This window comes from Pelodiscus sinensis, chromosome 3, assembly GCF_052426305.1.
Source record: "Pelodiscus sinensis isolate ZL-2025 chromosome 3, ASM5242630v1, whole genome shotgun sequence".
NCBI classification, from domain to species: domain Eukaryota; kingdom Metazoa; phylum Chordata; order Testudines; family Trionychidae; genus Pelodiscus; species Pelodiscus sinensis.
Window position 1 is genome coordinate 179278845 of NC_143054.1, and position 288358 is coordinate 179567202.

The following is a 288358-nucleotide window of genomic DNA, read 5'->3' on the forward strand; positions in this document are numbered from 1 at the left end:
ACCAACAATGCCAGCTGCACAAGCAGCGGCACTAACAGCGGCACCGGCGCCCATACTGACACAAATGAGATCATGGAAATTGGTAGCACAGCTTCCTACCCCAGCACTGGCAGTGCTGAGCAAGCCATTGTAACCGCCCAAAGCCCATGCAAAGACCAATGAGGAACCAGCCAGGGCTCCTAGTCTGGAATCATTAACATTCTTGCTGGCACCGGCACCTCTGTCGCCAGCACTGCCTTCACCAGTTCTGAGGCGCTCCACAGCCAGACATGATGTGCATACTCATAGTAGACATTGCACATCCATCTCCCTGCTATCTATGGCACCTTATCATACATCCTCCTGTGGTGCACCACCTAGACAGAGGCTCTTATCTCCTCCCCCTTCTTCAAGGGGTTCAGTGAGATCACCTCGGTCTCCAATGTTATCAGTGTACATTGTACTTCAAAGTAGGAATAAGAGCCTCCGGAAAAGGGCGCTTTTTCCGGAGGATCGGGGCCAGTGTAGACGCTCTTTTCCGGCTTTTAGAAAAGCCGGAAAAAAGCGGCGGACATTTTTATTTAAATGCCGCGGGGGATATTTAAATCCCCCGCGGATTTCCCTACTATGATAGGTGAAATTTACATGCCCCTTCTGGAAAAGGGGCCAGTGTAGACGAGCCCCCACAGTATAAAAATGCCATGGCGGACAAGGAAAGCAAGTGAATGAACCTCTTTGGCAGAAAAGTGTGTTCATCGTCAACCCTGTAGCTCTGCATCATGAATTACTCAGCCCTCTTGGTGAACCACATCTTTGATAACTATTCCCGACTTACTGGCCTTATGGCTCATTTACCAGACAGTAAGAGGACGATCCTCAAGTTGATCGTTCAAAAGGACTACGCTACCGTGCGAACAGCCTTCCAAATGGCCCTCAATATCACTGACACAGCAGCACACGCCACTGCAACCTCAATAGTGATGCGTAGAGCCTCTTGGTTTTAAAATATGGGGGTCCCAAGGGAGCTGCAGACTAAAGTTGAGGACCTCCCATTTGACAAAAATTATTTGTAAGAGAAGACTGATGACGTTCTCCACACAAGTAAGGACTCAAGAACAATCTTACATACATTAGACCACCATATCACCGTAAATGGAATACCAGAGGCATACCAGAGGCACTGTGACTTCTTGTACTGCTGATATCAACTATGGGTGTTTGACCAATCTCAGGCAAGACAGCAGCCTCAGAGGAGATACCCTCAGAAAAACCGCAATGCCAACCAACAGGAAATCAAGCAGCATGTTTGAGATATTGGTCGAGGGCATGCAAGACCTCCCCACTAAACATCCATGCGACAACAAGGTTCCCATTTTCCACACCACTTGAAATCTTTCTACCACCAGTAGGCCACCATTACATTGGATCGCTGGGTGCTTGAGATTGTGGCATGAGGCTATACAATCCCGTTTATATCCCTTCCACCAACCTCCTCACCCTCCCCATCCCTGTTGAGGGACCACCTCACAAAGACCTACTAAAACAGGAGGTACATCGGCTCCTTTCCATTGGAGCAGTAGAGAGGGTACCGGATGAATTCAGAGACAAGGGTTTCTACTCTCACTACATTCTCATACAGAAAAGGATGAGTGGTTGGAGGACCATTCCTGACCTTCGCAAGCTCAACCAATACCTTCATAAGCAGTGGTTCAAAATGGTTATCCTGGCATCGATAATCCCAGCACTGGATGAAGGGGACTGGTTCACAGCTCTCGACCTATAAGACACTTATTTCCATGTCACCATCCATCCTGCTCACTGATGTTTCCTTTGATTTACAGTAGGATCAGAACCTTTCAAGTATCACCTCCTACATTTTGGCCTCTCATCCATACCCACAGTGTTCTCAAAGACACTCACGGTGGTTGCGGCATACCTACATTGACAGGGGATTATAATCTTTCCTTATCTCGATGATTGTCAAATAAAGGGGTCATCTCTCAAGGAAATGTGTGACATGGTGCACACAGTAAGAAAAACATTTGAATAGCTCGGGCTCATCAATGACCAAAAAGGTACACTTCAGCTGACACAGTCCCAGGATTTTATAGGTTATCGGTTAGACTCCACTATGGCGTGTGCATACCTACCCATGCAAAAGTTCCAGGCGATACAAGATCTTGTCATGGCTGTCGCCATGAGCCTGGTGCTTACCTGCCTCCAGCTCATGGGGTACATGGCAGCAACAACATATGTAGTACACCATGCATGACTACATTTCCAATGTCTCCAACATTGGCTGGCTTCCATGTATGCCCCTTCAAAGCACTGTATACACAAACATGTCTCCCTTCCACCCAATGTGATCACTTCCCTCAAGTGGTGGATCGAACCATGCAATCTACTAATGGGAGTCCCATTTCATTGGGACCAGCCATCCTTATGCATCACTACAAACACCTCCCTCCTTGGGTGGGGTGCCCATATGAATGGTCATTCTGCTCATGATGGTCGGACAGAGAGACAGCCTTCTATATAAACATCTTGAAACTGAGAGCGGTTTCCAACACATGCAAGCACGTCAGTGCAGGCATCTACAACATTACTGTCAGAATACTTACTGACAACATGATGACAATGTATTATACAAATGGGCAGGGCAGTGCCCATTCCCATTCCCTGAGTGCTGAAGCAGTATGTCTATGGAATTGGTGCATCTGCAACAAAGTCACCCTGGTTGCATCGTATCTACCTGGTATCAACAATGACACAACGGATGTGTTGAGCAAGCACTTCATGCCAGATCATGAGTGGGAATTGCATCATCAGGTGCTCCAACCTATCTTTTGTCAGTGGGGCTCTCCTCGAATAGACCTCTTTGCCTCCTCTGAGAATGCCAAGTGCCCATAGTACTGCTCCAGTGTTGGAGTTGGCCCCAGATCATTAGGGGGTGCCTTTCTTGTCAACTGGAAGGGCCCTCTACTTTATGCATTCCTACCAACTCCTCTCAGTCTGAGTCCTCAAGAAGATCAACAGAGATGGGGCAATAGTGATACTCATAGCCCCTTCCTGGGCATGGCAGACATAGGCTATGTCTAGACTTCTCACCTTTTTTGACAGAGGCTTTGTCAACAGATACTGTCGACAAAGCCTCTGTTGAAAAAGAGTGTCTGGATTACAAATCGATCCGCTTTTTCGAAAAAGACTGCTGGGCTCTGTCGAAATAAGAAGTCACCCGGAACCACTTCTGCCAGGGCATGGGGGCAGCATTTATTTCCTGGTGCTGCTGCCTGCCCTTTGCAGAGACATGTACTTAAAGGGACCCCCCTGAACAGCTGTCACTCTGCTCCTGCAGCTGCCTTGCTTATCTCCTACAGGGACAGCAAAGGTTTTGCAGGGCTTGCTGTGAGTGCTCTGCTTCCTGGGACACCACAGCAGTTTGGTTTGGTTTTTTTGGAGGTTTTTCTGATTTTGATCCCTTTTTTTTTCCACGGAGCAAAAGCTGCCCCTGGGCAGGCAATGGCCCCACACCATCATTCTGCAAGTTCTGCTGCATCTGCATGACATAGTCATGATGCTCCTTCCCTATCTGGACCCAGACTAGAGATATGAAAGCTTCACCTGGGATGTAGGACCAATGCCCTTGCCTCCAAACTTCTTCCTGGAGAGGTGTTTTTGGAGGCTTGACACCAGCTCCGACTGGTGGGACCATCTTGTTATGGAGTTATGGGATGATCAGCAGTGGCTCTGCAACTTCCGGATGTGGAAGGCCACGTTCCAGGAGCTGTGTCCCTGGCTCAACCCTGCTCTCCAATGACAGGACACTCACCTGCACCCCACCATTCCCCTGGAAAAGAGGGTCACTATTGCCCTCTGGAAGCTCGCAACACCCGACAGCTACCGCTCTGTGGGACACCAGTTTGGCGTGGGCAGGTCTACTGTTGGGACCGTCTTGATGGAGGTAAGTCATTCTAGGTGGACAGTCACTGCTGGGGGGCTGAAAAAGGGGGACTGTCAGGAAAAGGCAAGGAGGAGTGGGGGATGGGGTGGAGTGAGCGTGGGAGGGATCTCCTCCACTCACCCTGCGCTGCTCCGGGGGCAGTGAGGGTCCTGAGGAAGGGATTTCTGCGGTGTTTGGGGGGGCAGGTTGGGGGAGTTCTCCTCCCAAGGGCTCAGGCACCCTGCCTAACATTTTTTTTGTCTGTCTGTCTCTTTCTGCAGGTAGTGAGGGCCATCAATTCCGAGCTGCTGAACAGGCTTGTCCATCTGGGAGACCTGGACACTGTCGTGGCTGGCTTCGCTGCCCTTGGTTCCCGAACTGTGGAGGAGTGCTCGATGGGACACGCATCCCAATCTGTGCACTGCCTCATCGAGCAGCCCAATTCATTAATAGGAAGGGCTACTTTTCAATAGTGCTCCAGGCCCTGGTTGACCATCGGGGACAATTTACTGACAGTGCCGGACCGAGCCATAGTTGTGTCCCAGGCAGTGGGCGTGTAGCGCATGCGTGGCCCCGCCCCTGAGTGTGCACAGCACCCTTTACCATTTCAATCAGGCACCCTCCATATGCTGGCGCTCTGGGCAGCTGCCCGGCTAGCCCCCCCGCTTAATCCGGCCCTGTTTACTGACATTTGTGTTAGGTAATCAGGGCGGGCACATGATGCCCACATCTTCAGGAACTCCTGCCTCTACCAGAGGCTGCAGGCAGGAACATTTTTCCCGCATCAGGATCTTGCCTTTGGGGACATGCACAATGCAGCCACGTGCATTGTGGCTGATGCTGCCTACCCCCCGATGCCGTGGCTGATGAAGCCCTACACTGGCCACCTGGATGCAAGCAAGGAATAGTTTAATGCTCATCTTAGCTGAGTTTGCATGCAGGTGGAATGCACATTCGGATGTTTAAAAAGGAGAGTCCGTTGCTTGCTCACACAGCTAGAAATGGGGGAATGCAACATCCCTGAGGTGGTGGCCATTTGCTATGTTCTCCATAACCTTGTGGAGAGCAAAGGGGAGGCCTTCCTCCCAGGATGGGGTATAGGTGCTTATGGCGCTGAGAAGCAATTTGAGCAGCCCCAGACAGCTGCCATCCGCTAGGCTCATGAGTCTGGCGTTCGCATCCGGGAGGCCCTTAGGGAGCAATTCTCTGAAGGAACCCACTGAGGGTATGTCTACACTACCACCCTACTTCGAACTAGGGTGGTTAATGTAGGCAACCGGAGTTGCAAATGAAGCCCAGGATTTGAATTTCCCAGGCTTCATTTGCATATTGCCGGGCGCCGCCATTTTTAAATGTCTGCTAGTTCGGACTCCGTGCCTGCGGCTACACGCAGCACGAACTAGGTAGTTTGGAATAGGAAGCCTAATCCGAACTACCTAGTTCGTGCCGTGTGTAGCCGCGGGCACGGAGTCCGAACTAGCGGACATTTAAAAATGGCCGCGCCCAGCAACATGCAAATGAAGCCCGGGAAATTCAAATCCCAGGCTTCATTTGCAACTCCGGTTGCCTATATTAACCACCCTAGTTCGAACTAGTGTAGACATATCCTGAGTCTCCTGAGGGTCTCCTCTATGGGGGTTGGCCCTGGCCCAATACAATCTTCCCTCCATAATCCTCACCCTGACCCTCTTTCTAGAAATAATAAATACCAGGTTTTGTTTGAAAAGAATAAGTTCTGTTTTATTATTATGAATATCATTAACTTAAAGCATCTACAAATGTTGCTAAAATATAAAATCTTTTGTTCATTGTACATAGTTTTCTCTCAAAGCATAGTTTCTGATTCAAAAATAAATATTTTTTTAAATAACCAACATTGTGGCTGTGTCCGGAAATGCTTAAAACGGAACAGTTTTCCATTATAAGTATTTCCGAAAAAAGAGCGTCTACATTGGCAGGATGCTTTTCCGGAAAAGCCCTTTTTCTGGAAAAGCATCTGTGGCCAATGTAGACTCGCTTTTCCGGAAAAAAGCCCCAATCATCATTTTTGCGATCGGGGCTTTTTTGCGGCAAAGACTACTGTGCTGTCTACACTGGCCCTTTTCCGGAACAGTTTTCAGGAAAACGGACTATTGCCTGAGCGGGAGCAGCATAGTTTTTCCAGAAAAGCAGCTGATTTCTTACAGTAAATCGTCACTGCCTTTCCAGAAATTCAAGGGTTCAGTGTAGACAGCTTGCAGCTTATTCCAGAAAAGCGGCTGCTTTTCTGGAATAAGTGGCCCAGTGTAGACACAACCTGTCTGTAAGGGTATGTCTACACTGCCACCCTAGTTCGAACTAGGGTGGCTAATGTAGGCATTCGAACTTGCAAATGAAGCCCAGGATTTAAATATCCCGGGCTTCATTTGCATGTTCCCGGGCGCCACCATTTTTATATGCCCCGTAGTTCGAACTACCTGCCCACGGCTACTAGGTAGTTCGAATTAAAGCTCCTAATTTGAATTACCGTTACTTCTCATTGCAGGTAGTTCGAACTACGGGGCATTTAAAAATGGCGGCGCCTGGTAACATGCAAATAAAGCCCGGGATATTTAAATCCCGGGCTTCATTTGCAAGCTCGAATGCCTACATTAGCCACCCTAGTTCGAACTACGGTGGCAGTGTAGACATACCCTAACTGGGATGGTGGGGGTGCTTAAATCCTGAAGGGGGCTTAGAACCTGAAGGGGGGAAGGGGCTTAGAACCTAGAGGGGGGAGGAGGTTCAGGTGGGATGGCGCTTCCCTGCTCACAAGCTCCAGCTGCCATGCATGCAGGGACCACCATGGCCTCTGTGTTGGCTGGGGTGACTGACAGAGTGCTGGACAGGAGACGGGAGGCACACTTGAGTCTGGGAGGGTTGGGGGAAAGGAGGGGCAGGGGGACAGGAGGGCTGGTGGAGAAGGGGAGCTGGGAGAGAGGAGTGCTGGGGGACAGGGGGCTGGGGAAGAGGGAGGTGCAAGAGGAGAAGGAGGTGGTGGGGGAAGGGGGGTTTGGTGGGGCAGGGTCATGGCATGCTGAAGGAGCGGTACCAGGGACAGGAACAGGCAAGCCACAGACCTCACGGATTGTGGCACAAATGGAAGTGCACTGCTGTACAAGCTCTTCCAGCAGGCGATCATGCCACAGAGCCTCTGCCTCCGTCCTCTCTTTCAGGGTCTTGTTGAGATCCTGCAGGGCCTCCACATGCATCTTCAGAACCTCTGTATAAGCACGCCAGTGCCTGTGACTCCCATGTCCCCGGGTATGTCTACACTACCCTCCTAGTTCGAACTAGGAGGGTAATGTATGCATACCGCACTTGCTAATGAAGCCCGGGATTTGAATTTACCGGGCTTCATTAGCATAAGCGGGGAGCCGTCATTTTTAAATCCCCGCTGCTTCGAACCCCGTGTAGCGCGGCTACACGGGGCTCGAACTAGGTAGTTCGGACTAGGGTGCCTATTCCGAACTACCGGTACACCTCGTTTCACGAGGAGTAACGGTAGTTCGGAATAGGACCCTAGTCCGAACTACCTAGTTCGAGCCCCGTGTAGCCGCGCTACACGGGGTTCGAAGCAGCGGGGATTTAAAAATGGCGGCTCCCCGCTTATGCTAATGAAGCCCGGGAAATTCAAATCCCGGGCTTCATTAGCAAGTGCGGTATGCATACATTACCCCGCTAGTTCGAACTAGCGGGGTAGTGTAGACATACCCCCCGAGATGGAGGTGGGGCTGGGGTGCTGCAGCCCTCTTGCACAGGTGGTCTGGCTGTGGAGGAAAAGAGGAAGAGACAATCAGTCATTCATGCAACAGCTGTCCATGAGGGCATGCCCTCACTGTAAGGGACTCTCCTTCAGACAGGGGACTCAGAGGTTCTGAAAGTAACACCATGTGTGAGCTGGAATCAGCCTGAGCATCACGGGGTCCCATAAGTGCCAATGGGACCATATGCCCCCTCACAGTGTTAACCCACCCGTGTATGTTGTGGAAATGACTCCTGGCACCATGTGGCACACATCCATGTGTCACACTCTACCACTGCAGGTGTTTGCACATGCACAACCAGCTGCATGATGTCCAGGCTGAGCATGACATGTTTCCCTTGTGCATCACCCACTGTGCACCCACCTTGTGTGTGGCACAACCTCACAGCACTCACCTGCTGGTTCTTCCCCGATGTCTGAAGACAACTGGGAGGCCTCTGGGGTCTGGGTGACAGGCTCCAGGGTGAGGGTCATGGTGTTGTCATCGTCCTCCTCCTCCAGCAACAGGTCTTGCTCTCCAGATTCCCTGGACTGCTCGTGCTCCTGCTCTGGTTCATCCACCACAGGCTCAGATAACCCAGACTGTACGAGATGCAGTGGAGTACGGGCTTCCCCACCACTGAGAATGTGTGCCAGCTCTACGTAGTACGGGCAGTAGTGTGGGGCTGCCCCAGAGTGGGAGCTCTTATCTCGGGCCTTCTCATACCCCTGGCGCAACTCTTTAACTTTGGCCCTCACTTGCTCCAGGGTGTGGGGGTGGTGCCCTCTCCTGGCCAGTCCCTTGGCCATGCGGCTATAAATTTCCGCATTCCTGTGGCATGTGTGGAGGGCTTGTAAAGATTCCTCTTCGGACCACAGCTCGAGGAGACTCTTTATTTCTGGCCCAGACCATACTGGTGCCTGGCGTTTGGAGCCCCTGAGTGATTCCTCAGAAGGGTCCCTGGAAGGGCCAGGACAGTCTTGGGGCTGGGACATGCCTGGGATCCTGTGGGACAGGAATAGCCATGTGCTGTGGCTGGTTTCCTCCCACTAATGGCTGGCAGGGTGCCTATCCCTTTAAAAGATGGCTGCAGACAGGAACAATAGAGGTGCCAGGCATGCAGATGGACTGTCCACTTGGGCTTCTTCCTGGAGGCCTTTTTAGCAACGCTCCCTGCGTCCTCACACACCCTGTTGTTGACAGATCTCTGTCGACAAAGGCGTTCTTCCTCGTAAAACCAGGTTTACCGCTGTCAACAAAACTGCCATGTTCTGCAACTTACTGTCGACAGAATGCGGTGGTAGTGTAGACAGAGGGATCGTTCTTTTTTACAAAAGCCAACTTTTGTCGAAAAAACCCTGTAATCTAGACACACCCATAGTGTCCTTATCTATCTCTGATGTCTCCCCAACCATCCTATCTCCTCCCCAAATACCATGACCTTTCGATCCAGAACCATGGAATGCTGCTACACCGTTAGGCCCATGTTCTACACCTGACAGCCTGTCTCTTTGTTGGTTCCATGACTCTGAAATGCACATTAAATCACACTAAATTAGTGTTGCTTAGCAGGAAGCACACCACACATTCCACTTACCTTCAAAATGGCATGGATTTGTGTCCTGGTGCAATAACAAATGTCTTGACCCTACTCAATACCTTTACACAAAATTTTATAATATATCCTTCTCTTAAAACAATCTGGCTTAGCTCTTGCCTCCCTTGAAGTCCACCTAGCAGCAATCGCTGCCTTCCACCACTTGATAGATGGCTTTTCAATATTCGTACACCCCATCAGAAAGATGTTCATCAATGGCTTGTGCAACCTTAATCTGCCACACAGAACACCACCACTGGTGTGCCTGAAATGGTGGTGAACACTCTTACCCAACCCTCATTTGAACCACTAGCTATGTGTCCACTCTTAATAATGACCATCAAGGTGATTGTTCTGCTTACCATAATATTCTCCTGGAGAGTCAGTGAGCTTGCAGCCTTTATGGTGGTATCACCATATATCATATTTAATAAGGACACTGTAATATTGTGACTTCACCCTTCCTTCATACTGAGGGTGTGCTCTGACTTCCATGTCAACTAACCAATCGTTCTTCCATCCTTTTACCCTAAACCACATGCGTCCCAGTAGGATGTTGTTCTTCATACCTTGGACGTGTGCAGAACACTCGCTTTTTACATAGACAGAACCCAGTCTTTTTGCAGGTTGCAACAATTATTAGTTTCCATTGTGGAGCACTCCAACGGTGAACCAATTTCATCTCAATGCATTTCTAGACTCATAGTGTCTTGCATTACCCAATGTTATACCATCCGAAACAAGCCACTTCTGGGAGCACACAGTGCTCATTCCACAAGAGCCATAGCAACAAACGATACCTTCATGAAACATTATGCTGTTTCTCAACATCTAACTAATGATACATCAGTAGCCTTGGCCATGCTATCAACAGCTATTAAATGGTGACTCTGAGACCTGCCTATCTTGTGTTCTTGAGTACTGCTACAATGTCATCAACAGAGGAGTATCCACGGGGATATTATTCGAAAAAGAAGAAAGTTACTCATCTTGTGCAGTAATGACGGTTCTTCGAGATGTGTGTTCCCATGGATACACCCCTACCCATCCTCCTCCCCACTTCAGAGTCTCTTTCTTTCAGATACTCGTGCAGACATGAGGAATTGGTGGGAGCTGGACTGCGTGTGCAAAGAGAAAGGCATGATGCCTGGTGCGCAAGCAGGGTCTGGCTGGCTACTGCTAGGGAAAATGCTGATCTGCAGTGCCGGGATGACCTGACACCAATAGTGGAGAACTCATGGAGACACACATCAAAGAACTGTCATTACTGCACAAGGTGAATAACTTCTTCTTTTTTCTTGATAATTTCTTCTTTTTATTAGTAGAGATATGTCTGTGCTAAACTGTTTTAAATGTGTCTTTATTAAACTTTCTTTAAAAGCCATATCATATTTTAGTTATATTTTTTATGCTCCAGTGATCCATCCTGATGCAATCAAAGATACGGATAACTCCATGGAAGACTCCAATGTCTCCCTTAGCAGTACACTTCAGAATCATGTTCTTTATAGGTCTCAACATAAGGGCTACGTCTACACTGGCCCCTTTTCCGGAAGGGGCATGTTAATTTCAGCTATCGTAATAGGGAAATCCGCGGGGGATTTAAATATCCCCCGCGGCATTTAAATAAAAATGTCCGCCGCTTTTTTCCGGCTTTTAGAAAAGCCGGAAAAGAGCGTCTACACTGGCCCTGATCCTCCGGAAGTAGGAATAAGTACTTTGAAGTAGGAATAAGATCCTCCGGAAAAGGGCACTTTTTCCGGAGGATCGGGGCCAGTGTAGACGCTCTTTTCCGGCTTTAAAAGCCGGAAAAAAGCGGCGGACATTTTTATTTAAATGCCGCGGGGGATATTTAAATCCCCCGTGGATTTCCCTATTACGATAGCTGAAATTAACATGCCCCTTCCGGAAAAGGGGCCAGTGTAGACGTAGCCAAGGTGTATGAAATGCCAGTCCTGGTGAATGTTATAAATGTCAGATCTAGGCAGGAGGTTATTCATGTGTGGACATGACACAAACCAGACATTTTCAAACACTTATTTTTGTTTTATTGAAAAATATGTTGTTATAAAATGCTAACTGAAATTAACATTTCAGTTAATGCACTACCAATTTTTGAGAACAAGTAAAATATTTATTATTTCATTTCTCAGACACTATTCATTTTTAGTTATATCAAAATGGGAAAAAAAAGTTGATTTGGGAATGAAAAAACACTCTTGATGGTCATTAGCTATATTGCCACTGGAGCTGGTCAGATTTTTTTTCCAGAATACTTTTCAATGGAAAGTGGGTTTGGTTTTTCAACTAAATAGAAATTTCCATGAACAAAATCCATTTTCATTACACATTTTGGATATTCATCAACCCACCACCCCAAATTAAAATATTTTTATTTGGGGTTGTCCTTTTTAAAAAATAAAAGCAAAAAATCTAAGGCAAATTTTGAGTAAAACAAACATTGTTTTCATTTATTTTTTCCCTCGATGAATAGTTACTTTCTAACCAGCTCTCATTTTACACTTTTTAAACTCCTTTCAGTATGACCAATTGCAGAGAATTCAAAATGCTGCTCAGATTTACAGGATATAACCCCATCCAGAATGCATCTCACTAAACATTTGGAGTTTGGGTGAGCCTTGTAGGCATAGCAGTGTGTTGGGGATAATATGTAGGTGTGCTGCATCCCTGGAAGCACCAGGAGTCTGCTGAAGAGATAATGCTAACTTCTCTCATACTGTCAAGCATCCGTCAGAGGCAACCACAACTGCCACCAACCCCAACTCTCTTTGTGGCACTGCAGTTCTGTCTGCTTCCTGTTCCTTCCCACTACCTTTGTGTCCCTGTGTCAGAGGCATGCAGAAGCAGAATCTTGTCACTGAAATTCTTTAAGATTAGAAACCACATAGCTGAGCAGAAGTACACAAGATCTAGATTGCCATGGTCACCATAATGTTCTAAATGACAGATCAACTAAGATTGCCCAGCATCATAGAAAAGATGGTGTTAACAATCAGTTATAGAAACAAAAAAACAAGCTGAGAACCCCAGCAACTCCCAACTCACACATTATGTTAAAAAGGCAAGGAATAGAACACCTGCATCAATTCACATTGGGCAGTAAGGTGCAAGCAAATGAGGATGTCCAGAAGGAAATAATGTCAGGAATTAACTAGCTGGCAGGCGTGCCCACCAGCTTAATCGAAATATGGTCATTGAAAAATTACAATTTAAAGACCAAACCGTGAGTTTTTAACTCAAATGTTATTTCCAGCTTAACATTTGCATGTGAAAGCTGGAAATCCACCAAAGGTCTGAACAGACATTTAAATGCTTTGAAAGAAAATGTCTCAGGAAAATATCAGGTATTAAGTAGAATTAATTTATGATAAAAGCCAAGATTCTTCAGAGAGTTCAGCAACCCCTTACGTCCAGAGGTATCCCCAAAAGAAGAAGGAAATATCAGAGATGTAATAAAGATGAAGTCAGAGTGTCTGCCATGGGGTAAAGCAAGCCACAGTGGGCAGCTGGAGGAGCATGTAAAAAGGGGCTGGCCAAATGAATCTTAGAGATTTTTAGAGACAGAAAATGCATAGTACTTAAGTCAGAAGGCACATGAACATAATAAACAGGGAGAGCAGAATCTTGTTTGTGCCAAGTGAGATCAGCTGTCATGGGAAGGACTTAGATTCAGATTAGAAACAGAAACAAAAAAAGGCTTCAGGTTTAGCTGTACTTGTGACAACTTTTTTACCAAGAGCAGAAAATAATTCTAGGGTAGTGTGCTCTTGTGGCAATGGCTGGTTCCCTTTTATAGACAGCATAGGCTATTGTCTGGGGCAGAAAAATGTTTAGAAACTTCAGCATGACAGTGATTGCAGGCTTATGAGGGGATGCATGTTATCTAGCAGCAAATACCATTTGCCATAGCCAGCCTTGTTTGTGACAGTTTGAGACTGTAACCTCATGATCCACCATTATTTTCAAAGAGAAGAGACGGTCTTGAGTACTTTAAAAGTGCCCTCAAAAACAGTGGGCAGAACTCTGCTTTTATGTTCCCAATCAGTTATTGAATCACAGAATCAGAGGAGGTAAAAGGCCTCTTAGTAAAGCGTGCCTCTTTCTGCCTATGCAGGATTGTTCTAGAGAGACTAGATGACCTACTACACTGAATTTAGTAGCTTATCTACCAAATAGGTTTGGTTCATCAGCTTCTTCCAATGGTAAAATTGAGATAAATCAATTCACTTTACTTGGGGAGGAACACTGATGGGCTATAAGGCAATACTCTCAAGTCATCCACAAAGAAGGTCAGTTGTAGTACAGGCTGTTTACTTCTTTAGGCAAACCCCTAACAACCAAACACTTTCACAATGTTGGGCACTTGGAATTTGAAAATCCCAGTCAGCAATATATTGCAGGGATATACAAACTTCTGCAAAATTATGATGTAGACGATTATACTTTATCTGAATTTGGCCCATAAAGGAAAATTCTGTCTGTAAATGAGAGGTGAGGATAAAGTGTAGGAAATGCAACTTTTTGTTGCTTGGCAAGCTCAAACAAACTTATTTGCTTCACTAGAGAAAACAGGAATGCTAACAGAAAGGATGCATTTTTGCAATACATTTTCACTTTAAAACGGTTTATATATATATATATATATGTGTTTGAACATTGGTTTCAAATCTCACCCTCCCATCAAATTTTTCATGAGGCATCAAGATTGTGAAATTTGTAATGCACTATAGAGAACAGTTCTACTTGGTCGGGGGCTGAGCTGGACAACAAGAATGGAAGCAGTAATAACAACAAACACTAATAAGGAATCTTTAGAACTTACATAGTCTTGTTCATTGAAATATGGTATAAAATGTTAAGGGAGAGAGTAAGTGAGTGTTGGAACAATTTACTGAAGGAGTCTACGTCCCTGATCATTAAAAGTTTTCCTACAAGATGTGATCAAGGATAGTGACTCTCAGCTTTTCCAGATTACTCTACCCCCCTTTCTGGAGTCTAATTTGTTTTATGTACCCTCAAGTTTAATATCTTTTACTAACTACTTGCTTATAAAATCAGACATAAAACTACAAAAGTGTCACAGTGTAATATTTTTGAAAACTTGCCTACTTCCTCATTTTAAACACATAATTATAAAATAAAGCAATTAGAATAAAAATATCATATTTACATTTCAGTGCCTAGTACATAGGGTAATTTAAACCAGTCATTGTATTAAATTTTAGTTTGCACTGAATTCGCTAGTCCTTTTTCCGTAGCCTGTTGTAAAAGCAGGCAAATGCATTGCTGAGTTGATGTATCCCTGGAAGACCTGTGCATATCCCCAGGTTACATGCACCACTGGTTGAGAACCACTGCTCTAGGAATTATTGAGAGGCAGTTCTAAATGTTCTTGACCAGATGTTCTAGACTCAGATCACAATGACCCCTTCCAGGCTTGGAACCGAGCCAATGCCTCCTCCCCACTCTTTGGGGGCAGGTAAAGAGATCTGCCCAAAGTTGGGAGGTGGGAGATGTGGCAGAGAGGTTAAGTGGAGTTGGTGAGTCATAGTCTACTATCTGCTGCCTCATCTCTCCTGACTGATAGCTCGTGCCCAGCCTCGCAGCAGCTCCCAAATGAGGAATGCTGCCCTGGGGATGCTGGACCAATTTTATAGTGGGGATGCTGAGAACCATTGATCCAAACTGTAAACCTTGCATACAATGGAAAGCCCTTCAAAGCAGGGGGGCATGTCTCCCGCATCCCCCGCGTCCTTAGTTCCAGCACCCATAATGCTGCCCTCCCCCGCAGGGCAATCCAGAGGGCTGCGGGAAAAGCGGAGCTGACTGAGGAGCCCACTGGGTGAGGGCAGTTGCACAGGCAGCGGAGTCAGTGCCTGCAGCAGGTGGCGCCTGTGAGCCACGCTTGGACTGCGGCTGCTGCGCCTGGCAGCTCCCTCCCTCCCGGTGGGCTCGCACATGGCACGCGCCTCTGTGAAAAGCCGCGCGCCGCTCCTGGCCAGCTCACTGGTGCCGGGAGAGCCGCCGCGGGCAGGAGCGGCCGGGGAGCCTCCGGCGGCCGCCGCAGGCGCGCCCACGCTCCGCCGCCTCCCCGCCCAAGTCCCATGCCGCCTCCGTGCCGCCCGGCGGGGACGCGCCGAGGAGACATGCCCAGGAGCAGCGCGGCGGCACTGCCCTCTGCCTGCCCCCTTCAGCCTTCTTGCAGCGCGGGCAGAGGGGGCGCGCAGCCAGGCGCGGGAAGCTTTTAAGGGGCGCTCGCCGGTTCCCGGCCTCTCCCCCGGGATCCTGCTCTCCAGCCTCCTGCGCGCCCCGTCCCCTCCACTATGGCTCGGGACTTTGCGCCCCAGCTGTGGCGCGCGGCCGGAGGAGGGCTCAGTGCCTAATTAGGGAGCATGGCTTCGGGGGCTGGGCACAGCCTCAGGAGCGGCGGGGAGGAGGAGCAGCGGCAGCTGCAGCTGACTCGCTGAGGGGGCGAGCCCCAGGCTGGCGGCGGGGTCCCCCCTCCCCCTAGACTCCAGCCCAACTCCCCAGCTCCGTCAGCACCCGCGCTCCGGGGCCGGCCACCGCCCGCCTGGCAACCGCGCGGCGGCAGCGGCACCTGGCAGGGAGAGAGCAGCCCTGGGCTGGAGGCGCTGCTGTCCGGACTGAACTGGCTCCCACTCCCTGACTCCCGCGGCAGCCGAGCCGTGGCTTGCGGGGTAGCGGGCTGAGCCCGGGCGGGCTGGCGGACGGACCCCCGGAGCAGCCCCCGCTGTTGAAGGACCGGCCCCTGCAGTCCGTGGCGCTCGCTGCAGCGGCTTGGCTGGCTTGCGGCGCAGGGAGGTCGGACGGGGCTGCCACCATGTCGAAGGCGGCGGCGGCGGACGGCGGCGGGGCGGCTCCAGCTGAGGACCTGTCCAAGGTGTCGGACGAGGAGCTGCTGAAGTGGAGCAAGGAGGAGCTGATCCGCAGCCTGCGCAGGGCCGAGGCGGAAAAGATGAGCGCGATGCTGGACCACAGCAACCTCATCCGGGAGGTGAACCGCCGGCTGCAGCTCCACCTCGGCGAGATCCGCGGCCTCAAGGTGAGGGGCCGGGCAGCCCCGGCCGGGCTCAGGCCGCTTGGGACTGGGCGGGGCGCACCGGGAGCGGTCGGGTTGCGGGGCGGTTCTGCGCTTGGGATGCGCCGATTTGAGCAAGAGGCTGGTGGTGGCTTTTTGCGGGATCGGGGCAGGAGAAGAGAAGCACAGATTCCCCGCGAGGTTAGGGGGTACCTATGAATGCTCCTCTCTCCCGCAGGGACTAGCATAGGGGCCTTCCGTGGGTTTCGGGATCTGTCCGTTCAAACAGATTTCAGGGGACCTAGCTCCATGCGGATCGGTCAGAGACAAATCCCCTTCCTCCCAACATGATTTTACTTAGTCATTATTTAGGTTAAGTCTCATCGGGTGTGAATAGGAGTTTGTCTTACTGGGGAAAAATGGCTGGATTCAGCCCACAATAGGAGTTCATTCTTTTAAAAAAAATCACTCTACTTTTATCTCCTCCCTGGAGTATTCAGGAAAGAGAAGTGGGAAACTATATTCAGGGTGTAGCATGAATATATAGTGCAGAATACATCAGAAACTTTGTGGTGATGGGTACATTTGATTCCATGAATTTTTGCCCTCAAAACTTTGTAGATTTCAGTAGGTTCAGATGTTCTCATTTGAAGTGTGCTTGAAAGGATAAAACTTACAATTCTGGGTAGATTCAAAGAATTTTGTTTTTAAGAGCCTCTGTCTGTTGTGTCACACTCTGTTGCTCATTTAAGATTATTTCTTAATTTATCAGCAAAGCATTTCACCAGGCTTCTGGGAAGCCTTGATCATTTTCAGTATGCACTGCATAGTATGTGTGCCTTTTAGTCCTGGGACAGATTTTTGGAAACCTCCCTGATTTTGGTTGCGCCAGTATTATGCTTTGATTTCTTTAGTGAGAACCTGTCTTCTGATTAAAGACAAATAGTTTTCTGGTTTCCTCCTTTAATAATTTTAACAGAATCTATGAGTTAGGCATATTTTTGAAGAGTTTCCCCTTTTTGACATGTTGTTTCAGTTTCAAGGCCTGATCCAGCCATTCTCATGGAGTATTTACACTGACTTCAGATCAGCCTTCAGTTATTTATTCCCACCAGTTATAACATTTTCTGGGTGAGAAGCATCATTCATGGATGCTTACCCTGCCTTGAGATCTGGGGTTGAGTCATAGCTACAGCTATGATATAGGATGCCAACATTGTTATATGAAACAAAAAGTTATCTCAGTTGTAGTATATATAGTTTACATAAGCTCACAAACACTTTCCATTTTATTGCTCTGAGGTACGAAATTTCCCAGGGAGTTCATAACTGAGTTGAAACTGAGATTGGGGTTAACGGGAAGAGACACACACAGAGAGGTATGGATTTGTAAAATACTATCTGTGGAAGTTCTTGTCTGATAGAGTAGCACAGATGCATACAGTTAGCCCATTTTATCTACTTTGGTTAAGAAAACCTTTTCTAATGTGCCAGAGATTGGTGATTGATAATGGTGTAGAATGAAACTGAAAATCACAGATGGATGACTTCATTTCCTCTCCTCCCCCTAAAGGTCCTGTTCTGTAAAACATAGACCTGTTTGCATGTTGGCAGTAAATGAATCAGTGTGCACTTCAGAAGGTGTCAGATCCCAAGTGATGATACAATTATCTTAGTAAAGCTACGAATCTAAATTGTAACAACAATGCAAGGAAATGCACAATTAAGGCTGTCACTCTTTCTGTTTGCTGCCCCTTGGTATTGCAGGGGAGTAGTTAGAATGTATGTTTTTATATAGTAGGTAAGTTTAATTAAGAAAACATGTTGGAATGTGTTAGGGAATGAGTAGTAAGTTACTATCTTGAATTTGAACTGCATAATTAATACCTTTATTTTCCCATGTTTTATATATATTTGAACTGGAACTCGCAATGCATTTTCTTCTAATAATTCATAGGCCTGCTTTGAAACATTTTAAGTATAAATTGTAAATGATATTCATTAAAGAAGCTCCATTCTCTCTTTTAAAACCTCAGGCTCAGCTCCAGAAGGCTACATGGTTGTGATTTCTATAAGATATTAAGGGAGTTAGGTGCCTGCCCCTCACACTGAATTTCATTGGGATTTAGGCATCTAGCTTCTATGGGTTTCTTTGAAAAATGGAGCCTATATTAACTTTGTTGACTCAACATCCATTTTTGCTACTAGGAAAAAATGAAAAGGCAAAAACATCATATATGTAATTCATCTGTGTGTTATTGGATATTTTCTCCTTCATAAGAAAGAGAGGAAAAGAAATATAGAAAATATATTTAAACTGAGAGCATTTACAAAATAAACATGTGTCACAAATACACAGAATAACACAAAAGCTGGAAAAGAATATCCACAGCTGAGAATGATGAATATGATCACAGTCTTCATTATTAAAACTAGGAACAATAAAAAAGAACGGTAAAAAAGTTTTCTTTTGCATCATATTCTGCTACAGCAATATCCTTAATGTTTTTACTTCAGAGCAAGAACGTGCAGTAGTTAGAAAAGGGCATGGATTATGTTCTTCTTAGTCTTATTTGAAGTGAGAATCTATGAATTAGAGATGTAAAAAGTTGGTTAAAAAGGTATCTGTGTAACTGCTGAAAATCTTAGCAGTTAATGGTTACACGTGTTGTGGGTTTTGCAGTATACAGCTTAAAGAAGCTTTATACTGCAGAACCCACAGTGAAGCCTCCCTGGGAGCTAGTCTACTACTCTCTGCAGCAGGAAGAGCAACCTTCCCAGGAGCAGGGCCAGCCAGTATCATTCCTGGGAAGGCTTTGCTGCAGGCTCTGCAGCCAGCAGTCCCTGCTGGCCTCACTCCTGGGCTATGTCTAGACTGCAGGCTTCTTTCGAAAGAGGCTCTTTCGAAAGCATCTTTCGAAAGAGCCTCTTTCGAAAGATCGCGTCTAGACTGCAGGCGGATCTTTCGAAAGAGAAATCCGCTTTTTCGAAAGAGAGCACCCAGCGAGTCTGGATGCTCTCTTTCGAAGACGGCCTCTTTACATTGAAGAACGCCTTCTTTCGAAAGAGGAACTTTCGAAAGAAGGCGTTCTTCCTCGTAAATTGAGGTTTACCGCCATCGAAAGAAAAGCCGCGTTCTTTCGAAATAATTTCGAAAGAACGCGGCTTGAGTCTGGACGCAGGGGAAGTTTTTTCGGGAAAAGGCTACTTTTCCCGAAAAAACCCCTGAGTCTGGACACGGCCCTGGAGAGCCAGCATGTAATCTGTGGTGGTTGGGCTGAATCCACCATGGCCAGAGGTTACTCTGGCCACCTGCCCTGTCCAGCTCCTACAGTTAAATGTAACTGGTAAGCATTACCTGTTAATCTTTCACATCCTTACTTTAAGTAGTTATCATTATTAATAGTTTTTTTATAAGAAAGTATATAATTTTAGAATGGCTGAACCAGTTTGGACTAAATCAAACCTGAGCAGAGTCTGTTATGCAAAACTGGAACCAAACCGAGAGAAGCCATAAACTCTTTTGGGCTCTGAAGTTTGATCTTTCTTTCTTTCTTTCTTTCTTTCTTTCTTTCTTTCTTTCTTTCTTTCTTTCTTTCTTTCTTTCTTTCTTGAAAGTATTATCATACATATTAGGGATTTTAAGATTAGGTTAATTTACTAATTGAGTGGTCAATATAATTTTTATCTACTACTTGATTAGTTGATAGGGGAAGGCAGCTGACTCAGTCCCGGCTCACACCGGGACCAAACCCTGCTGTGGCTCTTCAATTCAAAAGGCAGTAGGAACCAGGCAGCCTGCCTCCCGCTCCTTCTCCCCCACCCCCCCCGCTCCTACTGTGTTTTAAATTGCATAGCTGCAGTGGGGTTTGGTCCCAGCCTGCTCAGCTGGTAGCAGCCCCTGTCCATGGGTATGTGTGTGTGTGTGTGTCTCAGTGTGGATTTGGACCTCCTCCCCTCCTGTAGACAGGGGCAGGCTTTTGAACTGGCTCCCACCAGCACTGACTTCTGCTCCCTTTCTTCTCCCCCCACTTGCTGCCTCTGATACTGAGGTAGCAAGGGAGGGTGGAATGTGAGTAGCTGCTTACATCCCTACTACATATATCTAATTATTAGTCCTCTGTACATTCTGCGTTTATTCAGCAATACACACAAGAGTACATTTTGTAATAGCGGAAATCTTTTGAGAGAATCTCTCTCTCTCTTTCTCTGTTTTATAGCGGTGGTGGGCAACCTCAGTACAAGGTGTGTTTACTATTGCCAAAGATTCTGCTGGTTTCTGTCCTACTAGTATTACTATAGTGACATTCATTCAAAGCAAGGGCATATGAAGTGCATGCTGCACACAACAATGACTATGAGAACCATACACTCCCTCTGTATTCAAAGCATTGCTATGTTTCACTTAGCACATCCTGCAAATTCTAGGTATGTGAGCACAGTTAGCAAAACTACTCTATCCCGGGAGACCGTCTTGGTTACAACAATCTTGCTGCCTGCTGAGATGGGCCCACTCATGTGGCCCATTCACTAGTCTCGGTTTTACAGAAATATTATGCAGCCATAGTAGACTAATCATACATGCAAAATTGTTTGGTGTGTGCTGAATAGAGCAAGGGGAAGTTTGATGACATGTCTACAATAGCTTTGTTAATTGGTTTATATAATGTTACATTAAAAGGAATGTTAATTTTTTAGCCATTTCTCTCTTCAATTTTTTTCTTTCTTTTAAAGGATATCAATCAGAAGTTGCAAGAAGATAACCAAGAACTGAGAGACCTTTGCTGTTTTCTGGATGATGATAGGCAGAAAGGCAAGAAGGTATCACGAGAGTGGCAGAGATTGGGCAGGTACAGTGCTGGAGTTATGCACAAAGAGGTTGCCTTATATTTACAGAAACTGAAAGAATTGGAAGTGAGACAAGAAGAAGTGGTTAAGGAAAATATGGAACTGAAAGAACTGTGTGTTTTGCTGGATGAAGAGAAAAGTGGTGGAGCAGGCAGCAGGAGTTCTATTGACAGCCAAATCAGCCTCTGCCAACTAAATGCAACAAGTGCTTACATACGAGATGTCGGTGATGGGAGTAGCACCTCTAGCACTGGAAGTACAGATAGTCCAGACCATCATAAACACCATCCAAATACTAGTCCTGAACATCTCCAAAAAAGTAGGGGTGAGGGAAGCCCTGAGCATCAAAAACATAGGAGTGTTAGCCCAGAGCATCTCCAAAAACCTAAGAGTTCTGGAAGTCCCGATCACCAGAAGCATATGAAAGGACCAAGTCCAGAACATCATAAAAATGTTGGCAAAGGTAGTCCTGAAAAGCAAAAGCACACCAGTAGTAGTCCAGAAACTCTTCCAAAGCACATTTTAAGTAGTAGCCCTGAACATTTTCAAAAACATAGGCCTAGTAGTAGTCCAGAGCATCAAAAGCACAGCAGTGGCAGCCCAGAGCATCTTCAAAAACACACATTGAGTGGAAGCACAGAACATCTCCAGAAAGTGAGAGGGACAAGCCCTGAGCATCTCAAACAACATTATGGGGGAAGTCCAGAGCATCTCAAACATATCAGTGGAGGCAGCAGAGAAGGTACCCTGAGGAGACAAGTAGCAGATGATATGTCACCTCATCACAGAAGTGTATACAATGGAATGAATGGTGGGTCAATATACTTACTGAATTCACATTTACAAAGACTATTGAAGTACGTATCAGATTATACCAGCCACTTTTGAAAAGAATAACTACATGCGGGGCAGATGACCGTTTTGCGGGGCTCAGGGCAGCATAATCTTGCGGGGCCCCCCTTTGCCATGGCGCATGCGCGGTGACGCAACGTGCATGCGCGGTGGCACCACGGCTCATGCCCGGGGCTTTTTGAAGCGCGGGGCCCGGGGCGGCCACCCCTCTCGCTCTGCCGTATATCCGCCCCTGACTACATGTAATGATAAAGCCATTAAGAGCTAAATATTGTTGCATTATAAAATGAAGCAGGTATAATGTAGCCATCCAGACATCCATTGGCAGTTAGACTTTAAAAAATAGGTAAGGGATAATGAAACTATATCACTTAAGTTTGTAAATGTCATGTCTGGGCATGTCTACACTAGGAAATTATTTTGAAACTAGCTAATTAGCCCATCATAAAACAGGATTTTCAGGTCTCTCCTCCACGTTGGTCTTCTGTCTTGAGCCCTCACTCCCTCACTTGAGTCTCTCACTCCCTCACTCTCTCTCTCTTTCTCTCTTCCTCCTACTGCCTCCCCCTCCCCTCTCAACTCTCCTCCACATTCTGCGTCTCTTTCTGTGTCTCTGTTTCTCTTCTTCCCCTCTTGCCTCTAACTCTCTTTCCGCTCTCCTTTGTCTCTGTCGGGGATGCACGCTCATCCAGGCCCCGCCCCCTGGGTGTGTACGTCACCGCCCCGCCCCCTCCCCCTCCCGCCATGGCACTCGGCTGACTTCTGCGCCACTCAGCCGGGCCGCTGGGGGAGCAAGCAGTGAAAGCACGGGAGCGCGGGGCCCAAACGGCCGCTTGCGCTGTTTGCTCCCCTGTGGCGGCCTGGCTGAGCGGCGCAGAAGTCAGCCGAGCGCCATGGCGGGAGGCAACAGTGCCTCCTAGAGGAAACTCATAATGCTACAGTGTTACAGAGTCACAGACATTAGGCTACTATATATATGATAACTAAATTCGAATAATAACTCCTGAAATAACAAAATTGAAATACCCACTACAGGGGAGCCTCGAAATTAGTCCAAGGCAAGCTCTGTTAGCTTCAGGAAATACTGAGGAGTAATTACATTGAATTACTCTGGGGAAGTAGTTATTTCAAAATAGCAGCAGTGTATGGTCCACAGTAATGCTATTGTGAAATAACTATTTTAAAATAAGCATTATTCCCTGAGGAAAGCAGGAATATAGATTTTGAAATAAGCAGCACTTTATTTTGAAATGATGGACTTGGCAGTGTGGACGCTCCGCTTATTATTTGGAAATAAGGGCTATTATAAAATAACTACAAAATAACTCTGTAGTGTAGACCACGTCTCTGAGAGATTAAAAATTCTAGGTTCTGATCCTGCTATGCAAATTATATAGATAGTCTCTTAGTGGAATGACACTGAAGTCAGATATTAGGTAATAACCACTTCCAGTTATGTCTGATGCTGACTGGATGTGAACCACCTACTTAGAGTTGAAAGCTTCCAAACCTCTGCCAGTATCCTGAGACATCCAGGCTCCTAGTTAAAAAATTTTAAAACTTGCTGAAAGTTCCTTTTTCTCTGGAGATATTGGATTGCCTCCTCTCCCCCCCAAAACCCCTACTTCTTCATGAGCCTTATAAACAGATAAACAGGCAGCCTCAGGATGAACCTGACATCTTCTAGAAAGCTATCACTTGGCCGAAGGCCCCTATAGTTTCCCAAATGCTATGATTAGTATATATTTATTAATGAATTGAAAATGAAATTATAAAGATTAGTGAGAATTTTGAGTATTCTTTTTTGCTTTTTAGCATTCCAATTCAGGAAGGTAGCAATGGGAGTACTTACATGTTTGAAGATAAGCACATGTTTAAGAATTTTCTTGAATTGAGGGTCTAGTATTTTGGCAGGAGAGAAATATTATGGAAGAATCCTATAGAAATTAACATACTACAATATCTTTTAAATTCAACCTGTAGAACTCAATAAAATAGTCTATCTCTGCTTTGGAATATTTATAGAATGGATGGAAAACTCACCTATAAATTCAAATTTTTACAGCAGTTTCTATAAAATCTACTTTTTATAATTTCTTCTATATTTTATGGGATAGTTCCATATAGGAAGGCCTGAGTCTTAGCTATGGAGGTATAAAACTCATTCCTCACTTCTTTTTACTCTGATTTGGAGCAGGCCATCCTATAAATCTCAAGACAGTGGGAATTTTGTCTGAGTAAGGGGCTGGGGATTGGGTTTATAGGGGCCCAGCTCTGCTAGGGCCAGAAGCGTGCATCTGTATGGAGCTCATTTGCTACAATAGAACTTTGCACTGGCTGTGTGGATCTGCTTTTAGGATCAAGGCCATAATGAATTATATGCCTGGGTTGTACTCCTCTTCAGCTTGCCACATGGCTCCCTCAGCTTGGACCATTTTAAATAATACATGACCTATAGGAAGGCTTTGTTTGTGAGATGACCTACTCCTCAGGCATGAGGATTGGTTTATTCCTAGTGGAGTATAGATTCACCACATCACCAAATCCTGAGCGATAGTTAAATATGGAGATTTCTTTAATTTTTAAAACAATTAATTAAAGCAAATATTTGAAAAATGAGAATATAGATTTAAAGATATATACTTTTTAAAAACTCCTTATGCTTTTTAAAAGTACATTTCTTTTTTCATTCAGTTTATTGAATTTGAAATGAATGCAAAACATTGGACATCCTAATATCTTAATGCTAATAGCTTCTTTGAAATAAGGTGCGTGTAGATGATCCACTGCTGCTATTTTGAAATAGTCCCTTATGAGGGCCATTCTAAATTATTCCTCCCCAGTGCCTCCTGGGGTTCTAAATTGAGATAGCACATCCACATTAGGGAAGCCTGCCTTGGACCAATTTTGAGGCTTCTCTGCAGTGTAGACATGCTATTTCAAAATAAGATATTTCCAGAATAATTTATTTTGAAATAGCTGTGCAGTGTAGATGTAGCCAAACTGTTTTGTGAATTACTTTAAAAAGTAGAAAAATGACATCGGATAATAAAGAACAACATTTTCAGAAGTGGCCTGTAAGTCTGCTTTTTCACAATTCTATGCATACTGGGACATGTGCAAAAAGCCTACACATTTTAATGCAGATTAGGAAATTGTGTGTTAGATTACCCAGAATTTGAGTGCAACTCAGTAAAGATAATACAGTTTACAAGCACAAATGTGAAGGGCCTTTAGGAAAAATAAACCCAAAACATACTGGTATGGAATAAAAATAATGCTATAATCATTGCATTTTATGAAAAAAAAATCCAACTTGTTATAGGCACTGTGGGATCCTGTGTGGGTTAGTCAACTAGTACAAGACAGCATGTGTTTGATCAAATATCAATGTATAGTGTTCACTTTATAGTGTACTTGCAATCTCATTGAAATATTATTTGTGACAGCATATGAAGAATAGTAAGGTTTAAAATTGTTTCAATTTATAGTATGTGTTAAATGTGTAATAAGTGAAGTGAAAGTAATTTAAAAATCTTACTGGTACGCTGGAGCTGGGTCCTTGAAAGAGGCAGGGCCCCAGGTGGAGGGGGCAGGGATGGGGGTTAGCTTTCTTCAGCCAGCTTTTCAGGACTTTCATGGCAATTTAAAGCTGTGTATGGGCCCGTACCGGTGGCCACTTTTTACCAGTAAACCGTACCGAGCTGTACTGGACCAATTTCATCTCTTGTAATCAGAATTTTAACTTATTCATCAGACGCCTGATCCAAATCTGTTTGAAATAAAGGAAACGTACCCATTGACTGCAGTGGGCTTTGGATCAGGCTGTAGGGGTAAAATTCTGCCTGATGCCAAACCATCCTGTGGGGGCCATGAGCCCTTAGGGCATGGCTACACTAGAAAATTATTTTGAAATACTGTAACTAAATTTGAAATAACTCCTGAAATAAGTATTTGAAATAAGCTTATTCCCCAAGGAAAGCAGGAGTACAGATTTCAAAATAATCAGCCCGTTATTTAAAAATAATGTAGAGTGGTAGTGTGGACACTCTGCTTGTTATTTCAGAATATGGGGGCTTATTTCAAAATAATTATCTAGTATAGACCAGGGCTTAGTTCTTACTGACTTCAGTGAGAGGTGAACATAGTGCTTTGCAAGATTGAGTCCTATGTAGGGCTGGAAATTGTGTGTGTGATTAAAATGTGGAATGTATATTACTGTAATGAGATGCATTTTGCGGAATTTTTCTGCAGTGGGGATATGAACATCATTATTTCTGTAAAGACACAAAAGAGAAAAATCCTAACCTACACACAAATGTTGATTCCTTATTACAGATGCATTGCTTGCTTTGGATGTTGTTGATCTTTCATATTTATGCTATAAATTTTGTCTAAGATTTCTAACTTGGCAGTTTCAAATAGCATGTGACTGAAGCAACATAGCAGATTATGGTCTTGTCACTCTTATGTGACAGTTACCAGCTTGAACACATAATGAGTTGGTTTTTCATGGATACAGATTCATTTCCAATTTATAAATTGTGAAAAAATATAAAATGCTTAGAATTTGAGGTGCTCCTTTTTTGATGAATATTCTTTGATTAACATTATTTTGAAAACTTCTGTTATGCAGACTTGAAATTGACAAATTGCTCTTGGTATTTGGAAAGCACTGTTGTAAACAGTCAAGACATTTCTATAAAATGAAAGCTCCTATATGTATTTTTCATTCTGTCCAAAATTCCACAATTACAATGGCAAAATTTTGCCCTACTATATGTGTTATAAATACATACAAAAATAAGTCTAAAATAGCATAATAATTTGATTGAAACTGGCAAACATGGTGGAGTTAAGGCTTTTTGAATAGGCTATACTAAGGATATCTGAATTGTATGGTCTTTAAGTAAATATGCTTCATTATGTAGAATGGTATGTGTAGTCATACTTAAGGTCTAGTTTTCTCTCGGATGCATTCTTAGGGCTCCCAAATGAAGTTAATAAGAACTAATTGCATCTGAGAGCAGTATTAGTAGGCCCAATTGGGTAAGTAAAGGATGCTGGGTGTCAGCTTTCAGTTTAAATTTCTGCTCCCCCCACCTGTAAATGCCAAAATTATGATTGCATTACATGGTTTTCATGCTTGGTCTTGCCGTGAGGGCAGGATACTGGACTCGATGACCACTCAAGGTCCCTTCCAGTTTTAGTATAATATGATTTTTTTATTCCTTTTTAAATTCTAATGATCATACTGTGAAAGTTTTAAAAAGTAGAACATGGGAAAATGTTCTGTGCAGTTCACCAAAATGGGTTCCCTCATCTGCTCAAAAGCTGTACATGTTTAAATGCTCTGCTGAATCAGGGCTGGTGAGTAGAAATTGGCCCAGTGTTTGTAACTGAAAACATGTATTTAACCTTAAAGACATCAGCTGAATACAACATATGCTGTAGCCATTAATATTTTATAGTTATCACTCTTAAAGTGTTCTACTTAATGAGCACAGGTCTCTTTGGTGATAAGAAAACTATAGAAATTATAGTTCAAAATAGCAATTGCAAAGTAAGTTTTACAGTGAACATTTATGGAATCTAGAAATAACGTCTGACAATCTTTAACTCTGACATAAACATAGGTATTGTATTTGTACCTCCAAATTAATTAATAGGCTTTGAGGGCTAGTAGTTTGAGTAATTTTTTATTCTAAATGGTTTATTATAAATCTCCCATTTTCTGGGTCTGATTTAGTCTGGACTTTGATTTTTGTGTCAAAGGAAAATATCAAAGGCTTTTAGAACTGCCTCTTGCATCCTGTTGAGGTTATTAATGAGCCAAAGTAAAAGTGCTGACTAACATTAACTGGTACATACTGCTGGGAATTTATGTAAAGAACAACTGCAGCAGCATTTCTTTAATAGAAAAAATATTTGTAGGCTAAATGAATACAAATCTTAAATTACGAACAATTATTGTTATAAATGTGTTGCTTTTTTAAGGAAAGACCATGCATAGCAGAGTACACTACTTGTATGTGAATGAGCACAGAAATTGCTGTATGTCTTCAGGGAGAAAAGGTTGAGTGGCAATACTGCAACTGATTTAATTGCTGTCTTGTGGGTAGTATGCAATATGGCTAACATCCTGTGGCCAAAGAGCAAAATATGGCATATGTTCTTGTGCAAGTTTAATTAAGGTACAGTAACCTCCTTTAAAAATCAATCTTATCAACAGCCAGCACACAGTGCTGTTTAAGATGTAACAATTACTTCCTTATTCTCAGTATAGGCTTCCTTATTCTCAGTATAGGAAATCATTGTGGTATCTCAAATAATATGGTGTGGTAACTTGTTGGTAAATGTAGCCTTTTAAACAGAAACTTCTGTACTCATGTAAGTAGAGCTCTGATCTAGCACTATTTATTCAGGTGCTTACTCTTGCAAGTAGCTTTGTTGACATCGGTCGGACTATCTGCATGTTTCACATAAGTCTGGGTTTTAGGATCAAATCAGTTTGCAGAACTTCTGCTTGTAGATCTCCTATTGATTACAGTGGAAATATGCTCATGTAAATGATACAGGATTGAGACATACTGACACAAAGTCCACTGATGTCAGTGAGAGTCCTTCCACTGAACTTCAGTTTATGGGTATCTGTATGACTAGAATATGTTAGATTTGTTATACAAACGAAAATATTTTTGTGTTATAGTGTGGTTGATGCTGGAGGTGTAGTTTGTAATATGAAGATTGTGGAGATTTTGGATAGCATCATGTCACTGGATAATTTGTGTCTGACACTTTGGAGAGAATTGTAAATACTGCCTTTCACATTTTTAACCACACTGGAAATATTTTATATTTTATATGTGGTGAATCTTAATAGGAACACTAATGTTGGTTTACAAAGATGCCTAATCTAGTTTAAACAGGAAAAACTTAAAAAACAACAAATAGTCTAGTAGCACCTTAAAGAATAACAAAACATGTAGATGGTTTAATGAGCTTTCCTGGGCAAAACCCACTTCTTCAGATGACTGGAGTATAATAAGTCTATATCCAAGAATAAGTAAGGGGGCAGGGGGAGAGAATAAAAAAGGGGAAGGGAGGAAGAAAAAGTGAGACAGTGAGTAGATAGTTCAAATAGTTATGAGGCTGTTAAAAACTATTAGCAACTCCGTTGGTTGGTTGGTTAAGTCACTAAAAGGTGGAAGATAGTGTGCGAGCCATCCTATATCCCTGTTCAGACCATTTGCATAAGAATTAAACCTGTGAATTAAATTAAGTTCCAATCCTTCTTTGTGTATTTGGCTTGTGGAATTGGTCTGAAATGAAAGGATGACTTGGAGATCCATTAATGAGTGTCCAGGAAGATTAAAGTGTTCCCAGTAGGTTTTTGTATGTTGCCTTTTCAGATATCTGATTTGTGTCCATTAATTCTTTCCCGTAGAGATTGTCCAGTTTGGCCAATATACATTGCAGTGAGGCATTGCTGGCATTTAATGGCATAGATCACATTAGTGGATGTGCAGTTAAATGAGCATTTGATTTGGTGTCTGATGTCATTGGGTCCAGCGATGAAATTGCTGGTATAGATGTGTGGGCACTGTTGGCACTGGGGCTGATTGCAGTGTAGGTTCCTGGATGATTATTATGGAGGTGTCTTACGTGGTTACTGGAAATAATTTGTTTGAGGCTAGGGGGTTGTCTGTAAGTGAGAATTGGTCTTTCCCCCAAGGCCTCTGAGGGTGAGTGGTCATTTTCCAGGATAGGTTGTGGATTGCTGATAATGTGTTGGAGGAGTTAAAGTTCAAGTCAGCGGCACAGCCATGGGCACCCACATGGCAGCACAATATGCCAATGTCTTTATGGCTGACCTTGAGCAACGTTTCCTCAGCTCTTGCCCCCTAAAACCTTACTCTACTTAGGTTACATCGATGACATCTTCATCATATGAACCCACAGGAAAGAAACCCTTGAAGAATTTCACAGGGATTTCAACAACTTCCACCCCATACACAGCTTTAAGTTTTTCCTGTCACAGACTAACTTGGCTACCCCTCTGCAGCTAGTTTAAACAGTTGGCTGAATGTACTGGCACATCACCATTCTGCTTACTAAAAGTTTAACTAAAGATTAAACTGGGTCTTCATCAACAGTTGATATAATGTAGCAGACAACAATGCACATAAAAGTGGAAGATGCTGCAAATGATTTCATTTAAGAGACCTCCATCCTCACACCCATGTATAGGGAAGAGCAGATGACAATGAAACATGCACATTGCGTGAATGTAGTATCTTTGGGCTGTATGATTGCATTTCTGAAATGCCAGTAGAGAATTTCAGCCCTATGCAAGAAACAGACAAAAAATGTAAACTTTTAAATCAGGCTTTGCTGGAAGATAATAAGAAATACCTATTTTAAGTCAACATTGGCCAAATTCCAAAGTTTATTGTTTAAATTAGATAGTCCAGCAAAAGAAAATTTTGAGTGGGGATTTTCATAAGCATTCATTGGGAGCCTAACTCTGCTCCCATTAAAATCAATATGGGTGCGTCTAGACTGGCAAGATTTTGCGCAAAAGCGAATGATTTTGCGCAAAAACTTGCCAGCTGTCTACATTAGCTGCTTGAATTTGTGCAAGAGCACTGACTTTGTTATGTACAAAATCAGTGCTTCTTGTGCTAATACTTTCCCACTCCTGCTCGGGGAAAAGCTCTCTTGCGCAAGAATACCTGCTCAAGAGGGCCAGTGTAGACAGGGAAGAATTGTTTTGCGCAAAAAAGCCCTGATGGCTAAAATGGTGATCGAGGCTTTCTTGCACAAAATTGGTCTAGACTGGCCACGGATGCTTTTGCGCAAAAGCACTTTTTGCACAAAAGCATCCGTGCCAATCTAGACACGCTTTTGCAGAAATACTTTTAACGGAAAAACTTTTCCGTTAAAAGTATTTCCGCAAAATCATGCCAGTCTAGATGCAGCCTATTAGTCTGATCATTTAGCCCTGGTGTACAGTAGGGAGTTATTTCAAAAGAACAAGTGGAGCTTTCACACGAACAAGCCTATTATTTTGAAATAACAGGCTGGTTATTTTGAAATAACAACTCCTGCTTCTCATGAGGAATAACACTTATTTCATAATTGTTATTTTGGGAGCTATTAATTTCCTAGTGTAGACATGCCCTTATTTCAGTGTAGGCAGAGTTAAGCCTACAGAGTGCTTCTGATAGGGGATGTGGCAGCCATGGTATTTTGGTTCAGCCAGAAATCATTCTTGTGGTAGGCCCTTGGAATAGCCCATGTCTGCATGGGTGCAATAGACTTTCCCCATACACACTGATATGGAAGATGGCCTGGATCTTTCTCCTGTCCATTCTTGTTCCCTTCAAGAGTATTTCAGTGATAGCACCACACTATCCTTGGCTACGTCTACACTGGCATGATTTTCCGGAAATGCTTTTAACGGAAAAGTTTTCCGTTAAAAGCATTTTTGGAAAAGAGCATCTAGATTGGCACGGACGCTTTTCCGCAAAAGCAATTTTTGCGGAAAAGTGTCCGTGCCAATCTAGACGCGCTTTTCCGCAAAAAGCCCCGATTGCCATTTTAACCATCGGGGCTTTTTTGCGCAAAACAGTACTGTGCTGTCTACACTAGCCCTCTTGCGCAAATGATTTGTGCAAGAGGGCTTTTGCCCGAACGGGAGCAGCATAGTATTTATGTAAGATCGTCAGTGTTCTTGCGGAAATTCAAGCGGCCAGTATAGACAGCTGGCAAGTTTTTCCGCAAAAGCATCTGCTTTTGTGGAAAAACTTTCCAGTCTAGACACAGCCATTAGCTGTGTCTACACTGCACCCCTTTTCTGGAAAAGGGATGCAGATGAGACAAGTCGGAATTGCAAATGAAGCGGGGGATTTAAATATCCCCCGCTTCATTTGTATAAACATGGCTGCCGCTTTTTTCCGGCTCGGGGCTTTGCCGGAGAAAAGCGCCAGTCTAGACTGGATCTTTCGGAAAATAAACCCTTTTCCGAAATATCTCTTATTCCTCTTAAAATCAGGAATAAGGGATCTTTTGGAAAAGGGTTTATTTTCCGAAAGATCCCGTCTAGACTGGCGCTTTTCTCCGGCAAAGCCCCGAGCCGGAAAAAAGCGGCAGCCGTGTTTATACAAATGAAGCGGGGGATATTTAAATCCCCCGCTTCATTTGCAATTCCGACTTGTCTCATCTGCATCCCTTTTCCGGAAAAGGGGTGCAGTGTAGACACAGCCCTTGTGTTTAGGGAATGTAGCGGATCGAACTTTGGCTTGTTCCTGTGGGACGTAAAGGGTGGGAGTAATAGTATTGCATCTGTCCCCATGAACACTCACACTGGGCCAGCACAGTCTGAATTGACCTACATCAAACCTGTTTGCCCTCATTTTTCATTTCTATGTTGCATTTCCATTTGGTACATATAGTAGTTGTGCTCATGACTGGTAGCAGAAATTGCAACAATTCAGGCTTTTGTGATTTAACTAAACTGTTAACACTTTTAAATCTTGAGCATCAGATCTAGAGAATTGTTCTGTAAAAATAGGAAAACAGTGGGCTCTGCAGTATTACAGTATGAACTCACCATATTTTTTAAGATCATGTAAAAATTAATCTTGAGATTTATATAAAGTTTTATTATACTGCACACCCCTCTCTCTGCTTCTGTCTTTCTGTCTTTTCTCTATACAGACAGTCCCCGACTTACGCGGATCCGACTTATGTCAGATCCGCACTTACGAACAGGGCTTTCTCGCCCCGGAGCTCGCAGGCAGTGGTCCCGCCACCTCGACCTCCGGGGCGAGAAAAGCTGCTCCCGGTGCCCCTGGTCTTCTGGGGACCGTCTCCAGCAGACCAGGGGCACCGGGAGCAAAGCCGCAGCCGCGGCGGGTTCCCGTGCTTCTGAGGCTTTGCTCCTGGTGTCTCTGGTCTGCTGGGGGGGGGGGGGGGGGGGCGCAGCTAGTGTGCCCCCCCCCCCAGATGACCAGGCTTTTGTTGTGGACCCTGGGGCAGAGCAGCTGGGGCGCTGCCGGTTGGTCCCGCAGTGCCGCTCATCGGCGCTACTGGACCAACCCAGCAGCACCCCAGCTGCTCTGCCCCAGGCGTCCCCAAGTCAGCTGCTGCTGAAACTGACCAGCGCTGACTACAGGAAGCCCGAGGCAGAGTTGCTCTGCCCCGGGCTTCCTGGAATCAGCCGCTGATCAGTTTCAGCAGCAGCTGACTTGGGGACGCTTGGGGTTCTTAAGTTGAATCTGTATGTAAGTCAGAACTGGCGGTCAGTTTCAGCAGCGGCTGAATCTGGACGCCAGTTCCGACTTACATACAGATTCAACTTAAGAACAAACCTACACTCCCTATCTTGTACGTAACCCGGGGACTGCCTGTATATGTAAAAAGTGGCTAGTGTGCTTGAGTGTATTAATAAAGAATACGACATGGTAAAGAATATAATATACGTAAAAATGGATGTCAAGCAAGGCATCTTATTACGTTTAATTTTGGTTCCCATACACTGTGGAGAGGGTAGAGCAGAGAAGGGAGGGATAGTGCAGGACAACATAGATGCCTGGGGGGAAAGAAGAATTTACATAGGACAGGAAACTGCAAAAGGCTAGGATCAATTGGCTTTGAAAAGAAAGGAGTTGAGGGGACTTATCAAGTTACAAAGCTTATAGAAAATGATTTTCAAAAGGTACAAAGGGGAGTTAGGTATCCAATCCAATCCAATCCTAGGCATCCACTTCTAATTAGTGCTGGGCATGTAACTGCCCTTTGTGTGTCTGTAACTCTTCCCGAATGAAAACAAACATTTCTGTTGTGAAGTGCCCACAAGGTGAAATGTCAGGTCACACAGTGAAGTGAATGGCAGGAGAATAGGAATAGTAAAAGGAACCTTCCATTACTATTTCATGCAGCATGTACTTAGCTTCACCACAGGAGTTCACAGCAATATTTCCTCTAATATTTTCCATCCACGTGTGGATTTTTTCCATTCATGTGTAGAATAAATGTATTTGCACTGAGGCATCTGTGCATATGCATCACCAATAGAAACAAAAACCTATCTGGGGGTGCTTTGTTAATTAGCTGGATGGATTTTAATTTTTCCCGAGTGGCCACACAAGCACAGAGCTTACTGATTCACAGCAGGGTATGGATGATCAGCCATAGTACATTGCTATGCATCTTAAGATAGGGGTAGTTACATCTTGTGGTTCAAGGCATCATGATGCTGACTGCCTCAGGCGTCATGAAAGAATTCTTCTCTTCCTCCATGGACAGCATTGTACGATTAGCCAGTGTCTAATCCACTCCTATTGAATTTGGTGAAAATACTTGGGAGTTGGTTTGGCATCCAGGTGTTAGATGGATTTGTTCCAATTTCTCTGGAAATCCATTCATGAGACCCATACCAGATTCAGGATAACCCATTTTGTTAGTCCCATGGCCTGACTGGTGTGACAGATCCTAGGGTGTGTCTAGACTACATGGCTCCGTGGACGGAGCCATGTAGATGAGTTTACTAGACATAGCAAAATGAAGCAGCGATTTAAATAATCAAGGCATACCGGAGCGGTCGACAAAGGCTTCCCTTGTTGACCGCGGCGCATCTAGACTGCCCCGCTGTGCCGGATCAGCTGATCGTCGGCACAGCGCGGCAGCCATTTTGATGTAAATGAAGCGCGATTATTTAAATCTCTGCTTCATTTTGCTATGTCTAGTAAACTCATCTACATGGCTCCATTGACGGAGCCATGTAGTCTAGACACACCCCTATATTCTGGAAATCTTATTTAGCTAAACCCTCTTTGGTACCATGCATAGAGCATTTTTAAAGAGCTCTACAGTATACCTTGTACGTGCTGGGGAACTGCCATCTAAGCAATGTTTACAAACAGTCTAAGGCAGTGGTTCTCAAAATGTGGGTCAGGACCCCAAAACGGGTCATGGCTGGGGTTAGGTTTGGACTTAGGCTGCGGGCTCCAGCAAGTCTAAGTCCCAGTGCCCAGGATAAAGTCCAAGCCTGAGTACTTCAGCTCTTGATGATCAGGCTGAAGTGGGATTATGGTTCTGGCTCCCCATCTGGGATGGTGGAGTTTGAGCTTTGGCTCTGGCCCCCCTGTCCGGGGCGAGATCTCTTCAGTTCTTGTCCTGGGGTCTTGTAGTAATTTTTGTTGTCAGAAAGGAGTCATGGAGCAAAGAAGTTTGGTCTAAGGGATCCACTAGTTCAACAGGAAAAGTTAGCCATAAGGGAAACAAAAGCCTCAAAACAAAACAGGTGCCTGTGTATCTAGAGAGTGGAGTATAGCAAATGGTAAATCTAGTAAACCTCCTGAGTAAAAGACCAGTCATATCTGCTAGACCAGTGGTATCCATGAGAATTCCTAGGTCCTGAGGACAGTAACATTTGAAACCCCTTTAACCTCATGACAGTGTTTCTGAAAGTGGGCCATACGCCTATGGCCCACTTTGAGAAAGCTGCTAACAGGCCGCTTTAGTTTGTTTTTCTAAAGGCTCCATAGCTGTGGAGGCTTGCAGATCCCATTGGCTCCAGTCTGCTGTTTCTCGTGGCTCCTCTTGGCTGGAAACGGCAAACTGAAGCCCATGACCCACTTTGAGAAACACTGCTTTATGCATGTATTTTCCCTTCACCCTTCCTCTCCTTTTCCTCCTGCTTTCCTATGTGCCCCTGTCAGACTTCCTTCCTCTCTCCTCACCTGTTGCTGTGCTGAATAAAAGTTAAAAATATTTTGGGCTCCTGGCATCCAGCAGTTTCTTTTTTGGTGGACTATTTTAACAGTACTCCTCCACTCTAGCAAAACAGCCACTCTGCCTGGCATGTGCTTTGAACTAATAATGTGTCCAGTAGTTGCTGTACAGATGCCGTGGCACCAAAGCAGAATTGCTGGTTGTTAAATGAGTGGGAATCACATAAAGGGAAGAGGGGATAACTACTGCAGGCCAGTTATCTGGCACATTTTTTTTAAGTACGCTTTGTTTGAATTAACTTTCATGCTTAGTGGACTCTCTGAGTCATTGTCACTTTCCCCAAGTGGGGATGGATAGAGCTAGGCATATGGCAATTACACGGAGGTATCTGCGTAGTCCTATCAATTCCAGACCAGCAAGTGCCCCGATCTTCTCTGTATTTGACATTTGCAGAACAGAATCTAACAGCTGTGCCAGACTGTCTGGGTCATTTGAGATATGATACTACCCAGCTCATTTCACATATACATTAGAACATAAATGAAGTTTGAAGATAGACTTCCAGAGGTGAAAAGCTACATTTTAAATCGCTGTGCCACCTTCAGCAGAACCCTTCTGGGTGATCCAATTTTCATTCAGATCTATCAACTTTTCTGGGATTACACGTGGGATACATTTGAGCAATAGTTTCTTAATTGATTTTTATGTTGTATTGTGATACTAGATTAGCGAGTAGGAGTTTGTTTTTAGCACCCATTGAAGTAATTGATTTCCGTGAGAACAATCAGGAGCTTGGAGGATCTGAGAACACTTGCCTACCTGACTTATGTAGTATATTAAAATTTTTAGGCTGAGAGGGAAGGTCAGCCACAATTTATAAACTCTCAACTCAACGCTTTACTCTAGTTGATTTCAGAACTGGGGTTTTGTATTGCAATATTGTTACAATGTAAAGAATGTTTTCTAGCTATATTATGGTGATTAAATTGCCAGACTATCTGAGATATGACAGTATTAATGCAGATCAACAATATTATCATACTTTACTTTGTAAGTGGTCTTTGCTTAACCTCCTCACTCTTTTAGGATTTTATAATATACATTAATCAAAAAGCCTCTTTTCTTTCCTTCTGCATATGCTAACAGAATATTTCTTACTGCTGAGTTGAAATAATAGAGCATTAAAGGAAGAGCTGCTAGATGTAATAGGAGTTGGCGTAGAATGGGTTAACAATGAATAATGAGCGCAAGTGGTCAGGTAAAGTGGAAAGCAGCATGCGTTTACCATCCATCATGCCGTACAGATGCTTACTTGTATTATATGTTGTTTAGGGATTCCCAAGGATGTATTTCTTTAGTGAAGTGCAATAAAACCGTGCATGCCTAGTTTTCATTGCTAAGGTGATTTTGTTTATTGGTTTTAGAGCTACCAAGTATTGCCTTAATTACTGAGCCAGAGAACTGCTAGGCTGACTTTAGTTCTTTCCTGACACATACGAGCAATTTTTCCCTACCAAGAGAGCATTCAGCATTATGTTCAATTAGTCGTCTTGAAATAAACATTGTCCAGGTGATGCAATTTGAATAGTTACAGTGTAGTCTCCATGAAGAAAATCATTTTGAAACTCCATCCACTAAATTTCTGAGGCTACATCTAGACTACAGGCTTCTTTTGGAAGAAGCTTTTTTTGGAAGAGATCTTCTGAAAAAATGTCTTCCGAAAGACAGTGTCCACATTGCAAAAGTCCATCAAAAGAGCAATCTGCATTTTCGAAAGAGAGCGTCCAGACATGTAAACTGTAATTGCTATGGACGGAATGGCCACCAGGGCACTTGTGCATTTTCCTCTTCTTCTAAAATAGCTCACTCTTCCCTGTCCACACACGCCTTTTTCACAAAAAGGGCTTATTCCTCGTAGAATGAGGATTACCAATGCTGGAAAACCCCCTCTGTTCTTTAGATTTTCTTGCAAAAGAACACAATTGCAGTATGGATGTTCCTCAAGTTTTGTCAGAAAAATGTCCATTTTTCAGACAAAACTCTTTAGTGTAGACATAGTGGCTGTGATAGTCATCTGATTTTGCGGAAAAACTTGCCAGCTGTCTACACTGGCCACTTGAATTTCCGGAAAAGCACTGATGATCTCATGTAAGATCGTCAGTGCTTTTCCGGAAATACTATGTTGCTCCCGTTTGGGCAAAAGTCTTTTTCCGAAAGACTTTTGCGCAAAAGGGCCAGTGTAAACAGCACAGTAGTGTTTTCCACAAAAAAGCCCCGATCACGAAAATGGCGATTGGGGCTTTTTTGCGGAAAAGCGCATTTAGATTGGCCATGGACGCTTTTCCGCAAAAAGTGCTTTTGCGGAAAAGCACCCTGCCAATCTAGACGTGCTTTTCTGAAAATGCTTTTAACTGAAAACTTTTCTGTTAAAAGCATTTTTGGAAAATCATGCCAGTGTAGACGTAGCCGCTAGCCTGAATGTTTCTACTTTTTCCAAGATATGCCTACACAGCAGGGCTAAAGTTGAATTAAACTGTGCAACTTGAGCTATGTCAATTTCACAACTTAAGTCAAAATAGCTTTACTCAGCTTTTGACACTGTCTACAAAGTTGGAAGTGGAAGGAAGAACACATTTCCTTTGACTTCCCTTGTTTCTCATAAAATGAGGGTTACCAGGAGTCAGAGTAGGAAGTCCTTCAACTCGCCATTATTTTGAAACAATGGCTTGTAGCATAGAAGATACCTTTTGTTATTTCAGAGTAACGTTAGTTATGCTGCTGTGTAGACATAGCCACAGAGAGTAGTACATCTTCAAAATGCCGTGTTCTCAATGTCACAGGATCAAAACTGATCCATGTTGTGATGGGTGTGTGTGTAACCTTGCAACCTTGTATTTTATGACTTTAGGAAGATATAATCTTCAGTATTTTGGTCTTTCAGAAATGCTTTTGAATTTAGAATCTGAATTTGAAAAAGGATAAACTGCTATACAGTGGCATTTTGGGAAATTTTTTTTGATAGGATGAGCCTCCTTAATTTTTTAAACCACAGTTAGCAAAGTTCATTGTCACAGGATACCAATAAGACCAAGAGCTTAGCAGGATTTGAAAACAGGATTAGCATTTCTTGGGACTTTGACAATATACAGAGCTACAGTAGTAAAAATAAAATCAAACAAAACAAAACAAAACTGAAACTCTTTTGTGGGAGGATATAAGCCATCTTCTGCTATTGTAGGTTGGGAAGAAAAATCACTATGGGCAAATTATTCCATGACTGCCTATTGCAATGTGTCTTGCATCTTCATTTAATGTAGCTGGTATTGATCACTGTCACAGACATGATATAGGATGAGATGGATCTACCATGGCAATCCCTGTGTTTCTAGGTTACAGTTTTTGAAAGATGGCTCTTTTTTTTTACGATACATGTTCTTGATTCTACAAGCTAGTTTTCCAGCTGTGGCCACCAGACTACTGATGTTAGAGACCTTTATTACAAAAGTAAAAGCATTTGTAAGTTTCCCAAATTTTAAAAATTCTGCACCAAAAGATTAAAAATTCGGTGTGCAATTTTTAAAAATTCGGCACACTTTATTTGTCAAAATAACACTATATAATCATGCCAGTTTCACTTATGTTGGTAATTTATTTCAAAATACCAGTCAGCAAATATGTATGTAAAAATACAGACACACTAAATTTCTCCCCTCCCAGGAGTACAATTAGAGAAACCCCTATGACAGTTCATTTCCTGTTTCTCTGCCACTTCTTCCCAGAACCCGCTGTGTTCCCCCTCCCCCCCCAGCCCAGACACCCACATCCACTTTCCCCAGAGCCCAAGGATCCAGAAGTTGAAACAGCCTTCTGCTGGTCCCTTGACTTGTATGGAATTTTCTTCATGCCACCTACTTGCTTCAGAGCATACTTAATCCTGAAGCTTCCTGGATTCCTCCAGTTTCCTCTCCACCACTGGAAGTATCTTCTGTTTGCAAGGTGGGCTCTGCTATTTCAGCAGCTCGTTTTGGAAGCTAGCAGGTCTGCAGCCTATTTATATGGGTGAAAAGAAGGAAATTCTTCATGCACAATTTTAATTTCTGCATTGCAACGGGGGGGGGGGGGGGGGCAGAATTCCCCAAGGAGTCCTTGTAGATCAATTCAGATTCTTTTAGAATTTCCAGAAGTTTTTGATCAAGGAACTTAATAACAAATGCCCATCGCCAAAATAAAACACAACCCTTTGTACTGCTGCATGGCCTTCCTTTGGTGTAAGTTGTGAACCCATTTGCAGACAGTTCTAAAACTGGAGCATTAGCAAGGATACATGGAGAGACAGAACCAAACCAGAAAGAGACCTGGAACTTAGAGCAGTGGGACTTGAGAGGCAATTAAGTAAATCTCATTAGTAATAAAGATAGAATATATTTGGAGAGAGTCAATAGGGGAAAGATGGTGGTAGATACTTAGTCAAGTAGCTATACCAATCCCATTAAAGTTAGTTTGTTTAAATCTTGCATCTATATTAGTATTACTTACTTTTTGAGGTAACTAATCACTATAGTAGTCTCCAGGAAGATGTGAGATTCGGATTGGAGGTGTGCCCACTAGCTGATTTTGATCTAAAGATGTAGTGCACTGTATGAAAGTTGCCATTTTGATAGTAATTGAACTTTTATTAGGTCTCAATAGAGACTTGAAGGAGAGCTCTGTGAAGCTTGAAAGCTTGTCTCTTGCATCAGCAGAAGTTGGCCCAAGAAAATATAATAACCTCACATACTCTGGCACTTTAATTACATATAAACAGATAGGCGCAGATTGTCTGTGAATAGAAAAATGTCTGTGGTTCATAATGCGTCAGTTTTGTTACAGAGCTTCCAGTGTATTTTTACTGTTCCTTGGGAAAAGATGGCTTCATTTATTTATTCATATTATGTAATGAGCAAATGTCTCTGAAAGCCTGCTGGATACAGGAGACCCTTGCGATTCACGGAATTACTGTTTGCGGTTTTGCGTATTCATGGGTCTCTCCTGTCCCCCATTGCACCCCTCCTTGCCTGGTGGGGAAACACAGCTTGGGGGAGGGGCATTACCAGATGTCAGCAACAATCAGGATCCCTTCCTCCCCTGCACTAATTGCACTTACTGGGAGCCATGGGTAACTGGTGACCAGGAGCTGTGCGGAGCTCACCACAGCTCCTGGCCTCCATGGTGCATACCCCACAGCTCCCAGCAGCTGCAGTGAGTTTCGGGAGCTATGGGGAGCTCACCGTGGGACCTGGGAACTGCAGGGAGCTCACCACAGTTGCTGGGAGCTGCAGCCCTCAGTATTTGTGGATTTCACAATTTGCGGTGGTGCCAGGAACACATCTACCACAAATGGCGAAAGTTTACTGAGTTTCTCTTTTTCTGATTGGTGTGAATTTTCATTTAAGTTATCCTGAAATGTAGTACAAATAATATGGGGTGATGGAGGAGAAGAGACTGCAACATTTATAGTGCAGTTCTGTAGAAATGTAGTATGATTTTAGGGTTCTGTTCAGATTAGTCAAACACAGAAGCATATAAAACATTGTTAGAGATAATAGAAATGTATTACAGTTAATTCAAGGCTAATCAAAGTGAGCCTTGAGATAGACATCATAATAAAGCAAATATGAATGAGGGATGTTAATGGGTATCCAATAACTGGGTGATGCTTGCTGGCAATCGCTTAATTGGCAGCCCAATTTGGGGGCTGTTCTAGCCAGCCAGGCCCACCGCACTGCAGGATCCTGGTTAACTGGTTAAATGGAATGTTTAACATTCTGTTTAAACTGTTAACATTTATAACCGGGATTTTACATCCCTAATATGAACTAGTAAATAGTAAGTAAATACGACCCATTACACATTTAAAAGACTTTGTGATCTTGGGAAGCACTTAGTAATTTTCCCAGAACTCTTATGACATAGTTTAGATTTAAAGCTTAAATGCTTAACTACTTCCATATAATCATCCAAACTAGTTTTACCTTCCATATGCTTCCAAATGTTTGGCTTCATGACCAAATGGCTATGGCTGCATTGCTGTGTTTCCTTCAGTTTACCTTTTTTCATGGGCTTATAGATTTTAAAGTTCTGCCTAGGGATGTAATAGTGTATTTGATTTACAGATAAGCAAAAGCTTATCGATTAATGCTATAGACTACATACCTTCCCTCCCACCCACCCATACACCGCCAGTAATTTTTTTAGCATAACTGAGCCAGCAGCCTGTATCAGTTATGGCTCATGCTGGTTCTGGGTCTGTATCAGAGGCAGCAGTGCGGGGCGACATGCAGCTGGTCCACCAGGGGATCTGGTTTTTAAACTGGTTCCCCTCGGGGACCAGCCCCTGCCTGACACCCTGTGCTGCCTCTTCTGATACAAAGTGTGGGATGGTGGGGAGCTCCTCAGGAGCGAGGCTGGAGCACACTTGCTGCCGGCCCCACCCCCGGGGACTATAGAATAGTTGAGTAACTGATAAGAATTCATTAGGTTAATTGACTGTTCAATTAACCAATATTTAGCATCCCTAGTTCTGCCTTGATCATTACCTGCACGTTTTAGAAATGTAGATTTACAGCTAAGAATTAACATCTGTGGTGCTTTCTGAAGCATGACTGAAGTGCTTTGTTACTGTGTAACTCACATCTAAACAAACTCTGCAGAAAGCTGGGATAATGTGCTAATTTACATCCTATGTTGGTTTAGAAGTCTTTTAGTACAGAGTTCTACAGTGGATGAATCTAAAGATTGTTAAAAATCTATCCTATGATTTTTGTTGTCTGAGGTCAGTACTAGGAACACTAAGATATATTTCAGGAAAATATTGTCTAACTATAGATTATGTAGTATTTCACTGGAGTTAGTGAAACAAAACCTGGCAAACTAAAACTGTTGAAACGAATGCAGAGGGGCTAAAATTGGAACATTCTAAAGTTCTTCTTGCAGCGCTTTTTTGAATGACATCATTAACTTGCTATTTTAGTCACTGTTTTCATTTGTTGTTGGACCTTGAACCATTTTAGGATTTGCTACATTATTAAATCCATAAAAATAATAAAACATAAAAGCAAAGCATTCCAACAAAGTTTTTTTTCCTAACCAGATCTCGAACCACCAAGACCAAAGGCTCCGCAGTCTTAACTAAACATCAGAAGACACCAGAATCAGTGTCTCCGCCAGGTACAGGTGCTTAGTATTCTTTAATTTATTCCTTGTTGGAACTTGCTAAGAAATGAGACCTGATACATCCTGCAATCAATATGCTGAATGTTACATTTCATCTAGTTGCTACTACAGCGCATGTGTGTAGTTTGGAGAGACTCACTGCAACTTGGATATATTCAACCAAGCTCTGTTAGCTTTTGGGAATCGGCATTTATATCTCTTACTACTTCAATATCAAAGTAATAAAATGGAAAATGAGATTGCCTATCTTTTAGAATATACTGAAAAATTGTACTCAAGTTGAATCCCTGGATTAACTGAAAACACAAAAATGACTGATGAGACTGTTTTGGAATCTTGGATCTGAGAGTTATGTCAACTCAAAACACCCAGTCATCCTGACTTTGTTGAGAATTACTTGGATGATGCCAACTCTTTGTGTTGATCACAGTCCAGCTCTTATATGTAGGTTGCAGATCCAAAGGAGACAGAAAAGATACTTGTGGCTGTCTAACAGCAAAAAGAAATGCTGCATAAAGGGAGCTCTGTTATCCTATTTCTTGGCATTTATGCAACAATTCAAATCAAACAGAGGTCTTTTTTAATATGCATGTAAACATTTATCAACAACCACTTGGAAGAGCATACTGTAGATTGTGAAGCTATGAGTCTGTTACCAGGACAACACATTTTTATTCTGGTACTCTGTCATCAGAAGGGTTTTTTTTTAAATCTGACAAACTCAGTTGCTGGAAGAATTCTGATATCCATTTGGAAAAGGGTGTTGTTTGAATGACTGAATTATATTGCAATGTGAAATCAATATTTTTTTGCTTTGAGAACAAAATATTGGTTTGAATGTACAATTGTGCAAGAGTTCAATGTTTTATTAATATGGCAAATCTCTTTTTATTTCTTGTTTAATATAGTTACATTTCAAAGAGATTTATTTGTCAGTAGATTGCTTTTAGATATTAGTTTTAATTATCATTTCTTTACTATGAGATGGCAGATATCTGCATTATGGAAAAATAGTATGAAATAGGTGAAATTTGCCCCCAAATTAAAGATTTTAATAGCATGCTTTTACAAACTTCAAATCATTTGAGTGAATTTACATAAAACTCAAGTAGAAATATAAGTACTGTCCTCTGTTCCCCCCAAAATTATCTGAATTGTTTTTTAACCACAAAATACAATGAACTAATGAATGAGAACATGACATTGAAATTGACTGAAAGGAGACTGTAATCCAGAGTGAAACTATTAGTTGGTTTTCATTATCCAGAGTGGGAAAAATGCAAAGAGTTAAAACAAGCAGCATTAACAATGAGAAATGGTGTGTCCTAGAGAATGAGGAGCTCCTTAAATCAAAGCACTAAGACTCATCCAACATCTCTTCCTTCCTTCTCACGGTGACCAATATCATCATAAGTGGGAGGGGCAGTTGATATGAAGCTACTAGACAGACCGGTGACATTTTCTTCATTTGTCTCTTTCGATTTTGCAGTGCTTCTTGCACTATGACAGGCTGATGGAAGAATGGAGCACAAATCAGGACAGAGGTAGATGGCTAACAGGCTGCGCTGGAGATTGATCTTCTGGCATTCAATTTAGCAAGTTTAGTTAAGACCTATTAAATCGAATGCTGAGGGTGGTTCTGATCAGCACCAGAAGTCCTGGCAGTGGAGTAATGGAAGCTGACAGGAGGGTTTGCTTCTGTTGGCCTCCCTTTTATGTATTTTATGTAGCTGGAATTGCATACCTTAACCCGACTTTCCAGGCTTAGTGTAGACCTGGCCTTAGAGAGGGCAGCAGCAGCCCAATATCAGGAGATGGTTTGAGTATATCAAGAACACAGGAGGTTTAGGCCAATTCTGGGGACTTTACACCTATGGACAGTTCTTTATCAAAGCAGCTTTTGTTAACTTCAGGAGAGAGCTTCACAGGTCGGCCAGAGCAGAACAGGAACATTTGGCCACAACTCCTCTTAAAGTTCTTCCTCAGTTCATGATGACGCATCCCCTGCAGAAGGATATCAGGGTATGTCCTGCATATCTGTTGTGCGATTCTTCCAACATCACTATCATGAGCCTGATTCCCATGCATGACAATGAAGGGAGGCAGTCAGAATGTCTGAGTCTTATTTAGACTGCTCTGGCAGTGCAAAGGAGTTTCAGCATAAATAAGAACAAAACCCAGGGGGTCTGCTTTAAAGAAAGGGATTATGTGGGCTTGGGGAATAAAATAGGGTATTTCTTTCACAGTGGCAGCTGTTGGGTTCAGTTCATCCTTACTGGCATAGGAAATGTTACTTGCTCCTGCCTGTGCCATCAGGGACAGCTGTGCTCCAGAGAATACAATCTGGAGAAAGGGCATGCTAAAGAATTTTCCTTTGGAAGGCAGCTTTAAATTAAGTTGGGGGTGGGATGCAGAAAAGCCCATTGGCAAAGGCTGCCATAGGGTTATGTTAAATAAGTGCTCAAACCATGATCCGTGCTGCCCCTTTTGGGAACACGCTACCCAACTGCAGAACTCATTATGGGCTTTCAATCATGCTGGATTATTTTGGCAAATCCAGGGCTGAGTCTAGCCATGGGATTAATGCAAATTCCACAGAGTTTCTGGGAGACTGCAGCTGCGTGGGTTAATTTCATCTGGATCAAGCACTTAATACTGTAAGTAGTAATGTCTTCTAATCCTGCACTGTGAGCAGAAATTCTTTTAAAACATTGATGGGAAGGTTTGTCTGTTTCCTGTAACAGAGATTGCTGAGAGCTGGTTTATATTACAGGTTTTGTCATAGTTTCTGCTTCCATCAGTTCAATAAATCGATGCATGGAAGCAAGGTTGCAGTGATAATTATTCCGATAATCCTTGGCATTTTACAGGGCGTGCTATTATTTTTCACAGGCTTATTAGGACCTGCCTTTTCAAGGTGCTGTGTAGTTCTTGGGAGCTCCTTGGGTTCTTCAGTTCCCTGAAAGATCAGGGGACTGCACACCACGCTGGAAGCATCCCTGACCTGGTGGAATGGGCCCATTATAGCAGTTCAGCTCCTGTATCTTCTGTTGTTCAATTGTTCTTGTTTTGTAAATTTATTTTTTTTAAAAAGTATTGGGCAGAAAACTGAGATTGAGTAGCCATGGAAATAAATGTACAATGTAGTATCTATCCTTCCCAAGGTTATGTCTACACGGTATTTAAACAGATCATCTGGCAAAGGAAGGGACTGAAAATCCCTACTAAATTGGTCACCAGAATAATCTCGTTAATGAATCTGCTGGCAATCAGCAGTGGTAGTAGATCTGCCTGCCTGCTCCAGCCCCAGTACATATCCTCAGATTTTAAATTTGCTTGCTCTGAATCTAAATGTGTAAACTCAGTGCTGCACTCATCAGAGTCCTGTTGAGCTGCTGTCAGGACAAGTGAATGCTGCAGTCTTCTGGATAGAAACAGTTGCACTGGCCTGGGTGAGTGAGGCACTGTAGCTTTGATTGTTTTATACATCTGTGCCTTGCTTGCTGTGATGATCTATCAGAAAATCCTCTCCTCTTTTTGCAGGCCCCAGTTCTGCAAAGACTGTACATAGGCCTAATCTGTGTGTGCTTGTGTGTAGAAGCATGTAAAATCCTGGTTAATTGGTTAACCAGTTAACTGTAATGTTTAATTGGTTAACTGGTTAAACATTATTTTTAACTGATTAACTAATTAAACAGGGTGTGGGGGGCACAGCACTTTGGTCAGGCTTGAGTGGGGATGCCACGTAGCAGGGCTGTGCCCCTGCCCTGGTCTGGGTGTGCTGTGGACCAAGGGTGCTCTGGTTAGGCTGGAGTGTCTCCTGTCCGTGGCGAGCCCTGCGGGGCTGGTGCAGTTCCCTGCCCACAGTGGGCATGGGGATGCTCCAGCTCTAACCAGTTATCCCATTAAACATTCACATCCTTAGTGTATGGAGCCCTGCGAGGATCAAAATGTGCATCTGCATCTGTAGCTGCAAAAATGAGCTGCAGATATCAGCATTCACATCTGCCGATGCACAGTGCTCTGCATGTGTGTTCCAGAACGCCCTCTGTGCCTGCATGAATGAGGCTTTGAGTCTATTACAGTGTCATCTAGGGGCCTTATCTTCTAAGCACTAGCTGTAGAAACTCATGTTAAGTCCCTGAGATGGTTGCCATCACACCAGCATTGCATAACTTTGTTTTGTGAGTGTGGATTTCAGTGGGACTGCTTGCCTGCATAATGTTATGTATGTACTTAAGTTGTTGCAGGGTCCAAGTCTTGATGTTTAGCTAGAGCTGTGGGAGAACTGATAAATGTAAGTTAGTCAGCTTCTCAGACGTAGCACTTTTCACCAGTCAAATTCAAAGTCCTTCATAAAGGAAGTCAGAATCATTATCTGTGTAATACAGAAGGGGGATCTGAGGCTGAGAGAGGGGAAGTGACTTGCCCAAGATCACCTAGGAGTAATAGGGTTGCCAGGTGTCCGGTTTTCGCCCAGTCTGTTTTCTCTGGCCCTGTCCGGTAAAAAAACCCAGAAAATACCAGACATGTAAAATGTTTCTCAGACAGAAGGCCAGTGGGGACAATCTTCCCCTGCTGTGTCTGGCATGGGTGGGAGGAAACGAGGAGCGAGGGGATTCTTAAAGGCGCAGGGCCTTTTTTATTTTTTGGTCAACAACTTTTGTCTGCTTGGTTTTTTGTTGTTGTTGTTGTTCAGCTAAGTTTGGTCTCCTGTTTTTTTTTTTTTTTTTTTTTGACATGTTTGGGATTTTTGGTGAAAGCATCTGGCAAGGCCAAGCTAGGCATGGAACCCATATATCCTGAGGCCCAGGCCCATGCAGTGTCCACTTAGCAACACAGCATTCCTTTATAGGTCTTTCTAAACTGATATCTTAGGCGAAATAAAGCTTTCCTGTCATGTACAGAAAAACTAATTTTTCATCATTATCATGATACCAACATTATCAGTTTGTTTCCTTTTGAAATCCACTTTCTGTAGAGACCTCATTTTTGCTGGGCAAAAGGGAAACTAAACAACTATTTTATTTTTGATGCAGAAAACCTGGTATGCTTGTAATGAGATTCTCTTAAAGATCCTTGCTCACAAGTAAAAAAAAAAAATGCAATTTAAGAACCTCTCTCCCCAAAACATCTTAATAAACAAAGGACTGAAGCTTTACATAAAAATTGGTGAAGGGATTACATGCTGTGATCATGTTTGCAAAGGGAGATTTAATTTCTGATCTTGTTTCTCGTGACGTGTTTTTTTCAAGTTACAGTATAGTGCTACAACATTAGGCTTTGTACTATGACTATAGTCAACTTCTGGCAAAGAAAGTTGATTGTATTAATCAGTTGTGCATCAGCCAGAGATTGCTAACCTAAGGAGAAACAAAAGAGCACAGACTTCAAAATGTTGTGTTCAAGCCTGATTTGTGTGTGTGTTTTGTTTCAAACTGACTTACTATAAGACTGTGCAACAGTATTATCAGTCTGGCCATTGATTTCATCCAATACAGTGACATCTTTGCAAACATACTGGTGGGCAGGAGGAGGTGAGATGTAGCATGTTTAATTCTCTGTGATGGGTGTCTAAAGCTGTGTCTACCTTGCCCTGTTGTTCGGACTAAAGAAATGTGAATTGCAGAGTACACCATAGTGCTGAACTGTAGCTCGCCCATATGTCTGGCATGGGTGGTATGAAAAGGTAAGTAGTTTAAGTTAATATAGTCCTGTTTAAAGAGGACTACATTATCATGAAGTGGGTACCTTTCCAGTCGCGCCTGCAGCATCCGCCTAGGAACTTATTACACAGCTCTTGTATGCATATTTTAATTCACATCTGTGTAGTCTAAACGGCAGAACACTGTGACCCTGGCAGATGTGGAGGCTGGAGCTTATTAGCCTCTTCCAAGCTGGGTGGGGTCAGTGTTCTCTGCAGCGTCGACATATTTCTGGCAGGTAGATCACTGCTGTTGATGTTTATGGCATGCACTAGCTTGGTGGAATGGTAAGTTGAAATTTGTATGAAGGGGTGGCCATAGATCTGAAAGAAGCTCTGGGAAAGAACACCCACAGTCATTTTTTGTACTGAAGATGTGACCAGTTAACCAGGGATGCTTACTGGTTCCAGTTAACTAGTGGGAAGGGTTTTGCTCTATCTCCATGGGGGTCCACCATAGGCAGGGACAGCTCCAGATTTTACATCTCTATTTTATACAGGATGGTTACGTAATGAATTGCAGTCTAAATGTTCATTTCTAAAACCACTTACAATGGGCACAATTTGCAGTTAAGATTGAGATTTTCATGGCTGCCTAAGGAATTTGGACACCCATTTGTCAATATTTTCCACTCTGAAGTGATTGGTACAGTACTGTAGCCTCTCCTAGTGTATGTACAGAAAGATACTGCAATTACTGTAAGTTCCTGCGGTGTTTAATATTCAATCTTTAATGGGACTATTTATTATAAAGTCTGTTTGAATGAAATTTAATCTCTGTAAATCATCCTTTATTTTAAATCTCAGATGAGGTCTATTACTATTTTAATTCTGCATAAAAACTAGTGCAAACATCAGGTTATGTGTCCTGAGCATGATTTACCAACACCTTTGATAGTCTTCTAATGATCTGTTTCTTAATTAGATTGCTCTGATTATTGTCTCCCTGAAATATGTGTATATTTTAAGGTTCACAGGGCAGTAGCTTGTCAGAAAGACTTGAGTATGTTTTATTTTACACTTAGTATTTCTTGCAAATTGAAGTGCAGGACCATATGGTGTCACTTCTGAGGTAACACTCTTGTATAAATGTCTTTTCTGTAAAACATTCTGCAGAGACATGTAATTTTCTCCTGTGAAAACATTCGTAATATACGTAGCTAATTTTATAATAATAGTGTGGGCTTAATGCATGTATGTCACTCAAAACCTTTTCCTGGTTAGAGGTCAAATAATTAAATCATTGCTCCAATTTAAGATAAGATGAGCATTAAATGTTTGAAGTTTAAAATACCTAATAAAAAAGTAGTTTAATACAAACAGTGAAAACAGCCTAGGAAATCATAGCAAAATACACATAAGAAATTCTCTAAGAGCCAAGCTATTAAGGCTCATCCCCCATCATTTTACTTTTAAGATCAACACCTTTAATATGGAAATCACCGAGCCCTGGTCTACACTAGGGGATAAGTTCGAATTAAGATACGCAACTTCAGCTACATTAATTGCACAGCTTAAGGCAAAGTAATCCTAACTCAAATTTTGGCACTGGCCACACTGCAGGAAGTCTAAAGGAGCACACTCTCCCTTCAGCTTCCCTTACTCCTCGTAAAAGCAGGACTACTGGCATCAACGGGAGCACCCCTCTCAGTTTGAATTAGTATGTTTTCACTAGACCTGCTAATTTGAACCCTGGAAGATCGACTGCAGCTGCTTCAATATTACGTGTAGTGTAGACATGGCCTGAGAGACAATAGCCACAGGACCCCATGATGTCATTTATCTGAGACGAACCATGTTATAAATGATTCCTTCTTGTTTTGTGCTCAGTGTAGTTTTAAATATCCCATGTTCTGCACTGCATGAGCCATATTCAGCTTGAGTTGTCAGTGACCCATCAAGGATGAAACCTCAGAGAAAGAAATTTAGATATATGGGACTGGTCAGAGACACAGGTCAGACAGAGAGAAATAGATTTGCACGCCATCAGAATAAAGATGATAGTTAAATTTGAGTGAATGAATGAGGTTGGGTAAAGCCAAGCAGAAGAGTAGACAAGGACAAAGCCCTGTAGGTCCTTTGCAGAGGGAGTGAAAGAGAAATCTCCAAAAGATACACCAAAAGGGCAAATGGAAATGTTAGAAGTAATGAAAGCCAAGGGAGGAGAGAATGTCCTGGAGAAGGGGATGATCATCAATGTCAAAAATTGTGGGAAGGTTGAGGAAGCTGTGAGTAGAGTACAGGTAGAATTATGTTTGAGGGGCAGGGCAAAAAGAGGGAGTATCTTATAGTGGTGGAAAGGGGAAACTGAATGACATTGGGGAAGTCTCCTATTGATAGAGAAAGTTAAGAGTATAAATTAAATAGACTGCATTCTTCCTTGGTGGTTACCATGCTTCTTATGAAAATTTGCAGGATGAACACTGCCTCGCATTCTAAAAATTAAAACTGTATATTGTAAATGAAATGGCATTAAACTCCTTACTCTGAATAGCTCCAGTACTTGATGAGATATTCTTTTGCTTCTTAATAATGTGATATGCATATTTGTATAGAAAGTACAGCTAAACAGTAAGGTCATGTCTACACTGCAGGTCTAAAGCCAAAATAAGCTATGCAACTTGAGCTATGTCAATCGCGTAGCTTAAGTCGAAATAGCTTATTTCAGCTTTTGGGCCTGTCTACACAACAGGAAGTCCGAGGTAGAGCACTCTTCCTCTGACTTCCCTTACTCCTTATAAAAAGAGGGCTACAGGAGTTGGAGTAAAAAGTTCTCTGGCTTAACATTACTTCCATGTTATGTTGAAATAACTGCTTGTAGTGTAGACGTGGTTAATGTTATTTTGTAATAATGTCAGTTATTTCGAAATAACACTGCTGTATAGACATAACTGAAGTGGGATTATAACGTTTTCTCTCAAAAGTGCTGACAAACCATGCTCCTGTAGTTTCTGAGGTTTGGCTTGTTAGGGTATGTCTACACTTCATTCCTCTTTCGAGAGAAGAATGCAAATGCAGTTGAGCGAAATTGCAAATGAAGCACGAATTTGAATTTCCCGTGCTTCATTTGCATAATCGCGTCCGAGAGCTATTTCAAAATACCCTATTTCAAAAAAAGAAATGCAATCTAGACGCAGTTATTTTGAAAGAAAACCCTTCTTTCGAAATTACCCTTACTCCTTATAAAATGAGGTTTAAGGGTAATTTCAAAAGAAGGGTTTTCTTTCGAAATAACCATGTCTAGACTGTATTTCTTTTTTCTAAATAGGGTATTTTGAAATAGCGCCCGGACGTGATGATGCAAATGAAGCATGAGAAATTCAAACCTGCACTTCATTTGCAATTTCGCTCAGCTGCATTTGCATTCCTTTCTTGAAGGAGGAGTGCGGTATAGACATACCCTTAGTGACTACAGAAAATGAGTCTAGTTTATTCTCTATATGCAAGATGAGGTTTGTTTGGAACTAGCCATGAGCAGTGTTGTTCGTTTCAGGAATGGATTTTTGGTTTTTCTTGGATGGGGCAATTCAATTATTTATGTTTTGATCATTTACAATAAGAAATTACAATTGAATTGTTGTGACACATTGGTTCATATATAAATATGGAATTAATAGTACTAAACAATATATTGTATGTTGGCCGTATATTGTTATATAATTAACATATCCCTTTTTTCTAAAGTATTTTAAATACAGCCTTAACATGGAGCATGTGTGCTTGTATAAATACAAAATGAACTTCATATTAAGGAAGACATATATTAATGCAGCACATTTGATCTGGAGATAATGGTATTTTTCAGACACACTCGTTCTGTGTGACTTTATGAAATCTTTTCATTCATTGTAACCTGTCTATTGACAGTGTAGACACAGTACTTACTTTGAACAGTGCTACTCCAGGCGCTCACTCTTCTGTGGTCTTTTGCATTTGCCCAGAGCTGATGAAACCATTATTCCTTTTGAAACCACTTAGAAATGTTGCATTGTGCTGCTTCCTGGATTTTGCCTCATCTAATGATGATACTAATAAATAACTAAAAGAACTTTACATCATTAAAACATTGCCATAATTAAAGTCATTAAAATAGTAGAACTACCTTTGAAAAAAATAAAAGTAGTCGAGATCTAGAAAAAACAAAAGAAAAATGTGCAGAAGGACAGAGACTCATGAATAGTAATCCCTAATTCTTACAGTAACAAATAAACCTTCATGGCAAGGAGTTTTAAGGAGTTTTATAAAAGTCAGGGAGAGATGATGGAAATGGATTTTAGGGTGAAGCATATTTTAGATCCACCTTAAGAACCAGAGATAGGTCATTTAAAGAATAGATAGTGCGTGACTGCAGAGACCCCCTAAGCTGAGGCTGAAGGATGAGACATCTCTTAAAACTGACTCTGACACTATTAAGGCCTTTAAAAATCAACTGTGCTATCTTAAAATCAATTCACTGCCGCAGGCAGCTGATGAGAAGCACACAGGGTGGCCCTTTCATGGTAACAGTAGCTTTATCCAGAGGGCATATGTATTGTCCTGGCTGCCTTTCTGAACAATCTGCGAGCACTAGAGACACCCTGCTAAGCAGGGATTTCAGTAATTGAGGCATGTGGTCCTGAGGACAAGTGTTGCAGTTGTGAGGTCCTCACGGCAGGATCAAAAGGGATGTAGCACTTTAACTGTAAAAGCCTCATTGCCAAATCACATCCTTGGCTTGCAACAGAAAGATGGTCATCTAACATGACATGATGCTTGAACTTACTGTCTCAGTTCAAGGCCTTGCCTTCTTCTACAGTTTTTCATAAAGTCACCAAGAATTAGTTCTCTAGTGTTCAAAGACTAATTAGAAGCTGTGTTGACCACTAGCAAGTGGGAATTCCAAAAGGTTAGCTGTTTTCTGTTTTAGGAGTTCAGGAAGTGGCAGAGAGAGACCCATCTAGGTTCTCTTCTAGGGGCTCCCAGCCAGCACATACTGCTTTACTACTTTTATGAACTCTCCCTGTTGTCCAGTGTAGTGAGAGGTTAGGGGGCAGGCCCCATCCCTTACCTCTTTTGACACCTTGTATCTGTAGGAGTGCTAGGAAAGAGGAGGTCCTATTCTCCCATTGAAACTTGGATCAGCTCCAGTGCAGGGGCATGGAGAGAGATTATTGGTGAACGCTTCAGCTTTGTGTAGGAACTGGTCATTGACTGGTTATATTAGTAGCCCTGGCACAGGATTAGCATAAAGCTGAAAAAGCTTACAGGACTTGAAAACTCAGAGGCTGATGGAGTCAGTTAAGGTGTGACTTTTTGCAGAATATTCCATCCAGGTGATCAGTTACCCTTTTGCTCCATTGGAACTATTGATTCCACCATCATTAGGAAAGGACAAGCGGATGCTAGCATATTGGAGCACTGTTATGCACAGGGTTACCCACTGACTGATATTTGACCAGCCTGGCTGGGTTTTTATGGATTTGCCAGTTGCCAGAAAAATAATCAAATCTGCTTAGTTTTTTTTACATGGGTCTAAAGATTTGCATTATTATTACAATATATTGGGATATCTAATGTAAAAAGTTTGTGTCCAGGTAAAGATGCTGCAACAGAAGCCTGCTACAGGAGCCTGGTTAATTCTGATGGCAGTTCTCCAGGGGCTCACCCTGGCAAGCTTCTTCTGGGCCACTGGCCAGAGGCTCCTCACCGTGTCTTATATATTAAAATGTATAGACTTGGACTGTGGTGTACATGGAAATAGGACACAGATTTGTCAAGAGTCTCTGGGTAAGTATAAAAGGGGTAAAAAACACGGGTGATGTCATGGTAGGGGTCAATTACAGAACACCTAACCAGGAAGAAGTAGGATGAGGAGTTTATTAAACAACTGACAAAATCATCCAGATCACAGGACTTGGTTGTGATGGGGGACTTCAGCTACCTAGGAATCTGTTTGGAAAACAATACAATAGGGCACAGATTATCCACCAAGTTCTTGGATTGTATTGGAGACAATTTCAGAAGGTGGAAGAAAGCTATCGAGGGAGGATGTTCTAGATTTGATTTTAATAAATACAGAGCAACTGGTTGAGAATTTGCAAATGAAGGGCAGCTTGTGTAAAAGTGATCATGAATTGACAAGAGTTCGTGATTCTAGTGATGGTAGTAGGGAGAACAGCAAAATAAAGACAATCGATTTCAAGAAGGCAGACTGTAGCAAACTCCGGAACTTGGTAGGTAAAATCCCATGAGAAGCAAATCTAAGAGGTTAAACAGCTGGAGAAAGTTGGCAGTTTTTCAAAGAGACATTATTAAGGGCACAAGAGCAAACTATTCCACTGCATAGGAAAAATAGGAAGTATGGAAGAGATCACCCTGGCTTAACTAGGGGATCTTGAATGAGTACTGTGGAAATGGAGTTATAGTGGACCACAAGCTAAATATGAATCAATAGTGTGATACTGTTGAAAAAAAGCAAACATAATTCTGAAATTTATTAACAGGAATGTTGTAAGCAAGACATGAGAAGTAAATTTTCCACTCTACTCCATGATTTTTAGGCCTCAGTATTACAGGCATGTTCCTTGGATGCAGCAATGCTTTTCCGGGATAATTTTAGTATCCCGAAAAAGCAGTGGAGTCTAGACGTAGCTTTAGGGCCAAATTCTATTTGCTTTACTCAGCTCACTATTCCTATTACAGTAGCTGGTATTCTTCTTATGTTCACACTGTACTTTTCAATATTCTGTTTTTTATTAATGTATAATAATTTTACTTTAAAATCTTCACTATAAATGTAAGATGCTATGTAGCTGCACAAATTTTTAGCAGCTGCCTGTTGAACTGTTATAAATAATTAACAGCTCATTCATCATAGATGTTTTAGATTACTTGCCTCTATAGTATCAGTTTGACCTTTAAAGGACTCTTCTGCAGTTTGGTTGTAATTTTAAAAACAACACAAAGAAGTCTATTAATCAGTCTCTTTCAGACATTTCACTGTTCCCTGTGTAGTATTTAAATTGGTTTGGTTTGGAAGAATATCAGTAGTATTTTTTAACAGTGACTTATTTTGCAGTGGCTGCAACAAGTAATTTTGTTTTTGATCTCTAACAGCCTTAAAAGGTCAGCAAATATATTTACTAGTATTTATTCTGGAGCGTAGAAAATACCTAATTTGAAGAAAATTATAGACTAGCAGTACATTAATCAATGGGCTGTGAAGGATATATTAAATTGAAAATATTATCGAGAATGAAGATCTTGGTCTTAGTAGAAAAAGTGTATTAGTCACTAATTTTTCTTCCAAAAAGTAGATAATCATGAATATTTGAGCATGTTGTTAAACCATTATCCAAGATCAGAAAAGTTAGTAAAAGGATAAAGCCTGTAAGACAGATTGCCTATTAATGTTAAGGTAGGCAAAATGTAAATCACAACAAATGATACATATACAAAATTACTTCCTGCTCCTGAGGGACTTAAAATGTTTGCTATTATTTCTTGTCTTTTGCTAGTTGCTCTTCAAATTATTTTTTTTTCTGATTATTTATACTTTTACACTTGACTTGCCAGAGTTTGTGCTTCTGTTTTCCTCACTAAGGCTATGTCTACACTCTAGAGCCGATTTATGAAAAAAACTTCACTTACATCCGCACTGCAATCACGTTCTTTCAAAAAAAAACTCGAAAGAACAGACATTGGTAAACCTCTTTCTATGAGGAAGAAGCCTTTTTCCAAAAGAGCTCTTTTGGAAAAAGGCGTGTGTGGATGGGGAAGAGGGAGTTCTTTTGCAAGAAGAGGAAAGAGGAAAAAGCACAGGTGCTCTGGTGGCCACTCTGTCCATAGTAATCACAGCTTAAATGCAAGATGGTGTCCATTCAGTGTGGACGCTATCTTTTGAAAAGGTAGATCACTTTTTCGATGTGCTTTTATGTGTGGACGCTCTTTTTCGGAAGAAGTTTTTTTGAAAGATGTCTTCTGGAAAAGCTTCTTCCGAAAGAAGCCTGCAGTCTAGACGTAGCCTAGGGTGTGACTTCTAATTTTTAAAGGATACCCTTTTGTCTCTAAATGCCTCTTTTTTGTGTTTAGCTATGGTGGCCTTTTTTGGTCCCCTTAACTGTTTTTTTTTGGAGGGATACATTTGGTTTGACTCTCTACTAGGGGTGTGTGTGTGTGTGTGTGTTCCTTTATTTTCCATTTAACTTACTTCGTCATTTTTGCATAGCTCCTCTTTTTGAAGTGTGTGGGTTTCTTTGGCATTACATTTAATTACTTTATGGTCACTACTACTAAGGCGTTCAGTTATAGTCACTGCTCCAAGACATAGTCATTAATGGTAGCTAGAAATGTTATCTTTGCATCCCATCCTTAGGTGAAATGTTTCCACTTAATATGAGGATAGTTGAAATCCCCCATTATGATTGAATTTTCTGTTTTTGTAGCCTCTTAGCTCCCTGAGTTAACATACTTGTCAGGTGGTCAGTTGTATATTCCTGTTTATATACCTTTATTATCCATGTATGGAATTTCTATTCATAAAGATTCTATAGTGCAGGTAGATTTTTACTGTATTTTAGTCTATGCTTTTTTTTAAACATATAGTGCCACTTTCCCACCTGCCTGATTTACTCTGTCATTCCTCTATATTTTGTACCCTGGTATTACTGGGTACAAAATATAGGAATGACATGGATTGTTATTCTTTCACTAAGTTCCTGTGATGCCTGTTCTATCAATGCCTCATTTAATACCAGTACAGGTTGAACCTCTGTGGTCTGGGAATCTCTGGTCTGGCAACATCTGTGTTCCGGAAGGACCACAGATGTTGTGGGACTAGAGAGCCCCAGTGGCAGAGGCTGCTGGTGGCTTGGAGTGGAGCCTGCTGGCAAGGCCCGAGGGGCAGGAGCACCTACCTGCGAGGCACCAGATCCCACAGCTGGCAGGGCAGGAAAGCTAGAGGGGATCTGAGCAGAGCTTGTGGGGCAGCGGAGCCTGCAGCCAGCAGGGCTGCTGGGAGCGGCTGCTGCAGCGAAACGACCTCCCCAGGAGTGGCCAGCCCCGCTCATAGAGGAGAAGCTTTGCTGTGGGCTCTGTAGCCTGCTCCCCAGGTGGTTTTGCCTGTGGTGGGCCCTGTGCGACTGGAGCTGCCACCCTGCCCAAAGTTAACCAGAACCAGTAAGCCTCACCTGTTGAGGGTTAACTTTAATATCCTTACTTTGTATTTGGACTGTTGATATTTGTATACAAACCTTTATAAAAATTGTCAATACTTTAGTTGTCTGCCTTCATGTGATGGAGTTTCATGGGACTCTTTTTGTTGGGCTGTTTCTCTTCATTTCCTGCCTGTACTTAAGCAACAACTTTCCTTTTCTCTTTCCTAGAATATAGAGCATCCCTTTTAATAAAACCTTTCCTAATGGATATCTCTGTCCAAACTGTGTGTGCTTCCAACCCATCGATGTTTCCTGAGCCTTTAGTTTAAAAACTTTTCTCTGACCCTTTTAATTTTACATGCAAGCATTCTAGTTTGGTTTAGGAAGAGCCCATCCCTCCTGATAGGTTCCCCAGGATGTTAGTTCGAACTAACTTTCATAGGCGCTACATTAGCGCTCCGTTAGTTTGAATTTAATTCGAACTAGCGGAGCGCTTAGTTCGAACTAGGTAAACCTCATTCCACGAGGATTAAGCCTAGTTCAAACTTACTAGTTCGAATTAAGGGGTGTGTAGCCCCTTAATTCGAACTAGTGGGAGGCTAGCCCTCCCCAGCTTTCCCTGGTGGCCACTCTGGCCAACACCAGGGAAACTCGTCTGCCCCCCTCCTGGCCCTGGACCCTTTAAAGGGGCACGGGCTGGCTATGGTGCCCGTGCCAGGTGCAAGCCTGTTAGCACCCAGCCAGCAGACCCTGCACCTGGCACGGATCGAGCCACCCACCCGATGCACCCCAGCCCTCCCCCACTTCCCGGGACCAGGCTGACGGCTCCCGGGAGCTTGCCCGGGACCGCAAGAGGAAGGCACCCGCCTGGTCTAGTGCAGACATCGTGGACCTTGTCCACGATCTCCGCACTAGGCACAGGAAAGTGGCCGTCTAGGGCAGGAGAGCTGCCAGCCTGGCCCCCAGGAGCAGGTGTGCAAGAGAATCAAGGGTGTCCAGTGAGACCCCCGACCCTGAGCCCTGAGCTTACAGTGGCCGTCCTGGGTCAGACCAAAGGTCCATCTAGCCCAGTAGCCTGTCTGCCGACAACCGCCAACCCTAGGGACCCTGGAGGGGATGGACCGAAGACAGTGACCAAGCCATTTGTCTCGTGCCATCCCTCTCCAGCCTTCCACAAACTTTGGGCAGGGACACCACTCCTACCCCCTGGCTAATACCACTCCATGGACCCAGCCTCCATGACTTGATCTCACTTCTCTTTAAACTCTTTTCTAGTTGTAGCCTTCACAGCCTCCTGCAGCAAGGAGTTCCACAGGTTGACTCTTTGCTTTGTGAAGAACAACTTTCTGTTACTAGTTTGAAGCCTGCTACCCATTCCTTTTCTTTGGTGTCCTCTAGTTCTTCTTTATGGGAACTAATGAAGAACTTTTCTGTATGCACCCTCTCCACCCCACTCATACTTTTAGAGACCTCTATCCTGTCCCCCCTCCGTCTCCTCTTTTCTAAGCTGAAAAGTCCCAGTCTCTTTAGCCTCTGTTCATATGGGACCTGTTCCCAACCCCTGATCATTTTAGTTGCCTTCTCCTCTCCCAGCCTCTCTCTTCCCCTCTCCCACCTCCTTTTCCCAGTCTCCCCCAGTTTTGTTCAATAAAGACAGAGTCAATGTTGGAAGACACGTTATCTTTATTTTGTACATCAAGAAGAGGGGCTAGGGAAGGGTAAGTGGAAGGAGGTGAGGGGGGAATGGGGCACGAGCCCCCGATGGGGAGGACTGGGCTGGCTCTGCGGGCTTCTGGAGGTGGAAGCTCTCCTGCAGCTCCCCAATTGCCCCCTCTCCCCAGATGGCAGCCTGCGGCAAGTGCAGCCAGGCTGATGGCCGAGTGGTGTGATGTGTCCAGTGTGGGTAGTCCAGGCACTCCAAGCCAGGACTGCTTTGCAAGCGGGGCACCCCTGAGAACTGTCTGTCCCAGATGGGGGTCGGGACCCTTTAAGCACAGCCCTCGGCTAGCCTGAGACAGCATCTCCACGCTCTAAGTCCTCCTCTGATGCCCTGCTGGCACTGCTTCCGGCCATCCTTAAGCACAGTTCAGGGTCCACTTAATGTGGACATGCTAGTTCAAATTAGCAAAACGCTAATTCGAACTAGTTTTTTAGTCTGGATCCGTTAGTTCGAATTAGCTTAGTTCGAATTAACTAATTCGAACTAAGTTAGTTCGAATTAAAGTTGTAGTGTAGACATACTCTAAGCCAGGGTTTTGGTAAGGTGGCCACAGGCCCGATCTCGTGGCTTGGAGGGGCCAGATCCAGCCCTTTGGCAGCCTCTTGCACACCTCGTCTTAGAAGGACACAGATGACGCCCTGAAAAGCCTATGTTCTGAAAAGCAGGAAGCTTTTTTTGTTGTTGTAACTTTAGAAAAGAGCCAGAAAGCCCAGTGAAGTTTGTCACCCATCCCTGTGCAGTCTGGAAAAATCACAGTAGCTACTTCATTCACTCTTCTTGCATAGGCTCCACAATATCTTATATAAGCCTACTTATGCAGCAGAACCAGTGTATGTGTATGTGTGTTTGTATTACATGGCAGCCTCACCACATGGTTAGATGTTGGTTTTATTTTTATTTTCTTGTAAGGGTATGTCTACACAGCTACATTATTTCGGAATAACTAGCATTATTTCGAAATAACGTGTCTGCATGTACATAGCAAGCCGTTATTTCGAAATAATGTCAAAATACTGTCAAGCTGGAGGACTTCTTACTCTGACTCCTGCAGCCCTCATTGTACGAGGAATAAGAGAAGTCAGAGGAAGAATGCTCTATTTCAAAATAAGTGGTGTGTAATCACTCCCAATTTCGAAATAAGCTATTTCAAAATAAGCTACACAATTGACGTTGCTCAATTTGCATAGCATATTTCAAGTTAAACTCTGGTATGTAGACACACCCTAAGAGTCTGTCAGAAAAGATGTCCACTGTAGCTGGAACATGAGAAAATAGGTTAAGTGCAGCAGTAGAAAAGAACAGAATACAGGCATTTAGTGGACAATACTGATAGCTCATGCTGTCTAGTTCTATCAGTACTGTAGAGCTGCTTAAAAGCTTAGCAATGTGCTGCTAAGCATAATCAGCATGATCCATCAGGCCAGAGACAATGCACATTATTCAAAAGTCAAATATGGCTTAGTAGTTACATTTTTCTTGTGGTTCTCTTTTCTAAGTAAACTTGCAGTGCGATTTGCCTAGCATCTTAGGCTCCAGTCCTCCAAGCATTTGTGTATGTACCAATGTTTAAGCACATGAGTGGTAGCATTGACTTCAGTTGGACTTAGTTCAAGTGCTTAGAGTTGAGCATGCATGTAAATGTTTGCAGAATTTGGGCCCTGGTCCTGTTTTGAAGGGCAGAACTGTGCAAAATACACACAACATAATTAGAACCACAAGAGACTCAACTACACTGAGGAGCTTTGTCACTGACTTCAAACTCAGGTCATGTTGACAGAAAGATGTCAATCAAATTTTGGCTTTGGAATCTCTATCTGATGAGTTGTAAAACAAATTCATGGGGATCAAAACCGTAGAAAATGTTTGTGAGAATCTCCGAGAAGAGAGATGGTCCAGCCTTATATTGCTCTAACAAGGAGCACAGACCCAATAGTCAAAGTAGCAAATGTAATTGCAAGAAAGATTATAGTGGTGAGTATTGTTTTGAAAGCACAGCTTAGTTTATATAGTGTTTTCAGTTTTAGTTGTAGTTTATTGACTTTTAGAATAAATCATAAGCATAATGGAGCAATGCAACATTGTATTATAATGTTTAATATAATAACATAACAAGATTTAATTTCTTACATAAACAGTGGTATATGAGAGTCCATGTTCTCTTTTTAATCATTGTGTAATGAACCTTAGCACATAAATTCTGGCTAGCCTCTGACTGATGTAACACCATTGATTTCAACAGCATTATGCTTGGTAACAGTAGGGCTGCATTTGGTCCTGAGCATAATGGAGATTCATATATTACTACAAATGTATCAGTGACTAAAATAATCACAAGTCCTTCTTTGTTTTTCCTTATTTTATTTTCAATAGCTTATGAGGTGCTGTTTAGAGGATCACCGCTCAGAGTCTTGCAGCTGTTTAAATGTCAATTTTTGAAAAATGTGTTGCTGGGAGAATTCACTAAAGATGCTTCTGTGTTTTAGGCTTGCAGTAATGTTTTGCAAATATAAGCAAATAGTTCTACTGGATGCAAATTAGAATCTGATGATAGAGTTTATACCTACCTGTCCAGTGCTTGAAGCACATTGAAAGTATTGCTCATATTTTGTTTTTAAGTCCAATAAAAAATGCACAAACACTCTGATGTTGTGGTGATGGGTATGGCACAAATATCTAGTCCGATTAGGTAAAATTAAATTTATAAATGGATTTAAACTATTGAAATTGTATCTTTTACTGAGTGACCTTCATATTGTTTTATTTTTTAATGTATAAAGGGTGGATGGTACAATTTAGTGACTTAAATAGTCCCATGCCTATTATTTTTAACTCTTAAAATCTTAAGACCAAATTTTGATATTTTTATTGACACTTAATAGATCTTATTACTCTTCTTATCTCATGGGCTTCAGTGGGATTGCTTTTAAGATCAGGTGTGAATAGAGTGTCCACATTTAAGCCTTAGAATTACCAGGCTGGGTCAATGATTTTCTATTCTTTTTTTTATACAGATAGGCAGCAAACCTAGTGCTAACCCTCATGAAAATTGACCAGAGCATCGATCAACATCTCAGTGTGACTCCCTCAATCTGCTGATCCCTTGGTGCACTGCTACATCCAGTTATATCAGTACTCTTAAAAATAGTCTTAAACTACTGCTACTCTTGTTACAGATTGAAAATAATCAGGGTTATTGGTGTACTAGCAGAGAAATGAGCAGCACTATCTGAGCAAAAGTTCCAAGTCCCTCAGATATCTCCTTTCCTCTGAATTGCCCAGTCACATGGGTGTGGTTACAGTTATTATGATAATTATATGCTGAAATAGAGGTAAGGGATGAATATTGCAAGATGTAATTTTTCAAAAATTCTTGAAGAGAGGTGAAGAGGTGAGGCTTAATGCATTGAGCAACATTGGTATCAAGCATCTGTACCTTAATGCTAGTTCAAAGGACAAACTTCATCATGCAGAGCTGAATCTTTCTGCGGAGGGCTGGGATCAGTGGGAGATGGGAGCATTCTACACTTCACAGAAGTGGGATCATAGTGCTTATTTCTGGGCAGGCTCAGACCTGGACTACGCAAAGGAGTACGGTGGAATAAAACTTCATGGGCTGTCCAGATGTTGAATGCAAATATTTAGGAATAAGTGGAACTAGTTGCCTGTTTACTACATCCCTGAATTGGAAGAAATAGGGAATGGGTGAAACCACAAATGCACCTCCCCTTTTTGAGGTCAGAGTGATCAAGTCAGCATTGGGATATTATATATATATTTAGTAGATTACTAAGACCTTCCCAACTGCCTAGCAGCCAGGAGGAAGCTGAGGAGAAATTGAAACAAAGATGAATGGCTGAATCATGATGCCTGGCAAGACTACTCTTCAGATGAAACTGTTTCACACTATCCCTTGCTGAAGGCTGTGCCTACGGTTGCAAGTCACCCTTAAAGTCACCACCCTATGAGTTTTTCAAATAATACTGTTTGAGTTAGCAGGGTGTAAAAAAAAGAATATCTGAAAAGTTTCTTAACTGTTTAAAACTGCCTTTCCCACCATGTTTGGACAATACACGTTTATAACATAATTCACTTTTTTTTGCTGAGACAAAGCTTGAGAAATTACATTCCAATAGAAAATGAATGGCAAGAGGTGTTTGGATTGGACGCACAATTAACTGTCACGGTGTTAGCATGACACCATGACAAGGTGTATAAATGTATTGGAGATCCACAAAGGGTCAGAAAAATCAGTAGGAAATATCCTGACAACATGATCCTGTGACAAAGCAGTATTTGTTTGAATTTGCTGTCTGTGCACGTACTTGGAAACATCCATCCACATTTGATTTAGAGAAAGAAAATCCATCATTGACAATACACTTTGAAAATAATGAAAGCTTCTTATTATGTACTGTATCTTAGTGATACAGTCACTGAAAAGATTAGGTCTTTAGTTAAGGTCTGAAAAACAATTCCCTACAGTTCAGAAAACAGATTGAAGCTTTTTCCAGTAATTTGTTATAAGTATGTTTCTTTGAAAATTACCAAGATACTAACTAAATAATCTTACAAAGATAGCAAGTTGCAAAATTTTCTTAAATAATTTTAATGCATAGAAAAAATCATGAGATTAATACACAACCCGATTACTTCTATTCTCTCATCTTGTCTAAATGGTAATTCTGATAAATTTCATAGAATCATAGAATCATAGAACTGGAAGAGACCTCAGAAGGTCATCAAGTCCAGCCCCCTGCTCTAGGCAGGACCAATTCCAACTAAATCAACCTGGCCAGGGCTTTGTCAAGTCGAGACTTAAACACCTCTAGGGATGGAGTCTCTACTACTTCCCTAGGCAACCCATTCCAGTGCTTCACCACCCTCCTAGTGAAATAGTTTTTCCTAATATCCAACCTGGACCTCTCCCACCACAACTTGAGACCATTGCTCCTTGTTCTGCCATCTGTCACTACTGAGAACAGCCTCTCTCCATCCTCTTTGGAACCTCCCTTCAGGAAGTTGGAAGGCTGCTATCAAATCCCCCCTCACTCTTCGCTTCTGCAGACTAAACAGACCCAAGTCCCTCAGCCTCTCCTCATAAGTCATATGCTCCAGCCCCCTAATCATTTTGGTTGCCCTCCGCTGGACCCTCTCCAATGCGTCCACATCCTTTTTGTAGTGGGGGGCCCAGAACTGGACACAATACTCCAGATGCGGCCTCACCAAAGCCGAATAAAGGGGAATGATGACATCTCTGGATCTGCTGGCAATGCTCCTGTTAATGCAACCTAATATGCCATTAGCCTTCTTGGCTACAAGGGCACACTGTTGACTCATATCTAGCTTCTCATCCACTGTAATCCCCAGGTCCTTTTCTGCAGAACTACTACTTAACCGGTTGGTCCCCAGCTTGTAACTATGCTTGGGATTCTTCCGTGCAGGACTCTACACTTGTCCTTGTTGAACCTCATCAAATTTCTTGTGGCCCAATCCTCCAATTTGTCTAAGTCATTCTGTACCCTATCTCTGCCCTTAAGCGTATCTACCTCTCCCCCCAGCTTAGTGTCATCGGCAAACTTGCTGAGAGTGCAATCCATCCCCTCATCCAGATCATTAAATCCCCTCATCCAGATCATTAACACCAACCAAAGATATTGTGGGGATAGACACCTTTCCTGGAGGATGCCAGAGAAGAGAAATGGATTTTTGGGCTAGACAAACAAAATTAAAAAAAATATTTACACGTCTTAAAAATTAAATTTTAGAGGGCAGATCCTCTGCCTGGAGAAAAGACTGTGGTAACAGAAGCTAGTTTAATGAGTGAGGATTGAAGACATATAAAGATTCTTTTGATTAAGTGCAAAAATAGCTTTTCAAACAGATAAATATTTATTTTGAAATTCAGATTTCAATGTAAAATAAACTATACTTCGATTGAGAGGCCATCTTGATAATAATGTTCCCTGCAGTATAGGTAGTTTGTGCTCAATGTTTTGTGTATTTGGAATTTCTCATAAAGAGGATTTTTTTTAAACAAATTATTTGTGTTTTGAAGGGATCATTACTAGTATGAGAAAGTACCCAACCTTGGAAGCAATTAGGTATACAGACTATGCAGTTGGTTAAACAAATAAACATTGTAACTAGATACAAGAATATATTTGAAATGATACAAATTAGTTATGTAAAGAAGAAATAATACAAGGATGTAATCAAGACATTGTTATACTGATAGGCAGAAGACCATGCATATGGAATAAGACAGTTTGTAAATGAGTACTGGACAGATACTGGTGGACAACTCTGTGTATAGAGCTAAAAGTGGCATTGAGGTATGTGAACAAGCACTTACAGCATTTATTGTCATATTTCATAGCCAGAATAATTTCATGTTTGTTTTCAAGTAGTGCTTTTAGACATGGTCTTCTGACAAAAATAGAAGAGTATTGTGTATCCTGGGTTGAATTCAGCTCCCAGTTCCACCGGTGTAACACCACTGAAATCTCATTTATTCCAGGTGTGAATACTGAGGGCCGATTTTTGGAAATTCTGTGTTCCTAAGTGAAGAAGTCGCATAGGTAGTGTTCTCTTTGTACTGGTGTCCCTGTATTTCAAACAAATGGTACTGGATGATGAAATGTGCTGGATACCTACTCTTGGGAACCTTGGAGAGACTGGCTCTGACCTCAGGGAAGGCTGAGTCATGATAGGAGTATGAATCATGTATCAGATCACTGAAGTCAATGGAAAAATCTTCCACTGACTTTACTGGTTGTTGGACTAGGTTCTCAGATATGAGTGAAAGGGACTATAAGCCTTTTCCTAAAAACTGCCACAAAGGGGCTGGTGAATTGGGACACAGGAAAAGCCAATTGGGCTGAGGAATTCTAGGTGTTATAGCAAAAAATGAAAGCAAACAAGAGTCCACCATAGAAATAAAAACATAATTTATTCCATTTCCAGTTTCATCTCCAGTTCCAAATAATATCACTTCGAAAAAAAAAAACACAAGTGCTTGAAATAAGCAAAGAATTCCCCTTTTAAAAAATAGTTTTTCTAAATATTTCAAGAAGTGAATGCCCACAGATTCCCATGGCCTTTATACTCACCATGAGAAATTTCACAGACTTATGCTGTGAACCATGGTTGCTCAGAGTGATGTATGTGAAAGACTGGCATTTAGCTTAATTGATTGGGCCTCATAAGAAAACAGGATAGTCCAGATCCTCAGCTAGTATAAATCGACTTAATTCCACTTTCATCAGTGGAGATCCTCTGATTTACACCAGCTGAATATCTGGGAGGGAGGCTTCTAAATTATTAGAGTCTAGTATTAGTCTTTTGAAAGCTCCACATTTGTTAATCATATTTGGAATGTGATATGTCCAGAACATAATTCTTAAGGTACTGAAAAGGATAGAAGGGGTGAGGTAGGCTGTGTATTCTCACAAGAGTGAAATAAAATTACTGTTCAGCATTAGGGATGTTAAATTTCAATGAATCAGCTAATCGAGTAGTCAATGGAATTTCCATCAACTACTCAATTAGTTGATAAGAGGGAGGTTGGGCGCTCGCTATTCTGGCTGCGCTTCAGGCTTTTAAATGTAGTCAGAGTTGCCTGCAGCTCTTATTATATTTTAAAGGCAGAAGAGCAGTGGGGAACACATGTTCTGACTGTGGTGCTTCAGCCTTTGAAATGTAGCAAGAGCCCCGGGGGACTCCTGCTCCATTTCAAAAGCAGAAACACAGCAGGGAGCAAGGGACGAGTGGGGACTCAAGCAGTCTCCACTTGCCCTGTGTTCTGACTGTGTTCAGCCTGCTTCAGTTCTTGTTCGCCCCTTGCTCTCTGAGGTGCTTCTGCTTTTGAAATGTAGCAAGAGCCTCATGGGTTCTTGCTCTTGCTACATTTCAAAAGCAGAAGTGACACAGTTGAAACCTGGCGTGAGAGGGCATTGCTTCAGTCCTCGCTCATGCTGTTCCCTCTGTGCCTCTGCGTCCCCTGTCCCATGTGGAACTGATGCTGGGGAGGAGCGGGGGGGAACTGGCTTTTAAGCGGCCTCCCCTCAGCACCAGCTCCTGCTTCCCCCTCTTGCTGACTCTCTCTGATAGAGGCAGCAAGGGAGGGGGAACTGACTAGTCGAGTCACTAAACTATCTAAATCTTATGCTTATCGGACAGTTGACTAGTCAATTACATCCCTACTCAGCATGGAGCTAACCCTTTGGAATGAGAGTGGTGCATGTTTGGAAGAGTAGTTCCAGGATATTTTGCTTAGGTTATCAATCACATTTTTGTTTTCTGTGAGAGCAAAAGTAGAGAGGAAATTTACCCTTGTACTGAGAGCTTGTAGGATAGAAATCTTTTGTGATTCTTTTGTTTGCATAGGGATCTGTGCTTTGTTCTTTAGAATGAGCTTTTGAAAAATACATCTGATTTTTGGTTTCTCACAGTAATTGTTATTACCAGTGTTGGAAAAGATGCGGGTAAGTAGAGAAGGAAGAGAGGGAAGAAAACATTGACAGTTCTAAACACATGCCTGTTATACTCTTAAGAACAGTAAAATCATAGTGATGATCAAGGGGCAATATTTCCTGGCTCCTATTGAGGTGTTATTTGTAGTATTCTTGTGAAAAATACAGAATGATACCTAGGGAAATGAGAAATGTTCAAAACTCCTCTTGATTAAAAAAAAATTAAATGACAAATTTAAGATACGGGGGATTATTCCTGCTCCCCTTGACTTCACTGGGAGTTTTGCATTAACTTCCACTGGGACAGAATCAGGTCATGTTGTTTTTCTGAGAGCCTGCAATGTCCACTATTTGTATTCAGATCACTGCTGATCTTAAAAATTCTGCTTAACTTCATGGAAGTTTAATTAACTTCTCTGTGTTGAGTATAAATATCACAGAAGTCACATGGATTGAATTGAGTTTCTTTCTTGAAACAGGATTTCAGGGGTCTGTATTTTGTTTTCTGGAATACATACCTTCCAAGGGGAGCTGTTCATCTGTAATAATAGTAATAATGTAAGGTAAGGAATGCTTCATCACTGTATACTATACTGTGGAGAATACAATTTTTGTGGCTCCATTCTGCATATTGTACATTGATGGTTTGTGGAACAAAGCTCTGGACAAAAAACTGCAAAAATTACACAAATGTAAAAATACATGGGGCCAGATTCTACCCGAAGACACAGACCTATTCACGTCAATGCACACAAATAGGCCTTTGTTCTTTGTTTTAGATAAATTAATGAATGATTTGTCAGTTAATAGACATAAGTTGATTGTGTGTGCTAACATGGCACCATTTTTATCTGACAGCTGATTGGATCAGGAAATACATCTTAAAGCTCTTTACAATTTGGAGGTGGTAAAATCTTGTGCATTTTTCTGCTGCTGCCTCTTTTCCTTCTCATCTATGTTGCTGTTTAGTGTTCTAGATCCAGCCAGCTAGCCAGATAGCTAGCCAGCCAGCTTGCTAGATACAGTCCATTTTTCTCAGTAGCAAACTGTATAAAATGCTGATATGTGGAAAGGGAAGGGACATTTCCAAATGATGCTTAAATCAGTGTTTGCGTTTAGCTTAGGTGCCTGGGAGAGAATCTAAATGTGGAAGAATTGCACAGAGTTCATCTATATAAGGGCTTCTTTGGATTTTTAGGATGACCATGAAGACTCTGCCCAAATGGGAAAGTCTCTCTCCCTTCATTTCCAGATTATACCCTAAAATGGTTTAGAAAATGCAAATGTGTACTAATTGCTTTTAGTATCCTTGAAGCTTCTTGTACTGTGTTACGGATGTTTAGCATACAAGACAGAGCTACTGCTCTAGGCTAATTTGAAAGCTGAAATAAAAGATAAGCTCTGTAAAGTTTAATTGGCTGAACTGTAGGAGGTGACACCACCAATTCAATTAGTATATAAGTGAAATGGTGAACAAAGGAAATGTCTGAAATTATTAAATTATATTTGCTGAGATAGAAAGTTTCAGTAGTTGAAATAGTTATATCATTTTCTAAAAATCCAACAGGTACAATGTTTGATTTATTTTAAACTCTGGTAAATAGAATGTGGAAACCTATTGCAGGATCTTGGAACTAGCCAGAGACCTCAATCAATTAAATAAAAGATAAAGATACTTTTATCACAATAAAGTGCTACTTCATGCATGAAATAGATGTCCTAGTTCTGTCAGTGATTTTGTACTCTATTGCCCTAAAAATGTGGAACCAACATGTAGAATTATATGTTAGTGGATTATTCACGAATTGCTTGTTTAGTTTGTCCACCTCGGCAACTTATTTGATCGAAAAACATAACTGAAATATATTAAGAAAAAAGAAAATAGTATTTGTTAAAATGCACTTTTCACAGTTATAGAACTTCAGTATTTTCCTTGAGATATTTTAGGAATATCTAAATCTAGTCTTATAGCCATTTATAGCACCCTGCTAAAACTAAGGGTTTGTGGCTTATTTTATTCTGGTTCCCTTTCAAGGTGGGGGGTGGTTCTGTTCTTTAAAGCCCTCCGTGGGTTTAACTTGAATGGTCTCTCGGTATTCCAACTCTTCCTGTGGGATCCCTCATGGTGGCTTCAATTACTGGGACACTCAGAGCTATCCTTACTTTGAAGTCTAGGGAGTTGAGGACAGAGCATTTCCTCAGAGTAGTTAAACACCAAGCTGCAAGGGATCTTAATGAGCCCAAATCTTGCCTTGTGTAGACCATATTGTGAGACCCATCTTTATACACCAGCTCTCACTCAGACCAAAAGTAACAGAGCAGTTCAGCAACATCTTCCTAGTCAACAGAAACCAATGGCTGAATGTATGCAAAGGTGGAGAATTAGGTCCTATATGTCAGTGCCCTGTGTTTAGGGCCCTATCAAAATTATGTGCATAAAAATGCATCATGGACTGTGAAATAGGGTCTCCCTCTGTGAAATATGGTCTTTTTTGTGCTTTTAGGCTATACTTATACTCATTTCAATGGGGAGACCCGAGTTTCTCAAACTGCAGGTCGTGACCCAGAAGGGAGTTATGGGGGGCAAGGGTATCACAAGATTATTTTAGAGGTATTGCAGGATTGCCATCCTTACTTCTGTGCTGTCTTCAGAGATGAGAAGTCAGAGAATGACACCTGTTGGCTGGGTATCCAACTCTGAAGGCAGCACCCCATCAGCAGCAGTGCAGAAGGAAGGGTGGCAATACCATTCCATGCCATACTTACATCATCTCAGCAGCCTTCAAAGGTGGGCAGCTGCAGAGTGGCAGCTGCTGTCTGAGGGCCTCCAGACTATATCCATGCATCCTCACTTCTGCACTGCTGCTGGCAGCAGCAGCTTTATCAGCTTTAACCCTTGTCTTTTTCTGGGAAACTACTGAGCAGTAAACAAGTTTGACCTCAGTCTCAGCTCATGAAAGTTATAAGAATGGCACTGAGCCACGTATGTGCACACCTGGTAAACAACTGTAGTATAAGATCACTGGGAGACCTGCCCCTCTGTGAGTCTCAACAGGGACCTAAACCTCGAAGGGTGCCCTGGGTCCCCCAGTTGGAGCCACGTCCACTGCGGCCTAGTGCGAGGTGACCAGAATGGGACTCCCCGTAGAACTGAAGGGGCATAAGCATTTCCAGGTGCCTGTTACTCATTTATGCATTGCTTCGCCTATACTTATTGGCATATTACTTTTGCAGTAACCATCTGGCAGTATTAAGCCTGTAATTGTAGTGATGTAGCGAGATTAATAAAAGCAACTATCTATCCCTAATCGACTCTGTCTTGAAGCAAATCCACAACCCCGTTGGGCTCTGCCCCTGTGAGTTGTCAAGTGCCTCAGTGCCCTCACCATAATCTACAATTACACCACCATGAAATTTCATATTTAAATAATTGAAATAATGATATTTACTATTTTTAAAATCTGATGATCATGAAATTGACCAAAATAGGCCATGAATCATAGGGCCCTATCCATGTTCCATTTAGCTCTTATAATTTTTTTGATCTGTTCTACCTATAGTGACTACTGGCATGTCAGTGCATTTAATATTTTAAAAACAACAAGAAATAAACATCACGATCAAGGCATTTCTAAGCAACTGAAAATCATTTCAGTTCAATGTATACTTCAGTAGGAAGCAAGATGTCAGAACTCAGTATGTCCATGTATAAAGTGTACAATGAAAGTAACATTTGTTACCTTATGGATATTCTTATGTTTAATGCAGCTGTTTCTTCATTTTACTCATTTTATAAGATAAGCACGGAGAGGCAGGGTCATTACTTGTATGAGCATCCAGACAACCCAGGTGCTGCAGGCAGAGATGTAGATAATGCAATACACAGCATTTTCCCTCTGAGTCAGGAATAAACATAGGAAGCATTGAAGCTGAGAGATTAAACTGAAATCCTTCTTACTTGTTTAAAATCCCAGAGACTTTTTATGAGAATGGAAGAGTTTTCCAGTGTTTTGTGTCCATCTGTTAACATGGGTAATTACATTTTGCTTACGCACATTCCCCTGTAATTTTAACTGGATACATTATCATTCACTTCTTGTCATGAACTGTTACATAGTGCAGCAGCGTGCTATTAACAGTTACTTTTTGTGCCAAAAGCAGGCAAAATGGTTGCTATATCAAACTAGCTAAGTTTTGGTTTTGGTTACAAGTCCATTGAAGTCATGTTTGTAATGGATAGCAGAATTTGCCAGGTAAAGCTTGATACTAAACTTCTTTATATTGATTTGACTTTATCACATTCAATGAAGTTCTTCTGTGAGCAAGAAAGAGCTGAGATTGAGAATGGTCCCTCAGCAGAATGTGAATTATCAACAAAGGTCCTGCTGATACAATGAGACTCCTGAAATTGAATTTCTACAAATCTTTACAATATTTTCATCATCTGAGATAGTGTTTATGTTAAAAAGAAATATATTTGTATTCCATCCCAATTCACTGCCATTACTAAATTTAACTTCTGAAGATTTTATATAACTATAAGTAATGTGTTATCTAAGGCTCCAAATTATTCTGCACTGTGTCTGAAGGAAAATTCCATGTTCCTGAACTTTTTGCTTTTCTCTCTGTCATTGAATGGGTCCCTCACTGACAGAAATGCCCTACACAGGTTTATTCTTTCTCTGTCTTGGAATTATAGTTTCCCACACATAATCTTCTGAATAATCTTTAATTTTTTTTTCAAAACTTGTGTTAGGCCTCTGTCTATCATGGGGTATGTCTACACTACCCCGCTAGTTCGAACTAGCGGGGTAATGTAGGCATACCGCAATTGCAAATGAAGCCCGGGATTTGAATTTCCCGGGCTTCATTTGCATAAGCGGGGCGCCGCCATTTTTAAATCCCCGCTCATTCGAACCCCGTGCCGCGCGGCTACACGCGGCACGAACTAGGTAGTTCGAACTAGGCTTCCTAGTTCGAACTACCGTTACTCCTCATTCCACGAGGAGTAATGGTAGTTCGAACTAGGAAGCCTAGTTCGAACTACCTAGTTCGTGCTGCGTGTAGCCGCGCGGCACGGGGTTCGAACGAGCGGGGATTTAAAAATGGCGCGCCCCGCTTATGCAAATGAAGCCCGGGAAATTCAAATCCCGGGCTTCATTTGCAATTGCGGTATGCCTACATTACCCCGCTAGTTCGAACTAGCGGGGTAGTGTAGACATACCCATGGCTGGTAAAGGAAATAGCCATCCTATTATTTTGCAAATTCCTGTGGTCTGATTATATGAGAACCTATGTACCTCCTTCTGACATTGATCTGATCATAACTGATCACTGTAAATTATTGATATAATTTGTATTAAAAGCCAGGAAATGCAACAAGCCAAGAAACAAAACAAAGCCAGAAACAGTTCTGCTCAGTTAATATCCTGCACTTGGGATGGAAGAATCCCAAGTACTGTTACAAGCTGGGGACCAACTGACTAAACAGCAGTTTGGCAGAAAAGGACCTGGGGATTACAGTGGATGAGAAGCTGGGTATGTATCAATAGTGTGTCCTTGTAGCCAAGAAGGCGAATGGCATATTAGGTTGCATTAGGAGAAACATTGCCAGCAAATCTAGGGAAGTGATTATTCCCATTTATTTGGCACTGGTAAGGTCACATCTGGAGTATAGGGTCCAATTCTGGGCCCCTCATTACAGAAAGGATGTGGACTCAATGGAGAAAGTCCAGCGGAGGACATTCAAAATGATTAGGGGGCGGGAGCTCATGACTTACGAGGAGAGGCTGAGGGATTTGGGATTGTTTAGTCTACAGAAGAGTAAAGGGGGATTTGATAGCAGTCTTTACCTGAAGGGAGGTTCTAAAGAGGATGGAGAGAGGCTGTTCTCAGTAGTGACAGATGGCAGAATGAGGAACAATGGTCTCAAGTTGTAGTGGGGGAGATCTAGGTTGGATATTAGGAAAAACTATTTCACTAGGAGGGTGGTGAAGCACTGGAATGGGTTACCTAGAGATGTGGTAGAATCTCCATCCCTAGTGATTTTTAAGTCCTAGCTTGGCAAAGCCCTGGATTGGTCCTGCTTTGAGCAGGAGATTGGACTTGGTGACATCCTGAGGTCTTGTCCAACCCTGTGCTTCTATGATTCTATGAAAGTCTGCTGTGATTTTTTTTTTACTGTCATGTTAGATGAATATGAGTGATCAGTGTTTGGGTGTTCATGACTATATTTGGCTTGCCTATCTGATGAACAGCTGTACTTATGAAAGAGACAGTTTTCTTAACAAGCCCTTGGCGTTCTGGTCTTCACCCTTGAGAAAAGTTGTAAAAAAATATGAATGAATATTGATAGTGTAATAAATTCCTATGTGTGTTAAAGGACTTAGCTATGCAGTCACAAAAGAATGATTTCAAATTATTGACTTCTGCCAACTACAAAGTCATGAAACTTAAGTAATGGGAAAATTTTCTACATTAGATAAAATAATCCCAGGTTAAATCTAGCTTTCTTTGCCTTTACCTGCAGTCCTACTGGTGTGGGCTATTTAGGAAATCTCATAAATTAAGCTGAGTTCAGCCATTCTAGTACTTGAACAGTACCATGTTTTTGTCCTAGTGGAACAAATTGAGCTGGAATTCAGACATCATTCTGTTAGGGAGGAAAGATGACCTTAAGGTTAAGTCACTGTATAAGATTTAGGAGCATTGGCTTCACTTCCTAAGTGTTCCTGTATGACCAAATCCCTTAGAGTTGGATTTTCAAAAGCACTCAGCATTGAACTAACACTAATCCCAATTAAATCCACAGTAAAACTCTAAGGAGAGCAAAATTAGACCAATACTGAATGTTTTTATAAGGAGTACCATTAATCTCTCCGTATATAAGTGCTCCATCTGTTAAAAAAAAGAGTAATAAGAGTCCTTTTTCCTATCCTAAGATTGTCTTGTTTTCAAGGCAGAGATTGTCTCTATGGGTATGTCTACACTACAAAGTTAGTTCGAACTAACTTAGTTCGAATTAGTTAATTCGAACTAAGCTAATTCAAATTAACGCGTCTAGAACTAAAAACTAGTTTGAATTAGCGTTTTGCTAATTTGAACTAGCAAGTCCACATTGAGTGGACCCTGAACAGGGCTTAAGGATGGCCGGAAGCAGTGCCGGCAGGGCATCAGAGGAGGACTTAGAGCGTGGAGATGCTGTCTCAGGCTAGCCGAGGGCTGCGCTTAAAGGGACCCGACCCCCACCCCGGACAGACAGTTCTAAGGGGTGCCCCACATGCAAAGCAGTCCTGGCTTGGATTGCCCGGAGTACCCACAGTGGGCACATCACAGCACTCGGCCATCAGCCCGGCTGCACTTGCTGCAGGCTGCGATCTGGGGAGAGAGGGCAATCGGGGGGCTGCAGGAGACCTTCCACCCCCAGAAGCCCACAGAGCCAGCCCAGTCCTCCCCATCGGGGGCTCGTACCCCATTCCTCCCTCACCTCCTTCCACTTACCCTTCCCTAGCCCCCCTTCTTATTGATGTACAAAATAAAGATAACGTTTCTTCCAACATTGACTCTGTCTTTATTGAACAAAACTGGGGGAGACTGGGAAAAGGAGGTGGGAGAGGGGAAGAGAAAGGCTGGGAGAGGGGAGGGCAACTAACATGATCAGGGGTTGGGAACAGGTCCCAGATGAAGAGAGGCTACAGAGACTGGGACTGTTCATCTTAGAAAAGAGGAGACGGAGCGGGGACAGGATAGAGGTCTCTAAAAGCAGGGGTTGGGTGGAGAGGGTGCATTCAGAAAAGTTCTTCCTGAGTTCCCATAAAGAAGGACTAGAGGACACCAAAGGAAAGGACTGGGTAGCAGGCTTGAAACTAGTAAGAGAAAGTTGTTCTTCTTGACAAAGCAAAGAGTTAACCTGTGGAACTCCTTGCTGCAGGAGGCTGTGAAGGCTACAACTAGAACAGAGTTGAAAGGGAAGTGAGATCAAGTCATGGAGGTTGGGTCCATGGAGTAGTCTTAGCCAGGGGGTAGGAGTGGTGTCCCTGCCCAAAGTTTGTGGAAGGCTGGAGAGGGATGGCACGAGACAAATGGCTTGGTCACTGTCTTCGGTCCATCCCCTCCAGGGTCCCTAGGGTTGGCCACTGTCGGCAGACAGGCTACTGGGCTAGGTGGACCTTTGGTCTGACCCAGGACGGCCATTGTAAGCTCAGGGCTCAGGGTCGGGGGTCTCAGTGGACCCCCTTAATTTTCATGCACACCTGCTCCTGGGTGGCCAGGCTGGCAGCTCTCCTGCCCTAGACGGCCACTTTCCTGTGCCTAGTGCGGAGATCGTGGACGAGGTCCACGATGTCCGCACTAGCCCAGGAAGGTGCCCGCCTCTTGCGGTCCAGGGAAAGCTCCCGGGAGCCGTCAGCCTGGTCCCAGGGAAGAGGGGGTGGGCTGGGGGACATCGGGTGGGTGGCTCTGTGCCGTGCCAGGTGCAGGGTCTGCTGGCTGGGTGCTGGCAGGCTTGCACCTGGCACGGGCACCGTAGCCAGCCCGTGCCCCTTTAAGGGGTCCGGGGCCGGGAGGGGGGCATAGAGTTTCCCTGGTGTTGGCCAGAGTGGCCACCAGGGAAAGCTGGGGAGGGCTAGCCTCCCACTAGTTCGAATTAAGGGGCTACACACCCCTTAATTCGAACTAGTAAGTTCGAACTAGGCTTAATCCCCGTAAAATGAGGTTTTCCTAGTTCGAACTAAGCGCTCCGCTAGTTCGATTCAAATTCGAACTAGCGGAGCGCTAGTGTAGCAGCTATGAATGTTAGTTCGAACTAACGTCCGTTAGTTCGAACTAACATTGTAGTGTAGACATACCCTATAGGAGTTGCTCAGATCGAGTTCTGACAGTGATCAGCAAAATAGCCCTCTGATCTGAACTAAAATAATTTTGCATCATACTCAATATGGTGAATGTGTTAAAATGTCATCCAAGCGTTTGAACCTCAATAATATTCCCCGATCTCCGAAAGTTATTTTATTAATTGTTACCATACTGAAAACAGCACTTTGGGAAGTGGAATGACCTCAGCAAAATCAAGATTGCTGGCAACCAGCCCAATCTCTGTGGAACATCTGGGTGCTGCACAAAGCAGTTTTTGTGGGTTAGTAGGTCTTTCAGGGTCACAGTTGAACTACTTCTCCAGAAAAGTGGTCAGATGTGCTGTACAGCTGGAGGTACCATTTGTTACTATAGATGTGCTTCAGTAGTTGTAGGCATGCCCCTTTTGTAGGTTTTGAAGTTTCAGTGTAATTTATATCTGTTCTTCAGGCCAAGCCATTATTACAGGGAAAAAAAAACTTGTTGGACAAGGAAGTACATAATATGTTATCAGGAAAATATCCTACTTCAAAGTAGGAATAAGAGATCCTCCGGAAAAGGGCTTATTTTCCGGAGAATCACGTCTAGACTGGCGCTCTTCTCCAGCTTATCCCCAAGCCGGAAAAAAGCGGCAGCCATGTAAATGCAAATGCCGTGGGGGATATTTAAATCCCCCGCGGAATTTGCAATTCCGAAGTCTACATTAGCATCCCATTTCCGGAAAGGGGTGCCAATGTAGACACAGCCCAACTGTTTTTCTGTCTGTCTGTCTGTCTGTGAATCCATTTCTTCAAGTGATCATCCTAAATGGTAAGTGCTAGGATCACCACATTTGGTATGCCGCTTCCTCTTATCATAACTTAAAGCAAGGAAAGGATTTGATTGTGGCAAGACAATGGGATATGCTTGGAATTTGATTGTTCCTCATACAATGGAAAAAGAAGAGTCTGATAGGAGGAACTTTGGTAGGAGGGAGCCCAGGATCAGCTATGTGGCGCTGCCCCTTTGAAATGCCACCATTGCGTTTCAAAGTGGCTGTGCCGCACTAAGCCCAGGATCAGATAGTCATCTAATGTCCTTAACATCCTTAGTGCTGAGTAGAGTAGAATTGTTTCTTGTGTGTTGCTTACATTCCTGCTTTACATCCAGAATGGAGTTTGGTTTATTGCAACAATACTCCATAGCTGACTCATGTTTAGTTTGTGAACCATTATAACCCCTAGATCCTTTCCTACAATACTCCTCCTTAGACAGTCATTTCCCATTTTTTATTTTTGCAGTTGATATTTTCCTTCCTAAATTAAGTATTTTGCTTTTGTCCTCACTGAATTTAATCTTGTTTATTTCTGACAGTTATTCCAGTTTAAGATAATACACTTGATCTTAGCCAAAATTTGAATTCTAATTTTGTATTCCTAAGTTCTTGCAAATCCTCCAATCTTGAAATTGTCCACAGACTTTATAAGTGTACTCTAAATGCCATTATCCAAGTAATTTATGAATATATTGAACAGAAGTGGACCAAGGGCAGTACTCTATATAGGACCCCACTTGATATGCCCTACCACCTTGCCTGTGAACTATAAATAAGTACTTTCTGAGTATGGTTTTCGAACTAGTTGTGCACCCAGGGTGTGTCTAGACTACATGCCTCCTTCGACGGAGGCATGTAGATTAGCCAGATCGGAAGAGGGAAATGAAGCCGCGATTAAAATAATCGCGGCTTCATTTAAATTTAAATAGCTGCCCCGATCTGCCGATGAGCTGTTTGTCGGCAGATCGGGGGAGTCTGGACGCGATGCCCCAACAAAGAAGCCTTTCTTCATCGACACAGGTAAGCCTCGTGAAACCAGGTTTACCTGTGTCGATGAAGAAAGGCTTCTTTGTCGGGGCATCGCGTCCAGACTCCCCCGATCTGCCGACAAACAGCTGATCGGCAGATCGGGGCAGCCATTTAAATTTAAATGAAGCCGCGATTATTTTAATCGCGGCTTCATTTCCCTCTTCCGATCTGGCTAATCTACATGCCTCCGTCGAAGGAGGCATGTAGTCTAGACACACCCCCAGTGTATAGGCTGTATCACTAAAATTAAGATCTATTACAGCTACCTCTTCGCCACATTCAGGAATTTGTTAACCCTGCCAAAGAAAGACATTAGGTTGGTGTGACAGGATTTGTTCATAAATGAAGTTTATCACCTTATTAACTTCTAGGTGCTTACAAATGGATTGTTTGATGATTTGTCCCACTATCTTTCTAGATACTAAAGATAAGATGACTGGTCTATAATTCCCTGGGTTGTTCTTATTTCCCCTTTTATAGATCGGTATGATATTTGCCCTTTTTCAGTCCTCTGGGATCTCTTGCATCATCCACGAGTTCTCAAAGATAATCAATAATGGCTCAGAGATCTCTCTCAGGCAGTTCCTTAAGTATTCTAGGATGTGTTCTTTCAGGTCCTGCTGACTTGAAGAATCTAATCTGTTGAAATAATTCTTAACTAGCTCTTTTCCTATTTTCGCCTCAGAGCCTACTTAATTTACATTGATGTCTGCTACATTATTCTCTAGAGGAATGCATCAAACTATGCACTTTCCCCTTACTCCTTGATGAAGGGGAATAGCCAGCAATGTTCCTGGAAGAATCTGAGGTGAAGGAAAGCTTCAGCCCCTCTGTCCTCCCTTAGAGGAACCTAGGAGGTGGGAGGCTAGGGGCTGGTGATTTGGTCTCTTTTCTATATGGTTTTATGAGAAGCAGTCCCATTCCAGGCACATCCCATTTTCCTTGCACAACCAAACACTGACCTTGATTTAAGTTATAAGAGGAACCTGTATACCAAATGTGGTGGTCCTAGCTCTTACCATTTCGGAGGAGTTCTTGGACAGACAGAGATACTCTCTCAAATATATAGTATATTGGCAAAATGTTTTCTTGTTATCCTTTATGGCCCTACCCAGTTTAATCTTGTATTGTGCCTTAACCTTCTGAATTTGTCTGTACATTTGTGTGTTGTTGTTTTTAAAATCTATCCTTCATATGTTGACCTACTCTCTTCTTTTTGACCTCATGTGATAGATTCAGTTAGGAAGCCAGAAGGGCAAAAGACTTAGGAGCAGTGGCCTGAGTTTATGAAGATGCAGGCAAGAGGCAGAGAGGGGAATATTTAACTATATTCATGTACATCTACACAGCAAGCAACATTTTATATCTTGCAAAATGTGCATACAGAATTCCAGCTTGAGGATCTGATGACACAAAACACTTGAGCATCACTTTACTAGTTTATGGTCTTAGCTGAATCTCTCAAAGGAATTACCGGTAGTCCTGTTGGATAATGTTCTCCACTCACATGCATATGCAGAACACCCATTTATGCCAGTGAGACTTGTGTGCATGCATTCATAAGTAAAGTTTGGCTGATTACATATTGCTAAAGATACATTATTGCATTACACTTATATTTTACACAATATGCTTTAGGAATGTAAAAAGTGATTTAAAAATGTAACCGTGTAATTGCTAAAAATCTTAGGATATGTCAACACAGCAATATGATTTTGAAATAACTAACATTATTTCGAAATACCTTAGTCCACATCTACACAGCAAGCAGTTATTTCAAAATAATGTCCAAATACTGTCAAGCTGGAGGACTTCTTACTCTGACTCCTGTTACCCTCCTAGTATGAGGAGTAAGGGAAGTCAGTGAGGGTATATCTACACTACCCTCCTAGTTCGAACTAGGAGGGTAATGTAGGCATACCGCAATTGCAAATGAAGCCCGGGATTTGAATTTCCCGGGCTTCATTTGCATAAGCCGGGCGCCGCCATTTTTAAATCCCGGCTCGTTCGAACCCCGTGCCGCGCAGCTACACGCGGCACGGACTAGGTAGTTCGGACTAGGCTTCCTAGTCCGAACTACCGTTACTCCTCGTGTAGACATACCCAGAAAGAGTGCTCTATTTCAAAAGTAAGGGAAGTCAGAGGAAGAGTGCTCTATTTCGAAATAAGTGCTGTGTAGATGCTCCCAATTACCAAATAAGCTGTTTTGAAATAAGCTATGCCATTGGCGTAGCTCAAGTTAAACCCTGCTGTGTAGAGGCACCCTCTGTGTTTACAGGTTATATGTGTTGCAAGCTCTGCAATAAACAGTGAGACCAACAACGGCTGCAGCAAAGCCTCCCCCTGTTGGCCCCGTTCCCACGGAGCCAGTGTGTAATCTGTGGCAGGGGTGTTGGGTGGGCCCTCCTCAGATGGGGGCTGTTCTGGCTAGCTGGAGCAGCCCCCAGCCTACAGTGGGCCCCACAGGGCTCGAACTGGTAAGCCCTTAACAGTTAACCGGTTAACCATTTATGGTTAACCAGTTAACTATTTACGTTCTTAGTATGCTTCATCATCATCTTTCATTGCTGAAAAGGTAAAGTAATGGAAACCAAGTAGGGGGAAAGTATAATATTCTGGACATACTATTTTGCTAGTGATTTTTTTCTGAGAGGAAACAAAAACTTTGCATCATTGAGGTCAACACAGTCATGAGTTTTTCAGGTAGGCTCAGTTAAGTAGTGAATTGTGCAGCTTCAGCAGGAAGTAGATTAGATAAGCTTTCTAAAAGCAGAACAATAATGAAAGAAGCACTAGCAGTGGAAAATGGGCATCATATTCAACTAAGTATGAGGCTATGTCTACACTACAGAGTTTTTCTGGTATACCGGGTATCCCAGAAAAACTCTTTCGTGTCCAGGGAACGCATCTGCTTTTTTGGATCAGTTTCTAAGAAAGAGGGTGCACTCTTTCGGAAGCCCTGTATTTCTCATTTTATGAGGAATAAAGGCTCTTCTGAAAGAGGAGGTTTTTCCCATTTTTGGCCTCATGTACATGGGCCAAATGTCAGAAAAGCCTCTTCCGAAAAAAGAATTGGAAAAAAGGTACACAAATTGCGGTTTGCAATTTGTGTACCTTTTTCCAAAAAATAACTGCAGAGTAGACATAGGCTATGCATTGAATGAGTTGTCAAAAATTAGGAGATGATTAGTGTTAAGGTAAGGGAAGAAAAACTGCAAGATGCACTGTGACGAGCAGGAAATGGTCAGCGTATGGAGAAAATATTTCCTTTGAAGAGAATGTACAGCATTATTTCTTCTGGCCAGTATATTATAAAAATCTCAAACAGATCCTTTTATAAGAATACGAAAAAAACAAAAGGTGATGTTAGCAGGGGCATACATGCAAGAAATTAATGGCAGATGCAATGAAGGTGAATTGAAACTCATCCCAATGGAGGATCAGATGGTGTAAGTTATACAAAGCAAGCTAAACCTTGTCCTATACTAGAGCAGTAGAAAAAGAGTATTCTATAAGATCTTAGTCTGGCATAACTCTCCTGCCACTGAAGTCAATGTTGAAATTCCCCTTAATGTTAAAGGAAGCACAGTTTGGCCAATGGTGAGCAATTCTGAGTCTCACACTGATTGCACATTTTGTATGAATGTAAAAATTGCTGATTTAAAAATTCAGAACTAACTAACTAAGGGTATGTCTACACTACCCCCCTAGTTCGAACTAGGGGGGGTAATGTAGTCATACGGAGTTGCAAATGAAGCCCGGGATTTGAATTTCCCGGGCTTCATTTGCATAAAGCCGGCCGGCGCCATTTTTAAATGCCGGCTAGGTCGGACCCCGTGCAGCGCGGCTACACGCGGCACGGACTAGCTAGTTTGGATTAGGCTTCCTCATCCGAACTAGCTGTACACCTCGTTCCACAAAGGGTAGTGTAGACATACCCTTTGATAGGCGCTACACTAGTGCTCCGCTAGTTCGAACTTAATTCGAACTAGCAGAGCGCTTAGTTCGAACTAGGTAAACCTCATTCTACGAGGTGTAGCCCCTTAATTCGAACTAGTGGGAGGCTAGCCCTCCCCAGCTTTCCCAGGTGGCCACTCTGGCCAACACCAGGGAAACTCTATTGCCCCCCTCCTGGCCCCGGACCCCTTAAAGGGGCACGGCTGGCTACGGTGCCCGTGCCAGGTGCAAGCCTGCCAGCACCCAGCTAGCAGACCCTGCATCCGGCACGGCTCGAGCCAGCCACCCGATGCCCCCCAGCCCTCCCCCTCTTCCCGGGACCAGGCTGGGGGCTCCCGGGAGCTTGCCCGGGACCGCAAGAAGCGGACACCCGCCTGGTCTAGTGCGGACATCGTGGACCTCGTCCACGACCTCCGCACTAGGCACAGGAAAGTGGCCATCTAGGGCAGGAGAGCTGCCAACCTGGCCACCCAGGAACAGGTGTGCATGAAAATACTGAGACCCCCGACCCTGAGCTCTGAGCTTAGAATGGCCGTACTGGGTCAGAGCAAAGGTCCATCTAGCCCAGTACCCTGTCTGCCGACAGCGGCCAACCCTAGGGACCCTGGATGGGATGGACCGAAGACAGGGTATGTCTACACTACCCCGCTAGTTCGAACTAGCGGGGTAATGTATGCATACCGAACGTGCAAATGAAGCCCGGGATTTGAATTTCCCGGGCTTCATTTGCATAAGCCGGCCGGCGCCATTTATAAATGCCGGCTTGTTCGAACCCCGTGCTGCGCGGCTACACGCGGCATGGGCTAGATAGTTCGAACTAGCAAGCTATTCCGAACTATCTGTACACCTCGTTCCACGAGGCATACAGATAGTTCGGAATGGCTTGCTAGTTCGAACTATCTAGCCCATGCCACGTGTAGCCGCGCGGCACGGGGTTCGAACAAGCCGGCATTTAAAAATGGCGCCGGCCGGCTTATGCAAATGAAGCCAGGGAAATTCAAATCCCGGGCTTCATTTGCACGTTTGGTATGCATAAATTACCCCGCTAGTTCGAACTAGCGGCGTAGTGTAGACATACCCACAGTGACCAAGCCATTTGTCTCATGCCATCCCTCTCCAGCCTTCCACAAACTTTGGGCAGGGACACCACTCCTACCCCCTGGCTAATACTACTCCATGAACCCAACCTCCATGACTTTATCTCACTTCTCTTTAAACTCTGTTCTAGTTCTAGCCTTCACAGGCTCCTGCAGCAAGGAGTTCCACAGGTTGACTCTTTGCTTTGTGAAGAACAACTTTCTGTTACTAGTTTGAAGCCTGCTACCCATTCCTTTCCTTTGTTGTCCTCTAGTCTTCTATTATGGGAACTAATGAAGAACTTTTCTTGATGCACCCTCTCCACCCCACTCATGCTTTTATAGACCTCTATCCTATCCCCCCTCAGTCTCCTCTTTTCTAAACTGAAAAGTCCCAGTCTCTTTAGTCTTTCTTCAAATGGGACCTGTTCCAAACCCCTGATCATTTTAGTTGCCCTCCCCTCTCCCACCCTCTCTCTTCCCGTCTCCCACCTCCTTTTCCCAGTCTCCCCGAGTTTTGTTCAATAAAGAGAGATTCTATTTTTGACCACACGTTTTCTTTATTTTGTACATCAGGAAGGGGGCTAGGGAAGGGTAAGTGGAAGGAGGTGAGGGAGGAATGGGGTACGAGCCCCCGATCGGGAGGACTGGGCTGGCTCTGTGGGCTTCTGGGGGTGGAAGCTCTCCTGCAGCCCCCCAATTGCTCCCTCTCCCCAGATGGCAGCCTGCGGCAAGTGCAGCTGGTCTGATGGCCGAGTGGTGTGATGTGTCCAGTGTGGGTAGTCCAGGCACTCCAAGCCAGGACTGCTTTGCAAGCGGGGCACCCCTGAGAACTGTCTGTCCGGGGTGTGGGTCGGGTCCCTTTAAGCACAGCCCTCGGCTAGCCTGAGGCAGCAGCTTCACGCTCTAAGTCCTCATCTGATGCCCTGCCGGCACTGCTTCCAGCCATCCTTAACCCCGGTTCAGGGTCCACTTAATGTGGACATGCTAGTTCGAATTAGCAAAATGCTAATTCGAACTAGTTTTTTAGTCTGGATCTGTTAGTTCGAATTAGATTAGTTCGAATTAAGTAATTCGAACTAAGTTAGTTCGAATTAGCGCTGTAGTGTAGACGTACCCTAACTAACTATATATACACACAAAATTGAGGTGACCTAAACAGTTTTTTTCCATGTGGCACCTAATTTTTAAGACTGGTACAAATGATGGTCCCCCAAAGTCATGCTTGCCTGTTCCATCCATGAAACAAAGAAATACAGGTTGAACTTCTCTAGTCCAGCACTCTCTGGCTGGGAACATCTGTGTTCCAGCATGATTTTAGATAGCTAGATGTCCACTGATCATGGATGTGGCCAAATTTCCAGCAGTCTCATAAAGTTTGTTTCTTTTACCAGTCTTGGTTCTCAGTTCTGTGCTGTTATTTACCTCTAATTTACCCCCAAATGTCTTCTAAGATCCCAGTAAACAGTGGAAGCATTGGCAATGCTGCTAGATAATATGGACCTGTGGTTTGGCAAATTTTCTGGTTCAGCACTGGTCAGGTCCTGAGGGCACCAGACTAGAGAGGTTCAACCTATACTTGTGCATACAGTTAGGTAACAGCATATCTAATTATCTTTTGAAATGTGTGCAAATGCCCCTTGACTCCTCTAAATGTGTTGCTTTGTGGGGCATTCACTGTGCCCCAGCTCTCAAGATTTGCTCCATAATATTCAGGTAGACTAAAAAAGGCTATGTGCATATTATGTAGCCTGATACACAAGAAAGACCTTATTATAAATCCAAAACTGATTAGTGTTGCCGCAGGAATGCATAGGGACATTAAAAATAAGAGAAGTCAAATTGAGGACATAACTTCTCATTTTTCAGCAGTTAGCTTTGGGGTATAAAACTAAGAAAACTGCTCATTTGAGGTCATTTTAGTCTGCTTGACTTAAAAATCTAGCTTGACAGTTTTCTGATAGATAATCTATATTCCAACATTTTCTAAGGATTCAAGAAAAAATGCCAGTGTCACTTTCATTTTTTGTAAGCTGCATGCAAACTTGCAAGAAGAATGAGTGATATGTCAGTTTTTACAGGGATTTTTTTTTAATCAGCTACCATTTTATTGGATTGGTGAGCTAACACCATTTACATTCAATTTTGTCCTTTAAAGGTTTAAGAGTAATGGTTAATAAGACAGAAGGCACTTCAGCACCTCTCAAAAATGAAAAAGGAAAACTTCATATAAGATAGGAAACACTAGTGTTAGGTTAAAACAGATCAGTCAGTATCTTACAGGTAATGTGTTACTTTTAGTCCAAGTCTAGGTTGGAGTCTGCTAACATATCCAAGGTATGGGGCTACCAGCAGTAAAGTGTTAGCCATGAGAAAGTTGTGACAGAGTGAATGTGTCACACAACTTCCCCTGTATGAGGGGGCCTGTAGGCAGCCACGAAATGTGAGCAGAGCTGGCTGGTGAATATGGTAGCATGGTCAGAGTAATAGTAGGAATTCTCTGATTCAGTATATCCTAGTTCTGTATGCTATGGGCCTTCTCCCTCCATTGGATATTGTAGCCATATGCTCCTTTGCACAAATCTAAGAGGAGAATAATTAACAGAATCATAGTATGTGCTTCCTCAGTGAAACCTCTCTGGGGGCACAGAGGGCCAGATCTGAGACTACGGGCTGTGATTTGGAAGTGTGTCTATACAAATGTGATGTTAGCACTAAATTCCTAGGTATAGTATTCTGTCTTAGTTGGGAGGCTATGTATTGTATTGACTTATGTAGAAAGTGCTGCTTATTTGCATTCAGCATATTTTGGTTGTACTCAATATATATTGTCTCTTGTGTAAGATACATTACCTTTTGTTTGTAAATTTCACTTGGAGCAGTGCTAAACACAGTATATCATTTCTCTCTCTGCCTCCAGATAATAATTGTCACATCTGAAAATTCATAAACCAGAAGAACAATGGGGATATGAATACAAGCAAAATGTACAGACAAGATTTAAACTAATGGGTTATGGCATAGGAATAGAAAATTATGAACTATATTTTTCAATGTTTTTGGCCAAATAGGAAAAAGCGTCTTTTAAAATAAGTAATAAGAGCATGCAAAAAAGTAACCTAGGATATGTCTAGACTACATGCCTCTGTCGCCAGCGGCATGTAAATTAGACTACCTGACATAGTCAATGAAGCTGGGATTTAAATATCCCTGGCTTCATTAAAATAAAAATGGCTGTCGCGCTGTGCCGGCTCAGCTGATTGTCGGCACAGCACGGTAGTCAAGACGTGGATCAGTCGACAGGGAACGTCTTTGTCAACCGTTCCCTTATGCCTTGTGAAACGAGGTTTACAGGAGTGGTCGACAAAGGCTTCCCCTGTCAACCGATTTGCGTCTTGACTGCCACGCTGTGCCGACGATCAGCTGACCTGACACTGCGCAGTGGCCATTTTCATTTTAATGAAGCCGGGGATATTTAAATCCCGGCTTCATTGACTATGTCGGGTAGTCTAATTTCCATGCCTCTGGTGACAGAGGCATATAGTCTAGACATACCCCTACTGTAATTACAAAACAAGGATAAAAAGCCTAATCAAACTCAGAGCTGAATATTAGGGTGTGAGTGTATAAAGGTAACAATACAACAGCCATGAAGAATTAAAGAAACAAAGACCTATCAATAAAAGGAAATGTAACGTGTACCGTAGGGACATGGTTGAAAAAGAAGCAAATATTTAAAGTATGTATATTCTTCATAGTGTTTGCTTAATCTGCAGAAGTATGCTTGAAAAAATAATCTGCAGAATTAATTTGTTCAAAATCAGGTTACCTGAGTATGGCAAATTGGTCAGATTTCACTTGAATTTATTGGGGAGTCATGGTATTTTATTAACCAACAGGAATTTGATTGTTTAAATGTTACAATGTAGGTTTCACCTGTAGGTTTCACATCTTGTCAATGCTAGTAATTGGTTTTTTTTTTCTTGACGTTTATAATGCATTCACTGGAGAGGTGCATACTCTTCTTTGTCATCATAGGAACTTCATATCCACCAGGTGATTCAAGGAAATATATCTTTCTATGAGAATATGCGGTGGTGAAAAAAGAATGGAACCTTTGAATTGTCAAGAATGAAGTTAATTACTTACGGTAACTAGATGATAGGAGAAATGAAGAATGCTGCATGTCATGTGCTAGATAGGCTTGTAATAAAGTGACTGATATTAATTTCCATTTCTCATTAAGATAGAATTGTGAAAACTGGTGTTATCATTCATTATGGGCTGCTTAGTATAGCAGTCTCACAGGGTACCTAGCAATAATCCTCTAATCCAGAGATGGTGAACCCAAGGCCCAGGGGCTAGATGTGGCCTCCAGTTTGCCTGGATCTGGCCCTCGAGGCTTCCCTCCCCTGCATCATTGATGCTCCAGTCCTTCTGTAGTCCACCCTGCCTGGGGCAGGAGCACACAAAATCTACTAGCCCGGGCCCCCCAAGGCTCTGGTGTGCAAGGGGAATGTGAGAAGTGTCTTTTGCCTTCTCAGTCAGGGGCCACGTCAATGAGTGCAAGCAGGACTACTGGCATTGACCAGCATGCCCCTCTCAGTTCAAATGAACTGTCTTAACTACACCTGCTAATTTAAACCCTGGAAGATTGACAGCAGCAGCTTTGATCTTCTCTGTAGTGTAGACATACCCCCAGAAGATTCTGTGCTATTTTAGGATCCAATCATGAGCCCACTGCAGTCAATGGCAAAACTCCCATTGAATTCAATAGGCTCAGGATCAGCTCTCTAAGGGTATGTCTAAAATTGCCCCCTAGTTTGAACTAGGGAGGCAAATGAAGCATACCGAAGTTGCTAATGAAGTGCGGGATTGACATTCCTTGACACTATGCTTCACCCTGCTATTTGCGCCGACCACAACCATTTTCATATTGTACACAGCTCTTAAACTGTTTCTGGTAAATACTGAAATGCTGCTGCAGCAGAGAGAGATAAAAAGAAAAAAATCCTTTATAATTTCTTATAATAGTATAAAATATTATTTTTCTAACATTTAGTACTATAAGAACAATCATACTGGATGACATTATTGGGCTGTCTAGTCTAGTATTCTGTCTTCTGACAGTGGCCAGAGCCAGATGTTTCAGAGGGAATGAAGAGAACATTGAGTGATCCATCCCCTGTCATCCAGGCCCAACTTTTGGAAGTTGATAGTGGCATCTGGAGCATGGGGTTGTGTCTCTGGCCATCTTGGCTAATAACCACTGATGGACAGATCCACCATGAAAATATCTATTTTTTTTATAACTCAGTTATACTTTTGGCCTTTAGAACATCCCATGGCAGTGAGTTCCACAGGTTGACTATGTGTTGTGTGAAGAAGTACTTCCTTTTGTTTGTTGTAAATATACTGACTATTAATTTCATCAGGTGACTCCTACTACTTGCGCTATATGAAGGGATAAATAATACTTCCTTACTCATTTTCTCCTCATCTTTCATGAATGTATAGACCTCTCTTGTCAACTCCTTAGTTGTCTCTTTTCAAAGCAGAACAGTCCCAGTCTTTTTAATCTCTCCCCCTATGAAAGCTGCTCCATATCCAAAACCCTGCTTTACCAATGGGGCATAGACTTAGGCTGCTGGGGCTTATCCATGGACTAAGACCAGGGGGCCGTATTACCCTGAAGAGGGGGGACTTGTGTATGTGGACCGATGCCACTAGGCTGTAATACCCTGAACAGACGGGTAAACTTTTTGATCGGGGCCTCAGGGGCCATGATACCCTGAGTAAAAGGGTGTTTATATTGACTGAGGCTTTGGGCTGTGCCATAAATAGACTCGGGGGTTGTGAGGTCACTCAACCGAGAGAATTAAGCTGAGGGGCCTCCACAGGCTTGCCACCCCTCAATGGTGTGGATTTATATAGTGGCACTATAATATTTTCTTTTTTATGATCTATCCCTTCTCTAGTAGCAGTCTGTTAGCTATGTGTTTGAATAACACAATTCACAGTTGTCTAACAGAGTGGACTAACTAGTAATATGGGCATTGGAATATTCTTTTAGCGCCTGGTTCAGGACCTGATGGAGTAGTAGGGCCCCAGGGCCCCTATCTTGCTCTCCTATTCCTCTGTCATGACAGAACCCTGAAGGAAAAGAAAGGGATGCACAAAGAGGGGCTGAGGCCCTCCAAAATGGAGAGACTGAAAAGAACTATGGAACAAGAGTCTGGCCACTAGGCCAGCTGGGTTTCAAACTGACCTGCTACACTGCCTGTTATTTGTTATAAGGATTATTTTTTTAAAATAAAAACAAGCACGTAACAAAAAACAGTGAAGTGACCTACTAGTAGTATCTGAAACTCAGAGGGAAGCCAGAATTCATTATACTTGGTTATTACGTTGGATCAAACAGGGCAAATGTGCTGGGATGAAAGGGGAAAAAGTACACTATGTAACAGAGGCTTTACAAAAATTAAACACTCAAATGATGAGGTGGAGAGTAATCTACACTGCTCCATCTGGCAGCTGTGAGGGGAAAAATAACTGCACTTGAGAATATTATTAATTAGGGCTGAAGTGGGCCATTTCAAGTACTGCAAACTTCTAAAATAAAGACCAATTGGGGACCTAGTGGGTATTTAGCCTAGAGTGCTGCATTCAGGGAGTCAGACTGAGCAGTCAAACAAATGGTGGTTGACATTTCACGTCAGGCATAAGTTGGTCATGAAACAGATGTAAATGGTAAAGTAGCATAGTGTGCACTGATATGGCATTCAGTGGATGTGCAAAAGAATGTGATGTATGCTTTCAGGTGCCAGAGTGATGTAGCAGAATATGCTACTGCAGGAGGGCATAAGGTAAAGAATCCCCCATCCCAACTAAACAGGAAAAGTTCCAGTATTACCACTTACCCTGTTTTATTGAGTGTTTTACTCCCTTTCTCTACCTGTACTACAATATTGCCATGCTGAATTTGGCATTGAGATGGCATTAGGATGCTAGGAATTATTAGGAAAGGGATAGAAAATAAGACCCAGAATATCTTACTGCCCCTGTATAAAACTATGGTACACCCACATCTTGAATACTGTGTACAGATGTGGTCTCCTCACCTCAAAAAAGATATTTTGGCCTTGGAAAGGGTTCAGAAAAGGGCAACTAAAATGATTAGGGGGTTTGGAAGCAACTGGGAGAGGTTAAAGCAACTGGGACTTTTCAGTTTAGAAAAGAGGAGATTGAGGGGGGATATGATAGAGGTATATAAAATCATGAGTGATGTGGAGAGGGCCGATAAAGAAAAGAACTAGAGGACACCAAATGAAATGAATGGGGAGCAGGTTTAAAACTAATAAGCAAAAATTCTTCTTCACACAGGCTGTGTCTACACTGGGTCACTTATTCCAGAAAATCAGCTGCTTTTCCGGAATAAGCTGCGAGCTGTCTACACTGGCCCTTGAATTTCCGGAAAAGCAATGACACTCTACTGTACAAAATCAACCGCTATTCCGGAAAAACTATTCTGTTCCTGCTCAGGAATAAGTCCTTATTCCGGAACACTGTTCCGGAAAAGGGCCAGAGTAGACAGCCCAGTAGTCTTTTCCGGAAAAGCGCGTCTACATTGGCCACAGACGCTTTTCCGGAAAAAGTGCTTTTCCGGAAAAGCAGCCTGCCAATGTAGACGCTCCTTTTCCGGAAAAACTGAAAACGGAATGGTATTCCGTTTTAAGCAGTTCCGGAAATTCATGCCAGTGTAGACACAGCCACAGTGTGTAGTCAACCTGTGGAACTCCTTGCCAGAGGAGGCTGTGAAGGCTAGGACTACAATATAGTTTAAAGAGAAGCTAGATAATTTCATGGAGGTTAGGTCCATAAAAGGCTATTAGCCAAGGGATAAAATGGTGTCCTTGGCCTCTGTTTGTCAGAGGCTGGAGAAGGATGGCAGGAGACAAATCGCTTGATCATTGTCTTCGGTCCACCCTCTCTGGGGCACCTGGTGCTGGCCACTGTCGGACAGGATACTGGGCTAGATGGACCTTTGGTCTGAACCAGTATGGCCGTTCTTATATATGTTCTTATATATGTTCTTATTGAGACCATATATAGCGGGTGAAAATGTCTATTGTTATTAAAGTAAATATATTAATTTTGTTATTTTTAAAAATAGCATTGTGAGTCCAAATCAGTTCTCAATGTCCTATGCAACCATATGGGGACAAATTCACCCTTAGGGTATCTCCCCTGACTTCAGTACATTTGGCTTATTGTCTTGAGTTATAACTGAAGGCAGAATTGGGCCCTCTGCATCCACAGTGGAAAGATTACAATTATTACAAAGACAGGATATCTCTGGGATTTGGACTGGTTCTAGATGGAATGAGCACATAACTCTAATGGTGGCTATTTTATGTTGATTGCAAAAAAAAATTATATGATGACTTCTGGGTATGTCCTCTTGACATATGTGCTTTGGAACCCTGGCATGAGCTATTTTTCTGATACTCTCACAGCTCACTGAAAGTCAAACCCTGGGAGCAATACCCAAACATGTTGAGGGATGGTGAAAACTAAATTAATCAGATACCATTGTGGTGTTTTCTGCTGCAATGGCTATTGCTCCACTGCCGTCCTCTGTCTCTCTCTCTCCCTGACTTTTTGCCTTTGCTGTTGTTTCTTGTTCAAAGGGGCCTTGCTGGAGTTAATCAGATGTATTAACTAAATCACAGTAGTGCTCAGAATGTTCAAGGTACTTGCCAAACACAAAGTCTTCTCCTGAAGAGTGCACAGTTTAAAAGAGAGACAGAAGATGGGAAATGGAGAGGTGCACAGCAGACAAGCAAAATGGTCAATAAGGATATTAAGAGGTGGGTAATTTTTTAATTGTGTAGTCAATACAATTTGTATCGACTACACGATTAGTAGATAAGGGAAGGCGCTCAGTCCTGGCTCGTGCTGGGTTCAGGACCTACTCCCACTACGGCTCTGCAGTTAAATGTAGTAGAAGCTGGGCACACAGGCAGCCTGGCACCTACTATACTTAAACTGTAGAGCTGTGGTGGTGGTAGTTTCTGAACCCAGTATTAGCCAGGACTGAGCAAGCCTGGCTCAGTCCCAGCTCGTGCCCAGTCTGGGACCACTGCAACTCTGCATTTTAAGTGTAGTAAGAGCCGGCCCATCTCTTACTACATTGAAACTGCAGAGCCACAGTGGGGGTAGCTCCTGGACCCGGTGCAAGCTGGGACTGAGCCGGGCTTGCTTAGTCCCAGCTTGCACCGGGTCCAACAGCCCCTGTCCGCGGGAGGTCCCAGCCCTCCTTACCCACTTCCCTCAACACCAGCTCTGATACAGAGGCAGCAAGTGGGGTGGAATGTGAATAGTTGAGTAGTCTTAAGCTTATCAGGTAGTCGACTACTTAACTATTCGCTTACATCCCGAGTGGTCAGATAGGTGATAAGTTTGGGTCTTACTACTTGCACAGCTGTTTCCAGGTTTAGTTCCTGTAGTTCACTACAGGAATAAAGAAGGAAATGAGTAGTTTCTTGTAGGTACTGTGGAAATAGGTCTTCAGGAAGGATTTACATTTTTGGCTGGAAAAATGAAAGTTTGGTGTTTATTCTTATTTGTCATCTTGCTAGAAATGTAATAAACTCTAGGTTAAAGTCTGGATATTACTATCTTCAGGTTGATAAAGACTGTACAGAAAGTACTTTTTGCACCTTTAAATTACAAATGTGCAAAGTTCTAAACAAATCATGGGGAAGACAAGTTCTTATAAATTTTATCTCTTTCATTTGTTATTCACAATATCCTGCCCATTATTAAACAACCTGAGACATGACTAATAAAAATTAAAGCAAAATCTATTGGCATTCCCCGAGACCTGCTACAGACATGAATTCTCTGAATTTTCATTAGGTCTAAAATTACTATCCAAGAATGATGTTGGTATCAGTCAGACATTGTTTCCAAAAGTATTTTCCACCTGCTCCCCATTGTAGTATCTCAAAACAACCAAGAGATGCATGAATATACGTGTTTGGCAGATACATCCCATTGGTGGATCTGTGGATAAACAGAGACCAACAAGTAATATTAACCTTATCCTTAGCTTTCACTAGGGGGAAAAAAAACTTTTAGGACTTTCAAGCACTTTGTCTGTGATTCAATTAATACAGGATGTTGCATTCCAGACAGGCCTATTTTTTACTCGTTGTCAAAGGGATAATTTTAGTAAATGTCTATTTACTGAGATGAAAATGCATGCTTCCATTGTTCATCTGTGCTAGAATCAGGGTGACCAGACATCCCAGTATTAGTCAACTATGCTGTCCTCCCCCCACCAAAGAAAAGTGTCATGATTTTTCACCGTAACCATGGAAGCAAAAGACTAAACTTTGGCCAGCCTCAGCAAGCTAAGAGCATGTGGGATTCAGTGTTTGGATCCGCACTCATGTCTGAGTGTCCAACAGGGGGTGCTCAACCAGATCTGCAACAACTCAAAATAATATTTGGTCATTGTAGTATCTCTCTATCGTTAAGATTGTGGCTATCACTCTGTTGCAAGCCCTAATTTAACTCTTGATCCCCCTGACAAGGTTGATCAGAAATAAATTAGTCCACTTGACTATTTCTTATGTGTGGTTTTCTGCCAGAAGACAATTTTGTGAGGGGGAAGGGAGGTTTGGAGGGTAATTAGATAAGTCAGTTTCAATTCAGAGGCATTTAAATTTTGCAAAATGGTTCTAACTCTAGAAGGGGCCTAGAAACATCAAATCGGTGTGCATGTGTTTTTATACTCAGGGGGGGTCATGGCCTTTCACTATTTCTGGCAATGTAGGGTGCTAAATTTTTAAATAATTTAATGTGCTGAAATCTCCTAAAGTCTGCTTTGGATTTTCTGTAACATTACTTTCCAACACAGTGTATATAAATGTGACTCACACTGCTCAGGAGGAGAACTGGGGATCCTTCTACTTCAAGAAAGCAGAATATCTCCCAGAACTGCTGGGTATGGAGGGGTAGTGTGACAACTCCTAAATCCCAAGTGGGGCAGAGTTTACTACCCCTACACAAATGACCAGCAGCACTGTCTGGTGGGTGTGTAGATTGGTGCAACGATAGCCCGGATTCTCCCTACCCGTAGGTGGGCACCACACTTCCCTAGAGAAGAGGAGAGGAAGCAGTCTAAGGTTGCCAGGTGTCCAGTTTTCAGTCGAATCTCCAATTGAAAAGAGACCCTGTTGGCTCTGATTGGTACTGCCGACCAGGCCATTGAAAGTCTGGTCAGTGGTGCAGCAGGAGTCCAGGGCAAAGGCAGGTTCCCTATTGCTTTTCATGGCTCCCGAAAATGACTGCCAGGTCCCTCTGGCCTCTTGGTGGTGGGAGGCTCCGGGTTGCTCCCACTGATGAATGCCAGCTTGACAGTTCCATTGCCTGGAACCACAATGAATGGGAGATGCGGGGGTGGTGCCTGTGTGCATGAGGGCAGTGCACTGAACCTTCCTGGCCACATATGTGCCTAAGGGCCACAGGGGCCTGGCAGCTGCTTCCTGGGAGCTGCAGTAAGCACCACTGGGATTTCACATCCCCTTCTGCACCCCACCCTCTTGCCCCAGCCTGAAATTCCGTCCTTCACCCAAACTCCTTCCCAGAACCCACTCCCCAACACACCCCAACTCCCTGTTCCAGACCAGACCCCTCATCCCCGGCTGCACCTTCAGCCAAAGCCCTCACCCCCCGCAATTCAACCCCCCGATGAAACCCAAAGCCTCCTCCTATGTCCCAAGTTCCTCATCCATGGCTCCATCCCAGAGCCTGCACCCAAGCTGGAGGATGATCATAGCTAGGGCAGAGGGCTGGGGTACAGAGCTGAGGCCTGTGGTGGGAATGCAGTTTCTGAGACCAAGGGTTTTGGATGGCAGGAGGGGGATCAGAGCTGGGGCAAGGGGTTAGGGAGCAGGGGGAGTGAGGGCTGGGGTGGGGTAGAGCTAGGGATGAATAGTTTGTGGTACAGGAGGGCAGAACGGGAATCTAAGCTAGGGTAGGGGTTGAGGCCTAGGATATGAAATTCCTCATCCATGGCTCCACTCCAGAATCTGCACCCCTTCTCACATGCAAACTTGCTGCATCATCCCGGAGCTCCCTCCCACACCTGAACTCCTCATTTCTGGCCCCACTCCACAGTTCACATCCTTAGCCAGAGCTCTCTCTCCTCCTGCATCCCAACTCGCAACTTTATGAGAATTCATGGCCCGCTATAAAATTTCTATACCGAAATGTGGCCCTCCAGCTGAAAAGTTTGCCCACCACTCATTTATAACATGCTGAGTGGGAAGTGTTTAGCTCCAGCCAGCTAGGTCACATGACTGTAGCTGGCAAAATCAGATGCTAGTGAATTATTCCTCTTCAGAGGATCAGTAAAATAACAGTTTATTGCAGTTCATAGATGATTACCTTGTGAAATTGCAGTATGGTTCTGATGGCAGATGCAAAAGCTATGTAAACCCAGTGTTCTTGTCACCCCGCCTGCTACATAGCTGCCATGTAGCAGCTACTGGTCCAAGATTACATACTAAATTAGTGGTAAGTCCTATAGAACTCTGACTGTCTGGAAAAGAAGATCTGTTTTGTGAAAAATGTTGCTGTTTACATTTGGATGCAGAATGAAACCTAGATCTTTTCAAATATTTCATAGAAAAACAAGAGCTCTCCATTTCAGAATAGCCAGTATCCCATGGTCAGAGCATTCATGTAGGAAGTTCAAATCCCTGCTCTGGCTGATTTAGAACAGGTTCTTGTACCTGAGTATTATACATCTCAGGTGAATGATCTAATAGGGCTCTCTGTTATTCTGGGTTGGATCGCTTTGTTTCTCTGGTTTGACCAGAAATTCTATCTTGGACCTGAGAAACGGTTTGGACAAAATTGGCACTTTCAAATAAAATTGTTTGGTTGAAAAGTTCTCAACTAACTCTAAACGTATCACATTACCTTTGGAAAGGGACCAGCATCCTACTGGCAGACTATGAGCAGGGTCTGGTTCTTGGACTGCAGTACTTTTTTGGGGGTGATGGATACTTTCATTTTAATTTTCTGGTGGTGGGATGAATTCTTTAATTTGCTTGAGATAGGTAAACAATGTTTATGCCATTGTGTTCAATTTGTTTCACATCCAGCTTCTAGGGTTTCACTGTTGATCTGTACTTTTACAAGGTTCAGAAATTCTGATCTTGTCAGATATACTCACATGAATGACATTGGCTTGGAGTCAATAGGATATTATGATTTCATAAGTCTGCTTGATGCAATGTGATATTTTTTATCTTTTTCTGGGATGAAAGAGATTATTAAATGAAAGTGATGTGTATTGTCAAAGCATTATTAGGTATGATAGCTGCTGCTCAGTATGGCCACTACTTTTGTTAGCTTTGGGAAGAAACTACAAATAACATGTGTTTTCTGTGGTAGTGATCAAAGTTAGCAACTATCAACTCTGAGTTTTGGAACAATTTAATTTTGTATTCTTGGGTTAAATCCACTGATTGAATCAGGAAATATAACACAGTTGAAAGCAATGGGGTTGTGCCCACTTAAGCAGGCCCTACATTTGAACATGGCTGTCAGCTTTCACGAGAACAGAATCCAGAGTGGCATGGCATTGAGTTAAACTGTCCTCACACTGCCCTCTTTTTCGAGCGCCCCAAAATAGACATTCTATGGAACTCCCACTTGGGAGCATGAAAAATGCCAAAAAAGTCCTATTTTCATATTGCAAAAAAAAATTAATTCCTTCTGTCATCGTAATCAGCTTCATAGAATGGCTCTGAGGGGACTATTTTACAACAAGAAACCAGAGTCTAAGTGTACGTCTACACAGCAGCGTTATTTCGGAATAACATAGTGTGTGTCTACACTACCAGCCTTTATTTTGAAATAATGTTGAGCTGGAGGACTTCTTCCTCTGACTTACGGTAAACCTCATTTCACAAAAAGTAAGGGAAGTTGAAGGAAGAGTGTTCTTCCTTCGACTTCCTGCTGTGTAGACAGTGCTAAACGCCAAATTAAAGTATTTCGACTTCAGCTTAAAATAAAAAATAGATGGACCCTAAAAAATCAAAAACAGATAGCTGTTGTTAAATAGATATTAGGTCACTTTTTTACTTCTAAAACTGTAGATTCATTAAATTTTGGTCCACCTGAATTATACATTTAAAACAACTTCAGGAATTTCTCTGAGGGATTTTTCAAATTTGTTTTTGTGGTTAAAGACAAAATTAAAGGCATAATCCAAAGTACATTGAAGTTAATGGAAAACAGTCACTGATTTCCAATGGCATTAGATAAGATATTTTTCCCCAAAGAAGTTTCTTGACTTACATGTTGGGGAGATGATAATATATTACTACTTTCTAAAATAAAGCATGCCACTGATTCAACCTGGATGAAGTATATTGTTTGTCTATGGTAAGGCCCTGAATTTTGTAAATCCTTTTTTATGTATAGTCGGAGATGGTATAGACATTGCAGATGTAAGCACTCATCCTCAAAAAATCAGTTCCTTTTAGCAGGTATTTTTCATTTAAGGCTCAGTTCAGATTAAACATATGTCTTGGTTTAAAAGCAGAATATCCCACACAAAGCTACAGAGGCAGAAAACATATTCCATGCCGGATTAAACAATTAATCAAAAATTAGTTGCTATTAGAGAATTGGTTTAGAAAAGAAACATCTTCAAAAGTAGCCTGTGAATTAGGGATCCTCAGTGTTTGGCTTGCTGTCCATGATGGCTCAGTGCAGGCACTGAAAAACTAAAGCACTGAGAATCAGCAGGTTTTTTTGAAAATTTTTGAGGCAAACTTCCACCTACCTCATTTTTTGCTATGTATTTTGCAGCTGGGGCTCACAAAAGCAAATGATAAAAATCTGGAAAAGGATCCTGTTTTCTTGAGATTTTCACCTCAATTTTACTGATTCAGGGTTTGCTTAGTTTGGAGACATTGCAGATAAACATCTGTTCTTATAGATTCTTATTCAAATCAAGCCTTGACTCCCAAACATATAAGTCATTGCTAATTATGACTTTCATTTATATTAGAAAGATAAAAAAAACTTTATATTCATGCTCATGTCATTATATTGATTTTAGGTCAGTCTTTAGGCCCTTGAGTGCTGTGCAGCATCGCATAAAATAAATATACAACGGGGTGGTATTCAACTATTGTATTCACATTCTTTATCAAAAGCTCCATGCTTTACTCATGGTGAGCATGACTCATCAGATTTACCTACATTCATCAGACACCCCTTCCTTTTTCTTTTATGGTCTTTCAGGCAAAGCAAGTTGGATATTAAATACTTTTAGTGCCAATGGTTGTGAATAATAATGATCTGAACTACGATGTATTGTTGAGTACTTAAGTACACTAAAAATTCATAAAGAAGTGTTTCATGGGAAATGTAAATCTTTATAATTTGCAGCAGGTGGAAAATGAAACAACCCTCAACCTTCTAAATTGAAATGCTTCTATAATGTAGAAATTTAAAGCTTCATCATCAGATGTGTTGTTTAACCAAACTCATGTTTTACCAGTGACCAGTTTCACATGTCTGAGATGTTTTCACTTTTTGAATGGTGTTGGTGCTATGTTCCATACAGTCTTATTTTGTTGAGAGTTGATTGTGAGCTTGCTACACATTAATGAGTCAGCTAGCTCATTTTAAGGCTGATTATTCATTGTCAGATTATCACTGCCATTGATATGCTAAGCAAATCTGTATGGAAGTTATGGATATAAAGTAAGTTAGCTAGTGCTACTATTATGAAATAATTTAAGCTTGGGCATGTGTGCTTTTATCAGTAATACATACAGAATGTACCAAGCTAGGTACTTTTTGTTTTTAATAGAACTGTATTAGCATTTTATTTAACATGAAAGTAACATTTCCAGAAGCAAACTGCAGCATTACATTATTCCAAATCATTGTCACAGGTTTCCATTTTAACAGATGGATATTTACATGCCTCATTAATGTGATATGTTAAAAGCATTGCTTATAGCTACTAATATTAATTTAAGAGATTGTTTGTGCACTAACCTTTGACCTCTGGTGGCCTATATTCACATTCTGATGGTGGTCATGAGTAAAATGAATTTAGTCCTTATTTCCAGTTCTGCACATCCCAAACAACTATGCAGTTCAGTAATGTGCTAAACAATCCGCAGTTTGTGTTAAACAACAAAGGGAAAGTGATACAAGTAAGGATTATGTAGGGCATTGGAAGAATAGTATGTGGGAATTTGCTCTATGCATGTGTCAAGACTACTTATTAATCTATACACTGTGAACCTTTAGTTAATGATACTTATCCTTTCTGTTCTGATTTTTTTATTTATAATATACCCACATCAGAACAGAACGTAAGAACTATATATATGGTCCTGTCAGACAATAATTGGGCTTTATCTTACTATATCTATAAAAAAAGATCTTGCACCTTGAAGGTAAGCTGCTGCTGAGCTTGTGGGGAAAGTCTGGGAGGGCAGGATCGTGTGGTCAGTGGTGAGGCCCGTTGGGAGGCATCAGGACTTGGGTACATCCTGGCCTTCTAAGCCACCACACAGCGGCTGACTGAAGCCCTGGAAGCTGTCACATGGTGCCAAAATAAAATCCAGTGTTGATAAATGCAAAATAATGCACATTGAACAACACAATCCCAATTACACATACAAAATGATGAATTCTAGATTAGCTGTTATCATTTAAGAATAAAATATTGGAGTTGTCATGGATAGTTCTCTGAAAACATCTCCTCAATGTGCAGCAGTAGTCAAAAAATTAAGGGTTAGGAACTATTAGGAAAGGCATAGATAATAAGATAGGAAATATCATGTCACTATATAAGCACATGCTGTGCCCACATCTGGAATACTAAATGCAAATTTGGTCATCTTACTTCAAACAGATTTACAGGCAGTTCCCGAGTTACGCGGATCCGACTTATGTCGGATCCGCAGTTATGAACGGGGCCCTCTCCCTGGTCTCCAGCAGACCAGGGAGAGGAAGCAAAGCGGCGGAGCACGCGGGCAGCGGACTGCCCAGATGCGTCTGGGCTGTCCGCTGCCCGCGTGCTCCGCCGCTTTGCTCTGCTTTGCTCCCCGTCTCCCTGGTCTGCAGACCAGGGGGACGGGGAGCAAAGCGGCGGAACACGTGGGCAGCGGACAGCCCAGACGCGTCTAGGCTGTCCGCTGTCCGTGTGCTCCGCCACTTTGCTCCCCGTCCCCCTGGTCTGCAGACCAGGGAGACGGGGAGCAAAGCAGAGCAAAGCCGCGGAGCCCGAGGGCAGCAGGACAGCCACGGTGCGTCTGGGCTGTCTCGCTGCCCCTGTGCTCTGCGGCTTTGCTCCGTACGCCTGTGGTACAGCAGCTGGGGTGCTGCCGGTTGGTCCCGTAGCGCCGCTCGGGGCGCTACTGGACCAACCCGGCAGCACCCCCGCTGCTCTGCCCCAGGCGTCCCCAAGTCAACCGCTGCTGAAACTGACCAGCGGCTGACTACAGGAAGCCCCTGCCCCAGGCTTCCTGGAATCAGCCGCTGATCAGTTTCAGCAGCAGCTGACTTGGGGATTCCTGGGGTTCTTAAGTTGAATCTGTATGTAAGTCAGAACTGGCGTCCAGATTCAGCCGCTGTTGAAACTGATCAGTTTCAGCAGTGGCTGAATCTGGACGCCAGTTCCGACTTACATACAGATTCAACTTAAGAACAAACCTACAGTCCCTATCTTGTACGTAACCCGGGGGTTGCCTGTATTGCAATTGGAAAAAATACAGAGAAGGGCAATAAATATGATTAGGGCTTCCATATGAGCAGACATTAAGAGGACTGGGATTGTTTAGTATAGAAAAGAGAAGAGTAAGGGCAGATATGATAGATGTCTATACAATCATGAGTGGTGTGGAGAAAGTGAATAAGAAAATGTTTTTTAACACTTTTCATAACACAAGAACCAGGAATCACCCCATGAAATGAATAGCAACAGATTTAAAACAAATTCAAGGAAATACTTCATAGCATGCACATTCAGTTGTTGTGAAGGCCAAAAGTTTATCTGTGTTTTTTTAAAAAAAAAGAATTAGATTAATTCTTGGAAGACTCAAGTCCATCGATGGCTATTAGCCAACCTCATACTCTGGGCATCCCTAAGTCTCTGACTACCAGAAGCTAGGATGGATACCTGGTAACGGCTGTGTTACATTTATTCCCTGTAAGCATCTGGCACTGGCCAACTGCCAGAAGACAGAATTCTGGGGGAGGTGGACCATTGGTCTGACCAAATATGGCCATTCTTATGTTTTAAAACAAATGTTGTGAGATAGTCCTTGCTCTGAAGAACTTACACTCTAAATAGAAAGACAAAAGGGAGAGAGAGTCACAAAAATGTGATGGTCAAGCTAGGGATAGATACCAGGTATCTTGATTCCCAGGCGATGTTTGCTGTACTAGATGTGTGTGTTTCTGATGTTTGCTCCCATTAAGCTATATTGGCTTCAGTGGAACAATATACGTAAGTGCTCACTAGAATGAATGAGGGTCTATTATGGACATAGAGCATTTTAATAATCCTGTAGTGAGCTTTTCTACCTGAAGTGGGTCAAAAGTTCAACGGAGAAACTTTCATCACATGAGCTGCAGGTGATCTAATGGGGAAAAAGAACCACAGAGCAATGCAGCATATATGATACAGCAGAGCCATATAAAATATAATACTATATAAAACTTTTATGCTGTGTTAGTAGTGTTTACATTTAATCATTTTTATTGTATAGTATGGGAGCCCTAATCAGTGCATTCTTGGATAACAGATACTAAAAAATCTTGCATGCGCTGCTTTTTCTGGAATGTGAGACTATATTTGTCTGTAGTACTTATCAACAAAATGTGTTTGAGTGGAAGACATGTTGCAATAAACATAACACTTCTGCCTGTTTTATGTGATGGCATTTAAGATTTTATAAGCAATCATGATAAAGAAAATGAATAACACTCTAGTGGTGATTCAGCAAGGCCTAGAACTCGTCATAGCCCCCAGATTGAATAGTTGGGGAGAGGTTCATTGGATAGTGTGAACATACCCTACTCTTCAGACTATACAGCCACTATGGGGAGAATATCCACAAAAGCTACTTTAGCCCGCTCAAAGTCCTTAATCAAGAAAAATTCCCATTGGTTTGCTAATAGACACCATCTTGTTTTACTTGCTGGTTTCACTTTGGTTGTAATTTGAAGAGCTCTTTTGGTTTTCTGTGATGAGGTGGCGGGGCAGGACGGAGCAAGTCCCGACTTGAAGTGGCGCTTGGCCCCCATACTGCGGGACACAGGCGGTTGTGCCGGGACTGCTTGGCAGCCGTAGCGCGCACATGCGTGGGGGTTTCCCAGCACGACAGCTCCGTTGACTGGACAGTGCACATGCCGCAGTCCAAAAAAAAGGGCGCCGGCATTGAAAAGAAAGGGAGACATACCTGAGAGGGAAGGTGGAGCGTGAGGAAGAGAGAATGAGAGCTACGAAGGAGTGAGGCTGTCAGCACCACCGACGGATGGAGATGAAACCTGGGCAACTGAATTGCCACTCAAGAGGGAAGGAAGCAGACCAGGACAGGGCTGAGATTAGCCTGCAGGCCAGTGAGTTACGCTGTGGCCCCACCGGCCGAACAGGACACCGTTGTGCCTGTTCATAGAGTCCTGGGCTGAGACCTGGAGTGACGGAGGGTCCAGGTCTCCCTTTCCTCTCGGTGTAAAAAGGTGCCATGAGGAGTAATCAAGACCGCAGAAAGACTAGTGGCAAGCACGGGATAGATGGGGTGCGCAGAGGGTATCAGGACTATAACCCCCTCTACGGGCAAGAGACAGACACAAACTATAACACTTTCTAAAACAGAAACAAGCAAGACAACAAAGAACACAGACCTTGTGTCTTTCTCTACTTGAAGGAGAGAGGCTACTTATCATACCTATCCACACTAAATAATTCAAATTAACTAATCAAAACCAATTTGGTACTCTCTGCTATCTCTGCATATTAATAAACCTGTCCAAGCAGATTCCCATTATGGCTTATTTACTATACCCTTGTTTAAACTATTCTATTATAAGACTGGAGCAATCAATGATCAGTCTATGAATCAAGATCTCTGGCTGGATCCTGAGATCTCCAAGACAGAGTTTAGGAAATTAGCAAGATGGTCCCTGGTATGAAAAAGATTGAGAAATGTTCAAGTCATTCATGCTTAGGTCATGGCATTTTAAAAATGTGGCCTAAAATGACTCCCTTCTATGAAAGATGTAGTGAGTTGAACTCTACTAGTGGGCTTGTCTTCCCTACCAGGTGATCGATCCACCAGGGGTCAATCTAAGGGTATGTCTACACTACCACCCTAGTTCGAACTAGGGTGGTAATATAGTCAACCGGAGTTGCAAATGAAGCCCAGGATTTGAATTTCCCAGGCTTCATTTGCATGTTGCCGAGCGCCGCCATTTTTAAATGTCTGCTAGTTCGGACTCCATGCCCCGCGGCTACACGCGGCACGAACTAGGTAGTTCGGACTAGGCTTCCTATTCTGAACTTCCGTTACTCCTCGTTCCACAATAAATTGATGGGAGAGTGTCTCCCACTGGCCTAGTTCAGTGTAACTATCACACTAAGTCAACTTAAGCTACATTGACTTCAGCTACTTTATTCACATAGCTGCAGTGGCATAACTTAGGTTGACTTAACCCTGTAGTGTAGACCTGCCCAGTGTCTATGCATTATGTCTTCCTTTGAGGTGGGAGGAAGCAGCGAGATACATCATAGATTTGTGCTTGAGACTCTGAAGGTGTTTTGCAGACGGGGCTGACAGAATTGCAAGATTGGGTGGACGCTTTCCATGCTCCCAAAAGTGTGGGGCCTTGGGCAGAAGAGGCAGATCTGGGGGAACCCAGGCCTCAGTGCTACCCAAACTGAGCCTTGTCCCTCCCAGCCAGACCTTAGCTAGTGGAAGAGAAGCCTATCATACAGAATTCTTCCTCTCTGCAGCTCCAAAGCCCCCACTCAGTCCAAAGACACCTAGGAACACAGTGTAAGCGTGCAGTGGCTTCTAGACATTCCTGAAATGGCAACGTGATGTAACCACCTGCTTTTGTTATTTTTGGGTTTATTTGGTTCTCCTTTATTTCCTTTGCACTGTGCAGCACAAGGGAGCTCTTTGGCATTTTGTTGCCCACATGCGAGAATGGCAGTATTTTTCTCCATAACAGAAGTATTTTTAAACTGAGGAACATATTTTTAAAAGAGGAGCACTTACATAAAGGGCCAATAAGCTTTGAAAGTGTCCCTAAAAAAGTAAGTTAAAAGTAGAGCTTGAACCATGTGTATGTCCTTTCAAAGAGTGCTTTGGTTCAACTCAGCCTAGATCAGTGGTGGGCAACCTGCAGCCCATGGGCCGGTTGCAGCCCTTTGGCGACCGGCCGGGAACATGCAAAAATCAAGCGCGGGATATTTAAATCCTGGGCTTGATTTGCAATTCCGGTTGCCCTCATTAACCTCCCTAGATCGATCTAGGTGGCTAGTGTAGACGTACCCTCTGACATGCATTGGTACAATTTTCAATATGGGGGTCAATATAGGGATAGTTGAAAGCCCCCACTATTACTGAATTTTTTATTTTGATAGCCTCTCTAATCTCATAGGGTATGTCTACACTACCACCCTAGTTCGAACTAGGGTGGTAATGTAGGCAACCAGAGTTGCAAATGAAGCCCGGGATTTGAATTTCCCGGGCTTCATTTGCATCTCGCTGGGCGCTGCCATTTTTAAATGTCCGCTAGTGCAGACTCCGTGCCGCGCGGAAACGAGGAGTAACGGTAGTTCGGAATAGGAAGCCTAGTCCAAACTACCTACGTGCGGCACGGAGTCCACACTAGCGGACATTTAAAAATGGCGGTGCCCGGCGAGATGCAAATGAAGCCCGGGAAACTCAAATCCCGGGCTTCATTTGCAACTCCAGTTGCCTACATTACCACCCTAGTTCGAATTAGGGTGGTAGTGTAGACATACCCTCAGTCTCATAATCTTAACATTTCATTGTCACTATCACTGTCCTGATCAGGTGGTCAATAATAGGTTCCCTACTCCTATATTCTTATTATTAGAGCATGGAATTACTACCCATAGTGATTTTATGGAACATTCTGGCTTATTCAATTCTACATTTTCTTTTGTGTATAGTGCCACTCCCCACCAGCATGATCAGTTCTTTCCTTCCGATATATTTTGTACCCTGGTATGACTGAGTCCCATTTATTGTACTCATTCCAACAAATTTCTGAGATGCCTATTATATCAATATCCTCTTTTATATGAGGCACTCTAGTTTACCCATCTTATTATATAGAGGTCTAGTGTTTGTGTATAAGCACTTTAAAAATGTGACACTATTTATCTGCCATTTCCTGGTGTGTTAGACTCTTTCTCATTTGATGTGTCTCATCTTATCTGACCCATATTTTATCATCTTCCATCCTCTCCTCCTGACTAGAACCTAGAGAATCTCAATTAATAGACCTTCCCCTAAAAGGTGTGTCTGTCTGATCCATGTGCTTCTCCTTCAAGCATTTGAGAGCTTGTACAGTAGTTTGCTACCAGAACCATCTGTCCTAAGCTAAATTTCTAGGTTATTGGATGATATGTCACATGATTATTTGTTGGCCTTTAAGATATCTTTATAATTCTTATACTGACCACCATTAGAGAGCTTTCAATGAACAAGCTGGCCATAGAAGACCATCTTCAATATCCTTGTGTCATCCATTCTCATAACATGACCAATCCATTGAAACTGTTCATTCATAAGCATTGCTTCCATGCCCATGACACCACACAATTTAAGGAGCTCTGTGTTAGGAATTTTGTCCCACCAATTCACATGGGTAGTCTTCCTGAGGGATCATATTTGGAATTGGTCAAGTTTCAAAATGGGACCGTGATATATGGCACATGGGTCCAAGCCATACAACAGGATATTCAGAACAACTGCCTGATAAATTGTTACCTTTGTATAAAGTTTAACACCATGGTCATTCTATAAGTGCTTGATCAATCTTCTGAAGGCAGCTCTGGCTTTGACTAGTTGAGCAGATACACTGTCATCAGCATTTATGCTGGGGAACAGTTCTCCTCCCTGGTGGTGAAACTTACCAGTAGTCTTATGGACACTATCAGCAACAGTGATCACTGGAGTGCTGGGCTCTTTCTGCACAGACTGGAACATACTTCTGTCTTCTTGAGGCTCACAGTGAGTTCAAAATGGGCAGCTCCTGTGCATCCTCGATTGAATGAGCTAACAATGCACAGTCATCAGCAAACAAAAGGTCATGAATAACTATGAAGAACACTTTGGTGTGAGTCTTCGGAGGTTGAAAATGCAACCATCAGTTTAGAACTGAATAAATATACTCAATGCGGAATCCTTGAAAGCAACTAAAAACATAATTGAAAAGTAGATGCTGAACAGGAGACAAGCAAGGTACCGTTTGACACTTCAAAAGGTGCTGATGTCTCTCCATTGCTAAGGACACGACTCAGCATACCCTCATGAAAGGACTGAACTATATTGATACATTTTTCAGGCTAGCCAGTCTGCCCAAGTATCTTCCAAATTTCATTTCTGTTGACCATGTCGAATGTCTTGGTAAGGTTGATGAAAATCATGTAGAGATCCTGATGTTGCCCTCTACATTTTTCTTGGATCTGCCTGGCTGTGATGTTGGAAGTGCTTCAACCAGCATGAAATCCACACTGACTTTCAGGAGTAATGCCATTTGTGAACACATGTAATGACAGCCAGTTGTAGAGGATGCAGGCCAGGTTCTTACCAGCTATAGACAGCAGTGAAATGCCCCAGTGGTCATCACAGCATGGTCACCTTTTCTCTTGTATATGTATATAATCAGGGCGTCTTTGAAGTCTTTGGGGACTTGCTCTTTCTTCCAAATGATGATAAATAAATTGGTGAGATGGTGTATCAGCTGGCCACCACCAGCTTTATAAATCTTTGATGGGATTGTGTCACCGCTAGGTGCCTTTCCAGATTTCATCTGCTTCACAGCTTTTTTATGCTTCATCAAGAGTTGACATTATAACCAGCAGTGAATCACTAGCCCACTGAGGAATCTCTTCAAGAATCCTGGTGTCAAAAGTTGATGTCTACTTTTAATACATAGCAAAAATGTTCAGCCCAGTGGTCAAGGATGTTAGCACTATCTATAATTAGAGTGCTGCCATCAGCAGAGTGCACTGGTGTAGAACCAGCAACGTATGGCCCATAGACTGCCTTCAGCCCAATATAGAATGCTTTAAAATCATATCTATCAGCTGCATCTTGAAGATTGACTGCTTTACATTTCCACCAGTCCTCTTTTATTTGCCATAATTTCACTTGTGCCTTTTGCTTAGCTCAATGTATGCTGATTTTCTGGAGGCATTCTCTTTGGGTATGTCTACACTACCCCGCTAGTTCGAACTAGCGAGGTAATGTAGGCATACCGCACTTGCAAATGAAGCCCGGGATTTGAATTTCCCGGGCTTCATTTGCATAAGCGGGGAGCCGCCATTTTTAAAACCCCGCTGGTTCGAACCCCGTGCAGCGCGGCTACACGGGGCACAAACTAGGTAGGCTTCCTAGTTCGAACTACCTAGTTCGTGCCCCGTGTAGCCGCGCTGCATGGGGTTCGAACCAGCAGGGTTTTAAAAATGGCGGCTCCCCGCTTATGCAAATGAAGCCTGGGAAATTCAAATCCCGGGCTTCATTTGCAAGTGCGGTATGCCTACATTACCCTCCTAGTTCGAACTAGGAGGGTAGTGTAGACATACCCCTAATCACTTAGCCAGGCCAGGTATATCACATGCATCTGATCAAGAAGAGCTCACAGATCTTTGTCCTTCTCATCAAACCAGTGTTTATGTTTTTGGAAACCTAGTATTTTGACATCAATTTATAGGTTGTTTCCTTAATGTTAATCCTGTCCTCCCCAGCAGCAGATGGCTGCTCTGGACCTTCATTGTTGATGACTAAGGAAGCATCAAGACTAAATTGAAGCAATGCTTGTGTCTCAGGTATTTCAAGTTTATCTACATCCAACTTTTTCTGGCATGACAGCAGAATGATGACATTTTGGTGGACAAAGGCTCAAGGAGATGACATTATATAGCATGCAAGTCAGACCAGGAGCCAGTGCCATGAGTCAACTTAACATCAGAAAGATCTCTTTGTTTTGTAATTAAATAGTCAGTCATATACCAATGCTTAGACCGAGGGTGAATCTAAGTTGCTTTGTATTTGTTTGCCTATTGGAAGAATGTTCTTGCTATTGCAAGCACATGCTGCGCACAAGTTTGAAGGAGGGTGCTGTTTGAGTTCAAATACCATGATGTCCAAGGACCTTTGGACATGTGGTGCAATTCTGACCAACTCTAGTGTTAAAATTGCAGAGTATATATATAGTTTGGATATAAAAAATACTGTAGAGATCACGGAATTCAGGTTATCGTAAAAAGTCCTTTTCATCATCTGCAGCAGGCAAAGTTGGTGCATATGTACTGCACTAACACGTACAAACAAAAGACAGGACTATGTAGCACTTTAAAGACTAACATAGCACTTTAAAGTGCTACATAGTCCTGTCTTCTGTTTCAGCTAGACCAGAGTAACATGGTTACATCTCTATTACTATTTAACAAGTACAAGGCATTGTCCCTTCCTCAATCTAAGCTTTGCAGTCATGAGGCAAGGACATGTGACTGGGGTTCAGATTGGGAATTAGTGATGTCTGATGGCAAAGCCAACTCCTGCTTGTCTTTGATGCCCCCCTAGGATAGTCCACATAATAATGAATGGCTTGCTACAGTCTCTGTGAACTTGTTGGTACCAAAGATGTGGTTTTTTGCTTAAGGCTGTGACATCAATGTTATAACATGCAAGTTCCCTACAAATGATTGCTGTCCTGCATTCATGGTGATCATCACTGTCAAGAAGTGTACATACATTCCAGGGTACAAAGCGTAGTTTCTGTTCAGTTGTTGATTTTTTCTTATGACCACAAAATTTGATATCCAGTTCACTGCGGTTAACTGACAGGAATCAATTAGACCAAGCTGTGTTTAAGGATGATTTTCTCTCCCCCTCTTCTTTCAAAGAAAGCAACACTGTTCCTAAATAGGGCTGCTATGTCACCTGGCAGGATACGGGAGCTGCCGTTGTTCCAGTTCAGCAGACGACATCACTCCTGGGTCACCTATATAAAAGTTTATCGCTAGCTGCTTCCAGTAGTATACTCCACCTGCATCTGACTTCATTTGCCCATTGCTGTAGGACTTTCATGAACAAGAGGTACATCTTTAGGTACAACAAGAGATATACCTTCACATATGAATGGATTTAAGTGAGGCAGGCTTGTGAATTCATAGATACTGACTATCTGCAACTCCAGTTGACTTCAATTGAAGTCCTGTGAGTTGAGCACCTTGAAAATTCAGGCCTAGATATCAGTGGAATTCACCTTATGGGCAAGGAAATCCACTGTAAGATAGGTGGAATTTGAAGACTTCCGGGCTATGGATTGTGTCATGTGGCAGATCTTGTAGAAATGGATGGTTAGTCACTTAACAGCTAAGAGACAGTCCTTCCAAGTTAGGAGTAAGGCACATACAGTACAATAACATTGAGAAATAAGCATGGATTCTTATTTGTTTAATGGTTAAAGAGAGGACTTTTTTCAAGTTGTATAGTCAGTTATGCCAGTGGAAGTCCAGGCCCACAGGTTTCAGGTGATCCTCTAAATAAACCAGGGAGCATGGCCAGCATTAGATTCACTGCAGCCAAGGACAGAAAGCAGAATCTCGTCTTGCTGCATGGGGCTGAAGCCGAAACCCAAGCAGCTTAGCTTTGTGAGCCCCCCAACACTGGTCAAGTTGCTATGTTTGCTGCATCCACACTGCCCCGGTTTTTAATCTACTGAAAACCAGTAGTTGTGGCATGGATGGGCTGAAAAATGTTTATAGCATGTTGGGGGGAGAGAGGGGCTCAGAAGGAAGAAAGTTGAGAACCTCTGAGATTTGCCATATTTAGACACACGCGCGCACACAAAGAAGTGAAAAGAAAAGAACTGGCAAAGACGACGAGAGAGCTTGTATCTGGATATGACACTTTTTGTAAGCACAACATGTAGCTTGTCAGATCACAGCAGGTATGGAAATATGTGTCAGCTTGCAACACGTTTTTTGTCAACTTAATAACAATAAGTTTCATAGACTCTGGTTTATGATACTGTTGACTAGATTTCTAAAATATTTCATATACTGATGCCAGTATTTTAAATAAAACATTGTAAAATATCACACAGGCAGTAAGTATCATGCTGTAAGGATGTGAGGTCATAACTTCTATTTGTCAGCTATGACAAATCTTTCAAACAAAATACTTTCAATTGTGATTTTAATGTTCTCATTTAATACTCTGAAAGGCAGTTACTAACTAAAGAAATGAATTGGCTATGCAGGATTGTTAACACAGGTATTACATGAGCTATTACATGAGCTATTATAGGAATTTTATGCAATTAAAAATCTTCATTGCATAGTCAATTACTGTGAGACAATAATGTTTGTTAGCCACCGTGAACAATTTATTAGCCAATGCTTTTATGCTAAATTTGAAGGATTGCAAAACTTCAGAAGAAACTCTTCTGTGGTAATGAATGTTTTTAAAGAGTCACAGTGTAAAAAAACAAGAAGGACAAGGCTGCAAAGCTACCTGTCAAAAACCTCAGCATTAAATTTCCTGGTTTTCTGGTGCTTGTCAGCAATATAATTTTCCATACTACTCAATAGAAATTCATTTCTATCCAATAAAAATCCTTTCCACAGGGACAAAAGTTGTGGGAATATAACTCAGGGGCAGGGTTGTGTGTGGCCCTGATCTATTCAGCATGTGGTGGGTAACCTCCTGCTGGGGACAACTGGTAATGACCTTTCGGATGGGGAAGAGGGAGTTCTTTCGAAAGAAGAGGAAAGAAGAAAAAGCACTGGTGGCCACTCTGTCCATAGTAATCACAGCTTAAATGTGAGATAGCATCCATTCAGTGTGGTTGCTATATTTTGAGAAAGCAGAATGCTTTTTCGATGCACTTTGGCAGTGTGGATGCTCTCTTTCAGAAGAAGTTTTTTCGGAAGATCTCTCCCAGAAAAGCTGCTTCCAAACGAAGCCTGCAGTCTAGACGTAGCCTTTGACATTTCTCTCTAAGGCTACAATTGCAATAAAAATTGCAATATTTTTTAATCTGTGTATTCCTGGCACAGGCTGAGTATGTCCCTGCTTCAATAGTTTAGTGCCTCTCATACCATCTTCGGGTTGTGACTAGATTTGCTTGAAAATTTCTGTCAAATATGTTTTTAGATGGAAAACTGAATGTTTTCTTGGTGTTTTTTTTTTTTTTTTTTTTTTTGTCAAACATTACCCCTATGGAAAAAAATCCATGTTGTGACCAGCTTTAGTTCTGTCAGTGGACAACCCAGAAAATTGTTAGCTTATCAAGACAAGGTTAACAGGCTAAAAGTTGGTAGGAGATTTCCAGTACTGGAAGAATCTGTAATACGATGCACAAACCAATAAGAACCAATGTTGATGTTAGTGAAGTTCAGATTGGAAATAAGCATAAATTTAACAGAGAGGGTAAGTAACCATTGGAACAAAGTACAAAGGGATATGATTGATTCTCCTAGAGATGGAAAATTTATTCATCATTTTTAAATCAAGATTGGAAGTCTTTCTAACTGTACTAATTCAACCAAAAGTTATTGATGTCACTCAGTGAAATTTTGTGGGCTATGATATACAGGAGATCAGACTAACAAATCATAATAGTCCCTTCTGGTTTAAAATATCTCAATCCTTATAATTGCTTTTCTTCATTATTTTCAAACTCCTGAGAGTGCTATCTGCATTTTGATCTAGTACCTACCCTGCCAGATCAATTACAGAACTTTCTACCTGTATAGCTACTTCCATAGCTTCATCATTGTACTGTCTAAGCTCATTCTGACTTAATAAAATAAGAGGTTGTCTTTTTTATTGTCTTTTTAATGAGACAGGGTGGATAGATGTATATGCTATCATCTGATTTGCAATTCCCATTTGACTGTTTTACTCATTGCAATTCATCCTTGAAGTCATATCTGTCTTCTATCATACAGGACTCTGAGAATAGTTATATCTTTTTGTCTTAATCCTAAAAATTCTCAGGAGATATCTTTCTAGCCTGTAGCTGATAGGAGACTAAAGTGTCAGCATTTTTGTTTTTTCTAGAACTTTCATTTTTTACAGAATTACTACATTTTTCCACATGTATTAATATTAATAAAATGGTTAGGATAAACTAGTACTACATTCTTGGCTCTATCAGCTTAAGGTATGTTCCAAAATTATTAAATCACAATTATTGAAATGTATATTGTGATGTATGAAGTAGCCTAATCTATAAAATATTTAGCTTGGTTACTTAGATTCTTGTCATATGCAATGTGAGAAATCTGCTGTGAATATTGAGTTGCCAACTCTTTTTTTTTTTTTTTTTTTTTGTGAGTTCACAATATTTGGTATTTTTCTTAAATCCTCAATTCTGATGTCACATGATAATTTAAGACTCTCAGCTTCCATCTTTATTTTAAAACAGCAAATATTTAGCCCTTGTCATTTTGGTGAAAGGCCTGGAAATGTGACTTAAATGAAACCAGGAGGCAAATAAAAGAACCAACTTTATGTTAAAAAAATCATAATTTTTGTTTCCTGTCTAATCATCTTTGGGAGAAGGTGATGGTAGCATTGGACTGGGGCTACTATGTTAGGATTAGATATTGTCTTTGATCAGTATATCTTCTTTCTTGAAACATAATTCAGAATTTCTTGAAATCAGTGAGCTTTTCTGTTGGCTTCAGTGGCTTTGGATCAGGTCCTTTGAGCACTTCTCTCAGGGTATGTCTACACTACCCAGCTAGTTCGAACTAGCGGGGTAATGTAGGCATACCGCACTTGCAAATGAAGCCCGGGATTTGAATTTCCCGGGCTTCATTTGCATAAGCGGGTAGCCGCCATTTTTAAAACCCCGCTGGTTCGAACCCCGTGCAGCGCGGCTACACGGGGCTCGAACTAGGTAGTTCGGACTAGGCTTCCTCAAGGTGTACCGGTAGTTCGGAATAGGAAGCCTAGTCCGAACTACCTAGTTCGAGCCCCGTGTAGCCGCGCTGCACGGGGTTCGAACCAGCGGGGTTTTAAAAATGGCGGCTACCCGCTTATGCAAATGAAGCCCGGGAAATTCAAATCCCGGGCTTCATTTGCAAGTGCGGTATGCCTACATTACCCTCCTAGTTCGAACTAGGAGGGTAGTGTAGACATACCCTCAGATTGTAAGTTCTTGAGGGCTATGTAGATATATAATACCAAAAACAATGGAGCCTCTGGGCACTACTGTAATATAAATTTCAGTAACAACTATAGTCCTCTATTGCTGGTAATGGTACTTTAAAAAGAGTCTCTTTCTCCATGAAAATTGCAGGAGGCATATTCTGGCTTCATTGCACTATGAACTCTGAAGGGGTACGTCTACACTACAACGTTAATTCGAACTAACTTAGTTCGAATTAGTTAATTCGAACTAAGCTAATTCGAACTAACGCGTCTAGAACTAAAAACTAGTTCGAATTAGCGTTTTGCTAATTCGAACTAGCAAGTCCACATTGAGTGGACCCTGAACAGGGCTTAAGAATGGCCGGAAGCAGTGCCGGCAGGGCATCAGAGAAGGACTTAGAGTGTGGAGATGCTGTCTCAGGCTAGCCGAGGGCTGCGCTTAAAGGGTCCCGACCCCCACCCCGGACAGACAGTTCTAAGGGGTGCCCCGCTTGCAAACCAGTCCTGGCTTGGATTGCCCGGAGTACCCACACTGGGCACATCACACCACTCGGCCATCAGCCCGGCTGCACTTGCCGCAGGCTGCCATCTGGGGAGAGGGGGTAATTGGGGGGCTGCAGGAGAGCTTCCACCCCCAGAAGCCCGCAGAGCCAGCCCAGTCCTCCCCATCGGGGGCTCGTACCCCATTCCTCCCTCACCTCCTTCCACTTACCCTTCCCTAGCCCCCCTTCTTATTGATGTACAAAATAAAGATAACGTTTCTTCCAACATTGACTCTGTCTTTATTGAACAAAACTGGGGGAGACTGGGAAAAGGAGGTGGGAGAGGGGAAGAGAAAGGCTGGGAGAGGGGAGGGCAACTAACATGATCAGGGGTTGGGAACAGGTCCCAGATGAAGAGAGGCTACAGAGACTGGGACTGTTCATCTTAGAAAAGAGGAGACGGAGCGGGGACAGGATAGAGGTCTCTAAAAGCAGGGGTTGGGTGGAGAGGGTGCATTCAGAAAAGTTCTTCCTGGGTTCCCATAAAGAAGGACTAGAGGACACCAAAGGAAAGTACTGGGTAGCAGGCTTGAAACTAGTAAGAGAAAGTTGTTGTTCTTGACAAAGCAAATAGTTAACCTGTGGAACTCCTTGCTGCAGGAGGCTGTGAAGGCTACAACTAGAACAAAGTTGAAAGGGAAGTGAGATCAAGTCATGGAGGTTGGGTCCATGGAGTAGTCTTAGCCAGGGGGTAGGAGTGGTGTCTCTGCCCAAAGTTTGTGGAAGGCTGGAGAGGGATGGCACGAGACTTGCCAAGTGACGAGGCTTGGTCACTGTCTTCGGTCCATCCCCTCCAGGGTCCCTAGGGTTGGCCACTGTTGGCAGACAGGCTACTGGGCTAGGTGGACCTTTGGTCTGACCCAGGACGGCCATTGTAAGCTCAGGGCTCAGGGTCGGGGGTCTCAGTGGACCCCCTTGATTTTCATGCACACCTGCTCCTGGGTGGCCAGGCTGGCAGCTCTCCTGCCCTAGACGGCCACTTTCCTGTGCCTAGTGCGGAGATCGTGGACGAGGTCCATGATGTCCGCACTAGCCCAGGAAGGTGCCCGCCTCTTGCGGTCCAGGGCAAGCTCCCAGGAGCCGCCACCCTGGTCCTGGGAAGAGGGGGTGGGCTGGGGGGCATCGGGTGGGTGGCTCTGTGCCGTGCCAGGTGCAGGGTCTGCTGGCTGGGTGCTAGCAGGCTTGCACCTGGCACGGGCACCGTAGCCAGCCCGTGCCCCTTTAAGAGGTCCGGGGCTGGGAGGGGGGCATAGAGTTTCCCTGGTGTTGGCCAGAGTGGCCACCAGGAAAACCTGGGGAGGGCTAGCCTCCCACTAGTTCGAATTAAGGGGCTACACACCCCTTAATTCGAACTAGTAAGTTCGAACTAGGCTTAATCCTCATAAAATGAGGTTTTCCTAGTTCGAACTAAGCGCTCCGCTAGTTCGATTCAAATTCGAACTAGCGGAGCGCTAGTGTAGCGGCTATGAATGTTAGTTCGAACTAACGTCTGTTAGTTCGAACTAACATTGTAGTGTACCCAAGGATATTGTTTCCGCTGTCCATTGTGGCTTAAAACAGAGTTCAGTTATTTAGGAAAGGGAACTGCTTGCCCACTATAAAAAAAACCAAGAAGTAAAGAAGAGAGGCTTTGTTTAAATATATGTTTGTGTCAACTGGATGATACAGATAACCAGCTATGTTATCTCGTATAGAAAAGTTGTGTACAATGTAATAGAAAATTATAGCCTTGTCTAGCCTTTCTGAAGTTTCCTACATCCCTGTTTATAGAAATCTGCAAAAAGGTAGAAAATAAAACCTACAGAAGCTAGAATGAATATAATTTTGTAGTAAATTTTATAGGTTTAAGAGTATTTTCTGTAGAAGCCTACTGATTTAATCCCCTTTGAATTAAATTGCACTTTTCCATAACAGATTGAGAACATGGTTAAGACCAACTCACTCGTCCTCCGTAGGTAGCAATATACCATGGGTTTGAAAGCCTTTAGCAGAAATAGCTCATTGAAGAAAGATGCTGCAATAGAGAAATTGCTACCTGGGTTATTTTTGGCTGCGCATTACAAAGTATATATAGAGCTGTCTAGCAATTTAAAATATTAATTGTGATTAATTTCACTGTTAAACAATAATAGAATACTATTATTTAAATGTTTTTGGATGTCTTTGATATTTCAAATATACTGATTCCAATTAAAACATATAATACAAAGTATACAGTGCTCATTTTATATTTACTTTTAATTACAAATATTTTGCATGGTAAAAAACACAATGAAATTGTATTGTTCAGTTCACCTAATACAGTACTGTAGTGCAATCTCTTTGTACTGAAAGTTGAACCTACAAATACAGCATTATGTACAAAAAATAACTTAAAACTTTAGAGTCTGCAGTCCTACTTCTTGACCAGCCAATCGCTCAGACGAACAAGTTTGTTTACATTTGCAGGAATTTAATGCTGCCTTCTTCACCTAAAAATGAGAAAGGCATTTGCATGGCACTTTTGAAGCTGGTATATCAAAACATTTCTTGCTAGATGTGCTGAAGATTCATATAACCCCTCATGCTTTAACCACAATTCCAGAGGGCATTTCATTATTTTTTAATCACAATTATTTTCAATTAAGTGCATTAATTATTGTGAATGATCATCAACTCCAGTATTGACCAATATGTATTTATGGGTCAGTTCATAGTCATTTATTTAGAGTAATTTCTAAGTATTCTCTACACTGATTAGGTTTTAGCTGGTGCCATATTTCAGGAAAGATGTGGAGAAACTGGAGAAGGTCCAGAGAAGAGCAGCAAAAATGAGTAAAGTTTTAAAAAATGACCTATGAGGAAAGATTGAAAGAATTGACTAAGAATTGACTTAGTCTGGAAAAGAGAAGACAGAGAGGATGTAGCAGCTTTCAACTATCTAAAATGTTGTCACAAGGAGAAGGGAGAAAAATTATTCTCCTTAACAACAGTGAAAGTAACTTAAAATTTCTTACAGGTACTGTCCTATTGCAAACCAGGTCCCTGACAGCTCCTTAAATAGCTCCCAGCTTTCTTTTGCTAGAGCTGAACACCATGGTACACCCGCTTACTTTCACCTCTGCTTCTTAATCTCTGATGATAGGATAAGAAGCAATGAACTTAAATTGCAGCATGGGAGTTTTAGGTTGGACATTAGGAAAAACTTCTTAGCTGTCAGGGTGGTTAAGTAGTGGAATAAATTACCTAGGGAGTTTGTGGAATCTTCATTATGGGAGATTTTCAAGAGCAGGTTAGACAAACACCTGTCAGGGATGGTCTAAATCAGTCCTGGGCACAGGGGGACTCTTTTTTTAAAGATCCTGTAAACCTCATTTTTACGAGGTCTTCATTTTTCTTTAAAGAACTGCCTCTGGCACCCCAGTCCCTCCCTTCTCCAACCCTCTTCCCTCTGTTCCACATACCCAAATCCACTGCCCCCTTCTGTACCCCAATTCCCTACCCTAGGTCACAATCCAACCCCCTATACCCTAGTCCAGTGCCCCAGATCACACATATTGCCTCCTTTACCCAAACTCCCTCCCTTATCTTAAGCTCCCTTCTGCACCCTACCTCTATCCCAGACACTGCACTGCACCATTAATATAATGAAAGAGTATGGTCTTTGACCACTTTCCAAATTCTTTGAGTGACCCCCATCAAAAATTATTGCCCACCCCTGGTATAGATGTGCTTAGTCCAGCCATGAGTGCAGAGGAGTGGATGTGATGACCTCTTGTGGTTCCTTCCAGTTCTATGATTTTATATTTGATTATTTCTCCTATGCAGAAGATGGTACAGTGAGAGGGATTGTTTAGATAAATTATTGTCCTCTGAATAGTAAAATGAAAGTACATACATTCCATTGACTTCCCCACCTATCTAGAAGAGGAGATGAGTCTAGGTTAAAGAACCAGTGGTTTTGGAAGGGTCTGATAGAAGGCTGGCAAAGATGCAGCCGCAGAATAGCTGGTGTGTAGGACAAAATGCTGATGTAAGGTGGCTACAGCCTCCCCTTGTCTGATAGGAATATGTTCTATAGAAATGGGTAGGTGCAGGCGAAGACGTAGTGTGGCCAAGTGGCTGGAGGATATGTGAGACAACATATCCATTTCAGCAATCACTGCTCTGTGGAAATTAAATCTGCTACAAGCGGCAGAGAGAGGGAGGGCAGACGACAGCATCACCACCTGCTCTTCCTTGGGATGAATTCTCCTAGTATGCAGTGTCCATGTCTGGCTCAGGGAGGTGCAGTTTACATCTTCCCTGTGCCAGCTTTAGTAAATCTTCATCTTTAACTGCTCTCCAATTTGAAGTGATATGTAGAAAGGTAAGAGAAACTTAGCCGTGTTTTATGTATGACTAATCTCATTTGCCTTTGTGTCTGCACTGAGCTATTTCTAATTAAATCATGACACTGCAGAGAAAATTGTACAAGAATTTGTGGTTTATCTTAAAATTCACAGAGGTGGCAAACTAAAACGTGTTAGTGTCTGTCAGGTTGCCGCCCCTCGGAACGCCGCGTGTTGGGGCAAACCCTGTCCATGGGGTCAGCACCTGTGTTACTCTAGCCCCAACCAGGAGCCCCCCTTGGCCTGGGGCAGCCAATGGCTCAGCCGGCTGTTTCTTCCCCGGGACCACCCAACGAGCCTTTCCCCTTAGTCCTCCAGGGGCCAATGCCCTGGGTCCCTGAGCGGCCTGATTGTGCATCACAACCCGCTCAGAAGGTCCACATGGTAGCCCGCAGCCATCTCACTGAACCAAAAAACAGGACTATGTATCACTATATATCTTGATAGTGCTACATAGTCCTGTTTTTTGATTCAGCTACACCAGACTAACACAGCTACATTTCTATCACTCCCTACACCAGTGATTCTTACAGGTCCTAAGGTTTAGTCCTTCTGCTCGACCAGTCCCGGGTGGATTAGTCTATAATTACACTTTGCAATTGCCGAGCGCACCGCTCTCACCACCACTGGAGCACGGTAGGGGGACCCAGGCCCGCCCTCATTCCGGGTCCCGGCCCAGGGCCATAAAGACAGGGTGGCGAAGCCCTGTCTGGTTGGTGGGGAGTCTCCCGTAACGCATCAACCCCCCGGGCTCCTTCCAGCACCCTGCCCTGGGCCATTTCCTACCCGCCTGCTGCAGGTTCCCTCTCCGAGCTACCTTTCTCTCCCGGTGCAAGTGACCTTCGCCCCTCCCCCTTTCGGGTTTTATCATGCCAACTGGTCTCTTCCCGGCTTCCCCGGTGGTGCTGCCCCTGCTTGCTGCTCCTGGGTTTCCTCTTCCTCCGTGCCCCCGCCTGCCAGGGGGCGGCCCACTTTTAAACTCCCCACCAACAGCGCAGGGAGGAGCTGTGCCGAGGACACTGACCCACCCTTTCCGGCCCCTCCATCTGCCCTTGCCCAGTCACTCCCTCCCTCTCCGCCATTGCCGGCGGCCTGGGAGCATATGCTGCAGTGCTGCCTTCTGGGTGTGGGGCGTTCCCACTCTCCAGCAGGCTGCCTCCAGCTCTGCAGGAGGTTGCCCCCCTCGGAATCCTGCGTGTTGGAGCGAACCCTGCCCCTGGGGTCAGCACCTGTGTTACTCTGGCCCCAATTGGGAGCCCCCCTTGGCCCAGGGCAGACAATGGCCTAACCGGCTGTCGCTTTCCCGGTGCCGCCCAACGAGCCTTTCCCCTTAGTCCTCCAGGGACCGAAGCAAGTGCGGGGCTCCGCTGCCTTGTCACAGTGTCCTTAATAAAGTGCTATCACTGGTGAACACAATTTATTCATTGAGGAGTCAGATTCTTAGCTGGTGTAGCAATACTGATTTGATCAGCTGAGGATCTGGCCCCAGGCACATGGTAAACAATTCACTTGCCAGATCTAATATTCTGGCATGGAGCTCTTATTTGGGGACTCTCTCCCAATCTCTTGTATATTTTTGAGGAGCCTTATGTTTCTGTTTCCACTCAATATAGCTCTAAGTCAGATGGAATTTTCTTCTGTTTGTTTATTTTTTTACGCACTCTCTTCCTCTTTTGCCAGAAGCATAAAATATGTGTGTTCATAACAAATGGAGACTGCAAGAGATGTTTCTTAGAGAACCGATCAAATTGTGCATTCCTCAAAAGCAAAAGACCAGAGAGATTTTAAGATGAGATGTGAATTTTAGCTATACATGTTTCAGGAAATCTTGACAAAATCCCCACACTTTGATAGTACACCTTTGTTGTGTTCAAAGAAGGAAGTGATAAATCCATCCATTCCATGTTCTCCATATGGAGAGCTCCCTCTACACAGATCTTGCATCCAGCTGGAGGAAGGATAGATACATCAGTCACCACCAGAGCATGGTATGTTAAACTGTATTTTATGACAGACCAGATTGTACCACCTTTGTTTTCTTTGAACAATATCTTGTTTCTACTGCATATTCATTCATGTTAATTTCAGTATTCATGGTGAAAGTTAATCTTCAGTGTGATTATGGATATCATAGTTGAGCCTAAATAAATATTGGATTACAGAGAATCCTAAATGTACAAAGGTGACTAGTGATTTTGGGGTTCCCAATTTTTGGGTGGCACCGTAATAACAAAAGGCAGCATGATTTTGCAGAATTACCAAGCATCCTCTCCCAGATCTATCTGAGATGTGTCAAACGGGGCATAAAAATTACTTGTTGCTTTTGAAAAATTATACCATTGTTTTTTAAAAACAGCATATTATGATGCTTTTGCAATCATGTGTGCAATGTACAGTGCTGTGAGAGCTGCAGATGAAGCCTGTCATATTCTGATTTTTTTTTCAGTTTACTTAGGGGTATCCCTGCTTCATTCAAACCATTTGCCACCATTATCACAAAAATTAATTCTGGAACAGTGACAAACTGAGACAAATTAAAAGAGAACCCAAAAGAAAACACCTGAAAGCAGCTGGAAGTAAATGATGTGGAGCACTGGGATAGCACGTATGCTTTAAACCTATTTAGTTGTTTACATAGTCCACGTTTCTGCCCTTTATTTAGCTTAGTAGAACTGACCAACTAACCATAACTTTTCAGGGTTAAATGGACACTATGCTATCTCTATATTTGCATTTTTTTTAAATTAGCCTTGTATAGTAATTTAGTGGAAATGAACTCTTTTCTAGAAGGATTGTCCTTACTGCTTGATATAAATGTAACATGGCTTGCACATCAGGGCTTTAGTATAGTCTGAGCCTCTGATTGTAATAGCTTTTCCAGGGTGTGTCTACATTGCATCCATAGCTCGAAATAAGATACGCAATTGAGTAGGTTATTTCGAGTAAATTTTGAAATAGCTTATCTATCATAGCAAAGTCACAAAAATTAGTTGGACTAAAGGAATTGTGTGCAATAGACAGAGAATAGGAGATACTTAAGTTCCATCAATGCCCAAGACTTTTGTACTGGCTGGGAGTTGATCAGATGAGTTATGCCCAATTGACCCCAGTGGGTGTACTATATCATATAGTGTACTACAGGGTAGGCCCACTGCTTAGCGAGGAGGGAGAAGCAGTAACAGGGAACTTGGAAATGGCGGAGATGCTCAATGACTTCTTTGTTTCGGTCTTCACCGAGAAGTCTGGAGGTGTGCCTAACGTAGTGAATACAAGCAGAGAGAGGGTAAGTTTAGAAGATAGGATACACAAAGAACAAGTTAAAAATCACTTAGGAAAGTTAGATGTCAGCAAGTCACCAGGTCCTGATGAAATGCATCCCAGGATACTCAAGGAGCTGATAGAGGAGGTATCTGAGCCTTTAGCTATGATCTTTGAAAAATCATGGCAGACAGGGGAGATTCCAGAAGACTGGAAAAGGGCAAATATTGTGCCCATCTATAAAAAGGGGAATAAGAACAACCCAGGAAATTATAGACCGGTCAGTTTAACGTCTGTCCCAGGGAAGATAATGGAGCAGGTAATTAAGGAAATAGTATGCAAACACTTGGAAAGTAATAAAGTGATAGGGAATAGCCAGCATGGGTTTGTGAAGAACAAGTCATGCCAAACTAATCTGATATCTTTCTTTGAAAAGATAACGAGCCTTGTGGATAAGGGAGAAGCGGTGGATGTCATATACCTAGACTTTAGTAAGGCATTTGATACGGTCTCGCATGATATTCTTATTGATAAACTAGGCAAATATAACTTAGATAGGGCCACGATAAGGTGGGTGCATAATTGGCTGGATAACCGTAGTCAGAGAGTTGTTGTTAACGGTTCTAAATCCTGCTGGAAAGGGATAACAAGTGGAGTTCCTCAAGGGTCTGTTTTGGGACCCGTACTATTCAATATCTTCATCAATGATGTAGATATTGGGATAGAGAGTACTCTTATTAAGTTTGCAGATGATACCAAACTGGGTGGGGTTGCGACTTCTTTGGAGGATAGAGACATAATTCAAAATGACCTTAGCAAGTTAGAGAAATGGTCAGAGGTAAACAGGATGAGGTTTAATAAAGAGAAATGCAAAGTGCTCCACTTAGGAAGGAACAATCAGTTCCATACATACAAGATGGGAAGCGACTGTCTAGGAAGGAGCATGGCGGAAAGGGATCTAGGGGTCATAGTGGACCACAAGTTGAATATGAGTCAACAGTGTGATGCTGTTGCAAAAAAAGCAAATATGATTCTAGGTTGTATCAACAGGTGTGTTGTAAGCAAAACTCGTGAAGTCATTCTGCCGCTCTATTCTGCACTAGTTAGGCCTCAGCTGGAGTACTGTGTCCAGTTCTGGGCGCCACATTTCAAGAAAGATGTGGAGAAATTGGAAAGGGTACAGAGAAGAGCGACAAGAATGATTAAAGGTTTAGAGAACATGACCTATGAAGCCAGGCTTCATGAACTGGGCTTGTTTAGTTTGGAAAAAAGAAGATTAAGGGGGGACATGATAGCGGTTTTCAAATATCTAAAAGGGTGTCACAAGGAGGAAGGCGAAAATTTGTTCCTCTTGGTTTCTGAGGACAGGACAAGGAGTAATGGGCTTAAAGTGCAGCAGGGGAAGTTTAGATTGGACATTAGGAAAAAATTCCTAACTGTCAGGGTGGTCAAATATTGGAATAAATTGCCAAGGGAGGTGGTGGAATCTCCCTGTCTGGAGATATTTAAGAACAGGTTAGATAGACATCTGTCAGGGATGGTGTAGACGGAGCTTGATCCTGCCTTGAGGGCGGGGGGCTGGACTCGATGACCTCTCGAGGTCCCTTCCAGTCCTATTATTCTATGATTCTATGATTCTATGATATGCTGTTGAAATAGATGAAAAAAACCCTCAAGATCTTTGTCAATTTAACTTCTCTGTCTTTTCAAATCTGGCACTCAGTATGATCCTGAGCATGAGAACAAGACATGTGAGCTTAGCATCTAGAAAGGATTCTCTGTACTATCTCCCAGCATCAGTCCATCCTCTTAGGTTTCCTGTCTGTGGCCAGTCTCTGATGTTTCAGTAAGGCCCACAACTCCCCAACCACAGTATATCTGACAGTTAGACCATGTCATGTGGCTATTTATCATAACTACTTATATACCACAATTTGGGATTTGAATGGAAAGAAATGCTACTTTTCATAAAGCGGCTGTCAGGAGTTGCAGGAATATCATGATAGTAGCTGAGGACGGAAGACAGATTAAGATCCACATGCATATGGTCTCTCCTCAAATTGTAGTATAGCATTAAAGCAGATGAAAGACTGTACATGATGTAATCTGTCAGCACTTCTGTGTGCCAGTTATTATAGCTGAATTGTAGATTACTTTTCCTCCAAATGTTTGAAGCAATGTCTTAATCATCACCACAGTAACAAAATCTGAAGCAACATATTATAATAGCATTGTGATGGCTCTCTGTGAAAGCATGCCAGGGAACTCAGCAAGCTCGTACTGATGTGATAATTTTTCCCCATAAGGTGCTGATTTTGTGCAGATCCATGTGGCATTTAGGCAACTTGTTTAACTATGTAATTTATATAGCCACATATTTGCACATAATCCCATTCAGTTTATGATCAACATATTTTGTCTTAAGAAGTGGCAGAAGCAGAACAAGAAGCTGTGAAAAATGTGGTAGATTGTGGTAGGGATTTAATAGTGTAGTCAATTAACTGATAAGCAAAAGCTTATCGGTTAATGCTACAGACTACATGCATTCCTCCCCTCCTCCTTGCTAGTAAATTTTTTAGCAGGTTGGCCAGCAGCCTCGCTCAGTCCTGGCTTGCGACAGATCTGAGACCTACCCCTGCTGCAGCTCTGCATTTAAAATGTATTAGGAGCCAGGTGGGCAGGCAGCCCGGCTCAGTTCTGGCTTGTGCCAGGTCTGGGAGCTCACTCCCACCCTCCCTCCCCCGCTCTCCTCCCCGCAGATAGGGGCTGCTGGCACCTCATGCTGCTGCCTCTTTATTAGAAACAGCAGCACCAGGTCACAGGCAGCTGGTTTCTAAACTTGCTCCCCTTGCGGACCAGCTCCTGCCTGGCACCCTGCACTGCTGCATCTGATACAGAGGAGTGAAGCCAGGGTGCACTGGATGCTGGCCCCACCCATGGAGACTATAGAATAGTCAACTAACCTATAAGAATTCATGAGGTTAATTGACTATTCAATCAACTGATATTTAACATCCCTAGATGGTGGTTCTCAGGTGTTAAGGGTTGATTGTTTTTTTAGGGTGGTCAGAGGGTGGTTGGTGTTAGAGGTAGTTGGCTGGGATGATGGTTAGTTCAGTATGAGATTGGGCATGGCTGGTGAGGTATGGCTATGGGGGCGGGGGCAGAGTAAGACAAGGGAGTTTGATGCCAATATTATCCCTCACCTTGTGCAGCTACTGACACTTCTTCCTCCAGCTGCTGCCTGCATCAAACAGGGGGAGTAGAGAGGGAGAGGTGGAGCAGTACGTGCCATAGTGATCTTTGGTGGCCATTGTGGCTACCATTCCTGCCTGCAGCTCAACCAAATGCATGACATTCTGCAGCTGAGCTGAAGGTTGGCATGACAAGGCTGCTGAACAAGTGAGTGTCATATGTGACGCCTGACATGGGCAGCTTGTGATTAAATCCATCATGTTATCATTGTCCAAGTTTCAGGGTAAGAGCGTATAGTTGTGTTAAAGGCACAGAGAGCTTGTATTTCACACAGAAGTTATTTTCAGTTCAACATTACATAATTCGAACACAGCAGCATCTGGAGCCTGGTATTGACTTTAGCTTACAGCTTCTTGCAGTGCAGGACCAGGCCTTCGAAATGGAGGATATCTTTGGTCTCCGCAGTCATATCTACATCCTTACATAACAGGGACAGCTACTCCACACATAGCTAGTGGCCCCATGAAATCCACTGAGACTATTCACATTCTTCAATCAGGGCTCTAGTCAAAGGTGCCATTTCAGGAGGATAGGGGGGCAGCTGTCCAGGTCATGGCTTGCTTTTCATCCCTTTCCCCAGACGGTAAGGGAGTGAAGGGAAAGTGCTTATAATCTGTGCATGCCTCTCACACTTGGCTGGTGAAAGGAGCTGGGCCTTATGATATACATACATTCATTTTTATTCTTTTCAGTAATGATTTATTTCAATTGTGGTAATGTCCAGAGGCCCCAACTGGTGTTCAAAGCCCCACTGTGTTAGGCAGCATAAGAAAGAGCATACAATCTAGCTATAAATCATAAGCCATGTGAATATGACAAACAGAGAAGGTGAGGAAAGGGTAACAGTAGGATGACTACAGTTAATATAATAACCAGCAAACCAGCTGCTTAGCCATTGTCAAGTGTAAGCATCATGGTAGAGGAGCAGTCTGAAGGAAGACAAAGCATTTGTTAAAATGGCTACGTCAGTTTTGCTCAAAGTTTTTTTTTTTTTTTTTTTTTTTTAATTCTGGGACTCAGAACAAAGCTGGAAAAATTAAATCCAAAAGGTAAAAGTCTGAATAACAGTTCTTTTCTGTTAAGGATAGATTTGTCTGTGTAGCTTTAACTAGAGGAGTTAATTTGAGCTCTTCCAATCAACTTACCTTTTATAACTCCAAGCTTTGGGGTAAATGAAGCACAAATCTGAAATTCAGAATTAATTTTACTGCCTTTAGCAAGTCTGATTCATTATTCCAGTACAAAATTGTCTATTGGCAATGTTTGTAAGGCAGCTAGTAAGATACTCTTGGAAATCTTTATATCTGTAGCCAAAAGCAGAATAACTTTTCTTTTTACTACTGATGATCTGTGTTTCTATGACTGAGAATTGAGATAAAGATTTACAATGTCACAGAAAAAAACATCCCTGCAAATTGTGTGAGCAGGCATGACCATTGTCAAATAAGGTAATTAAGCAAGAAAAGCAATCCAGCGGTGATCTCCCTCATCCATGTCCCTATTACTTATCTAATAGCAACATGATTATTTTATAATTACAACAACATGTAATTGTTTTAGGTCATGGACTACACATAAAATGTAAAAATTCTACAAACATGGCAATTAAGTAATGTACTGGTTTGATTTACTGAATGAAGCACTCTAATGTTTGTGTTGGGTGAGTGTTAGAGGGTGGGTATTTGACAGATAGGCCTAACTGGGTTTTTTGATCTGTAGGTTGAGTCTTGGTTGTGATCATGGGGAATAATATAAGGTTATTGTTTGAAAGTGTTTTATGGTATTTTATACCAATACATTTAGGTTAGAGATTATATGAACTACATATAATCATTTCTAAAAAAAACCATTTTTACCTCTCTAGTCAGGCATACTTGGGACCTGACCGGTGCCAAACCAGAGAACTTGCCAAACTACAGGAGGCCAATATTGTCAAGCAGCATTATCAACACCTCCATGGCATAATAGGCTCTGAGAAGACATTTAAAGCTAAATTAGAGCTAAATAACAGCACAGAACACTGAAAGCCAGTACTATTGGCTGTAATCAAACTTTATTGAACCATGGGATACTTGGCCACACCTATGATAAGTGGGCATCCAGCTAACTAAAATCAGGCGGGACCATGGATGTAGCCGGACCAGAGAGTCAGATTAGAGAAGTTCAACCTGTATATGAATATTTAGAATATTTATCTTTTTTTTCCTTTTTTTCCACTAGGTCCTTTCAGGTAGTTGGTGGGTTGTGTTCTTTGTAAGGTTTGTTTATTACTATAAGTTTCCTTAGTGTCCAGAGCATATATTTTAATTGTAACCATCTTTTCCTGTCTGATCTATAACTCAAATTACTAAAGTCTTTTTGTCTGTTGCATGAATAAGATCAGTTGTAACTAGACTTTTTCACATTCTGCTTGACATTTTCTTTCTATCTATTCCAGTATCTTTCTTTGACCTCAGCTGCTAAGATTAAGGATGTGAATGGTTAACTGCTTAACTGGTGGGCTGGAGCAGCCCCCAACTGCTGTGGACGGGGCTGCTTCAGCCCTAAGAGGCCTGCTGCAGGACGGACACCATCTGAGGCGGGCCCTCTCCAGTGCGCTGCAGGCAGGGGTGCTCCTCTGCCTAACTGGAGCAGCCCCTGTTCACATCAGGCGTGATGCAGAAGCCGCTGTCCAAAGGTGATAGCCAATGCAAGAGATGAAGCATCTCCTTGCAGATGAACCTTGCCTCTGAAGGATCCCCTGAAATCCACTAGGATTTGGGTATATTTGTGGGTCTTCTATGGCAAGGGGCAAACCTTAAAGGCAAAATTTCCCTCCAATATAAGAATAACTTGTGCAAGAAGCTTGGGAATACAGCAATTATTTTTGTGGGCCAAAAATTCTCCATCGTGGTAAAAAGCTTTTCAAGAGGGTCACGAATCCCAAACATTCACTTCTAAACAGTGCTTTGTAGAGTAACATGTCATGCCATCCAACACAGGAAAAGGTGTTTGGGTGTGGTTGATAAATGCCCACTAAACAGATTAAAACACAGCGTGGAAAATGCCATCTAAGGTGAATTCATTGCATCTGTTGGCATTCCAAACCACACAACTCTAAAGTAATCTCCTGGGATTTCTACCCGGCTTTCCAACATAGCTCATAGCACATAAAAGACTGGTATATAATATTGGTATATAAATGTATTAAGCAGAATACTGATGGAAACATTTTCATCTGGATAAAGCTGGGGATGTAAAATCCCGGTTAATCAATTAACCAGTTCAATGTTATGTTTGATCAGTTAACCAATTAAATGAGGGTAGGTGGAGGGGTTAGGGTTGGAGGGGCCTCCTCTGGTCAGGTCACGCCTGATGTGAGCAGGGAGTTTATGCTTATGACTCGTAGGTAGTATAATTCTTCTCCCAGGACTTCAGTGGGGACACAGGCTTCACCCTAGAGATTGTAGGAGCTGTTCCTGCACATGTTTGTGTTGTCATTGGTCTCTTTTCTGAATTCTGGCAGGAAGTTCAGAGTTCCTGCAAAGACAGTAAAAATGTGGGTGTTGTCCATCACCAGTTTCAGTCATTTCAGTGATCCAATTATTTTCTTCAAGAACATCACTAGAATTTTGTCTATATTGGTTTTGATTGACACAAATATGATAACACATGGAGTGGGAATGTGTAGGCTGGATTACTGCCTGCAAATGTGTTAGTTAAAGAGATGTGCACACAAGTACTTCCTAGGTTTCAGTTAATGCAAAATTACTGTTGACAGTTATTAGACTTTGTCTTCAGTAGTACAGATTCTACTGTTCCTTGACTTCCAATTGAATTATTACTGACAAAATGACTGTATCAAAAGTTTAACTCTCAACCAATCCCATTTGGAGATTTATGTGCTTCTTCAGACTACTTAGCTGAGCGAGTGGGCTTTTGATTCCACAGAGTCAGAAAATCTGTACCTTCTCTGATCCGAGGTGCAGCTATTACTTCTGTAACCAGAACTGGGAGGTACTGAGCACCTATCGTTGCATGAACCAGCACCTCGTGGAATTTGGCCCTCACATGTCATTAAGACATGACTGTTTTCCTCTTGCACAGTTAGGCTATCACACGTATGTATGGAACAATGACACTGTTTCTGCACAATTGGGTAGGAGAAAGAAGAATTGATGCTGGAGGGTTGTCAGTAGCTGGTTCGTTAGAACTGGCTTATGCTTCTGTACTGTTGATGCATTTTGTAGAACCCAGGGGCCTTTTCAGTAAGGAGTCATGTATTAATAGCAATAATAAATACAAATTGAATAGATCAGAATACTAAAACTGTGACAAATTGAAGATATTGTCTTAGACTGGATGCTTCCTCTTTCTCCCATCCATGTGCTTCTCTCCATACACTAGTTGTGGAACCCTTCCCATGGTTATCTCTTGGTCCTGGGCCAATTCGTAATCCTTTCTCTGATTTAGTAGTTCTTTTCATTTAGTGATCCTCGTATACTACTAATCTTTCTGAGCCTCAGCACAGCCTGTGGCCTTGTTGCCTTCTTTGGCTCTACTCTTACTGAAGCTGCTTGTCACAGGGTGCCTCACCCTGTAATCTGGCCCCAGCTATATCCTCTATCGGCTGGGTGTTATGTCTCAGTGGCCTAGTCTGTAGTGCCCTCAATCAGTAAGGCCCGGCGGCCTGGCCTCAAGCAACCCCTGTTAGTAGGGTTGTAAGGCCCAGCAGCCAAGTTCATAGCACCCCCTGTCTGCGGGGCAATAAGGCTTAGTGGCCAAGTCTATAGCACCCTAGTCTGTGGGGCAGTAAAGCTCAGTAGCCAAGTCTCTATTGTGATAGGTTCGTTCCCCCCCCGGGAGGGTCAAGAACAGTGGGGGTAGGAGGACCGGGCCCTCCCTCTCCATCGGGCCACAGCTTGGGGCCCTGTCAGTGGTAGGCGTATCCCACCACTGGCTCAGCAGGGAATCTGCCCGAAACACACCAAGCTCATGGGGAGGCCTACAGCTCTCTGCCCTTCTTTGGCTCTACTCTTACTGAACCTGCTTGTCACAGGGTGGGTAACCTGTCCCACCGGACAACTTCCTATGCTGGCAGGCATATTCCCCACCTGCATCCTCCCAGTTAGTAGCTCTCCCAGTCATCCGCTTGCCTCAGTGGCTGTTGCTGCGGCAGCTGCTCCGCGGTTCTGGTAGGAGCTCCTTCTCCTGCTGTGGTCAGCCCCAATTGCTCCTCTGGCTTTTATACGGGGCCTGCAGTTGGAGCATGCCCAGCAGGGCTGTGGGGGAGAGGCCTGGTTAACCCCTCCTAGACCAGTGTGGGGTTAGTACACCCCGTCACACTGCTCTAAAGCTCAGTTTTGTCAGTCTTTCCATTAAGTTCCATAGGCTTTGAATCAAGCCCATTCTGAACACCAGTTCTTCCTTGCTGCATTAAAAGTGCAATGGGGTACATCTGGATGAGCAAAAGAGAGTATGCTGGTATAGGGAACTAACCATTCAGTGAAATAAGAAATGCCGGTAGGACCTTTGACAATCCTGAAGCACATAAAATCAATTCTAGAATAAACTGCAACTAGTGAGAAGCTTTTAGCAATGGCATAATGGGTTTGATTTTTCTCAGTTTTCATTGATAACCTGGCAGATGCATTTTACACAGACAGAAGTTGAGCTCAAAGGATATCAAGTATCCCAGTAAGAAAAGCATCATGATTGTCAACTAGTGAGTCAACAAAAAGCCTGAATCAATGTTATGGGTTTTACAGCAGGGCCTCATAAGTGGCATTTTTATGCAGCTGCTAAAAAGAAATCCAACCTATAGCTTTAAAGGAGAAGATTGAATCAAGACTACCTTATATTATATCTGATCTAAGATCTAGTGATGATTTCCTAGCCATTGAGATGCACTTTTGTAATAGAAGCTTTTTGGCAAGAGCTTTGAGAGAGGTCTGAGAGCAGAGCTTTTCTTAGAGCTGAATTCATCTGGAATAAATTTTGTTGCATCCAGAGTTTTATGTGCAGCAAATAAACCTCCTACGCCAAGGCAGTAGAATCAGTATTGTTAAGTGAAATATAAATCTGCTTATCCTCAACAGAAAATAGAAACCTAAGCCTGTATTTTTAAAAACCTGTCTCAGAGAGAACATCTAAATTGTGAACAAGAGTATGGCTTAGAACAACTCTTTGTGGAAGTTCCAAACTGACATAACCAGGAGTCAAACAAAAGTCTGCTACCGAAACAGAATGACGCTGTTGAGTAGGAGCAAAATTAATGCACTCTGGTTATGGTCAGTGTAACCCCATTTCAAAAGGATGTCATCATCTACAGTGTCAAAGTAGCACTTAAGTCCAGACAAATGCAAACACACAGACAACCTCAGTCAGACTTCATCAATAAACCATTAAAGCCAAGACTATAGCAGAGTCAAGACTGTGGAAAAAAAACCTCTGACTTCAACAAATAGAGATAATTTGCAAGTAAAAGCTGCAACTGAGAAAACATCACTGTAAGAAATTTGGATAAAAATGTCTAATTATAGAGCCATAATTACTTACATGTCTGGATCCTGTGTGCGTTGAGAACCGGAGGTACAGCATTTATTGCTTAAGAAATAAAAATAACTGTTTTGACTGAAAAAATTCTAAACTGAAGGATACATTTTAGTTAAAATACAAAACCCACAAGCAGTAAGACTTACTTTTGAAATAATCAAAGTAGTATTCATGGAATTGAGTTTAGTGAATTGACAAACAAAACAAAACAAAACAAAAAGAACCATCACCACTAACAAAAGTTCTATTTTTAGCTACCAGGGGGAAATACGGAGTAGTCGTAGACCAGTAATCATAGATAAGAGAGCTCAGTTATGCTGCAGCAAACTTTAAGACAAATAATTATTCCTGTCAAAAGAACAATAATCTGAGTGATACATACTTTTCTTTAAGAGTTTTGCTATGATAGGTTGTCTAGAAAACATATGCTTTACCAATCATTCCCCATAGTAAACAGTTTCTAAACATTTTGCTGAGCTTAATACAATTTTCCTGTAGGCAAATCTCATTTCTATCTGTATGATAGTACCAACCTTAACATTGTTGGCTTTCTGGGGAAGGTCACCATACTTTTAACAAGAAATTCTTTAAGACTTAAGAATGTCATGGAAGGGATGCAGTTCTGACAGGGCTAGCTTCTGGTCACCTAAACCAGTGGAAATACAGAATAACTTCAGTGACATTTATGGTACCACCATGAATTTATACTCGTGTAAATAAGAAGAGGATGTTGACAATATACCAAATATAGTAGCTACATATTAATATGGGTTGGATACAGTAATAACACTTCTAGTTTTGACTGTTAAAGCATGATTGATTATATCTATGTGGAACTGATACTGGTCACTGTTAGGGTATGTCTGCACTACAGCGCTAATTCGAACTAATTTAGTTCAAATTAGTTAATTGGAACTAAGCTAATTTGAATTAGCCCATCTAGACTTAAAAACTAGTTCGAATTAGAGTTTTGCTAATTCGAACTAGCATGTCGACACTGAGTGGACCCTGAACTGAGGTTAAGGATGGCTGGAAGCAGTGCTAGCAGGGCATCAGATTAGGACTTAGAGTGTGGAGCTGCTGCCTCAGGCTAGACGAGGGCTGCTTAAAGGGACCCGACCCCCACCCCGGACAGACAGTTCTCAGGGGTTCCCCGCTTGCAAAGCAGTCCTGGCTTGGAATGCACTGAGTGCCCACACTCGGCACATCACAGCACTCGGCCATCAGCCTGGCTGCACTTGCTGCAGGCTGCCATCCGGAGGGGGGGGGGGTCGATCGGGGGGCTGCAGGAGAGCTTCCACCCCGAGGAGCCCGCAGAGCCACCCCAGTCCTCCCCATCGGGGGCTCGTACCCCATTCCTCCCTCACCTCCTTCCACTTACCCCTCCCTAGCCCCCCTTCCTGATGTACAAAATAAAGGACACGTGTGTTCAGAAATAGAAACTCTCTTTATTGAACAAAACTCGGGGAGCCTGGGAAAAGAAGGTGGGAGAGGGGAAGAGAGAGGGTGGGAGAGGGGAGGGCAACTAAAATGATCAGGGGTTTGGAACAGGTCCCATATGAAGAGAGGCTAAAGAGACTGGGACTTTTCACCTTAGAAAAGAGGAGACTGAGGGGGGACAGAATAGAGGTCTATAAAAGCAGGAGTTGGGTGGAGAGGGTGCATAAAGAAAAGTTCTTCATTAGTTCCCATAATAGAAGGACTAAAGGACACCAAAGGAAAGGAATGGATAGCAGGCTTCAAACTAATAACAGAAAGTTCTTTTTCACAAAGCAAGCAACTCCTTGCTGCAGGAGGCTGTGAAGGCTAGAACTAGAACAGAGTTTAAAGAGAAGTGAGATAAAGTCATGGAGGTTGGGTCCATGGAGTGCTATTAGCCAGGGGGTAGGAATGGTGTCCCTGGCCTCTGTTTGTGGAAGGCTGGAGATGGATGGCACGAAACAAATGGCTTGGTCATTGTCTTTGGTCCATCCCCTCCAGGGTCCCTAGTGTTGGCCGCTGTCGGCAGACAGGCTACTGGGCTAGATGGACCTTTGGTCTGACCCAGTATGGCCATTCTAAGCTCATGGCTCAGGGTCGGGGGTCTCAGTGGACCACCTTGATTTTCATGCCAACCTGCTCCTGGGTGGCCGGGCTGGCAGCTATCCTGCCCTAGACAGCCACTTTCCTGTGCCTAGTGCGGAGGTCGTGGATGAGGTCCACGATGTCTGCACTAGACCAGGCGGGCGCCCGCCTCTTGCGGACCTGGGCAGGCTCCCGGGAGCCGCAATTCTGGTCCTGGGAAGAGGCGGAGGGCTGGGTGGCAGCGGGTGGCCGGCTCGAGCCGTGCCAGTTGCAGGGTCTGCTGGCTGGGTGCTGGCAGGCTTGCACCTGGCACGGGCACCGTAGCCAGCCCGTGCCCCTTTAAGGGCTCCAGGGCTGGGAGGGGGGCAGAAGAGTTTCCCTGGTGGTGCCCAGAGTGGCCACCAGGGAAAGCTGGGGAGGGCAAGCCTGCCAGTAGTTCGAATGAAGTGGCTACACAGCCCTTAATTCGAACTAGTTAATTTGAACTAAGCATTAGTCCTTGTAGAATGAGGTTTACCTAGTTCGAATTAAGCGCACTGCTAGTTCGAATTAAGTTCGAACTAGCGGTTTGCATGTGTAGCGCCTATCAAAGTTAATTCGAACTAACGTCTGTTAGTTCGAATTAACTTTGTAGTGTAGACATACCTTTAGAGACAAGGGAACAATTACTTTCTCTAATAATACATAGTTGGCTATGTGCAGATTTTCACCTATCATCCGGTGAGATATTATTTATCATTGCTAAGAGATGGATGCAAATGGCTTGGTTTGATACGTTATTGCAAATCTTACGTTTCTGCCAAAGCCAGTGAAATAAAAGCAAGGTTAGACACTCATTCATGTCTTTGTAATAGCTTCCCAATGACTACAGACAATATCTTAAAGGCCCTTCCCTATTGTTTCAAACTTCTGCAAATATGTGAGGATGAAAATCAATAAGAGCAAATGCAAAAGTTCTCCAATTAGGAAGGAACAATAAGTTGCACAAACAAATTGGACAATGACTGCCTAGGAAGGAGTACTGTGGAAAAGGATATGGCAACATAGTGGACCATAAGCTAAACATGAGTCAATAGCGTAACACTGTTGCCAAAAAAAAAAGGACATCATTCTGGAATGTATTAATAGGAATGTCATAAGCAAGACATAAGAATAAATTATTCTGCTCTACTCTGCACTGATTAGGCCTCAACTAGAATGTTGTTTCCAATGCTGGGTGCCACGTTTCAGGAAAGATATGGACAAATTGGAGAAAGTCCAGAGAAAAGCAACAATAATGATTAAAGGTCCACGAGGTGTACCGGTAGTTCGGAATAGGAATCCTAGTTCGAACTACCTAGTTCGAGCCCCGTGTAGCCGCGCTGCACGGGGTTCGAACCAGCGGGGTTTTAAAAATGGCGGCTCCCCGCTTATGCAAATGAAGCCCGGGAAATTCAAATCCTGGGCTTCATTTGCAAGTGCGGTATGCCTACATTACCCCGCTAGTTCGAACTAGCGGGGTAGTGTAGACATACCCACACGGACTATCTAAGTCTTATTGAAGTCAGTGGAAAAACTACTATTGACTTCAGTTGGTATTGAATCAGGGTCTAAACCACATTCATAGTATGAGAATGCCCTGATGGAAGAAATAGAAAAAAGGGAGGGTATCTTAAGAAAATAGAATTTTAAGTGACATCCAGAACCATTCTAAAATAGAGATGAAAATGTGAAGAAAGATTTAGGAAGATCAGTCACAGACATAGTGAAAATAGATATTCCCAGATAAGAATATGCATGTGGGAATAATATCAGATTCTAACATAGTTTGACACAAGGCAAAAATATCTAGCAGCTTAAAGAAGTCTGACGTCATAAGAGAAAAATAATCAGATACATAAATGTGGAAGTCCTCTAATAATGTGTTAGACCAACTGACAGTCAGGCAGATTGTATCCGAATTTCTACAAAAATGTGGTATTAAGTGTTGGAGCATGGTAAATTATCACACGGTTATTATGCAGATAATCTAGACAAGAATTTTAGTTTCATTCCCAGCATGAAGTGAGGCACAATGATTACACTTCTAACTTTTTTCACAGCATGTGAAGCGGATGTAAAAAGAGAACATTTGAGGAATTATGTGTGGTGAAACTCTGAGGAGTCTCATCTTCACTAAGCGATCAAGTACATCTGTATATACTTTCAAACAGGAAGGAGACTCAAAGGACACGTCTATACTGCAGTGTAACACCTGTGGGTGGCCTGTGTCAGCTGACTTGGGCTTGCAGGACTCAGGCTGTACGGCTGTAAAATTTCAGTGTAGATATCTGGGCTCAGGTAGAGTCCAACTTCTAGGACATGTCCTCCTCTCAGGGTCCCAGAGCCTGGACTCGAGCCAGAGCCTGAACATTTACATTGCAATTTTATAGCCCCACAGCTGGAGTCCTGCAAGCTTGAGTCAGATAATGTGGACCAGCAGCAGGTGTTTTATTTCAGTGTAGAGATACCCTGTAATACACCAAGGAAACAATTCTGTCTCTTCAAGGGGCTGTGACTGGAAAAGGCTGTTAAATCTTTAATTTCTGTGTTTGTGACTTTACTGAATAATGCTATAATTATAAAGTGTGTGTTTATTTGATCGGGATCATACTTAATGAAGTAGAATGGAACTGGTTCAAGATTGCTGCTTCAGTAGAACAAATGTCTAAAACCAGAAATATTGTACCATGTGAGAAGCAGAAGTAATACGCAGCCAAAAATGAAGCTAGGAGTTCTCATACTGAAGTCCATAGTGGGTTGTGGACCTTCATTCGTATCACACTCCCCATCAGTTCACACCTAGTTTGGAGAAGCTAATGATACAGCCAATGGTTCAAATTCAGTGATGAATCCTGGTCACGTGCCACCCTGAGGCATATTGAACATATGCTAAGAAGAGGTGGTCCATCTATTCCAGCATCCTGTCTCTGGGTCTAAGCCCTATTTACCTCTTGAGCTGAAAGAGATTGTTTGATCTTATGCAAGTCCTCATTTGGCTGCAACCTCACTGTCAGTTTTAGGCTGATAGTCATAAAACGATGATAGATCTTTTACTGGTATTAATGCAAATATTTTCCATTATTTATTAGTTATTTTAAGATGGAAGAAGCTGAGATTCAATCTGTTTAGGAGTAAATATGTAAGCATCCATGCAACTAGCAATTAAGATTTGCTTTGCAGTAAATGGAGGTCTTTTGCCATGCCTTTAAAATCCTAGGAACCACATAGATAATATGTTAATGTACTTAGAGAAGCATTAAACACAAATGGCTATACTAATTACATCATCTGAAAACCATCTGTTTGTCCAATGAGTAGCAATATGTCTTTCAAAGTAATTGTCTGACATTGTGGCCGGATATGTTGCCCCTTAAAGACAGAGGGCCACCTAGTCGTCTGGCATAGCCATTTATGGGTTTAGGAGTCCATTATATGGACTAACAGGCATTATGAACAGAAAGAAAGCGATCCTGGGAATAAATGATGCTTGGGGGGGAATCTTATCACTATATCTTTAAGAGTATAGGACCAGGAACCTTTCAGAGTGCCCTCTTTCCCCCTATAACTGGGAATGAACTAGGAGAAGAGGTCCAACATAAATGCTGCCTCCTCTCTCTAAATGCCTGCAGATACAGTTGAGAAGAAGAAGGCTCCTGCAGGCCCCTAAGTTAGAAGTGAGAAGACACCAGCAGGAGAAGGCTGCCATTTGGATCCTCCTAGCCTAAGGATTAATTGGGAATAAAGGAGTCAGCAGAGGGAGAAGGCTATTTAAGGCCCTACAGCTGGCTAAATTATAACCCAGGCCCAAGTAGGGATGTAAAAGGTTAACTGGTCACCTTACCGGGTGATGCTTATAGGGAAAGGAGTTAACTGGCAGCCAGGCCAGTCTGGAGCAGTCCCTGCACCATGCTGTGACATAGGCAGGTGACTATCCAGCCCAGCTGGGCTCACCACGATGCACTGCACCATGATACCTCCCAGTTCAGGATCCCAGTTAACTGGTTAAACGTAACGGTTAACTTTTTAAATGGAATTTTACATCCTTAGACCCACGGAGGATAGCTGCTGAGGGCTCCTGCTGAAGGGAGAGATAAAGTAACTGAAACACAACACCTCCTCCAGGAAGGTGGTTGGGAGGGTTCCTGAACTGGGACAAAAAGCTGACCAAACTATTTTATGGGGACCAAAGGAAGGAGATCTGGGGCAATAAAGAAATGAAGCCATGCCCTCTAGAAAACCGAATAAATCAGAGCCTAGGAAGGACACTGATGCATATTCTTAAGCTAACCCAAGTCTGGTAATTAAAAGAACACAAGTGCCCTGCCATAAGAGGGCGTGGCTTACCCCTTGGGAGCTGTATTTTAGAATATTACAAATTGCTAGGCTGGGAAGCAACACTAACGTAGAAGAGCTGGTCTGTGTTACAGATATAGTTCTCATAATGCCTTTGGCTGTGCTGCACTAAGTATACGGTTGGTGAAATCCAGTTTCATAGGAGTCACGGGGGATTTTGTCCCTGATTTCAATGGGGAAAAATGTCGCCTTGTTTATGTTATGGTATCCATTGTACAACATAACGTGAGTATATTAATTTATATCATTTGTAATAATCAAGGGCACAAGGACTATTCATTTACATTAGCATTGACTAGATCAGGCTCGTTGTATCTGACCTAATTGTTAGAATTAAAAGCATTGGTAGGGAGATTAAAATAAATGTTTCATACTATGGAACATTTGAAAAATTAGGAGATTTTACACCAGATGCTCAGATAGTGTTAATCAATGTTGACTTCAATAAAGCTATGCAGATTTACACCAGCTAAAGATCTGATCCTCAAGCTATGAACTGCTAAAAGCAAGGAATAAATGAGAGAGGTGAAAATCTTTTACAAATATAATAAGTATGTTCCATGCTAGATGGTGGGTATGGCAGAAAATGGAAGAAGTGAAAAGCATGCAGAGTGAAATTAAATTCAGAAGACAATGGCACAAGCTGGGTTGACAAGAACATGGTTTTCAAAAGGAGCAGCACTGAGTCTAGAAGCCTCCTCTTGTTGGCGGAAGCCTGCAAATCAATCCCCTTGGGAAGATGGCACCATATGGGGGTGAGGGAAGAAGTGCACAGTCTTTCCTTAAAGAGTGTTGTTGGAAAGGAAGGAAAGACTGTGAACTACTTCCCAAAATATTTCACCTTAGGAAGGTACTATGTGAGGGTATGTCTACACTACAGCACTAATTCGAACTAACTTAATTCGAATTAGTTAATTCGAAATAAGCTAATTCAAACTAGTGCATCTAAACCTAAAAACTAGTTTGAATTAGCGTTTTGCTAATTCGAACTAGCATGTCCACATTGAGTGGGCCCTGAACCGGGGTTAAGGATGGCCAGAAGCAGTGCCGGCAGGGCATCAGATTAGGACTTAGAGCGTGGAGCTGCTGTCTCAGGCTAGCCGAGGGCTGTGCTTAAAGGGACCCGACCCCCACCCCGGACAGACAGTTCTCAGGGGTTGTCTAACTCGATGAGGGACAGCAAAGCAGTCCTGGCTTGGAGTGCCCTGAGTGTCCACACTTGGCACATCACAGCACTCGGCCATCAGCCTGGCTGCACTTGCCACAGGCTGCCATCTGGGGAGGGGGATCTATCGGGGGCTGCAGGAGAGCTTCCACCCCGAGGAGCCCGCAGAGCCACCCCAGTCCTCCCCATCGGGGGCTCGTACCCCATTCCTCCCTCACCTCCTTCCACTTACTCCTCCCTAGCCCCCCTTCCTGATGTACAAAATAAAGGACACGTGTGTTCAGAAATAGAAACTCTCTTTATTGAACAAAACTCGGAGAGACTGGGAAAAGGAGGTGGGAAAGGGGAAGAGAGAGGGTGAGAGAGGGGAGGGCAACTAAAATGAACAGGGGTTTTGAACAGGTCCCACATGAAGAGAAGCTAAAGAGACTGGGACTTCTCAGCTTAGAAAAGAGGAGACTGAGGGGGGATATGATAGAGGTCTATAAATGCATGAGTGGTGTGGAGAGGGTGCATAAAGAAAAGTTCTTTATTAGTTCCCATAATAGAAGGACTAGAGGACACCAAATGAAATGAATGGGTAGCAGGCTTTAAACTAATAACAGAAAGTCCTTCTTCATAAAGCAAATAGTCAACCTGTGGAACTCCTTGCTGCAGGAGGCTGTGAAGGCTAGAACTAGAACAGAGTTTAAAGAGAAGTGAGATAAAGTCATGGAGGTTGGGTCCATGGAGTGCTATTAGCCAGGGGGTAGAAATGGTGTCCCTGGCCTCTGTTTGTGGAAGGCTGGAGATGGATGGCACGAGACAAATGGCTTAGTCATTGTCTTTGGTCCATCCCCTCCAGGGTACCTAGTGTTGGCCGCTGTTGGCAGACAGGCTACTGGGTTAGATGGACCTTTGGTCTGACCCAGTACGGCCATTCTAAACTCAGGGCTCAGGGTCGGGGGTCTCACTGGACCACCTTGATTTTCATGCACACCTGCTCCTGGGTGGCCAGGCTGGCAGCTATTCTGCCCTAGACAGCCACTTTCCTGTGCCTAGTGCGGAGGTCATGGATGAGGTCCACGATGTCTGCACTAGACCAGGCGGGCTCCCACCTCTTGCGGACCTGGGCAGGCTCCCGGGAGCCGCCAGCCTTGTCCCGGGAAGAGGTGAAGGGCTGGGTGGCAGCGGGTGGCTGGTTCGTGCCGTGCCAGTTGCAGGGTCTGCTGGCTGGGTGCTGGCAGGCTTGCACCTGGCACGGGAACCATCGCCAGCCCGTGTCCCTTTAAGGGCTCCGGGGCCAGGAGGGTGCAGAAGAGTTTCCCTGGTGGTGCCCAGAGTGGCCACCAGGGAAAGCTGGGGAGGGCTAGCCTCCCACTAGTTCAAATTAAGTGGCTACACAGCCCTTAATTCGAACTACTTAATTCGAACTAGGCATTAGTCCTCGTGGAATGAGGTTTACCTAGTTCGAATTAAGCGCTCCGCTAGTTCGAATTAAGTTCGAACTAGCGGTTTGCTAGTGTAGCACCTATCAAAGTTAATTCGAACTAACGTCTGTTAGTTCGAATTAACTTTGTAGTGTAGACATACCCTGAGACTGTTGTGAAGTGCTGCTACCAGCCGAGGTTGGTTACAGGGAAGGGAGTAGTCATGACATGGGGAGGTCTTTGTAAAGGATATGGTTAGTTTTAGATGAGCTTTGCAACTTCAGTGCTTGTCTAAACCAATTTTTAGGACTCTTCAGAGACTCAGCCATCACTAGTTAATACAACACTTGCAGAGCATAGCATATAAAACCTCATGTTACCTTTCTCCACTTTTCTATATTTAGTCCAGTACCTAACTGTGTACTAATTCTTTCTGACAAATGACTAAGTATTGCCATCATGTTCTGTAAATTCATATAGACTATATATGTGTGCATTTTTTACACAGCTTGTGTACATAGAGACAGAGGAAAGTTAATCACAGTTAACTAAAATTGTGTTTAACTGTGTTTAAACCATGTGTGTATGCTCTAATTCAGAATTAAAGTGCCCCTACCTCTTGATAAGTGTGTTAAGTGAAACCTACTCTACTAGAGTCACAAGGTGGGTGAGGTAATAGCTTTTGTTGAAAAGCTATTACCTCTCCCACCTTGTCACTTAAGTATTCTAGGATGAACACTGCTATAGCTACATCGTATTTCAATGCAACATCATCTTTATTTCATGGACATGAAGTTATTTGGATATATTAGGGATCTAGAGAGCCAGATGCTTAGCTAATTTCAATTGGGGAACTGTAGAGCCATTGGGTTCATGCCAACTGAACACCTGACCCAGAATGTCCACGGACAGATCCATTAAGAGACCAAAAACCTAATTCTCCATTCTATTCTATGAGTAGTTGGTGGGTATAATTCCAACTAAAGTCACTAGTGTACACCACCCTAAAAGTGGTATAGTAGATTAGTGAACCAGGCTGAAAAGAAGGGCTGGTTTCTGTTGAATTAATAGGAGCTGGTAGAGTTACAGTTATGCTCTTGTACTGAAAAGTAGCCTTCAGTAATTAATGTTAAACTAGGTGCTACACCTCATTTGTGAACATTTTCTTTAGATGTAATTTTCCACCTGCAGAGCTTCCATTTGTACCAAGATATGCACGATCATCTGAACTTTGGCTTTGTTTCTCCTTATGGATCAAATCCTGCCATCATTTAAGTCAGTGGGAGAAGAATTGGTCATGCATGACTGTCTAGGGTGAAAGTGAGCCCATGGAATTGATGTGTGCTTCTTTTAAGAATCTCAGACCTGAGGGACATTCTGCTGTCTTTGTTCACCTGAGGCCAGTGAAAATATTTGTGAATTGGGACAGCAGGATGGGGTAAACAGGATTTACTTCTATGACTGGATCTTGCAATAGAACAAACTCTTTTGTCTCTGTGGTTTTGTAAACATGACCCCATAGTTCACTGTATTATTCTTGTGTTTCTAAAATTGTATGTGGTTACATAGCACAGCAAAGTTAGAAAGCTCAGAGTAGGGATTAGCAGAAATTGATCTGCACTGCCTTTCTTTGGGGCTTTCATTGTGTTGTAGAGAAGCAACTCTCTTGTCATTTAGTACAGTAGTATAGACTCACAATCAACAAGGAATTAGGCCAATTCTGCCAAGTCTTAAAGTTTTTAAACTACTTACAGTATCAGAACTAGCTGATATTGTCTTAGAAGAAAGAAACATCACTGAATGTTGTAAGGTACATTTAGAAGGAGATATCTGCTGAGATTACACGAAATCAGAAATCTCCTGTTTTATACAGGATCTGATACTAGTGCACAAAAGCAGACCCATGTGTATAATGTGAGTTTTTTCTTTTTAATTTTAGACTCAACCTTGTCCTATGTTAGGCAGCTGGAGGCAAGAGTAAGACAGCTGGAGGAGGAAAATCGCATGCTACCCCAGGTGGGTGACTTCCTATTGATAGGAACAGTAGCTCCTAGCTAGATAGTAACACTCATGTCTTAGTATTTAACATTAGTGTTTTCTGCAGGTTGGCACTGATATAATTGGACTCTCACAGTGATCAAAGGCTCTCATTACAGCAATCAAAGCCTCTAGCAGCATCTTTTATTTTCATTTCTCATTGCTGATTATAGTGGAGCATTTCTACTGGTGTATTTGAGATCAGGAGAATACTTCAGAGCATTTTTTTTCTCCTTTACAAATGTTGATAGCTTATAAGAATTCCCTGGGGGCTGAAACCCATGTTATAATTAACAATTAAGAAGTTTAAAATTATAAACAGCTGACCTTTGACATTCCTAGTTTCATTGTAGAATGAATTTCTCTATATCTTTCTAAAATATAAACCTTTTGTTTATATGTTATCATTGGGCAAAATGTAGAAAGTTTCAAATGCTATTGTGCAGTCATCTAAAAATTACTTTGATTTAAAAATGGAAATTTGCCAAGCAATTAAAATAATAAATTGTTTATTGTAGGTATTGTAGGGAGGCAGGAGCAGGGGAAATGTATTAGGTACCTAATGAGGAGCCTGAAATTACATTTAAAAATAAACAAACATCAAGTCATCATGCAGCTTTTTAGATGTGAAGTTAAAGCTCTCCTTGGTACATGCTTTGGTTTTTACTTTTAACTGTATTTATTTATTAGCAATGAATGAATAATTGAATTTTTCCAATACATACTAGCTTTTAATTGACAATTGCATCTTACTATTCTATTTTGTTTTAAAATAGTGGGGAAATCAGTAACTTTTCAAATGAAATAGTTCATTAAAAAAAGCGCCATGTGTGATGCTAATTTAAATGGAGACAGTACACTGAGATAAGGCCAGGTTCATTGTATTGACTCAGACCACTATCACTTACATTTAAAATCCAAGATAGTGGTGAAGAGAAGAGACAATGATATTCATGGACTCTGATTTAGTATTTTATAGAAAGTATGGGGACAAATATATTAGTCATGAGAACTGCTCAAAATCAGAGTTGGCGATGTCCTTATTAAAGCAGATTTTAAGGGAGATTTTGTCTACTAGTTAAAGGAGTGTTCTTGGTTCAGTTCCTTGGTCTGCCTCTGACTAGTTATGTGACCCTGAGCAAGCAATTTCATTTCTTTATACCTTAATTTATTCATCTGAAAAATGGGCACATAATACTTACTGCCTTCAAGGGCTGATGAGGATTATCATACATAAAATAATATTTGCAGTGCCTTTGGGATGAAAGGTACTCTGTGATGCAAAGTATTATTGTCTTGTCAAGCAAGATGTTCAAGGCAAATGCGAATTATTGACCTAAAAACACAATCTGTGATTTGTTTTAGGTGTGGCGCAACAGTAGTAGGAGATGGAGATGGATTTTCCAGGAAACACTTTAGGGCCAAGATTTTTAAAGTTACCAGCTGTTTGGTTTGTCTCCCTTTTGGGTTGCACTATTGAGACACATCAAAAGGATCTGATTTTTTAGAAAGTGCAGAACTCCCAACCTCTGTTAATCCAGACCTTTTAAGGTTTCTCATATAGGGTATCCAAAATCAGTTCTAAAATTATTGCCTAAAAGTCTTAATAGGGACAGTGGCCATTGAGGATGGGGAGGTGAGCAGAGGGAAATGCTAGGGAAATTATTAAGTGGGCAACAAAGTCTGCATCTTGCCTTATATTAATAAATATATGTTTTATGGTCAAATGTTTGTCTATGTCTTGGTTTGGTTTATTGGTTCTAGAAGCTAGCCAAGAACCAGTGGATAACGTACTATTAGAAATGAAGAAAATTACATGAGGTGGCCTTTGCCAGCATGCATTCTCATCCTAGGAATTGCATTGTCTTCAGTACAGTAAGGAAGCATAGACAGCAACTAGCCCATTCTGAAGTCATACTCAGTTAAGTGAATAAGGCTTTTAGGTGAGTTGATGAGAGACTCTTGTTTAGGGCAACATTCTATCTGACCTGGTTTTCTACTTTCCATGTTATTAAGCTTTAAAAGGATAGTGGGTTATCTTGATTTGTTGTCTGGGTTGACTGTCATTATGAGAAACATGGTAACTATACTATGAACACATGTCAAGCCGAAACAGAAGTAGAAAGACATAGTGTATGTCTACGCAGCAACATTATTTTGAAATAACTAACGCTATTTTGAAATAACGTAGTCTGTGTGTACACAGTAGGCGGTTATTTCAAAATAATGTTGAAATACTGTCATGATGGAGGACCTCTCATTCCAACTTCTGTAACCCTCATTGTACGAGGAGTAAGGAGGGGTTGGAGGAAGAGTGCTCTATTTCTAAATAAATCCTGTGTAGACTCTCCCAGTTTCAATTTCAAAATAAGCTACATAATTGACATAGCTCAATTTGCGTAGCTTATTTTGAGTTAAGCCCTGCTGAGTAGATGCTATAGGATGGGATTTTGAAAAGATCTCTTGGTGTTGGTCTAACTCTCTTTCTGATTAAATCAATGGGGCTGCGTCTAGACTGGCTGCTTTGAATTTGCGCAAGAACACTGACGATCTAATGATTGTCAGTGTTCTTCCGCAAATACAATGACTCTCCCGTTTGGGAAAAAGCCCTCTTGCGCAAATGCTTTTGCGCAAGAGGGCCAGTGTAATCAACTGAGAACCGTTTTGTGCAAAAAAGCCCCGATGGCGAAAATGGCAATCCGGGCTTTCTTGCGCAAAACTGCGTCTAGATTGGCACGGATGCTTTCCTGCAAAAAGTGCTTTTGTGCAAAAGCGTCCATGCCAATCTAGACGCTCTTTTCCACAAATGCTTTTAATGGAAAAACTTTTCCGTTAAAAGCATTTGCGGAAAATCATGCCAGTCTAGACGCAGCCTGGGAGTTTTATGAAGGATAGGCTGATTATCAATAGAATTTGATCATTCTATTCCAAGTGCACAATATCGAACGAAGTTCCTTTTCTCATATGGGCATGAAAATTCTACCTGTGTTTTGGGAAGGAAATGTCCTTTTTTTTGTCAAAACAAAAAACAACCAATTCCTGTTGTTCAGTGGAATTTGCCCTGCAGAATGGGAAGGATTGTAAAGCTCCATGACTGTACAAGACAGTGAGAGAGATACATTTGTTAGTAACTGTTCTATCCCTGAGAATGATCGGTGCTACTTATGGTGCTTACTTTTTCCGGCATTCTCACCTGTCTTTTTCTGGTAACCCATCTGTTTTCCTCTTTAAACTCTTTCCTCCCCTACCTTTTTCTTCCTCTTCTAGATATGCATTACTCATATCATACATACTTGTCTAGTTGTGTGACCATATACCATGCGTAGAGAATAAAACCCCTTGCAGACTAGTTACCTCCTGTTTTCCTTTGCTTATCTTGTCTTTTTCTTACATTAGTTTTTATTTCAGACCCCATCTACCTGCATTTTAGAGGTTTTATTAAGATGTTATTTATTTATTTTATTATTTATTAAGATTTTATTAGAAGGCACCTCTGCTAAGGTGAGTGTTTCAAGTTATGATATCCTCACAGTTCACATTAAATTCTGAGCTCTAGTTTGCTGTGCTGTGCCTAGAGATTACAATGGTTAGGGGAAAACAACAGCCACAAGTCAATATTGCAGTCTGATCAGGCTATAGAAGTGGTATTAAAAATTCTTATATGCATTTAAGACTGCAAAAGTCTCCCAACAGTTGCTCAATTGCTAATTGATATCTTACTAGCAGTTTTAATGGTTATGAGAAACTTCAGACAGGTTGTAAATTTGTTTTGTTGGAGTGGGAGGAGGCAGCAATTAGTATGTTTTCTTTTCAGATGATAAACAACAAAATATAATTCAAGTACATTCAATATCATGGCCACAGATAAAGAGATTTGGGGAAAAAAAAAACCCAAATGCTTTCCAAAACTAAAAGCATGTGGCTAGGTCTTCCTATGGTGGATGCCAAAAACATTGGCTTGCCATAGGGAAACAGTATATGAGTATTAGCAGACACAAGTATGTAACAGTGCTTGCTAGTTTTGTACTTAGAGAGATACAGTTTTGGGAAGGATGTTTATAGGTGGTATAATTTGAACCAAGGAAGATCTGGCATATAAAAAGACTCGTTAAGGGACCCATGGAAGTGTAAGGAATTTCACCAGCCAATTACAGAGAGAGAGAGAGAGAGAGAGAGCGAGCAGAATTGACCTTCATTTGCAAATTTGATACTGTTTCCCTGGGCCTGAACAAAGACATTAACTGGATGTCCCATTATGAAACCAGCCTTCCTTACATTTAACACCTCATTGACTTTGAAAGGTAAGTATGGGACACTTCCAGCTCACTCAATTAGCCTTATTAGCACCAGCACTGCAATTGATGGGTACATTTTTTTCCTCTCCCTTCTTTTTCTGTTATAAATTCTGGGTTGCCAAACTTAGTGACATGGTGTTTAGGGGTGATTTTTAAAAAGTTTTTGGCAGCTTTTCATAACTTTAATTACTCGTTTCTGGAGGCTGCAGTGGAATTTGAGATACAAAAACTCTCTATATTTGGGAAACAGGTTATTGGATATTGTGACAAATCCCTTGCCCAGGCTCCTTGTGCTGGAACCCCTTCTTGGACCCCTTTTTGTGCAATCACCTGTGCCTTTTATTGTCTGTGCCAATTTCCCACCACCTTCTATTTACAGAGCTTTTTTTATTTGTTCCTGCAGCAAACTCAGCTAGCCTCTCCAGCTGGTTGAGGAGCACTCTCTGGCTCCTCCCCTTCCACTTCCCCCTTAACTGCCTCTCTTGCAGCAGTATCTAGCCTCCAGGCTAATGAAGCCCACAGCTGTTTCCCATTAGCCCCTCAGGCTTGGGCTTTTTCAGCTGGCCTCAATTGCCCTTTTCAGCCAGGCTGTAGTGGCAGAGCTGTGGCTTAGCTAGGAGCCTGTCACAATATGATTACCTATGTAAATTTAAAGTGTGCTAAAAAATCAACCACCAGAGGGAGAGGTTGTGCACATTGAATAACTGACACTGGCATTTTCAGTAAAATGTAATTAATAGTTAATATATTTATTTATTTTTCACAAAATGTAAAAAAGCAAAGATTCTCTATAAAAATTCAAATTCCCATGTTTTTCTGTGTAAACAGGTTTCTAGGATCTCAGATCATAATCTGGAGATATTCCTGTACAGTCCATTTACTTTTTTTTGTAACGTTTATATGCAGGGCCTATGAGAATCAAAGCTGATATAGCCTTAAGTCATTTCTCTTATTGCTGTAATAGCTAGCAAAAGCGATTTTAAAGAACTTCCTGAAAAAAACTTTATTTTGGAGTTCGGTCACAGCATCTTCCTGTAGTCACTGCATACATAGGAGTCCCTACCTTCTAATTCCAGGTCAAATGCTGACTTTCTCTTGTGGCATCGGGCTGACATTTCATTTCTTTACCTCCATTTCTCAATGGACAATCTTAATAGAGCTTTAGAAGATTTGTTGTGGTATTCTAAGAGTGATAACCATGGATTCCTGCTCGGCCTTTCAAGTTCTTTATTTTGTCTGACTTTTCTGCTTATCCATTCAACTGTGCATAATAGGGTCTTGACATGGTGTGGTTTTGTGTGTGTGTGAAAGATTTAGTTCCCTTCTGACATTACGTGATAGAAGAAGCATATAGGAATGCTAATAAGAGACTGCTTCATTTCTTGGGTCAGGGCTACAAAAAGTTATGCCCCTGTCACATATCACATGTCAGTATCCACTACTTTAGAAACTCTTTATTTTGTAAACTGAAATTTTTAAAAAGTAGCATGTGCTCTTGTTGGTTTTGCTCTTCAGTGTCCTGTTTCACTATAGATCCGTGCATGGTTTTCCAGGCTTTGTGCTGTGGGATGGGAAAGGCTCGTCTAGGTACTATATTGTTATTTAGCAATGAGATCTGCTCTAAGTAAGAATTCAGGCGGGAAAAACTCCGCCATGTCCGGGGAACGCGTCTGCTCTTCTGCTTTTTTTGCGGAAGAGCAGATGTGCTCTTTCGGAAACTATGTCTTCCTCCTTCCATGAGGAAAAAGGGCTCTTCTGAAAGAGGAGGCTTTTCCAAAATTTGGCCCAGTGTAGATGGGCCAAATTTTGGAAAAGCCTCTTCCGAGAAAACTATTGGAAAAAGGGATGCAAATTGCAGAACGCAATTTACGTACCTTTTTTAGATACATCAGTGTAGTCTAGACATAGCTTGAGACACAGAGAATGACCGTATTTCCAAAAGGGAAAATGAGATACTGCATGGGGTTCACCTGAGCCCTGCCTTCTCATACCCCCTGCATAAGGCTAGAACTGGAGTCACTGCTCCCTCCCCCGCATAAGGCAGGAGCTAGCATCGCTGCTTGTCAGAGTCCTGCCTGCCCCCTGCATGGGGCTGACATTGTCACTCACCATCTCGCATGTTTTTCCCCACCGCACTTTTTGACAAAAGTGGGCATTTATCCCATTTGCTTTTGCCAGCTGATCCACCTGAAAAAGGTGTCTGACCATCTGATGGGAACTCAGAGAGATAGTAGTTTCCTTTTTTCACTGAAGAAATTTTTAAAAAACCTGAGAAAAAAATGGTTTTTTTTCCTGATATCTACAACAGCAATAAATGTAGTGAACAAAAATGACATAAAATAATGTACATTTTAATCCATGGGATTATTTCCAATCAACTCCTTGCTGGTTTGTTTTAATGTTCTTTTCCTCACAGCACGGCGATGCAAATACAGATTATCCTACTATCATAATTGCTTCATTTCCCCTCCCTTCTCATGAACAGTTCAAACAAGTCAACAAGCATACCCTTTGACTTGCAAAAACTAGAGGGGAACACGGGAGGGTAGAGCAGTGGCTGGGTTTCAGCATCACACAGGATGTGTCTAAACTACATGGCTCCATCGATGGAGCCATATAGATTAGGCTGATCGGGAATATTTAAATAATCGCGGCTTCATTTAAATTTACATGGCTGCCATGCTGAGCCGACAAACAGTTGATCAGCTGTTTGTCGTCTCAGCGCGCTAGTCTGGACGCTCCCCTGCCAACATAAAAGCCCTTTATCGACCTCCCCGGTAAACCTCATCCTACGAGGCATAACGGGGAGGTCGAGAAAGGGCTTTCATGTCGGCGCGGGAGCGTCCAAACTAGCGCGCTGAGCCGACAAACAGCTGATCAGCTGTTTGTCGTCTCAGCGCGGCAGCCATGTAAATTTAAATGAAACCGCGATTATTTAAATCGCGGCTTCATTTCCCTTTGCCGATCTGTCTAATCTACATGCCTCCGTCGACGGAGGCATGTAGTTTAGACACACCCACAGTGATTGAACTGGAGTGGGAGTTCTTCCAGCTGGAAGAATGAGCTTCCCTAGAAGAGTCCTTGCCTTTGGGAGTACATGTTCCTGAAGAACAAGGTCTTTATACTTGCTGAGGTAGGATGTCCTATGCCAGTTGAGCAATTGATGCAGACCCCAGTGAATAAGAAAATTGTATTTCCTCTGAAGCATTGTTTGGAGGTGAATACAGCCATCCTGTGGGTGGCAGTGTACTATGTATTATAGCTCTTCCTTTTAGGCTATTCTTGTATGTCATGGGGAGATGGCTAGTGAGAATACAACAAGCTTTCTTCGATGGAGTGCATAACATACTGCAGTGGATTTTCATTCATGACCATACTTATCAACAGTGAAGTCAGAAAAATGATATTTTAAGGTGGCCCTGATAGCGAAAAGGCCTAAGATTAGCTTTCTTAACTTAAAGGAGCAAGTTATTTCATGCACTGTTCTACAAGAGTCTTCACTCTGTGTGACTTAACTATTTGTGAAGTGCATCTGTGCACTGCTGAAATATAGACCGAGTTCACCAATTTTCTGGGATCAATGCCAGAGAGTTGCAAGGTTTCCATTCATTTTATTTTAGTTTTTCCTAGAGCAATATGGTGAGGCTGTGCTAGATTTTCCTCTGTTTCCTATTAATTAAAGAGCTGCTTTGGATGACCTGGGATTAGGAATTTAATAATTTTACTCACAATAGAAAAAGGTTCACATGTTTATTGTTTCCGTCTTTCTCTGCTGTAGGTTTGTGGCTAGAAAGAAAGGGAAGTGTTATGTGGCTCTCAGCTCCTTTAATCAGCCCTGCTTTTTGCAGACCTTTGACTTGAAGACAGTGTAGGTTAGATCAGTGGTACTAACAAACTTGACTCAGTGTAGCTTGAGTTAATTGGACAAGAGAAGCAGGGACTGGTGTTTTCAGGTGAGCAAAGAAGGTGAAAAAAAGCAAAGTATTTAAAGAACCATAATGAAATCCTTGCCCCACTGAAGTTAATGCCAAAATTGCTGTTGGATCTGAATAGTCCAGGATCTCAGGCCTTCTGTTTTATATGCTCCTATCTTGATATTTTGGTTACTGAAACATAAATTAAAAACTCACGTACACACGGGATGCCAGTTTTCATTAGCTCGCAGTACAGGTATGCTGAGAGTAGAGATGTAAAAAATTGGTTTAAAATGTAACGTTGTAACCATTAAAAATCCTAGCAGTTACACAATTACATGTGCTGTGGACTCTGCAGTATAAAGCTTATACATATTATGCTTGATATTGCAGAGCCTGCAGTGCAGCCGGCTCCCTGGGAGTGTGGCTGGCTTTGCTGCAGGCTCTGCGGTATAACTTTTTATTTCAAAGCCCAGAAAGAGGGGTGAGATCTGGCTCTCCAGGAGTGGGAGCTAGCGTGTAACCATAACAAGCCAATAAGCTGATGCTTGTTGGTTAACCATTTAAACAGTTATGCTTTTACATCCCTAGCTGAGAGAGGGAGTAGATGAGGAGAAAGGACACAGAACCCCATATCCCTCGTGCTTCTGCTCAGGAGCCATAGTCTGTCTGCTTTGGTCCTGTGGTAGTGGAAAGAGGAGGCTGAAGGGAGCATAAATATAGTTCTGCTCCCCACTGACAATCAGTGACAGTGCTAATCTGCTCAAATAGCACAAGTATCACAAGTACTGTACCACGGATGATTATGTCCCATGCAGCGCCACTAGGAGTGTGGTATTTGTTCCTGGTTTCTGTTGGCATTGTGTTTCCTGACACTGCCACTCAGGCAGAACAAGCCCTTCCACCTTTGCCTTAGTGCATCTCAGGCTCATAATTGAGTCAACAGTGCATAGTAGCATAAGTGACCACAGGAAATGTCATAGTGGATCAGACCAGCAGTCAGTTTATTTCAGTATCCGTCTCTGACAGGAAACAGAACCAGCTGCCTCAGAATAAGTTGCAAGAGGTCCTGCAGTGATGAGGTGAAGGAACCCTGAATTCACTGATTTAAAAAAAGAAGCAAGCACCTGCTTTCTTCTGGGGGGAAGGGGGGACGGAGAGGGGAAATTCAGGCTACTCTGCTCTTCTCCTGGCCACTCTAAGAAGTTCCCATTGTAATGCACAACTATGTAGGTACCTTGCGTGGACATTTAATAGAGGATGTGTTGTGCTGCAGAATCATTCAGGACTTCACTTGTCATGCATCAATCATCAGAATTCCAAGACTTTCACCCAACTTCACTTTCAGTATAAGAATCTGCTTTTTCTTTTTACATTTTCCAAACATCAATCATGATTTTCAAAAGTGACGAGAGGTTTTGTTTCCCTCGGTTTTGGGGTGCCTCCTTTGAGGCATTTCAAAGGGCGCTGATTACTTCCCCCCTGAAAATTGATCCCATTTTGGAACTCTCGGGTTGAACACTAAAACATGGACATGTAATGCTGGCAGACCTGAACCTGTGACCTCTGGGTTTAGTGCATAAGCCTCTACCACATAAGCTAAAAGCCTATTAGCTAATGGTGTAGAGAAGACACATTATTCTCTCTTTAAGTGGTCTCAGTGCCACTACATGGGACACTAGACCACATCCAGCAGATGAGTGAGTTTCAGAGGCACTGAAAATTACTAGTTTATTTAGAAAACCCTGACAATATACTTCATTTATTAATTCATAAACATCTCTAGTGACTCCTCTCGGTACTGCTGGAGGAGATCTGATGGTACAACACTGCCACTGTTTGCCAAAGATGACCTAAATCCAACTCCCTGATAAGGCACTACACCAAAATTGATTCAGAGAGGTAGCTGAGTTAGTCTGTAACTGGAAAAACTTTAAAAAACAACAAATAGTCTAGCAGCATCTTAAAGACTAACAAAACATTTAGATGGTATCAAGAGCTTTCCTGGGTATAACCCACTTCTTCAGATGAATGGAGAATTAAAAGTCCAGATCCAAGAATAAACAAAGGGGGGGGGGGGGGAATGTGCATTAGAATGTTCAAGTTACAAGAAGCTGATAAGAACCATTTGCACCTTTTCTAAATGCCCACTGTTTAGTTGGTTAAGTCACTAGGATGTGGAAGGTAGCATGCTAGCCAGTCTGTGTCTTTTGTCATACCTCTATGGTAGGAATCAAACTTGTATATGAAGTGTTGGTGTCTAGTTCTCCAACAGGTTTTTGTTTGTTACATATCTGATTTGTGTCCATTAATTCTTTCCCGTAAAGACTGTCCAGTTTGGCCAATATACGTGGCTGAGGGGCATTGCTGGCATTTGATGGCGTATATCACATTAGCGGATGTGCAGTTAAATGAGCCCCTGATGTAGTGGCTGATGTGGTTGGGTCAACATCAGCCAGCCACATCAGCCACTACATCCGCTAGTTACAGACTAACTTGGTTACCCCTCTGAACCAATTTTGATGTACTTTTTATTCTTGGATTTGGATTTTTAATGCTCCATTCATCTGAAAAAGTGGGTTGTACCCATGAAAGCTCCAGATACCAGAATTGGCGGCCATTGAGCTACCCAGATAAATGACAATCCAGGGCAGCAAAGCACCTTTTGTAGCACATATGAAGCTGTTACCTCTTGTGAAAGGACAAAAGGGGATGGAAGCCTGAGGGAAAGATTCATTTTTTCAAAAGCCTTATAAACATGTGCTCTGGGTTTGCCTTGAGAACAGTGGTTGCTTTGAACTATGAGTGTTCACAACTAGTTCTATGTTCAGTCGAGAGCAGTTGGGGGGCAAGTATACACAGAAGTGACATCCTGGAAGAAAGCATAGTGCCTGTGTAACTCACACACCTTGCTCAGTGTCCCATGTAGGGGCACTAAGCTCCAGAGGTTTGAAGTTATGGCATGTGGGAGGTTTTAATTGTGTGTGAAGAGTTTTGCATTTCCTTGCTTTATTTATTTATCAATATTTATGTTACACGGTTTGTAATTGGCCAGTTTTCAGCAAAAGAAACTGAAAATATTGAATCATAAGAAAACAAAGGGACCTGAAAGTTTTTTTCCCAAAAAAACAATTGCTCCAATTTTATCATCTTTCCCTCCCTCCCCTTTCAACACATTTCCTTTCTGAAAGGGTAGCTTTAGGCTTCTCTAGCAGATGTATAGCTATAGCTATTGTACTTTCATAACAAAAATAAATCCAAGCTCCCTTCCCAAATTCACAGTGCCCAGGGTTGGCCATGGACAGGGGCTGCTGGACCTGGCACAAGCCAGGACTGAGCAAGCCCGGCTCAGTCCCAGCTCATGCCAGTCTGCTTAAACTTCTGAGCTGCAGCGGGGGTAGCTCCTGTACTGGCGCAAGCTGGGACAGATCGCCTTCCCTTATTGACTAATTGTGTCTACTATAAATTGTATCGACTATACGATTAGTCAAATACCCACTTTTTAGCATCCTTAATCCCAACATCCTTTGAAAAGATGAACAGTACCGTACATGCTTAAGAACCTGAAATGTTTTTAAACACTGATCTAACCATTCATTTACATGTGTTCAATGTACATTTATGATATCTATAGAGGAGCAGTCTCATTTCTGTAGCTATGCCTTTATTTCTAGGATTTTTCACAAAGTCCCACAATCCCAGTCCCACAATCTGAGGGTGCCAGGAAGTCTCAGAATTGGGCACATTGTCTGTAATAATCATAATGGACCTGATCCTTCTATTCCCTTCATCTTATGCAGTCATTTACACTTTGCCCTGGTGTAAATATCTATACCAGGCATTACATAATGGAGACATGGGGTTACACAAGCTGAAATGTTTTGATGAAATCAGGAGCAGAACATATAAACTCAGGTTGTTTCTTGTGCAAAAGAATTCAGTTGCATGTCACTTCTCTGTGCCTGTTTGCCTTCCCTCCCTCACCCCCCCCCCGCTTTTTTTTTCTATTTAGATGTGGGTTTTTTGGGAGATACTGTTTCACATTATTTATTTGCATAGCACCTAACACAAGGTCTGTCTAGGCTCTTCATATTATTTATTATTATTATTCTATAAATGCATTTTCATTTCCACAGAACAAATAATTACAGATTTTTGTATATCATATAATGTTTTTGAGAAAAAATGTTTGAGGGAGGCATATTTTTCTCTATTTTAGCAACTTCTAAATGATTTTCTTTGATTTGCGCGGTACTTTTCCTTTTAAATTGGGTTCTATATGAGGGATGAAAACAGTAAGGGATCATATTAGAACAAGTCAAGTTTAAAAGGTCATCAGCGCCTCCTCAGTCTATGACACAGCTGTTTCTGTCTGTGCTGTTATTTGGTTGCTACTGCGAGATTGTAGGTAGGGTATTTTTAACATTTCACCAGACTGCTAGAGAAGATTACCTCAGCACAGCAGTACTGCCTTGTGCTCCCTGTTGTCACTATAGGAAATACTTTAAACCATCTACATGTTTTGTTAGTCTATAAAGTGCTACCAGACCATTTGTTGTTTTTTAAGTTTATTTTAGCAAATGTTTAGTTAGCTAGTAGAGTTAGCATTGTCTGCAATAACTTCAAGTCCCTTCTAAAAAAAATGCTAAATGTTGTTGTTTGTTGTTTAAGTACATAGATCAGTGTCTATTATGGTTTTACTATTTCTATTACAGTAGCAGGTAAGGGTGCTAGCCAAGCACATGGGCCATGTTTACACTAGGAATGCTGCACTGATGCTATACCTATACCAGCATACTATACCAGCAAAGAGCTTCTAGTGTCAGTGGAGATTTTACCAACTTCTACTTATGCAGCTATGTCAGTCAAGATTCACACCTCTGGCTGGCATAGTTATGCTGGGTAAAATCTATAGATATGGTCAGTATGAGAGACAGCTCCCGACTTGTAGCGTTTACAGTGTCAAGCAGACAAAGAGTGGAAGGGAACAATAAGAACAAGGAGTGCCTTACCTAGCTCCCACTGCAAGTCTGTGGGTGGCAGAGCCAGGAATACAACCCACCTTTTCTCCGTGCTTCATCCACTAGATTATGCTGGTCTCCAAACTCTATGCTGGAGTATCCCCTGAGGTCAGTAAAAGACTTGTGGTGCAGCCATGGCTTGCTGGGTCAGCTGACTCGAGTGTGTGGGGCTCACGCTGTAGGGCAAAAAGTTGCAGTGTGGATGTTCAGGCTTGGTCTGGAGCCTACACTCTGAAATCCCATTGGGAGGGTGAGTCTCAGAGCCTAAGTCTGATCATCTACAGTGCAATTCCCTGCAGCCTCAAATCCATGAATCTGAGCCAGTTGAGCCGGCCTCTGAAACACAGTGCTGTAGTTTTTTTTATTTCACTGTAGATGTATCCCTCATCTTCTCATGCCAGGCTAGCTGCTACTCTTGGCTTTCCCTATCCCCTATCCATTTCTGTCTCTGTTCCATTGTTTGTTTGCTTATTTTTGTCTTTCTCTTTTGAGTTTTTGTAATGCTACACTTTTGAAATTCCCTTTTCCTTCATTGCCCCATTCGCCTACTCACTGAGGGTACGTCTACACTACGGTGTTATTTCAAAATATCTAATTTTGAAATAGCTATTTTGAAATAAGATATTTCAAAATAACACGTCTACACACAAAATAACACATCTACAATGCATTTCAAAATAGCATTTGGCTATTTCGAAATAGCACGTCCACATTGAGTTGACATTGAATTGTATTTAAGGCCGGCCAGAACCAGTTTCTGCAGGGCATCAGGTCAGGCGTTACTTTGTGTGGATTCTGCCTGAGGCTATCTGAGGCCTGTGTTTAAAGGGACCCCCCCCCCCGGACAGCCAGTTCTCAGGTTTCCCTGTTTGCTTGCCTGCCTCACTGAGGGACAGCAAAGCATTTTTTCCCTCTGCGTGCTCTGGTTGCCCTCACTCGGGACACCACAGCACCCTGCAACATGGAGCCAGAGCTGCCCCTGGGCTCTCTGGTGCTTCTCGTGGACATGTTGCTGTAAGTCTGGCTGCACTTTCTGTAGGCTGTCATCTGGGAGGTCCATCGGGGGACTGTCAGTATCCAGGTGGCCCTGCGGGAGAGCTTCTACCCTGAGGAGCACTAAGAGCCTCCCTGGTCTGCCCCACTGGGGGCTTGTGCCTCATTCCTCCCTCACGTCCTCCCACTTACCCCTCCCTAACCCCCATTCCAGATGTCAAATAAAATACACATATTTTCATGAACACAAACTCTCTTTATTTAACAAAACTGGGGTGGGTGGGATGAAACTCTGTGAGACTGGGAAAAGGAGGTGGGAGAAGGGAGGAGAGAGGGTGCGAGATGAGAGGGGGAAACCTGGGAGGAGGGAGCTTGAAGGGGGAAGCAAGGGGAAAAGGGGGAGGGGAAGCTCAGGGTTAGGGGTCTCGCTGGACCAACTTGATTTTCATGAAAACCTGCTCCTGGGTTAGCATGTGACTTTTGGTGGCCAGGCTGGCAGCTATCCTGCCATAGACGGCCGCGTTCCCGTATCTATTGCGGAGATCATGGACGTTGGGGGCATCCCTCCAAACCTGAATAAGGTCCATGATCTCCGCCCTGGACCAGGAAGGCGTCCACCTTCTCCGGGCCCTGGCAGGCTCCTGGGAGCTGGTAGACTGCTCCTGGGGAGCAGTGGAGGGCTGGCTGCCAGTGGCTTGCTGGCTCAAGTTTTGGGGCCACTGGGTCAGAGGTAGTGACTGCTGGCTCTGGGCTGGCAGGCTTGGAGCTGGCACAGGCACTGTGGCCAGAGTCTACCCCTTTAAGGACTCTGGGGAGAGGGAGAGGAATTTTCTTGGTTGAGGCCAGAGTGTCCATCAGGGCACCCTGGGAAGGGCTGGAGGCCCCCTATTTAGAAATAAGTGTCTACACAGCACTTATTTTGAAATAGCAATTTTGGAGTTCCTCAAGGGTCTGTTTTGGGACCCGTACTGTTCAATATCTTCATCAATGATGTAGATATTGGGATAGAGAGTACGCTTATTAAGTTTGCGGATGATACCAAACTGGGTGGGGTTGCGACTTCTTTGGAGGATAGGGACATAATTAAAAATGACCTTAGCAAGTTAGAGAAATGGTCAGAGGTAAACAGGATGAGGTTTAATAAAGAGAAATGCAAAGTGCTCCACTTAGGAAGGAACAATCAGTTCCATACATACAAGATGGGAAGCGACTGTCTAGGAAGGAGCATGGCAGAAAGGGATCTAGGGGTCATAATGGACCACAAGTTGAATATGAGTCAACAGTGTGATGCTGTTGCCAAAAAAGCAAATATGATTCTAGGTTGTATCAACAGGTGTGTTGTAAGCAAAACTCGTGAAGTCATTCTGCCGCTCTACTCTGCACTAGTTAGGCCTCAGCTGGAGTACTGTGTCCAGTTCTGGGCGCCACATTTCAAGAAAGATGTGGAGAAATTGGAAAGGGTACAGAGAAGAACGACAAGAATGATTAAAGGTCTAGAGAACATGACCTATGAAGCCAGGCTTCATGAACTGGGCTTGTTTAGTTTGGAAAAAAGAAGATTAAGGGGGGACATGATAGCGGTTTTCAAATATCTAAAAGGGTGTCACAAGGAGGAAGGAGAAAATTTGTTCCTCTTGGTTACTGAGGACAGGACAAGGAGTAATGGGCTTAAAGTGCAGCAGGGGAGGTTTAGATTGGACATTAGGAAAAAATTCCTAACTGTCAGGGTGGTCAAATATTGGAATAAATTGCCAAGGGAGGTGGTGGAATCTCCCTCTCTGGAGATATTTAAGAACAGGTTAGATAGACATCTGTCAGGGATGGTGTAGGTGGAGCTTGGTCCTGCCTTGAGGGCGGGGGGCTGGACTCGATGACCTCTTGAGGTCCCTTCCAGTCCTATTATTCTATGATTCTATGAAATTGGCGTTATTCCTTGTGGAATGAGGTTTACCAATTTCAAAATAAGCCTTCCACTATTTTGATTTAATTTTGTTAGGAAAGTTATTTCGAAATAACAACTGTTATTTCAAAATAACTTTGAAGTGTAGACATACCCTAAAAGTCTACACTCCTCTCAGAGTGGGAGAGAATCTATGGATGCCACCCAGAGCATTTCTGAATGCCACAGCAGCTCACAAGTAAAGAGCAGATTGGACTTGCCAGGTTGCTGTCTGAGCTGATATTTCCATATATGGGAGCTACTTCTGAGACTGGCAACATTTGATGCAATGGCACAAACGAGGAGCGAATGCAGGTGACTTTCAAGAACTTGTATATAAACTTAATAGGGAAGATGTGACCAGCAAAAACCCAGAGAAGTGTTCTGATTGTTGAAGAACTATTTAAAACAATGTGCCGAATAAAAATGAACTTATGGGACAAATATAGCTGCATGGTTAGTTATTCCCCTTTATTCAGCACTGGTGAGGCCACATCTGGAGTACTGCATCCAGTTCTGAGCCCCCCACTATAGATAGGATGTGGGTACATTGGAGAGAGTCCAGCGGAGGGCAACCAAAATGATTAGAGGGCTGGAGCACGTGAACTGTGAGGAGAGGCTGAGGGATTTGGGCTTATTTAGTCTGCAGAAGAGAAGAGTGAGGGGGGATTTGATAGCAGCCTTCAGCTTCCTGAAGGGAGGTTCCAAAGAGGATGGAGAGAGGCTGTTCTCAGTAGTGATGGATGGTAGAACAAGGAGCAATGTCTCAAGTTACAGTGGGGGAGGTCTAGGTTGGATATTAGGAAAAACTATTTCACTAGGAGGGCGGTGAAGTACTGGAATGGGTTACCTAGGGAGGTGGTGGAACCTCCATCCCTAGAGGTTTTTAAGTCCCGACTTGACAAGGCCCTGGCTGGGATTATTTAGTTGGGGTTGGTCCTGCTTAGGGCAGGGGGCAGGACTTGATGACTTCCTGAGGTCTCTTTCAACCCTATGATTCTATGATTCTATGGTTTTCCCAGAAAATCTCTAGGGGGAAGGTGAAGGCAAATTCACCCCTTCTGGGAACACAAGAACTCTGTCTTTTGAAGCTTTGCTTTGAGGAGAGGACCTTTGCTGATCCCAGGGTCCCAAAGTCAAAGACCCAAACTGTATAAAAAGTGATGTTCAGGGTGCTGGGTATGGTTGCTCTTACAGAAAGCTGTTATGGAATATCTGACCACAGAAAATCAAACCTTGGTGGGGTCTGAAGTATTGAATCCTGCCTGAGCCTTTTCGGGTGCTTTGTGCAATCTTATTAGCAAGGTTTCGTTTATTGTTATGTTTCCTCTGTACTGCTTTCATTTTTAAATATATATATTTAAGTCCCCTCCAGTGAGCTCAAGTCCCCTCCAGTCCCCTCTGGTGAGCAATGCGGGCCAAAGGACTAGCGGAAGGTCTGGCATCAGCAGTAGGGGCCGGGCCTGCCCTCACACTTACGGTAGATGAAGAAAGTGGGGCAACTCTTCCCCAGCCTGTTCTTCTCCATTGGTTCCCAGCCATGTCTCTCTGCTTCCCTCCACCAATGAGTGCAGGAACAGGCCTGACCTCAGCTGCTGGCGCCAGGCCCCTTGCGAGGCCTGTGGGCCGCTCTGGGCTTCGCGGGGCCCAGGGATAGTTGCCTCAAACTGTCCAATGGATGGGACAGTTCTGAGGGTACAGGTCTCTTCTCAAGAGAATTCACAGCTGAGAAGCTGGACTGTGGAGGTGAAAACAGGTGCAGTTGCCTTGGACTGTAACACCTTCATTTGGGGCCAAAACTCTTTTCCTTTCAGCTTCACAACACCCTTCTGAAGACTGTTGGTAAGTAGTAGTAGTATGCTAATTTTCCCAGATGGGAGAACTGTGCCACAGAGTTGAATGACTTGCTCAAGATGTCAATGAGGCTCCAGTACAGCAAGCTGTTCTACACTGATAGACCTGTGTAGATCATCTTGCAGATGTTATGTTCATGCCAAAGTTGGGAGTAGAGCACCTGATTCTGCCTTGTGCTCTAACCTCTCGACCATGTTTTCTCCCTATGATGGTAAGTGATCATTCACAGGATAACAAGTGTCTTTCAAGAATCAAACTCATGCCATTTGCTCAAGGTAGCTCAGGTGTTTTAGACTTAATTCAGGTCTTTTTTTTACTGAAAGTAGCAACTGCATCGCACAGAAATAGGAAAGGATTTTGAATGAAAAATACCGTCCATGCTCACATGATTAAAAAAAATTACATCTGCCTAACTAGTTACAAACACCTTTCGTTATTAAATAGTTTTTAATTTTCTACTAAGGGACCCCTTAGGATGCCATCAGGGGAGGATGGGAGTTACTGCTCTCCAAACCATCCAGCTAGCTTCAGTGGACATGTCTCACCTTCTCAGCAACCTGAAGCAGTGGTAAATGCTATTAAGGTAACACACTGCTATGCAGTCTATGCAGAATGTTACGTATGTTGTTTGGCATATGTTCCATTGTACTTAGAGCAAGATCACTGTAATATTATCTTCATACACAACATTATTTTTTGTTTCACTCATGTATTTAGACTGTGAACTTTTTGGATCAAGGATTGTCTCCATTGTGAATGTGCACTGTCTAGCAGAATGGGTCCTATTGCATTCCCTTAAAAATAATGATACATATTTTCTTTTATGTTTATTATGATGAAGGTTGGAACAGGCAATTTGTGGATCAGATGTATTCTTTAGTATAAAGTGATTAATATGAATATCACAAACTATTTTTATGAAAGTGAAACCAAAGTTTACAGTATTCACATGCATGATATGGACTTTGTTGTGTGTTTTCAGAGACTACATCTACACTGCAGTGCTATTTTGGAATACCTCTGGTATTCCAAAGTAGCTATTCTGCCTCTTTTGAGCGCACCCATTATTTCTAAATATAATGGGCTTGCTATTCCAAAGTCCCTGTAAACCTCATTCCAAAAGGAGTAGGGGACCTTTTGGAATAGCAATTTATTTTGAAATAAGTGCTGGATAGACTGCCAAATTTTGAAATTCGCTGTTTCGAAATTGACTCTAAATAAGCTACGCAGTTTGCATACCTCAAATTGTATTGCTTATTTTGAGCTACAGGTGCAGTGTAGTATAGATGCACCCAGAGAGCATGATATACCTATTATGTAATGCTGAAAACCATTCATGATCATTGTAGAGTCAGTTCAGAAGGTAGAGTAAATCTGTTTTCATGCTAACTTTGGTCCAGATTGTGAGCCTCCTACTTATATATTGGTGAGTGCATAGGAAGTAGTCCTGTTGACTTTTAAGAAGTTAGTAGCAAATGGTTCCCTTAATGAAACAAAATGTTGTTAAAATGAGCTATCATGAAGTATCCAGCATATCAGGAGATTTTACCTGGCAACCAGGCAAATACACAGTACCAGTACTGTATGTGTGTCAGCTATACAGTAGATATCTCTGCTCCTTTTGGGGCACTTTGAACAAGTGTGTTAACTCATTGCCAGAGAAACGCATGGTCTGAGCCTTGAACCAGGAGTGTGCAGGTTTGCCAGTGATAATCTTCTACATGGTGTGGGCAAATTATTCTTATACAGTTTATTCATTTGAAGACAGAAATAATACTCACTGTAACTACTTATGTGCCTTACCAGGAAATGATGTAAGGATAAATTAGTTACTTAAGGGGCCCATTTTTGCACTCCTCTCATTCAGACAAAAGTTCCCAGTGAAGTCATTGGGAGTTTTGCCTCAGTAAGGTGAGCAAGTTTGGAGTCAGTGTTGAGCTCTTCGAAGATAAAAAGTGCTAGGTAAGTGCTGAATATTATCGATTTGACTTTATAACTATGTCTAGACTACATGCCTCTGTCGGCAGAGGCATGTAAAATAGGCTACCTGACATAGTCAATGAAGCAGGGATTTAAATATCCCCCAATTCATTAAAATAAAAATGGCCGCCACACTGTGCTGGCTCAGCTGATTGTCGGCACAGCGCGGCAGTCAAAATGTGGATCAGTCGACAAGGGAAGCCTTTGTCAACCGATCCCTTATGCCTCGTGAAACGAGGTTTACATGATTGGTCGACAAAGGCTTCCCTTGTCGACCGATCCGAGTCTTGACTGCCGCGCTGTGCTGACAATCAGCTGAGCTGGCACAGTGCGGCGACCATTTTTATTTTAATGGAGCAGGGGAAATTTAAATCCCTGCTTCATTGACTATGTCTGGTAGCCTATTTTACATGCCTCTGCCGACAGAGGCATGTAGTCTAGACATACCCTATGTGTTGGTTAGTGGGAAGGAGAATTCTCCTACAAGTGGCTGGGTGACATTGAATTCTCCTGCATAAAGCTTGAGTAAACAGCTTTTATTCAGGTGAAGTGTGTAGGCGTTGTGACAGTGAAAGCCATTCTTCAGCAAAGTATCAGGGAGTGGGCAGCCTCTCCTCACCCGCTGCTCTAGCATACGACTAGACTTTGGCCACATGCTCTCCTAAACTGCCAGCCACCATATACACCCAGTCTGCTTGGGAGCAGTACAATCTCCCCATCCTGCCCCTGTAGTATCTAGGGGAGGAGAAGCAATTCAGTTTGAATAGTGCATGTATCAGTGGCTCCCCAGGTCTTGTGTGTCCCCTCCACAGATGGATGAATTTCACCTGCTGTCATTATGGAAAACAAAGCTGCACAAAACAACTTAGCCTAGAGATCATGTGGATTTACAAAATAAGATTATTGCAGTTAGCTCTGTAGCACCTCTGACAAATGGCTTTGATTGGAACAATTATCAACATGCATTTGAGAGTGTATGATAGCTGGTGGAGGTAAGTGGATGTGTTTACAGTGGTAAAGTCTCATTAGGGATATTAAAATGGTTAGGATGTATACTGAATTTAGTTTTCTGTGATGTGATACCCTTGCTTTTATCCTGGCGGGAATTGTATCAGCAGGCAGAAATAGAGATGAATGATGCCAGACATTTCCTGATGTGTGTTAAATTTTGCCAGTTAAATAAATTTTCTTACTTTCAGCCAAACTTGAGATTCATTGCAACATTATAAGTTTGATCTGGCATTCCTTGTCTACCCAAAGCTCCCACTGACACTAGAAGTAGCTCTGGGTGTGCAAAGAATGCAGGATCAAACTCTATATGTAGATCTAAGTCAAAAAGTCTGCTTTATTTTACAGACCCGTCTTTTTAAATTTCCTTTTATACATCCAGGCTATGTCTATACTGCAAGCCTCTTTCGAAAGAGGCTTTTTTGAAAGTATCTTTCGAAAAAGTCTCTTTCGAAAAAGAGCGTCTAGACTGCAACCAGTACTTTCGAAAAAGCAAGCCGCTTTTTCGAAAGAAAGCACCCGGGCAGTCTGGATGCTCTCTTTTGAAAACGCCGTTTGCAGTCAAGAATGCCTTTTTTCGAAAGAGCACTTTCGAAAAAAGGCATTCTTCCTCGTGAAATTAGGTTTACCGCCATCGAAAGAAAAGCCGCATTCTTTTGATTTAATTTTGAAAGAACGCAGCTGTAGTCTAGATGCAAGTGAAGTTTTTTCGAAAAAAGGCTACTTTTTTCGAAAAAACCCTTGAGTCTGGACACAGCCCAAGGGAGGGAGTCTTTTATTTTACAGCATCTCAGTGTGGTTTATTAAAATTCACCCTTCAGGGCAGGAAATCTCCTACCAAACGGGAGAATTTTAAAGGGATAGGTTTATGAGTAAAAATGGACTACGGTGACTGATGGATGTTTTGCACAGTCCCAAGATACCACATGCTCTTTTCTGAGGTCCCATAACACTTAGAGACAGATGGTGTCTCCAGGCACTGTGGAATACTGTACATGCTTTTGACAGGGGAGCTAAAGATATGGACACAATCCGTCAAAAGAGGGAGCAAGTGTAAACGTGCTTTTTTTTTTTTTTTTTTTTTTTTGTGATTTCTGCATGTCAACATTAGTTTCTTCAACACAATTTGGTAATGTAGACTATGTAATGGAGACATATACCCTAAATCTGCACAGGGTTAAAAGGCCCTGTGGCATGGCAGCGGCTAGCCTGGGTCAGCTGATTTGGACATACTGAGCTCAGGCTGCTGGGACTCAAAAATCTCTGTGTGGACATTCATGCTTGGGCTGGAGCCCATTCTGTGGGACCCTCCACCCTCACAGGGTCCCAAAGTTCAGGTTTCAGCCTGAGCTGAACCAGAACATTTTTCACAGCGATTTTTCAGCCTCGATTTTGCTCAAGTCAACTGACCTGAGCCGGCTGTGAGTCTTTTATCCCTATACAGGAATATCAGAAAGTAAGGGGATGCTGGCCACTGACCTACCTTTGGTGCAGATGCTCTGAAACACAAATAAACTTAGAAAAGTTTTTCTTTCCATGCAGAAGAGACTTAATTCCACAAACCTTTTAACAACTATCTAGGGTGAGTTACAGCCTGAGTGTTTGCACCTCAGTGACTCAGGAGCTCAGAGAGAGTATCACCTCTCACCAACACCACATAAATATTTAGCAAATATAAAACAAGTTAGAAATTGGCTTTCATCAAAACTGAAATCCATGAAGTATTATGTTGATTTGAAATACAATTCTTGGAAGTATATGAAAGGGCACTTTCTATGTGGTGTATCTCAGAAAGGTGCTTCCCAAAGTTTAGTAAAGAACTTGAGCACATGCTTAAGTTAAGCATGTGTTTAAATTTCATTGACTTCAATGTTAGGTGTGGGGGTGTAAGTGCCCTCCTGAATCAAGACTGTTGCCTGAATCAAAATCTGAAGGGCCTAATCCAAAGCACATTGAGGTCAATGTGCCCAGCATTTTTGTGCCTATTTACAGGAAGAAGATGATCTAGTAAAATGGATGGCATCGGTGCCACTCTTCCTTGTGACAACTGGCACATTTGCACTAAGTCCCAGGACGAGGTTACCCTCTAGGAACCATTAAAACAGTAGGGCTGAGTGAATGGCATGGATTTTTTGATTGGGATCTAATGCATTGAATGCTCTTTTCCCAAATGGAAGAAAGCCTTTCCTTGGGAGATTTGCCTGGTTTAAGACTACATAACTAGATTACATATGAAATAACTGTGTGAACATTTCATATAGAAGCACATGCTTTTACGTTATGACCAGAATGTTTTTTTATCACCCAAACCCATATTTTTATGTAGAGATACAGTAGAACCTCAGAGTTACAGACACTGTGGGAATGAGGGCTGTCCATAACTCTGAAATGATCTGTAACTCTGAACAACCTGTGATGAACTGCAGAAATGGAAGAGTTAGGGCTGCAGCCACAGGAATGGTGGGAGTCTACCCAGGGGGGCATAAGGTCTTCTGACTTTAGGGGCCACTAGGACTCAGGGGGAGCTCAGGGTTTGTGCCTCTTGAGAGCATTAGCGCTCAGGGCTATAGGTCTGGGAGCTGCGAGTTGGGACTCTAGCCCCGCCACTTTGCTTCCAGTTTTAGCCTTATGGGAGGTACTGGGGTGTGGGGCTTCAGATTCATAGCTCTGTTCCTGGCTGCTGGGTCACTCCCAGTTTAGCCTGGGGAGGTGGTGCCAGGCAGGGTGTTGACATTCTGTGTTCCTGAGGGGTGATTGATCCCTGTTCTAACCTAGCCCTTGCCCCCACTTCACCCTTTCCCCCAACCCTCACACCTGCCCCATCTGACCCCACTCTGCTTCCACCTACTGCCCCTGCTGTGCCTCTTCCTGACCCCAGTCCTCCCAGCACCTTGGATACCACTGAGCAGCTGATTGTAGGCGGTACTGGGAGGGAGGGACGCTGATTGGTGGAGTCTTGCAGCAGATGGGAGGGGAAGGAGGGAGTGGGAGAAGCTGATCCACAGAGCTGCCTGTGGATGCTTAGTACCCACTGTTTTTTAATGTGAGTGTTCCAAGCCTGGAGCATGCCCAGAGTTGGGGCCTATGGCACCAAGGGTCAGAGCTTCAGTCCTGGCACTCCACTCCCAATTTCATCTTTATGTGGGTACTGGGGATTGGAGCTGCATCCCTGTAGCTCCAGGCTTCTGCTCCATGAGGAGTGACAGGCCCTCCCACTTTGAGTGTGTATGTGTGGGGGCGTGGGTTGGTGCCAAGCAACGGTGATAACTTGCTGTGTTCCTGGAGCATGCTCGACTCCCACTCCGCCCCAGGCTTCCACCCTGTCCCACCTCTTCCATCCCTGCCCCATCCCCTGGTCTGGCCTTCCACATTCCACCGCTTCCCTCTCTCTTCCAGTCCCCACTCCTCCCTGTCCCCCACTGTCAGCCACTGAACAGCTGATCTCAACAACTGAAGGGAGTGAGAGGAATTGATTGGTGTGGCTTGCTGGCAGACAAGAGGGCTGGAGAGGAGGGGAGGAGCTGCTCTACAGGGTTAAGTGCCCACTCTTTTTTTTCTGTGAATGCTCCTGCCTCACAGGAGTCATGGCCCCGCAGCTCAATTCCTGGTTTCAGCAAGGGGCAAGGGAGGAGTAGGGTGGACTTGGCTCCTGGTTTTGAGCAGGGTGGTAACAGTACTGATGTAAGGTAAGCCCTTTTCACAGCTTAATGCCAAAAGAGACCACTATGATCATCTGTTCTGACCTCCTGCATAACAGAGACAAAAGACCTTTACCGGGTAATTTTTGCATCAAACTTTTAAATCTAGTCCAATTTCACTGTATACTGGAGGAAATTGTGAGCTGACTACACTCTCTGATCTGCTTCATTACACTTAAATCTATTATTCAATTACACATGCATATTATGCTGAAAAGGCCTTTTTGGAGGTTAAATTTCTTAATGCTCTTATTGTAGTTGAACAAATTCCATTTGTAAAATAAAGTTTACTTTTTTTTCAACATACCCACGTCTTGGAAGCTCAGGAAAATGTAGATCGGCAGCATGGTAAAGAATATGACCATGACCTTAGTGAGACAGAAAAAGCTATAGTCAGAGAAATGTGCAATGTAAGTTTAATTTGCTTAATTTTGTATTCTGTACTGAAGCCTGAAACACTGTTTGTACTCAGGTTATTCATTTTTACAAATTGCTGACAATATGCCTTTAACATTTTCATATGAAAGTGAAAAGCCACTTACACTCCATAACATAATGTACCAATTTTTCATGAACTAAATAATTGTTACACTCTGGTCAGCATTGATCAGCATATTTTATGTTATAACGTACTAGGGGCTATAACCCCTGCTTGCTATGTTCGCCAACCCCCGTCTCTCTGGGGGTAGGTGTCTGGCCAGGGGGTAAAGCGGGCTGTGGGGCAGGGTGTCTGGCTGGGGAGGAAGGGCAGGAGCAGGCTGGGGGTGCAAGGTCTCAGTGGAAGGGATGAGGAGGCTGGGGGAGGGTTAGGCTCAGATGGCGGAGGGGGCCCAGCATAGCCCCAAGGTGGGGGGTCAGGATCGGATGGCAGAGGCTGCCTGGGAGGTGGGGAGGTCAGGACAGCGGAAGGGACCCAGTGCAGCCCGGAGGGGATGTGGAGGGATTGGGCTCGGATGGCAGAGGGGACCCAGCACAGCCTGTTGGGGTGGGGGAAGTCAGGTTGAGCTCAGATGGCGGAGGAGACCTGGCAAGGCCCGCAGGAGTGGAGGTTGGGCTTGGATGGCAGAGGGGATCTGGCGTGGCCCAGGGATGGCAGGTTGGGTTTGGATGGTGGAGGGGACCCAGCACCAGTAGATCTTCCCCAGCAGTGCAGCCCCCCAGGGTGTGAAGCAGGAGCCAGAGCTGGAGCAGCCCATGCCTGGAGGGGATGACGTCAAAGCTGGCCACAGAAAGCAGCTGAGGACGTAGGCGGAGGCAGGTGGCAGCGGTGGCATGTGGATGTTGATGACATGACAACGTCAATTTGTCATCCAGGAGGTCATTTTTTTATATATGTATATATAGAGAGATAAATTTGCATAGAGAAAGAGAGAAAGTGGTCCTGTGGATAAGACCCTAGATTGGGACTCAGGAGACCTGGTTTTTATTCTCAGCTTTCTCATCAAGACTAGGATGTTAAAAGAAAGTGAAGCTCTGTGTAACACTAAGCAGGAATAGTAACTGCTTGGTGCTCCAGTTTCCCCATTTATAAATTGGGGGATATAAGGAGGGGGCTATCATGTGCCAAAAGTGTCCGTCTGCTATGTACATTGGACAAACATCTCAGACTCTTCGCCAAAGGATCAATGCCCACAAAACAGATATTAGACAGGATCACAAAGAAAAAACAGTTTCTTGCCATTTCAACCAGAAAGGACACTGTCTCAATGACCTAATCACCTGCATCCTACTTCAGAAGTTCTGAAATGTGATTTGTCCTTTTCATATGTGTTCATTTTTTTTTAATTGTATCCTTTGGTATATATGGTTGTGACTATTTTCTTCCACTATTTGATCTGAGGAAGTGGGTCTGGCCCACGAAAGCTCATCATCTAATAAACCATCTTGTTAGTCTTTAAAGTGCTACATTGTCCTGCATTTTGTTTTAATTTGAAATAAGTGCTGTATAGACACTTATTTCGAATTAGGGGGCCTCCAGCCTTCCCAGTTCCCCCTGGTGGCCACTCTGGGCACAACCAGGAAAACTCCTTTCCCCCAGCCCCGGGGCCCTAAAGGGGCAGAATCTGGCCACTGGGCACATGCGAGAGCCAGGCCTGCCAGCAGCCGCAGACCCTCAGGCAGTGGCCACAGGATGGCAGCCAGGGCAGCCAGCTCTCCCCCGCCCAGGCCCCCAGCACCCAAGGGCCAGTCAGGGGCCGTAGATGGCGCACGCCCTCATGGACTAGTGTGGAGATTGTGGACCTCATTGAGGTTTGGGGGGAGGCCCCCAACGTCCATGATCTCTGCTCTAGGCGGAAGAATGAGGCCGTCTATGGCCACATAGTGGCCACCATGGCCAGGAAAGGCCAAAGGTGCACCCAAGAGCAGATGTGCCTGAAGGTGAAAGAGCTGCGGCAGGCATACGCCAGGGCCACCAGAGGCGGCGCCGCAGCAGGGGCTGACACCTGCCCCTACTTCCCCGCCCTCGACCAACTCCTGGGGGGCGGGGCAGTCCATGCCAGCCCGGGAGGTAGCGAGCCAGGACCAGAGGGCTCTGAACCGGACACACCAGAGGGGCCACCACCAGCTGTCCCAGTACTGGAGTCGGCAGGGTCAGCCAGGGAGGCCATACCAGGTAAGTGCCACCACTGTCCCCTACCTGGGGGGGAGGCAGAGAGGGAGACCAGGGACTGCACGCATGGGCCATGCCTCCCATGGATCACGCAGCCACCTGTGCACATGTGAGCACGTGCCATGCCACCCTTGGGCAGGTGGCTCCAGCTGTGTGACACCCAGGGGCCGTGGCCCAATAGGCACATGCAGGTGTGAAGAGACCTGACATGCTCCCAATCCCGGGGCGAGACCCAGGAGGATGCTCTCCTTTCACACACCCCCTCTACACAGAGGCAGGGGCCATCTTCCCTCCCACCCCGGCCTCACTATACACGGCACAGGGGCATGGATGCGGTCTTGGGCCAGTTCTCAGTCCCGGGGAGAGCCAGACATCCTGACCATGGCCTCTGTGCAAGCACAGCGGCTCTGACGGTGCAGGGCACGGTCGCCCTTACGCCATAGGGGGAGAAGAGGGGGCTGGGCATCATCCACTGTGTCCCCAGGGAGAACTGACCACTTCTCTTCTTTCTCTACAGCTGCACCAGCTGCTCATGCAGGGCACATGATCCTGCCCGGGACATGCTCCTGCACCTGCGGCCTCCTCTGGACCACCAGCACATGGCAGGAGTACCAGGACCAGCACCTGGGGGCCCTGCGAGCCCTGCATCGCACCATCTAGGCCTGGATGCTGGAGGACCTGCAGCTCCACCAGGAGCAGCTTGCTGAGGACCGAGCGCTGAACTCTAACCTGCAAGCCCTGCTGCAGAGCATGGTGCCCCGTGCCAGTCCTGTGCCTGCTGCCCCCCCCCGAACTACTGTCCCTCCTCCCAATCCTGTCCCCCCCCACTGCTTCCTCCTCAATCTCCACAGCCTCCTCCTCAATGTCCATACCCCCCACCTCATCCTCTGCACCCTTCTCCCCACCCCCCTGGGGATGACAAGGCCCCCTCCCCGATTGTGCTGGGAGGTGATTGGCCCGGCGAGACCCCCACTCCTGAGCTCTGAGTGTCCTCTCCCGCTTCTTCCCCTTGATTCCCCCTTCCAGCTCCCTCCTCCCAGTTTCTCCCTCCCCTCTCCCACCTCCTTTCCCTTGTCTCCCTAGAGTTTCATTCCCCCTCCCCACTTGTGTTAAATAAAGACAGGTTATATTTTTGAAAATACGTGTCTTTTATTTGACATCAGGAAGGGGGGTTAGGGAGGGGTAAGTGGAAGGACAAGAGAGAGGAATGGGGCACAAGCCCCCAGTGGGGCAGACCGGGGAGACTGTTAGTGCTCCTCTGGGTGGAAGCTCTCCTGTAGGGCCCCCTGGATCCTGACAGCCCCTCCATGGTGCTCCCGGATGGCAGCCTGCAGACAGTGCAGCCAGGCTGCTGGCAATGTGTCCACAAGACACAGGAGAGACCCCGGGGGCAGGTCTGGTTCCATGTTGCAGAGTGCCGTTATGTCCTGAGCGAGGGCAAGCAGAGCACTCCGAGACACAAATTCTTTGCTGTCCCTCAGTGAGGTGGACCAGCAAGCAGAGAAACCTGAGAACTGTCTGTCCGGGATGGGGGGTCGGGTCCTTTTAAGCACTGACCTCGGCTAGCCTGAGGAAGCAGCCCTACACACTAAGTCCGACCCTGATGCCCTTTTGGCACTGGTTCCAGCCAGCCTTACCTTCGATTCAGGGTCCATTCAATGTGGATACGCTATTTCGAATTGGAAAAATGCTATTTTGATTTAGTTTTTGTGTCTAGATGCATTACTTCGAATTAGCTTATTTCGAATTAACCAATTCGAAATAAGTTAATTCAAAATAGCACTGTAGTGGAGACATACCCAAAGGGACTTAAATGTTAAACCCTAAGCTTCACAATGCCCAACTTTTTGGCACCTAGAAAATCATTGGGATTCCCAAAGTCTGAGTCAGCTTCTCTGGGAGTGTGGTGCCTATCTCTTCTTGGAATCCACAGTCGTGAACCCTTTCTTGGAGTTATGAATTAACAGCATTTCTTACAAGACATAGGAAATGCTTAAATCTTAGTGGTTAGACTACTCACCTGGACTTTAGGGGTGTGTCTAGACTACATGCCTCCGTCGACGGAGGCATGTAGATTAGCCAGATCGGCAGAGGGAAATGAAGCCGCGATTAAAATAATCGCGGCTTCATTTAAATTTAAATGGCTGCCCCGCTCTGCCGATCAGCTGTTTGTCGGCAGATCGGGGCAGTCTGGACGCGACGCGCCGACAAAGAAGCCTTTCTTGATCGGCACAGGTATGCCTCGTGAAACCGTCGACGGAGGCATGTAGTTTAGACGTACCCTAGGAGACCTCCAGTTCAGGTTTCCCTAGCACTGGATGAGAGAGGTTTTGAACAGGGTTTTATCCTCTCTGAGGTGAGGATCCTAACCACTGAGCTTTGGGATGGTCTGATGCGAGTTACTTTCAATCTCACCTGGAGAAGATGTTCCGCTTTAGCTAAATAATTGAAGTCACTAGGCAGGAGACACTGTGAGAATGGCTCTATATCCTGTTAGGGCACTTACCCTCTGCTCCAATGGCCTTCTGGACAAATAAAAAGGAATTGGGCATCTTTCATATCCTATCCATTGGGCTAAGAGTTATGTCCCCCCTCCTCAAAATTGCTCGGTCACAAGAGGAAATTTTACAGCAACAACTTAAGTGTCATCTAAGTTACAGGGTTAGGTGGCAGCTAAATGAGGATTTTGTGAATCCCAGTGGCACCAAAATCTGGGACTTTGGAATCTAGAGTAGTTTTAAGTCCCAGATTTACACATCACTGTGATTCACAGCCTCCCACTCACCTGCTGCCTAAACCTCCAGGTGCCTATCTTTCTGCCTCTCAGAAAGTACACTCTTCTCTCACTCTAGTAGCACTGAGACATTTTAGGCTAGATTCATTACAGGTATGTCTACACTACCACCCTAGTTCGAACTAGGGTGGTTAATGTAGGCAACCGGAGTTGCAAATGAAGCCCGGGATTTGAATTTCCCAGGCTTCATTTGCATATTGCCGGGCGCCGCCATTTTTAAATGTCCACTAGTTCGGACTCCAGGCCCGCGGCTACACGCGGCACGAACTAGGTAGTTCGGGTTAGGCTTCCTATTCCGAACTACCGTTACTCCTCGTGGAATGAGGTGTACCGGTAGTTCGGAATAGGAAGCCTAATCCGAACTACCTAGTTTGTGCCGCATGTAGCCGCGGGCACGGAGTCCGAACTAGCGGACATTTAAAAATGGCGGCGCCCGGCAATATGCAAATGAAGCCCAGGAAATTCAAATCCTGGGCTTCATTTGCAACTCCGGTTGCCTACATTAACCACCCTAGTTCGAACTAGGGTGGTAGTGTAGACATACCCTAAAGGACTTTAGTTGTCATTACTGTGCTCTAGGTGTGACACTGGTCTCTGGTTATGGACATGTTTTCAGTGTTCTTTACTGTTGTTTTGTTAGGAAAGCATTTTTTTATTCATTCTGCCCATATTCTTCAAATCATACTTGGGCAGGGGAGTCAACAGCCTCTCTGGGCCCCTGGACAAGGTGGAGGTAGTGGGGTATCTCCGGGTATGTCTACACTAGCTCGTTAGTTCAAGCTAGATAAGCAAATGAGGGCAACCAGAGTTGCAAATGAAGCCCGGGATTTAAATATCCCGGCCTTCATTTGCATGTTCCTGGGTGCCGCCATTTTTAAATCCCCCTTAGTCCAAACTCCGTGCCCGTGGCTACACGCGGCATGGAGTAGGTAGTTCGAATTAGAGATCGAGGAGTTTCACGAGGAGTAATGGTAGTTCGAATTAGGATCTCTAATTTGAACTACTTACTCCGTGCCGCATGTAGCCGCGGGCATGGAGTTCGCACTAAGGGGGACTTAAAAATGGCGGTGCCTGGGAACATGCAAATGAAGCCCGGGATATTTAAATCCTGGGCTTCATTTGCAACTCCGGTTGCCCTCATTGCCCTCGAACTAACGAGCTAGTGTAGACATACCCTCCGTTCTCCTGGATGGGGTGGGCAGAAGGGGCAGGGTCAGAAAAGCCAGCCCTCAGAGTTGCTTGGACCACTGCATGTGCCCCCATTCCTCAGTGCTGCCTGGAATGTGCTGGACAGCCCTGCAATGGTGAGTTAAAGAACTGCAGCGGTTAAAGAACTGCACCACTGCAGTGATAGTTGAGAGCGTAAGGCCCTTTGGAATCATTTGGCCCCAGGGCAGTTGCCCCCTTCACTTCCCCAATTGGTGGGCCTGGGCAATAGCTTAGGCCACAATGTGGGACCAGTTTAGAACAACACCAAATTCAGAGGGCGTTGAGCTTTGGAGTCGTGGTTTGAGCCTCTACAACTGGTCTGTAAATCTTTTTGCAGCCCTGTGCTTGATTTTGCATACTCCTATTTCATCTTTACTTCTGACCTGTTTTGCTTCTATTTCTCTTCCTAATAACCAGTCTTGTCTAGTGATCCATTACTTGTTTTTTGGTCATCCACAGAGCGATGTCTACTCACATGACACTAACCGTTCTTGCTTCCTGTTGGTAATCTTAATTAAAAGCCAGTTAAAAGCATACTAAATGCTTTCTTAATATTGCCTTTCTGTGCCATGAATTGCTGTAGTTGTGATATGTATGTAATACAACCATGAATGGGAACAGAGGGGAGGACAAGGAGCAAATCTGTTCCCACGTGGTCCACCGTGAAAAATCTTGAACATTCTCACTAACTTGTGAGGTACGAGTGATCCTATCCAACAAAGGTACAAGAGCAGCACTTGCTTAAACTCTTTGCTGGATTGGTGCCTGTGTGCTTGAAATTAACTTTGATTAAAGTTTTGCCTTAGAAACAGTTGTTTAAAGATTTCCAAAGCTGGCCCTTGTTTTCAGGACAGACATTGCTCCTGAACAGACTTCTAAGTAACAGTTGACTAAAAATGAAGATACCATATTTCCTTCAAATTTTATTCTTTCTTCTTACTTTGTGTCTCTGCCTGTTTCTGTCAATGCTGCATGGTACAAGTGTATATATAATGCGTACAGATACACAAATCCACTTTTTGTTGGATGATACAGCTGACATCTCTTTCTGTCACTTGCCTTTAGGTTGTGTGGCGGAAGCTTGGAGATGCTGCAGGTTCATGTCCTGGAATTAGACAACATTTGTCGGGAAATCAGTATAAAGGACCTATGTAAAGGGACCTGAGTATCACCTCTCTCAGAAGATAGCATTTAAATAGCCAGTGACAAAGGGAACTTGTTTTAGCCACAGTAACGCCTCAGCTGACAACAGGATGTCTACATGAAGATTCATGACTTCTTTGGAACAGCGTTGAAGTGGTTAAAAAATAAAGCGGATAGGCTGACCTAAACTCGACTCCGTACTCTCCGACTGAGAAATGGGTAAACTCTGCTTACGTTTGACGACACTACTGCTTTGAAAATTGGCACAGCTTCTTCATAAAAGTCTTTCAGACAACAGTTATGTGCCCTTGTGTCTTAGCCTTGTCTTTTTAGTATGCTGTAAACTCTGTCTCTTAGCCAAGGCATTGTCATTCAAAAGTACACATTCAGAATGAAAAGATTTGAATGATTCTTATTTAACACATAATTGGGATTCAGCAGGAGATACACAAAAATGATTTAAGATGGACCTCCAGTGGGTCTGAATGACTTTTCCATTAGGTTTAGCAGAAGTTTATCACCAGAGTGGAGAGACGCCAATAAACTGTGCCTTCAGTCATCACAGTTACAAGAAAGTCAGTTACTTGGTAGCTCACACTTCAGTCTACACAATATTAGTTAATGGTGCTTAGGCAATTTTCAGCTGATTTTTTTTTAGAATACTTATATTTTGAGGTGCTAAAAGACCATAAAATCTCCTAACCAGCCATTAGTGTAGCAAAAACTACAATACATGTAGTAAAACACAATTTCTTTCTAAATGAAAGTATGAAAGTGAAGATAGACTTTTTCATCTTCTTTGGTGAACGCCTCCTGGAGACATATGTAATGGGCACCACCCTTTGAATAGACTACTTAGGTAACAATATTTAAGATCTCAAATCAAAACCACCATCAAAATTCTTTTCTGAAATCATTTTCCTATTGCCAATGCTAATTTCTACTAAGTTTGGAGACATGCTTTTTTATTTATCAAAAATATGAGTCCAAAAGATTGCATTGCATTTATGAAAAGCGTTCCTGGCCCACTGTAGTGTTCTTTCAAAGAAAACTTTTATTCTACTCAGAGCATGTCTTTCATTTATTCTGATGCTAAAAGCTCTTGTTCAGATTGCCTGAGTTTTGACCAGGAGGTGCTGTGGATGTGCTTAGCTTATTTTTTTCTGTGTCTATAACATTAGATTGTGTGTATTGAAATGCTAAAATAGGTATTTTGTGAATATATAAATGCAATGATACTTGTATGAATGTGCAACAGGCTTGTGACTGAATGCTGTTGCTTAACTTTTTACCATAGCTGAGCATCAAAAAATAGGAATGCAACAATTCCCAGATTTTGGGTTTGTTCTTGATTACTAAAATTTGATTCAAAGGTGATAGTCTGTTTTTTGTGGGCTTGTTCTACGTTGTATTATTGGTTGTTGGTAGTGGAATGTAGCTGGGCTGCTGTACAACTTTTTTTTATATGGTAGTGTGAAATCAGCTTCCTGCCTTCAGAAACCTGTTATGGATTAATTTGTGGCAGTAAATATACCTGTTCTTTCATTTTATTTGGTACCATTCTACATAGTTGTAAGGCCTCCAATCCAGCATTCCTTTCTCAGACACAACTCCTGTTGATTCCCTTTCCTTGAGTGAGGACTGCAGAATTTGGCTTTTCATTTTGAAAAATGCATTTTTTAAATAATACTTATATAAAAATGCTTGTTATATTTCCACATTTTTATCTCAAGCAGTTTTATCATTAAACTTAAATTGTTGTATTCCTATAATATAGTGGGGAGGGGGGAGTAAAACTGTAATATTTACCTGCAGGGGTAATTCGTGGGACACTGGTCTTTTGACGTGACACTTGTGTAAATTTTGATACTGTATTAAAACTATTTTTTTACAGTTCTGCATACAATTGGGTATCAAGTGTCTGTGTTCATCTTAGCAATGGTAATAAATTATTCAATCCCACAGTCGTTTGCTTTCTTTTAATGAGACGTGAACTAATGCTAAAAGCAAATTCTGTTCATTGAGAGATCTATTGTAAGTACTTATTGTACTGTAGTTACATTAGGGCTCAAAAATACATAATCTAGCTCTCTTGTCCAGTGAAGTCAATGGAAACAGTCATTGGATGCTCCAAAAATGGAAATTACAGCTCCTTAAATTGTCTACTCCCTGCTTGTTGGATTCTGCTGCTTTAAGACACTGGCCCAGATCCTACTGTATGGTGGTCTTGGTTTATGTCAGGTAGTTGGCATAGACCATCTTGTCATTCTGATATAGCTGGGCATGGGAGGATCATCTCAGTGTAGGGAGACTTGCTTGTGATGTAGAGCCAATATGGTGGCTTCCATTCCATCTACCTCTTTCTGATGGTGGTATATGGGGATCAGCCATGAGAAACAGGGACAGACCAAGGATTTCTTATAGGATAGTGATCCCAGCCTGTCCCATGGGTCCATGGGTACCATTGGCATTTAGCTTAATTTAAAGCAGCTTAGTTGTAAAGTAGTTCAGATTGGCTACTCCAAGATGAAAGGAGTCAGGGCTACCTTTGGGTATGTCTACACTACCACCCTAGTTCGAATTAGGGTGGTTAATGTAGGCAACCGAAGTTGCAAATGAAGCCCGGGATTTAAATATCCCGGGCTTCATTTGCACCTTGCCGGGCACCGCCATTTTTAAAGCCCCGGTAGTTTGGACTCCGTGCCCATGGCTACATGCGGCACGGAGTAGGTAGTTCGGATTAGGCTTCCTATTCCGAACTACCGTTACGCCTCGTGGAACGCGGCACGGAGTCCGAACTACCGGGGCTTTAAAAATGGCGGCGCCCGGCAAGATGCAAATGAAGCCCGGGATATTTAAATCCCGGGCTTCATTTGCAACTTCGGTTGCCTACATTAACCACCCTAGTTCGAACTAGGGTGGTAGTGTAGACATACCCTTTGAGACTTCCAAGAGTCTTTGACCATAACAGAAGATTGAAAGGAGCAAATGTCCTGTAAGTTTGTCTTAATCCTTCTGAGCAGGAATAATTTTTTGTTAAACAGTTGCTTCCTACTGGGAAAAGAAAATTATTGTAGCTAAATCCTTTTTCATTGTAATAAGAACTCCATCAGAAGTGTATCTGATCAGAGAGAAAAATACTTCATAGATGTTACACTGTGCACCTAGATTTTGCTCTGTTTTTTAGGTTTCTTTATTGCCTATCATTATTTTTTGACTATTGACCTAAATCACACAATGTACATAGGTTGACAAAGAAGAAAATTAGTATAAAAATAGCACAGTTCAGAATTTAAAACAGTACATATTAGACTTGCTCCTTTCCTGTATGTAAGGACTTATCAGAGTGGCCATCTTCCATCTGCATGTATGTGCTGAGGTCCAGAAGGAACCAACATCTTACTATGTGAGTATAGTGGAACTAATAGATTTTTAAGAGCAGCCTTTATAACCCAATCCTTAATCCAAGAGACTTTAAAAATATATTTGGGGAATCATTTAGCCTTTAACTGTGCTTGATTATGCAAAAAAATGGCCCTACCTGAAGCAATCTTTTCCTCACTGGCCTATCTGCTGACTCAGGGCCCAAAAGAAGATTTTTTTACTTTTTGCTTTTTACTCCCATTACCTGCTTCAGGATCAAATGCAAGTTCTGCTCTTTCTTGTTTGCAAACAATGCTATTGATGGTGAGGTTCCAACAGTTATACCTGTTACTAAGTACTTATTATTAAAATAATGTAGAGGAGTAAAGTGACATGTCCAAGATCACCAAGCAGTGAGTGTCAGTCAGAAAGAGAGCACAGGTCTCAAAGGCTATGTCTACACTGCACGCTTATTTCAGAATAAGCTATTCCAGAAAAAATACTCCAGAATAGCTTATTTCAAAATAGTACGTTTAAACTACAGGAAAGCCTCAAAATTAGTCCGAGGCAGGCTCCCCTAATGTGGACTTGCTACCTTGATTTAGAGCCCCAGGGAGCATTAGGGAGTAATTACTTTGAATGGCTCTGGGGAAGAGCTATTTTAAAATAGTAGCAGTGAAATAGTTATTTTGGAATAGGCATTGTTCCTCATGGAATGAGGTTTACAGAAGTTGGAATAAGCTGTCCATTATTTCTAATTTATTTTGAAATAACAGAATTGCTGTGTAGATGCTCGTATTGTTATTTTGAAATAATGGCTGTATTCTGAAATAATGCTGCTGTATAGATGCACCCAAACTGGTTAACAGATAGATTAATAAAACCTAATTGTAAATGGAGAATAACTATCCATTGGGGTGTTTCTTCTAGAATCCCACAGGAATCTATTCTTGGCCCAATGATATTCAATAATTTAATGAGTGAGCTGGGAGAAAAAAATTGCACACAACACCAAAATGGCAAAGTGGTAAATAATGGATGGGAACAGGCCAGTTTTACCGACTGACCTCATGTGCTTGGTAAATTGGGTTCATTTGAACAACATGTGTCAATACAACTATTTTATGAGCAGGTTTAAAACTAATAAAAGAAAGTTCTTCTTCACACAGCGTGCAGTCAACCTGTGGAACTCCTTTCCAGAGGAGGCTGTGAAGGCTAGGACTATAATAGAGTTTAAAGAGAAGCTAGATAATTTCATGGAGGTTAGGTCCATAAAAGGCTATTAGCCAGGGGATAAAATGGTGTCCTTGGCCTCTGTTTGTCAGAGGCTGGAGAGGGATGGCAGGAGACAAATCACTTGATCATTGTCTTCGGTCCACCCTCTCTGGGGTACCTGGTGTTGGCCACTGGCGGTAGACAGGATACTGGACTAGATGGACCTTTGGTCTGACCCAGTACGGCCGTTCTTATGTTCTTAATCAAATGAAAGGTATTTAGATCACATTTGGGATGGGCAAGCAAAGACTCTGAAAAGGATTTAAGGGTTACCTAAGCAAGTGAATGCAATCCTTAGCTGGATAAGTAGGGGGGAATCTCAAGCAGTAATAAAGAGGAAGTGGTATTTGCTATGTATAGAGCATTAGTGAGATCATTACTGGAATTCTGGGTCTAGTTCTGGTGCTCACAGATCAAAATGAATGCTGACAAGTTGGGAAAGGTTCAGAAAGCTACAAAAATGATCTAATATCTAGAAATCATGTCTTAGTAGCTTTACCTCCTTTAGTCTCTCACACTAAGAGATGATTAAGAGGGGATTTGATCACATTGACAAGAATATACATAGAGAACAGATACAATCTCTGGATGCATAAGCAAAGGACAAAGCATGTGTGAATAGAAGGCAGCTCTTTAATCTCATAGATAAAGGTATAATAAGCTCCACTGCTTATAATTCAGACTAGATATGAGAGAGACAGTTTTAACCATGAGGGTAATTAGCCAGTAGAACAATTTACCTAGGGATGCAGTGGGGTCTCCTTCACATGAAGGTTCTAAATAAAGGCAGGATGTCTCTCTAAAACATATGCAATAGCACAAACTAAAAGTGTGGGCTTGATGCAAAAATGACTTGATGCAGTTCTATGGCCTATGTTACACAGGAGGTCAGACTAGATGATTGTAATGCTCCCTGCTGGTCTTAAAAGCTATTACCCTGAATCCATTTTCAGTGCCCCATTGAAAGCACAGGTGAGACTGAGGTTATAATCTGAAAACAATAGTGTTCCCAGAAGTGCAATATGACCTACAGAAGCTTTGTTACTAGCAATAATTCACAAAAGAAAAACCTCTCAGGCAGTAACAATACCAATTTCCCCCAAATTTCATGAAACTCCATAACTTTCTTTCTCTATACTATTGGGCAACTGCCTACAAAAGCCTAATAGAGTGAACCTCCTCAAAGTTATAGATTCCTTGAGTTTATTATCAAGATAGGTCACCTAAAAACACACAATGTCCTCTTGAGGGAGACACAGGATATGTCATGACTGCAAGGAACATGTACGTCCAAGGAATGTGTCTGCTATTTCAAAATAATTTTTGAAATAACAGATGCGCTATTTTGGCATCCCCGTAAACCTCGTTCTACGAAGAATAAGAGATGTCTCAAAATAGTGCTTTATTCCGAAATTTGGTGCCATGTAGACGCACAAAATTTTGAAATAGCCTATTTCGAAATAAAATCAAAATAAGATATGCAATCTGCATAGCACAAATTGCGTATCTTATTTTGATTTTGCAGTGCAGTCTAGACGTACCCAAAATGGGCAAGGAAATATCTTTTATTTGATCAGCATCTGTTGGTGGAAGAGACAAGATTTTTAGCTTCTTTAAGTCTAGAGAAGGTAAGCAGAGGCTCAGAACTAAATACAGAATGGGTTTGATTGTAAACATAAGGGACTAACATATAACACTTTGCCCAAACTATGGGAACAGGTAGAGGTACTAAGATGGCTTCCCAACATGTTAACCTGTTCATAGATCAGTTGGAGATAGAATTTCTGGAAAAATGCACCACCAAAGCAATTATATTTTCATCCTGTGAACGGGCTACCTCAGTTCCCTCATAGATTTCCCCCACAGTTTCAACAACCACCATCCAGTCTCTAAAACACTATAACACTCCTGCATCCGCATCAGCTTCCTGGACACCACCGCAAGCTTCAATAAAACAGAATTCCACAGATCTAGTAATTTCCATACATGCACCGAGAAATACATAATCTACACACAGGTTTCACAAAATAGGCTATGAAGAGAAAGTCCATCAAATATACCTTAACATACTTAAAACTATCTTCATCATACATGCTGCATCAGAGAAACAGAACTTATGGATTGGGCCACCCCAATACTCCAAAAGAACCTGCTCCAATACAGAAAAATTCCCACTGATTGTACATCCATAATTGTCACCTAGCACCCCACTCTGGAACTCATTTGAGAGAAATCTCTCTGGAACCCTTTTTTCTTGCCTTGAAACAACCCACCGACATCTTCACCAGAAGCAAACTCTCCATAGACCAGGACTCACCGATGCTGCCAAAACAACACATGGAAAGCCTGCAGCTATGTTAAAATAACGAATGCTTCCACAACACACGTTTCAAGGGCCATGAACTCCACATGTGCTTATCACAATATGTGGTGCAAACCTCATCCATGCACCAAATGCCCCAACAACAACTATGTTGGAGAAACCAGCCACTATGGTTCTCAAATCTGCTCACACAGAAAAATGCTAAAAGACAAAAATGCCCTATCACCCAATGGTGAACACTTTTCATAAAGTGATCACTCTATATCTGTCCTCTCAGGCCTCATCCTCAAAGGAAACCTGCAGAAAATCTTCAAAAGATGAGTTTTGAGGATTTAATACCATAACTCTTCTGGACACTATAAAAAAATCCATGGAATTAACAAAGACTGGTTTGTTGGCTCATTAAAACACATCTTGCTGCCTATCACCCTCTTTTGTTCTACAGCTACAGAGAAAAGAATTGTTCACTTCATTTTAAGTAGTCTCCTAGAACGTGGGTTAACAAACATGTGGACAAGAGGGATCCAATAGATATAGTATACTTAGATTTCCAGAAAGCCTTTGACAAGGTCCCTCACCAAAGGCTCTTGTGTAAATTAGGTTGTCATAAGATAAGAGGGAGGATCCTTTCATGGATTGAGAACTGGTTAAAAGACAGGAAACAGAGGGTAGAAATAAATGGTAAATTTTCAGAATGGAGAGGTGTAACTAGTGGTGTTCCTCAAGGGTCAATCCTAGGACCAATCCTATTCAACTTATTCATAAACGAGAAAGGGGTAAGCAGCGAGGTGGCAAAGTTTGCAGATGATACTAAACCGTTCAAGATAGTCAAGACCAAAGCAGACTGTGAAGTACTAAAAAAAGATCTCACCAAACTGAGTGATTGCGCAACAAAATGGCAAATGAAATTTAATATGGATAAGTAAAGTAATGAACACTGGAAAAAATAACTCCAAAAATACATACAATATGATGGGGGCTAATTGAGCTACAACTAATCAGGAAAGAGATCTTGGAGTTATCGTGGATAGTTCCCTGAAAATGTCCACGCAGTGTGCAGCGGCAGTCAAAAAAGCAAAGAGGATGCTAGGAATTATTTAAAAAGGGATAGAAAATAAGATGAAGAATATCTTACTGCTCCTATATAAAACTATAGTACGCCCACATCTTGAATATTGCGTACAGATGTGGTCTCCTCATCTCAAAAAAAGATATTTTGGCAGAAATGAGCAACTAAAATGATTAGAGGTTTGGAACAGGTCCCATATGAGGAGAGCCTAAAGAGACTGGGACTTTTCAGTTTGGAAAAGAGGAGACTGAGGGGGGATATGATAGAGGTATATAAAATCCTGAGTTGTATGGAGATGGTGAATAAAGAAAAGTTATTTATTTGTTCCTTATGCTTATTTGTTCCATCTTGTGTCTAGCTCTGACACTGCCTACCATCACCAGACCTAAACAGAAACTCTGGTGAAGTTCCAAGCTTGTTCCTTTCCCCAAAAGAAGTTGATCCGGTGAAAGATATGCCCTTACTAATCTTGTCTCTCTCAGATTCTTAGACCAACAGAGTTACAACAAAACTGCTAACAATTTAGTCTTTGTTTTAGAGCTAGACAGCACAGAGAAGCACACTGTTTTTTTAACAAGTTGGATGACTCTACTATAGTATACTCCCAAAAGGTTACAGTTGATGGACATATTTATGAACAATATAAACAGCTAGCATGTTCTTTTCAGTACTTAGGGTGCATCTACATAGCACCCTAAACTCAAAATAAGATACGCAATTTTCACTACAGAAATTTTGTATCTTATTTCAAATCTATTTTGAAATAACTTGTTTTGAAATTTGGCGTGTCTACATAGCACCAAATTTTAAAATAACACGCTATTTTGAGCCATTCCTTATCCCTTGTGCAACGAGGTTTACCGGGATGGCGAAATAGCACACTCGTTATTTCAAAAACTATTTTGAAATAATGGGCCGGGGGTGTAGATGCAGGGTAGCTATTATCCCGAATTAGCCATGCAGTGTAGACATACCATTAGAACACACTAGCACTAGCATAAACATATTCTACAGATCAGGATCTGTGTACAGTATTATGCTATATTAAACTGAGTCTCTTGAACATCAGCTCCACCAAAGATTTTTCTTTGTTCAATCACACTCTCCAGCACTTGTTGCTGTCCATTACCTCCCCAACAAATACCCCCCGATTCCAGACAGACACTCATTCACTCCATTCTATGTATGAAGTTTAAATGAAGCCCCAGTCAAACTGAACAGATTGAGAACCTGCCTCCAGCAGGATGTAACATTCAGTGCCAGTTTCACAAATGTGTCACTCAGAAGACATTGTGAGCTGTATATATGTGTGAAAAAATATGCTCCGGGAGACCAGGGTGAGGCTGTATGCCTACAAAACAGAACAGAAAATACATCTCTAGGCATATTTCTGCAAGATCCAACCCTAAAAGCTGTAAAAGCAATGGGGAGTCCCTATGTTTCTGCCATGCCATAAACCCAGCAGGAGTAGAAAGATGTGGCTTGATGGGTCTGGATAAAGAGCCAAGTAATGACCCTCAGACTTGGCCAGTGTTCTTGTTGCTGTACTCTAATGGCCTGAGTAACCCAACAAAAGACTGATGAATCTGCCATTGGTGTGTTGGATTCTTATTTGCCCTCAAGGTCTCAGCAGTGAAATTGTCTCTTTTTATATGATTATTCTGTGACTAACAGAATGACTACATGTTCCCATGACACTATGGTGTCTTGGCAGAAATAAGAAAGGACTGAGGAGAGGAAATGAAAAGCAGGAATTCTTGCAGACCTTTCTGCAGGTTGAGTCAGTCCCAAGTTCCCAGTTGATTTGGCTAGTCTTGGTCACTTCCATTCCTTCACCTCTTTGGGCAGTCAGGACAAGAGTGATCAATCACTTCCCATTCATTCTTTAACAATGGCATCTTCTGTCTGTGATCAAGGGGTTAGCTGTGTTTATGTTCATCCACAATCATTCCCTAGCAGTTTGGTTCTCAAAGAAATGAATTATTTACCATTTCTCTGCAATGGGACATTTAATATTCACTAAAAAAGGTAATCATAGAGTCATATTTAAAGAAGTAACCTTGATAGTTTGGCTTTGGTGACGATTTTGAAGTAAATATCATTGGGAGCTTCACACTAAATAGCATGATAAACGGGGATTGTATGAAAAGAAGGAAAGGTGTAATCATTGCTAAACTAATTACTAAGGAGGATTTAAAAAAAAACCCAGTGATTCTTTGTAAGTATGTTATGTCAGTTGCAACACAATCAGTTCCTAAGTCTGTCACTTTTGACTACAACAATGTGAGAGTCTTGAGAGAAAAACTCATGCAGAGAGACAAAAAGAGGCAAATATGTGTAACTTGGCTAAGAAAAAGTAGGGAAGGTGATGTAATTCATGTTGATGACATCTTAATGAGCTATGTTAAATAGATTTGCTGGTTTGCAGGATCTCAATTCTGAGATTAGGTCAAGATTTTCAAAAGTGACAAGTGATTTAGGATGCTTCAGCTTTCTGGTGTCCACGTAAGCCACACTTTAAAGACTGATTTTCAGAACGCACTAATCCAAAAATCATTTTTCTTTAAGGTCTCTGTAATTGAGTATGCAAAAAGTGATGCTTTCAAAGTAACTAATTGTTTTGAAAATCATAATTAGGAACCCCCCTAATCAAAACCTGCATCACACCACATTGTCAGCTTCAGTGGTGTTCTCAGCGGAGAGGCCACTTCATGATCAGGTGAATAAACAAACCCATTCTCTTGGCTCTGGAGGTGCCCATCAGATTAAGATGAGGCTCACAAAAAAAATGGTGAGGACTTTTGAACTCTGCTGTGCCTCTTTAGAGTAGTGCTGTCAATCTTTTTCTTTTAATTGGCACTAAGCTTCACAATAAAGAAGCAAATATACTCTAAAGCTATGCTCAACTGGCAATACAATAAAATAAAATAAAACGCCCCCATACAAAAACAACCAACAATTTTGCACATGCATGATGAAGATTAACAGAACACCATGAAGCACATCCAGAACAGCCTTGAAAAGCCAACAAAAAGGTGCACCAGAAAATGTTACCATGGGAACAGTTATTATACTCTAGCTAAGAAAATGGACCAATAATATAAATGGTAACAGGTCTCACACACTGCAACCAAACTACAAACAAGTAAAAACTACAAAGCAAACCAAATCATAGAAAAAATCATTTAAATTACAGCATATAAAGCCAATACAAACTCCACTTATAGGATTAATTCAGCCAGCCTGGTTTTCTGTTTCTCTCCAGGAAAATCTGAACCCTGATCCAAATGTATTGAGGAGGGAGTCTTGATAAGTGCTCCATCTAGCCAAGACAAAACAAATGGGGACAAGGACAAAATTAACATTTTATTTGGCATTATCTGCAAATAAGCAACATAGCAGTCAAACGCATTGTGTGTATTGGAAAAATGTTTGTGGTTGTGATATTGTAAATTAATTAGCTCCCTAGCCCATGGATCAGGATGAGCAATTAAGCAGATGCTTAACTTTAAGCACATGCTTAAGTATTATCCTGAATAGGGATATTTTCTTGAATCAGATCCTATGTAGACTGTGAAACAAATTTTAAATCAGCGCTTTATTCCTACATTTTGAAGAGGCTACTCTTACCTGCAACTAATATTTAAAGAAAATGCTCTCTTCTCTAACATCATTTTCAGATTGCAATTTTCTCTTACGTTTACAAGGTGGGTGGTAAGGGGATTTTGTGTGCAATTTTCCTTAGTTTTTAATTACATGAATGCTTGAATTTATATGCTTGAATTTTTGGACATTGGCTGTGTGAAATTTGGTTCTTTTGTTGTACCAAATATATCAGGGGGAACATATTTCCCTCTTCTTGGATGCAATCATACAACCAATCTGTACTCTGAATATTTCAGAGGGATTTAGAAGAAAGAGTTGTAGGTAAGTTCAGAACAACGCACAGAGGAGGGATTTCCCCTGAATACAGGCAGGAAATAATATACCTATTTTCACAGATGTGGAAATTGAGACAGAGTGGTAAAGACCAACTTTTTTCTCACTCTGTTTGCCTAATTTCAGGCATCTAATTCCCTATTTAACAACCCAAGTGACATGATTTTCAAAGGTGCTGAGCACCTACCATTCCCATTGGGCCTGATGCCACAACATGATGAGCAGCTGAGGATGCTCAGCTCCTTACAGGAAGCCCACAGAATTTTCCAGGATAATACCCAGTGACTTCAGTTTCAGGCGCCAGGTATAAATTCTTCTCAGGGAAGAGTTTTTAGCTTGCATATGTTGCCTGTAGGTCAGTAAGTGACATACACGCATATCATATTATAAGCAGAGCTGGTAGTGACACCTATAATTAAGGTGTGACCAGGGGAGGCAACTGTGGTCACACAATTAGGGTGAACTGCAAAGAATGGAACAGCCACTCCCCAAAGCTGCTGTTTATTCCAATACTTAGATTTACCCAGCCAGCGCAAAAGAGCCTCTATAATATCTTACTGGTTATCCAGAAGCCAACAACACAGTTCCCTTAAAGCAACCCAGCCTTAGGCTTCCATACAGACATGCAAGTCAAATTCTTTCCTGAGGTGTCAGGGACATAGCAGCTACAGTGGAGGCAGGACACTTGCAGTATGAAAAGGAGAAGCTGTGGGTGCAGAGACCATTTTATGACAGCTTTGACTATGAGCAACTTATTCATGAATATGTATAAACTGAGGAAGGATCAACAGTGTGATACCAATGACTATCAACTATGCTGTTGGAGTTTGACTTCATCATACTACTTTACTGATTGCAGGAGAAAACAGCCTCAGGCACCAAGCAAGGAAAGTAATTATTTTTAAAGGTAATTCATAATTTGGGTACCCTCATTTAGGGCATGTCTACACTAGGAAATTATTTTGAAATGAAACAATAACTCCCAAAATTACTATTTCACAATAGAATGTCTACACTACAGGGACGCCTCAAAATTAGTCTGAGCCAGGCTTCCTTACGCTACATCTACTCTGCACCGTTATTTCAAAATAAGGTGTTCCAGAATAGTTATTTTGAAATAGCACATCTACACTGTAGGGAAGCCTCAAAATTAGTCTGAGGCAGGCTTCCCTAATGTAGATGTGTTATCTCAATTTAAAGCCCCAGGAGGAATAACTTAGAATGGCCCTAGTGAGGGGCTATTTCAAAATAGCAGAAGTGGAGTATCTATGCACACCTTCTTTCAAAATATCTAAGTGTTATTCTTCGTAAAATGAGGTTTACAGAAGTCAGAATAAACCATTTGTAATTTTGAAAAATATTTTGAAATAAAATTGCTATGTAGACTTGCATAGTTATTTTGGAATAACAGCCATTATTTTGAAATAACTTTGTTGTGTAGACACACCCTTAGGGTGTGTCTAGACTACATGCCTCCTTCGACGGAGGCATGTAGATTAGCCAGATCGGAAGAGGGAAATGAAGCCGCGATTAAAATAATCGCGGCTTCATTTAAATTTAAATGGCTGCCCCGATCTGCCGATCAGCTGTTTGTCGGCAGATCGGGGGAGTCTGGACGCGATGCCCCGACAAAGAAGCCTTTCTTCATCGACACAGGTAAGCCTCGTGAAACCAGGTTTACCTGTGTCGATGAAGAAAGGCTTCTTTGTCGGGGCATCGCGTCCAGACTCCCCCGATCTGCCGACAAACAGCTGATCGGCAGATCGGGGCAGCCATTTAAATTTAAATGAAGCCGCGATTATTTTAATCGCGGCTTCATTTCCCTCTTCCGATCTGGCTAATCTACATGCCTCCGTCGAAGGAGGCATGTAGTCTAGACACACCCCTAATGTGGACATGCTACCTCGAATTAGAGCCCTAGGAAACACTGGGGAGTAATGAATTTGAATGACTCTGGGGAGTAGTTATTTCAAAATAGCAGCAGAGAAACGTCGACACTACTGCTATTTCGAAATAACTATTCCAAAATAGGCATTATTCCTCATGGAAAGCAGGAATTATTATTTCAAAATAACCCCAATACATTATTTTAAATAATGGACTTAGTAGGATGGATGTTCCTCTTGTTATTTTGAAATAAGGGGAGTTATTTTGAAATAACTCTCTAGTGTGGACCAGGGCTTAAGGTTTTCTCTATTCATGATTTGGACTTTCAACCTCTGTCTCTCAGGCTGGTCTCACTTCACATTTGAAACAGCTTCTATTAAATGAAAGGGACTATGTCCTGTTGGTTTTGAATGGGGTTTCTTTGTGGACAAATTAGAGCAAGATTTGGTTTGCAAGTTTAGGGGCTTTCATCTCTTATCCAAGAACAAAATGAAACTACAAGAAGTGGGAGAGGAGATGCACATTTGAGAAGCTTGCCCAGGGCTTGAGCATACCATTAACCATGTTACAATACATTTTAGGTAACATTTCTTGGTGGCCACTCTGCCTACAATGGGTGTGACAACATTGAGTGGCATTCTGCAATCTTTGCTGATGGCGTAGGTAGACTCCACATGGGCTCTCTGGAGATTGGGGTGAGTTAGAGCAAAGTTTGAGAGCAGTGGGAGAGTGAGACCATTGTGTATCTGGTGATGAGGATGCAAATCTCTGTGTAGGTGATCTACAGGGATTCCAAATCCTGCTCTAGATAAGGAACTGAAATAGCAGCCCCAGAAGGGCTGTGGAACTGCCCAACACCATGCCTGGGCAGGTATACATATGGATGACCCCATCCCCCTGCCAAAAAAAGCCTATTTACTTGGCTTTGTTTTGGGAAAAAGAGGGGAATTTCTATTTATATGGTCCCTAACAACATGTCCCAGGACATCACTATTACATCTTCACCTTTTGGTCTGTATATTAATTAAATTGTTTACAAATATTTTTAAATGTAATTAAAAGCTTACAAACCTTGCCTTCCCATATTAATACTTTTAATTTGTATGGTAGCATTCAGTGGAACCTGCTATGAACTGATTCAAGTTTAAGCACCTTTGGAACACTCCAAGTGCCTGCAGCTATTTAGGACAATTTACATCTGGAATCTTTAATCCCCAAAGGAATACAGTTCTTTTTAATTTAGTTACCGCATATAAAATATGTGTTCAGATTTAAGAAATCAAAACAATAAAAGGTTTCACTGCCCAGAAATGACTTATTACTGTAAATTGGGTTTCTCACAAAAATACATGAGCTATTTAATTGTTCCACTAAAAGATCTAAAAGAAAATCCTAACAAATAAGGATGAATAATTAATCTTGGTCTCTACAGAAATCATTAATAAATTTAGGGGAAAATAAAGGCTACAGAGAGCTGTGTCTTTCGATCAGTTTCACTCTGGAAGAGAAAAGATATATAATTAGTGCTTTATAGTTAATTTGCATGCAGGAAAATATCATATTAGTATCTAAGAATGTCAAAGAAAGTTAAAAATTATTTAGGTCCTGATCCAAAGTCAATGGGAGTCTTTCCATTGACCTCAGCTGGCTTCGAGTCAAGCCTAAAATGAAGACTTCTATAAGCCGATTCTTCACGCTTTACTGACTCAGAGTAAAAGTTCCATGGGCAATCCCCCTGCAGTAAATCAGACTGCTTGTGTGAGCGAGCACCCCTCATCTTGTGTAAGAACTGCAGAATCAAGCTCACGATAACTTGGGATGGATCTCAACTGCCTAGTTCATGTCTGCATCTGAACTTCAGGAATGTTCAGATTTCGAAGTTTTATTCAGGCCCTATTCATCAGATCCTTTCCCCTCACCAAGGGGCAATGCAGCAGGCTGAAATTAAACTGAGTTGATGATGCCAATGTCACTGCTAATTTCTGGACAATAAGCATGCTCAAAAATGTAAGGGTATGTTTACACTGCCTCCCTAGTTCGAACTAAGGTGGCTAATGTAGGCATTCGAACTTGCAAATGAAGCCCAGGATTTAAATATCCCAGGCTTTATTTGCATGTTCCCAGGCACTGCCATTTTTAAATGCCCCTTAGTTCAAACTACCTGCGTCTAGACTACATGGCTCCGTCGACGGAGCCGTGTAAAGTAGCTTACTCCACATAATCAACGAAGCAGGGATTTAAATAATCCCCACGTCATTAAAATAAAAATGGCCGCTGTGCTGTGCTGACAATCAGCTGATCCGGCACAGCGCATCAGTCTAGATGCGGCGCGGTCGACAAGACAAGCCTTTGTCAACCATTCCGGTATGCCTCGTAAAAGAAGGTTTACCAGAGCGGTCGACAAAGGCTTCCCTTGTCGACCGCACTGTGTCTAGACTGCTGCGCTGAGCTGGATCAGCTGATCGTCGGCACAACGTGGTGGCCATTTTTATTTTAATGATGTGGGGATTATTTAAATCCCCGCTTCATTGACTATGTCGAGTAAACTACTTTACATGGCTCCGTCGACGGAGCCATGTAATTTAGACGCACCCTCAGAGATGATGTAGATGGTGCTTGGTCCTGCCGTGAAAACAGGGAACTGGACTTGGTGACCTCTCGAGGTCCCTTCCAGTGCTAGTAGTCTATGATTCTACCACATTCACCTATTTTCCATCCTGGTCGTAACCTCCAGCATAGTCCACTGTTCTGCTCCTTCCCCTCACTTGTTTGTAAGTTTGTCAGTATGATTCTCTATGTCTCTAGACACCTTCGGACCATAGCAACTCTACTGACAAGTCATCAGTGAGTGCAATTGTGTATATTTTCATGATATGTTTCACTAGGAACTGGACTGAGACTACAGGCTGTTTCTATATATGATAATGTCTTTTGGCCACAATAAATTCACTGAATGATTTCTTTTTTCTTGTGCTGCACACAAGCAACCACAATCAGATGCATCTTGGTTTCCTGAGAATCAATGGAGACTTCTCCAGAAACTACTATACTGATTTTTTTCCCTTGGGTCCTGGTTGCAATTGTAATTCATGACCCTAGAGGTGAACCCCTCCTCACAATCCCTATTGCAAAGCATACATATATGGGTGTGTGCTTACATCTGGTCTAAACAACCACCCACGTTTCTCCTTACAACAGGGCTACTCAACCTTGGAAGCCCTGGAGGCCGCAATGATACTTGCCGAGCACTAGGACAAATAACAAAGGATGAATATAGGCAAGCAACACGGGAATGCAGGGGCAAGATTAGAAAGGCAAAGGCACAAAATGAGATCAAACTAGCTACAGGCATAAAGGGAAACAAGAAGACCTTTTATAAATACATTAAAAGCAAGAGGAAGACCAAGGACAGGGTAGGCCCACTGCTTAGTTAGGAGGGAGAAGCAGTAACAGGAAACTTGGAAATGGCAGAGATGCTCAATGACTTCTTTGTTCCGGTCTTCACCGAGAAGTCTGGAGGTGTGCCTAACGTAGTGAATACAAGCAGAGAGAGGGTAAGTTTAGAAGATAGGATACACAAAGAACAAGTTAAAAATCACTTAGGAAAGTTAGATGTCAGCAAGTCACCAGGTCCTGATGAAATGCATCCCAGGATACTCAAGGAGCTGATAGAGGAGGTATCTGAGCCTTTAGCTATGATTTTTGAAAAATCATGGCAGACAGGGGAGATTCCAGAAGACTGGAAAAGGGCAAATATTGTGCCCATCTATAAAAAGGGGAATAAGAACAACCCAGGAAACTACAGACCGGTCAGTTTAACGTCTGTCCCAGGGAAGATAATGGAGCAGGTAATTAAGGAAATCATATGCAAACACTTGGAAGGTAATAAAGTGATAGGGAATAGCCAGCATGGGTTTGTGAAGAACAAGTCATGCCAAACTAATCTGATAGCTTTCTTTGATAGGATAACGAGCCTTGTGGATAAGGGAGAAGCGGTGGATGTCATATACCTAGACTTTAGTAAGGCATTTGATACGGTCTCGCATGATATTCTTATTGATAAACTAGGCAAATATAACTTAGATAGGGCCACGATAAGGTGGGTGCATAATTGGCTGGATAACCGTAGTCAGAGAGTTGTTGTTAACGGTGCTAAATCCTGCTGGAAAGGGATAACAAGTGGAGTTCCGCAAGGGTCTGTTTTGGGACCTGTACTGTTCAATATCTTCATCAATGATGTAGATATTGGGATAGAGAGTACGCTTATTAAGTTTGCAGATGATACTAAACTGGGTGGGGTTGCAACTTCTTTGGAGGATAGGGACATAATTCAAAATGACCTTAGCAAGTTAGAGAAATGGTCAGAGGTAAACAGGATGAGGTTTAATAAAGAGAAATGCAAAGTGCTCCACTTAGGAAGGAACAATCAGTTTCATACATACAAGATGGGAAGCGACTGTCTAGGAAGGAGCATGGCGGAAAGGGATCTAGGGGTCATAGTGGACCACAAGTTGAATATGAGTCAACAGTGTGATGCTGTTGCAAAAAAAGCAAATATGATTCCAGGTTGTATCAACAGGTGTGTTGTAAGCAAAACTTGTGAAGTCATTCTGCCGCTCTACTCTGCACTAGTTAGGCCTCAGCTGGAGTACTGTGTCCAGTTCTGGGCGCCACATTTCAAGAAAGATGTGGAGAAATTGGAAAGGGTACAGAGAAGAGCGACAAGAATGATTAAAGGTTTAGAGAACATGACCTATGAAGCCAGGCTTCATTTACTGGGCTTGTTTAGTTTGGAAAAAAGAAGATTAAGGGGGGACATGATAGCGGTTTTCAAATATCTAAAAGGGTGTCACAAGGAGGAAGGAGAAAATTTGTTCCTCTTGGTTACTGAGGACAGGACAAGGAGTAATGGGCTTAAAGTGCAGCAGGGGAGGTTTAGATTGGACATTAGGAAAAAATTCCTAACTGTCAGGGTGGTCAAATATTGGAATAAATTACCAAGGGAGGTGGTGGAATCTCCCTCTCTGGAGATATTTAAGAACAGGTTAGATAGACATCTGTCAGGGATGGTGTAGACGGAGCTTGGTCCTGCCTTGAGGGTGGGGGGCTGGACTCGATGACCTCTCGAGGTCCCTTCCAGTCCTATTATTCTATGATTCTATGATTCTATGATAAACATGCAAATATGTATGCAAAATATGCAAATAGCTTATTTTATACTGACAGGCATGAATACAAATATTAAGGCAAGACTACACAACACACAGGCCCCATGTGAGACAGTTCTGCTGATATTAATACAACGCAATATTTACCCGAATCCTACTCATATGACAGCACTTTTATTGAGCAATGACAGTCCAGAAATTTAACTCCTAAAACGCATATCAACAGAAGACCATTATATTGACTACTGTTTTGTCTTGGCTCCCACTCGGGGGCCGCATGTTGGGCCCCCATAAATCCAAACCATGCTGCGGGCTGCAAACAAATGGGCTGTGGGCTGCATGCGGCCCATGGGCCGTGTGTTGAGTAGCCCTGCCTTAGAGTGTGAACTGTTCATCACAGACACTAATGGAGCACCATGTGGTGTCACACTAATGGAGAGGCCATTTTTTAAACTAGAGGGTGAAGTGGTGTGAAGAGCATCGGAAGGACTTACTATTACCCTTAATGTACTAGCAGAAACTCTCTCCTTTCTGTTCTTCACCCTCATTAGCACTATAGATTAACTGGCAAGAAGACAAATGTGCATGGCTGTACATGGGCTATTGCCAAGTGTGTAATAGCCTGACACAGAAGCTCTACTGCAAATAACTTCCTGAAGATGTTTGTCAGAGTTTCAGGGTAACAATATCTGTATACCCTCTCAGCAGCCCCTCGGAGGCACCCATTTTAGGCTCAAAGCTGCCATGACCAGTGGGTTGAGAACCACATCACACTCCCTTCTGATGGGAGATTTAAGGCTGCACAGCTGCCTAGATTACACTGAAATATATTTAGCTCACCAGATTGCCTGAAAAGCATAGCACGTGCAGTTGGCGTTCTCTCCAAGGGCTATGACCAGAGTATTGCCCACAGTTATAAGCTACCGCATGGCTCCTTTGAAGCAAGCACATTTACTGTAAAGGCAAAAGGTTTGCAGTGAAAACATATTGAAAACAATACATGAACCTACATGCATCCTAAAAGCTTTCCAGAAGTCACCTATCAGTCTTAAGGGAACGTTGTAGATCAAGTCTTTCCCAAGGATTGAGCATCCCCTGCTACTCCAAATAAAAAGTCCCAGCTGTTTGCTGGAGCAGAAATATTTATTTATTTATTTAAAATATTTTTACCCCACCTTTCTATTTAAAATAGGCCTTGAGTCAGTTTAAAATGTGGATATTTATCCAGTGTCACTTTTGAAAGGAGTCTTTGCAAATCTGTCAAAGAAGCCCAATAGGACATAGGGAAAAGATTATTCTAGAACAATCAATAGTTTGGTAAAATGTTCAGTTATTTAATACATAAGTTTAATGCACCTTTTGCATCTCACGAGTATTGTCCCATGCACCTTGGTACTGACAACACCTAGCTACACTTTGGTACTGTGCATTATGAGCACAATCCTTACCCCGTTAGAACAAGTGACAAAACTTCCACTGACTTCAGTGGGGCCAAGATTTCATCTTAAGAACCTAAGAATGTCCACACTGGGTCAGACAAATGATCCATCTAGCCCACTATCCTATCTTCAAAAGTGACCAATGCCAGTGCTTCAAAGGGAATGATCAGATTAGGGCAATTATCAAGTGGTTCTTCCCTTGTCATCCAGTCCCAGCAGCTGGCAGTTGGAGGTTTACAGACACCCAGAGCATGGGGTTATCGTCTGTGCTAATAGCTATTGATGGACTATACTCCATGAACATATCCAATTTTTTTTGTACCCTATTATATGTTGCCACTGCAACATCCCCTGGCAATGTAAGAGAGAGTAACGTAGTAAGAGAACCAAAAAAGTGCCACCATAGCTTAACAACCAAGTAAAAGAAGCAGTGAGAGATAAAAAAAAAATCTTTTAAAAAGTGGAAGTTAAATCCTAGTGAGGAAAATAGAAAGGAGCATAAATGTTGTCAAATTAAGTGTAAAAATATAATAAGAGAAAAACCAAAAAGGAGTTTGAAAAGCAGCTAACCAAAAATTCAAAAAGTAATAGCAAAATGTTTTTAAGTACATCAGATGCAGGAAGCCTAATAAACAACCAGAGGACCTACTGGACGATCAAGATGCTAAAGGAGCATTCAAAGATGATAAAGTGATTGCAGAAAAGCTAAATGGATTCTATGCTTCAGTCTTCACAGCTGAGGATATTGGGGAGATACCCAAACTTGAGCCAGTCTTTTTAGGTGACAAATCTGAGGAATTGTCCCAGACTGAGGTGTCATTAGAGGAGGTTTTGGAACAAATTGATAAACTTAAGAGTAACAAGTCACCAGGACCAGATGACATTCACCCAAGAGTTCTGAAAGAAATCAAATGTGAAATTGTGGAACTATTAACTGTGGTTTGTAACCTATCCTTTAAATCAGCTTCTGTACGTAATGACTGGAAGATAGCTAACGTGAAACCAACATTTTAAAAGGGCTGTAGAGGTGATCCTGGCAGTTACAGACTGGTAAGTCTAATGTCAGTATGGGGTAAATTAGTTGAAACTATAGTAAGGAATAAAATTGTTAGACAGATAGATTAACATAATTTGTTGAGGGAAAGTCAACATGGTTTCTTTAAAGGAAAATCATGCCTTACTAATCTACTAGAGTTCTTTGAGGGGGTCAACAAACAAGTAGACAAGGGGGATCCCTAGAGTTAGATTTCCAGAAAGCCTTTGACAAGGTCCCTCACCAAAGGCTCTTAAGTAAAGTAAGTTGTCATAGGATACGAGGGAAAATCCTTTTACAGATTAATAACTGGTTAAAAGACAGGAAACAAAGGGTAGGAATAAATGTTAAGTTTTCAGAGTGGAGAGAGGTAACTAGTGGTGTTCCCCAAGGGTCTGTCCTGGGACCAATCCTATTCAATTTATTTATAAATAATCTAGAGAAAAGGTTTAATAGTGAGGTGGCAAAATTTATAGATGATACCAAACTGCTCCAGATAGTTAAGACCAAGGCAGACTGTGAAAAGCTTAAAAAAGATCTCACCAAACTAACTGATTGGGCAACAAAATAGCAAATGAAATTTAATGTCGATAAATGTAAAATAATGCACATTGGAAAAACTAATCCCAGCTATACATACAATATGATGGGGACTAATTTAGCTACAGCTACTCAAGAGAGAGATCTTGGAATCATTGTGGATAGTTCTCTGAAAACACCCACTCAGTGTGCAGTAGCAGTGAAAAAAGCAAATAGAATGTTAGGAATCATTAAAAAAGGGATAGAAAATAAGATGGGCTACATCTAGACTGCAAGCTTCTTTTGGAAGAAGCTTTTCTGGAAGAGATCTTCCATAAAAACTTTTTTTGAAAGAGCAAAAGCAAAAGTGCAAGAAAAAAGTGATTTACTTTTTCAAAAGATAGTGTCCACATTGATTGAACGCTATCTTGCATTTCAGTTGTGATTACCGTGGACTGAGTAGCCACCAGGGCACTTGTGCTTTTTCTTGGAGGCCTCTTCTTTTGAAAAACACTCTCTTCCACATCCACACACGCCTTTTTCCCAAAAAGCTTTTTCTGAAAAAGGGAGCGGTGGGAACGGGTAGATCCGCAGGTGACAAGCTGCTGCTGAAACTCACAAGAGATCATCTCCCCTTCCTGTCCCTGCTGCTTTTACCAGTAGACCAGATAGTCCAGGATCAAAAGATCAAGTGAGTGAGCAGCAGCCTGTCAGCTGCGGATCTACCCGTTCCCACTGTCTCCCTCCCCCTTAGGCAGTAGAGAGGAAAGGTAGATTGCGAGTCTGTTGCCAGGGCAATGTAATTGACTAGAACTTCTTGAAACAGCTGCCTGCCTCTCCCTCCCTCTCTGGTTCTGCCGCTTGCAGGCTTTGCCTGATTGAAGCAGGAGGGAGGGTTTGGCACACCCCCGCCCCCTCCCCCGCCGACTCCTACCTTCCCCTGCCCCCCCCTTTCTCCAGGCAGTAGAGAGGAAAGGTAGATTGAGAGCCTGTCGGCTGTGGATCCAGCCGGAGTAAGTGTAACTGACTAGAACTTCCTGAATGCGGCTGCCTGCCTTGCCGCCTCTCCCCTTCCGCCGCTCGCAGGCTTTGCCTCCCTGCAACAGGAGGGAGGGTTCGGTACACCCCCATCCCACCCAACCCCACTGACCCCTACCCTCCCCCACCCCTCCCCCCTCCAGGCAGTAGAGAGGAAAGGCAGATTGAGAGCCTGTCGGCTGTGGATCCAGCCTGGGGCAGTGTAATTGACTAGAAATTTTCAAAACAGCTGCCTGCCTCTCGCTGCCTCTGTGGCTCTGCCGCTTGCAGGCTTTGCCTCCCTGCAACAGGAGGAAGGGTTCAGCACCCCCTGCCCGCCGACCTCCTACCCTCTCTCCGCCCCAGGCAGTAGAGTGGAAAGGTAGATTGAGAGCCTGTTGATCCAGCGGTGGCAGTGTAATTGACTAGAACTTCTTGAAGCGGCTGCCTGCCTCTCTCTGCTTCCGTGGCTGGCAGGCTTTGCCTTCTTCTAAAATGGCAGAGGGTTCGGCCCTTGCAGTGCTGTTCCCCTCCGACGAGAGCCGCCCCTGCCAGAGTACCTCCTGATAGTCCGGCATTTCTGATAATCCGGCACCACCTGGGTCCCAAAGGTGCCGGATTATCGGAAGTCTATTGTATATATTGAACTGAACACAGGATTCAAGATGTGGATATACTGTGGATTTATATTGTGGCATTATCTTTTCTTTTATTATCTATCCCTTTCCCTTTTTTGACTGCCACTTCTTGGTGAGTGGATGTTTTCAGAGAACTATGAACATTGACTCCAAGATCTCTTTCTGTGCATTTTGTATGTATAGCTGGGAATTGGGTATATGTTTTCCAGTGTGCATTACTTTTGAATTTATCATCACTGAAGTTCCTCTGCCATTTTATTGCCCAGTCACCCAGTTTGGTGAGCTCACTTTTAAACCTTCTGCCTATTAATTTCATTAATTTCTGTGTTGCGTGAGTATATAGTGATCTTACTTAGACGTATCTTTTGTAAATTGTTTGTACACAGTCTTTTTAATCTCTCCTCATATGGAAGCAATCTCTGTGCCTGATAATCCTGTTTTTACTATAGTTTTAATCAATTTGCCTTTGACTGAAGTTAGGTTTAGCAGCCTGTAACTGCCAAGATTGCCTCTGGAGCCTTTTTAAAAACTGAAGTCATATTACCTGTCCTATAGTCATCAGGACACAAGCTGATTCAAGTGAGAGGTTACATGGTTCAGTTTTATATTTGTGGTTCATTCAGAGCTTTACTGGCACAGCCCTGCAACTCTTACAAAAAAGCAGTCCTTACTCACTCAGTCACTTAGCTGAAGTGAACCCCATAGTTGCACCAGATGCACTAGTTTTTGGCTTAGACAGGCTTTTTTTTATTGTAGACAAAGGTTACTTTGATTAAATAAATTTAGGGCCCAATTATCATCCCACTGTAATCAATAGAAGAGCTCCCATTGACTTCTAGGGGAACAGAATCAGGCACTCAAACAAGGAGCTCATACTTGTAAGTGAAGAGCATACACTGTTTTCCTGAGTGTCAGGGTTCTGACTTTGTACTCGTGATGCACAGTGAGAAGTGTGCATAAAGTGACCCATAATGCGTAAGGGATCTCTGTAGTCTGAAAAGAGGTGCATATTTGTTTGGATATAGTAAATTAAAAGGCTATTTTTAAAAACTTGCACATGTGGGCTGATCGAGGACATGACCTTTTGGTTTGAGCCATCTGTGTTGATTCAGCTAAAATGAAAGTGACTCTGGCAATTGTATGTACAGTTAGCAATACAGAGCTTTTTCCAGACCATATAAATCCTCTGACAACTCAGTAGAAGGACTCCAGAGTTTTGGAGATGGGCCCTTCTAGCTTCAGTCTTTTAACTAAGATGACCAGGTTGGTTTGAAATGCCTTCACTCATAGTGTAGTAAAATGTGGGTCTTAATCAGTAAACGGAGTGTGTCACCATTATGCCTGTGTGTCTGCCTCTAGGAAGGAGAAGGCTGATGTTTTTTTCAAGGATAGTCAGATATTCTCAGGAGCACTGCTAATTTAAGGCAGCCATGTTCCCTGGGCTTGGTTTACTCCCATTTATTTCAGTGGAACTCTACTTGTGCCTAAGGTGAGTACAGTAAAACCCCTATTTGAAATCAATGAGAGTTTGGGAGTATTTTTTGCTCCAGGAGGTTCTGGATCAATATCTAAGGGTATGTCTACACTAGCACCCTAGTTCGAACTAGGGTGGTTAATGTAGGCAACCGGAGTTGCAAATGAAGCCCGGGATTTGAATTTCCCGGGCTTCATTTGCATGTTGCCGGGTGCTGCCATTTTTAGATGGCGTGGAACGAGGTGTACAGATAGTTCAGAATAGGAAGCCTAATCCGAACTACCTAGTTCGTGCCGCGTGTAGCCGCGGGCACGGAGTCCGAACTAGCGGACATTTAAAAATGGCGGCACCCAGCAATATGCAAATGAAGCCTGGGAAATCCAAATCCCGGGCTTCATTTGCAACTCCGGTTGCCTACATTAACCACCCTAGTTCGAACTAGGGTGCTAGTGTAGACATACATTAACTGAATACACTTTAATGACAATTAGAGTTAACTTTCTGGCTAGGGATATCTCACTCTGATATAGCTGGGATGTGGGTAGGACTGGCTAGTGTCACTGTATTTTTTCTGTGCATTGGTTCTGCTGGAGGAAGTTAGCATAACTCAGTGAGGGTATGTCTACACTACCCTCCTAGTTCGAACTAGGAGGGTAATGTATGCATACCGCACTTGCTAATGAAGCCCGGGATTTGAATTTCCCGGGCTTCATTAGCATAAGCGGGGAGCCGCCATTTTTAAATCCCCGCTGCTTCGAACCCCGTGTAGCGCGGCTACACGGGGCTCGAACTAGGTAGTTCGGACTAGGGTGCCTATTCCGAACTACCGGTACTCCTCGTTTCACGAGGAGTAACGGTAGTTCGGAATAGGACCCTAGTCCGAACTACCTAGTTCGAGCCCCGTGTAGCCGCGCTACACGGGGTTCGAAGCAGCGGGGATTTAAAAATGGCGGCTCCCCGCTTATGCTAATGAAGCCCGGGAAATTCAAATCCCGGGCTTCATTAGCAAGTGCGGTATGCATACATTACCCCGCTAGTTCAACTAGCGGGGTAGTGTAGACATACCCTGAGAGACTCTGACCCCACTGCAGCTATTAACATCTGTATCAGGGATGGTTAGGTTGGACATGAGGAAAAAGTTCCTGTCAGGGAATACATTTCCTAGGAAGGTTGTGGAAATTCCATCACTGGAGATTTTTAAGAGCAGACTAGACAAACACCTATCAGGGATGATCTAGTATCAAGTCCTTCCATGAGTGCAGGAGACTGGACTAGATGACCTCTTGAAGTCAGTTCCAGTCCTGTGATTCTATGATTGGCATGTTGAAGATTAACATTGCATCCATCAGTTAAATAGAACTGGATGATAAGCTTACCTATTATACACTGTAACTGCCGTGCAGTAGTATGCATGTCAGTAAATGCAATGCAACACAATTTCCACAGTTACTGCACATGATCTTCTAGTGAGTACCTGTATAAAAAAGGTAATTAAAATATATCTAGAGTGTAGTTCTACACTGTGCAAGGTTTCCACACTTATCCTAACACTGCAAACACCAAAATAGTCACTAAAGTATGTCCCACATGTAGAGCCCTTCATATCCGTGGATATCCACTGTATATCTGTGTGCATCCACATTTGTGGGTGTGGATGTGATATCTTCAGCTAACTTTTGTGGACGTGGAATCAGATTTTGTATCTAGAACCCTGCAAATTTTTGGATATCCACTTTATATCTGTGGATATGCACATCCGCGGATGTCAATGTGGATATCCGCAGCCCATTTTTGCAGATACAAATGTGGATGCGGATACAAATATTTTATCCACACAGGACTTTGACCATATGCCACTGGTCTTACCCATCCATAATTAAATTGGTTAATAAGTAGTGTATTTTGGAGTGGAACATGATCGCCTCAACTTTATGCACCTCTCATGATCCTGGTGTTTTGGTTCTTAGATCTAAGAGAGATTCTGAATTATCATTTTTGTTTCCTCATGTTTGTATTTAAAATTATAGGCCAGATCCTCACTGGAGATACATCAATTTACAGCAGCTTGTCAGTTGGTTCTATGTATATAGGACAGATGAACACTTATAAAAGTTGTAGAATGATACTCTTCAGCTTGTACAATTATAAAATATTTTAAAATGAAATTGCATATACTGAAATCAGAGAGGTAGCCATCTTAGTCTGAATCTGCAAAAGCGGCGAGGAGTCCTGTTGCACCTTATAGACTAACTGAAGTGTTGGAGCATAAGCTTTCGTGGCAAAGACCCACTTTGTCAGATGCATGTAGTGGAAATTTCCAGAGGCAGTTATAAATATGCAGACCAGAATCAGGCTAGAGATGACAAGGTGGATCCAATCAGGGAGGATGAGGCCCACTTCTAGCAGCTGATCTGGAGGTGTGAATAGCAAGAGAGGAGAAGCTGCTTTTGTAGTTAATTAGCCATTCACAGTCTTTGAAGTTTCTCTTCAAAGACCAGACTTCAAAGAGAAACTGCTGAGCTACAGTTCATCTTCAAGTTTGACACAATCAACTCAGGATTAAACAAAGACTGTGAATGGCTAGCTAACTACAAAAGCAGCTTCTCCTCTCTTGCTATCCTCTCTCGCAATCCTCCCTGCTTGGATCCACCTCGTCATCTCTAGCCTGATTCTGGCCTGCATATTTATATCTGCCTCTGGAAATTTCCACTACATGCATCTGACGAAGTGGGTCTTTGCCTACGAAAGCTTATGCTCCAACACTTCGGTTAGTCTATAAGGTGCCACAGGACTCCTCGCCGCATATACTGAAATGATTATTTTCTCCATGTTAGCACTGAAACTTGTTCCATAAGTTCTTCAGATCACAGACACCTAAGCAAAACAAGCAAAAGCTCAGGGGACGAGGAGTACAGAACAGATTTCCCTTGCCATGGAAAGCAATGGTCCCTGCCAATACAAAAGCATAGTGTCTAGAAGAAATATGTCCAAGGTCAATAAATGCAGTATGCAGTATTCTAAATGTGTTGGCCCCAGGATGTTAGAAAGACAATTTAATATTACTAATATCTGGGTAAAGTAATATCTTTTATTGGAGCAACCTCTGTTGTTGAGAGAGACAAGCTTTTGAGCTTGTACAGAGCTCTTCTTCAGGTCTGGGAAACATACTCAGAGTACCACAGCTAAATGCAGGTGGAACAGATTGCTTTGCATAAGGAGTGTTTCAAGGGATCATTCAAGGTGAAGTGGTCTGTTCACACACATACACTCATAGGGTATGTCTGCACTTGCCCCCTAGTTCGATCTAGGGAGGCAAATGAAGATGTGTGTGTGTGGGTAGGGGGAAGCTAAGAGGTGGAGGATGGGTTCATTGGGTTACAGATTGTAATAATAAGCCATAAGGCAGTGTCACTAGTCAGTCCATGATTTTTAGTATCTACCAAAGTTATGAATTTAAGACCTTAGGAAAGTGCCTTTGGAAAGTGTTATGCAAGTTTCCTTTGAGGAGAAGGGCTGAGAGGTCAAATATAGAATGATCACTATGCAAAAAGTGTTTACCCACAGGTGGTATGGTGTTTGTGTCTTTTATCATTTTTCTTTGTGAGCTCATTCAAAAGCATAGTTGTTTCATTTCACACCCATAATTTTTGGGACAGCTGGTGCACTGGATGAGTTACACCTCATGTTGTGATAGGCCTATTCCCTGATGAGATCTACTTTTCTGGTGGAGTCTCCTTATTTGGAGAAGGTGAGTTTAAATGTGTTAAGGTGTATGTCCTGGACTTTCTCATCAGTGCATATTCCTTGGTATTTGAGTGCATGGTTCTGGGTAACAGATTTCTTTGTCTGTATGAAGTGGTTACTAGATCTGGAAAGACAGTTTGTGGTAATTTGTGGGTTTCTTGTATAAAGGTATCTGTAGGGTCGTATTGTTGAATCTGCTTGTGGTTCAAACAGCTCCAGGAAGTTGATTATAATATGGGTGTATTCTAAAGGGAGTTTAATGGATCTGTGGTGGATGCTAAAGTTGTGATGGGAATCTATGAGGGAACATATGTCATCTGTCCAGAGGATGAAAATTTCATTGTTGTATCTTGGGTATACCACTTGGCTTTTGTGGTGCATTTGCCCAGACATTCTTCCTCAAGATAGCCAATGAAGATGTTGACATATTAGAACTATCTTAGTATCCAGACCTGTTCCAATGGTTTGGACAAAGTATTTGTTGTTGAATGTAAAATTGTGATGGGTGAGGATGAAATGGATGAGTTTGGTGATATGTTTGGGGTCAATATCTGAGGGTATGTCTACACTACAGAGTTAGTTCGAACTAACGGACGTTAGTTCGAACTAGCTAGTTGGAATTAAGGGCTGTGTAGACCCTTAATTCGAACTAGCTAGTTGGAATTAAGGGCTGTGTAGACCCTTAATTCGAACTAGTGGGAGGCTAAGGCTTCCCAGGTTTCCCTGGTGGCCACTCTGGCCAACACCAGGGAAACTCTATGCCCCCCTCCCGGCCCCGGACACCTTAAAGGGGCATGGGCTGGCTACGGTGCCCGTGCCAGGTGCAAGCCTGCCAGCACCCAGCCAGCAGACCCTGCACCTGGCACGGCTCGAGCCAGCCACCCGATGCCCCCCAGCCCTCCCCCTCTTCCCGGGACCAGGCTGGCAGCTCCCGGGAACTTGCCCGGGACTGCAAGAGGCGGGCACCCGCCTGGGCTAGTGCGGACATCGTGGACCTCGTCCACGATCTCCGCACTAGGCACAGGAAGGTGGCCGTCTAGGGCAGGAGAGCTGCCAGCCTGGCCACCCAGGAGCAGGAGTGCATGAAAATCAAGGTGGTCCACTGAGACCCCCGACCCTGAGCCCTGAGCTTACAATGCCCGTCCTGGGTCAGACCAAAGGTCCATCTAGCCCAGTAGCCTGTCTGCCGACTGCGGCCAACCCTAGGGACCCTGGAGGGGATGGACCGGAGACAGTGACCAAGCCATTTGTCTCGTGCCATCCCTCTCCAGCCTTCCACAAACTTTGGGCAGGGACACCACTCCTACCCCCTGGCTAATACCACTCCATGGACCCAACCTCCATGACTTGATCTCACTTCCCTTTCAACTCTGTTCTAGTTGTAGCCTTCACAGCCTCCTGCAGCAAGGAGTTCCACAGGTTGACTCTTTGCTTTGTGAAGAACAACTTTCTGTTGTTAGTTTGAAGCCTGCTACCCATTCCTTTCCTTTGGTGTCCTCTAGTCCTTCTTTATGGGAACTAATGAAGAACTTTTCTGTATGCACCCTCTGCACCCAACCCCTGCTTTTAGAGACCTCTATCCTGTCCCCCCTCTGTCTCTTCTTTTCTAAGCTGAGAAGTCCCAGTCTCTTTAGCCTCTCTTCATATGGGACCTGTTCCCAACCCCTGATCATTTTAGTTGCCCTCCCCTCTCCCAGCCTCTCTCTTCCCTCTCCCACCTCCTTTTCCCAGTCTCCCCCAGTTTTGTTCAATAAAGACAGATTCCATTTTTTAACACAATTGTCCTTTATTTTGTACATCAAGAAAAGGGGCTAGGGAAGGGTAAGTGGAAGGAGGTGAGGGAGGAATGGGGTACGCGCCCCCAATGGGGAGGATTGGGCTGGCTCTCCGGGCTTCTGGGGGTGGAAGCTCTCCTGCAGCCCCCCAATTGTCCCCTCTCCCCAGATGGCAGCCTGCGGCAAGTGCAGCCGGGCTGATGGCCGAGTGCTGTGATGTGCCCAGTGTGGGCACTCCGGGCACACCAAGCCAGGACTGCTTTGCAAGCGGGGCACCCCTGAGAACTGTCTGTCCGGGGTGGGGGTCGGGACCCTTTAAGCGCAGCCCTCGGCTAGCCTGAGACAGCATCTCCACGCTCTAAGTCCTCCTCTGATGCCCTGCCTGCACTGCTTCCGGCCATCCTTAAGCCCGGTTCAGGGTCCACTTAATGTGGACATGCTAGTTCGAATTAGCAAAACACTAATTCAAACTAGTTTTTTGTTCTAGACGCGTTAGTTCGAATTAGCTTAGTTCGAATGAACTAATTCGAACTAAGTTAGTTTGAATTAGTGCTGTAGTGTAGACATACCCTGAGTGTTATCCAATATCTTAGAAATATTTAAGGGAGGCAGCAATATTGCCACTGTGAGGGCTGTTGGTGTATAGCCGGGGTGGAGAGCCTAAGGCTCGGAGGCCAAATGCAGCTCCCAGCTTGACTGGATCTGGCCCCTCCTACCTCTCCCCAACAGAGCTGGAGCACATAATCTATTAGCTGGGGCCCCACTAGGCTCTGCTATGGGAGGGGAATGTGAGGAGTGTCTTTCTCCTTCTTAGTCGGAGGCCACATCAGTGAGGGTTGTTTTTTTTTCTTCTCACTTGTTTGTAACCCCCAACTGATTTTTCTGTGGGTCAGTGGCCCCTGACCCAAAAAAGGTTCCCCATTCCTGATGTACAGGGAGATGCCATCCATGGTAGCAGGAGTAGTGCTCCGAGAGAGACTGATAATGTGGTGGAGTTTCTGGAGGAAGCAGGCCCTTTGGGTGTGTCTAGACTACAGGGATTTTTTTTAAAAAGTAGCCTTTTTTCAAAAAAACTTCCCCTGCATCTAGACTGCTGTCGACAGTAAATCAAAAGAATGAGGCGGTTTTGTTGACTGCGGTAAACCTTGTATTACGAGGAATAATGCTATTTTCGACAGATCTGTTGAAAAAAGGTATGCGTGGATGCAGGGAAGGGTTGTTTTTTTTTTCCGAAAATAAAGGCCTCCTGGAAAAAGCCCTGGTGGACACTCCTGCCAGACCTTTCACCTCTATTGTTCCTGCCTGTAGCCATCTTTTAAAGGCACAGGCACCAGGAGTAGCATTAGGGCAGCAAGCCAGCTCCAACCAGGACCCTGACTGCTTGGCTCTTGCTGGAAGGCCCACTCAGAGCCATGTCCCAGGGACAAGCCTCCCCGAGACCCCCCTGCCCCTTCCAGGGGCACCAAATGCCAGGCACCCTCCTGGTCTGCACCTGAGTTCAAAGCCTCCTTAGAGCTCTGGTCCGAGGAGGAGTCTCTTCAAGCCCCGCAGTCCAGGAGGAGGAATGCGGACAATTATGGCAGAATGGCTGATGGCCTTGCCAAAAAAGGCCACCACCCCCGCACACTAGACCAGGTCAGAGCAAAGGTGAAGGAGCTGTGGCAGGAGTATGTTTAGGCCCGTGAGTGCAGCTCCCACTCTGGGGAAACAGCACACTATTGTGCATACGATGAGGACCTGGACCGGATCCTGGGGGCAGGGGAACCCCTGTCTCCAGAGAAGGTTGTGGAGTCTGAAATGGAGACCCCTGTGCAGCAACTCCAGGATGACACCCTAGAGGACCAGCAGCTCTAAGAGGAGGAGGAGGAAGACACCAGCAGGAGCACAGTGACCCCCACCCTGGAGCCAGACACTCAGATGCAGGAGGCCTCCCAGACAACTTCAGACACCAGGAGGGAACATCAGGCGAGTGCTGTGAGGGTCCAACACACACAGGGCAAGGGAAGCGGGAGCAAAGCGGATGGTGCAGAACTGTGATGTGTCATGCTGATCACAGCCTGGGGTGGGCCCCACACATGCCCGACCCTAGGGAGAGCCATCCTACTCCTGCACCCGCATGGGTGCGAGGCACCTCCTGCTCCTGCAGACAGTGATGCCAGGTGCAGGCATGGGTTGGAGACTCTGGGATTGCAACACAGCTTCAGGCCTCTCAGAAAGCTGTGGGAACCCCAACTGTGGCCTGAGACTTGTCTGTGCTGCTTGGCCATGGTGTGTGTGTGTGTGTGTGGGGGGGGGGCTGCACATCTTCTGGGCTTCAGGGAGGCCGTAGCTGCTGGCTAGGCTCCATGGCAAAAAAACAATTGAAAGCACAAAAACCAACCAGGAAACAAAATGCTGTGGAGTCCCATAAAGCAGGGCACTCAAAGCAAGCACTGCAGAAGCTTTGCTGTCCCTCTAGGACAGGGGTGTCCAAACTTTTTTCAAAGAGGGCCAGATTTGATGAAATGAACATGCGTGAGGGCCGACCATTTTGCCTGACATTCTTTGAACCATTAAAATTAAATGCAAATTAACTATTTTATGCAAAGTTTATTGCAAACGGCATACTTTTCATTTCGTCACATGGATGACAAATCTAAACAGGTGTTAAATCACTCTGCCTTTCATATCTGAAGGCCAGATGAAAAAAAAAATCCAGGAAGCTGAAATATGTCAGGAACATTGTAAAGTACATTACATGTTATTGGTAATAAAGGTTGTCTGTCAACTTTTAAGTTCAAAAAATATGAACAGGAACATAACACCAAGTATACATGTTGTGTCCAAATATATTTATAACTGATTTAGACCAACTGACATTAACTGAGATTTTACAATGTATTCATCTCAATACATATGGATTCGTTGGGGGCCATAAAAGATAGATATTGCCAAATTACCTGGGGGGCCGTATTAAACCGGAACACGGGCCGCAATTGGCCCGCGGGCCGGACTTTGGACATGCCTGCTCTAGGAGGTAGGCAAGCCAGCTGCAGGAGCACAGCAATGGCTGTTCAGGAGGATCCCTGAAAGCACGCATCTCTGCAAAGATCATGTAGCAGGATCTGGAAGTAAAGGCTGCCCCCATGCCCTGGCAGAAATGCTTCCAGGTGCCCTTTTTTTCACTTTTTTGATCCGCTTAGTGCAATCTAGACACTTTTTTTCTAAAGTATCTTTCAAAAAGGCTGCTGTCAAAAAAGGCATGTAGTCTAGACATACCCTTTGTATGGTTAATGGTTTGAGGATGGTTTCTATGAATCACAATATTCCTTCAGTAGAAGTTCCATAGCCAGATATGATGTGTCTGCCCAGAATTCCTTGTTTGGGTTACTTGAGGAGCATGTAGGTGATCCCTGGGGTAGTTTCATGGGGGATGATGTTTTTAGAGTTTTTCTTGGAGTTGTCTGGTAAAGGATTTGATGATACCCTCAAATTCATGGGTAAATTGTGGGGTGAGGTTTCATCTTAGTTCTTTATAGTAGGTAGCACTAGAGAGTTGTTGTTTAGCCTCATTAATGTAGCCGTCACAGTAGAGGACTACAATAATGCCCCCTTTGCTGATTTGAGTACTAACTGATAGCTGAATTTCAAGGACTGAACAACTGTTCTTCATATTGGAGAGATTGTGGAGAAAATGACACTTGAGGTGTCCAGACAGTAGATTCTTTTTTCTTATGACTGCCAGTGGGGTTGTGATAATAAACACACACAGAAAAGTGGTAAAAGATAAAAACATCATCTGAGCTGCCGACAAACACTTCTCACAATCCATAACCCTCTAACATCCACTCCCACAGATTTCTCACCCCTATGCCCAATGCCTGGAGAGACATTAACAGGCCACTTCCACCTTGAATGTTCCCTTGAAACATTATGCTAAACAATCTGTTCTATCTTGTGCTGAGCTGAGGCACTCTGAGTATATTTCCCAGACCTGAAGAAGAGTTCTGTGTAGCTCAAAAGCTTCTCTCTCTCACTAACTGAAGCTAGTCCAATAAAAGTTATTACCTGCACTGCCTTGTCTTTCAAATGTCAACAGAGTGATTCATGCTGTTGTAAGACTTATTTATCACTATGACCCAAGGTCGCACAGGAAGTCTGTGGCAGGCAGGTTATTACTACAAGGCTCCTGATTCATAGTCCAGTGCCTTAACCAGTAGACACCTTTTCTTCCTAAAACTACAGACCATACTTCTGAAATATGATAGCCATCCAATCAATAGTTTTCTCCACACCGAGACTTGATTAACATAACTAATCCATTTAAATGTATTGCAATACAGGTAAGGTAGGATTTTCAATAACTTCAGTTTATTGAAGGCAGATTTTATTCTGTACTACTGAGATACCAAAACCATAATCTCTGCTTGAGCGACTATAGTCTAAAATTTAACATGCCAATATGCCAACCAATGTGCGACAAGTGCAGGGCTACAATTATGTTGTACTGGGAGTTCTCTTCAATATAAGATGAAGTTACTCTATGAATACAGAAACTGCATTAGAGGGATGATGTTAGCAGACACTTATCTTAAGAAGGACAGCAGCATATATACCTTGCAATTACCAGTATTCAAACAGAGGAAAGGCCTGGGACAAAAGTAACATGCAAAAAGAATTAAAATAAAAGCTCTTCTATTTGTTTTAATGGTAATTTTTGGACTTATTTCCATTTATTAACTTGAAATATCTCATTTAAAAATTATTTGAGGACTACTGATCATGTAATGCCACATAGAAAAAGGACTAGTCCCTTGAAAATAACTTGAATAACACTAGGATAAATCTTGTGTTATGCATCTTATTACACACAAGAAACTGAGTGTGCAGCAACCATGAAAATAAAAGGTTAAGAAAAAATATTGAATGAATACCATTTAAAAATTTATTCTAAATCATATTTACTGCATTTTAGTTCTAAGACACTTTCAGTCATTATAGAAACAAACCTGAATGTATAAGCTCATAAATCAGAATGATTGCAAGATGGAAACACAGTTAATCTAATTACCACATGCAGTCCATTATGGATGAGCAAAAATGTTAGGCAGACTGCTGAATTCTAGGAACAATTAAATTTTGCCTAAATGGTTTCTTCATAAACTGAATATTAGCTGTATTCATGGTATTTATTATATATTACATGGGTCTCAAATCTTGTGGCATGAAGAATAACATAGCTTCACACCTAAAGTTATATACATATCTATAATGTTAAAAGAGAGAGCTGTAAAATTGGATTGCGACAACACATCAGCTTGATGTCCATTCAGACATCCCCAAAAGTGACTTTCATTTACAGGGAAATAGAGGTGACCATAATGAAACAAAATAATATTAACAAAGTGATAGGATTACAGACTGAGCTACAAATAGATAATTTAAATGTAGCAATCTTATAGTACATTACACTTACTTTGACAGCATATTAGACACTGGAGGTTTTATTAGGAATTGTTTTTCAAACACAAAGTTTCAAGGAGTTACTTTAAGTTTTGTACTTAACAAAAGGTTCTAGTAAGTGTTCTGCTATGATAGATGATATAGAGAGATGTGCTTTCCCACTACATTTAGGCATAGATTTTCAACACCATCAAGGAGACTTTGAAAAATCTCTGGTACTCTAACTATAAAATTATGCTCTAATGGGAGTTCTCTTCAAGATAAGATGAAGCTACAGTTTGAATGGATAGCAGCATATGTACTTTTGCATATCTAAGATTGATATTTGCTAGGAGGAGATTTGGATTGCTCACAGTGAGTAAGATTATATCTTGAGGCACAGCATAGAATTTAGGGTAGGAAGAGTCCAGCTGTCTATGACCAACAGCACTGCCTAGAATTTCTGTGGACTCGTTACAGACATGTCCCTCCAAACTTAGTCTTGACCCTACAGAAGTATTTCAGGAGTGCAGCCAGCAGCTCTCTTCCTCAGTTCCTGCATCAGGAGAATTCTTATCCTTGTCCTTGGGCCTTTAGAATTCCTTTATGCTGCTCCCGATCTTTTACTAAGTGCACAGGGGCTGACCAGAAGTGAAAATGTCACCCAATAACTTCAGTGGGATAAGTCACAGAAGGAGAAAGGTTATTTGAATCTAGGTCTAGACTAGTGGATTTTCTACAGACTATCTTTAACAATTGCAAAGATGTATAATACACATAAATAAATGTAAATATATTGCATTGACTACGTGTTAAAATCTAAGGGCCTTATTCTCCTCACATTTACACTGCTTTTAGCTTGACATAACTCCATACACTTCAGCCCTCCCATTGATACTCATGGAATCTGGAGAAGAACGTAGCATTGAAATGATGCAGCTCATTATTAATATAGTGATTCTATTCTTACTGCCTGAGGAATGGGTACGTTCAGTACAAATAGTCTAATTTTAGCGATGATTGAGTTTTACAAACTGAAGTTAATCTTGTACATATACATATTTATAAGGGGCAAATGACTTTCTGAGCCCTTATTAGAGGAGGCCAGGGAGGAAGTGATACCTACTGTTAAACAATTGGGCACAGCAATTCCTAAAAAAGTGCCACCTGGACACTAGTCATAGGGCTACAGGCTGTAGCCCACAGGGAGCCAAAAAGTACAAGCCTATATCAGCACCAGCAAAGATAACAAGATTGAAGAAACACAACAGGAGTGTTTGTAGCAGAAAATAAACACAATGGGCTAGATCCATAGATGGGGTGAACTGCCTTCCTGCAGTTTGGCCACTTGACATGAACTTGAACATCTGGCCCCCAAAGCTTAGAAGTCTAATTGTTGTGATCAGAGAATTGTTGTGCTTAGACCGTTGTCTTCCATAAGTAACCAGGACAGTACTCAGTAGAAAAAATTGGTTATTCCTTAACATAAATAGCTAAAATAACTCACTAATGCCATATCTAGTTAAATTACGAGTGAACAAAACATATAGTTATGCTTTTATAAACTATCAGATACATTCGGTATTTCACATTTCCTATATCAGGCTCAGAGGGTTAAAAACAAAATTAACATTTTGTTGCTCTTTTACCCTAGATTTTCAAAGGGTTCCATAGGATTTAGAGAAGCTAGTGGTTATAACTTCCATTGACTTCAATGCAATTACTGTGTCTCATTCTTGTATTGCACTTTGAAAATGTAGAGGTAATGTCAGGATAGTTCATGAATAATTTATAGCACTGAATACAAGTCATTCCTCTACTTATGAGTGAGTAAATTCATTTCACATCCTAGTGTGATCTATCAAATGTCTTGCTACAACTTTTTGCTTACACAAATAAGTAGCTGAGCATTATACATGCAGCTTCCCCACACATAAATTGCTGATAACTAAATATGATGTATGCACGTTTTGACAGGTAATTACATGGTAAATATGCTCTATGAAGACTGTATATAAGATGTTTGCAAATACAGACAATATAATTTGTATAGACTTAGTGCTGACATCAGGAGTGAGTACAGGTTGGTAACTGCTCTCATTTCAAATTCAAGGGGCCCACTTTTGCTCTAGTGGTGCAGTAGCATCTGGACAACCCAAATGTACAAGTCCAGGGCAGAATCTGAAGTCAATGGTCTTACGTGGATGTAACTGAGATAATTATTTTGCCTGTGGGATATTTTTAACACTGATGAACATGTGCTCCCCAGAAAGAACCCAGCTTGATTCTTAGCTTCCCTGGTTGTGTTAGTAGGGCTGGAAATTAGAAAAAATACTTTTTTCCTTGTAACCTCAGCAAAGGCCCAGTGACAGACACACAGACATACCATTTTTGTAGAACATTTTTCAGAGAAATCCCTCCTTTCCATGTTGAAAGGGATGGGGGGTTGCTTGAGGACATCAGAGCAAAACTATAGCCCTTGCCTACCCCACAAACACTCCCAGTGCTGAGCAGGGGCGGGGGAGGAGGGTGAGGGCTTCTTACCTATGGAGTTAGTCTATGGATTTAAATGATGCATGTATCTGTTTGGAGTACTCCCAAAGTCACAAATATTATCAGGAAATACTATCAGAGAAAGCAAAGTCACCATGTGTAGTTTAACTCTACAGCTATTCTGGTTGTGCATACCAGCAACTATAAAAGCAATCACAGCTTTTGACAAGGCAATATCTCTGTACTTTTTTTTTCTTTCTCCCTCCTACCACCCCAGCTGCACAGATGAGCAAGGAATAATATATGATCTCTGGAGTTAGTCTGTGGTGGTCTGGACTGAAGATGATACTGAGCTGAGTTAGTCATTACAAAGAAATCTGATTCCGTATGAATGACAAAATGTCTAATTTGCAGCTCAGAGCAAAGAGGGAATGTCACCAGCAGAGTCATGAAGGGCATAATCAATGCAAAGATGGGACTGGAACGGCTGTTCTTGGTCACATGCCTTTTCAGGAACAATGAAAAGCTCATGGGAGCTCATGCAGGACTTTTCCCATGGAATTATTGTACCTTCAAGAGTTCCTATTTCAGTTGCCTCATCCTGTCTTTCAAAAAGAGGAAAGGATTTTCCTTTTCTATGGTCAATATCCTTGCAAGGCTCCTTTCATCAAAGAGAAGAACTTTTAAAATTCTCACACCAAAGCCAAAACCAGAGCAAGAAATTCAAACATGAAATCGGAATGTAAATGAAGGAGCTAATTCTTCAAGTTGCTGAGTAATATTTAGAGGTATGGGGCTTACTGATGCCCACTAAAGTCAATGGGAGCTGAGGTGGCTTAGCACCTGTTGGAAACCAGCACCATGCAGCATCACGTCTTTACTGAACACAAGAAGCTGGCTGCATTTCTAGCATTGAAGCCAAAGCTTTGTCCAGGAAAAAAACCCCATATGCCTGTAAAACTCAATGGTGCAAGGGTATATTGAGGAGTTCCACATGCAAAGACCCATTTGTGCACACAGTAATCATTTACACATATACATGCAAAGACTTTCCTATTTCCTTTCTGTGACTTTCCTATTTTTTTCTCCCACTCTAACCCCTAACATGTTCTCTTCTTTTTTCCTTCTCTTTCATCAGCAAGTGCTGCTGATAAGAGGAGTACGACTCAGTTTGCAAAAATGTGCCAGAACAAACAGAATGCTCCCTTTGTCCTTCAGTGCACTTTGTGCTGTGAATCACAGTTTAGATTTCAAGACGGAAAAATCTTTTCAACATTTGAAAAATAACTCTTTAGCTGATGCTAAAATGAGCAAAACCCTGCAGATGAAAGCAGAGTTTTCCTTCTCTGTTCACTGCCATGGGACAAAATTCATTAGGTTTGCTTGAGGAACAATTATACAAACTAAAGCAGTAGAGCAGTGGTCTCCAACCTTTTTACACCCAAGATCACTTTTTAAATCTCGGAACAGGCGAAGATCTACCGCCCCACCCCTTCCTTGAAGCCCCGCCCTCTCTATTCTCCTCCTGTCCATCACTTGCTATCCCCAGCCCTTACTTATACACTCTGATAAATAGTTTATTTTTAAATAATGCGATACATACAATTAAAATCATGTGCTTATAGTTATGAAATAAATGGCCTTTTTTATTCATGCTATTTAAATCTAAAATGAAGCATTTATAATTATACATTTTGTGGGGACAGAGTTCAGCGGCTGGGGGCAGGGGAGAGGGAACAGGGTGCTGGGAGGGCAGAGGACAGGTTTCTGCAGCTGGGGGCAGGATGCCAGTGGGGACAGAGTTAAGGGAGTGGGGACGGGAATGGGGACAGAGTTCGGGGAGTGGGGACGGGAATAGGGACAGAGTTCTGTAGCTGGGGACAGGGGAGTGGGGACAGCATTCTGTAGTTGAGGACAGGGGAATGGGGACAGCATTCTGTAGCTGGGGACAGGGGAGTGGGGACAGCGTTCTGTGGCTGGGGAGTGGGGTGCCAGTGGAGGCAGAGAGTCCCCCGCATCTCCCTGCTCCCAGGATTCTCCCCCCCTCCCAGGGAAAGCAGCGCACGCCTGCCCAGGGGGCTGACCCCACGCAGGGAAGCCCCGTGCACGCGCCTGCCCCGGGGCTGACTCACCCCTCCTGTGCGGTGCAGGGAGCCGATGCTCCCTCCCACAGTACACTGGCCGGCAGAGCAGTTAGCGCACTTCTGGAATAGCTGGAAGTGGCGCTAAGCTGCGGGACTTCTGAAGCCGACACTACCTCCGTTTTCTCTTGAGGTAAGTAGAGGGGCTTCTAGGGGGTGGTAGGGAAATAAGGGCGGGGCAGACAGGACGCCTCGCGAGCGACTGGTCGAGGCCTTGCGATTGACCAGTAGCTCGCGATCGACCTGTTGGTGACCACAGCAGTAGAGGCTTCCATCAGGATGACATTTTTCTGACTAGTTCCTCAAGGAGCGTGTATGGCATGAAACAATGAGTAAAATAAAAAGAAAAAAGGTGTTGAGTTATATTATCTAAAGATGACCCTAGTAACTGATTGTTACTCATAATTTTGGCATAAAATAACTGAGCTCCAGGATGAGTGAACAAGGGAGTGCTAAGGCTTCCAAGATGTAAGTTTTCACCAAAACTCCAACCTTGTTCCACAGTGGCCCTAAGATCCAAAGAGTGGGGCATCTGTCTGTTTGTCAATATGCCTATACCCTGCTCCTCTTCATGATATCAGAAATAAGCAAGTAGCTTCTTGCAGAGTGATTCCCTCTGGGTATGTCTACACTACCCTCCTAATTCGAACTAGGAGGGTAATGTAGGCATACCGCACTTGCAAATGAAGCCCGGGATTTGAATTTCCCGGGCTTCATTTGCATGAAGCCGGCCGGCGCCATTTTTAAATGCCGGCAGTTCGAACCCCGTGCCGCGCGGCTACACGTGGCACGGAGTAGCTAGTTCGGATTAGGCTTCCTAATACGAACTAGCTGTACTCCTCGTGGAATGAGGATTAGGAAGCCTAATCCGAACTAGCTACTCTGTGCCGCGTGTAGCCGCGCGGCACAGGGTTCGAACTGCTGGCATTTAAAAATGGCGCCGGCTGGCTTCATGCAAATTCAAATCCCGGGCTTCATTTGCAAGTGAGGTATGCCTATATTACCCTCCTAGTTCGAATTAGGTGGGTAGTGTAGACATACCCTCTTTCTCCTCCCAACCCAAAGCACTTAGGAGCTGTATGTTTCACTTATTGCATTTTGGGGGATTTACTGTAATTGCTAGAGTAAAGCCAGGGTATAGTGTTGGCATCTGTGTTTGTGTGTGGAGACGGTACCATTGCTGATCATCCTGCGCTCTTGAGGAGGGAATTTCACTTGTGTAGGCCAGTATTAATACCCTATCAAAGAAAGCTATCAGATTGGTTTGACATGATTTGTTCTTTACAAATCCATGCTGGCTGTTCCCAATCACCTTATTATCTTTCATATGCTTGCAGATGTATTCCTTAATTACTTGTTCCATTATCTTCCCTGGCACAGAAGTTAAACTGACTGGTCTGTAATTTCCTGAGTTGTTCTTTTTTCCCTTTTTATATATATGGGCACTAGATTTACCCTTTTCTAGTCTTCTGGAATCTCACCCGACTCCCATGATTTTTCAAAGATGATAACTAAAGGCTCAGATACCTCCTCTATCAGCTCTTTGAGTATTCTAGGATGCATTTCATCAGGCCCTTGTGACTTGCAAACATCTAACTTTTCTAAGTGATTTTTAACTTGTTCTTTTTTTAAATTTTAACTTCTAAACCTATCCCATTTGCACTAGCATTCTGTCAACATCCATGTTAGACATCCTGTCACCATCCATCTTCTTGACGAAAACTGAAACAAAAAAGTCATTAAGCACCTCTGCCATTTCCAAGTTTCCTGTTATTGTTTCTCCCTCTTCACTGAGCAATGGGCCTGCCCTGTCTTTGGTCTTCCTCTTGCTCCTAATATACTTGTAGAACACCTTCTTGTTACCCTTTATGCCTCTAGCTCAGGGTTTGCCAACCAATGGGTCGGGCCTAAATATGAGTTGCCATTACATTTCAAAAGGGTTGCCAGGTGTCTCCCCAGGTGGCTCTTAAGGAGCCATTCACACATTTGTTGAATTGCCCTGGGTCAGCAAGTCTTCCTGAATTGTCAAAATGTGTTCCTACCTGGAAAAGGTTGGGAACTGCTTCTCTAGCTAGATTGAACTCATTTTGTGCCTTTGCCTTTTTAATCTTTCCACTGCATACCTCTGTTGTTTGCTTATATTCATCCTTTGTAATTTGACCTAGCTCCCATTTTTTATATGACTCCTTTTTGATTTTTAGATCATGTAAGATCTCCTAGTTGATCAAAGATGGTCTCCTGCCATACCACTGGCATGATTTTGTGGAAATACTTTTAACAGAAAAGTTTTTCTTTTCTGTCTAGATTGGCACGGATGCTTTTGCGCAAAAAAGTGCTTTTGTGCAAAAGCATCTGTGGCCAGTCTAGATGCGATTTTGCGCAAGAAAGCTCCGATCACCATTTTAGCCATCGGGGCTTTTTTGCTCAAAACAATTCTTCCCTGTCTACAGGGAAGTATTCTTGTGCAAGAGGGCTTTTCCCCGAGCGGGAGCGTGAAAGTATTTGCTCAAGAAGCATTACAAAGTCAGTGCTCTTGTGCAAATTCAAGTGGCCAGTGTAGACAGCTGGCAAATTTTTGCGCAAAAGCACATGCTTTTGCACAAAATCTTGCCAGTCTAGACACACCCTCTATCTTTTCTATGCAGTGGAATAGTTTGATTTTGGGCCCTTAATAATGTACCTTTAAAAAACTGCCAACTCTCTTCAGTTGTTTTTCCTTAGTCTTGTTTCACATGGGAACTTATCTACCAGCTCTCTGAATTTACTAAAATCTGCCTTCCTGAAATCCATTTTTTTCTGTTTTGCTGTTCTCCCTTCCACCATTCCTTAGAATCACGAACTCTATTATTTCATGATCACTTTCACCCAAGCTGCCTTCCACTTTCAAAATTTCAACCCATTCCCCCCTATTTGTTCAAATCAAGAACAGCTTCCCCCCAATAGCTTTCTCAACCTTCTGAAATAAGAAATTGTCTCCAATGCAGTCCAATAACTTGTGGGATACTCTGTGATCTGCTGTGTTAGTTTCCCAACATATATCTGGATATTTGAAGTCCGTCTTCACCACCAAATTTTGCGCTTTGGATGATTTTGTTAGTTGTTTAAAAAAAGCCTCATCCACCTCTTCTGCCTGGGTAAATCTGTAATAGACCCCTAGCATGATATCATCCTGTTTTTTTACCTCTTTTAACCTAACCCAGAGACTCTCAACAAGTCTGTCTTGTATGTCCATCTCCACCTCAGTACAAGTATATTCATTTTTAATATGTAAGTCAACACTTTCTCCCTTTTTCCCCTGCCTATTCTTCCTGAGTAAGCTGTATCTTTATATACCAATATTCCTATCATGTGTATTATCCCACCATCTCTCTGTGATACCAACTATGTCATAGTTGTGTTCATTTATTAGCACTTGAAGTTTCTCCTGCTTATTCTCCATACTTCTTGTATTTGTATACAGGCATCTAAGATTCTGATTTGATTTTGCCCCACCCCAGTTCAGCCTTGTCCCTCCTTTATTTCTCTATTATAGCCCATGCTCCCTCCCATTTCTGAACCATCTCCCAGGTCTCTATGTTTTTCACTTACCTGTGGGCTTTGGTCACCTGCCCCCATCGAATCTAGTTTAAAACTTCCTCCCTAGGTTAGCCAGTCTGAATCCAAATATTATCTTCCCCTTCCTCAAAAGATGAACCACATCCCTGCTTATCAGTCCTTCTTCTTGGAACAGCATCCCATGGTCAAGGAAGCCAAAGCCCTCCTGGTGACACCATCTTCAACTATTGCACTTCCCCATCTTAGTTGTCTGACTTGGGCCCATATACTCTGACACAGAGGAACTAGGCTTGGTCTACTCACATGACTCAGCATCCCTGTGGCTGATATACAATGTTATCTTGAACCTCATATTACCTATGAGTGTAATAATCAAGACTAAAATGAATGGCAAAGATTACAGTGGCAGTCTATGCATGCCTCCGCTTTTGTTGGGGAGGGCAGGGGATGTGCTGTTACTGCAGTTAGAGCCTATCAGACTATTGTGGGTTTTGCCAGGGTCAGGTTTTAAGCAGCAGCCCTCCCGTCCAGGACATTATGGCCTAGTGGCCAGAGCTAATGCAGTTCCTGTAATCAGGGCTGCATGGCCTAATAGCCAGTGCAAGGGGCCATCACAAGGGGCAGCAACCTGGGCTCAACTGACTACACCAGGCCTTTACTCAGAACTCTGACAGTGGCAAAGATTTGCCCCTGGGTCAGTGGGGAATCCTACTCAAACATGCTGACCTCACAAGAGTTGGAGATACCACTTGTTCACTGTCCAGGGGGGTCATTTCCTACTGAGCTTCCTGAAGCTGTAGTCCCTCATGCATCAGGGTATCCAGGCTCCTAAGTGCAGATAACTCCGTGGGATGCTGGCAGGAACAGATCTCTGGTCTGGACCTCAGGATCTGCAGTTCCCGCAGACAAGGGCTCAGACAGCTCCTCAGCCAGATCCTGCACCAAAATTTAATTCTCCAACAGTCAGCTCAGACTGAGCTAGGCTGCTCCCTTTTATATGAGATAGAACTTGGAGCATGCCTGCTATTGTCTGGGGGGTGGAACTTCTTCTGCCCATAGTGTGGCGTTAACCCCTTCTGCCCCAGTGCAGGGTATTCACATCCTGTCACAGGTACCTATTGAGTTTCTGAGGAAATTCCATTAATTGGAATCGATATTGGAATGGATATTATGCAAGAAGTGTGAAATCTTCTGCCTATCCTGGCCATGAGTGCTGCACTGGTATGCATAACAAACATGCTAAGGATGGCAGGATTTTCACAGGTTCTCTTGGGTGGCATCAGTATCTCCATACTATTTTAATTAAATGTCTGCATTAAAATGTCATGTATTAGTACTAGAGAACAAAATGCCCATTTTAAAATACAATACATTCCCAGGCAACTTCCTAGGTGAATTATTAATTTATATTAATAGCATAGCAATTTGTGGTTTGAATAGGTGAACAAGGTATAACCCCCTCAAAATGTGCTTCCAAAATGAGCTACTACTATTTATAAAACACCTAGCAGGCCTACCAGTGGACACAGTCTCATCATTTGCCTGTTTAGGAATGACTAGGGAACGCAGGTTGTCAAACTGTTTAAAGGAGTTCACTTTAAACCTTGTAAAAAAATGTAATGGAGTGAAACATGGATCGATTTTAAATTTTGTATAGTGGCTCAGTTATATTGATTGCTATTGTCAGTGACTTTTAATATAGACCTACTAAACAGCTATAACACTTGTCGAGGTTGAAATGATACATGGTAAATATTAATGAAGTTCAAAGACTTCATTGCTATGTTTGCTTAAAATATGAGATTATTTTGTCTTGTCTCTTGTTTCTTTTAATGGGAGAGCATCAATGGGAACCTTTATGACATATGAATGAAATTTTGCTTCAGTTTCATGTGAGGCAAGGATAAAGAGGCAAATTGTAACTGGTGGTTGGTACCAGGTGAATTCTTTGTTTTATTGTCTCTATTTCCAGCATATCCAATGATGGAAATGTAGAAGCTGCTTAGACTTACTGGTAGAACTAATTCCAAGAATCATAGCTAGAGCTATTTGAATTTCTCTCAGAGGGTACGTCTACACTACAGAGGAAGATTGAAGAGACTCTCAGTCTTCCAGGGTTCAAATTAGGGGTCTAGTTAAGACAGCTAATTCCAAGTGAGTGGGGCACTCCAACGGATGCTGGTAAGTGCTACATAATCCTGGTTTTTGTTTTAATTTAGCTTGAAATTTCTTGTTTCCTGCACCCAGCATGCCTGCTTACCATCCGTTATACTGTGTAGAGGAACAGAAATGGGTATTTGGCAAAAAGCTGGCTCTATGTAGAGATTTGCCTTGGGCTGGTAAGGGCAGTTTTCTGGCCTTTGGAGACTGAAGGTCTAGCTCAAACTGTGGCTCTGGGTAGGAATGTGACTGTAAACTTGGCATTTCCTTCCTTAATCAGGTGAGGGAACAGTTATTTCCCCCTGCTTTGTGGATTGCGTGAATGGTTTATACGTAAGATAGACAGCAGTGAGCATTCCTACAGGCAGAAACATAGGTGGACTTTTACAATGATGTTTTAAGCACTATGTAAGTTTAGGCTCCTACAGGGTGAGCTGGAGGTGGCCAGGCAGGACTTTTGTGGATCCTAATGATACCTAAATCTAGGATTATGTCCCTAAATCTGAGGTTTGGTTTCTGCTCTACTTTTGTAGATCTGGGCCTAACTCCCTGAATGTTCAGCACTTGGCTCACGTTAACCGCAGTAAGACCCAGCTGGTGACTGACAATGAGGCTGCCTCTTATATCTTCCCCAATACTTAGTGGCACCTACTTAGTTAAATTGATATTTAGTGCTGCCCATTGACTTAGCCCCGCAGAGCTCACACAGCTGGGGGAGAAGGAGTCAGGCTCTGTTTCAGCTTGTGCTTCATCAATGTGATTATAAACCAAATCACTGATGCCAAACCTTTTGCCATTAAAATCTAATATCATTAGTATTTTGCCCTAATTATCACCAGAACATTGGCAGTGCTAGTGACTTGGAACGAAAACAGAACCTCTGAGTAACACATCTCAGTTTGGTCAGCACTACTGTGGATGAGGAGTGAACCTAACAAATACAGCTTGGCATTCATTTCCCAAGATGCATTTGTCAGTCAGTTTACTTGTAACTAGAGTTACCTGGAAGTGACAGAGATGACTAATATGGAGCCCCTTATTTTAGAGTCTAAACTATGAAACAATGACTGAAATGAAAGGAATTCCTTCATTTGACCAGAGCTAATAATCAGCCGTAAAGTTGCAATTCACAGAGATGGAAGAATACATTGGAATTATTTTTTTTCCAGGGTGCATCGCTAATCCATCAGCACTTTCTACTTCTAAATATTTTGAGAGCACTATTAGGTCACAATTGTAACAGTGAGAAGTATGTTTCCCGCAGGAGAAACCTGATTGGCTATTGATGAGGTAAGGATTTATATGGGGCCGGATTTGCTACAGTAGTTGTTTGGAACAGTGAAACAGAGTATATTTAGTGGTAGTTGGCTTTGGTACAATAAAAGCTAGACCCTGGCTCCAGTCTGGTCCCCTAGTGAGACATTTGTGATTTTGTAAACACTCAAGGATGCTGACTCTTTTCTCTCTGCTGCAGGGAGCTATACTTTACTCTACACCCTTTATTATAGCATGCATGCACAAACACACAAAAGCAGCTATATAGGATGAAGTGGTCAACACTGCAAAGTAAAATCAATCAATACAAATCAGCTGAAGAGATTTAATCTTGTATTGCAATAATTTAATACCTATCTTTAGATCAGCTTTATATGCATATTAATACAATGTAGCAAAATATTACAACGTAAGTTAACACACACACACACACACACACACACACACACACACACACACACCTCCACATCCCTTCACACCACTTTCTATGTAGTATGTACTTTAGTTATATGGTGTAGGAAAATAATAGATTTAGAAACTGTCAGACCTGTCAGCATAATCTGATTCTACTTAGCTCAATGATGATCCCATACAGAACAAGTGGAGTGAAGAATGATTCTTATCTAATAAAACAGCAGCCACCTTTGCAGCAAAGGCTTCCACAATAACAATTAAAAAGATAGCAGCACACAGGGGAACTGCTAAAGATAGCACAGCCTAGGGTTATTAGCCTACATTTTGGGGGTCTATTTTGATATTGATGAATAGAAGAATTTAAAGGCCAGCATGGACCCAAGTGGGTTGTTTTAAAATCAGAACAGATTATCTTTCATTCTTATTAGCTGTGTAGGGGTAAATTCACATGCCAATGTTTGCTCTGGGTAGTAGGCTGAGTGATCTGCTGATGTGCAGTTGTGTGGGGAGAACAATAAATGTATGTGTATGGGTGGGTGGAAAAGATGTGTTTATGGTCAAGACCACGGAATGGCATTGGAACCATTTTGTGGAGGCCGCTCTGGCTTAGTGGCTGGAATAAGATCTGTGGCTCTTTAAATCTTTACAAAGCTTCTTACGGGGGCGGATGTATGGGGGAGGAGAAAAGGAAGCAGGGAGGAGCAGAATTTGTGAAGCGACTGAATACCTTCTATATCCCTCCAGTCCCTGCAGTGATTCTGCTGCCAAGGATGTTTCTATGGTTCAGGTGATGGGCTGGATTTGCTCCAATGTAAAGAAATAGTTTTCTCAACATTTATGGGGGAAGCAGTTACAGTCTCTTGGATAGTTTCCCAGTACCTCAGACTAGAGCCCTGCAAATCTATGGATATCCACTTTATATCCACGGGTATCCACATCCACAGATGTGGATGCAAATATCCACAGCTCATGTTTGCGAATATGGATGTGGCTGCAAATGCAAATTTTTTAACCAGAACCCTGAAAATTTGACGATATCTGCTTTGTATCTGCATCCTTGGGTGCCAATGCAAATATTCATGACTCATTTTGTGGATGCTGATACAAATTTTGTATCTGCTCAGGCCTCTACCTCAAGACTCTTCTTGTTCATTACCCGTACAGACTTTTAAAGACATACAGGAGGTACAGATCTCCCAAGGCACAGAAAGTCTTGAATGGTATGAGTCTACTGCAGTCCCGCTGCATATTGTGGGCAGTGATGCTCTGCAGGCAGTTCACGATGCTGCAGTGCTGGGAAACACAGCTCCCTGTATCTCAACAATGATAAGTTTGGTGCCCCTGGGTAGTCCTGCATCCTAAACCCCTTTGTATGGGGGGCATAGCATCTGTAGATGTTTTTGCTTGACTCTAGCTACAGTAGCAGCTGCAGACCATGGCCTTGTGAGTGGATTAAAGGTTTTGCCAAAACATAGGATGATGGCCTTTATTGAAGTTATGTTTTTACAAATATGACTTTTTTGATTTATGTAACCATAAATGCTATATTTCTTGGGTTCTTTGTGACAGTTGAACTCATGATGATCTTAAATACTATTTCATTTTTAATAGGAAGGTCACATTTGTGTTATTCAAAATCTCTGACACTGAGAACAGAGAATAAATTGCATGGTACAGAAAAAGGCCTACACTTGTACAGATATGACCCTTTATAAACAGGGCTGCCGATCAATCCTTGATGGTTTACTGAATTTAATCAAATTTCAAGTAGCCAACTGTGTGTCTTATAGAAGGCATTGACCTTGTATATCTCTCCTTTCACGTGAATGCTATCTGCTGTGTCAGAGGTTCAAAAATCAATAACCACTGGCATTGTCCTTTGAGGGCTTCGGTTTCTATAAAGGTGATGTTGTAAGGCATGGCAAAATTCTGCTGACAGATGACTCAATGCTTATATAGTTAAGCGGGGGAGGTGAAGGTTACTTGGTAATTCTAAAATTCACTAATAAGGATTGAGGAAAAATGGCTGGAGATACAATTTTATCCATTTAGAACCTGATTTTGCTACCCTCTCACCTTGCATAGCAACTTTCTCTGTAAATAGCACAGTGAAATGGATTGCAACAGCAGCTTGGGGAAGCTGGAATATTCCTACTCCTACCGTTCCATGTGAACATCTACCCTGTCCCTTCTCCAGAAACTATTTGATAGGTGACTTCAGAGTGGTCAGAACAAGTGAGTGGGCAGAATCAGGCCATTGGAGAATGAAATTGCTCTTCTTGATTACTGGTTTATCTCAGAAAAACTTTAAAGGCATGAAATGAACAGTTTATTTGCTTATTTGAAGAAGTGGGTCTGCCCCACAAAAGCTCATCACCCAGTAAACCATTTTGTTAGTCTTTAAAGTGCTACATGACTGGGGTTTTTTTTTGACAGGCCAAAGAGTCATGTTTGCAAGTAGTGTTTTTCAGGCTTGATGCTAGTTTGAAAAGCTATACTACAGATACCTCAGAGAATGCTCACAAAACTCCTACTGAACTGCACATCTTCTCCTGTATCCTTCTTTCTTCCTTTGTCACTAGCTGGGTTTGGCGCAACAGACATGTGCCTTTGCTCTATGAACTACCTTCCTCTGGGGCTGTTACTTTGACTTCAGAGAACATGTCTCACAACTAGGTCTATTCACAATGGCTATATCTAGACTGCAGGCTTCTTTCGAAAGAGGCTCTTTCAAAAGATCGCGTCTAGACTGCAGGCGGATCTTTCGAAAGAGAAATCCGCTTTTTCGAAAGAGAGCACCCAGCGAGTCTGGATGCTCTCTTTCGAAGATGGCCTCTTTACATTGAAGAACGCCTTCTTTCGAAAGAGGAACTTTCGAAAGAAGGCGTTCTTCCTCGTGAAACGAGGTTTACCGCCATCGAAAGAAAAGCCGCGTTCTTTCAAAATAGTTTCGAAAGAACGCGGCTTGAGTCTTGACGCAGGGGAAGTTTTTTCGGAAAAAGGCTACTTTTCCCGAAAAAAACCCTGAGTCTGGACACGACCAATGTGAACAAAACATTTGCCAATAGACATCATCTCCCTTGATGCACAGAGGCAGCCCAGCAAGAGGGGAGACTGGGAAATGTAGATGGGCTAGTAAATCCTGCTCATAGAAGAGACTGGGGACATGAGGAGGTCAAATTACAAATTACAAGTAGGAACCACAAAGGCATTTTGGAATGAATATCTTTTTGGTTTGGGGGTAAATATTTTCATTTTCTCCACTGAAATGTCTATATCTTCTATGGAAAATGTTGACAAAAATGATCTCTCCCCCCACTCCCTTATCTCCATTTTCCTCTGGAAACAATTTTTAAATTAAAAATGTAAACAATATTCCAATCATCTCTATTTATATGGTTTGTGATGCAGTGTAAATTGGTTAGCAGTAAGTGCTCAATTTTATTATTATCATATTAACGGGGAAGAAACTTTAGGCATATTTGCTTTCCTGGCTTGTCTGGCTTTGAAAACTTCTCTATTGTTTTAATTTTGCTTTTCTACATATTGGTTCTAGGACTATACTTCATATCAAGGGCTAAGTCCTTGGGAATAAGTAGAGAAGATTCTATATGCACTTCCTGGGAGATGTTTTGACAAACTAACTTATGGAGAATTACTGCTGTGTAAGTTGGGTTTAAAAATTAATAGCTTTCCAAAAGAATATTAAAGCCTCTTTTTCTAAGCAGCCCTATAATATATAATACATACATAGCTAGAAATGTCCATCAGTGGGAATTTAAGTGTCTTTTTGTCTGATGCATCATGGCAGTAAGAAAAGCAATGAGTACAATTGCATAAATGTGTAACTACAACTTAATAACTTTTAAAAATAATTTCTTTGTAAATGTTTCATATTCTAGAAAGTTCAATGGGTATCTCATAATACATAATATGAATAATAGTAATGACAAAAGACATTCAGGCAGTAATGAGCAGGATGCATAAAATATGCTCTGCCTTACAAAGGTATTGTCATCTGACATTTTTGTATATTCCCGTGGAACTTATTTTGCATTAATTTCTATTAATGCTATTGGAATTGGTGAATTATTCACTTTTGACTTTGAAATCTGAATACTGAGATGGAAAGTTGTTGTATAGTTTGGAGATTTTTACACCATTCTAAGATGTGCAAAGGATAAATTATTCTTTTCATAAATTATTTTTAATGCATATTCAGTTATTCTAATTGCATTTGCCATTCTATTCATTTATTTGGGAATGATTAGATGTGAATGTCTACAAGAGCTATTCTTCACATGCAAAAAACAGTCTTCTGTAAATTGTGCTTTGTTTTTCAGTGAAAGTCTCTGTAGTCACTCTTCACTCAATACAAGAGAAAAACTAAACCAAACAACATCGTAAAGTGTTTTACCCTAGTTCTGAATAGCAGGCTTTTAGAGGCATCAGCATGATGTTTTTTGTACTTCTGTAAACTGGCACTATATATACTGTGTGTGCATCTGACGAAGTGGGTCTTTGACCACAAAAGCTTATGCTCCAATAAATCTGTTAGTCTATAAGGTGCCACAGGTTTTTACGTTGCCCTTTAGACTGTGTCTGTGCACATATGTGAAGACCTAGGTAAATGTAAGACTCTCTCTAATGCTCTGAGTGGGTTACTTGGACTTTAAGCATTCTCTGCAGGGAAGAGTGGTCTTGTCCCCAGGAGATCAGAGGGAGTCACTGAGCTGGTGTGGGGCCTGTCAAAACTTCCTATTGCTGTGGTTCAGCAGCAAAAGTATTTTCTCCCTGCAACAAGAGGGAGCAAGTAGACAATTGTGCCTCTCAGGGTATGTCTCCATTGCTAATTAAGGTGAAATTGTAGTGCAGGTAGCCATATCCAGGGGTAGGACTACCCATGCTTTGCTCATCAGTATCAACAGCAATGAAGATGTAGACAGCACAGGCCAGCCACCCCAGTACAAGCCCATGGTGGGTGAATGCTTGTTGGCTAACACATGCTGATGCCCATGTTACTCTAAGTTCACTACTATTGTCACCTGCACTAGCTAGATTAAAGCTAGGACAGTTAGGCTTATCCCTACTATGACATGTTCATTAGTGGCATAGTATGCCTCTGAGGCACAGCTCCTTCCCTGCAGTTCTCCTAGTGCGGTCCCCTTGTGTATTGCCCCTTATGCAGATTTGTGAGAAAAGCTACAAGCTAGCTTAACATTCTGCCTACAGGTTAGCCCACTGAAGTCAGTGTGATAGGAGGAGTCCCCCACGTGAACATTTCTTTAAACCAGCAAACTACAGATGACACTTTTATCCCTTCTGCAGTTAAGAGCTGAAATGATTTTCTCTTCATTGCTCTATTTAGGAGGCTATGGTCAAGTTACAATTGCATAGTCCCGTTTCATTGCTTTTCTCAGGGTTTTGTATAAAATTATCATGCAAACTGCAGGAAATTGTGGAAGGCAAGTGTGCTATTGGTTTCCCAATTATATCCATCTCATCATGATGTCTGCTTGTTCAATGGCTCATTCCATTCAGCACATCCCTCAATGAACTCCTCTTTTATATGAAGGTCTTCTATTCATGTCAAGCATCAGTTCTGTGTAAAGGCCTCAGCTTCAGTGGGATTGAATTCCTAACCCTGAGAAGATACATCAATGGCATAGAACTCTAGTGCATCATCAATTCAGTCATAAATAGGCAGAAAAATTCATTTGCTGTGAACCTGAACTTTGAAATCTCTGTAAGAGGACAAAGCCACCATTGTTTTTATTAAGTCCCTTGGCTAAAGGAGGTTTATTACAGAACCCCAGGTAGCCTTGTTGCTGTTAAGCATCACCACAATATCAGTGTTTTTATCAAAGCTTCTCATTTCAGGTGTATTTAACCTGGCCATTAGACTTAGATTAAGGGTAAAAGTCAATGTATTTAACTAGCTGAGTTTTTAGATGAAAATGTATATGTGTTTGGGTATGTCTACGGTGCACGGCTATTTTGGGATACCTCTAGTATCCCGAAATAGCTACCCCATGTCTACACAAGCTGCCTGTTATTTTGAAATATATTTTGAAATAATGGGCACACTATTTTGCTATCCTGGTAAACCTCGTTGCACATGGGATAAGAGATGTCTCAAAATAGTGTGTTATTTTGAAATTTGGCACTGTAGAGATAAGTTATTTTGAAATATATTTGAAATAAGATACACAATTTGCATAGCACAAATTGCATATTTTATTCTGAGTTTAGGGTAGATGTGTAGATGCACCCTTTGTGTTTTTCCTTATACCCATGGATCAAAATTTAAGCTTTTTCTCTGAGATAAAAATCAGGAAAAATGACATGATTAAAAATGACCTGTGTGACTTTTCAGAATAAAAGGGTATGTTTCCTGTATACATTCCATGAGTCTGTCCATAGTAGGAAAGGTGCAATGCTCAGATTTTCAGACAGTAACTTTTGTAGGTGCCTGATAGAAATTCCCTTTTCCATTGATGAACGCATATGTTGGAATTTCATGTTTCTAAATCAATATCTTCATTTCTGAAGATAACCTAAAGCAGACAGAATCTTTTTGGCTCCATTCTCCAACCACTGCATTCAAGTGACACCCCTTGATTTCCATGGTTGGATGCAGTAGTGGGAGACCTTCATCCTTTCTAATCTGTTTCTAAATGAGGAAAAGGCTGGAGAAACAAGTACAGTAGGTGTTTGCCAGGATCTCTTTTTATGTTACATTAGAAACAATGTTCTATAGTGTGTAGCTTTATATTATTTCTTCTAAGTTTCTCAGGTTCCAAAAGAAGGTGATGTAAGAGTAAAACTCATTTTGGAACTGAAATCCTCTTTATGCAAAACAGGAGAGGAAGGATCTGAGAAAATATTTAAACTTCATGAGGAGATAAGACATAATCCAAGTAATATTGCAGAAAAAGACTGGACCTTCACATTGTTTGAACTCTGCTTTGGTATTTTATATATGCCAAAGTTCATCTTGGAACAAATACTTCTTTAAAAATAAATGTGTACCTCTCTCTGAAAAAACACATTGGGGATAGCAATCTAATTTGTCTTCATGATTATTACACTACAGTTCTCTAACTCCTTGCTTTGTTTGATTGTTACTGAAAAAAACCCTCAAATTCTGTTTTACAAATACATTAAAGCTACTCATAACTCTTTTATTGAACAATATTTCCATTCAAAGTGAAAGTGTATGCATAAAACATGTTTAATAAAGACTAGAAACTGAAATCTGATTTTATTGTAAGTGATGTCTGAAAACAAAATTTTAACCGAGAATTGTTTGTGAAACCCAAACCATCTTCAGTTTCAGCTTTCCTTTGAAAAACTAAAATATTTACAAGACATTTAAATAAAAATTCCCATTAAAAATTTTACTTTTCTGATCAGTAGTATAATTTATTCCACCTGTAAGTGAGGACACAAACTAAAATCCATCTAAATTCTAGTGCCACTCATTTTTATTTGAGATCTTCCATTTATCATACCAAACACAATCTTGTCCTACAATTGTAAACTTCTGGAAGATAGTAAAAATGCCTAGAAGCACTGGCCTATTGTAGTCTCATGCACAGATTTTGTATTGAGAATTCTTCAAAGCTCCTGAAGGGAACACATTAGTTATCTCATAGTTACAGAGAAAAAAAGTTACTTTGAGCACTTGTTGACAGAACAAAACCAGCCTTAAGGCTTGATTTGGTAACCATTACTTTCATACTTAATCACAGGAATGGCCCCCTTGACTTCTTAATGGTTAAAAAAACCAACAACACAAAAACACAAATTAAGAGTCTGATTCATTTGGCCAAGACACAGAGTACTGGGCTGCTTGACCTGTGTTTAGTGCAGTTCAGGAAGGAATGGGACAAAGATGATTTAAGACATATCCTGATTATGGGACTCATTCCCCTGCTGAGATTAGAACAACTGCTGCCCTGCAGCCAGGAACTGTTAGAATCCAGAGACACTTTGGTCATACTCCCACTTTTTTCCTCTGGACACATTTCTAGCACCACAGGAGGTGGAAGGGACTTTGCCCAGCAGTTGCTATGGTGGCTTTATGTCACATAGAAAATGTTGGGAGTGATACAAAGCAGTGGGGAGTGAGGCCTTGAATCTGATCCCCTAAGTGTTTCTTATGTGACAAATATCTGTAATATATGACATTAAAGAAAGAGCCTGATTTTTCTTTCACTTACAGTGATGTATATCAAGGGTGACTCCACTGCAGGCAACAACATTTTTAGAAGTAAGAGGGGAAATAGGCTGCTAGAATTCAAGGATGGCCATCAGTGAACTAATAAACTAGTGCCTTTTTCCAGAAAGGAAAAGGATTTCCTATGCTAATACAAAATTATGTATTGGGGTCCACTCACGTGCAGAAATAGTGATTTTGCAAAATAGATTTTTTTTCCTGATATTCCACGAAAAGGTTTCTTTGCTGCCCACATGTTATTTATATGGGGTGTTTTTAAATACACTGGCCCCAATTCTGAGACAGTTCATTGTGATTTAGATGCCCCAAGTTTAGGCTCTCAGTTTGACAGCGCCTAATTGGCCTGCTTGATCGCTTTGAGTGTATGCTCAGCAGTTGCTTAAAAACCCCAAGCCCCTGAAAGATACTGAAGTTGGGGTCCCAAAAATGGAGGCATCCAAAAGCACTAAGCATATTGAAACTCTGGGACATTTGATATGAATAAATAATAGAAGCCTGTTATCATAAATATTTTATTTCCTGTGTCATATTTCTGGAAAAGTTTTTTTTTCTCTAAATTAGTGGAATGTTTCTAATAATTTCTTTTTTTCCAGTACATGGTTCTATAAATTACTTCACATTTTATAGTGTTTTCAGTAATTGACTGTTGCACTATACAGCTTTTCGGGAAACATTACTTAGGACTTTAGGGTGGACTTTAAACCAGAAATTCCTAAATTTAGCTTGGAGTCTTGATATGAAAATAGTAACAATGTCTTTTAACAACAAACCACCAAACCACATTTCTCTGTATATTTTAGAGGTTTGTGCCAGTCTGAGTGTTTATCAGCAAGTCCATTTGTTCAAGAACAGTAAACAGTAAGAGCTAGGACCATCAAATTTGGTATACATTTTCCTTTTGTCCTGAAGGTAAGGTCAGGGTTTTCTTGCACCAGGACAACTGGAAGCTCTGGGAAAGGGACTGTTTTCATAACCTGCAAAGGGAGGAGCTGCTGTTTGGAGGGATGCAATACTGAGAGTGGCCATTGGGAACAGTGAGCCTGCATCAGAGAGCTGTCCTGCAGAGTGTCCAAAGGGGGAAGCAGTATCACCAAGGGAGTGGCCAGCAGGGCTTAGTCTCTGCCATCTTGCCTGCCAGTGCACCAGTGAGTAGGTACCTGCCCTGAACTCTTTCCCTCCCTTTCAGCTCTTGCTACAGTGCTGGAGAGGGGGAAGGGTGGGGGGGTAAAAAAGGCCCCTGGCAGCCAGGGGACGAGCTGGAGGGGGTGGAGGAAAGTCCTTGGTGGCTGTATGTGTGTGTGTGTGGGAAGGGGGGGGGGGGGAGCTGGAGAGAGAGAAAGCACCCCCGGTGGCCACAAGTATGTGGGGGGCTAGAAGAGGCCTGTGCTGGATGGGACCCAGCCTCCTGTACACCCACATCCCAAGGCCCTGCCCTGACTCCTGCACTTTCCACACTGTAAGCTCCTTGCCCAGGAAATGCTGGGTAAGCCTGCCACTACTGAGTCACAAGTTAATCTGTAACTTTAAAAACGAGTAGTCCTATGGTACCTTAGAGAGTAGCAAAAAATGTTTAGGGTCATGAGCTTTCGTGGGTAAAGTGATGAGTTGGAGTGGAGGTAACAGAATCCAAGAATCATTTGCATAAGCCAGGCACCGCCATTTTAAAATCCCAGCTAGTTTGAACCCTGTGCCACGCGGCTATACGCGGCACGGAGTAGCTAGTTCGGATTAGGCTTCTAATCCGAACTAGCTGTACTCCTCGTGGAATGAGGAGTACAGCTAGTTCGGATTAGGAAGCCTAATCCGAACTAGCTACTCCATGCCGCGTATAGCCGCGCGGCACGGGGTTCGAACTAGCCGGGATTTAAAAATGGCGGTGCCTGGCTTATGCAAATGAAGCCCGGGAAATTCAAATCCCGGGCTTCATTTGCAAGTGCGGTATGCCTACATTACCCCACTAGTTCGAACTAGCGGGGTAGTGTAGACATACCCATGGATAATCTCAATCAGTTGTAAGCCTGGTAGGGTTTATATTTTGTAGGCAATATGACCACACATGTCTGAGCTGGTCTGACATTCCATCCAGTAGAGGTTAGTGGTACACATGGATACTGACATGCTAACAAACACTTAGATCTTGAACGGTGATCTAGCGGACACTAGTTGCCAGTGAGTTTCAGGAAGGAGAGCTGATTAGTTGTATGGTGCTGGCTCTCCTTTCTGTTAAAAGCAGTAAAATCTGCACAAAGATTTTCCTAATAGTGCCTTTCCATGTCAATGATTGCTGTGGTTTCCAGGGTAATGTTAAGCAATCCTGAATGTGAGAAAAGATGGTCCATGTGATGGAGATATCTGGCCAGTCTCTATTATGATGTGGTCTTCACAATTAAGTTCCAGGCTCTCCCTGCATGTGTGTAGTCCAGGGGTGAGCAATAAGTGGCCCATGGTGGGCTACCAGTGTTTTATTTACCTGAGTGTCTGCAGATGCATCAATTTGCAGCTCCTGTTGGCCACGGATTGTCATTCCCAGTCAATGCAAGCCATGGGAAGTGGTGAAGACCAGGGAATGGTTATCTGTGGCCAACAGGAGTGGTAAGAGACTGTACCTATGAACTTGCAGATAAATAAAATGCACTTAGGACTGACCCTGGCAAACCACTCCAGCTTTTTGCTCAGCCCAGGTGTAGACAGACTTTCAAAGTAAGTGGCCCTGCTGATCCCAACAGGCAAAGGTCATTCAGGTCTGTGATTGCTCCATAACAGTTAAAAATGTTTGAGAACAACCGTGACTTGAACAGTGAAAGGATGGGTACATAAAGCCCTATCCTACAAAATATACCGTGCACGTGGACCCTGCCACCAGCCCAAAGCCCCAGCGACATCAATGTGGATGTGCCCTGTAGAGCAGTTCTCAGGGCCTAAAACAGATAAGTCAGCCTGGAAGATTACCACAGATAAATCACTCTTTAAAAATTCTGGTATACAGTCTGTATACAGGCTCTGTAAATGCCACATTATATGCAAAACACCTTCCAATATTTTCAACTTAAACCACAACACAGCCAAAGCAGCACTAAATTAAATTATTTAGGAGATGGAATTAGATGGAACAATAACTGTCAAGAAATGCCTTTATGCAGATTCTAGATAATGCAGTATTTATTTTGTTGCAGGATCAAAACAGACCCACCATACTGGAAGAAAACGGGCAGATGAGAACAGCAGAACAGTTCCTAAAAAGGTGATAAATGACAAACTTGCTTAAACCCTGCCCTTGTAATTTACTTGAAGAAAATGCACGAGTGCAGACACAGTGAGTCCCACAGAGCATATCTACACTGGGGAGCTACTTCAAAATGACTCCCCTTATTTTGAAACATCAAGGGGAGCATCCAAACTACCAAAACTGTTATTTTGAAATAAGGGGCTTGTTATTTTGAAGTAATAACTCCTGCTTGTGAAGAGGAATAAGCTTATTTCAAAGTAGTTATTTTGGGAGCTATTATTTCAAAATAATGGAACAGGTGGGGATGCCTAGAACTGAAAAAATACATCACGGTAGCTATGTCTATACCAGTGTTTCTCAACTAGTGGTATGACTATCCTTTGGAGTACTCAGGAGAAGTCTGGGGAGTATGTCAACACAACTGAAATCTGGAAAAAACTGAAGTTTTATTTAAGTTTGACACTGCTTTATTATTTTTGTACTTTTTACGATTTAACTTTTAAATAAATGTATTGCAATGGTAGAAAAAAATGTGTGTGTCTGAAAACTGTAGGTACTGGGGGTACTTATCATTTTTTTTTTAAAGGGGGTACTTTATAAAAAAAGGTTGAGAAACACTCGTCTATATTACCAGGTTAACAGCCGTGGATCTTGTAATATCCCCTCTTCATCCATTCTAAATTGGATGGGGCTCTCTGACACCAAAAGCTGCTGCCTCAAAAATCTAATTTAGCCCAGAGTAATTTAGTGTGAAATTCTGCACCTCTCTCCTGCCTAGGCCAATGGATGGAGTAGCCTGGGGCTCTCTGGGGAGCCATTTGCTGGCAGAGCAGAGAACTTTAAGAACTGGTTTGGCAAGCAACAGGGGCATGGTCACCATGTGTCGATTTTTTCACACAGAAGACTTGAACTGTCCTTGGGATGAACCCAGGGTGGTAAGCAATAAAAATCACCAAATAAATAAAAAGCAACATGTACCCTGCAAACCATGCACTGGAGAAAGTGATGGCTGCTACTGCATGAGTGCAAGAGCATGCAGGGAGCACCGCCTGACCCCAAGAGCAATCCCACACTGCAGCAATACACACTCCTGGAAGTAAGGGTTAGGCATCTGCTAGCACAGTGAGAAGCACTGCATATCCTCTGGTGGCATATGTGGGTTGCAGGCCTGGTCATTAGAGGGTTGGGGTGCACTAGGAAAGCACTTCTGTGTGGGAGGCAAGCTAGCCCTCTGAAGCAGTGTGACACATGTCCTGGTTGGGTGTACTCCCTCAAGTGTCCTTGGAGATAATAGTCCAGATTTTCAAAGGTATTTTAAGAACCTAATGCTAATCTGGGCCCTTGTCGCCTTAAAGTTCTGTAGAGGCTCGAGTGCTTGAGAGATAAAGGATCACTCCCTCAGCAAATCACCTGAAGCATGATGCTCTAAATGAACTTCTGTGTGAGTCTGATATTTACAATAGTGGTTGTCCAAAAACATATTATATCAGAAAGAAAATTGATTTTTTTAGTGTTTTAATTTCATAAAGTAAATAGACAAGGTATTGCTTTGTCAGTGCTTTGCACTTTCAGTGCAGTAAGCACAATGCAGTTGAAATCCTTGGACCAGACCACAGGATAATTGGGTTTTAAAACTCAGATGACTACAGTGAAAACTCTGGGCCAATGTGCTTGGCCTGCAGAGAAGCCTTGGGAATGGAAAAAGTATTCAAAAAAATTGGTGCAGTCACCTGTTAAGTCAGGGCAACAAAGAGGAAGGGGCTTGTGGCCAGCTCTGCTTGTCCATGTTATGTCCTTGAAATTCTGCAGAGACTACAGATAAATGGCCAAAATCCACCAGATCTTGGTGTGATGGCCATTTAGCACCAGCTTATTTAAAGGTTTGTTCCTTGAAAACACATGTAAGTGGTGACAGTTGTGCATGGTCTTTAGCACATGCGGCTCTGTTCCATTGAGAGTCATACATTATGCCCATCAGTGTGCTATCTGAACTCCCCGAATAGGTCTCCACTCACCTCTGCTGCAGGGGAAGAAGTCCCTCCCCCCCAACTGCTTTACATGTAAAATTAGTCTCAGTTTGTGGGGCTGAGAGCGAATATTTCATCTGCCATCTTGACAACCCTAAACCCTGTCCTGATTGACCTACAAGAAGCAATGATAACCCCAGACATCCTTAGGCGGGGTACCATTACAAAGGTCTTACTCTCTTCCCTGGGAAGTCTGTTGTTTCTTGGATGTCTCTGTCCCTTTGTATGGCTGAGTGGTTATGTCTAGACTACAGGCTTTTGTCGACAAAGAGCATCTAGACTACATCCAGTTCTGTCGACAAAGCAAGCCGCTTTGTTGACATGACAGTGTAGATGCAAATGACAGTGTAGATGCAATAACACCTTCTGTCGACAGAACAGTCGACAAAAGGCGTTATTCTTCATAGAATGAGGTTTACAGCCGTCGACAAAACTGCTGAGTTCTGTCGACGTTATATTGACAGAAATCAGCGGCAGTGTACGCACAGGTCCACTTTTGTCAACAAAACCCTGTAGTCTAGACACATCCAGAGATGTGCTGGAGAGCCTCATTGCATTTGTCTGTTTTGTCCCCCTAACATGCTAAAAATATGCTCATGAAGCCATGTGTTCTGCTAAGAAAAAGAACTGATGGCCTATATATCTTACTTTGCAGTACTGCCATTTATTTTCTAATTTGGATTGAGTTGTGGCTCTTTCCCTTTACTGGCAGTTGTTGCAGAAATGGCCTTATGAAGGAGCCATGTAGATTAGGCTGATCGGCAAAGGGAAATGAAGCCACGACTTAAATAATCGCGGCTTAATTTAAATTTAAATGGCTGTGGTGCTGGGTCGACAAACAGCTAATCAGCTGTTTGTCGGCTCAGCGAGCTAGTCTGGATGCTCCCGCACCAACCTGAAAGCCCTTTATCGACCTCCCCGTTATGCCTCGTAGGATGAGGTTTACTGGGGAGGTAGATAAAGGGCTTTCAGGTCGGCGCTGGAGCATCCAGACTAGTGCGCTGAGCTGACAAACAGCTGATCAGCTGTTTGTCGGCTCAGCGCCGCAGCCATTTAAATTTAAATGAAGCCATGATTATTTAAATCGCGGCTTCATTTCCCTTTGCCGAACAAACAAATCTACATGGCTCCGTCGACTGAGCCATGTAGTTTAGACGTACCCATAGGTAATAATGTTGAATGTGGCATGAAGAATACTACCTTGAAAACTGAAAGTAGGTGAAACAGCAGCAATCTCATTCCATGCCTCGTAATGACTAGTAATGAATTTTCTGATGTCACTGCAAGAAGACATGTCAAGCTGCACCATGCTGCCTCTTCCTTTCCAGCTCCAAGTGATCTATTGGACTCTCCTGTTCACCAGTATCAATCAGATGGTGCATTGAGATGCCAAATCAGCTTCTCTCTCTGTGGCTGCTGGGTTGTGTTCTTATAAGCAATTTAGCATGGATCCGATGGAGCAAAACAGTAGGAATTCTAAACAAATGAGAAAACTTTTGTTTGCATCTCACAAGTATGATTTTCTCATCAGTCTTTTGCTGTCAAGCATGTGCATCAACAGGCGATGCTTTATCCCATGAAAGTTTGGGGGCTATATCAGTGTCAATTTATGAATTCTTTGTTTTGTGAGTTCCCTTTTAGATTGTAACAAAAAACAGGACTATGTAGCACTATAAAGACTAACAAGATGGTTTATTAGGTGATGAGCTTTTGTGGGCCAGACCCACTTCCTCAGGTCTGGCCCACGAAAGCTCATCACCTAATAGACCATCTTGTTAGTCTTTATAGTGCTACATAGCCCTGTTTTTTGTTTCAGCTACACCAGACTAACACGGCAACATTTCTATCACTTTTAGATTGTAAACTTCATTATGAAATAAAGCATCCACTGGGTAGCAAAAGCTTGACCTGTAGTTGACAGGCTCTGTCTGAGAAGCTATGACAGAGCTATCAAGGGCTATGAACACTGAATGACTTTACCTCACTAGAACCAGCACAGCCACTGACTTTGAACGTCTCGCTACACTGAAGCAGATGACTAGCAGGGAGAACTGGGAATTTCCCTGGCAGAAGCACATGGTCAACAAGAGGCACTGAGACTTTTTTTAAAAAGGGATGCTTCTCTATGCAATAGGGGCCAATCCATCACTATGTGCAGAAGACCAGGTGAAGTACGCAGGAAGAGCTACTTAGTCTGAGGGCATGGACCAAAGAAAAAACTCAGGCATCCAGGGCTCACAGGAATGGTAAGGTAACACTGAGGAGGATTGAATTGAGGATGTTGTTGTTTTTCATAAATTTGCAGTCCTTTTGTGCTTTTGCAAGAGTGATGTGATTGTGAATAATACATTCCTTTACTAAGCATGGGTTCCTGTCTTCTCTGCCACATAGTCCCTAAAGCACATAACTATGGAACTTCCTAGTTCCACAGCGAGGTGCACTCTGGGCTAATGTGTCAACAAATTAGGACCTCAGAAGAGCTAGGACACTTGCTTTTGGGATTGATGCTACTAGACCTTAGGATCTCAGTGCCCAAGCAGTGTGTCACATATGGGGTCCATACCTCTGGCTATGTCTACAATACAGACTTTTTCCCAGGATACTGGAGCTAGGTAGATACTGGTAAAAAAAACCCACAACAGCAGTATTCTATAGCACTGAAGGTTTTATCTGAAGTCCTAAATCTAGATGACCATCTCTGAAACACAAAGCATGTTGCCTAAATGTCTGACAGTCAGACAGATGAACCCTCCTGAGCAAATGTCCTTCAGATTTCCCTCAACTTTGTCACATGCAAACAGAACATCCTTTTCCTCATTAGTACTTTGATTCCCTTAGAGGTTTTCTTCCTGATGGTCTGGGCAAATATCCACACTCTTTTTCAATGCCAAAGCAACTTCAGCTGTCAGAGCTGAGCTCAACTGCCACAATGCATACAGACTGATAGACCACCATGGGTACAGATTGAAAGGGATTTGCATTGTTTTACAACTCTGCTTATAGCAGTGTCTTTGCCGCTGCCAGTATTCTCACAGCAGTCTGGTGGCCATTTGCCACATTTTCAGGCTGCAGTTCTTCTTTTGCTTGGAACAACAATGAGCCACATAATTAGCTTGTGTTGTCAAACATTTTAAGTGAAATGGTTCATTTGGAAGATGGAACACTTCCTCTTACTGACACAGGAACTGCTTTGCCAGTGGGGTCACTGTCTGTGAAGAAGCTGTTATTTAAACACTGGTTTGAAAGCATCACTGGAACTCCCTGTAACAATATGGAATTTGGCCTCTCTGTACTAGAAGTAGAGTGAACACTAGAGGCCCCCAATTTCATATGGACATTGCAAATTTCCATATGAAAATATGATCTGCCACAAACAATCTGAAATCCTGTGCAACAAAAGCGGATTTCTAAGTACATGTTGAAATCAGCCCCACCATAGAGCTCCCTTTGTTGAATTGTTGACACAAAATCTATACAGTTGTGTCAGAAACGCAGACAAAGGACCTGCCCTTCTTCTGCCCTGGCTGTCTCTCTGCAGCCTTAGTAGCCGCGGGCCTTGCCTCAGGCTTTACAGCCTGGGAGCTTGCCTGGCTAGAGCTTCCCCAGCTCTGCCTGCCTTTCCCCAGCCCTGCTCTAAGTCAGGAAGCCTCTAGCTTCCCTGGCAGCTAGGTCCTTCCTGCTCCCCAGCTGGACCAAGAGTGACTGAGAGTCTCTCCTTCCCTCCAGTCACATTTATATAGTCACAGCTGGGTCCTAATTGGCTGTATTTGCCTCAGCTCCAGCCTCCACAGCTCCAGCCCTGGTCTCACCAATGCCAAACACAGAGTTAAAATAACTTTTCTACTGATATTCAAGAATCCTCTGTTTGTGCATCTGTAGTAGGGTGCAGTCACCACTCATGAGCACCTCCTGACCGCGTGCATGTTTCTGAACATGCTTTTTCTGTCAGGGGTGTGTCATTGGTGACTCAGCCCTCTGGCCAAGTCATACAGTTTGTCAGATGAAAGACAAAGCAGACCCCCTCTGGGGTACAAGCCATCAGGGGCCTTCCTCCATGCTTTTTACTGTCTTAGAATAGTGCTCAGGGCTCCTTCCATAGAGGCAACATCTTCACCCTCTTGGAGACTTTTGGGCCACAACTCTCTATAGCTGGGCCTTTTTCTCCAGTAGCTAATGGGGGTTGGGAGGAATTTAAGCCCATCCTCTGATCCGTGTCCAACCCAGAGATCCTGTAGATAGCATCTGTCTGCAATGTTCCTTTAAATAACTGCATTGCTGCTATAATTCCCTCAGCCAGTTCCCCACGATCCCAGCACAGTCTTCATCTGTACCTCAGTGCCTTGTCCTAGTGCATTCTCAGCTGCCAGCTTGCAGCACCATCTACTTTCCTCCTGCTGGAACTATTCCTGCTCCGACCCTTCAGCTCTTATAGGGTGTGTCTACACTGCAGGGCTTACCTTTAAATAAGCTACGCAAATAGCTTATTTCAAAATAGCTTATTTTGAAATAGGGAACGTCTACACAGCACTTATTTTGAAATAGAGCAAAATAAGGCAAGTCTTCCTCCGACTTCCCTTATTCCTTGTACAATGAGGGTTACAGGAGTTGGAATGAGAAGTCCTCCAGCTTGACAGAATTTTGACACTATTTCAAAATAACTGCCTGCTGTGTAGACACAGACTAAGTTATTTCGGAATAGCACTAGTTATTTTTAAATAGTGTTGCAGTGTAGGTGTACCCATAGGGTACGTCTAGACTATGTTGAAGTTTTGAAAGAGGATATGCAAATTCCCCTGGAATTTGCATATCTTCTTCCGATCTCACTTTCGAAAACAGCTTTTGAAAGTGAAAGCAGTTGGGATGCGGTTTTTTGGCGGCCCCCCACCGTTTTCGAAAAGCTGCGTAAACCTCATTTTTGAGGAAGAGCGGCTTTTTGAAAAAGGGGGGGGGCTGTTGAAAAAAACGCATCCCGACTACTTTCACTTTCGAAAGCTCTGCTTTTGAAAGTGAGATTGCAACTTTCAAAACTTCAGCATATTCTAGATATGGCCATACTGAGCTGCTAGCCCCTGTTTGTCTGCTTCCCACACAGCCAGATTAGGAAGCTTAGAGGGCTTCTCTACAGCCTTCTTTTAGGGTGGGGTGTGGCAGGACCACAAAGCCTCCAGAAGGGAACCTCAGGGCCTATTCCACTCCATCACAGCATCCAAGGATTGCATTAGCTCTTTTGATCATGGCATTGCACTGTTAACTCCTTTTTAGCTGATTATGCACACCCTCGCCCCCAGCAAAAAAAAAAAAAAAAAAAAACTTTTTCAGAGACACTGTTTCCCAGGATAGCTTTTCCCCATCCTGTAAGTATATCAAACATTCTTTGTTCTTCGATATATGGAGACAGCCAAATTAAAATGCATATTGATTGTTTGCCCCCAATTTACCAACAGATCCAGCTTGTTCTGTCAGTGACCTATCCTCTGTCTCCCCCCATTTTGTGCCATCTGTGAACATTATTCTTTTCATGGTTTAGATGACTCAGTTTATAGGGAAGTAGACTGAAAGTTCAAAAGCGTTTCAATGTGATGTCATACCAGAGCAAGAAGTGCAATTCCTTGTAGTGAACTCCTGATTGAGGTTGATATATGAAGAAAGGGGTCATTGTAAGAGGACTCCATTGTATCTAGTTAGAGTGACAAACATTGTATGCTTCACTGTAGTCCTGCTAACACCCAAACATAATACTCCACTTTATTTACGCAAACCTGACACTCTTCAGAAAGTGCCAGTACTAAAATGTCTGTAAATGACCAGTAAAGAGTTCCACAGAACCAGATACTCTTTCATCATTCACTGTCTTTGCTCACCCAACCTTAACATTGCCTCTCCAAACTTATACCCATACATACAGAGGTCCCAGTAAAATGTCAAGGATCCCAGCAAAACAGTTAGCAAGGGAGAACACAATGGCAGACCCTACTGTTTCTTTAAAGCAATGAAGGAAGACGGTCAGTTTCTTAGTTCCTCCTTGTAACCTGGCTTTGCCCTGGGTAGAGACACTTGATTCAATAGAAAAGAGGTGCAGGCTGCCCTATGCATATTGCTATTGGTCTTCTCTGGGACCTTTGCCTCGGTTTTTTGAATTTATATCTCTGCTTTAATGATGTATATTCCCAGTTAACCCTTGCACTGCCTGGCTCACTGACTTTTACTATATTATAGTGCTAAATCACTCTCCCAGTAATCCTTGTACCTTCTCATTCACACACACTCCTATCCCATAAAATTGTTAATATATTACTTCTCAGCAAGACCAGCACAGTAAATGTCTTGGCCAAACAAACCTGGAGATATGCCGAGTCATCCAAATTAAGGAAACAAAATGTGAAGGACAGGGGAATATTTAGAAAGCAAAATTTCAAAAATCATTTTTGGATTTTTACCAAACTTAGCAGAAGAAAATAAGCTCTTCCCTGGGACAAGATACAGCAATCAGATGATAAGGGGGATGGATTTCCTCTCAGAGAAGCTGGGTGAGGTGTGTGTGTAAGGTTGAACAATGGAGTGCTACTTCTGTTCTGTAATAAATTGCTTTAATTACAAGCATTTTTATTGTAACAACTTCGTTGTGTGCAGTGTTTACCAGTCGGTGACAGGATGTTAATCATTTTGCAATGTGAGTTCATTCAAGAGTATGGTGATTGTCTGATTTCACCCATATAGTTGTTACTACGGTATTGTGTGCAGTGGATGAGGAATGTAACAGGCATGTGTAAAACTCAAGGATCTTGAAAGGTGTGTTGTGGGAGGTTTGATCCTTTGTAGCCATGGAGATATGTCCGCATGTTTACGTCTGTCGTTGTGTCAGAGTCTGGTATTGCTTTCAGTCCGTATGTCCTGATCTGTGGGGAGTTTGCTTCTGACAATGAGCGTGGAGAGCCTGTTTAAAAGCCAGAAGTGGGGGTCCAGCAAAGATTTTTTTCAGGATTGGGTCCCCACTGAGTATGGTTTGTAGAACTTTGTGGCCACTTCACCTTGAATGGTCCCATTAAATATGTGTAACTATTTATGATAAACAATCTGTTAATAGGTAATATTTATCTGTGACACGCTGAGTAAGTTTCCCAGGCCTGAAGAAGAACTCAGTGAAAACTTAAGAAGCTTGTCTCTCTCACCAGCAGAAGTTGGCCAATAAAATATATTGCCTTAGCCACCTTGTCTTTGTGGAAAAAAAATGTTCATTCAATGCACGTTGCACAACTCAGAATGTTCATACTGTATCAAAATGTACATTTTTCATTTGGAAAAACAATCTCATGGTCATCTGTTTTGCTGAGCTTGGTGGGAGGTGATGAGGGCTAAAGAAGAGCCTGGAGAGAGAGAGATGAATAGAGAATACATAGCTATCAGCACAGTGGGAGGTTTTCCAGACACAAATTGGACTTAGAAGCCCCACTCCCAATGAATTTCAGCAGGAATGGTGGCACCTTTTGCACTTGTCAGTATCTCCCTTAGCACATTTAGCAATTTCATGCAATAATTCAGTATATTGCTCAGTGCATGTTTCCAAAGTTTAGCATTAAAATGGATAACTTCTCAATTAATACATGTATTGGACCAAATATGGTGGAGGTAGAAATGGTAGTTTTTGTTTTGTTTTGCCTTTTGGAGGGATTTTTGGTAAGCAGGAGTGAGAGAGAGAGAGAGAGAGAGAGAGAGAGAGAGAGAGAGAGAGAGTGTGTGTGTGTGTGTGTGTGTGTGTGTGTGTGTGTGTGTGAGAGAGAGAGAGAGAGAGAGAGAGAGAGAGAGAGAGAGAGAGAGAGAAATTAATAGAGTAGAGCAGGAAAAGGCTGTAAACTAAGTCAAGCAATATCCGTGTGCATCTATATCTTTTAGGAAAGACAACAGCAACGGGAAAAACCTGGTATAGTGGCAACAGTGTGTGAGTCTTCCTAACCATAAGGCTATGTCTACACTGCAGGCTTCTTGAGCACGAACTGTTTTGCGCAAGACTTCTTGTGTGAAAGGTATTCCACAAGAGCGCATTCACACTGGCATGTGCTTTTGTGCAAGAGCGTCCATGGCAGTGTGGATGCTCTCTTGTGCAAGAAAGCTCTGATGGCCATTTTAGCCATAGGGGTTTCTTGTACAAGAAATTCATGTTGCCTGTCTACATTGCCTTCTTGCAGAAGAGCTCTTGTGCAAGAGGGCTTATTCCTTGTGGGGAGAGGAATAACTCTTCCAGAAGAAGTCCTGTTTTCTGTAAATTGACTTGCACAAGAACGCGGTGCAGTGTAGATGCTTTGCAAGTTTTTGCACAAGAACAGCTGTTCTTGCACAAAAAGCCAGTAGTGTAGACGTCGCCTAAGAGTATTATTACTAAAGGTTGGAACTCTCTGATCCTGCCCTCCCAGCTGCTGGCCCCAGCTCTGCCTCCTCCCTCCCCCAGAGGGGCTGCTGTTCTGCTGTGGCCTCAACAGTCTGGACTGCCCCAGCCCCAGTCCTAGCCTCACTACTACTGGGCTACCACGGGTGCTGTGTCCCCATCCCTGGCCCTACTACCGGGGTTGCTGGGGCTGCTGCATCCCTGTCCCCAGCCTTGATACTTGGGCTGCCATGGCCCCATCCCCACTACCAGGGCTTCCACAGCTACCACCTCTCCAGCCCCGACCCTCCTATCAGGGCTGACACAACTGCCACACCCCCGTCCTGCTACTGGGGCTGCCATGGCCCCTGCTGTGCTACCGGCGCTCCGGTGCTGGTCCCAGCCCCAGCCCTACTGGGTTCTAAGGCACCAGCTCTCTTGCCACTGGGGATCCCAATCAAGACTCCCTGGTCCAGGAATACTCAGGGATGTTGCCGGATGAGGGAGTCCCGGTTTTGGGAGGTCCAACCTGTACTGCTCACAGATGTCACATGCTCTATTATATATTGATTTCTATACAAGTAATTTTAGCTCATCAGATGAAATCTAGCAGAATAAATCAAACAAAGGCAGGTACTATCTGAATGGCTACTGCCTAGAGCAGGGGGCAGTCAATCCCACTGGTAGGGCAACTGAAAAGTCTGCAGCTCAGAGACGTTTTGTTGGTATCAGTGCTACAAGTGTGTTGGGTATGGAAATGCCTATTCACAGTGTGGGAAATATTTAACGTAACATCTGAGGTACCATGAATAGGTAAAAGAATGGTTCTGGAGATTGGTAACAGGCACAAAAGCTTTCACTGTTAGATCACTGGTTTTGTTCTGGCCTGTGTCAGTAGAAACTGAAAGGCTGAGGACTTTGAAATCCTATGTGAAATGAACCATAGAATCATAGAAGACTAGAACTGAAAGGTACCTCAAGAGGTCATCAAGTCCGGTCCCCTGCTCTCATGGAAGGACCAAGCACCATTTTTAAGAGCAGATTAGACAAATGCCCATCAGCAAACCATAGAATCATAGAAGACTAGGGAGATTCCATTACCTCGTTAGGCATTTTATTCCTGTGCTTACCCACCTTAGGTACTTCTATACTGCAGGGCTTAACTCAAAATAAGCCATGCAAATTGAGCTACGTCAGTTGTGTAGCTTATTTCAAAATAGATTATTTCAAAATAGGGAGCATCTACACAGCATTTATTTTGAAATAGATCGCTCTTCCTCCGACTTCCCTTACTCCTTGTACAATGAGGGTTATAGGAATCAGAGTAAGAAGTCCTTCGGGTTGACACTATTGTGACGATATTTCAAAATAATTGCCTGCTGTGTAGACACGGACTAAGTTATTTCAGAATAGCGCTAGTTATTTCAAAATAGTATTGCAGTGTAGTATTGCAGTGTAGACGTAACTCCTGACAGCAACTTTTTCCCTATGTCCAACTTAAACCTCCCTTGCTGCAACTTAAATGCATTACTTCTTGTCCTATCATCAGAGGTTAAGGAAATAATTTTTATCCCTCCTCCTTGTAACAAGCTTGTATGTACCTGAAAACTCTTATGTTCCCTTTCAGTTTTCTCTTTTCCACATTCAACAGACCCAAATCTTTCAGTCTTCCCTCATAGGTCATGCTTTGTAGACCTGTAATAATTTGTGTTGCTCTTCTTTGGAGTTTCTCTAGTTTCTCCACAGCTTTCCTGAAATATGCTGCCCAGAACTGGATGCAGTACTTCAGTGAGGCCCAATCAGTGCAAAGTAGTACAGAAGAATTACTTCTCATGTGTTGCTTACAATGCTCCTGTTAGTACATCCCAGAATGATGCTTGTTTTTTTTTTTTTTTTTTTTTTTTGCAACAGTCTTGACTCATATTTAGCTATGACCCCTATGGCCCCTTTCTACAGTACTCCTCAAGACAGTCATTTCCAAGTTTGTATGTGACAAACTGACTGTATCTTCCTAAGTGGAGTACTTTACATTTGTCCTTATTGAATTTCATCCTGTTTACGTCAGACCATTTCTCCAGTTTGTCTAGATCATTTAAAATTCTAATTACATCCTCCAAAGCACTTGTAACTCTTCCCAGCTTGGTATCATGCGCAAAATTTGTAAATGTACTCTCTATGCCATTATCTAAAGCATTGATAAAGATAATGAGCAGAACCAGTCCCAAACCTGATCCCTGCAAAACCCACACTTTATGCCCTTCCAGCATGATAATTACTCTGTGGGAATGGTTATCCCACCTTATAGTAGCCCTGTCTAGATTGTATTTCCCTAATTTATTTATAAGATGGTCATGCAAGACTGTATCAAATGAAGTGGCAGTCTCAGGTCAAATGTGTATAAAAAAGCATCCTCCTTAATAGCAAGGCCAATGACTGTGGATACCGAGTTTCACCTCTCCCCAAGAGATGATCACTTCGGATTGGTGGTTAAGGTATACTGGTGGGGAGAGAAGCATGAATTATTGTGGCCTGTGGCTAGAGGCCTTCAGATTCCAGTATGATCATTCCTTCTGACAGGGGAAAAAATACTGTATATCCACAGAAGATGCTGAGGCCTGGCAGAGTAGACATGGGAGGGAATTCCTACAATCCCCAGCAACCAGTCAGGATTAAGAAAACAGTAGATAGAGTTAGCTAGGACCAGGATTTCCCCCACATCCACAAGTGACTGACCTGTGTTTTCTCTTTGGATCAGTGCTTTGTTCAGTTACCAACAAGAACTGGAAAGGTTCATTCATCCCCGAATGAAGTGACTGAAGAGAACCCACCACACTCCTGAACTGAATCTCCCTGTGAAGCAAAAGTCCCTCATTTTATACCCAAAATGATTATCGATATCCAAAAACCACAGGAGACCAAATGATAGGGTGCCAGAGGAATGACAGCAGTACTTACACCTTCAGGAAATGACCTTAGTCCATTCAGATGAGACTGTAGTTGTCCAGGTACCACAGAAGTCTTGTTAAAGAAGAGAGATGCAAAACAAAGCAGAAATGAACAAAGTTACCCAAAGAAAGTAATTGCTGCTTATTCAGTATGTAGCTACACTTGAAAGTCCTTAATCCAGATGTCCCTGGTCCAGGAACACCTATGGCTCAGATCCTGGCAGGGGGATTAGGAAGTAGCTCTGTGCACTTCTGCTCCCTTCCCTCCCAGCTGGGGGAATGGCAGTGCCAGACCTGGACAAAGAATTTGTGGGGCCCAAGGTGGCACGCTGTGGCTGGCTGTGCTGTGTGGCCACGAGGCTCCTAGCCAGCGAAGTGAGTGAGCAGCCGGGTGGGCAGGCACCAGGCAAAGTGGGGCCCTGAAGGCACAGGGACCAAGGCAACTGCCTTGCTTGCCTGGCCCTAAGGCTGGGCTTGGGCAGGGCAGTGAAATGCTCCTCCAGAGGCTTTTCTCCCTCAGCTCCCATAGTGGCAGGGAGTGCAGAGTTATGTGTGCCTCTGAGAGCAGAACTCCAGGTAAGTGCCTCACCTGCATCCCTCTCATGCCCAGAACCCACACCCTCATCCTCCTCATGCACCCTACCTTCCAGACCCCTCAACCTCACCATGCTCCTCCCTCCCAGACCCCATGGCTACGTCTAGACGGGCATGATTTTCTGCAAATGCTTTTAACGGAAAACTTTTCCGTTAAAAGCATTTGCGGAAAAGAGCGTCTAGATTGGCACGGACGCTTTCCGCAAAAGCCCTTTTTGCGGAAAAGCGTCCGTGCCAATCTAGATGCGGTTTTGCGCAAGAAAGCCCCGATCACCATTTTCACGATCGGGACTTTTTTGTGCAAAACAATACCGCGTTGTCTACACTGGCCCTCTTGCGCAAAAGCATTTGCACAAAAGGGCTTTTGCCCGAACGGGAGCAGCATAGCATTTCTGCAAGAAGCACTGATTTCAGACAGTAGGAAGTCAGTGTTCTTGCGGAAATTCAAGCGGCCAGTGTAGACAGCTGGCAAGTTTTTCTGCAAAAGCAGGTGCTTTTGAGGAAAAACTTGCCAGTCTAGACGCAGCCGTGCACATGTATTGCTGTCTATGTTAAATGTTAAATAAAAATTCAGTACTTTGCAAAATGCTTTTATTTTCACCTCCAAAACAAAAAGAGTACATATGGTGTGGCACAAATATAACATGCAAACAACAGAGATATAGCAGAATACACTAATATATAATTTTATAGTATTGGTTGTCTGTTTAATTCCTGTATTTTCATAACGATAATAAAAACAACATAAAAATGCATACTGTACTGTCTAGCACAAATTTAACTTGTAAACATGAGAAATGACAGAGGACTGTATTGCACAATTAGCAATTTTCTGCTTCATTACCGACATATGATAATAAAACCATTTAAATACAGTGAGTTAAGTATTTATCTTATGATATGTTATACAGATACAGTTTTCTATAATGGTTTGGACATACACAAGCTTTAGTAATAGACTTTGTTTACCCTTCATTATGGCAAATGCCCATTGTCTGGAAAATTCTTTAATCTGGCCAAAGCCCATTTCCCAAGATTGCTGGATTAAAGAGGTTCAAGTATATTGTAAGTTGCAGCAAGAGGAAAAGTGTCCCTGATTCCATGGACTGATGAAAGACAGATGTCACTACATAGAATAAGCAGCTGCTGCTGCTGCTTCTTTTTAGTGTATGTGCACCATGCTTCAGATGGTGCATGACCAGAATTCATCACTAAATTGATCCACTGGTTGGATAATTAGCTTCCCTAGCCTGTGCCCGGTACTGACAGGGAGCATGCATAAATGCTGATCTATGCCCCATAGTATAAGCTGATAATGTATGTCACAAGTCAGGACTATCCACTATGTAACTAATATGTATAATTAACAAATCGAGTGCTGATGATGCACAAGGTTATTTTAACCCTGTTAACAACCATGGCACCTATAGAGCAGGTTCAGTGCAACATTTACTACACTCACTTTGAATTCTGGCCCATTTAACACACTGTAGCTATTCCTTTCAGTATGACAATTAATTAACTCTGTTGATATCATTACAATTGTCTCTGCCAGTCAATCTGTTTCTCTCAATCTAGCCTTGTTTCAGCCCTAAATGGGAAAGCCCTTTATATTTCAGTGGATTATTTCCAGGTATATTACTAGCATTTTAGCACTGTGATTACAGGATTTAATGGCCTGATTTAAATCCTGTGATAGTCATGTTAATAACAACGTCTTTTAAGAAATCCATTAGAAGTCTGTGATGGTAATTTTAAAGTCAAACACACTTTCTGTCATTCAATTAAAATCATGTTAGCAACTTTTAGTGGATATATTAAATATATGCTGTCATCACTAAATGTGTTACACAATCAAAATTAGACTCACATTTCATTAATGATATAAATGGCATTCACTAGATTGAAATGGACTTCCAACAGCAGTAGTTTTTTTTTTTAACTGAAAAGCTTCCACAGGGTTACAGGACTCTTTACAATAGTTCTCAGTAGGCAACTATACATCATCTATATTTACATTACACAGACAACAAAGATATTAAAGGAATATTATTAGGATTACAAAGTCCAGCAGTTAGAAGTTAGGAACTGCCAGAACTCCATGCAACCTTACTTTGGCCCTGTTGTGCATATGTATTCTCATACAGTCTTTAATTCATGATCACATACTATTTTTTCCATCTGACCTCTGCCTCATTCGGTATACAGGGTGGATAGTGCTCACATGATATGCTGCGTACTCTTCAAGCCCTGTTTTGAAGATGGAATTATTGACTTCCTCATCATTTTTTTAATGGTGTTTGTCACTATAGTGTCCAAGTGCTTCACAAATATGAATTTATTTTCACAACACTCCCCATGAAGTTAGGGGCTTGACTCTCTCTATTGCACAGATGAACTGTAGCAGTTAGATAAAGGTCAAAACTTGCAGTTTAAGAAATCTTGGACCTAATTTTTCAGCTGCCTTAATATTACCTAGCACTTTGTATGCTCAAAGCACATCTCCCATTGACTTCAGCTGTGGTTGTGAGTGCTCAGCCCTTCTGCAAATCACATCACAGGGTTTCCAGTCAGACATCCAGAAAATGGAGAACACACAATTACCGACCACCCATGAAAAATTTTATTCAAGTTACTTGCCCAGCATGACATGGAAACTTAGTGATAGAGGCATAGGACAGCATTCAACTGTTGTAGTCATGAACCTTTCTCTTCCTGCAGTCTCCTCCCTTATTCACAACACTGATTCCAACTTGTGCAACAAATGAGGCAGGTTACAGTCTCCTTCATTAGTCCTCCCTGCTTCCTTTGCATGTCAGGTTCAAACCATGTACTGCATAAAGTAGGGGTTGCATGGAAAAAGAGTGCTGATAATAAAATTAAAGATTTTATTGTAAGTATAAGAGGGACAAATTATGGTTGCAATCTGAATTCTGGTCTTTCTTACCTTTTTTTTTTGTTTTTTTTTAACTGTAATTTCTTGGGTTTAAAAAAAATCACATTAAACAGAAATGCCATCATGTGGTATCATATTGACCCGCCCAGCATGGGTTATTAGTTTGAGCCAAGATAAGAGAAAATGGAGTGAGGGATCCTTCAAAATAAGTGTCCCCCCATAGGATTGGTTTGTAGAAACCAACAACTATTTCTGCTGAGTGGTATTCCTCAACACTTAAAAGGCTGACAAGTCCTGGGTTCAGAGCCTCTCATTGACTTCAGATGCATTTTGGATGCATTTTGGCTCAGGCCCACATTGCAGAAGGATATTTCTTATCTAGAATATTTTTTTCTTAAACAAAACAAGTATTGTTTATTTAAAAGACACTTCCCAGTCAACACACTCCCCAAATCTCTTGGCTCATTCAAGTTCAGCAGAGAGATGGATTGTTTCTTGATTCACATGTAGAGCTAGATGCTGGCTTGTCTGAATAAGGCTGGCTGTGATATGAGGCAGTAAAGAGCCTGCTCCTATCTTACCACAGTGTTGTAGCATGGCTGTTACGTAAAGTCTTTGAGTTCAGAAGAATGTTGTATTCTAAATGGGGTCGGGAGAGGCAGAAAGGGGAACCCTTCCTTCTGCATTGGACAGCTAAGCTCACCTACCCACATGGACAACTGGCTTGTGACATTTTGAGGCCCTAAATTATGTCAAGTGTAAGAGGCTGCACACAATAAAAAACACATTTATTACTTTCACAGAAAGGACATGAAACAGATAAACATGGAAAGTTATGTCCAGAAAAACAAGAGATGATATGTATAGGGTTTTTTTACATTGTGAATAAGGAAAATTATCTTGCTGTTCATCTGAATAAACAAAAAAGCATTTGATTAATTTTCTTAGGGAAATACAAAGATTATCCAGACTACATATAAAATATATCTACACATGCTTTTTTAATTTAATTTGTGCTATGAAATGATGAATTGTTGGGATTTTTCTTTTGCCATAATATAAAAATACAGTGAAGGCTCCCCGAAACTGATAGAAGGAGGGAAGGCAACACAAATTTCTCTTTCTCAAAATCCACTTGACCTATGTCCATAAGATGATCACCTGCAAACTCAATCATGTGATACACGGATAGTATACAAAGCAGGAAATGGTATGCACTCTAAAATATGTCATTGTGCATATGTACAGAACAAAAGAAGAGCACACTAACACTTCAGAAAATAAACAAATAAACAAATAAACAAACAATCAATCAAAACCAGGAGCACTATACAACTGAAAGTACTGGGCTGTAAAAAGAGATGGTGGCCTTCCAGCTATTTTCAGCTAAAGAGGATGTTATACATGATGTCATTCGCAGGATGAGTCCTATACGAGTATGAACCTGACAGAATTGCTTGACAGCACTGTTACTTCTCACCTCAGATTTTTCCTGATTTTATCTTCAGTGAAATTATTTATTTTGTTTATTTATTTAAATAAGCCATGGTCAGAATTTTGCCTGTAGCAGTTGGACAACAAAACACTGCCTGAAGGGACCGATAGCAGACATTCTTGTAGAAATACTAATTTTATAAGTGCAATTATTAATTTTCCCGTCAGCTCTTACCTTCTGCTTGTAGATAATGAACAACAAAAGAAGGTTAAGAAGAGAGTAAGGGTTATTTGTGTAGTCAATGTGTATAATTTGTCATATTTGAACAAAAATATCTATATTTAGAGAGAATTTTCTTTTTTTCCATGTCTCCTTTTTTTTAATCAACAAATTTTAATAAAATGAAATGGAGTCAGTTTTTCCTTTTATAGAGGCCTCTTATACTGTGAGCTCCTAAGCTATGGTTTAGTTATCTTCGATATTAATCCTGCACTGCAGGCATAGGCCAATAGGCTGTGTCTTTTACCAGGGAGTAGTAGCTTATGCACTGCCTTGTAGCAATGAGGAGGTCTAGGAGATTAGTATTCCATGAATGCTAACACAGTGGAAGCAAGATACTCCTTGATGTGTGGAAATGACAGTGGCAGCTTTTTGGCCTTAGAAGATATTTTAAGACTCTATGGCTACGTCTAGATTACATGGCTCCGTTGACGGAGCCATGCAAAATAGCTTATTTGGCATAGTCAAAGAGGGGATTTAAATAATCCCCACTTCATTAAAATAAAAATGGCCGCCACGCTGTGCTGACGATCAGTTGATCCAGCACAGCGTGGCAGTCTAGACGCGGTGCAGTTGACAAAGGAAGCCTTTGGCGACCGCTCCGGTAAATCTCGTTTCATGAGGCATACCGGAGTGGTTGACAAAGACTTCCTTTGTCAACTGCGCCGTGTCTAGACTGTCGTGCTGTGCCAGATCAGCTGATCATTGGCACAGTGCGGAGGCCATTTTTATTTTAATGAAGCGGGGATTATTTAAATCCCCGCTTTGACTATGCCGAATAAACTATTTTACATGGCTCTGTCGACGGAGCCATGTAGTCTAGGCGTAGCCTATGGTTCCAGGTGATCGCCAAAGAATAAATACAGAAAAGATAAACGGACTTATCCTTCCACTCTAAGCAAAACACAGAGGATAGGGAAACATTCATCTGACCCCTTTGCTGTTCATATGTCACTTGGGAAAACCAAAGGACCAAGCTGTTTTCAACAAAATACTTAAGAGCTTGCTTCTCAGATCCAGCCAGAGGCCAATTTGGCACCCAGTGTCTGATAGAACAGTGCTCCACAAGTATCAACTCATGGACAAATCACCAGATGGTATAAATCAGTACAGCTTTGTATCTTCAGTGAAGCTACCCTGATTTACACCTGTGGAGGACCTGGCCCTTGATATCTGAGATCTGAGCATATTTTTATAGACAACAGCCACCCTAAGATTTTTTAAATCTCTGGCTATTTTGATGTGTTGTATATAGTTCAGAATATTCAGTACAATTTCTCATCTGGCTGACCAAGGAAGGGATGGAAATGCCAGCTAACCTAAATGCAGTAGAGAATATTGAAAGGTCAGGGTAATTGGACACACTACTATAGCTCACAGAATACAGTGAATAACACTTCATTCCATGCTCAGTAAACAAATTAATGTTGTGCCATTTGCTTTATTGGTTCTAAATTTTGTAGGAAAAAAGTGCACAATAGGAAATAGTGCAAACCTTAACCCATTCATGGCAGAATATTCAAGGTATAACAAGAAACATACCAGAGAGCAGATCCTCAGCCCTCAGTCTAGACCATAAGCTCTTTCTTATGTGGGCTTCAGCAGCATTCCTTTGTATACAAACTAGGTAGGGACAGGTCAAGACACTTGAATCTTCTCTAATTTACATCAGCGGACAGGGGAAGCAGCAAAATGGATTTAAACTACCTTTGCCTTCTCTTGCAAGCCCAATGTAGCTCAGTTGAACTTGAGGTTCTGCCCCCTCTAGGTTGACCAGATGTCCCATTATAAAGAGACACTCGTGTATTTAAGCCCTCCTGCAGGTACCCTGACTTTTTTCTTAAAAATTGACAAATTGTCCCATATTTTTTGTCTCCACAACTGCTGCTGACCACCGGTTCCCTGCTTGCTAGCTGCCTGCCCATCAGTGGTGAGTGAGGGGGGCTGTGTAGGGGCTGCCCAGGGGAGTGGGTGTACAACGCTGGTGGTGGGGCAAAGATGCAGCATGCGAGACCAGCTGCTCCCTCTCCTGGTTGATCAGGGCAGCCTTCACTGAGTGCCAGCTCTCAGCCAGCAGGACCCCTCCCCTCATCTCATTTCCAGCCAACACTGGCTGAATTTTGCGAGCTTCAGTGGCTGGCTAGTGTGTGCATGTGCCAGGCAGAAACCTCTGCTGCCCATCAGCTTTCCCCCTGGCTGGCCTCTCCCTGCTTCTCCCCTCTCCAGCTCTGCTGCTCTTCCCAGAGCCCCTCCAGTTGGTCACATTTGGTCCCAGCGCTTTGCAGAGAACTAGCCCCTAGTCAGAGCATTCAGCTCACCAACAGCTTGGCTGGCAGGCTCCTTTCTTCCCTTGCCCTGGGAAAGCAAAAGACCCTCCAGCCAGGGTGCTAGCCAGGAGGAGACAGACTCTGCATGTGCCAAAGCCCTACACTGCACCGGGATGGGGAAGCTTCTCCACTCCTCAGCCTCACTCTGGAGTGGCAGCAGGAGGGGTATTACTAGCCTGTTCACAGCCCAAACTTGCAGGCTTCACAGCAGCCCCATGGGCAGTGGCTTAGCACCTTCTTCACTCACCTGGCCTATGTCCTGCCTCAGGGAGCAGTAGGCTGATCCATCCCCAAGGCACCTGCCTTTGCTCAGCCACCAGTTGACTCCATTCAGTGATGCCCCTACAGGCTGCTGGGGTGTCTTTGTTAGCTGCCCTTTCACCCCGTGTCAGCAGGAAGGAACAAGATGATTCCATCCATAGTGAGACGTGGGGGGAAATGATAAGTTCTGCAAAGACACGGGCCAGTTCATTCCTTCTCCCCCTCTGCTGTAGCTGGAAGCAGCTCCAGCCCCTTCCCTCCTGCACAGGGCCAAAAAGCTGCTGCTGGCTATATACTGGTGTGAACCATGGCAGAAATCTGGGGAGGGCAAGTGACCCTGCATGCCCCCATGCAGGAAGATGAGGTGCTAGGCTCCAGGAGAGGTGGTTCCATCCTGGGGCTCAGTTAGGCATGGAGAATGATAAGCAAGAAGGGTCAGATTGGTTGGTCACCTCCCCTGTGTGAGGGAGGAGTATGGGGGTTTGTGTCATCTCTCCCACTGTGAACCCTAACGCCTCAAAGATAAGCAGGTAAATAAAAAGAACCAACTATGCAGTATTTCCTTGTAACAGGGGTCCAGTCAATTGGATGTTAGTTTGAAAATTTTTACTGCATAGTTCTGACTGCCATTCAGCTCTCCTGCATAGAAGTAATTTTACCAGGTGCCCTGTTATTCAGCCAAGTGTCATTGGCTCTATTTGAACCTGAAATATTTCTCTGCCACTGTGGAACTGAGCTTGCAAGCATCTCTTTCAGATGAGCAGCCCCATTGATTTCACAAAGCGAATGGTGAATTATGGCAGGAAGATCCTAGGATCAGTCCTTGCTTCAGTACTCTGGCTTACGCAGTTGCTGATGAAAAAAAATCAAACCTTTCAATGGTAGGGAAAAGATGCAGCTTCGTTGGGTCAGTATTTTGTTTTTACTTTCTCCATTCTGGTGATCATCTCTGGCTGTTCTCTGGTGAGCCTCTACTCATGAAAGAGTGGATAAAATTTTAAAAAACATGCTTTAGCTCCACTGAGCTTTGCATTTTGTCTGAATTGTAAGTTCTTAGCCCCAGATCCTGTAAAGATAAGCACATAGAGGCAGTCCCTGGGTTACGTACAAGATAGGGACTGTAGGTTTGTTCTTAAGTTGAATCTGTATGTAAGTCGGAACTGGCATCCAGATTCAGCCGCTGCTGAAACTGACCGCCAGTTCTGACTTACATACAGAATCAACTTAAGAACCCCAGGCGTCCCCAAGTCAGCTGCTGCTGAAACTGATCAGCAGCTGATTCCAGGAAGCCCGGGGCAGAGCAACTCTGCCTCTGGCTTCCTGTAGTCAGCGCTGGTCAGTTTCAGCAGAAGCTGACTTGGGGACGCCTGGGGCAGAGCAGCTGGGGTTCTGCTGGGTTGCTCCAGTAGCACCGCTCCTCGGTGCTACTGGACCAACCCAGCAGCACCCCATCTGCTCTGCCCCAGGCGTCCTGATTCAGCCGCTGCTGAAACTGACCAGCAGCGGCTGAATCAGGACCTGGGGCAGAGCAGCTGGGGTGCTTCCGGGTTGGTCCAGTAGTGCCCAGAGCGGCGCTGCAGGACCAATCGGCAGCGCCCCAGCTGCTCTGCCCCAGGGTCCAAAACAAAAGCCTGGTCTGCTGGGGGGGGGGGCACACTAGCTGCTCGCCCCCCCCCCCAGCGGACCAGGGACACGGGGAGCAGAGCCGCAGCGGCAGCGGGGTGCCGCGCCTCTGAGGCTTTGCTCTGGCAAAGTCTCAGAGGTGCGGGACCCCGCCGCGGCTGCATCTTCAGTCCCGGTGCCTGTGGTCTGCTGGGGACGGTCCCCAGCAGACCACAGGCACTGGGACTGAAGCGGCAGCAGCGGCGGTTCCCCGCGCTTCTGAGGCTTTCCTCTGGCAAAGCCTCAGAAGCGCGGGAACCCGCCCGGTGCCCCTGGTCTGCTGGAGACGGTCTCCAGCAGACCAGGAGCACCGGAGCAGCTTACGAACGGGGCTTTCTCGCCCCGGAGCTCGCAGGTAGCAATCCGCTACCTCGACCTCCGGGGCGAGAAAGCCCCGTTCGTAAGTGCGGATCCGACATAAGTCGGATCCGCATAAGTCGGGGACTGCCTGTATATCATTTTGTGCACATGGCTCGTCATCTTCCATGGGTCTCATGTGTGAAGCTAATTCTTTCAGGTTTAGTATGACTCTCCACCCATGCTGGAATTCTGAATCACATTATTTCATTCCAGGATCAGTCTTCCAATGGGAGTTTTGCCTGATGAGGACTAGAATCTGTAAGATTTAGTACTAAATCAGTTATGTTGTATCTATATCTCCACAAATGACAATTGTCTGCTTGTTAATGGGTGCCTAGCTTAGCCTGGATTAAAGATACCTGAAATACTCATGCAGCTTTCTTTGACCTTTTGTTAGTACAAATGTCACATGATGCACCAATCTGCAAGGATCAGTATGCTGACTCTTAATTGTGCAATGTAATCATCAGTTTCTTTGTAACCATCTGCAATGACCTAACTTTGTCCTCCAATTCAGCTCTCACTACATGCAACGGAAACTATCTCTGCAGAGAAAGTTACAACGGAAGCTGAACTGTTATTGAAAGTGTCTTCTTTAATGTTTTGGAGTTAACTGGGGCTGCACAAGTGTAATGTATAGTAGGTACTGGCTCTTGGTATAAGGCTATACTACATAGTGCATTTCTGTTATTGTTCTGTAACAAGTATAAAACATAGCTAGTCCTCAATTTTTATCTGTAAATGTCAGTAAACCTCAGATTCATGGTGAAAAACCAAAGAAAAAAAATAGTTTGATCGATAATTAAAATTTACAGGTTTTAATTAAGTAAAAAAGTAAGAAAGATGTTGTTTTAGGACTCAGCTGAGTTAAGCATGTTTACTTTGTATATTTGGAAGTGATGTTGACAATTTCTTTTTCTAATAGTTACAGAACTTCTTGAATCTCAACATCTACAGTCAAGAAATATTTCTGACCCCTCCATAATGTTGTGCAACTTTGAAAAAAAGAATTAAAATTCAAGCAAAAAACAGCTTTAAACAATCAATATTAACCATAAAATTATAAAAGAATAAAAAATAAATTCTGTCAAGCCAATAGCAGAAGCCCTGATTCCCTTTGACACGCTAGGAAAAAGTTGTCCTATTAGGGTTTGATCCTATGAAGTGCTTATCTCCATGTAGGGTTTATGAGATCAGGAGGAGTAGGCGGTTTTCTGACCCCACGACATTGCTCAGCACCTTGAAGGATTGAGCCCTTAGTGAACATAGCAATAGATGATTGCTGTGGTTAGAGTACATTGAATCAGCAGGAGGAGCCTTCACTGCACCAGCCAAAGGAAGAGAGAGCACTGCTTAGTGCTTTCCGAAGCTACAGAGAGATCTATGCCCTGCCTGCTTTTCTCCTCTCAGTCTAGCCCCTGGACAATTCACAAGTCTAATACGGGCTCCAGGGAGTAAGTAAATAAAGTGTTAGAGCTGTGTGAAAACTTTCACCTGCCCATGAAGATGGCATGTAAATAATAACAGTGACAACAACTAATAGACCGATAAAAAGACTAGGTTCTGGCAGATGATGTCGATTCCACATATCTTGCAGGCAGCCTCTGCCCATGGAGCGCCAATGGCTGTTGGTCCATATGTTAAAATTGCCATGTATCCGATGGAGACCGCAGGCTTCGTGACCCCTCTGCCTGGTACATCAGAGCCTATGACTGGACAGGTGAAAATAAAAATCCAACTTTTTACAATGAAGTAAACTGAGGAAATGCTTTAAAGATTGTGTGTGAAGTCTGTGGGTAAAACCAGGCTCTAAACTTGAGTGCTATCTATGGGTGCAAAGCTGGCATAGCTGGGGATCTGAGGACTCTCATAGCAGGGAGGAATACTCAGGTGGATGTGAAACAGTCTCTTTGGGAAGGCCCCTGCCGTAGGTTATAGCCACCCTGAGGCTGTTGCATTGGGAGCTGAAATGCTCCCCAGCTGACCCTGCAAAATGGGGCAGGATGTAAAGGTGACATACATTCATGATCATCCCTCCTGGGGTTCAACATTAAGAGAGCTCCATACTCACTGCTGTTCTAGCCCTTCAACTATAAATCAATGATAGTTACGTTTATTTTTTCGCATCGCGGAGGGGTGATGCGGTTCTATTTGTATCGTCAGCATAACAATCTTTGCATTCCTAACTGCTGTTTGAAGCATGTCCAGGTTTGCACCCGGAATGATAATTTCGGATGTGAATGTGTAAGTGTGAAACAAATATAATTCTGTTTTTGGCCTTTCCAGAGAAACAGTTGAACTCTGATGACTACAGGTATGTTTCTTTCTCCATCCAATAAAACTTTATTGGAAATGGTCTTCCCAGTAATATGCAATATGCTGTTCAGTGTGTTTCCCTGTCAGAACAGAGTACCATGAGACTGTAAATGTGCATTTCACTTTGTTTTATCAGCCCACATGATGGGAAAAAGTTTAAATAAGCCAGAGGAACTTGATGGATAACCAGGCTAAATCCACAAGATGACAGAGACTGGTTTATATACATTCTTCCCCACAGCATTTAATTGCATTAGAGTCTAAAGTAGGCCTATTTCCAGTTTGTTATGCTTGGTGAATAGGAGAGGTCTGGAAGATAAGTGGAGTTTCATACTTTTTTCTTTTACTCTGGAGGAATTATTATTTTGATTGTAGCTTAAAGAATAAACTTCATGAAACACAAACAAAACAAATGTGTCCAATCATCTGTAAATGGTGCAAACCAGGACATAAAATGGAAGAACTTCTATTTTCTACACTAAATATGATTAGAGAAAAAGTCATGAAGATGGTTTTAGTCTCAGAAATAATCTACAACTTTTCCAACACTATGCCACAGAAAAATCCCACATAATTTGGTCTCTTGAATTTTATATTAAGCTCTCCAACTTCAGTGAGAGTAACCGTAGCCTTGACAAATTAGAAAATTAGTCTGAAATCCACAAAATGAAATTAAATAAAGTGAAGTGTGAAGTATTACTCTTAGAAAGGAAAAAAATCAAATGGACAGTTACAAAATGGGAAAGAACTGACTCAGTGGAAGTACAGGTTGGACCTCCATGGTCCGACACCTTTTGGACCTAATTGGTCCCAAACAAGAGAATTTTCTGGACCAGAGGAGGCCCCTTGTCACCGGCCTCACAGGCACCTATCAGCTCCATTTCTCCACTTCTGTGCTGCTGGCCCTGGCTGGACCCCCTCAACTCTGGAACTCCCAGCTGCAGCGCTCCCTGTGCTGCCTGAACCCCCTGCCACAGGTCTCCAGCCGCTCCGTGGGGCTCCCTGTGCTGCCTGAGTCCCTGCTGGGCTTCTGGCTGTACTGCTGGTGGCTCGTAGATTGTTGCTTCCTGTAGCGATGTCCTGCCAGTAGAACCCTAAGTTCTCCCTAAGTAGCACGTCACTACAGGGAGCAGCGCTGTACAAACCACCGGAGCTCCCTGCACCATCTGAGCCCCCAGCTGCCAGGCTCCTAGTCATGCCATGGAACCCCCTGCACCACCTCCCATGGGACTCCTGGCTGCGCCACCAGAGCTCTCCACACTGGCAGACCCCCTGTCATGGGACTACTTACGCCGCCAGAGCGCCCTGCTGCAGGACTCCTGGCCATATTGCGGAATTCCCCACCTTGACTGAGCCCTCTGGTGCTCTGCTCCCTACGTTGCTTGAGCCCCTTGCCCACCACTGGCCTCTTTGCCCCGGGCTCTCTGGTCCAGGAACATTCGTGGTCCTTCTGGACCATGGATTTGCTGGACCAGAGAGTCCTGGTTTAGGGAGGTACAACCAATGCTGCTAGAAAGGATCTGGAGATTATACTGGATCATAAAAATGAATGAGAGTCAACAATGTGATGTAGTTGCTAAAAAGGCTAATATTCTGAGGAGGGTCATAAGTAAGGCCCGGTAAGTAATTGTCCCACTCTCTTTGGCACAGCTGGAGTACTAGTCCAATATCAAGGAAAAAAATTAGATAAATTGGAGACAGTCCAGGGAGAGAGATATAATTATACAAGGTTTATGAAGCCTGAACTATGAGGTTCAAAAAATATCTGTGATGTTTGGTCTTCCAAAAAGAAGAATGAGTTGGAATGGAGACCCGTCTTCAACATATTAATGGCTTTTTGAAAGTGGGCTGTGATCAACTGTTCTCCCTCTCCCTGGAAAGTAGGACAAGTAGTAATGGGCTGGATATAAAACACGGGAGATTTAGTTTAGCTAAACTTAGGAACAAACTTTCTAACTAGATGGGTTTGGAATTTAAGCTTTGGAATTTGTTTCCAAATGAGGCTGTGGAATCCCTGTTATTGGAAGTTTTTAAGAACAGTTTGGACAAATGCTTGAGAGGGATGGTCTATATATACACACTTAGTCCAGGCGTAGCACAGGGGACTGGAATCAATGACCTCTCAAGTTCCCTTCTAGCCCTACATGTGTATGATTCTATTAATTGATCTGCGCTTAACATTAAAAATACATCTTTACAAGTTGGCTGCACGGGACAATTCTTTTTTCACCATATGATAATCAATAACTAATTTGTCTCTCTGCATTGAAGGAAAGCGCTGTAAGTTTGAAAGTAATGACATTAGCTTGGGTTTCTTGCATTTAAAACTATATATAAGCAGTGCCAAATAGAAATATAGTAAAATATTAGTGGTATTTGGTTCATTACACTGTAGTTTATTAACACCAGCTTTAATTAAGTTTAGTGACAATGTTATTTGTCTCCTGCAACAGCTGAGCAGAAAAGTAGGGCAACTTCCAGCAAAAATTGTATTTAATCTCTATAGGGGAAAGGGAGAGATATATTGTGCTTTCCAATAATGTACATTAGAAAAAGAGCTTCTGGGAAATGCTATTTAGTGTTGGGTTGAAAAGACAGACAATATGAGTTTATTAAAATATATAAAGCCAGAGATACCAAGCCTGCAAACTCATAGGTATGTGCTTAACTTTGAGCATACAGCTGAGCTGAAGTCAATGGGCAGGCCTCCTCACAGGGGAGGCAAAGGGATTCAACGGGGCCTCGGGCTCCTGGGCAGCCACTACTGCAACTGAAGCCACAGTTGCAGCCGGAGCCACAGCTTCTTTAAATCGCCACAGGTGCACTATGTGGAGTGCTCTGGGTGGCACTTAGGGATGCCTGGGGACTTGGGGGCCCTCCTGGTGCTCCTGGAAGCTCTGAGACTTGGGTGAGGGGGCTGCACTTTGGTATGAGTGGTGCTGAGGTCTCGCTGCCCTAGCCCCACCCCTTCTCCCCATGGCCTCGCCCCTTCTGGGAGCATGGAGCTTTGCCCCCACCTTGCATGGGGGCCTACGGTGGCTGTTGGCTCCCATGTCCATGGGACCACAGAGCCACTTAAAGTTAAGCATCTTTGTACTTGCAGCAATAGGGCCAAAGAATGTGCAGTACCAATGTAAGGTGCTAGTTTAGGAAGACCACTCTCCTAGAAGGACGCTTAAGCATGTGTTTCAGTCTCATTGAAGTCAAGGAATATAACCATGGACTTAATATTGTGCTTAAGTTCTTTCCTGAAGCAGGGTGTGAGACTTTCAGTCAAATAAAGAATTTGTTCACCCCATTCCAATTAAAATTAATAGGAACCGGGTGTCCTTTTTTCTAGTTAGCCTTTAAAACACTCCCAGACTATGTCTACACTGGCAGCTTCTTGCGCAAGAACAACTGTTCTTGCGAAAAAAAACTTACCTACTGTCTATACTGCACGCACGTTCTTGCACAAGTAAATTTACAGTATAGCGTTTTAAAACAGGGCTTCTTCCGGAAGAGTTATTCCTCTCCCCACGAGGAATAAGCTCTTTTTAGCAAGAGCTTTTCCACAAGAGGGCAGTGTAGACAGGCAACATGAATTTCTTGAGCAAGACGCGCCAATGGTTAAAATGTCCATCAGAGCTTTCTTGCGCAAAAGAGCGTCCACACTGCCATGGATGCTTTTGCGCAAAAGCACATGCCAGTGTAGATGTGCTCTTGTGGAAGACTTTTTGTGCAAGAAATCTGCCGCACAACAGTTCTTGTGCAAGAAGCTGCCAGTGTAGACATAGCCCCAATGTAATTGTCTTTATCTCTTTACTGAACTCTTTATTTCTCAGTAAGAGTTTCACTACTCATATTGTATGACATGCAATCTTAAAAGTGTCTGTTAAAGCACTCACATAGGCCGTGTCCAGACTCAGGGGTTTTTTCGGGAAAAGTAGCCTTTTCCCGAAAAAACTTCCCCTGCGTCCAGACTCAAGCCGCGTTCTTTCGAAATTATTTCGAAAGAACGCGGCTTTTCTTTCGATGGCGGTAAACCTCGTTTCACGAGGAAGAACGCCTTCTTTCGAAAGTTCCTCTTTCGAAAGAAGGCGTTCTTCAATGTAAAGAGTCCGTCTTCGAAAGAGAGCATCCAGACTCGCTGGGTGCTCTCTTTCGAAAAAGCGGATTTCTCTTTCGAAAGATCCGCCTGCAGTCTAGACGCGATCTTTTAAAAGAAGCCTGCAGTCTAGACATAGCCATATTGAGGTTTTTTTTCATTATTAAGCACTCAGCAGTTTTGCAAATTGAGTTTTATTTGTGTGTAGTTACAGGGTCAGGTAAGAGCTAAAAATGTCAAGTGAGTAAATGCTAGGCAAAATGTAAAGTGTAGCATATTGGACTATACCATAAATCTTTACTGGGATTTAAATTATTCATAGCTTCACTACAGTCTGCCAGTTTCTCCCAAGATTTTCTAATTATGGATGGCTGAATAAATTAATATAAAATACTAGAAGATTTACCCAGCATCGCTAGGGTCCTTAACTCAAATAAGTTATTTTGCTTCTGTAACCCTTCTGCTGGGTAGGCCTGGCAGTAACCAGGGCTGGGTTCAATATCTTGGGGCCATCACACATAGAACCAGCTTGAGCCCCCACCCAGTAATCTGGGAAATTCACGCACCCCTGGGTGCCTCTGAGAGGCAATGCTTCCCCACTCACAAGCACTGAGTCTGAGTGTAGGAAAGAAACATTTAATGAAACAGAAAGAGAAGTCATACGGCATTAACTTGGGGGAAAACACCACAAACAGAGTTCATAGCCCGAAACATGAACCAAGCCCCCACCCCAGCCAAGAATTGCCCGAAGTCCAAAAAGTCCGACACCCCAAAGGTCTCTGTCCCTGGTCCGTGCCACCCAGAGTCCCAAAGTTCACCCGCAGGGTTTCACCTCCCAACCTGGGTAGAAATGGGGGTCGGGAGATAGATAGGGGGCACCTTATATGAAACTCCGCCACGCTCCATCAGCTGTCTCGTTCCACGCCTCTGGATGCTCCACTGGGCACCTGCCGCTCCTCGCCTGCTGCTGCCGCTCCATGCCACACCACTGGTTGCCGCTCCTCGCCTGCCGCCACTCTACACCACGCCACTGGTCGCCACTACTTCACTGGTGCAACAGGTCTGGTACTCAGCCAAACCAGTGATTTCCGCTCTCAGTGATTTCAACTCTTTAGCCACCAGCTGGACTGGCAAATGAATCCAGCTTCCACTGGACTAGCAAAAGAAAAGACTCCTCAGGGAGTCTGCTTTAAGTCTGTCCTTAAAACAAAGGGGGAAAGGTACAGGCTGGGCCAGTCTTATAGCTCACACCTGGCAGGTGTGAAGCAGGCTGACTCAAACCCTTTCCCCCAGCTCTGTTCAGTCAACTCTGGAAGGGGGGAGGCTTGTTCTTCCGAGACCTCTTACCGTGATGGTGGTGTCTCTCCTGCAAGCACTGGTGGCATGTTTTACAGTTCCCACATTTAGGGGTAGCATGATTAGTTACCCCCACAACAGTCCCAAATTATATACACTTCTCCACATTACATTCCAACACTGACCTTCCATCAGCCCTGGCTGAATGGGATTTACATAGCCACACCTCAGATTCTCTTCTGAGCAGTATTTACATGTCAACATTTAACAGTTAATTACCTTGCAGAGCTAAACAACTGTAGTGGGCACACCCACCCCTCCTTTTAGCTGGCTGACAGCAAGCAGCAGTTCAGCCCCTGCTTACACTTCTCTTCACTGAAATCAGAGTTCTGGAGTGGGGGTGAGGTGAGGGGTTCAGTATGGAGGCTTCCCTGTGAAGAGAGGTCTTCCACAGCCGTCTCTCACCACAACAGCTTGGGGCCAGGTGAAAAGCAGCTCTCCATAGCCGCTGCAGCAGGTGCAGCAGGAGGAGAGTGCATGTTCACTGGCTGGGAGAGAGACACACAAACAGACAAACTCTCTGAAATATATAGTAGATAACTGTCACTTTCACCACTCCTGCCTCCTGCTGGCCCAGTGGGGTTATGGCTGTTCGGGTCTCCATCTTTGGCCCCTTGCTTGTCCCCCCTTCCCATGGTCATTCTACAGTATAAATCTCCCTGCTAGCAGTCCCATCACTTTCCGTGTTATGCATTCCAGGCACATCCCATTGTCTTGGCACAATCAAACTAGGGATGTTAAATATCGGTTAATTGAAAAGTCGATTAACCTCATGAATTCTTATTGGTTAGTCGACTATTCTATAGTCCCCAGCTAGCCCCTGTCTGGGGCGGGAGGGGGAGGAATCTGAGCTCCCGAACCCAGCATGAGGTGGAACTGAGCCGGGCTGCCTGCCCACCTGGCTCCTAATACAGAGCTGCAGCGGGGGTAGGTCCAAGACACAGTTCAAGCCAGGACTGAGCTGGGCTGCTGGCCAGCCTGCTAAAAAATTTACTGGCAAGTGGTGGGAGTGGGGTGGGGTGGTGGTGGTGGGGGGGAATGCGTTTCATGTATAACATTAACGTATAAGCTTTTGCTTGTTGGTTAATCAGTTAATTGACTATACTATTACATCCCTAAACCAAACCCTGCCCTTGCTTTAAGTTATGATAGCTAACAGAGGAAGCTGCATACCAAATTTGGTGGTCTGAACTCTTAGGCTATGTCTAGACTGGCATGATTTTCTGCAAATGCTTTAACGGAAAAGTTTTTCCGTTAAAAGCCTTTGTGGAAAAGAGTGTCTAGATTGGCACGGACGCTTTTGTGCAAAAGCACTTTTTGTGGAAAAGCATCCGTGCCAATCTAGATGTGGTTTTGCACAAGAAAGCCCCGATCGCCATTTTCGCCAACGGGGCTTTTTTGCGCAAAACAGTTCTCAGCTGTCTACACTGGCCCTCTTGTGCAAAAGCATTTGCACAAGAGGGCTTTTTCCCGAATGGGAGAGTCATTGTATTTGCGGAAGAACACTGACAATCTTACATTAGATCGGCAGTGTTCTTGTGCAAATTCAAAGCAGTCAGTGTAGACAGCTGGCAAGTTTTTTTGCAGAAAATCTTGCTAGTCTAGATGCAGCCTTACTGTTTAGGAGGAGTTCTGAAGAAATGGACTCACAGATGGATTGATGGACAGACAGGTGCACAAACTTTCTCAATTATATAGTAGAAGAATGCCCAGAAGCTTTACCTTAAACTTGAGCCAAAGCTTGCTAGAGTTAGTATCATTTGGTTAATTTCTCTCCTTCCCACCCCCAGATTTTTCCATTGTTCACCCTTCATTGTTCGGGGGAGAATAACTTGGTGTTCAATTTGTTTTTATATTTGTGTGAATTAGAAATGGAATTGCAGAAAGCTCAAATATTGGTAGCAGAGAATGTTAGCCATTTGATATTCACGAGTTACCACAACCAATGTTGCAAAGAATTGCTTTGTGCTAGGTTAAGAGTTTCCATTCAGCCTCACATAAGGCACAAAATGAAGTTGCCTCACCCCAGCAGTCAGCCTTTGCTGGATGCAGCTTTCTCCTTCCCCGCCCATTGTGTCCAGCCAGCTGTGTTGCCAGCACATCAGGGAGCAAACCATATCTCCTCTACTTCCTGTTGTCTCTGCACTTGCTCTATCATAGTGAGGAGTCAGAGATCTTGCTCTCCCCACCTTCCTTCTTGCCTGAATTCAAGATCTGAGTAGGTCCTTTAAGACCACAAAATGGGGTTGTGGGATCACTCCACGAGGGTGCTTTCTTTCTCAACACCAAATTCAGCTAATCTTTTAATTTTCTCATTAACTGGGTGGCTTTAGCCTCTTGGCAAAACCAAAAATGCCCCTTTCTGGATGAAACAACAAAGACTAATTTCCAATGACAAAACCTCCTACTTGGACTCACTACCCTCATCAGGATCTGGAGGGACCTTTTGCCTTTTTCTCAGAATCTCTCACTTCTGCATGTAGAGCTACCAAATGGTTCTTTCCCCCAGATCCTCTTATGGATCCTTTCACAGTCTTCTTCAAGCTCTTTCCCATTAGAAAGGCCAGAGACCCCAACCTTTCCTTGTCTTCACCTTAGTAGGAAACCCTACAACAAGTCTTTCTACCTCTATGATCTCAGTGACAGCAGGCTTTTTTATACCCATCATGCTCTGTTAGGTTGCAGCTTACAAATCCCATGGTTGCTAATCTACAGCTCTCAGAATGCCCATTTATGGTAGAGACCATAATACAGAAGTGAGTTGAACTCTGAACTTTTAAAAGCTCATTGCGTCTGTGACAACCATTTTGTTTAATGATATATTTTGTAGGGCAGAATTTTTCCTAAATTTATTAAAATCAAGAGGGTACCTAAAAATATACAACTCATTTGGAATATTGTGTCGAGTTCTGGGCACCACATTTCAAGAAAGATGTGGAGAAATTAGAGACAGTCCAGAGAAGAGCAACAAGACTAATTAAAGGTCTAGTTAACATAACCTATGAAGTAAAACTGAAATAATTGGGCTTGTTTAGTTTGGAAAGGAGAAGACTGAGAGGGAACATAAGAGTGGTTTTCAGGCATCTAAAAGGAAGAAGGAAAAATTGTTCTCCTTAGCCTCTGAGGATAGGACAAGAAGCAATGGGCTTAAACTGTAGCAAGGGAACTTTAGGTTGGGCATTAGGAAAACTTCCTAACTGTCGGGGTGGTTAAACACTGGAATAAGTTGCCTAAGGAGGTTATGGAATCTCCATTTCTGGAAATATTTAAGAGCAGGTTGGATAGACATCTGTCGGGGTGGTCTAGATGGTACTTGGTCCTGCCATGAGGGCAGAGGAGTGGACTGGATGACTTCTTGAGGTCCCTTCCAGTTCTAGCATTCTATGAAAGTCCCAGTGCTAGGCATTTTTCTGTTTGCTAAACAAATGTCTGTGTAGGCCCTGCTAGCATGCACAAAAAATTCCTCAGTGTGTGTTAACTAGTTAACAGTTATTGCACATTAGACGTCATACATCCCAGTGCCCATTGCCATGCCATGTAGACAAGTCCTAACTGTGCATGCTCACCAGTTCTTGACTTTCTTGACTTGAAGAAATTCTAACATAGGATATGAATATGTATTGCCCAGCACTGCCAAAATATGGGCACATATGTATATGTACAATTATTTTATTTCTCGTACTCACCTTGAAAATCTTGTCTTCGATAGTATCACCACTCTGTCTGCAGCAGTCACAATCTAATAGATAAGATATAGAATACCCTGGGGATTCCGCAAATATCGAGGTAATGTTGTGCAGTGATCTAAGGGAAATTAAAACTCTTTAAGAGTAACAGCTGCATTATTGCTCTTTAGGTTTGGCAAAAAAGCGAAGGTTCAGTGACACCAAAATGTACTGTGAATTGATAGAAAGAAAAGATGGGTGACATAATATATTTTATTGGTCCAACTTTTGTTTTTTGTCCAATGCAATTTGGCAAAACTGGCATGAATTCACAATGTGGTAGGCAGTATTTCTGTAGCACTGCTACATTAACATGAATATGCCAGTTTTGCTACATTGCTTTGGCTAAAAAAAGGTTAACAGATTCTGATAAAATTGAGACATTTAAAAACAGTCAAAATCAAAAGAAAATTTCATTTTAAAAATATCAAAATACAAAATGCCTGTGACGGTGTGCAGTCATAGACAACCCCTTGGGTGTGATTCCTGGGGTACTGACATGGCCATTGCTACTTGCCTTCCCACTCTCTGGGACTCTTCACTGCTTGGTCCTGCTGGACCAGGTCCTCTAGTTTCCCCCAGCCAAGACTCTCAGCTGAGATCCCAGTGCCCCAGAGAAGCAGTACAGGAGGCCCCTGACTTGTGACCGCCCGAGTTCTGACCCCTCGCACTTACAACCATTTTTGTAAGTGCAGACGGGACAGAAAACCCCCGACTTACGTCCTTGGCCTGCATTTACAACAGCACGCAGCACCTATCGTAAATGAGGGTTCGAGTTATGACGCCCCCGACTTGCGACGCTTCCCTTGGAACCAATCGCGTCGCAAGTCAAGGGCCTTCTGTACAGACACTGAATCTCTTCAGGTGCAAGGAGAATGTAGTTTTGGCCCCACTTCTCTGGGGTACCACTTCCTAAATGGGATCAAAACCAGCAATGAAATACCTGGGTAAGCTCCGTTTATCAATTGTTACCCCTTCAGGTAACAATTATTTACACTCGGTTTGATAGAAAATAAAAGTGATTTTATTAAGTACAAGCAGTAGGATGTAAGTGTTAATAAGTAAGAAAAGGCAGCGCAAAGAAGATTACAAATCAAAAGAAAGAAAAACACTTAGCTCCAAACCAGGTCTGTTTCCCCTCCCTAGAGTCTTTGGCTCTTTCCTTCAGGTGCAGCCCACCCAAAAGACCAAGGCCCCTGCTTTCCTATTCTTTTTTAAAGAATTGAGGCCACTCCCTACCAACAACTGCTCAGAATTAAGGACCAAAGAGATTGTTTAAGAGTTGTTCATCAAGACTTTGAGGGTAACACCTTCAATGCCTCTCATTCACACATTTAAACCCACAAAGTATTCCCCACTCCATATGTCTAATTTTACACACAAAAATGATACATACATCAAAGTAAGATAAACAGAACCAGCGGATCATGACATAAAGATTGATAGGTTAGATGAAATAATTTGCTCAAAGCACCTTTGAGTTTTGTATAGTTATGTCCATAAGTCCATTTCATAAAGCATGGGGGGAAGGTGTTCATCATAATGCCAGAGACCTGACATGATTTTTAAAACATTTTTCAAGTGAATGAAAAACTTAAAAAAAAAATGTCAGCAATCTGAAAACTAATTTTTGAATTGCCAATGAAGCAAAGAATCGATCATTTAAACTGCTATCTTTATGTCTTTTCCCATAAAGTCTTGTTCGTCTTCGAGTGGTCCCCGTGGGTGCTTCACTCTTGGCATAAGGCTCATCCCGGTGTCACAGGACGAAGGACTAAGTGCTCTGCTTGTGCGCCCCTGTAACTTTTGAAGTTGGCGGTGGAATGCTGCTTAAAGGTTGCAGGGCTTTATCAAATAAAAACATCTTTAGATGCATCTCTCTATCCCTGCACACCCTGGTCATCAGTTTTGAGCAATGCTCACATTTTTGCGGAATGTGAGCTTCCCCCAGGCAGCAGTTACAAGCTGCATGACTGTCCAATGTCCGCATAGCCTCCTGACAGAGGGAAGAGTTTTTGAAACCTGACGAGCCAGGAATGTTGGGGTTCCATTAACTGATGCGAACCCGCAATTAATTTTAAAGTAACAAATGAACTATTTAACTTTTTTTTTTACTAATTAACTCTCTATTAACTAACAACTGTTAACTATTAACATACAAGAACTCTAACTATAACTAAATTGTGATTTTCTGTACAGAAACTATGCTTCACTGAGGAGAACAGGGAAGCTCTGCCAGTAACCGAGGATGGCTGGAAGGAACTGGCGGGAGCCAGACCACGCGATCAAAGGTGTGAATGCCGCGAGACACTGACTGCGCATGCACGGTATGGCTGACAACAGCTACTGAAAACCTCCAACCAGTGACTCTGGGACGAGTCTAACACCAAGAGTGAAGCACCCACGGGGACACATCTCGAAAAACCACCGTTACTGAACGAAGGTGAGTAACTTCTTCTTTCCACACTACCCCACTTTTTCTTCTAGGCTGGTGTATAGAAGTTACAAAACTTTGGAAAAAATGAAACTGGGGCTTTCATAGGGAAGGTGCCTTTTTCATCAGAATTGAGAGAAACATATGAACGGCACTGAAATCACTTTATCTTTTTCTAAGCATTTTTCAGGACACTCAAATTCCTTTCTAAATATATAGTGGCTTCTTCACAATTTAAATTCAGGAATTGATGAATCAGGTACTCCAGGAATTCAGGGGTCCCTTTATTTTTTGGGGGTGAGGGGCGTCTCATTTGGTTTATCCTAACTCCTCTGGCAGAAAGATATTATAGTTAGTGCTATTGTTTATTTCCACTAAGTTAATACCTAGGTGTCACATCATCGCACACCGCACAGGTGCTGTACAAATACAGAGTAAAGAGACGTTTCTGGCATTCTTAAACTTTACATGATTCTTCAGGTCTGAAGCTTTCTTGCAGCACTCGGCTGACATGACTATGCTGTGTTCCAGCTGTCCACAGAATGAAAATTTTCATTGTTACCCTGTTCAGAACCTCAGTTCAATTTACACAGGAACTTTGGTAGACTTGATAATGGGAACCTGTGTTCTATAGACAAAAGATCAACACAAGTGTTTTACCAGTTGGTTTGTTTGGCATTTTGCCCCTCATGAAGCCTATGATGCCTCATTGGACCAGGTCCAGTGGGGGACAGAAAAATGATACAGAAGAACCACACCACAGTCAAAGACCAAGCACAAATGAAAAGCTACAACTGATGTATATTTGTTTGAGTAATTTAAGGCACCTGCATTTGGGTAATTTTTTTTGGGTGTCTGGTGGTAGCAGCATGACTATCTTCCTCATAAGAAGGGGGTAGACAATCAACACATATGGGCTGTGTCTACACTGGCCACTTATTCCGGAAAATCAGTCGCTTTTCCGGAATAACTTGCCAGCTGTTTACACTGGCCCCTTGAATTTCTGGAAAAGCACTGACGATCTACTGTAAAATCATCAGTGCTTTTCCGGAAAAACTATGCTGCTCCCGTTCGGGCAAAAGTCCTTTTCCGGAAAACTGTTCCGGAAAAGGGCCAGTGTAGACAGCACAGACTTCTTTTCCGCAAAAAAGCCCTGATTGCGAAAATGATGATCGGGGCTTTTTTTGCGGAAAAGCGCATCTTCATTGGCACGGACGCTTTTCCGGAAAAGCATCCTGCCAATGTAGATGCACTTTTTCCGGAAATACTTGTAACGGAAAACTGTTCCGTTTTAAGCATTTCCGGAAAAGGATGCCAGTGTAGACGTAGCCATGATGTGCCACCTATTGTTCTCTCATGTTAATTGCTCCTTTACTGCTTCAGCCTCCCACAAGTCAAGTAATGATATCCATAAGACTTTCACCCCACAATCTCAAACACCAGTTGTATATTTCCCACTAATTGATGAAATGCACTGTTGTGTTACAGATCTTGTTAGGGAGTGGGACTATTGCCAGGTATCCCTAAGACTATCTATTAGTTGGGCCAATTGTTCTCACCTTCTGTACATTGTTGTGTTGTGCTACACAACTTCTGTAAAGTTTCAGCTTATATGAAATCAATGGAAATCTGTCAATTGATTTCACTGAACTTCTTTTAATATGAGTCATTTGTGTCATCCTTCCTTCTGTGATTTATTCTCTTTAATATCACCTTGCCTGTAGTATACTGAGGATCTAGTCCATAAACTGTGATATTATATAGTTTATATAAGGGGATATTAGTTTCATTTTGCTCAAAAGCTTAACCTGAGAATGAGTTTTGAGACTTTAGCAGATGGAGGATCTCATAAAACATGCTATATTGTAAGGGAAACAACTGTACTTGGTAGTTCAAAAGAGGTTCAAGAAAATCCCAATGTATTTTATGTGATTATTAGCACTGGAATTATTCCAGAGCCTACTAGTGCTGAATCCTATTAATTCAAAGGAGCCCTGGTACCTCTCAGGAGATGAGGGAAGATTAAAAGAAAGAGAGAAAGTGGTTGAAGATGGATACTTATTACCTCTCATGAAAGGAGATCAAATTAAATGAAAGTTGCCCAACTCTCTGTACTGGAATGAAAATAAGTTCTGTTATTTTCATTCCACTACAGAGAAGGTTATATAGCTGGTTAGTTTATTTCAAACAAATCAAAACTAATAACAAGTTGCTAGAATGTGGTAAATATTCAATAAATAAATACAATTAACCTGATATTAGATTAAAAGGAAGTTCAAAAAGTCCCAAGGTTATGCTAATTCTTTAAAAAAGATATTGCAGGAGGACCTGAAAAGAATATTGATTGAAGTTGTCAGAATATTTGAGAAACATAATTGTCTAAGGGACATGCATTCTCCAAACCTACAAGTAGTATAAAAATTCAGAATCAGAGAGCAACTCAGCTAAAGAAAGTCTTTATTGAAAGAAGATTCTGTCTAGAGGGAATAGAGGATATACAGGATGTCAAAAAGGGTGTGTGTGTGTGGGGGGGGCATGACTGACAATAGGACTCATTCTTTTCTCACATACTGTTATAAACCAGGAGTGACTGTACAGAAATCAATGGATTTTAAAACTGTCGTGAGAGTTCACTAAGGAGAAGGAGTGGGGATCTGTGGTTAGAGAATTACGCTGGTTATCAGGGTTTATTTCTTGGCTCTGCTACAGACTCTGACTTGGACCATGAATAAATGACTTAATAAGTCTGTGATTGAGTTTTCCATTTGTAAATAAGAATAGTATTTCCATTACCCTGAAGTTCACCAAGAGGGTATTCCTGATGGTCAGAAAGTCTTTGACTTGTACTAAAGTCTCAGAGGGGGAGCTGTGTTAATCTGAAACTTTAAAAACAAAAAGAGTAGTCCTGTAGCACCTTAGAGACTAACAAAAAATCTATATTGTGGCAAAACTCTGGCTGTGCCCCATGTGTGTCCACTACTGGTGAATAGAATTAGCCTCAGAGGCTCTCTGTGGCCTTTCACATAGCCTCTTTCTCTTTATAAGAGGCAAGGTCCACAGCTTATTGAACCATACTCATCATAGGCTAGTTCACGGTGAAACCCCCTCTATAGTCCTGGTCTCCCTTCTCAGGGCAGTCTCTGTGTTGGCTTGGAAGTGTTTGGGGGGAACCCAGGCCCACCCACTACTCCGGGTTCCAACCCAGGGATGGTAAGTCACTATAGTAGCTGCTGAATACTAAAGGAACCTGAATGGGTCCTGGAGGAAGAGAACTTTTGAGCATGCATGCTTTGCTGATCTGACCTCAAAAAGACACAGATGGTTCAGTTGCTCAGCATTGTGGCCTGGAGTCACATAGTGCTACAACTTTTGATGATGTGAGGCCTTGAGCAATAGCTCACATCTCTGGTCCTTTTATGGCATTATGGAATCACTAAGGATACATCTACACAGCAGTTGAGAATGTGGTTCCCAGCTGCAGTAGGAAGACACATACAGCGATTAGCATATGGCCAGGAGTACTACAAGAGGGGCCCGCATCTCCGGGCCATGTATTCTGGTGGTTAGCCTACGCCATCGCTCGTGCTGCTCCTAACTATACTACTATTTGTCTTACATGTCTACTTACCTGAGATGGGAAGCATGCTTCCAACTGAAGAACAGACATAAACCACAGAGACTAAACCCAATTAAAATGGCCATAAGAATTTCTCTGGAAGCAGAGATCAGCTCTGAAGTCATTCCCTCTCACATCTCCCACAGGGCAGAGGGGATGTGTTACGAACTGAGGGGGTACAGTTGTCGTGAACAGCATTCCAGGTATTCTAGGATGTACTGTAGTGTGTTCCTTAGGGAACCATTGCACTGAAAGACAATTAGAGCAACCCTGAGGCTTCTCACATTTACACTGGGGCTAGGTTCCAAGCATGGATAAAAATACAGGAGGCAAAAAAAAATTGTCTTAAAGCCACATTTCCTCTCGCCCCTCCATTTTTGTCCATAACATAGGTCAACTATGAGACCTATGACCTATGACAGAGAATTTGTCCCCATGTCTTTTTAAATGCTAAAAATTTCCAGACTCAAGCTACTTATACACTTTAATCACATACAAGAATAACAAAAGAAAAGGCTTACTCGCTATTTCCATGTAGTCTCAGTAGAATTCTGAGATCACAGGATAAAAGACAGTGAATTCCTTGAAATAGAGGGAAAGAGTATGGAAGCCAAATGCCTCTTTCTTTCAAATCACTGTGGTTAGTCAAAACAAAATGAATTTTTCTAACATCAAGAAATATATAAACCTAGGGCTCGTCTACACTGGCCCCTTTTCCGGAAGGGGCATGTTAATTTCAGCTATCGTAGTAGGGAAATCCGCGGGGGATTTAAATATCCCCCGCGGCATTTAAATAAAAATGTCCGCCGCTTTTTTCCGGCTTTTAGAAAAGCCGGAAAAGAGCGTCTACACTGGCCCCGATCCTCCGGAAAAAGCGCCCTTTTCCGGAGGCTCTTATTCCTACTTTGAAGGAAGTAGGAATAAGAGCCTCCGGAAAAGGGCGCTTTTTCCGGAGGATCGGGGCCAGTGTAGACGCTCTTTTCCGGCTTTTCTAAAAGCCGGAAAAAAGCGGCGGACATTTTTATTTAAATGCCGCGGGGGATATTTAAATCCCCCGCGGATTTCCCTACTACGATAGCTGAAATTAACATGCCCCTTCCGGAAAAGGGGCCAGTGTAGACGTAGCCCTAGTGTATAGTTCATTAGTGGGGTCATGGAAGAAATATTTGCTTTCTGAAAGAGAAGGGTGTGATGGTTCAGCTTCAATCTCTGCTTTCACATGGAACCAGATATCAAATTCCCTGATTGATTACAAGTGTCCACAGTGTCTAGAGATGGGAGCGTAACCACCATCTCCTGCATTCTAGAGAGAGTAACCACACAGCTGTTCTGCCCTGCATACTTAGCTACATAGTCCTTCTTCCTATGAATCTGAGACATACACTGTCCACTCTCATCATCAACCTGGAAACAATCCTGTCCCAAACACCCTGACTTCCAAGCTAGCTGGTCATGTACAGTCACTTGATTCTCAGATGGCTCCAATTCTCTGGCTTTTTCTGCCTCATCTGAAACAATCCTCAATCCCTCTGAGACCTCTCCAAAACCATCCACACAAGATTCTTCTAAATCCAAGTCAGTGGAGTCACTGCTAACAGACAAATTCTGTCTATCAGGCAGTGAAACAAGTGTCTCACACATTGAGCTCTCACCTATTACATGCAGAGCTTTCTCCTGAATACCGTCTCCAAGCAAGGCATTGTCACTTCTCTCAGTCACTGCAAACTGCTTGCTAAAAGCACTGCAAGACTCTTTTTCCTATGAGCTTCCTTAAGCAACAGTTCACCATTCTCTGGCTCTGCAGCAGCATCATTCTGCTGGACCACACTCAACTTCTGAGATTCCTTTACTCCCTAAGGGTATGTCTACACTACAAAGTTAACTCAAACTAACAGACGTTAGTTCGAATTAACTTTGATAGGTGCTACACTAGCGATCTGCTAGTTCGAACTTAATTCGAACTAGCGGAGCGCTTAATTCGAACTAGGTAAACCTCATTCTACGAGGACTAAGCCTAGTTCGAACTTACTAGTTCGAATTAAGGGCTGTGTAGCCCCTTAATTCGAACTAGTGGGAGGCTAGCCCTCCCCAGCTTTCCCTGGTGGCCACTCTGACCAACACCAGGGAAACTCTTCTGCACCCCTCCTGGCCCCGGAGCCCTTAAAGGGGCACGGGCTGGCTACGGTGCTCGTGCCAGGTGCAAGCCTGCCAGCACCCAGCCAGCAGACTCTGCACCTGGCACGGCTCGAGCCAGCCACCCGCTGCCACCCAGCCCTCCTCCTCTTCCCGGGACCAGGCTGGTGGCTCCCGGGAGCCTGCCCAGGTTCACAAGAGGCGGGCGCCCGCCTGGTCTAGTGCAGACATCGTGGACCTCATCCACGACCTCCACACTAGGCCCCAGGAAAGTGGCCGTCTAGGGCAGGAGAGCTGCCAGCCTGGCCACCCAGGAGCAGGTTGGCATGAAAAACAAGGTGGTCCACTGAGACCCCCAACCATGAGCCGTGAGCTTAGAATGGCAGTACTGGGTCAGACCAAAGGTCCATCTAGCCCAGTAGCCTGTCTGCTGACAGCGGCCAACACTAGGTACCCTGGAGGGGATGGACCTAAGACAATGACCAAGCCATTTGTCTCGTGCCATCCATCTCCAGCCTTCCACAAACAGAGGCCAGGGACACCATTTCTACCCCCTGGCTAATAGCACTCTATGGACCCAACCTCCATGACTTTATCTTACTTCCCTTTAAACTCTGTTCTAGTTGTAGCCTTCACAGCCTCCTGCAGCAAGGAGTTCCACAGGTTGACTCTTTGCTTTGTGAAGAAGAGCTTTCTGTTGTTAGTTTGAAGCCTGCTACCCATTCATTTAATTTGGTGTCCTTTAGTCCTTCTATTATGGGAACTAATGAAGAACTTTTCTTTATGTACCCTCTCTACACCACTCATGCTTTTATAGACCTCTATCATATCCCCCCTCAGTCTCCTCTTTTCTAAGCTGAGAAGTCTCTTTAGCCTCTCTTCATATGGGATCTGTTCCAAATCCCTGATCATGTTAGTTGCCCTCCTCTCTCCCACCCTCTCTCTTCCCCTCTCCCACCTCCTTTTCCCAGTCTCCCCGAGTTTTGTTCAATAAAGAGAATTTCTAATTTTGAACACACGTGTCCTTTGTTTTGTACATCAGGAAAGGGGGCTAGGGAGGGGTAAGTGGAAGGAGGTGAGGGAGGAATGGGGTATGAGCCCCCGATGGGAGGACTGGGCTGGCTCTGCGGGCTCCTCGGGGTGGAAGCTCTCCTGAAGCCCCATGATTGACCCCCCCTCCGGATGGCAGCCTGCGGCAAGTGCAGCCGGGCTGGTGGCCGAGTGCTGTGATGTGCCCAGTGTGGGCACTCAGGGCACTCCAAGCCAGGACTGCTTTGCAAGCGGGGAACCCCTGAGAACAGTCTGTCCCAGATGGGGGTCGGGTCCCTTTAAGCACAGCCTTCGGCTAGCCTCAGACAGCAGCTCCACGCTCTAAGTCCTAATCTGATGCCCTGCCAGCACTGCTTCCGGCCAGCCTTAACCCCAGTTCAGGGTCCACTCATTGTGGACATGCTAGTTCGAATTAGCAAAATGCTAATTCGAACTAGTTTTTAAGTCTAGATGCGCTAATTCGAATTAGCTTAGTTCGAATTAACTAATTCGAACTAAGTTAGTTCGAATTAGTGCTGTAGTGTAGACATACCCTGATTCACCTCTGGTCCATCAGGTGGATTCCTAGACAATCCCCCTTCAGGTACACAGACAGAGTCACAAGATATAAGGTCAGAGACATTTTCTTTCCCTTTGGAGCTCTCTGGACTGGCACCTTCAAGGCTCTCTGTCCTAGCACACACAAGGGTAGGAATCATTCTCTCTCCCTCAGGTAGACTACAAGCACCAGAACCATCTGATATCTGGGATTCTGGCAAAACACTGACTGGATCTGACCAAGTCACAGCATCCTTCTCCCCAGCAGACACAAACCTAGGGCCACCCCCAGCTCTGGGACAACAGCCCTGCTCTCAGCCAACACAGGCAGAGGGGCACTTTCCTCAGACAAAGGACTGGGTGGAAACCCTTCCCCCACAGGCCTGCCACTGCTCCACACAGACAGAGGAATAGAGAGAGTCTCTTCCCTGTCCCAGCACCCCTGGCTAATCTCATAGCTAGAGACTATGACAGCTTCTTTCACTGACCCACTGCTTTTTTCAGCAGCCAAACTGCCAGCTTCCATACACAGAGGTTGCTCATCTTGAATTCCCTCAAATAAATCTCCTTCAGCTTGTGCAGGTTCAATTTTACAAACCTCACCAGCCAACAATTCCTCACCCTCCAGAACTTTATCTTTTCCCTCAGCTAAAACTCCACTCTGGCCAGCCACTCCAGAGAAACATTTCTCTGATTCCTGGACCTTCCTGTCCTGTTTCTGATTCCAGTCCCACCTCTGAGGCATCAGACAGGCCATTAGAACCCTCACTCACAGGCTCACTGCTCCCCTGCACAGACATATGGCTATCTGCTACAGGTAATCATTTAGAGACACTTTCCCCTTGGTTACAGTAAGACTGACTAGCCCCAGAACACTGCCTAGAATCACATGCACCCCTTTCACAAAACCCCCTGTTAGCTATAGGTAACATATAAGAATTGCATTCATACATGCTTTGGGGCTGGGTTACAACATCAGCTGGATTATAATCACACCACATACCCACATGGTTATACATAAAACTGCCAGGAGGATACAGTCTCTTTTGTTTTTCTAATGACTGAAGCTGAAGCTCAAATCTGACAGCTTTTTCCTTGGCTAGTCTGACTCTTCCGTCCAACTCTGCCATTCTCTCTGCATGTTAAATAAATTAATGGAGATTGCCTATCTCCTAGAACTGGAAGGGACCTTAAGAGGTCATCAAATCCAGATCCCTGCCTTCACAGCAGGACCAAGTACCATCCCTCACAAATTTTTGTCCCAAATCCCTAAATGGCCTCCACAAAGATTGAACTCATAACCCTAGGTTTAGCAGGCCAATGCTCAAACCACTGAGCTATCCCTCCCCCAACCATTGCTCTGCCATTCTATTGGCATGTTTTCGTTCCAGCTTCTGCCTTTTTTAGCTAATTCTTCAGCTAGCTTCTGCCATCTTTCAGCAGCTTCTTTTGCTAGCTTCTGCTCTCTTTCAGCCATATGTTTGGCTACTAACAAACATGCTAGTTCTGGTTTAGAGGCTCTCTCTCTAAGGCTACGTCTACATTGGCCCCTATTATGGAATAGGGATGCAAATGTAGCACTTGGGAAGAGGCAAATCCGCGGGGGATTTAAATATCCCCCGCGGCATTTGCATTAACATGGCTGCCGCTTTTTTCTGGCTTGTAGATAAGCCGGAGAAAAGCGCCAGTCTGGATGCGATCCTCCGGAAAATAAGCTCTTTTCTGGAGGATCTCTAATTCCTACTTTCAAGATAAGTTTCCAGCATCCATACAGAGTACATGTTTATAACTCCACACACAGACATTATACAATTACATGAATAGCATACACAGAATCAGTAGAAGGTAAGCTTTTGTTTGACACCTCACATGGCCCCCTTTGTATACACTTTTGGAGCAAACACCCCCCATGGATGCAGCAGTGATCTTGGCTGCTCCCTTAAAATCTAGTAACGTGACAAAGGGTGGTTTTTTTTTAAAGAAAATAGAACCAGGTCCATGCTATTAACTCTCTTTATGCTTCAGATTCAGTAAGTATTTTGTAATTGGCAAGTAGTTTATTTTTAGACTATTAAGCAGATTGAAAATATGAACAAAATAGATTTCTAACATATGGAAATATACTATTGTAGTTTTAGAAACTATAAATAGAATACTCTCTGGAGGAGTCAGAATCTTGTAGAAATGTCCTATTTGTGTATAAGGCTTTGAGCTTGCATTCACTAATCCACATGATCAATTTTACACACAAGTAGCATGATTTGGTTCTCATAGGGACTGCTTGCATGTGTAAAGTTACTCAGGTGCATGAAATTATGCAGGATCTGTGCCTTAGACAGTAATAGGTGAAGTTTGATAGTGTGATGAGATTCAAAGAAAAATCCTGAAGTTCACTTTTATCCAGACTTATATGTAGTTGCCATTATCCTTATAGTAGCTGTTGGACCAAGAGCACTAAAGAAAAAAAGTTCTTAATTCATCCCCAAAGAACTTTCCCCACACTCGCAGTGATTTGTCAGTATGGTTAACTCTGGGCTGTAGGCACCCTCTCTAGAGATGACATACTAGTCCATTCACAACTATCCTTTTATGGATATTGCTGGAAAGGTTGCTGGGCTGTACCATATACCATGGTGTGAAATCTGTGAATCATGTGCCCAATTCTCAACACCCTTAATTTTGACAGCAGTTTCATAGATTTGAATAGCCCTCTTGAAAGTGAGTAGGGATCAGTCATAGATTAGACAGTGCCTTGAAGGGAAAGACCTGTTTTGAGGATGGTGTAGAGGCACTCTGCACTCTCCTACGTGGATGGAGGCTCTCTGGAAGGCATTCTTCTTCTTTCTGAGATAGAAGACGCCCAGTTCTTTCTTCGGGTGAGTGATTACATCCCATTTGGAGATGCAGAATGGAATAATAGAATGTTAGGGTTTGAAGAGATCTCAGGAGGCTGCCCAGTCCAATTCTCTGCTCAAAGCAGGACCAACCCCAATTAAATCAACTAAATACCCCTACCTCGTGGGCAGAGAGATCTGCTGGCTGTTGGAGCCATGGCTCTGCCAACTCTTTCACTCCTTACCACCTTTGGGGTACCCCGCTCCCTAGAAACAGTAATTATCATGCATCTAAGCTTCTAGAAAAGATTAAAACGCAAAAAGCTAACTGAACTCTCAATTTTTCAGAGAATAGACTTGATTTTTTAGTTCTGAGCACCCTCTTTACTAAAAAAAGTTTGGCGGCAAAAATGTTATTTGCCTCAAAGGCACTTTATGTCACATGCTATCAGAGCTATAAGCTTATTCAAATACCCTTGAAATCTGTACTCAACTGTCGCTCTGTAGTTACTTTGATCTGTGCCTGCATCTTAGCTTGAATCTATGCCTCAGTCACACTGAATTGTCTTCCCATACAACACATTTGAAATGCTATTGATGTGAACATCAAGAAAAATGTAGGCTTTATTTGTTCCACACAGTGATATTTTAGCTATAGCAGCAAATAGGAAATTAATACCCCTTGAAAGACACTATATTGTGCAGAGATTATAAATAGATTGTGTGCAGATGAGCATAAGGATATTAAGTCAATTATGCTGTACTTATAAGAGTCTCTGTAATGTTCAAATACTAAAAAGTACATTAAGGTAACATCAGGGGTCTAAACCCACAAAAAGCAAAACTTTTCAAATGCAAGGGTGAAGCATCATTTTTAAGATGCACCATTGTGTCTTGGCATTACAGGTGCTGTACCTCATGGTTTCCAGGAAAGTCTGTCTGATCTTGCAACAGCTGGGCATGATCATGCATTTAATGATGAAGTTTGAGCCTTACATATGAATTGCCATTATTCAGTGGCTTTCTGCTCAACCCTTAATGTAACTTTAATGTCTTTCTGGCTTGCATTATTATTATGACTTATTATTACAGCAGCATTTAGGGATTTTACAGTGAACTATAGTCATTGATTCAGTTACAGTGACAGTGATGAAAATAAACTTCTCTTTCAGAGTGTTTGTTCTTTTTTAATTTGTTCTCAAAGCTCCAGCTATTTCATTTTTCTTCCTCACAAGTCAAAGCCCATTTATATGCTTAGAAACTCTCATTAGGTTAAAAAAGTATTTTATTACTGGACAATTTGGACCTTGAATTAGTCATTTTTCCCATTTCTTGCTCACTCTCTGGGTTTCCTTGAACAGGCAGCCAGTTGTAGACTGTCTGCTACCATACACACATTGGGAAGAGCTGTTACTGCTGTTTGGCTGACAACGGTGTGAAGCTTTGCATGATTCAAAAGACAGCTTCCATCAGAGAAAATTGAATCATGGCTTTGGAGGCAGCAACTAAGTAAAGGTCAGTATGGGGGTAAGTAGAGCAAAGTTGCATAAAAGCCTCTGCCTTTTCTCTGCAAAAAGTACTAGCAATGGACATTATTGATAGTTTTGGACAGAAAATGGCACATTTTGGGGGAAAACGTTTCAGGGGTACAGAGAGCTGACAGTGTATGAATTCTCTGAGATTTGCCTTTCATTGGCTATTAGGCAATAACTCGCACCCCTCCCAAATAGGTTGGGGGCATTAAAACACGGCACAAGCTGTATAAAGGGATGCCCACTGTAGCCTATCCTTAGATTGCAAGAAGGAGAACTGTGGGAGACCTCTGGGTGCATCTACACAGCACCCTAAACTTGAAATAAGATATACAATTTGTGCTATGCAAACTGTGTATCTTATTTCAAAACTATTTTGAAATAGCTTATTTTGAAATGTGCACTTCTATACAGCACGAAATTTCAAAATAACGTGAGTATAGAATCATAGAATCACAGAACACTAGAACCGGAAGGGACCTCAAGAGGTCATTAAGTCCAGTCCCCTGTCCTCATGGCAGGACTCAGTACTGTCTAGACCATCTCTGGGTATGTCTACACTACCCCGCTAGTTCGAACTAGCGGGGTAATGTAGGCATACCGCACTTGCAAATGAAGCCCGGGATTTGAATTTCCCGGGCTTCATTTGCATAAGCGGGGAGCCGCCATTTTTAAAACCCCGCTGGTTCGAACCCCGTACAGCGCGGCTACACGGGGCACGAACTAGGTAGTTCGAACTAGGCTTCCTAGTTCGAACTACCGTTACTCCTCTACAACACCCTTGGAAAAGTCATGTAGAATTGAAGGCTTTCTACTTTGCAAGTTACTGGGTGGCAAGCCAAGGCCTGACTCCATAGCATAGCAGCTTCCCATGCACTAACATCCTGAGTAGATACTGTTACAGCATATTGGAAGTCCCAGAGTGTTGCTTGTCTTAGCAGTGTGCATGCCTAGCATCACCAATCATATTTTTTTTAAAGGGCCAGTCTTGTATTTAAGCCCTCCTGCTAGTGTCCAGACTTTCTTAAAAACATGCAAATTGACTTGCTTATTCTATTTCTTCCCCAGTTAGTACTAGTACTAGATCTCTGCTCACTAGCCAATCAGCAGTGAGTGTGGCTGCAAGGCTGGAGATGGGGAAAATTCGCAGTACATGAAGCTGGTCGCTCCCCCGCTGGTCCATCAGTATGTGCCAGTTCTTGGACTAAGGGTCCTATCCCGCATCCCATTTCTGGCAAGCACAGCTGCACACTGTGAGCTGCAGTGGCTGGTGAGTGTGAGCACTCTGCTGCCCACTCATCAGCTCTTTACATGCTCCTCCTCTTTCTGTCCTCTCCCTGCATTGCACTGTCACCCTTCTGCCCCTCCATATTCCCTCTCTGGCAGGGTTTGTCCCATTCCTGATGCGGTGTGCAGAAGCAGCCCCTGATTGCTCATTGACAAAAGGGATTGCATTGGTGGGGAGTGTATATGCCATTAGAGTGCCCAGGGAGAGACACTGGACTTTTCTCACTTCTTTTCCCTTTAAATAGTAGTTATGTTTAACCTGTAGTGCTTAAACTCTTTATTTACTGCATTGATTTCTTCTACATTCAAGGTTAATTTTGTAATTAGCTAGAAGACACATTTATCAGGTGAGAATTCACCAGTGCATTTCCAAATTCCGGTCTGTCCTTCTAGTCTACTTTTACCTCTCTGATGAGGTGACTGGTATGTGTGTTAATCTACAAACACCTGCACACTGTTTGTTTAGGCTCTCCTGGTGCTAAAAGCAGCATTGCTTATTCCTGGGATTATTCTCATGCAAGGTGCCTTTGGTTCTGTAACCTAGTGAGAAGTGCATAGCTTATTATTTCCTAAGGGACATGTAGCACTTTTCCCTACAACACTGATACAAACTTTCCTTTACCCATGTGTTTTTGAGGCTAACAGCAGCAAAAAGTGCATTGAAAGAAAGGAATGAGTTCACACATTCGACTGACCTCCTGGCATAGCATCTGCTTTCAAAGAACCATCTTTCAAGGGATTTCTGACCTGCACTTGGCCGTGGTAGCCTGAAACCTTACATTAAAACCTGAAATATGCTTCTCAGGTTAGAGTGCTGGGAAGCAGGAAGAATGTCAGTGTTGATGATTTTTTTTTTAAAGGCTTCTCAGAAAAACTGCACTTGTCTCCCCTCACTCCCCAATCATAGCACTCACCATCCTAAAACAAAGGTTGCAGGGGTGTAACCGTGGGTGGGCCTGAGTGGGCTGTGGCCAGCTCACGTTGCACCCAGTCCCGCCATCCCTCCAGCCCACCCCAGTGCTCCAGCCAAGGAGTGGGATCAGAGCATAGGGACTTACCCGGCTTTGCCTGGTGAGTCAGCTGGGGAAAAGGGCCAAGGTACTGGGGTTTATCCTGCTCTGCCCCAGCACTATAACCAGGGTGCAGGGATGGGGCTTATGTGCCCTATCCCTCCTGTCCTGATCTCCCTGCCACCCATTCTTGCTCACCTACCTGCCACCCATTCTTGCCCCACTTGGGGCCCACCCAAGTGGATCAGAGCTGATGTTCATCAGGTCCACCTCCTTGTCTCAGGGGGTATGTCTACACTACAATGTTAAATCGAATTAACTTAGTTCGAATTAGTTAATTCGAACGAAGCTAATTCGAACTAACGGATCCAGACTAAAAAACTAGTTTGAATTAGCGTTTTCCTAATTTGAACTAGCATGTCCACATTGAGTGGACCCTGAACCGGGGTTAAGGATAGCAGGAAGCAGTGCCGGCAGGGCATCAGAGTAGGACTTAGAGGTGGAGATGCTGTCTCAGGCTAGCCGAGGGCTGTACTTAAAGGGTCCTGACCCCCACCCCGGACAGACAGTTCTCAGGGGTGCCCCACTTGCAAAGCAGTCCTGGCTTGGATTGCCCAGACTGCCCACACTGGGCACATCACACCACTCGGCCATCAGCCCGGCTGCACTTGCCGCAGGCTGCCATCTGGGGAGAGGGGGCAATTGAGGGGTGCAGGAGAGCTTCCACCCCGAGAAGCCTGCAGAGCCAGCCCAGTCCTCCCCATCGAGGGGTCATGCCCCATTACTCCCTCACCTCCTTCCACTTACCCTTCCCTGGCCCCTCTTCTTGATGTACAAAATAAAGATAACGTGTCTTCCAAAATGGAATCTGTCTTTATTGAACAAAACTGGGGGAGACTGGGAAAAGGAGGTGGGAGAGGGGAAGAGAGAGGCTGGGAGAGGGGAGGGCAACTAAAATGATCAGGGGTTGGGAACAGGTCCCATATGAAGAGAGGCTAAAGAGACTGGGACTTTTCAGCTTAGAAAAGAGGAGATGGAGGGGGGACAGGATAGAGGTCTCTAAAAGCAGGAGTTGGGTGGAGAGGGTTCATAAAGAAAAGTTCTTCATTAGTTCCCATAAAGAAGGACTAGAGGACACCAAAGGAAAGGAATGGGTAGCAGGCTTCAAACTAGTAACAGAAAGTTGTTCTTCACAAAGCAAAAAGTCAACCTGTGGAACTCCTTGCTGCAGGAGGCTGTGAAGGCTACAACTAGAACAGAGTTTAAAGGGAAGTGAGATCAAGTCATGGAGGTTGGGTCCATGGAGTGCTATTAGCCAGGGGGTAGGAGTGGTGTCCCTGCCCAAGGTTTGTGGAAGGCTGGAGAGGGATGGCACGAGACAAATGGCTTGGTCACTGTCTTCGGTCCATCCTCTCCAGGGTCCCTAGGGTTGGCCGCTGTCAGCAGACAGGCTACTGGGCTAGATGGACCTTTGGTCTGACCCAGTACAGCCATTGTAAGCTCAGGGCTCAGGGTCGGGGGTCTTACTGGACCCCCTTGATTTTCATGCACACCTGCTCCTGGGTGGCCAGGATGGCAGCTCTCCTGTCCTAGCCGGCCACTTTCCTGTGCCTAGTGCGGAGGTCGTGGACAAGGTCCACGATGTCCGCAGTAGCCCAGGTGGGTGCCCGCCTCTTGCGGTCCCGGGCAAGCTCCCGGGAGCCGCCAGCCTGGTCCTGGGAAGAGGGGGAGGGCTGGGGGGCATCGGGTGGGCGGCTTGATCCGTGCCAGATGCAGGGTCTGCTGGCTGGGTGCTGGCAGGCTTGCACCTGGCACGGGCACCGTAGCCAGCCCGTGCCCCTTTAAGGGCTCCGGGGCCGGGAGAGGGGCAGATGAGTTTCTCTGGTGTTGGCCAGAGTGCCCACCAGGGAAAGCTGGGAAGGGCTAGCCTCCCACTAGTTCGAATTAAGGGGCTACACACCCCTTAATTCGAACTAGCTAGTTCGAACTAGGCTTAGT

The 288358-nt window shown here is 43.0% G+C and overlaps 1 protein-coding gene across 5 annotated transcripts; it reads left to right on the forward strand.

Moving 5' to 3' along the window:
* The first annotated feature begins 15151 nt into the window (after positions 1-15151).
* CCDC85A (coiled-coil domain containing 85A) lies at positions 15152-177665 on the forward strand. 5 transcript variants are annotated; one of them, XM_006122145.5, is made up of 5 exons: positions 15152-16364; positions 21075-21999; positions 143152-143228; positions 161729-161848; positions 175631-177665. In XM_006122145.5, the coding sequence occupies exons 1-5, from the start codon at positions 16143-16145 to the stop codon at positions 175718-175720; spliced, it is 1434 nt and encodes a 477-aa protein (XP_006122207.3). In that variant the 5' UTR covers positions 15152-16142; the 3' UTR covers positions 175721-177665. The 5 variants fall into 5 exon arrangements, with proteins under 5 accessions (XP_006122207.3, XP_006122208.1, XP_025039969.1 ...); XM_006122146.5 differs by lacking the exon at positions 161729-161848 and having other exon boundaries at positions 15156-16364; XM_025184184.3 differs by lacking the exons at positions 143152-143228; positions 161729-161848 and having other exon boundaries at positions 15157-16364.
* Positions 177666-288358: the final 110693 nt, after the last annotated feature.

Coding starts and splice junctions, on each gene's coding strand:
- CCDC85A (XM_006122145.5), top strand. CDS start 16,143: ATGTCGAAGGCGGCGGCGGCGGACGGCGGCGGGGCGGCTCCAGCTGAG. Junction 143,229..161,728: donor AAAATCGCATGCTACCCCAG/GTGGGTGACTTC, acceptor TTTTCTACTAAG/GGACCCCTTAGGATGCCATC. Junction 161,849..175,630: donor CAGTGGTAAATGCTATTAAG/GTAACACACTGC, acceptor ACTTGCCTTTAG/GTTGTGTGGCGGAAGCTTGG.